The 286,522-nt window shown below is 46.6% G+C and overlaps 13 protein-coding genes and 2 pseudogenes across 21 annotated transcripts in view; 8 read left to right on the top strand and 7 right to left on the bottom strand.

Moving 5' to 3' along the window:
* Positions 1 to 21,054, bottom strand: part of LOC149330580 (sperm-specific sodium:proton exchanger-like) — a 40,016-nt gene extending 18,962 nt beyond the window's left edge. Inside the window, exons 1-12 of the mRNA XM_089559455.1 lie at positions 20,991 to 21,054; positions 19,305 to 19,559; positions 17,550 to 17,747; positions 16,032 to 16,142; positions 13,797 to 14,058; positions 12,935 to 13,078; positions 9,067 to 9,232; positions 6,130 to 6,211; positions 3,740 to 4,023; positions 1,686 to 1,780; positions 1,299 to 1,359; positions 476 to 607 (exon numbers count right to left, since the gene is read on the bottom strand). Coding sequence (XP_089415581.1) covers positions 476 to 607; positions 1,299 to 1,359; positions 1,686 to 1,780; positions 3,740 to 4,023; positions 6,130 to 6,211; positions 9,067 to 9,232; positions 12,935 to 13,078; positions 13,797 to 14,058; positions 16,032 to 16,142; positions 17,550 to 17,747; positions 19,305 to 19,559; positions 20,991 to 21,054 — 1,854 coding nt within the window. The remainder of the gene's footprint in view (positions 1 to 475; positions 608 to 1,298; positions 1,360 to 1,685; positions 1,781 to 3,739; positions 4,024 to 6,129; positions 6,212 to 9,066; positions 9,233 to 12,934; positions 13,079 to 13,796; positions 14,059 to 16,031; positions 16,143 to 17,549; positions 17,748 to 19,304; positions 19,560 to 20,990) is intronic.
* An 8,549-nt stretch (positions 21,055 to 29,603) lies between these two features.
* Positions 29,604 to 64,326, bottom strand: LOC149330579 (alpha-(1,6)-fucosyltransferase-like). The gene is made up of 10 exons (XM_089561197.1): positions 63,626 to 64,326; positions 47,564 to 47,759; positions 46,123 to 46,208; positions 43,822 to 43,972; positions 38,631 to 38,745; positions 37,528 to 37,792; positions 34,148 to 34,337; positions 33,025 to 33,198; positions 32,246 to 32,399; positions 29,604 to 30,933 (listed from the first exon to the last, which is right to left on the bottom strand). The coding sequence occupies exons 2-10, from the start codon at positions 47,743 to 47,745 to the stop codon at positions 30,553 to 30,555; spliced, it is 1,698 nt and encodes a 565-aa protein (XP_089417323.1). The 5' UTR covers positions 47,746 to 47,759; positions 63,626 to 64,326; the 3' UTR covers positions 29,604 to 30,552.
* A 24,392-nt stretch (positions 64,327 to 88,718) lies between these two features.
* LOC149330578 (retinol dehydrogenase 7-like) lies at positions 88,719 to 97,914 on the bottom strand (annotated as a pseudogene). The gene is made up of 5 exons (XR_016285440.1): positions 97,710 to 97,914; positions 94,740 to 94,946; positions 93,207 to 93,389; positions 89,774 to 89,906; positions 88,719 to 89,063 (listed from the first exon to the last, which is right to left on the bottom strand). The product of XR_016285440.1 is annotated as a retinol dehydrogenase 7-like (transcript).
* A 6,330-nt stretch (positions 97,915 to 104,244) lies between these two features.
* Positions 104,245 to 106,199, bottom strand: LOC149330577 (uncharacterized). Of its 3 annotated transcripts, none has more exons than XM_089559891.1 (5): positions 106,079 to 106,199; positions 105,782 to 105,905; positions 105,485 to 105,608; positions 105,188 to 105,311; positions 104,245 to 104,606 (listed from the first exon to the last, which is right to left on the bottom strand). In XM_089559891.1, exons 1-5 carry the CDS (start codon positions 106,195 to 106,197, stop codon positions 104,525 to 104,527), a joined length of 573 nt encoding a protein of 190 aa, XP_089416017.1. In that variant the 5' UTR covers positions 106,198 to 106,199; the 3' UTR covers positions 104,245 to 104,524. The 3 variants fall into 3 exon arrangements, with proteins under 3 accessions (XP_089416017.1, XP_089416019.1, XP_089416018.1); XM_089559893.1 differs by having other exon boundaries at positions 105,782 to 105,881; XM_089559892.1 differs by lacking the exon at positions 105,782 to 105,905.
* Positions 106,200 to 106,371: 172 nt separating this feature from the next.
* Positions 106,372 to 108,097, bottom strand: LOC149330576 (uncharacterized). The gene is made up of 4 exons (XM_089559454.1): positions 107,276 to 108,097; positions 106,974 to 107,097; positions 106,677 to 106,800; positions 106,372 to 106,499 (listed from the first exon to the last, which is right to left on the bottom strand). The coding sequence occupies exons 1-4, from the start codon at positions 107,518 to 107,520 to the stop codon at positions 106,372 to 106,374; spliced, it is 621 nt and encodes a 206-aa protein (XP_089415580.1). The 5' UTR covers positions 107,521 to 108,097.
* A 6,391-nt stretch (positions 108,098 to 114,488) lies between these two features.
* On the top strand, positions 114,489 to 118,814 carry LOC149330575 (uncharacterized). Its single transcript, XM_089561196.1, has one exon. It carries the CDS (start codon positions 114,744 to 114,746, stop codon positions 115,953 to 115,955), a length of 1,212 nt encoding a protein of 403 aa, XP_089417322.1. The 5' UTR covers positions 114,489 to 114,743; the 3' UTR covers positions 115,956 to 118,814.
* Positions 118,815 to 133,018: 14,204 nt separating this feature from the next.
* Positions 133,019 to 166,993, top strand: LOC149330574 (uncharacterized). 5 transcript variants are annotated; one of them, XM_089561190.1, is made up of 3 exons: positions 133,019 to 133,685; positions 158,076 to 158,362; positions 161,177 to 166,993. In XM_089561190.1, exons 2-3 carry the CDS (start codon positions 158,117 to 158,119, stop codon positions 161,660 to 161,662), a joined length of 732 nt encoding a protein of 243 aa, XP_089417316.1. In that variant the 5' UTR covers positions 133,019 to 133,685; positions 158,076 to 158,116; the 3' UTR covers positions 161,663 to 166,993. The 5 variants fall into 5 exon arrangements, with proteins under 5 accessions (XP_089417316.1, XP_089417318.1, XP_089417315.1 ...); XM_089561192.1 differs by lacking the exon at positions 133,019 to 133,685 and adding an exon at positions 139,140 to 139,558; XM_089561189.1 differs by lacking the exon at positions 133,019 to 133,685 and adding an exon at positions 139,553 to 139,676.
* A 10,603-nt stretch (positions 166,994 to 177,596) lies between these two features.
* Positions 177,597 to 184,025, bottom strand: LOC149330573 (uncharacterized). Its single transcript, XM_089559889.1, has 4 exons — positions 183,640 to 184,025; positions 182,141 to 182,436; positions 180,351 to 180,523; positions 177,597 to 177,922 (listed from the first exon to the last, which is right to left on the bottom strand). The coding sequence occupies exons 1-4, from the start codon at positions 183,949 to 183,951 to the stop codon at positions 177,597 to 177,599; spliced, it is 1,107 nt and encodes a 368-aa protein (XP_089416015.1). The 5' UTR covers positions 183,952 to 184,025.
* Positions 184,026 to 185,335: 1,310 nt separating this feature from the next.
* LOC149330572 (uncharacterized) lies at positions 185,336 to 197,370 on the top strand. Its single transcript, XM_089559453.1, has 3 exons — positions 185,336 to 185,673; positions 193,139 to 193,440; positions 197,286 to 197,370. Exons 1-3 carry the CDS (start codon positions 185,374 to 185,376, stop codon positions 197,368 to 197,370), a joined length of 687 nt encoding a protein of 228 aa, XP_089415579.1. The 5' UTR covers positions 185,336 to 185,373.
* A 2,374-nt stretch (positions 197,371 to 199,744) lies between these two features.
* Positions 199,745 to 210,573, top strand: LOC149330571 (uncharacterized). The gene is made up of 4 exons (XM_089559451.1): positions 199,745 to 200,047; positions 205,184 to 205,458; positions 209,020 to 209,198; positions 210,263 to 210,573. Exons 1-4 carry the CDS (start codon positions 199,745 to 199,747, stop codon positions 210,571 to 210,573), a joined length of 1,068 nt encoding a protein of 355 aa, XP_089415577.1.
* Positions 210,574 to 214,441: 3,868 nt separating this feature from the next.
* LOC149330570 (uncharacterized) lies at positions 214,442 to 217,768 on the top strand. The gene is made up of 2 exons (XM_089559888.1): positions 214,442 to 215,923; positions 217,483 to 217,768. The coding sequence occupies exons 1-2, from the start codon at positions 214,649 to 214,651 to the stop codon at positions 217,549 to 217,551; spliced, it is 1,344 nt and encodes a 447-aa protein (XP_089416014.1). The 5' UTR covers positions 214,442 to 214,648; the 3' UTR covers positions 217,552 to 217,768.
* A 3,119-nt stretch (positions 217,769 to 220,887) lies between these two features.
* LOC149330569 (uncharacterized) lies at positions 220,888 to 228,576 on the top strand. The gene is made up of 4 exons (XM_089559886.1): positions 220,888 to 220,920; positions 223,508 to 223,864; positions 225,444 to 225,708; positions 228,059 to 228,576. Exons 1-4 carry the CDS (start codon positions 220,888 to 220,890, stop codon positions 228,574 to 228,576), a joined length of 1,173 nt encoding a protein of 390 aa, XP_089416012.1.
* Positions 228,577 to 235,422: 6,846 nt separating this feature from the next.
* Positions 235,423 to 257,081, bottom strand: LOC149330568 (uncharacterized). The gene is made up of 16 exons (XM_089559450.1): positions 256,917 to 257,081; positions 254,860 to 255,018; positions 253,349 to 253,420; positions 253,133 to 253,263; positions 250,374 to 250,608; positions 248,737 to 248,835; positions 247,478 to 247,555; positions 246,351 to 246,457; positions 244,617 to 244,678; positions 243,326 to 243,377; positions 241,992 to 242,059; positions 240,803 to 240,933; positions 238,700 to 238,774; positions 237,184 to 237,291; positions 236,265 to 236,338; positions 235,423 to 235,534 (listed from the first exon to the last, which is right to left on the bottom strand). Exons 1-16 carry the CDS (start codon positions 257,079 to 257,081, stop codon positions 235,423 to 235,425), a joined length of 1,728 nt encoding a protein of 575 aa, XP_089415576.1.
* A 24,570-nt stretch (positions 257,082 to 281,651) lies between these two features.
* The window catches only part of LOC149330566 (clotting factor G beta subunit-like), a 22,761-nt gene continuing 17,890 nt past the window's right edge, over positions 281,652 to 286,522 (top strand). The window contains exon 1 of one of the 2 annotated variants that reach the window (XM_089559884.1): positions 281,652 to 281,987. The gene's annotated coding sequence lies outside the window, so the exon portion shown is untranslated. The remainder of the gene's footprint in view (positions 281,988 to 286,522) is intronic. The other variant, XM_089559885.1, reaches the window with a different exon arrangement.
* Positions 284,632 to 285,947, top strand: LOC149330567 (uncharacterized; annotated as a pseudogene).

Genomic DNA, 286,522 nt, shown 5'->3' with positions numbered 1-286,522 from the left:
GGTGGGCCTCCCGCAGCTCCTGGTAGGAGTTTAGCACCCCCAATGCCCTGAGTTTGGCATTAAAGGTAGCCACCGGGAGAACCAGGGCTCGCTTAGTTGCCTTGCGGATGATGGCGTCTATTCGCGCCTGACTCGAGAGCCTGTGAAGCTCAATTGAGCTTTTTTCTCTCGACGTTCCCTCTCATTGTTGAGTAAATAAAATCAACTTCGACTAGAGGCTTCCGAAGGGTGCTTAGATGCTGGGTGGACTCGTTCCGTAGGTTGGTGATGGTGGGTTTGCTTCGAGAAGCGCCCGACGGAGGGTGCATTCTCCGGCGAGTGCTTCCAGGAGGCAGAGTGTTCACACACGCGCACGCACACACAGAGAAAGCAGCTTTTGATTTTGAGGAGGCACGACCTCTTGTTGCTAGTGGCTCCAACAATTAACGGCAAAGGCCCGATTCGTTGCCTGACATTGACGGCCGAGGAAGCTCACCTGCGTGATGGAGCTGGAGAGAAGGTCCAGCTCCAGCACTGTGGTGTCGGTGTCGTCGGTGCGGGCGCTGACGCGTCCCGAGCTGCGCCGCTCGATGAGCTCGGTACCAGCGAACTTCTGAAGGATGTTCTTCTGGAAAGGTCGAGGACCGACAAAAAAGAGCACACGGAGTTGGCAGCGTACAAGGAATTAGAGATACGAAGCGTTCGGAGGTGTCCAGCAAAACGTGTGCCGGGCTAGCTGAATCATAGTTTTAGAAAGTGGAAAAGTATGCAAACAAGACAAACACTGAGGCGTAAGAAGGACAAGCTCTCTGCCCTCTACTCTGATCCTTCGTCCGCCTCTGGATGTGCCATGTCATTGCCCTTTACCACCCATTTACATCTACTGACCACCTGTTTATAACCATTTACAATGTCCCTTAGAGAGAAGATGCGCAAACGACAGCTGAACGGCTTAAAAAGTGAGCTTGTTAGGACAGGAAATGCCAGCCCCAAAAGCAACACTAAGGAAATCGCAGGCAGAACGAGGCAGTTAATGTACACGCCGCTTCATAAGACATAAAGGGAAGATTCTGCTCTGACTTGGAACAACTCGTCATAGAAATAAGTATTCATCGTACGTGCAGCTACACCGATGTGGTTAGGCCATACGCTCAGTGAAAAATTTAATTAGATTTCGGAAGCATTTGGCACAAGTATTGAGTTAATGAGCACGAGCAGCCTCCGTTTTTCAGCCTGCACGCTGACAAATCACAAAACGACAAGCATTGTTTGTATTTTACTAATGGTCCGGTTCAAAGGAAGAAACATGTCCTACTCACCACCGAATAAATCCATGCAGGCACCGTTATGTACTGCGTCATCATGTCGATGTTGAGGTACCTGCACAAAATTCAACCGTGTTGTTTATATCAGTCGCTTGCGTGAAAATAAGGTATATTTCAAAACACAGACGGCAGCGCACATGGATAAGGTCCAAGTTATGAAAGCTTCTAAATTGCGTTCCGTCTTCGGAAACAAAACTTCTGATCAACTCAGCGTGATTAAAACACTTGGAACAAAAAATCACTGTTACACTTTGCGTTTCACGAATACTATTTAGAAAAGTGAGGGTAATATGGAAATTAAAGGAAAGAAATTTGGTACAACATGGGAATCGAACCCGGGACTCTGAAGGCCCTAAGCGTGGATGAGAAGAGCGCTCTTACATTTCTCTTTCAAGCGGGTACTGAAGTGCCGCGAGGATAGTTGTCTTTGTTCGCTTGTGAATCATGCCGTCTTCGTACTGTTTGTTGTAGCACACCTGGAAAACAAGACAAAGGGATTTCTGCAGCGTACTCCCCTTTGCATGATGTATATTCTGAAGTGTACTTTGCTACTGCCTCCACGTCGACAACATGATTTGTCGGTGCTGAACATCCTCCACACGCGGTTTCGTGCGAGTCCGTTGAGTCAATCTCGCTTGTATATCATTTGCATTCAACATCCTTCGTTCGAATAGGCAGTCCTTTACGCTCTGATATTCTACCAAACTGGAAATACTGCTTATCGGTCGAATGCCTTGAGCGAAGTTGTTGGCATGGGCACATGAATTTTCGCTCAGCCCAGGGCTAACAGCAGCCCGACGTCCCTATTAAAACAAAATTAATCGAAGTCTCGCCTTCCTCTTTGATAAAAAATTGCAAACACACCCGTGCTATGTCGTTTGTCCTTATCCCATAATCCCGTCCACTTATAGGCACGTATGAAAATCACATGACTTCGGAGTGTTGGGACTGGGGCATCCCACCGCTGCCACCACTGTTGGGACTGGGGCATCCCACTGTTGTCACCACTGTTGGGACTGGTTGTCCGAGCCAGGAAACGGTCGAGGCGACGGTGAGTAAATGAACTTTATGTACAGTATGTACAAGGGCTTTTACATGATACAAGGGCAAGAGCACCACGGGCAGGCACACAGAAGGCGGCCCCGGCGGCGAGCGTAGCTCCGGCGTGATGGCTCTTCTGCTGCCCGTCTGCTGCTCGGGTTCAGCGCGGCTCCGTTTTTATAGCCGCTGGTAACGGTTACGGCAGCCAGCCGTTCAAATCCTCCAATCACTGGCCACCGTTCAAATTAGACCAATGGTCGAGAGCCGGCCAGCGTCGGAGGAGTTCGCACCGACGGAGAGGAGGAGAGGAGGAAGGGTCCATGTCGGCGCCGCGGCGGCGGGATGAGTCACGCTGCATGTCGCGACTTGTCCGAGAAAGTCTGGGCCTGCTTTGAGCGCCGGCGGGCGCGCAGCGCTGTTTTCAGAGAAGCTAGCCAGCGAAATGGGAGCTCCGGCACTACAGGAGGTCGTATGACAAGATCACATGCGTTGAAGACTGGTGTCTGGCGCTGGATGTAAAGGAGAAAGAAGGGGCCCGAGGCGAACGCGTCACGTGACTGGAAGCGTGTGTCATGATGACAGCCTAGCATTTAGGGAGCCCTCCACTACTGGTGTGCCTCCGTCTATAGCCTGACTGACGACAAAAGCCCACAGGGCGCCTCATCATCTTCATAATTGCCATCATCAGCCTAACTACGCTCACTGCAGGGCAAAATCCTCTTCAGTGTCTCTCCATTAACCCTGTCCTTTGCGAGCTGCGACCACCGTATTGCACACTATACAAAGGCACAAAATAGCACATGGTTTAGCATGGCTAAGCGCGGAATATCGTGCAGTAGCACTAGTTACGATGGGTACTTAAGGTGCCTCCCCGTCTTCGTGCTAAAGACATTTGAAGTCAAGGCCTTTACCATAAATAAAGACATTTGGCCTAAAGGCCTTTACGGCATTTACCTTGAAGGCCTTCGTTCACGTATAACCTTCGCTTAAGGCCTACTCTAACGGCATTTGCCTTGAAGGCCTTCGCTCATGCATAACCTTCACTTAAGGCCTACTCTAACGGCATTTACCTTGAAGGCCTTCGCTCAGGTGTACCCTTCACCCAGGTGAAGACGGCAGTTGGCCAACCTGCCACAAAGCAGGTTTCAGGGACGAACGTGTACGCATGCCCTAAATCGTAAAATGCTTCAAATGCTGTGCATTGCTGCCGCACTAGAAAACAGAACTCTAGAACGGCGATGTGCATTATGAGATCTGAATATTAGCTGACAGCTTTCCCTGAAAAAATGCTGCAGTGCAAACACTTAACGCACACGTTAAGCCGATAGTTACTAACCAGCCCAAGTCAACATTATATAACTGTCCCGGTGAAAGAAATAAATTACGTAGTTCACCTTTTGCAAGCGGAGAATGTTCTTGTTGGCGTTGTGCTTGGCCTCGGCCACAGTGTCCTCTCTCCGCTGCAGCGGCCGTAGCCCGAGGGGCCCGCGCTCGGCGCTGGACGCGATATCGGCGTACGGGTTCTCGATGAACGTGTGCACCTGAACCCACTTCCAGTCGGCGCCGCTGAAGTTCTTCTCTCGGCGCTGCTTCCTCGTCGACTCCTTGGCCGTGTTGCGCAGCGCTGTCACCACCATGTTCATGTTGGCCTTCTCGGCTTCCGACATTTGCAGCAAGCCTGCGGCGCGTGTTTACAAGGCAGAGGCGCTTAGAGAGACCCTGAACCGATTTTGATAGCCACATTCTAATGCAACAAATCTGAACAGGGAATTTTGGGAGTATTAGAGTGCAATTTAAGAGCTCTGCGTGGTCTTTATAACTTACAAACATATTTATAAATTGCTGCTCGCAACTAATTAGGGCTACACCTCACCGCGCGTCCTTAGCCGGCCTACCCCGATGACATAAATGGTCAATCTGGGCGAGCCTCTTCACGGGGCTTGCCCATTTGAGGCAAGCGAGGATGAGGCACGGCGGGGTGCAGCCTTGACCTGTTTTCTTGATTTTAGTCGAAATCCCTACTTCACTTGCAATCCTGAAAAAAAGCGATGGATCTCTGAAGCCTCGACCTTTGACCATCGGCCTTTGATCCTTGATCTTTGATCCTTGACCTTTGTCTTTTGATCTCTGAGATAAAATGACTTGGATAAGGTATTACTAGGGGAAGGTCACGTGGTACGAAAGTTTAAAATGAACTACCTTGGAGATGGTGTGATTAAGGCAGTGTTCAGGCAGTGTCAAGCTAGTTAGAAACCAACTGCTTCTCACGTCGTACTCGTTTTAACGGCGTTAAAACTGTCATTCTATTTTCTGGTGCGTTGGCGTAATACGATTCTCAATCGCCGATATCTTCGGTGCTCATGAAGCTAGCTTAAAAATGTTTGCGGTTCGAAGACGAGGGACGGAATACCGACCGACCATGCGCTTTAAATAAATATCATTTCATGGTCCCTTTCAGAGCATATTCCGCTCATTCCAGCAAGAACACTTCCATGCGCAACCACATAGAGTAACTGCACTCGAAAGATCTCTTCCATTAGCAAATTCCAAGCGGGAGCTCGCTTTCTTACTAGTTCTCTTATGCATCATATGAACCGGCTCTCCAATTCTTCAGGGATATCATGCCGCCGCGGTAGGTCTGTAGTTAGGGTGCTCAGCTGCTGACCCGAAAGACACGGGTTAGATCCCATCCTTGGCGGTAGGGTGCTAGAGGCCCGTGTACTGGGCGATGTCAGTACATGTTTAAATACCTTGGTGGTCGAAATCCTTCGGAGCCCTCTACTACGGTGTCCCTCATAGCCGATTCACTGTGGAACGTTAGACCCTATAAACCATAAACAATCTTCAGGGATAACAAGCTACTGGAGCACTTACACGCAGAGCTACTGAACAATTTTCTTCGAACAAGGGTTCAATACTCATTGTACAGGATCCCGTATGTTGGGGTGCTAATAGACGGCCACTGTAGAGTGCAACTGGAAGTAGAACCGTACTTCGTCTAGCAATACATTCAGAAGAACCCTTGTACTTCCACTTCGACTCATATTTTGCCGTCCAAGCACCCCAACACAAAGGCCGTAATGAAGTGTGTATTTTGTCACTATAGCATATGGAAAGTAATAAAACATCGAACAACCTCTACCCCTACTTACTCAGGGGCCAGTGCACACGAACCTAAAAACCAACGCGAGGTGTTTAATACAGATAAAATAACGGGCGTTACAAGAACAGGCGAACAGAGCCAGATAAATGTCACTACTAGCTCAACAGCTCTCTTGAGGAGAGCTGAACCAACTGCCTCATGCCACGAGACCACACGAACAACATATAAGGTCCACCCTGGAGGCGACAATCCTTATAAAAATGGTCGACAGTCTATAGACTTATTGACTCTATTAACTTCCTATAGATATTGCTTTTTGTCTATTCGTAGTCTATAGACTGTCTATAGACAAAAGTCTACAAAAAGTCTATAGTCATAAATCTATAGATTGTCTATAGATTGTCTATGGCCAATGTATTTCCTATAGACTGTTCTCTAGGATTTGTCTATAGACATTCTAAAGACTATAGACAGAAGTCTATAGACACTCTATAAACTGTCTAAAACCTTTTCTGTAAGGGAACGACACTAATGTAAACAAAAGCCGCCTATGAAGTACACTCTGTGCGTCTGTCGCAGGGCGCCATAGTAAATAAATGTTGCCCTCTCTACGTGCCGACAAATACTCAGAATTCAGTGTTTACTTTAGTAGCAACAAGCAGCATAAACATCGCCGCTTACCCAGGGACCACATGAGTCGGGGCAGAGACAGTGTGTTGATGGACTGAACAAGGAACACAAGGCCCAGTCTTATGGCGTCGTCCTGCGCATGTGTTTAGAAACAGGGCTCCGATAATGATGTAGTTACATAAAACGGTCTATAATTTTGCCTCTTCGAATATTCTTCCGACAAAATGCATAGAGAAGTGGTCCTTGCAGTTAACCACCCTAGGGTCTCGCTATTTAGGATCAATACACTGTTCTGATGCAACGCAATTGATAAGAAGTCAGGGCTACATATATTTGGGATCACTTCAATGAAGGTGAAAAAACTGTGGTTCTAGGAAATATATCAGTGCTGATTCTAATTCTGACCGCTTTTAAAAACATTTCCTCTCGTGGCTGCTTTGGCGCCACTATTCACTTCGAGCATTTTTTTTTTTTTTCCAAAAGTGGAAGTCGAAAAAAATACAGGACGGAGACACCTTCACAGGAGTTCTCGACAACTTTACTACTGCGACAATGTTTAGGACTAACTGTTGCAAAGCTGTAGCAACTCCTGAGAGGATCGCCACACAGAGCTTTCTTAAAAGAGTAGAAAACTGAGCTAGTTTGTTCATACTTCTTGGTGGGAACAGCCGACATAACAAAACGCGGACACATAAAGGAACACACAGAACGTAGACGACGCTCTGTGTGTTTCTTTCTGTGTCCGCGTTTTGTTATTTCGGCTGTTCCCACCAAGAAGAGCCTCCTGCTCAGCGTTTTTGCGAAGAAGGCGTGCCCCTGAATCCCAAATCACATTTGGTGGAGGTGCTGTGCAATATGGTGGAAGCGCTATATACAGGGTGTCCAAGCTAACGTGGAACAAGGTTTTAGAAAAAACTAAGCGTTCTTAAGAACTGAAATCGCATGGATGTTGTTAGGGTTTATCTATAGTTACGGTACCATGTTTTTCGCTCCTCCTATTTGAATAATTAGTCAAGATAAATAACTTTTTAAATATAGCTTGAAACGTTCAGGCGTCAATAGGAAAGTTGTGGAGCTCCACAAATATTGTCCAACCCAGACACTTCCAACTGGATAGACTTAGTGTGGCCGTTTTAATTCGGGAAAAACGAAAGCCCGCGGAGTTTAAAAAATACCACGTGATAGCGCGCTCCGTGCACCCGAATGCGCCGTGATTACAGCGCTCTCACCCGTGCTTTGTAAAAACCATCACTCGCTTCGCGCCTTTCGTGCTGCCCAAGACAGAGCTTCGCGTTGTGCTTGGTTCCAAGATAAGCGCCAGCGGGTACGGGCGGCAGTTGAAAGAAAGCGCGGCTCCCGTTACTGCGGCGATAATTGCGCTCTCACGTTAGCAGAATGCATGCGGAGGAACGATGACAATCTCATGAATTTGAATTTGGGAGCAAGATCCCAACAAGCAAAGACGCATATAACAAGCCTGATAACGTCGTATGAATTACGCTCTAGAACAGGAGCCGCGCTTTCTTTCAATGGCCGCCCGAATCCCCTGGTGCTTGTCTTGGAACCAAGCACAATGCGAAGCCCTGTCCTGGCAGCACCACATTCCTTCAATGCTTTGAAGGACTTCAAAAACATTGAAGGACTATAGCAGCAAGAAAGGCGCAAAGCGAGGGATGTTTTTTACAAAGCACAGATGAGAGCGCTGTAATCGCGGCGCATTCAGGCGCACGGAGCGCGCTGTCACGTGGTATTTTTAAAACTCCGTGGGCTTCTGCGTTTCCCGAATAAAAACGGCCACGCTAAGTCTATCTCGCTGGAAGCGCCTGGGTTGGACAATAATTGTGGAGCTGCACAACTTTCCTATTGACGCCTGAACGTTTCAACTTATATTTAAAAAGTTAAGTTATTTGTATCGACTAATTATTCAAATAGGAGGAGCGAAAAAAAATGTTATTGTAACTTTAGATAAATCCTAACAACATCCATGTGATTGTTCTGAAGAACGTTTAATTTTTTTCATAAATCTTGGTCCAAGTCAGCTGGGAAACCCTGTATAGTTTTGCGTACGTGCGTCACGGAGTACCGTGACTTAATAGACGTTACTTTGCGCCCTACCGCAAGCACGTTGTTTTCGAATGGCGTGAGAATTGGCTGATATTAGTTGAGCCACAATGGCGAGGCTAATCGAGTTTTCGAAATTCTAAAAACTGATATGGCTATTACTAACGGCCGGCTGCAAATCTTTTATTACAATCAGGCGCCTATCGGTAACAGTTATAAAGTTAGCTATTGTAATTTAGCTATTAGCTTTACTAATCAACATGACTTCGATCGCCTGCTTTTTTACATCCGCAAACACTACTATTACTATGCCACAAAAAGATTCTCTTTACATCAAAATGCCTATTTTCAAAAATTAACGACCAGCTTCCCTGAAAAATCTGGTATAAATTCCTACACGATACTGAGAGCAAGAAAAAAAAACACCGCTCATAAATACTGGTGACGAAAACTATCGCCCCAGACTGCCCAAGAATTAAGCGACATCATTCGTACGGTGATGTAAGTCTAGAAGCAAGTCAACATCACCTATGCGATGGTCTTTTTCAATAACGAAATATTTTCTTCCTTCAAGAAAAGTCGGGCAAAATTGCACAGACTACATGAAAAATTTTCATGCGCGTAGTCATCAATCCTTTCATCAAAGATACTCTCAAAGATTTTGACACGAAAACTACAACAATCACCATTTTATAGCCGGAAAGAATAGCGAGAAGTTGGTCGACAATCTCACTTTCTCTCTCTTCTTCAGTCAACACACGCATCTTCTTGTGTTGCACATCTAAAACATCTAAAAGCTGAGATTTAACCTGTAAGACGTGTATAGGCATGCAGACTCCCGAGTATAAGCTCAGTTAGGGTGGTTCATCGAAAGATATAGCCTAGGAGGTCTATCCCAGCGAGCGAGGGTCTCCACAAGCCCCTTACCCTCAGGGCGACGCTGACATTGATGTTGGATATCCATGTGGATAATGAGAAGCCCACAATGACGGCGCTCTTGAAGTTGATCCAAATGAGCGCCATGCACTGCCGCCAGTTGAGATCGTAGCCCGTCGAGCAGAGTGCGGGGTATAGAAGCAGCACCATGAAGCCCCTGCACATGCAGCGAGTCAACAGAATGCAGCAAGTGAACAGAAGCGATCTTGTTATTATGACGTCACACGCCAGATTACCAACGATGTACTCTCCCCATGAGAAAAGCGTTATGGAATAAAGATGATTATCGATTTTTTCTTCAACTACAAAATTTCTGCGAAAGCTGCACAGCTTTCCCTGGTAGCCGTATGTCTGCTCTTGGATGGATGCGAATGTGTAATTATTCCTTTAATAAAGATGATCACCTCCATTTTCTGCAGTAAAATATAAAAACTTCATTCATCGCTCATTAGGAGGGAGTAGTAGTGATACGAAATTTCCTACGCAAGAGCCGCGGGACAATTTTGGCCTCAATGGTGGTCGTATGTAACGGCTGTATTGCATTTCTGATTAATCTCTCTCTGCAAAATACTCGTACACTGAATACGCGTTCCGATATTGCCTTGAGATACGCTTTGCGAAACTCGTTTCGGTAGTGTCTTCTTGCCGAAGTGGCCTCCCATCACAAAGGCATGGAGGACCAGAGATATCTAAAGCTATAGCAATGAGACTCACCAAGACTCCATGCCTTGATAAGGTTCCACGTAGTGCACGCCTTTACAAACCTGACCTCAAAATAAAAGATATTGCTAGAGTTTCCCCCTTAAGCAGCTAGTCTTCGTTCCTTTGATTCGGATGAAGAGAGCATAACTTTGCGCATCTCATATGGCAATGTGATCCGGAGTCCAGCTACTGGCATTTAAAGCGCACTTTTGCATGCATTCTATGTGGTCTTCGAAGCGAAATTTTCCAGGATCCTTCCATTCCCACCACTCTGTAAGTAGATGTTCATTCTTCCGAACAGTGGCATGTCGGCCCTAAGCGTTATATGCACATCGATCTCGCGTAGTCTGCCAATTTTGCAATGTTGCTTTGTTCAACCTGCCAGCTTTTCAAGATGAACGTTGATTGCGGACAATCTGAGAGGCACTCAGCGGTTTTGAATGTTGTGAATTATAGTTAAAGAGATAGTAGAGTTTGAGGCGGAGGCACAAACTCGACGAGGTGGTTCTTTCACATGCTCACTTGGTGAACATTTTATCCTAAATACATGGGCAGAGCGGGTTATGTGCTCTTCTTTGTAAATTCATCAGTATGCAGAGGCTACCCACCGTCACCTCAGCTTTCCCAGCAAGGCAGCCCCTATTTTTTCCAGACTAAATAGGAGCAATATTTCCGGCCCGACTGCCCACACGTGGTAAACGTTTTAAAAGCAATTAGCTGTAAATTTATCAATGATCCCTGTACATATGACACCTAGAATGGTGAGGCTTGGAACGTAGACACGTCGTCTGTACCACATAACCTGCTACTTTAAACGCCTCGTGCAACCATCAACAAACAGCGCCAAAAACTTTTCACTCTCTTGAAGGACAAAGAGTTACCCAAACCTAAGGACTGAGGGGCGAAGGAGTGATAACTAATTTCCAGGATAACATTAACGTGACCACAGCAGTGGCCTAGTCGTTTGAGCATCCGCCTCGCATGCGAGAGGTGCTGGGGTTCGATCCCCAGTGCCGCCGGGCACCCACCGGTGATACAATGGGTACATGCTTTCCCCTGGCCTGGTTCTTCTCTCTAGGGTGAAGTGCTTGGGAAGTGGGTCGTTGACCCCACCTTGAGGAAAAGAAGAAACAGCCTTGTTCCATGGCGCTCTTTGGCCACAGATGGCCTTGCGCCATAAAAATTCATCATCATCATCAGGCTATCATTAACTCCCTGTTGTCGCGCAACCTACTTCGCTCTCTTTCTACCATTTAAAGTTCCATCTGTCATTTTCAAATTCGCAGCTCACTGATCTGTCCCAAGGGCGTCCGCAGAAATTTTTGCAGGGGGGGGCCCATTGGTTGTTGGCGCCGGAGGGGGGGGGGGGTATATTCGTAGCAAAAAGGCACTATTTGCGGAATAAACTTATTTATTTGTATATAAATAAAAAATAAGTAAAATACACACATGAAAGAAAAAGTACAAACAGCAAACTAAAGCGCGGCTAGGAGAGATACATTGGAGTTTATCAACGAAGAAACCATTAAAACTAATAAAAAATGCAAAAAGATACTATCACTTCGTGGAGAAGTGTGCTCAGTCTTGCTGCATACGGGTTCTCGACTCACCCGGATTGATGACCAGCACACAGCACAATATGTTCACAAACACGCAACTACAGTCACTCACTCACTCAGTCAGTCTTCCTTGAACAGCAACTGTAGGCGCCTCGGATTTTTCTGGGCGAATTGCGTAATTACACGGGTGATAAATTCATTTCAGTGCTTCATTACACGCTCTCGGTGCACACTCATCATACATATTGATTGGAAAAACGGTTGAACGCGTACGTCGAAAACAAAAGATGACTATATATACAACTAAAACTTATTTACAAGATAAATGCACGCTCGCAGCTTCATACACCTCGCTCCATCTTGCTCGCGCATCCGCACAGTCGGGCAACCGCACACACACTGCTCGCCGCTCGTCGTTTTCTCGTCCGCTGTCTTGGTTGTTCTCAGCTTCGTTGACAACCGGCCACTAAAAACACCGAAGCACAAACACAGAGGCGCGCACACGTGCAAGGGCTTACTTGCCGCAATATCCCCGAATGCGCACTCTGGGGGTGAAAGGAACGCCGCGCGACTTCCGAGGGGAAGGGACACTCGCCACTCCGGTCGTAAAATTTGTTTTTGTGTTTTTATGGGGTTCAGAGCCCCAAAATACTCAGGCTATGAGGGACGGAGTATAGTACAGAGTTCCGGATAATGTCGACCACCTGGGTCTGTGCACCATGCACTGACATCGCACAGTACATGGGCGCTGTTGTGATTTGAGGCCCAGACAGAGGGGACAGGCGAGCCAGGCGGGCGCTATCGGGCTGCGTTGACCAAAGGCGCTGGTTTTCGGAGAAGACGTAAGGAACGCTGGTGTGGGGCGCCTCTGGAGACTGCGTCGCCGTGAACAAAAGCAGCTAATCCCCTTTGCCGAAGATTCTGAAAGCGGCGCTTCTACCGAACTGCGCTCTCCCGAGGATCGGAGGAGACAGCGAGCGGCGGTGGCGCCGTCTGATCGCCCGCTTGCCCCTGAGCAGTCGGACAAAGCGGGGGTGGACACGGCTGATTTGTCCTTCCCTCCTGAAGGATTCATCGGTGACCGGCGTAACGAAGGCGAAAACAAGATGCCCTGTGCACTGTCTGCCTCCGTGTCGCTATCTCTCTAGAGATCAAAGAAACAGACACCCATCTCAAGACGGCTCGAAACACATGCTCGCTGGTGCCGCTGTATGTCTGCAACAGGTCGCCCTTCAGTAGAGTTAACGATGGCGTGGTTTGAAAACGGCGGAACGACGCGCGCCCGGACGCGGCATTTCGCAGATATGTGACCCAAAGCGTAGAAGCGGGGCTGCTTTTACCCTTTTGGCCGAGCGCACCACCGTCCCTGGCGTGCGGCCATCACTCACGGTTCGAGTGAGTGATTTTCCAGGGGGGTGCAGCCGCCCCTTCTTGCCCCCCCCTCCGGACGCCCATGATCTGTCCTCATATTCATTTCAAGCATCACACGTTTTCTTTGTCCAGCAACTGAACGAAGAAGTGTTAGACGGCAAATGCAGTGCAGTTAATACGAAGGGAAGCCTAATACACGTCAATTTTCTTAAAGCGACAGAACTCACCTCACTATGATCTTGGCGGCGTAGGTGTGGCCCAGCAGAATGATGTCATCTGCGGACAGATACTCTACGGCGTCGCGACCCACCTTGAATGCGGCGAGGAACATGATCACCGTGTTGTACGTGTACCGGAACAGCGTCCAGAATCTGGGCCAAAAGAAAGGCGACGGCCGCCTCCACAAAAACCGGTCTCTTCACGAGAAAAAATGGGGGAGGAAAGCTTTAAGGCGACTCAATGGTGAGCGAGAGCAGAGAATTCCACAATAGTATCAACAGCCTGCGATGAAAAATGTTTTTCATGTGTTCCACTGCCAGCCGTCTTGCTTCTCGGCCATGCAAAAGATGTGTTAGTGCGCCCTGCGCTGCAAAGATCCAAAATGATACGGAGGAAGTTTTCCTAACCATCTAGCAATACCGACCCTCGAATTCTAAACAAGACGCATAGCAGATGGAAAAGAAATTGCGATTACATGAGAACACGTAATGCAAAAGAAAAGGCACATGACAACAGAGCACCAGGCATTTAAAACGAATGAGAAGGAATAGGTGTTATAATTGCTTTCTTGTAACTGTACTAAACTGACAAGGCGATGCCGGAGAAAAACGTTTCAGTAGGTAAACGTCTCTTCACAGGAAAACGTTTGCGTAACGCATAAAAATGATCATCGCGTTAAGCCTTTCGCCTAGAACGTGGTTGCTCTTTGCAATGGCAAAGAGCTCTGTAACTTGGCAGGCGTTCTTTCATCTCTCGTACCTAAATACACAGAGGTGGAGCGCTTTGAGTGGCTTAAAAACAGCCCAGATAGAAAAATCTGCGCCCCTCACGCGACACACGTGACCAGAGTGACAGAGCAGGTCGACTAACTTGCGCAGCACAATAGGGTCCATGATTGTCGAGGCGCTGTGCGCGCTGGCGGTGAGCGCCAGGGCGATGATGGAGGTGACGCCGCTGCCCATGAAGGCGTGCTCTGCCAGCAGGAAGGTGAGGTAGACGGCGCACAGCGAGACCAGGTAGGTGATGGACACGTCCTGGGACAGAGTGATCAGCAGGTAGGCTAGGAGGTGGCCCACGAGCTTGCCGAAGAGCGGACCGAGTGCCAACGTGGTGACCACGGAGAACCCGAACTCTGCGATGAAACGACGTAAGTTTTAAGGGGAAAGCCTTTAATGGCTCATACTCGCGGCCACGACTCTGGCCCTCCGTCCGTCCGTTACATCTGAAGTGAAAGCCATAACTAGACATTACTAGTCATAAGCCGCCGCGGTGGCTCAGTGGTTATGGTGCTCGGCTGCTGACCTAAAAGACGCGGGTTCGATCCCGGCCGCGGCGGCTAGAATTTCTTTGGAGGAGAAATTCTAGAGGCCCGTGTACTGTGCGATGTCAGTGCACGTTAAAGAACCCCAGGTGGTCTAAATTTCCGGAGCCCTTTACTACGGCGTCTCTCATAGCCTGAGTCGCTTTGGGACGTTAAACCCCATAAACCAAACCAAACCATTACTAGTCAGAAGTCATGACGAACTAGTCATTAACCAGTCGTCAACTGATTAGTCATGACTAACTGGTCATTAACCAATCATCAACATATTAGCAATGAGTAGTTAGTCATTAACTAATCATATCTAGTTAGTCGTTAACCAATCATGACTAGTTACTCATTAACTAATCATGACTAGTTAGTCATTAACCAGCCATGACCAGTTAGTCAAGACTCATTAGTCATCACTAGTTAATCATTAATCAATCATGACTAGTTAGTCATTAATCATCATGACCAGCCAATCCGTCACAGTAGCAGCCAAAGTTCCGTGGAAAGGCGTTTGTCTAGCGCACTTTAGATCGTCAAAATGCCCCCCTGAATTTTTTATACGTACATTCTGCACTTCAGCTGGAGGTTTTGGCAAGAGTAGAAAAATACACAAACAAATAATAATCAGCATCATAGCAAGTCGTGAGTTCCATGAATGTTTTTAGTGAGACGCAGCTCTTCGGTCCCTGCATCGTAGCATAAAAGTGACAGGCTGGGATGATGTTCACAACATATGACACTCGACGTTGAGGGGAATTTTGCTGCTCCTGGTGCAGTAAAACGGTGTATGGTTCATGAGGATTTAACGCCCCAAAGCATCTCAGTTTATGAGGGACGCCGTAGTGAAGGGCTCCGGAAGTTAGAGCGCCCCTCATAGCCTGAGTCACATTGTAACTACAGTGATATACTCCTGACACTATATACATTTTCTGCGAGGATACAAGGCAGAATAATGTCCGTGTATTTGCACCCTACCACTTTTTCCGCGAATGATTTGAGCAACGATAGGAAAGCAGCACAAGAGCCCATATGTGGGGCCCTAAGTGAACGCGCGAGAGCTGTGGAAGTCCTGGACAGCTTATTTCACACACCTCGAATTTCATCCGGTTCTAGCGTTACGGCCGCAGAAGGGCAGTTTATTTATTTTTTTCTGTGTGCAAATATAGTGCACTTGTATAATGCTGGAGGATAGCGGAAGGCAAGAAAGCAGCTTACCCATGATTTGCGCCATCGTTTGTTCTGAGGTTCAACAGACACCTAGAGCACAAAATTAGCGCAGCATATGGAAACAAATGCACGACTGTAAACGGGCCCAAATGAAATAGCTATGAGGATTCCGAAACATTCATTCGTGTCTAGTCGCGACCGGACTGCGGTGACAATAACTGCCCATGCTTCATTTTTATGAATCTATCCTGACACAGCATTAACGTATCGCGTTCCGATCAGTTATTGTCATAGAAATTAGTAGCGGTTTGTGGCGATCAGAAAAAGCGAAGGAGTGGTGCAAGACTCATTGACACAATTCTCACTTCTACTTAGTCACCATGCGCCTGCCATTGTAAAAGAGCTCATGCTTTGCATTTTCCTCGAAGCCCGTACTCGCTCAAGCCCACCCAAGTATCTAACATGAGCGCTAGTCTCTCTTAACAGCTTCCCTCTAAATAGCCTTCTTGTCGCCCTAATTTAGTCATACAACACCAACTACCCCAACCTCATGCTCCGATTCATATGCTCGGGACGGTTGCTGTCTAAGTGTCGTTGGCTAGGACGACGGGAGCAGTGTAGCTTACTGTAGAAGCTGAAGTCCTTGAGAATAGCCACGGCGTTGTAGACGAACCAGAAGAACGATAGCCCCACAAGAGCCTCACCCATGGCCAGTGTCTCCAGGATGTGGGACTTTGCTGCACAAAAAGACAAAGCCACATGTTCTCACCCGCAATTCCGAAAGGGCAATATATCTAGCGCGTACAATAACAAGTCATAAACCATAGATATTTGCGAATGTCTTGATTGTAGACATCACTGTGTCCGTTCAGACAACCACCACGCGCCGCTGGGTGTGTGCCGCCACGGAAGCAGACGCCGCTAATTTCCAACAGTGAACTTGGCTTGGTGTTGCGCGTGTTATAACATACTCGTATTACACGCCGGTTGTAAATAGCATTCATAATTTAAACCTGCTTTTCTGCGCAGCTGGCTACGCAGCTGGTTAAGTTCAGAGAGGAAAATCCTCGACGGACCATAAGAGTTTGACCTAAAGATCGCATTGACCGATGTCCTGCTTCTGTTTAGAGACAAACTTAGAAAGGCTTACCCATCCCAACGAACAGACTAGAGCCACATTTATAGCAGCCTATTAACGATTAGTGTTTTACCATTCGAATTATCCTAGATCGAAAGTTGAGCGAATTGCAGAGGCAGTTAGCCGTGGAAATGTGTCATACCCTAGTTTTGTTATTTTTCTCAATAACAGATAAATGATTGATGCCGGCTGTTCTTTAGTTGGCGATGCCATCTACGTAACTACACATCTTAAGTTTCTTAACATCAATGCTCTCCGAGCTAAAATGAAATCAATGCATTGGAGGTTAATAATTGCCGGTAAGAAACAGTCTCACCTTTTAAAGCTGTGCAATTATATGTGCACCTTTTCCTGACAAAATTGCAGCCGCCTCTAACCCAAGAATATATTTCTGCTAAGGAGTATATGAATGGACAGGTTAGTAGGCATAAATTATCTCCCTTATATCACCCCTAACTGATAAGCGCTATATGGTAACGGGGAAGAACATGCTCTATATATTTTTATGGTATACTAGCCATGCGTACCCGTTCAGTTCGCATGATATCGATATGCCATCACGCACACTCTTTTCTACGGAATAAGAGCTACGACTGCGAGGCGGCTGTTGCAAGATTTGTGGAACTGGCTCGCAAGCGTGTGAAAGCTGTTTCCTCGTGGAAGCCGCCTCCTCAAGTTTATTTATTTATTTATTTATTTATTTATTTATTTATTTATTTATTTATTTATTTATTTATTTATTTATTTATTTATTTATTTATTTATTTATTTATTTATTTATTTATTTATTTATTTATTTATTTATTTATTTATTTATTTATTTATTTATTTATTTATTTACTAGTACCTCAAATGCCCCTTGGTGTGCGGTATTACATGAGGTATTACATGAGTTCGTAGCATTCGTTCCACTGCGAAGCAATAGTAATGCTCAGCATCACACTCCATGGGATAACGCGTCATCCAGTGTAAAAGAAGACGTGAATCAGAGTCCTTGTTCACGTACCAGCGGTAAGAAAGGCCACGTCGGTGAAGAACATGGGCTCTGGGCAGCAAACGAGGAAGGCCATGAGTGCGGACGCGGCTGAGTTGTCGCCAATGGCGTCGCGGCTGTCTGCTCTGCTTCCGTCTCGGCCACTCCAAGTGTCCCGACTCGAGGGCACCATGAACGTCATGTACAGGACGAACAGGCAGCAGCTCAGCGCTGCAAACATTCAAAAGTTGCCCGAGGAGGCACGAAAAAGGGCTGTTGAGCTTGGGTAGTTTCCGCAGATGAGCGCGAGCAAGACAAAAGGGAACACACGAGCCAGTATTGACACAGTCTTCTACGTCCCGCTGCCTGTCCTCGAAATAAAGCCACCCTTCGTAGAGCGCCGAGTTGTTAAAATCTTTTGGCGGGCCGGATGGTTCGAAAGCATCACGAAGCTCACGGAACGCATGTATCGTCTTGTGTTGTTGTCTCTTAACTGAGCGCCTCCGGTCGCGCCTGTAGGCTTCGTAATGCTTCCGAGTTCGTGACTCCTACCAGTTAGGAAATTAGGAATCAAACTTCAGACACTACCGGCAGCCACTTTCTCGCGATAAGAAGACACAGCCGATGCCTGTGGCACCCTGCGACATCTTTGTACCTAATAAACCCATTCTGAGCATCGGTAATTAATTTTAAAGCAGCAGCTGCTACGTGACAATCGGCTAATCTCTGATGTTTATACCAATCTGAGTGCCTTACCTTGGATACATGGGCTTTATGGGCACTTCCACGGATAACGTGAGATGGAACTTTATCATGCTTGTGTGAAGTTTGATTTGCAAAGTAGGACGATAGCAAGTTCCCTGTCTGTTCGCTCTACCGATGAGTGCTGAGCTTTTCATGTATCTTATTTTAATTAGAGGCACATATATTTATTACTGCCCTCGAAATTAGGAGGGTGCCCCATCTCCAGCTGTGAAAACAACTTCTGTGTTCTCTCGCACCTTGCTCATGCCTGATCTTTAAGGAGCGCCGTTTGCATAAACCCACGTAGTTTCTCGCACATAGGGCTCGTGACTGACTATCGCTCGACTCTTCGCTTCGGTTCTTGTGATGGCTCAGTCCACGGGCTTGGTGGATACCACGAAACTCTGGTTCTGTGACTCCAAGTCATGTGTTTAGCTAGGGAGTTGATGTCCTGAATAATTGTTTAAACACAAAGACAACACTTTAAAACAGTTTTTTTTTCTACGGCACGTCCTGGTATGTATGTTGTGAACTAGTTACAACCTCGGCTGGCATGAGGCGTTCCTGCCTATGTCTATTGTTTTTATTGCTGGGCATGCTGTTACGAATAGACATATTAGTAAGCAGAACCTCGTAGCCTAGGGCTGCAAGAAGGAAGGATCTCATAATGAAGGTAACAGATTCTTACATTTCAAAGCAACTATGTGACGTGTAGGAAACACCGTAGTGGATGATTGTTTGTACAAGCCCATATTGAAACGACACTTTCCATGACTGACGCTGGCATAGAGACGGTCGTTCGCCGGCTCCCGCATCGGTGGCAGGGCAGGCGAATTGCGAGAAACCTAAGAATGACTTGCGAAAAAGAATCCTCGCAAAATACGGCCCTAGGCATCTTTGACGTGACCTACTGTGCCACAACACAGACATCGTTAAATTTCGCTCCAAACCAAATGTGGCGCCATGACACCCGCGAATTGGTTCTCAGCAGCCAAACCCCAAAACCGCGAGCGTTAATGAGGAAGAGAATATCAGCGCACTCACCAAGTCCTAGAGCCCCTAGAAGTACGCACTGCCAGAAGCAGCGCCAGAACAGGTGGTACCGCAGGTTCAGAGCCACGGTGAACACCAGCACCGGCATGTACAAGTGCAGCAGCTCGCTCAGGTGGTTGTCGGTGACCGGCAGGAAGGTTTCTTTGTCTCCGTAGCGACTCACCAGCCACCCGGCGATGAAACCCCACAGGACCACGACAGCAACCACCGGCACGTTGATCAGCCGCTTCATCATCCGTAGCACAGCTGCAAGAGCAACGTTCTTTTTTTTTTACAGCGAAAGCTATACTATAGCTGGACCGCATTTCGCCGTGAGCCTCCGAATGACCTTGAAACGACCTTGATATAAGCGATGGCTAGTGTTGCTATTCACATATACCTAACCATGTGTGCTCCACTTAGTGGACCACCTCTGACCTTGACGTTTGGCCCTGAACTTTGACCTTGACATTTCATCTTGACCTCTGACCTTGGCATTTGACCTCGAACTTTGACATTGAATTTTGGCATTGCAGGTTGTCGGCAGAGGAAGTAAGAATGCCACGTGGTAATCACGTTGTGTCACGTGATTCACAGTTCACAGTTGTGACGTCCGGTATGGGGTATACATAACCAGAGGTATGTGCTACTGACCATCGATCAGTCTTTGCTTTCATTAATCCAATCAATGAAGACCAATAAGCAGCTGTGAAGTGGTGAGGGCCATTAAGAAACAATAAAAGGTGCACCAAAGATAAACTATGTTTAATCATGCATATGTAGCTTTCGCGACGTGAAACTCGGCTCGGCAGAGCTGAACCGCTGCTTAACTTTATTGCCTTCCGCTTTTCCAAGGTAGCTATAAAATACTTAAGGTGATACCTCAGTGTCGAACAATACGAGAATAGATCAAGAAACTATGGCCAGAAGTTCAAAGAAGGCGGAAGGCGCGTCGTCGGGACGTTTTTGGAAATCCTAGCCGGTGGAACACGACGTGGCCTTCTAGTCTCAGAAGTTTTGAGCGTTGAAGGCCATCAAATAGTGAATAAAAACTTACACTGTCAGAACCTTAGTGCCATCATGTTTGGTTCAAAATCACATGAAAGTAAAACTTCAACCCTCAAAAAATGAATCAATTAATAAAGCATTTTATTGATAGGGAGGGTTGACTCTCGGCCGCTATTAGGGTATTACGTGGGAAGAAAAATTTTTCGCTCTATTGTAACTCGATGCACACAGCTGGCTACTGTAGTGCGTCACCCTGCAGCAGTTCGGCTGGAAGGGCTTCGACAAGCGTGGTGAAAAGCTGACTGTCCGTAGTAGTTTTGTGTTGGGCAGTCAACCAACGAGAAGAGCCGATTTCCTACACAGCTCTTAAGAAAACCGCGCAACCCGGATATTTTTGAACAAGCCATGTTCGCCATGCTGCTGCTGTCATCGATTTATATTTCAAGCTCTTTGTATAATCGTAAACTTAAGCACAACGGCCGATGCAAAGGGCTCATTACTATCCTCAATTGCTTCCACGCCGACCTACATACAATCGGGTACAGGCGTCACGAATAGCATACGGCTGCGTCACTTAAGAACTTGGATAATGTTTCGAACGAGAGGACGTGGTCAAGTCTGCCTTAACAGCGTCACACTACGTATGACATTACACGTTAGAAAAACAACGTTAAGCGGCTACCCACTTACCGGAGACGATGACCACCAGAAGTAGGAGCAAGGTACCGTACTCGGGTCGCTTCTCATAGCCCATGAGACTGCTCGCTCTTGAGGAATGCATGCTGTAATAAGAAAGCCTTGCTGGAATTTTACAGCATCCATATAAGAGACTACTCATTGACATTCACCCGAGCGCAGCCATACGACTACAAAGGAAAGCTATGAGCTATACAGCTTTCTCAGAAACTTTCCTTTGTAGCCGTATGGCTGCGCTCGGGTGGATGTCAATGATTAATTACTCCCTTATTACAAATCTACTCCACCTTGGGGGATTCCCCTAAACATTTGACCAACCATATAAGAGACGTTTCCCAGCGTTAACGATCATGCCACGGTGCACTTTATACAGTGTCAATCAACTATGTCACGTTGGTGGGCCCAATCTTCAAGGAACATGCTGTACCGGGTATCCGTCATCTGTTGTAAAATGCCTCAGGCGGGCATGCGAAGGGGTATATTTAAATATGTGGTTGGCGGGATGCGTTTGAGCATTCGCTACCTCTTTCTCGGGCCTGTGGAGCTGCAAGGGAAAGAGACGTTTTTTGTCTTTGTCGCTGCCGCCCTTACCTTCAGGGCGATCACTGCAATTTAACCTGACACGAGCTTTAAGGCCACCCTTTGCCGTCAGCTGGATTACCATAGCAGTGATAGCGCAGCTGTCTTTTTCCGTCAGTTTAAAACATTCTAAGGAGACGGAGAACAATTTGAAATTGTTCTGCAGTGACAGAAATCTTCAGTGACAAATAACGTGTGTTCACTGAAAAGGGAGCTTTTATGCAATATAAAGATGCTGAGGATAAAATACACCAACTGCCGTCACAGTTATGCTGCTGAACGGATATCACGAAGCTAAAGAAAAGCGAAGCGATTGATTTTTATGCAGAAGAAAAATTGTGTGAAGCTTTCCAAGGCTTCCTTTAAACGGAAGCAAGTAAATACTTGCGCACTCGCCTATTCAGTACACTTTTCGTCTTGGTATTAGAACCAGACCTCTTTATTTTCTCAGAATTGGCTGTTATACTAGCCCAGGAAAAGACTCGAGGAGAAAGCCAGGGCTTAGTGTTCCGATTCCTTGTTGTCAGATACAACTTGAGAATGCAGTAGATGCCCCTCCTCTCAACGCTCCTATAATTAGCCCGCCTATCTTGCCAACCACATGTGGGGACTTCTCAGCCCAGTGGCGGACTTCTTTCGCAAAGGCAACTACTAGAATTCCGACATACCGACGAGCTGCAGTGTGGGGAAAAATCAGCGGTCATCTAGCTAGCAGCAAACGGAGGAAAAATCCAATGAGAGCTAGCGTCTCAGCGTCGCCACCGGTGATTCCGTCGTAATGGTGGATTCAGTGTCCCGAGGCCTATGTGCATGTCGTGGTTTTGCACAGAGTTGCTCACATTTTGCAATACATAATTTTTCTCGAAATCTTCTTTTTAAACACCAGACCATACATGACCGCTAATGCTAAATTTGAGCGGAACTCTTCACGACTGCCAGGTGGTGTGTTACGCAGCTAGCCACCCTCCGGCATCTTCCCGTGGCAGCCACATTCCAGGTGGCGTTTTGATCTGCTAGTTGGACAACCGGTAGTAGTAGTAGTAGTAGTAGTAGTAGTAGTAGTAAAAGACTTTTATTCGACCATAATTTATAGGCCGAGCATGTCGACCGCCTGGGCGACCGGAAGCCGCTGTTCTTCTTCCCCTTCAGCGCCAAGCCAGTCGAGCCAGGTGGTGATGGATAGAGAGGGTGGGGGGAAGGAACCCGACTGCTGAGCAGCCGGGCAATAGAAGAGGCAATGGGCCAGGTCCGCATAGATACAGGGGCAGTTGGGACAGGAAGGGTCCGATCGATAGCGATAAAGAAAGAGGCGGGACGGGGTGATAACTGCATTCATCTGAATGTGCTGAAGAAGGCGAGACTCCGGCACCGTGAGTGATGGATGAGGGGGAGGGTAAAGGCGTTTGTCGAGGTGGAGCTCAAGGTAGACCTCTTATATGGTGCGGCGAAGGGTGAGTCTCCCACCGTCCTCCGAGGGCTTGGGCCAGGGGATCAACGGTGCCCGGAAAAGTGTGTCGCGAGCGAGCTGATGGGCCAGCTCATTGCCGTCAATCCCTGAATGCCCAGGGACACAACGGAGGAAAACGATGGAAGGCTGCAATGCGGAGACCGCTCGTTCGAACTCCTGTTGGAGAGAAGGGGTCAGGGTGCGTTTCTGTATGTGGTGTATAGCGGCTTGTGAGTCTGAATAGACTGTATACTCTTAGAGAGAGGGAAGGAGGGCAAATGACTGGAGGGCATGCGCAATGGCGAGGACCTCGAGGGACAATGCGTCTGGAGGGTGTAGATACGGCCCGCTGGTGTGGGTTTCAGGGGCAGGGAGGTGTGGATGGTACAGGGCGTAGCCGCAGGAACCTCGAGGAGCCACGAAGGAGGCATCCTGTAGGCTACACCCTGGATATCAAAGAGAAGGGAATGGTGCTGTGCGGCCGCATGACGACGGCCGGCGTGCAGGACGGGGGACATGTTGGTCGGGAGGGGAAGGATACGAAGATTGGGAGCGGAGGTCTGAATAGGAGAGGTAAACGAGGGGATGCCGACTACGCCGACGACTACGACCCGGAAGCCAGGAAAGGCGCAAAAAAACTGCGCTCTAAAAGCGCCTATCAGTGAAAAGTTACCGAGGGACTAACGTGCCGACAAGTCGGTATTTGCATACGCTACATTTACTAGTGCGTGCCCAAGGGGCATGGTCCATCGGAACTGCGCATGCAACATTCCGCAGCGACCGGCTTGATTCCACAGGTTAAACACAAAGCCATTATTCACAGTTCTTCACCATAACTGCGATTTCTTTCTGCACGCTGATCACGTTCACTTCGCCGTAAGCAAGTACAGAATTTTTGAGTACGTTATTTGGTAAACTGCCAGCTGTAACTTTATGAACTATGTCACTGGACGTTTCAGCCAACCAAACTAAAACCTAACCAGTTGCATGCATTGACGGCGATATCGCTCAAGCCATTAATCCGCAAGCATTCAGGGAGCTGGGTGATTAATTAGGCGGTCAAAAAGACTAGTCCTGGCAGCAGAAGGTGACCGGCGCAGAAAGGAGAGCCGGGACAACGACAGCAGCAAGCGGTAACAATATCTAAGGCGTGGCGAATCTCCACTCACAGTTTGAGGAGCCGAGGTCCGTCTTATCAAAATGGCAGCTCTAGTGTCAGTGACCGGCTTTTTCTTCTTTCTTCTTCTTCTTCTTCACCTCTTTATAATGGCACATACCCACGTGGGGGGATTGGCCAAGGTGTAGTGGTATACATAAGAAAATTTTCATAGGATTAAACGTGAATTTTGAAAAATGTATTCATGAAAAACGATCCTTCATCCTCATTCTCATCTTCTTCTGGCTCGAGTACATTTACACAGAAAGCTTTTGAACAAGCATTCTTTGCATTTCACGACATAACAGAGGTAACAAATGTTTGGATATATTTGAAACGGTTACAAAATGTGGTGAATAAAGCAGCGACCAAGTTGTCAGACCCACCAACCTTGATGTTACCGGGTTTGACTGCCAGGTGTTGCGACCGCTAGCGTCCGAAAATCCTTTTCTCAACATACAACGCTCCCTAGGACGACAACCATTCACTTCGACAGGGGCAAAATTGAACAAAAAAACAATAAATTGGCTATGAGGAAAATAAATGCGCCGTAACTGTGTCGCTCTCAGTGGACACATCAAGAGTGCACTGAGTAAAGGTATGAAAGATTGTGGTTTATGGAGGTTTAACGTCCCAAAGCGACTCAGGCTATGAGGGACGCCATAGTAAAGGGCTCCGGAAATTTCGACCACCTGGGGTTCTTTAACGTGCACTGACGTCGTACAGTACATAGGCCTCTGGAATTTCGCCTCCACCGAAATTCGACCGCCGGGGCCTGGATCGAACCCGAATCTTTCGGTAAAGAGATGAAAGAGAGAGTAAAACAAGGAACTGAGTAAGAGGCGCCGAGATGGAAAGCTGCTTATTGATTTCGACCGGAGTTCTTTAACGTGCACTGACAACGCACAGCACACGGCCTTTGCGTCTGTCTACACCGAAATACGGCTGCTAAACGCGATAATAACTGTCACCATGTAGGGTAAAACATAAAAGGCGAACGAACGTTACAGCAAATTAAGATAAACTCAGGAACACTTTCCCAGCTTTAAAATAACGAAGGAGTCTGAATAAGAACGCGTGCACTCCTCCTAACTTCTTCCTCTTTCCAGAATAAGCATTTGTGAATCTTGAGTCATTGCTGCACGCGCTTGTGCACAAATAAAATGTGAGCAAACGTACTAAATGCCTGCAGGGGACTAAATATTTCCACCGCCTTTCTCAGAGATTTTTTCGTCTGATTGCAAGCGACGCAATAGATGATTTCAGAGGTGTTCACCGCAACTGAAACGGTTGGGTGATCATCGCAGACCTGCGCAGACAGAAGTGAGGTTTAATGTCCTTATTAGCGTAACACTCGTGCAGCATAGTTATCCAACGCAAGCTTGCTCTGAAAAACCCCGCAATAAATACAAAAAATAACCGTTACCCAAAGGGTGCGAAGACTAGTCAGCGCTGGCTTGTTTGCAAAGAGATTGCCACAGTGTTGACGCAAGACATGTGAAAGTAAAAACCTTGTGTTTATATGGGAGGATCGCAATGAGTGCCTTCTGTTGTGAGAAAATTGTGGGCACCGGATGTCAGGATTCCCGCCATGGTGGCTCAGTGGTTGGGGCGCTCGGCTATTGAGCCGCGGTACCCGGGATCGAACCGGCGAAATGCAAAAAGGCGCCCGTGTGCTGTGAAATGTAAATTATTCCGGAGCCCTCCACCACGGCACCTTTTCCTTCTCTCACTCCCACCTTAATCCTTACGGCATGCTTCAGGTGTCCGCCGAGATGTGAGGTTAGGAGACAACCACCAGTTAATGATATCCTATTTGACATAAAAAAGGGGGAAATGAACGTCTGAGAAAACTTACCCAGGTGTGTCAGAGAGTCGGATGGATAGATCAGGTTAAGGAAATTTACTACGATAGGGTGGCTTGAAAAGCATTAGGGGAAGATTGTTCTGTATTGGACGTATTCCGGGTGATATCAGTAATCGTAATCATGTTGATAATCTACACTTATCCGTGCGGACGACGCGCCCGCGTTCATTGCGCCGTCGAGTTTGAGGCCAAGGGCGTCCGCAGAATTTTTTGCAGGGGGGGGGCCCCATTGGTTGTTGGCGCCGGAGGGGGGGGGGGGGGGGCATGTTCGTAGCAAAAGGCACTATTTGCGGAGTAAATTTATTTATTTATATATAAATAAAAAATAAGTGAAATACACACATGAAAGAAAAATTACAAACAGCAAATTAAAGCGTGGCTAGGAGAGATACATTGGAGTTTATTAACGAAGAAACAATTAAAATTAATAAAAATGCAAAAAGGTACTGTCACTTCGTGGAGAAGAGTGCTCAGTCTTGCTGCATACGGGTTCTCGACTCACCCGGATTGATGACCAGCACACAGCACAATATGTTCTCAAACACGCAACTACAGTCACTCAGTCAGTATTCCATGAACAGCAACTGTAGGCGCCTCGGATTTTTCTGGGCGAATTGCGTGATTACACGGGTGATAAATTCATTTCTGTGCTTCATTACACGTTCTCGGTGCACACTCATCACACACATTGATTGGAAAAACGGTTGAACGCGTAAGTTGAAAACAAAAGATGACTATATATACAACGAAAACTTGTTTACAAGATAAATGCACGCTCGCAACTTCATACACCTCGCTCCATCTTGCTCGCGCATCCGCACAGTCGAGCGACCGCACACAAACTGCTCGCCGCTCGTCGTTTTCTCGTCCGCTGTCTTGGTTGTTCTCAGCTTCGTTGACAACCGGCTAATAAAAACACCGAAGCACGAACACAGAGGCGCGCGCACGTGCAAGGGGTGAAAGGAACGCCGCGCGACTTCCGAGGGGAAGGGGCACTCGCCACTCCGGTCGGAAAATTTGTTTTTGTGTTTTTTATGGGGTTCAGAGCCCCAAAACGACTCAGGCTATGAGGGACAGAGTAGTACAGAGTTGCGGATAATGTCGACCACCTGGGTCTCTTTACCATGCACTGACATCGCACAGTACATGGGCGCTATTGTGATTTGAGGCCCAGCCAGAGGTGACAGGCGAGCCAGGCAGGCGCCATCGGGCTGCGTTGACCAAAGGCGCTGGTTTTCGGAGAAGACGCAAGGAACGCTGGTGTGGGGGCGCCTCTGGAGACTGCGTCGCCGTGAACAAAAGCAACTGCTAATCCCCTTTGCCGAAGATTCTGAAAGCGGCGCCTCTACCGAACTGCGCTCTCCCGTGGATCGCAGGAGACAGTGAGCGGCGGCGGCGCCAACTCATCGCCCGCTTGGCCCTGAACAGCCCGACAAAGCGGGGGTGGACACGGCTGATTTGTCCTTCCCTCCGTGTCGCTATCTCTCTAGAGATCAAAGAAACAGACACCCATCTCAAGACGGCTCGAAACACATGCTCGCCGGTGCCGCTCCTTCAGCGGAGCTAACGATGGCGTGGTTTGAAAACGGGCGAACGGCGCGCGCCCGGACGCGGCATTTCGCAGATGTGACCCAAAGCGTGGAAGCGGGGCTGCTTTTACCCTTTTGGCTGAACGCACCACCGCCCCTGGCGTGCGGCCATCACTCACGGTTCGAGTGAGTGATTTTCCAGGGGGGTGCAGCCGCCCCCCCTTGCCCCCCCCCTCCGGACGCCCATGTTTGAGGCATGTTCATGCTCGTTGCCACTGTCCGGTATGGCACAACTGGAGAGCGGAAATGTCGACATTGCGTCCCGGTCTTTCCCAAGCAGTCCTGAGAAGCCAAAAACGTCAGCACAATCCTGTCGTTAACTGAACGCCTCCAGCAGGAATCGGCGTATTGAATTTTGTGCAAAGCTCTTCGTATGACCGAGTTGATGTGGTTTGTTCACTTGTTATTAGATGGCGCTGCAGTATGAGTCAGCAGAACAAAAAAAAGGCCCCTGATGCGAAAGAAAGGGCACGCACGAACGTCGTAGTCTATCAGCGGCCGAAGTGACGACTTCATAGGAGCGCTCGAAGAGAAAAGTAAGAAATACAAGAAGGGCACACAGTGAAAATCGTAACAAATTTTTATTAGCGATAAACAACTTGCTCAACACACTTCGCCAAAATCATTCTACTCACGCTGTACAGCCAGTTAATCAATATAAATATTAAATAAACGTAAAGCGTCAAGGATATGATAATTCCACATATGGTGAAAATATCAATGCATAAATGTAGGCAATTGTACTCAACATAATTACGACTAATTATACACACTTTTGTCAACACAATACTAACTTCCTGGTGACTATGATGATTTGACTCTAAGAACACAGTGACAGCTAGACCAAAGATCGCCATACACAAATATTCACACATATTTCACCATCCAGAGCAGCCAAGCACCAGGCCAGAGAAAAACTTGAACCCAATGAAATATCGATGGGTATCGGGTGGCATTGGCGTACGAGGTGAATACTCGAGCCAACTGTGGTAGAAACACTGATTTACCTTCTCATATTTCTATCAAAGCTTTTCATATATTAGGTCAGTTCGGAAACCAGCGAGAAACGCTACAACCTAGACCTTTCCTGACAGCTTGTGCACACAAGCATATGACTAGAGTTTATATTTGTAAATGCTGTCATGTTGTTAAAAAATAAATCAACATGTGCCTAAGAGGAATCAACTTGTCTGACCTTAATCAGACTCCAAACTTTCTAACCATCCCAGTGACAGTGTTTTCAAGGTGGGGCTCAGTAAACAATTTCAGTGTTCCAGCAATGTTCAAAGTTGCTTTTTAAAGAAATTAACTCCTTGCTCCAAAATACCGAAAATGTTTTGGATCGATAATGAACTTCACTTCTGTCAAGACCCTCAAAGAGCTTGAACAAAGTGTCACTTTTATTACACGTCATAGTAAATTCCCTAAGCAAGCGATGACTTTCATCATTCTTCAGTTTGAGGAGCTCTGGGAGTCGCAATGGGATGTTAAACCCCATAAACCATAAACCACCCCCATTCATCCACCCACATGTGTCAAGGACAAAGCATGTAATATAGAATAGCATAGCTGTACAACCACGACTAATATGGGGTTTCTTAATGGGGTGACTGTATAGGTTAAGAGGATAGGTTAGGAGGTCGTATTCTTTGTCACCTAACGACAAAGAATATGAAAAGAACTAAAAGAAACGCTGCAAAATGTGGTCCCAGAATGTTCCCTCTGGCAGCCCCATAAGCACTGCACCGGCAGCCTATTTTCTACAGTATTTGGACATATCCCACTTTCCCCTCCAGAAAGGGCATCACACAGATTGCTGAAAAGAGACCCATGAAGAGATTTCTTGCACGTGGAAGTGTGTCATGATAAAGTTATGGTCCGACTCTAAGGAAAAGAACAGACAAGAGTAACGAATTTATCTTTACTACTAGGACGATTAATGCGGCTCAGCTTTAAGGCTGCACAAAGAAGATGCACAAAGAGTAAAGCTTTTAAATGCTCCCTTTCATTGCCACACCAAAGGTGACCATTAACTCCTTCACTGCAGTAGTATTTAATTTCTACCTTTTTATAGTAATGGTTAAATTCAAGTTAACCAGCTTGCAATGTATATGGCTGCAAACCAGTAATGAAAGCCCATGTCACACAGTGTCTGTCACAACAGCCATTCCAGCCTTTGTTTAACTTGATGACACTGAATCTCAATGTACTTAAAATTTTCTCAAGGGAAACACTTGACAGAGGTCTGTCTGGTGTTATATCTCGTGAAGGAACAGAGTAGGTTTCGAAACGTCGTGTTACCTTAACTTCACTGGCGCTCTTTTCTCACATAAATTAAACTCAAATTATTTTTAGTGTTTGTTTTGATACAAACCCGTTACAGTACCTGGCCTGATGCTTGGCACTTGTCTTGCTCACTCAAACAGCTTGCTCACACAGGGGACCATAATCATTTCTCGAAAAAAAAATTTAACAATTAAATGCCTCAAAGATATATTCACAATGGTTTAGCACAAAGCGAGCTGAACACTCCAAAGACACTGACCTGGCTAATGCAAACTATAAATATCGTAAATAATGTGACCAAAAGCTACACATTATTCAGGCTATATCAAGCTGTAATGAATTGTGCAAGTTCAGGCAGTCACTTTTTCTTTAGCTGGCGTTCCTTGAAAGCTATAAGAACAGGAACTATACCAGCGATTTTCGTGCAAAAGGCGTTCTCGTCTCAGTAAAAGATACCGGGAAGCTGTAGTCTTTACATTTGGTGAACATGGTGTCACTTCGGAAGTAGTAGGCACAGCAGGTACACGGTACTCTTTACATGAAAAGGCATTGCTCCTGAGCACCAGATCACAGTTGGAGTGGCCAGCACCATAGTTTCTGGTTGGGTTGTTAAAGCTCTCCACACCTCCAGCCTACAGTTCTGGTCGGGTGTTGTTTAACGCTGCGTACTGTGTCACCGAGTAAGTCTGCACCGTCTTGAAACGTGGGAACACCATGCGATTGCCGTCAGCCAAGGATCCCGCGATGCGACCAGTGTTGAACCCATCGGCATACTTCTTGTCACAGGCCTCGCGCAAAGCAGCGAAGTCGTCCGACTTCTCCAGCAGAACACCAGGAGTGGACCAGTGCAATTCATTTTTGAAGACGTCTTCGTTTCGATAAAGTGCCCGTCGGGGAGGGAAGGGCACATAGGCGTAGAAGTACTCGACGTCCACAGACACCGCCTTGCGTGTCGCATCGATGCCGACCTCGGCGCTCCGGGCTTGCATGAGCTCGTAGGCAACGCGGCAGAACTGTGTGAGCAATAAGACGGACTACTTTCAAGGTATGAAAACAACAAAAAAGGCACACTACTTCTGCTCTTTCTTGTGTGACTGCTTTATCACCTTCACCAAAGTGGCCACATCACAGTGACAGGCTCACACCTATGCAGACTGGCTGGTTACAGTGCACCCCTTGTGGACAACCCAGTACAGGTCACATCACGTGCAGTCACTACATGCATATGCTGCATACCGAAGACTGCAGATTGATGGCTGTGTGACAGCAGGAAGAGGCACCCGAACTAGAGCATTATTTTGTGCATGTATAGTTAATTACGAGATGTACTGAAACCAATGTTCATTTAAAGATGCTGTGCAGCAATGATGCAAAAGATCACCACAGATTACCACCCAAAAAAAAAAGGAGCAATCATCATTGAAAGCAGATCGAAAGGGCATGCAGATCATGAAGAAGAATAATTATTTGATAAAGTAGTCAAGCATCTCTTACTGGTTGTTGTAAAAACTTGCATGACGAAGAAGAGTCTGCCCATGCAACTCGTGTGGCCGTGGAGCCACAATTTCATGCACTCCGCAGTTTTAAACAATTTATTTAGGGCAGCGAAAATTAACACTTGGAATGAAGCGATCTTTTGAACAATTTCTATAGGACATATCAAAGTAAAGTTTTGAATCAAGTAATCTTCTCAGGAACTTCTCTAATGTGGCTTTCTGTTGAAATTTTGAAACTTTGCAGTTTACATTTCTTCTACATCTATAGCATTTCAAAACTAAATTAAAATTGCTAAGTAAGCAATTGGTTTTTATCAAGCAAAATATATATGCATCTCTGCTCAAACCAGCTTCCAATCATACTACATCCTTTCTGCCACCGCGACAAGAGACAATGTCTTTAAATCTTTAGTTTACCTGAAAAACAAGTACATTTGTCATTGTAACAATGCTTAAACAGATGTTAAAGCTCAATGACTAAAGAAATTCCTATGCAGACGTCCAGTCTTGTTGAAGCATGAGAAAATCCAAGTACCTCTTTGAATCTACATGTTACAACAATGTTCTGGCACTGCTTTTTTAATACCTGAACATGGAAAGGTTAGAAAGCACTTTTGAAAACCGGATATAATGGTACACACAATTGGACACCATGCAACCATGGTGGCTCCTCCTATATAACTCCTAATGTAATCGTGACCGAATGCTAAAAACGTTTCCAACCACGTGTTTATTGTACACTTTTGTGATGCAGTCTTCAATGCACTTCTGAGAGACTGAGTGAATGGGTGAGAAGGTGAATACAATCACAGCAAGCCATTGATCTCACCCCAGAGGAGAAGCTGCAGACCAGCTGATCAGATTCAGCCAGGAGGTAGATATCCGTTAGCATGCCATTCAGGGCAGAGCTTTGAGTCCTGGCTTTCAAATCATAAGCTTGACTTGCAGACTGCTGGTTTGATATTATCTTGTACTGTGGAAACCTGTGGTCAAAAACGTGAAATGAATTCTCACCCACTCTCCTTAAAGTATACATGTTCATCCAAAGTTTTTTTCTCATAACCACAGCAAGAAGACGTGGCACTGATGTTATAAGTATTCCTATGAAACTTCTGCAGCCAGTACAGGACAACACAAAGTAGCGAACAGCGGAAAATGACTCTGTATTTCTGGCATAATATTCATAATTAAAATATTTCAGTACATCGTTAGATTTATGTCAAGAGGAAAATGCTGTGCTCGTTAAGTATCCATTCAGCTGGTAAGATTCGAGAAAAAGCTGCCAGAGGTCCATGTGGCTCTGAAACGATACCTGAACACCAGTACGAAATAAATTATCAATAGCAAACAATTTCGGCACTTGAACATGAAAGAAATATTTCCATAGTATTGTATTTCCACTCCCAAATTACTATTTAAAAGTGCTCTAATTTCTACTGAATAGAAAACAACATATTCAAAACGCAAGTTATAGAACACAACCACTAAATAGCTGCTTTTGAGACAACAGCTGAAAACAAGTATTGTATGCCCAAAGCATAACAGTTTAGAATATAGACTAATCAGAAATGCACCCTAAGAAAGCACACTAATAAAGTGTAGACATACTTAGATTTTATCTCCCCAATAACAGCTGGCTCGTCGGTAGCTACGAAAATTCTCCTCTGAATGGCCTGTCCTTTCAGTGTCAGCCTGTTGTAGAACTCTTCGGCGTGTTGCATGTATTCACGCACATCGTGGTATGCAGCCTCTCGCTTCTTGTCGGTACGTCGTATGTGAATCCTGTAAAGCAAGAAGTTTTATCAGCATTTTCTAGATGTAATAGATGCAAATTGCTTAAATTAGCACCGCCATGAAATCGGACCCTAACTTCCAAGAAGCTTCATCATCAGCCCATTTCTAGCATAGCACCAAAAGTATGCACAGCCAGATAAAAGAAACCTAAATCACAAAGAAGCAATGTCTATAATTGCGCATTACACTTCTTTATGCAGCATGCACTTGTAACTGTAATAAAAATAAAAACGAGCTTGCTCTCATGATACCAGTGTTGATTTATTTCTGAATCAAAACAGTGCCTCCAGATTTGTTTTTTAAATTCAATCTAGCATAATTTGAGGACAGCGATGCAAATCTAATTAAAGCCTGCAGAAGTTTAGTCTACCTTGAGGGCAGCATAGATCAAAGGCAATAAACTGCAGCCGCCTGTAACAAAGCACAGAATCTGCTTACATAACAAAATTTCGCTGGCCGTCACCAATCACACTAAATAAGAAGAAAGTAAAGCATTCACTCAAGAACAGAAACTTAGCACTGTTAAAGGTTTCAGTGACTATATGTCTCAGCAGTCATTTTTCATATGTGCGGCAGCAAAAAAAAAATCAGTGGAAGCTTTCTTTTGATTCCGTATAAAAAGCTGGCAATAGTACTGCATCAAAGTAGTTATCTAAATGTCTCTAGAAGCTGCAATTAAACAATTGTTGAGCCACATATGAACATGGGTGCTTACTAAAGATGTAGTTGAAAACGGTTTATTCCATCAACCTGGGAATTCATCTTCCTTATTAAAGTTTTATTTTGTACTAATGCAGTTGTACATGCGCTTTCCAAATAAACTTGATTGAATCTGTAATAATAATTTTATTAATGACGTTTTTGTTATAATCAGCCCTAGCATCAGCCCTTAGGAATGCATGGTTGTTCACGTGTAAAAAGGGCCCACTCAACTCACGCCACAATCGGATGCTTGTAACCACTCTTCTTCTTGAAGTTTTCTATTGCCTGCCGTGTTGTGTTCCGGAGTCGAAAGATGTAGCTGACAATCTGTCCATACCACCAAGCATAAGGATCCGCATGGTTTGCAACCAAAATCTTCACAATAGATGCGGGTAGGTCGAGAATCTTGCTGCGCTCTTTAGTACCTGCAATATTCCAGTTTGTAGGCTCATAAGAAACAAACGCAAGCCGAAGCAAAAATAATGCTAGGTAAGACTAATCACTTGTATCAGTAACTCACAGGCTAATTCACCTTTGCATGAGGCTTACAAAGAATGCAATAAAGAGGACTTCCAATGGATTTCAGCATGCAGATTGTTTATTTAGTGGAAACCTTAGCACATTTCTAACTTCACGGATTAATTATTCGTAATTGTTTTTTTTATTCATGTTAAGCATGAGTTAATTAATGTCCCTTCATGCCGCACAATCCACTCGCATAAGCCGCCCTGAAGAACGTTTCATCTCCTTAAAAAAACTTGAATGGCGATTACACAACTGGCATATAGAGAATCAGTGCCAACTAAAATGCGATAATGATTACACAAAGCATGATGCAGTCGGTATGGCATCTTTCTCTAAAGGCCCCCCTCCGCCGGCTCAGCTGCACACAAACACGCTTTCACCGGCAATGTTATTCTGCATTGAGGCGCCAGGCACCCACATGAAAAGCATATATAGACTGTGTGTACGCTTATTATGGATACTATTCCCTTCCTATAGATATTTCTTCTGGTCTATTTATTTTCCGCAGACTGTTTACACACAAAAGTCTAAAAAAGTGTACTGACATATATCTACTGTGTGCATAGACTGTCTATAGGATTTGTAACATCTATAGACTAGTTTATAGGATTTATCTATAGAAAGTCAAAAGACTTTATAAACAAAAGCCAACAGACAGCCTATAGACTATAACAAACATACTTGTAGGGAATGGCCTATGTGCAAGGCATCCTGTGCCTTGCTCCCTCCTTTTAGTTACCCTCTGCTGCAGGGACAATTGTAGTGCAAAAACACTAGAAGACTCGGGGTATGTGTGAAGCCTCACCCTTAACTTCTCACAGGACGCCAGCGGCAGAGACCTTTGCACAGCTGCTCCATCAACTCGCGGAACCAGCACCCTCCATTCACCCCCCCCCCCCCCGCGCGGCTGCTGATAAGCGGGGAACCACCACCACCCCTCGCCGCGCACGTCTTCCGATAGCTGCTGAAGATAAGATATTGCAAGCAGTTGCCTTTGAGGGGGTGTTGCCTCAATTGCTTGCACACGCACTACTCGGCTTAACTATGTTAAAACCCTGCCATTTTTGACTACTGCTGCTACAACGACCACAAACACGCCTTTCCTGGGAACCTTCGCAATAACAGCTAGCGCTGTGAGGAGTATCTATCTAATTATCTGAAGCACCGGTATACGAATTTCAGGATTGGCACTCCACAGACTACCCTACATACTTCTTACCAATGCTGAGAACAATAGGTAACAATGAATGAATAATAATGATTGGTTGCAAGCAAACGGAAGGCTCAGTAACCTCCTCCCTCCCTATAGGAGGTATTCACATGACGTCATCCGCAAGGGGCGCTAGCAGCCGGCGCGGCATTCGCCATGTTGGTGGTCGCGCGCGCGGCCGCCGCAGCCAGCCGCAGCGTTTGAATAGCTGGTGATGGGTGAAATGCGAGTGTATTTCGCGTCTCGCCGCACGTAATTTCTGTCCGACCCGTGCCGCCGCGTGACTGAGTGAATATTCCGTGAACTGTACGAAGCAGAAAAGAGCGGGCACGCTCAGAAGGTTCTACTTTGTGAAAAGGTCGACCCCCCGTAGGAATGCGGAGGCACCGGCATGGTGTGCGACGTATACAAGACTGCTGCCGCGCGTTGAATTCACCGGTATCGAGGCCCACCTTGTGCACGGCTTAAGTTTGCTGGAAGGCCAAGGAATTAAAGGATATAAACCTATGAGAGGGTGCAATTACTTGACAAGCGGGTGAGTCCAAGAGTCGTGCTGTGGGTGCCGACGTCCGCGGTGCCGACGGCCGCGGTGCCGTTTTTGAAGAGGTGAGTAATTCGAAGGGTCTGTTCACTTAGCTGTAGCTTAACTTGTCATCTCTACCTGCTGAAAGTGACGTGTTACAACTGAATCTAGCGGAATGGCTGCATACTGCGTTGCTGCGAAAACGGTCTTGTGCATACGAAGCAGCGCTACGTAGCTACAATCAAAACTGCAAAACATTCTCGCTGTGTCTGCCGTTCGTGCTGCGAGCGCATGGCAGTATTTGTTTGGCCGTTCTGTCGGGTAAATAAGCCAGCTATGACGCTTTGCCTTTCTGCTGAAAGACCGTACGTCTGAGAAACGTCAGCAGTTCGCGGACTACAGCTAGGCGCTTGAATTATCAATTTCTGCGGTGGCAGTTCTGGAATTTCGGTAATTAATCGTGCTGTTTATCCACGATGTGCCCTGTATGACTATCTGACAGTTATCAACAGATATTAAAAGCTGCAAGTCGTGTACGTTCTTGCGTGCAGCGCAGCCAGCCAGTTTTGCTGCCGAGTTGAGGCAGCTCGGTTATATCACGGCGCAGAACAATTCTGCTGCAAACTTCATGCACAATACGCGCTCCACAAAGATAAGTGGTCGGTGACGTATTCAACAACGTACAAATATGTTACGGATCACTAACAGTTCAGGCCGGGTACCTCACGGCGCACCGTGACACGGCGCGAGCTGGCCTGAAACGACCGCAAACATGGCGCGCCTGCCGCGCCGACGCTCGCGCCGTCTGGTAGCGCGGCCTCAGTGAATACCTCCTATAGACACTTGAACCACGTCGCGATCGGAAAGGTTAAAAGAGGGGGTCAAAAGAAACAAAGAAAAAATGGCGCTGTAGTGGACGGCGGCATATTAATCTCGACCACCTGGGTTTATTTTGTGTGAGCCTACATTGCACTGTACACGGCCGTCCTTCTCATTCAACCGCTATTAAAATGCGGCAGCCGCAGCTGCAACCTCCTGCATTGAACTCCGCACATTCGGTTGAACTCAATGTGATACAATACACGAAAGCCGCTCTCAAGAGAGGCAACTCAGAAAGTGCTCAATGAGAGAGCAGTGCCAGTATTTTGTATGCTCGGCAGCGTTTCCAGTCCGATTTCGAAGCTTCCCAAACTATGCTAAATAACACCGTATAAACGTTCCCCATTGGAGGGGCACACACGTATCAAATACTTTTCCGCGAAACCATCCAAACGAACAGCTGTCTTAAAGCGAGTTAGTTATACAAGACCCCAGACAAAGCTTATTCTTTATAAATACTGTCGCTCAGACCACACACCGGATTCGTAGCCAGGATAGCCTTTGACGATCGTGTTCTTTGTGCCCACATCATCACAGGCAGGCCCGGTGACAGGCTGGAAAGTCCTCGACCAACCATCGTCACCGGGGGCGTAATGCCACAGTGTGCTGTTGAGGATAACCGTGCGGCCCATCTGCAGTGCTGCCACAAAGCACCAGAGGGCGTCGTGGACGCCGGCGGCTAATCCATGAGGGTTGTCCAGAAGGCATCGCAGCTTGGGCGCGGATTCGCAGTCGCTAGGATTCTGGAGGGCAGAAATATATGAACAGTAGTAGTAGCAGTAGTATTTATTTGGACATATTATACAATATACAGTGAGCCCTAGGAGAATCACGAAGCATGCTACACCCAGAATGATGCATCTTGAACAACGGTGGCCGAATGGAAAAAAAAAGAACTTTTAAAACAATAAACAAAATTATCACAATAGAAATAGAAAATAATAATGAGCAGTGCAAAATACGCTGAACAGCAATTAGCTGTAAACAAAAACACTTCCCACACATCAGAATACAAAAGGAAACAACGCACAAACAACTAAGTACATATAGTTAGTTGAAATCTATACACGAGGAAAAGAATCTTCAGTTTTTTCTTAAACACAGACGCACCATGACCTTCTACAGCAGTTTCAACACTGATAGGCATTGCGCAAGGTTAAAATTTGGTTATCTATAGTTTGTTTTCCGTAGTTAGTTATAGGTCTTGCAGTGGATAGGGCAACCACACGTAAACGATACAGGTTTGTAGTATTGCCTGCCAGGCGTGTAACATCGTCAGAATATCGCGAATAAGTGGCGCCGCTTTGCTCCGTGGTTCATACGCCATGCGTACCTAATCATCAAATTCCACTTCAGTGCTATCGTTCTCTTCTCAGCAAACTCCATTCCTCACAAGCATGCATAGCATGCTTCCTGAGCGCGTGCAGGATTCTGAGCAGCATGCTTCTCTGATTCATTGCTGAATCGCAGCAGTTAATATGAGTTCCAGAACATCAACAAAATCGCATTCAAAATTGAGCACAGCTTCATTGTGCAGTGGGTGCAGCTTGATTAGAACAATTAATAAATCGCTTTGCTCACCTGAAGCCGATGAATTGTTTCCTGAACATAATTCCGCAGTTTGCGCATGTTTTCCATGCTAATCCGGGCAGTCTGATCAGTTGCTCTGATAGCCGCAATATCCGCTTCCATGACCCTGCAAAGAGAAGCCACAGCTTACAAAGTGTTTTGTAGGAGAAAGTGGTATGTTGTGTATCTTGTATTTTTTTACGCATGCTACCACTTAAAACGAAACTTAAGAGAAATTACCAAGTCCAGGTCCACGCGGAGACGAAAAAATAAATTAAATTCAGTATAACCTGAGCGCGCTGCGTGCAAAAAATTAGAACTTATAGATAATCAAATACATTTAGTTTTGGTTTGATTTTATAGGGTTTATGTCCCAAAGCGGCTCAGGCTATGAGGGACGCCGTAGTGGAGGGCTCCGGAAATTTCGACCACCTGGGGTTCTTCAACGTGCACCGACATCGCACAGCACACGGGCCTCTAGAATTTCGCCTTCATCGAAATTCTAGCCGCCGCGGCCGGGATCGAGCCCGCGTCTTTCGGGTCAGCAGCCGAGCGCCGTAACCACTGAGCCACCGCGGCGGGGCTATCATGCTCTTTTGAGGTCTCTTCGATTTGGCAGCACCAGCTGCACCAGTTCAAGGGGTGCAGCACCGTCGTCCTCGTTTTTCCGGTGCCGCGCGCGCCCTCTGCACTTTTCTCCTCGTTTTGTCAAGGTGCAGGCCTGGTTCTGCACGAGTTCTTCGCCGCCTTGCACTCGGTCTGAAGGTAGTGCTGGAAGTAGTGCAGCATGGCGCGGCTGCACTTGCACCTTCGTTTTGCCAATGGCCGGTGCGCGCTAGTGTACGGACTGTATCTGCACTTGATGAACTGGTGCTGCACGCTCACGTGACCGCTTGGCACCGCTGCAGAACTAGCACAGCCAGTGCAAGCCAAATCGAAGAGACCTTTGGTTTCATCAATCGAACGATGGCTGTGACGTCAAAGGTGGCTTAAAGCAAAGTGAGGCAAATGAAAACTCAATATAACCTCCGATACGTCGTTTGTCGTCGTTCCGGCTGTTGGAGAAGGCTGCCTTAATAATTGCAGTGAATTAAAACTACGTTTTTTGTCACGCCTTAGGTGACCTAAAGCCACATTTGACGTCACAGTCATTGCTGGATTAATTTTAGTTATAAATTTACTGCCGGCCGTAGGGGAAATACCATCCTCTGATCCATGTATTACGTCTAACGCATTATTTCGAAGGAAAAAAAAAACAAGCAAGTGAAAATTTGGCGTCCGTAGTTAATTCACAGGCTCAGTTTTGCGTCGGCATTAAATTACTGCAAAAACCGCATTTGCGGCATGTGCATTTTTTCTTTCAGGTAAAAAAAAATATGAAAGATTCATGTTCACAACAGGCGTCTACGAAATCATTTCGAATAAAAATGGCGTCTGCAGGGAAAAAAATGCTTGTCCCCTAACCTAAACCAAGGAGGCGGTGGATTGCAGGTGCACTGTCCAGTGCACCACGAAACAGAGTGCTTTTGCTCGGGAAATTTTACTACACGCCATTACCTTGTTGCCCGTCTTGAGAAGCCGCCCGTCAGCATGGTTTTATTTTTTTTGCTCTATATTTTTCTGTTCTCGCTTCCATACTGCTGGAAGACGCTGCTCGTAGGCACTTCGCGTCATAAAGATAAAGCCGGCCGTTTTACGCTTTCGCGAGCCGCTCCTTCGGCGAAGCTTATCCAACGGTGGGAACGTACTTTCTGCCTCGATTCGTAACGTCCTCCACTTGCGAGCCGTTACCGCTAGAATGGTATCTGTCGCGCTTATCTCACGGGTTGCGCTGGTCAGGCGTTCGCTTTCGGGCTAAAGTTCAGTTAGTACACAAGGTCGCGAAACAGAGGCTGGGTGGGTACGAAGTGGTTACATAAAGCCCGTAGCTTCTTGCCGCGGTCTCAACCAATACCGGGCACTTCGTAACCTCGACACACATGGTACACGCGCTTTCTGTATTATCCGCTGGCTCTGTCACGCTGGTGACCCAACATTATGTCTTAAAATTATTGCCTACAACGTCCGCTGTTAGCGGTTTCGAGCAGCACAAGTAATCGACCCAATATTGAAAATAGCCCCGCCGCGGTGGCTCAGTGGTTTCGGTGCTCGGCTGCTGACCCGAAAGACGCAGATTCGATCCCGGCCGCGGCGGCCGAATTTCGATGGAGGCGAAATTCTAGAGGCCCGTGCCGTGCGATGTCAGTGCACGTTAAAGAACCGCATATGGTCGAAATTTCCGGAGCCCTTCACTACGGCGTCCTTCATAGCCTGAGTTGCTTCGGGATGTTAAACCGAAATAAACTAAACCAAACCAATATTGCAAATAGATGGCTGCACTCTGGTCCTTTTTAGGGCCCTCCTTTAATTGCCAATACGTTTCCAACATTACGCGGATTATTTGTGCTGCATGGGGTACTGAAGTCGGTTCCCGTGACAGTGGCGTACGGCCGAAGAAAAAAAATGATGTCGCTGAAACCTGAGCCAAACCAGCGTAGATAACATCCGGCTAGCCCCATTTGAAAGCGGAGCCAGCAGTTGTAGTACTAGCGGTAGGCGGGTGCAGCAAAAGAAAAAGTAACATGCACGGTGAATAAAAAGGATGGACCTCCTAAACATGTACAACGGTCCTTTCTCACACGCTGTAATCGGCACCATTATTGCGCTGGAAACGGGAATGGGGCAAGATTTCAAGTAACAAACGCTGAGAGAGCGCATAACTATCGAACGTTAGGAATATCGAAAAAATATTGCGTCATAAGCCTTCTTCGCTTTATCTTCTGCAAATTGTTCGTTACATCTAGATATCTACTTTTTTGATGCCAACGTATACAGTGCAAGAAGGCAAATCGTTTGACACCACTTCGAATGTTCTACGTCAATTAGTTTAGCCGTAATGGACCTTTGAAGTCACAAGAAGTCACGGTTTGGGGAACTAAAGTTCGTCGGTGCGAATCCCTATGATAAGCTACGCTTTGATTTGACTCAGTAATCTTATTTTCCGTAACGCGCTGAACCGTTTGAAACCACTCCGAACATTCTACGCCAATTAGGTGGTCCACAATCTCTATACCAACGGTGCCACCCACTGGTCAGACTTCAATAATGTTGTGTTTCATATTAACGCGACCTTGAGTAATGCATATTAAACCTAACGCTACAGGTATTAGGGCTAGCCTGCCGTGCCCTGCTAGCGAAGGAATACGCGTCTCGCGCGTTGCCGATGAAATGGAATCAAAACAACGCAACCTTCACTGCATGGTCGATTCTTAGTCGTCATGTCAATGAACTGAACGATAACGGCACGTGTCCAGTTTCTTAACGAGCACTGTCCCCTACGCTAGATAACTCGCAAACTAAGAAGCACAAAAACCCTATTTGCTGGCGACACGCCAACCACCGCCACAAGCTCCACACAGTCCACGCGTCATTGAGTCGCTACAAAGCAAAACCGGTCGCGTGCCAAGAGGTAATACCGGCCCGTATCTACGCTCGCACAATGTTTCTTAATAGCCTCACTACACGTAGGTTTGCCGAGCTTTTCTCTCATTCGTTTCCAATCTCGGCCAGGACAGATTCGGTGAGCAAATATCAAACTGCACGCCACAGCGAGGCTTCTGAGAGGGCGTTGTGAAAGGCTCTAAAAATTGCACGCCTGCAAAAGCTTGAACCCTCGATTTACTTGTATACTTATCACAAGGAGTAATACCAGAAATGTAGTTTGAATGGCAAAGAACGGTTAGAATGTTTCTTTAACTGCGTTTCGCCAGCCGAGGCTGCTCGAAACTGCCGCACTTGTCAATATCTGTTCTTGCTAAAAATTCTTCCGACCATCACTAAACGATATTCAGAAAGTCTATGGAGCGTCAACTGCAATTTAGTAAGGCTATGCAGTCGTACCGTCGTGAGATGTACACCGCGCTCTTGAGAGCCACACGCCCGGCATAGCAGACGGCGACCCGCCTTATCTAGATCTCTAATGACTCATATGGCTTCCACGCCCCACGTCACCATTATCAGCGGCGACGCACAGAAACCCGACTTTGTCCCTGCATCCGGAGGAGATACGTATCCCCACCCACACACCTATCCCACAAATACGCTCCCTCGCGTCCACGTAACCCACGTGACCAGAATGGGGCAACCGAGAGCGCACGCATACAGACCAGCTTGACCTTTCGAGAGTTTCTTTACACAACGTATTGACGCTATATGTAGCGCATTATCTTCGGCATGTGCGGGGCTTTCTTTTTACAGTCGATGATAGTGAATCTACTCGGATACAACTGAAAAACGAAGCGGCAGATGTTCTTTAAAACAGGCCCGCCAGCCAACGTTGTCGACCTATTTTCATGAAAACTCAGTTAATCTGATTAAGCCACGATAATTGCATTCTCAGCTGCAACACACTGGGATTCCACGCTAGTAGTTCCAAAGGAGGCAGTCAATGCGGAGAATGAGTCAACGCCATTGGCTGGAAGCGGGGGGGGGGGGGGGGGGCTCCTTTGAGGGGCATTTCCTGCTTCGTTCTTGAGTTGTATCTGACTATAGACATCCTAAGAAAATCATTTCCTTTTACGAAAGGGAAAGTTTTTTCTCTTTATGTAGTTCATAAACGGTTTATAGACAGTACATGGGCTGTCAATGCGCAGCATTAATTTTGGTAAACGCGAAGAGTTTTTCGTTATGACAGGGTATACGCTCTTCATGACATAAAAAAGTGCTGTGCATAAATACTGTCGTTACGGCCCAACGCGCTGTTGGTAGAAGCTGCAGTTGAGGAGCTGCAACTATCCGGCCAAAGATGTCTGGAACCACTCCAGCGCTACGCAGTTCCAGACAAAGGAGTACTTTGTTGGGCTAGAAAAAAAGTAGAGTAAAAGAGCACTAGAAAAAGAGTACAAATCACCCTTAAATAATGCTACACGCAGATCATGCAGAACCCGTGTTCTGCAATCCAGCGGCACGAAAGGAATGAGTAATCAAGCAAATATCAAGCTTCCCCAGTCAACCGTCTTTCTTTCTATACTGGTGACCCCACATCACAGAATTTAAATGCTGCGTAAGAAACCCCACTGTGGACCAATGGTACGCTCGACGGTACTGGCCACGATCTGTACTCGGCCCACGTGACTGGACAGCGTAGCCATGCGCGTATAAATACCTGAGGTACTCGCGGGCTTTGACCAGTGTCGCGGGAAGCCGGGTGTCATAGTCGTGATCAGATGCCCGAACATGGCGTACCAGGAAATCCCGCATGCCGGTAATGGCCGCCTCAAGCCTGGCCAGCCGCTCCACGTGACGCTCCTCGTCACCTGTCGGGAAAATAATTAATTAATTTTAATTAATTAACCAATCGATAATTAATTCTGAGGACATGAGACTCGGTGGCGAAAGCAATTTGAAAATTAAGCAGGCATTCTTTATTGATGACTGGTTAATACAAAGAACAGGCTGTACTACAGATGAGGATGATACGGATGAAGCGAAGCAGTCACCCAGAACTCACGTGCACCATACGCGCGCAGAGGTCTTTCACAGTGTACGTGAAAAGTACAGCTTCCTGATGATAAAGATTACAAAATTACCGGGGCACATAAGGAACTGAAGTGCGGATAAGGCGAAAGCATTGCAGTTCTAAGTAGAACGTTCTGTCGGGCTAGTTGGTCCAATACTTCAGACATGGGTTGCGCGAAACACACACACACAAGACAGGCTCGTCACAATGTCTGAAGCATTACAGTTCAATTCCAATTCTATTTTAATTCTATTCGAATTTCATTCTGATTCTATTCCAATTATATTCCTTTGTAGTTTGTAAAGTTGTAAGTACTAGTAACCACTCTCATCATCATCATCAGCCTAACTACGCCCTCTACAGAGCGGAGGCCTCTCCCATGTCTCTCCAATTAACCCTGTCCTTTGCCAGCTGCGGCCACCGTATCCCCGTAAACCTGTTTATGTCATCCGCCCACCTGACCTCCAGCCGCCCCTGCCACACTTGCCTTCTCTTGGAATCCACTCCGTTACCCTTAAGGACCAGCGGTTATCTTGCCTTCACATTGCATGCCCTACCCAAGCCCATTTCCTCTTCTTGATTTCGACTAGGATGTCATTAACTCGCGTTTGTTTTGTTCCCTCACCCACTCAACCCGCGTCCGACCTCTTAAAGGTGCACTGAAGAGGAATCTGAACTTGTCTTTTTGCCGCGGGAACTCGATCTACACGTTCCTAGCATTCTTAGAAACTGCGACTTATTGCCCTGTATGGCCGATTTCCCAAATTAAATCGAATTAACGGCCGGCTCCCGCCATTTTTTTTAAATTCTGCCTCGTACGGTGGGCGGAGTCGACTAACGCGTGGAGTGCCTTTCACCCAGTCCCGTGGCGGCTTGCCGCTCTGCCATCGGCGGAGTAATACGTAGTAGTCCGTAGTAGCAAATAGACCGCGTGTATTTTTATTTCTGCGGGCTTATTTTCCGGCTATATTATCTGCGAATGAAACTATTTATTCATGGCAACCTAAAAAACAAAATAAAGCGAAAGCAAAGCCTCCACGGAGCTGGCTGAAAGGAACTTCACGCGTTGGTCGACTCCGCCCATCGTACGAGGCAGAATTTAAAAAAAAAAGGGCGGGAGCCGGACGTTAATTCGATTTAATTAGGGAAATCGGCCATACAGGGCAATAAGTTGCAGTTTCTAAGAATGCTAGGAACGTGTAGATTGAGTTCCCGCGGCAAAAAGACAAGTTCAGAATCCTCTTCAGTGCACCTTTAACGTTACACCTATCATATTTCTTTGCATAGCTCGCTGCGTTGTCCTTAACCTAAGCTGAACCCTCTTCGTTAGCCTCCACGTTTCTGCCCCATAGATGAGTACCGGTAAGATACAGCTGTTGTATACTCTTGTTATGCTTTTGTAATGTAATGCATTCGCATTATTATCTAGTACAATGCATGATTGGGCCAAAACTATAGGCAGAAAGCTCCCTACGTGCCAACTGCGGGCAGAAATAGTCAACTGTGTACAAGCTAGAGAAGGTGAGATAGAGAGGTATATAGCTCCTATGTCTGCCACGTGATGGCACTCTGCGCGCACATCAGTGAAACCAAACCGGTAAGAAAACCACGCGCATAAAACTGTCGGACAGATTAACAAAAAGCTGAAGTTCGAATCTTAGAAATAACGTTGACAATCCGCGGCAGCGCGCCGATTTCCCGCTACCAGGTAGCGTCTTCATCTAGAATGTACCAAGTCTGGAAGCGGAATTCCGCGACTGATCATCAAGGTACTCAGAGTATTGCCGGCAATGATGTAAGCGCACCTTCGCTACCGAAAGATAAGGGCGGCCTGCACAGAAAAACGGAGGACTCTTGTATCTGTTACGATTCTGTCTACTTCCGTTCTACCCACTGGGAGTCCAAACCAATCGCAGTGAATGGAGCAAATGGAGCAAAGCTGCTTACCGGTCAGCATCGTGGCGTCGAATACCCTGCCGTCGACAGGGGACGCGATCGCCCGTGTGCTAGGCGCCGCAGATGTTTCCATCCGCCTGAAATTAAACAGACGCATCAAAGGGACTCGTAGAGACACTTACAACTTTGCACTGCAGTCGAGTAGTACTTTCTCTCCTAGAACAAGTTTTTTAACACCGCAAAACTTGAGCGCAATATGGCGCTGCTGGAGCCAGCAATGTGAAAGTTCATCCACGTTTGGAAACGTGGGATGTACGTACATCAATGGCCAAAAGTTAAGCCCGATTGGTTTCCTTCTAAGCCGCGCATTGGTGGGGCTTAACATACAACTCAAGGACTAAGCGGCAAATGCCTCTGAAGAGACGTCCTCCAGCCATCGGCGTCGACTGATTTTCCTGAGGTCGCTTTTAATGGAAACGACTGAGCAGCGCCAACAGAAAGGAATGAAATGAAGAACACAAACACATGCTTTCTTCATGTGTCCTTCTCTTCCGTCCTTTCAGAGGTGTTCAGTCATTTCCACCAATATACACCTAACAGCCCTACTAAGCGCTCTTCTTCAGCTCGCGGTTAATCCGTAGTTAATCCCCTATCACACTAGGTCGACAGGCAGACAGTCAGTAAAGAGATAGGCCTCCGTCTACACCACTGCTCCATTGTGAGTTAAGTGAAAGAAGCCAATTGTAAAATAAATTAAAAGGATACCACAGCGTAAAAGTCCAGAGGTTTGACTACGAATTAACTATTATGGCATGAAAACCAGTCGACGCTTTGTGCTGGGGGACCTTCTTTTAGGGGCATTGGCCGCTTCGTTGATGAGTTTTAGCCGACTATAGCAGCACCATAGGAAATCTTAACTTTGCGAGCGATGAAGATAGGGCCTCTCACCTTCAAAAAGGTTCGAACACTTACCATGAATACCGAGCCACAAAGCATGCATGATCCAGAGGCAAACCTTCAGTGCGGTATGCGTTTGACAAAGGCCTTAAAACAATGATCTTAAACACAGCTCAGAAGTACTTGTATTTGGGCGTGTTGGTTCATAACTTTGCAGGAGGACACAGGGGCGCAATAAAAGACACGGACAGAGAAGTACACAGGGACGAGCGCTCGTCCCTGTCTACTTCTATGTCCGTGTCTTTTATTGCGCCCCTGTGTCCTCGTTAAAGTTAACACAGCTGACCCGAAGATGGGCGAGTTAAGAGAAGACCCAATCAGCAAAGGTAATGGGCCAATATTGGAAATGGATGGGCCACCCTGGTCCTTTGTGGAGCCGGGTTTTTCCAATACGTTTCCAATATTGGCCTGATTACCTGTGCTGCCTGAGCAGGGGACGCAGTACTGAAGAGGGGGATGCCTCTTCAGTGCTGCGTGTGCGAGATGTAAGCTTTTGAGCGAAAATTGAGAACGAAAGCTGCTGCTTTCAACTTACTCTCCCGGTGACGAGATGCTCAGCAGTCCAAATGCTATGAGCGGAGACTCTTCCCTGTTGGAGATGAGGACCTCGTACCGGAAACTGCGGCAAGCGAATCCGGAAATTACGAGCCATAATAGCCCCAGGCACGTGAGCAGAAGCACGCCGCTGAGCAACTTTGTAGATAGCCGGTTCTTCATTGCGAACTTCCAGGCTATAACGAAAGCAAAAGGAAAAAAAAACATTGTAACAGAGAGGTTATGCAGAGCTCCTTAACGTCCGAGCCTCAAAGCAAATGTGGCGGCTGTGGTACCAGCAGCATCCCTACCACCATGACGACCCATGTACCAGGGTGGATTTGGTGGATTTTACTCGTCATCAAACCTCCTACTAAGCTTCACAGAAGAATGGAACCAGTCACTACATCAGGCGTCAAAGTCGACTGGTTCGCCGCATTTACTTCGACGTTGGCCTGTCACATCGCTCGCTACGCAACGACAGCCTTTTGGACGCCCCCCTAGTTTACTCGTTTGTACCTATGTGGCGCCACTTATGGGGAGCGGCACTTACGTCATAAGCCCCGCACCCTATAATGTACGTCACAACCAACGAACTACCTCCTGGCATGGCTGGCGCAAAAACTTGCCCGTCCATTCCCCAGGCTATGTCGCTTGTAACGGGACTCTTTTTTCCCTCTCTCACTGTCCCTGTATATGCGAAACAGGCACGAAGGCTGGCGAGGGAAGGAAGGTAAACAAAGATTATCGACGACGGCTTGATTTGGTGGAAACGGCTAATCTGACTGGGACTGCCTACAGGGAGCGCTGGTATGAAAGCACAAAACTGCCATTCTGCCTTGAAACAACCCTCGTACATGGAACTAGACTGCTAGGTTAGGACTTTCACAAATAAGGCGCTAGTTAAATGCGGTAAACATGAACTGGAATGCACAGAGACTTCACGGTTACGGATTTGTTTTGTTTCTTTGCTTAGGTATAATTAGCCCATGACGTCCCCTCGCGCCTATTTTTGTGGTCGAGAAGTCTGGGAAATCCGGTTGTCTCGGGTACTATGAGCAGCAATGTTACAGGCCGTAGTCAAAAATTCCATCAGTTACACCATAAAATCACTATTCAAGCAATTTTTTTCTCTGTACCACCTTGAAAACTCCGTCAATTAGTAAGAAGTGAAATACTTTCGGTTTTGAACGTTCCCTGAAAGTCCGCAAAAGTATTTCTGTTGTCAAATCTTCCCCCTCAAATTTCCTTAAAGAAACGGAAATTCCCCGACTGCAACGTTAGCGGCATGGTTCATATCAAGGTAATGGAAATGAGGTTACCGCAACTTTCCTAGTCGAATAGAAACAGTCGAAGGTAAGGACAACAGCAGAAAGACAGCGGTTTCTAGCAGAATAAGCTGAAATGTCGCATGAAGGTTTAATTAAAAAATTGCGGTTCGATTGCGAGAAACAAGTGTGTCGCCAATGAAAAGACAGGAACCATCATAGAGTTTCTTACTATTACCTAGGGGGAAAGCTGGCAAGCCGTCTATGGGAGATTGCATGGAGACCCCTCGTGACCACTTCAGCCACCATGGGCGCTCAAAGCATCATGGGGCGGTGAGCTACTTGTTGCGGAACTGCAACTTTTGGCCAAAAAATAATAGAAAAATAAAGCTGTTCGATAACTGCAAACGTCCTAACATTCAATATCTTGTCTAATGATTGCAACAAACGAGCAGAAAAGCATTTAAGTGCAAAGTTTGCCCAAAATAAGAGACGACTCGCTCTCCTATTGGCCAAGTATTGAACATTATAAAAACTAATATTTCGTGCTCAACAGGCGCGCTTTTAAAAGGAAATATGTTTTTTTTTAAATGTTGTTGCTTAAATACTTTAAAAGGTTTTTAATGGCATTTTGGAAAAGTGAAACCTTTTATTGACGTTGTGTGTCGTTGCGGTTTCATTACTATGGTTTTTACACACTGAATTCGCGCGAAAGTCGTCTGCGCACACACGGACAGCGTTTTCGGAATAAAAAATCTTAGTAGTGCCACTCCGTGTTCCTGAAAAACTACGACTGTGCCGCAACAAGTAGCTCACCGCCCCATGATGCTTTGGTGGCTGAAGTGCAGCGCCGCCAGCTTTCCCTCTAGGTAATAGTAAGAAACTCTATGGGAAACATAGTAATTAAGTCCTAACTGAAAGCCTTAAGTGGATTAGTTTGTGCTCGAGAAAAACTAGAGGCCACCCTACTGACACGGAGAGAAAACGATTACAATTAACTAGAGTCGGATACAATTCAAGCACGCTGCGTATCATAGGAAGTCAGTCAGCCAAAGGCATCCGCCGATTGTTGTGATGTCGACGTTAATCCTACTGAACAGCGTGTTCTGCCCTTGCACATGCCTGCCACGATGTTGCACTACCAGCGTGACGTCATAAGAATCCGTTGACGCTATTGGCTAGAGGGCCTCCTTTGAGGGGAATTCCCTGTTGCGTTCTTGAGTTGTGTTAGATTATAGAAGCTTTCAGCCGAGAATTGAGGAAGCACAAAGTTTTGATGCATGCGAGAAAGTACCGAGTACAAGAAAAATTCGAACGCCTCAGAATTTCGCAACCAGTAAAAACCGTGGTATTCGCAGTTACAATTCGTTGCAGTCACCCTAATTGCTATGCGGGCGACAGCAGTGTAGAGTACACTTAGGACTGGAATTCTGATTTTATGTCGTTGAATGCGGCTCCCAGCAACAGCAAAGATGAAAGGCAAAAATGGTAGGGTTTTAACGTAGTTAAACCGAGTATACGTGCGAAAGCATGGGTTTAGCCTGATTGGCTCATGGTTTTGCTTTGCTGGGTCGTCGGCACGTCTGGCGACGCCATTTGACTGAGGTTAAGCTTTCATCCAGGTTAAGCTGACCTGAGACGAAAGTTGAACACGACGATGTGGAATGCACAGCGCAAAACAGTGTTGCAGTTTAACACTGGGCGTGATCGGCGGCGATAGCATAGAAAAAAAAACGCGAAACCAGCTGGTGAACAAACAAGCGAATAAGGCCAGCTCCTCCAGACTCGAGGGAAAGGAACAAATTGGTTTGGTTTGGTTTGGCTTGGTTTATGGGGTTTAACGCCTCAAAGCGACTAAGGCTATGAGAGACGCCGTAGTGGAGGGCTCCGGAAACTTCGACCACCTGGGGTTCTTTAACGTGCACTGACATCGCACAGTACACGGACCTCAAGAATTTCTCCTCCAAAGAAATTCCAGCCGCCGCAGCCGGAATCGAACCCGCGTCTTTCGGGTCAGCAGCCGAGCACCATAACCACTGAGCCACCGAGGAACAAATTGTCTCGTCGCATAGGCTGCCACTGAGACCGCCAAATAATAGCCGCGAATAGTCTGTGCAGCTCTTCCTTCCTTCTTCCTCGCACAGTGCTTCACTTGCAATGCACAGGCGAGCATTGCAAACAAGAAAAAAAAGCGTGTCTTGCAGCTTCAAAGCTGCAAGCTATCCCTTTCTGCTAGCGGTGCTTATAAGACGACTAAGTTGTCGTCTGCCTTATCTGTTTGCTTCGACTGGTCGTAGTCGAGAGGGGGCTTTGTGGGGTTTCCTGAAGGAGGTCGCTGATACCTTTCATTTCCTGACTGTTCGCTTCTAGTTAAATTTTTTATTTGACCTGTCTAGGAGGCAGATGACAAAAATACTAATAGAATCTCTATTCCCTGTGCCACTGTAACGGCAGCCTTATCTTGGTTTTATGGATTCTAGTATACTGCAGCGAGTTCATCGAATGTATATTCAACCTGCTGTAAAATCCTTCTTTTTTTAAACTCCACACTGCGACTCTAGCCGTAAAGGTTGCTTTGGTTTATGGGGTTTAACGTCCCAAAGCGACTAAGGCTATGAGAGACGCCGTAGTGGAGGGCTCCGGAAATTTCGACCACCTGGGGTTCTTTAACGTGCACTGACATCGCATAGTACACGGGCCTCAAGAATTTCTCCTCCAAAGAAATTCAACCGCCGCGGCCGGGATCGAGCCCGCGTCTTTCGGGACAGCAGCCGAGCACTCTAGCCACTGAGCCACCGCGGCGGCCTACCCGTAAAGGTCTGGCTTCGCGCCAATGGGGACTTTTGTGCTGCGGTCGGTGAACTGTCGCCTGTGCGGCCAACCAGACACGATCGATCACTGCTTTGTGTGGTGCCGTGATGCAGTGTTTTTCTGGGACATAGTACATGGACAATCAGAAAGTTCGTTGAGATCTCACCTTACAGTATACGGTTCTTGCGTTGCCTGTCCTGAAAGACTTCGAGATTACGTGAGATCTGTTAATTCTGATTGGACCTTTTAGTCAGTGGAAGAGCCGCATGATGGATGAACACGCAGAAGCACCTCGTTCATCTAAGTCTCTGTTCAGTGAACAGTGCGTTGCGGCGAGGGTTCATGCTGCGCAGGATCGCCCGCCTGAGTAGTTGCCGGTTCTTGACGCATGTGTATGTCTCTCGAAATTTGTATGTGCTGATGGAGTCCAGTGTACTGAGACATGAGGATGTGTGTCTTGCATTGTGGAATACCATGCGTGTACGCAAAGCCTTTTGTAGCTGAGCAGGTTTGATTTCTAGGAAAATAAAGAAAAAAAAACTGCGGCGATAACGTAGTGCTCTCGTGCAGTGACCAGCGAAGCTGGTCTGTTCGCGCCTTCGCGGGTTCGAAACCCTGTCGCGGCAATATTTGTTTCATTATTTGTTGCAAGGTCAAGGCTTCAGAGATGGCCTTTCAGTTTTGGCCCGGATGTAGACCTTTCGCTCTGAAACAAGGGAAGAAACGTACTGCTTTATTCCAGTAAAAAGTGAAGGCGTTAATTCAGTGGAGAATAAAATATTTGCGGTTAACTATAGTGTAAATTGATGCGAATCAGAAATTAGGATTGTAAGAATAAACAACACGCACTATAGGTAGGCTTAGGAGGACTAAAGGAGCAGAACGTGTGCTGACAGTGAGCAGATCCAGTAAGAAAACTTTAGATATTTTTCTACGCATGGCAGGTTTCCGGGAGGCTAGCGCTAAGAAACCCTGCCACGGTCTGTAATTTCTCACAAGTTGATGAAACGAATCACGCAGTAAGGTGTTGTAATTTTGCCCAAGCTATCAATAAAATACTCCAGTACTTTGCTAGCGCATTGTAATGCAGGCTAGGATTCTTGTAGTAAATACCACAGGAACACTCAGGTATGAGTACATGCATCCGATGCATCTGATCCTAAAAGAAGGCCGAAAACAAAAAAAAACTCGCGTCAAACGAAATGGCGCAAACCCGTGACAGCTGACGCCATCCTCAGAGTTCCCTCTATCCGCCACCCCAAAGTTTTCAATATGCCGAGTGCAACCATTTCAACAGCGAAAAGAGGAAACCGCAACCGAATCTCAGCGCGTGGCCAGGAGCCATGTTTCTCATGATGGAGTGACGACGTCACAACCGTTACTAGAAAATACATTTGAATGGATCAAGTAGCGACTGAAAATGACCAGTCCTGTCATAATACGCCTGAGCCGACTGAACACGAGCCTAAAGTTTCGTCAGTGGAACGGGAAACGGATATACAACTGCGACGTCGAAAATGCAGTGTTCGTAGAAATCACCTTGACCGCGAGGTCACGAAAAAAGCGAGGTGCAAAATCTCGGCGGGAATGCAGTGACGCACGGCTGCCAGACTTGGTGGAAGTAATCAGGAACGAATGAAAAGCCTTAAGCACAAGTTTCACTAAAGTCGGAAGAACTCCAGAACGACAGCTCTGCATGCCCCAAACGACGAGATCCCCAACGCGGCTAACTGAAGGCGTCAGCAGCCGCCACTGTTCTTCTGCCGTGACATCCAAAGACACCGACGACGGCAGTAAATTGACCACGGTGGGACTATATTGTCACGTTGTAGTGACGGCAGTCCAGCGGTCAGGAAGACACCAGAAATACTTGCAAACGAAGCTCTTTATTTGGGCTGACTTGCGCCCGCAAAAGAACTGAATCAATCTGCTGCGGCGAAAACAACAAACGTGCTCGTCAGTCGTCGAACTACGAATGCCCGCTGCTCGCGGCATCGTTCAATTTAAAGGCGGCAAGGAAACTTCGAGATAACAGGTCGAGATCATCTAGAGTAATCTGGAAACATGTAGATGCAGCTCTTCATGGCGTTGATCAATCGAGATTAGTCCGGTCGCTTCTCGCGTCACGAACAAAAATGATAACACCCCTTTCCTGCGGCCTTGTGCGAACGAACACTACAGTGATACGTGGCAATATAGAAAACTGATGTACTCTAGCGTATTAAGGAGGACCTTCCACTTTTATTCGGGTAAGCAGCGTTGAAACTGCATCGCTTAACAAAACATAAGCAACATAGGAATCCATAAAGTTGACAGCGCAGGCGTTATGAGGTACCGTTTCTTCAGGGCGTCTATCCTGCAGGTTAAGTATTGATGCACTTCGTACAAATGTTTCACTAAAGTTTCACCAAAAATTGTTTTGCAGGAAATGTTTCACCAAAAATTGTGACTTCGGTTGGCCACATCGATGCGAAGTCAGGGATGCTTTTTTTTTTCCTTTTCGTGTTCCTGGTTTACTAGCGGCAGTACCTACTACGTGTTTATACACCTTGTAGCTTTCAAACGGGAATTCGTGTTTTCACACGATGACTTGATTAAAAGAACGAAGAATGTGGTCTTTAAGTTAAAACACTAGCACGGACGTTTATGTGCAGTTTACGGGGGAAAACAAGAAAGCAGCCAACATACAGAAGATACTGCACGATATGAAAGCTTTGCAAAGCAAAAACGTTAGGGCTGTCGAAGAGGAGTACGCACCATTTACTCACGTTTTGACGAACAGCGACTTGCTCGGTAATATGCGACCATTGTATTCAAGAAGACCACAATAACTTCGGTGCGTGATAGGTCCTACCATGCAAACGTTTGGAGGGTCCTATCCTAAAGGCACTTATCGGCGATAACAGCGCCTACAAACATTGCGCAGAGGGAAGTAAGCCCTCGCAAGTGCGAAATAAGCAAAACAAAGGAAGAACCAATACTGGTCGAGGATGCCGGCCGATAACAAAACTGCACGCCATTCAAAGGCGAGACGATGTCACGTGAGCATATGCGTCACGCGAGTGGAAGCGCACTTCGAGTACCCCATCTCCATTGTCTGGTTAAACCATGGTATCAGCCGGTACTCAGTGAACAAAATATAGAAGCAAGTAACCTGTCGACATCGATCTCGGGAGACCACGCGGTAGTGATGACCGCCGCTGTAATGAAATTTACACCTTTACAAAGTAACAAGTTGCACCTGTTATTAATATCGGCAGGCTGGGAAGCAGGAAAATGTCCCCTGTAAACAGATTTCAACTAAAAGTGCGAGAATTAGGCCTAGTTTGTTGTTTATCGTATTAAAACGCGCTAAACGTTTTGCGTACAGAAACGTAACGAAGACACAACACTCAGCGCGAACTGGCAATTTATTTTAAATCATTAAAAACAGCGCGACAGACGGGACAGAGAAGAGACAACACAGGGCTCTGTGTTGCGTCTGTACTTCTCTGTACCTTTGGTTGGTTTGTGGGGTTTAACGTCCCAAAGCGACTAAGGCTATGAGAGACGCCGTAGTGGAGGGCTGCGGAAATTTCGACCACCTGGGGTTCTTTATCGTGCACTGACATCGCACAGTACACGGGCCTCTAGAATTTCTCCTCCAAAGAAATTCAACCGCCGCGGCCGGGATCGAACCCGCGTCTTTCGGGTCAGCAGCCCAGCACCATAACCACTGAGCCACCGCGGCGGCCCTCTTCTCTATCCCGTCTGTAGCGCTATTGTTATGGATCACTATAAACACCAACTTGCCAAACAATTGGTATTGATTTTAAATGGAGTAGGTTTTCTTTTATAGGGGGGCACGTAAGTGCCATCTGAGCGAAAAAAAAAGGAACAAGAGAAAAATCAACCGACATTCATCACAAGTAGATCAGCTCAACGATGCCAACTCGCACAGATAACCTAAGCGATTTCCCCTCTTTTGCTGAAAGCGACAAAGACACGATGACTAGATGAGCACAAAGATCATACAAAGACTAGATGAGCACGCTTAAAACTGTCGTTCGGTCACACCCAGAAAACTTGACCTCGCATTGTGACCGCTGCGACAAATGCTTGCCACTATTTCACAGAACCGCTATCTTATCCCATTCAATCAATGAAACAGAACGGGAAATTTCAGAAGCCCTCGAAATCAAATCTGCGGGAGCTGACAAGTCCACAAGGAACGTGTGGTTGTCGCTGTCAGCAGAAGGATTGGAATTACTTATCTAGATGAGTTTGTATCGTTGTGTTTACTCGCTTGTAATGAAAGACGGTACATTTTTTCATCTGTTATTTTTTTTATGTATCCCAAAGATGTTGTGTACCCCCGGTATACAAGGAAACCCGCTTAAAATAAGTTGCCAGTCCCGCTCAGTGTTTTGTATTCGGTCCGTTTCTGTCCGTAAAAATTTTAGCGCATTTTACAATGAAGACTTCAACTGTTGCCAAAGCGCGCAGTTTTTAATTACGTACAACAATTTGTGCGACCTCTCTGACCTTATCAGGAATCCAATATGGTTGAACTGTAATTCCACTGACGAAGAGGCCCGATTAGTTCGCATCTTGGAAGCAACAGACGTCACTTCTACGATACTTCGGTCTAACAACACACGACTCTACTGCCCCGCCGCGGTGTCTCAGTGGTTATGGCGCTCGGCTGCTGATCCGAAAGACGCGGGTTCGATCCCGGCCGCGGCGGCCGAATCTCGATGGTGGCGAAATTTAAGAGGCCCGTGTGCTGTGCGATGTCAGTGCACGTGAAAGAACCCCAGGTGGTCGAAATTATTCTCGGAGCCCTTCACTTCGGCGTCCCTCATAGCCTGAGTTGCTTTTGGACGTTAAACTCTAATACACCAAACCAAACTCGACAGTATTCCGGATGTTCAGCTACTTAACGGGCCAATCAAGCAAACAAAACGTCTTTCAGAGCAAGGTAATTTCAATATCCCGTTCGAACAATACCGATGGACATTCCAGAAGTTATCAGGAGGTAATTATGTCCCAGTGAAAATCTCCGAGACTGGTCAAACCGGCACATAAAGACAAATCCTGGAGGCGAGTGTAACCAGCCGCAGAAATAAATGTCATTTCCGGCCTGAGGAATGAAGGCAAGGAATTCAGCACCATTCTTTGTGCGAGTTTCCGGCATGGCTATAAGTACGGGTTGGACCTTTAGGCTTACACTTTTTGAAAATTCGGCGGATTTTATCGGTGTTTATTTCCCAGCGTAAGTTCGGATCTTCTTTGGCGAATCACGTTATTTTCGACAAATGAATTACTTTTTTCGGTGATCTAAAATGGCGACCCTTTGTGGTCAAAAGTCATTGAGAGGCTATCTCGGCGTTTATGTCAGCGGGCATAGCTTATTTACCTGTATTTAACGCGCAAAGTGGCCTGACGCTGTGTTTTAATAAAGTAATACGAGTAGCAGCCAAAACCGCAAGTGGAAGTTAACTTTAAGAAATTGACGTGTTATCGTTGGAGTCAGTAAAGCAGAAAGTTGGGCTAGCTGTTTCGCGTGTTTTTCTCTGCGCCGTTTTTTTATGGATCTTTACCAACTAGCCCAACTCTCTGCTTTACTGAGGGCAGGGCATCACGAGGTCTTTGTATGCATTGGAGCGATGGAACTGTCGCTCAATCGTCCAGGTACCCAGAATATGGTTCTCTTTGCGGCGCCCATGCTAGGTTTCATGTCAGCCTCTAACATGAAGTTGATAAAAATGGCTGAGGCTTAGCTAAGGTTAAGCCTAGTCAGATGCGAAGCATTTTGATGGCTAGGCTTGGTAATACATGGCTTTCCTTGGTTGACGTTCATCCCGCTCTTCATCGGTCTCTGTGGCACGCTGAAGCTTTCGCTTCTCGTTCAAATTGGCCCTGCTTCTAGGCGGCATCCCAACACCTGGCCGCCTCGTAAGTGCCCGGAGAGCGAGGCAAGCTCAGCTTTATACCGCTGCTGTAGCGTCACGTGGTCATCCGCCGCGCCTCTGATGTGGAGCCTCCACCGCCGCGGCCGACCGCGCGAGCCGGCAGCCCATCTCTCCTCTGCTGTGACGTCATGTTGTCACGTGGTGTCACGTGGTCACGCTCAAGGTCAATGGCAGCTCCACCGCCGCGCTCGACGGGCTGTAGTGTAGCTCTAGTAATATGCTTCGCATAAAACCAACTCAACCAACCAACTGTTCAAACCGGGTGGTGGCGAACAAACAGCGCAGCAGGCGGCTATAAAGTGAGCAATACCTCGGATCTTACCACTGCCCCGCTTGTCCAATAATATCCCTGTCGCTTCAAGCCTCTGGCTTCCCTATTTAATTAATTTTCACCTTTAATTGAGCGTAAACCGCACTTAGCAGGCAGCTAGATATGCGTTGCATGCTATGAATACTGACCCTTTTCGGTTAAAACCGGATTTCAGAAAGAGTATTTCGCATGCTTTTATCAATGTATTTTCGGTTCAAACCGAAAATTCCTAGTACTTGCGGTAAGTAAGGCGTCTATCTTCCCTTAGGTTGCTTCGCGAGGCGCGCAGCTTTCTACTAACTGTCACTGATAAGTATAGGACTGCACGACCTGAGGACGCCACCCTTGGCAAACATCCGCACAGCACGCGGAGATACGCCGTGGTAGATAACAGGGAAGCCTCAGGTCTTTACAGCTAACTGATCACAAGTAGCACATCAAGTATTGCTGCTACACGAAATATGAATAGAAATCCTCAATTTTTGACCAAAAATCAATCCTTATCTACTTGTGCGTCGAGCTCGAAAAGTATTAAACCCGCGTCACTCGTCAGGAGAAAACTGTATGAAAAAAAAAAGAAAAGTAAGAATGGTACTCATTTGCGCTTAGAAATGGTTAGTTAATTGCATAGCAATGAGGTTTTACCAGGTAGCTCCAAATAGAATGATACGCAATTGCGCAAATACGAGGTCTGTTAGAAAAGTATCCGACCTTTGGCCGAAGGAAAAAAACTTGCATAACTGGAGCATTGCAAACCTAGTCACCTTCAAAGTAGTCTACTTGGGACTCCACACACTTATCCTAGCGGTGCTGCCATTGTGGGAAGTATTCCGAAAAGGCCCCTTTCGGAACGGAGTTTAGCTCAGCTGTCGTTGCAGCCATAATGTCCTCTCTTGTCTGAAATCGCGCTCCTTACAATGGCCTCTTGATTTTGGGAAACAGCCAGAAATCGCAGGGGGCCATATCAGGAGAGTAAGGAGTCTGTTGAACTACAGGAGTCTGGTTTTTCGCCAAGGAAGTCTGAATCAAGTGCGAGGAATGTGCAGGAGCATTATCGTGATGGATGCGCCACTTTCCTGTTGACCTCAACTCCGATTTCTTGCGCCGCACAGCATCACGTAGGCAACGGAGGACATCCTTGTAGTACTCTTTGGTCATTGTTTGACCCTGTGGAGTGCGTACTCGTGGTGTGCCACACAGAGGGAGTCAAAGAAAGCAGTCAGCATCATTTTCCTATTGCTGCGCACTTGGCGGGCCTTCTTGGTTCTTGGGGACGTGGAATGCTTCCACTGTGACGACTGAGATTTGGTTTCCGGGTCGGACCCGTGCACCCAAGACTCGTCACCAGTGATTATGATGATGATGAAATCGGGGTCACTGTTTGTGGAATCCAGCATGTCCTGTGAACTCAACACGAAGCTGCTTTTGCTCCACTGTGAGCAGCTTTGGCACAAATTTCGCCGCAACTCTCTCCATGGCCAAATCTTCAGTGATAATGGAATGTGCGGAAAAATTGCTCATTTCCACCTCTTCCTCAATTTCTCGGATAGTCACGCGATGGTTCCGCATCACCACAGCGTTCACTTCGGCAATGACCTGGTCATTTCGGCATGTTGATGGCCGATCGGAGCGTGGCTCGCCCTCCACCGATGTGCGGCCGTCTTTAAATCAATTGTACCACTGCTTAATCTGTGTGCTGCTGATAGCATCGTCACCGAAAGCCGTCTGAATATTCCAAATAGTTTCCACTTGGCTGTCACCCAGTTTATGGCAAAATTCGATGCAGTAGTGCTGCTCCTGTCACTCCGCCATTTTCCTTGCAATAAAAAACCGATGAGAGCACTGCGCACTGCATCACTCAAACGCTGCGTCCCAGCGACTGACGCTGTCGGCAGGCGGGAAAAAATTCGTGCATGCGCACGAAGCTTTAAGGTCACCTGATGCAAGCGCGCTTGTTTCATATCCATCGGGTGTTCGCAAAAAAAAAAAAATAAAGTCGGATACTTTTCTAACAGACCTCGTATGTGCTTTGCAAATATTATTTCTACTGCATGATTTTGGACTCGGTTTCTGAGCACCGGGATGAGCTATCAGGTGACACCCAGGGAAGAGCACGTGTGCCCCAAAGGTTGTGCAACACGGACTGTTGCGTAACCTGCTCTCGTACAGATGCTGCGCATACCAGCGCCTTTCGAAATGCCGGCCAACTTATTGGGTACAGCGGCATGCTGAGAAAAACTCCGCCCTGTCGGTGTCCTTCATTTCTTCTGTGTTCGTCCCGTAAAGTGTAACGGGTAATAAGCATCATGCAAGACCAACTAGACCCCGTCCTCGTCCTCTTACGTTTCTTTTGGGCCGATTTCACTCGGCATACGGCGTATGCCAACGCGGTTTCTGCATTGCATTTATCTTTGCCACACTACGCCGACGTCGAGGAAGCTCGGCGGAAGTCTGTGTCATTAACCTGTAGCCGATAGCTCGTCATTCGGCCGATACTCTGGTCAGATTACAACGATAAGATGCCTCATTGTCCGTACCGACCAATACCCGTTGCTGTCTTCACTTCGCCCGCGCAGCTGCGAGTTGTTCCGGGTCCCGTGTCTGCTCATTTTCGATATCAGATACCCGCTTTGTTTTCTGCTGATTGTTCAGCAAACAGCCTGTGTATTCGCTAAATGAATGCTTTAAGGTAATTCTACAGGATTTTGCACTTGTCACGCGAGTACGCAATTCATCCAGGAATGCGCCCACGACGACTGCATGCACAGCAGAGCTACTTCCGTTTACATACGTATATCTGCATTAGTACAAGCAGCAGTTGCACGTTCGTTCAGCGAAAACTGCAAGCTAAGGTTTTACTTTGGACGAACAATACCTTCTCTTTTGCGCCGTTTGTACGTTTACTTGTTTACGCACTGCGATAGCTGTGCAAGAATCGCCGATGAATGCGAACGCCAACCTGGGGAACAACGCTTCATAGCCAGGTCGTTGACATCGCGTAGGTCCGGCATTTCTCGCTCATTGCAACTTCTCTTAACGATGTGTGCAATATTGGTTTTAAATTGCTTTATCTGTAAGTGTTTTCGGCGGCCATTTTCGATAATTAAGATGACATTGTCTGTTGTTCACACGGGACTCAGTTTGGTCGGCAGTCTAGGTCACACCGCCTACCAGTAGCGCTTCCCTATCGATGTTTGTGCGTCCTAAGAAATAAGCAATAGTCGATTTCAGGCCACTGTTGTCAAAACTATGCTCGATGACCATTTGTATTCGCTAAAACTTGTGAACTCACTCTCTGCAATCGCCGACATTGGAAATACGAACCCCGCGGTCTCGCTAGACCTACTCGTATCGTTGGTGAATGTCGAAGGGTGACCATATGAAATGTAGTCGCTCGTTTCGCTTATTTGTAATACAGATAAGGTATAGACATGAGAAACTAGTCAAGTGGTCGTCTCATCGACGTGAAGGTTTCGCTTGGCCGCTGATGCCAGATGGTTGTCCACTATCGCGCAAGCGTTGGTCCTAAATCATGAGAAAGCATTAATGGGCTTTTGGAGCTTAACTTATATATATTTTAGGCGTTTGTTGCATCCAATACCTCTCCGCGGGGGACCTTGCATACGGAGGAAGCCCATACCGTGCTTTTTACAGCCTCAAAATTTGGTGACTCAATCCCATTAAGAAACAGCTCCAACACCTTTATAGTGATGATATTCAACTCCGGTTGAAGTCGGCTGCTGTTGCCTTGTCACAGGCAGCTCGGTTTTAGGATAATTTTCTTATCCTTTGTTTTCTTCAATAGACATTCTTTTGCTGTTATTGATAAACGTGTAAAAGCATATGCCTGTATAATAAGTGGCGATATGCAACGTGTTCTCATTCCCTTATCTCGTCCCTGTTGCCACCAAGAAGCACCTTTTCAAAAAAGTTACATCTTAGCTTCAGCCATGAAGGGAGTGTCGATTCTGCCGGCAGCCAAGAGAATTTCCGCGCTGAAAATCTTCTGGCACTAATCTTTCATTTGGCTGCAGAAAAACAAGTGACACTTTGCCGTGAAAACTGATTTCTGGTGTTTTCACGGCCGTCTTTCAGGTAAGAAAGCGCTCCGAACATTCCGTGTTGACGCACTGCACAGTTATAAATTTTAATCGGCAGAAAGTTGACTCCTTGGGCTGTGAGCGCCTGCGAGCAGCGACGTATTGGGGCTATCTATTTTGAGAAAGTGTTCGTATATGAACCAAACAACGCCCAGCAATCACGGCGTGGAATTTCAGCGCTTTAAACATTTGAATAAGCACAGCTTATTGGGTGCGTACTCGCACTAAACAGTAAAGAACAAAAAAACTAATCGAGAAAGTGAAACAATGCGCACCAATAGACGATTCAGTTAGCGAGCTTCAGACCTACACCCGCGCTAGACATGGGGACTACCACCTACAGAACTTAGCCGAGATTTTTGCCGCACTTGGCGCAAACTATTATTCATTCCATCGACCTTCGGCTGTGTCCAACCGATCGCATTTAAAAGCACAGTGGTTTTGGTAAGTTGGTTGCTTTCCATGGTCTACAAAAAAATTGAATGCACAAATGAATAAAAAGAATGCAATGGCTTTTTTGGTGAACTGTGATTATATTCGATGTCACGACAACTGAGTATTTAAACGTCAAAACTTTTCAAATGAAATCAGAAGTGCAGCACCATCCTGTCTTGTTCGTTCCTACTTTTGTGTGTGCGTTCCATTTGTGATGGGAATTTTTCCGCCACCTGGCAAAGCCGGGTCAGGCTGTTACTGTCCCGCGACTGGCGACAATGAACTGTGCCCGGAAACCTGGGGCCATGAAAGGCACTGAAAAATTGTTCTCTCGCCCTGAGTCGCCAGTCAGAGACGACTGCCGGAAGAATTTGAGCCCGGAAATTTACCCTGCTGCCAGTCGAATATTCACATCCAAATTGAAGCGTTCTATCGGCGTTAAAAACTAACTTTCTGTTATATCCCAAGGATCGACTTACTATTTATTATATATATATGTTTAAATCTTAAAAGGGAATTCTCATTGTAACAGTATTTCAAGCGCATGTAACTTTATTTCTGTTTATGCAGTAACCTTGCTCAATAAACGAACTTTACAGTTAAACCTCATGGATTATGCCTGCAATAAATTCTATATATTGCGTCACAATTTCGTCAAAAAGTTTACTTATTACCCGGCCATTAAACACTAACAATCAAGCAGCACTTTTCATGCCTTGGTGCATACACACGGGTACATGGCATTACATAGAATGTCTATATAGGTTACATGCATTGTTCGTGCTCTATTGTCACCCTATTACCCCTTGCCCCTTACTACTTGGAAAATGTTTAAAACTGTGTACTCACGCAGTTCGCGGGCCTGAACCATAAACTGGGCTGCTTCAACATTTAAGGTCAGAGAAATAGTTTGTTAAACGCTGCGGATACGCTATAGCAATCAATATTAAGACCAATGTAAGTACGTTTCATCGAAACAAGCGAATAGCACTGTCATGAGACTCGGTTCTCATACCGTTTCCATGCACCCTGGGTTCCCTCGTACCTCTACTTCCGAACCAGCAAAGAATCCGTCCACTTGGGAACAGAGCGCACGGGTTCCGCCAGTAAACACATCATGAGCGCTCACAATGGTTTCGCTTCACAGCGCCAGTACTGGCGCGAACTGTAGGAAGGCCGACTCACCTGGCTAAGCACGTCGGGTAGCTATTCCGGCAGTACCTATGATGCTTCCGATTCGGTGGCAGGTCGTTTAGTTTTTGCTTCTTCGTGAGACACGTGCCGACGAACGCACTACCTTTCCGTCAACTGCGAAAAGACCGTCGGCTTGGCTGTCCTTGCTTTTCGACGGATGCTTGATGACACAACAACGTACGATAGCACCGGATCCCGGGGGACAAAAAAAAATATGTGGCTCGGTTCAAGGACGTCAGAAGAGGCCGCAGCCGCTCGGAGCACAAGGGAAAACTACGTCGGTCAAAGACAACAACATCTTACGCTCACCGCCGTGACTTAAACCACGAATGGGACGGTAGGCGGGTTATACGGACGGACGGAGACGCACACACAGCACGCTCGAAACCACAACACCGGCGGCGATCCAAAGGCGATGATCGCTCCCGTGACGGATCGACTGAACGGCGCACAAACGATACACTGAAGCCGTGTCTCGATCCGCCGCCTGCACACTACGAAGCAACTTCAACGTAGCCCGGTAAAAACATGGCTGCGCACAGGCACCACCGTACATGGCACAGCACCCCGCGACCGCCGCACAAGCTCTGCTTCCCTTTCACAGAGCTGTTTCAGTCTGGAGTGAAAGCAGACTGCAGATGTTGAGATATGGGCGAGAGTGAAAGAAGAAAGAAGCTCTGCGCCTACAAAACATTGAAAAGGATAAAGTAAAGTGAAGAACCGAAAAAAAGAGAGAGAGAACGCTTAGTGAAAGGACGACAGGCATGGATGCACGCATGGGTGGCGCGGGTAAAGAGGGGGGTGGGAAATGGAAGGCTTTGTCACGTGACAGTAGACCGGTTTTTGGGGGGGGGGAGCCGGGCTGGTAGCGCCGTCGGCCGCTCTCTTTTCGTACTACAGCCTTCTAATGTACTGTTATTTTTGTTTGTTTTTGTCTGCTCGCCGTCTGTGATTCGCCGGGCTTGAGCCATCTCATGGCGCCATTCTCGACGGAAAGCGCAGCGTGCACGCTGGACCCCCGGTGATGATGACTTTCATACGGCGGTGAAAGACATGGAACACCTGTGACAAAATGACGCCAGGTCTGCACTGCGCGCAACGGGAAGTTTTCTTTTTAATTTGTTCCTTTCTACATGCACAGGAAAGAAACCAGGCTTCGATAACCTACTCATTTCTGCCATTCGGTACTCTTTCTGTGACGAAATTTGCTGTGATAAGGGCGAAAAACTTGGAGAAATCTCATATCAAGCTGCGCGTACGCCAGGGATGTAGGGTGCTTAAAGAAAAAGGAAATAAAAGGCGCTCAAGATTTGAAGCGGAGCAAGCTGTAACCCAGCTGTCCGCAAACTCAAAGATGGAACTGTTTGTTTTACTTTCGTATGTATGTTCGGTTAAGCGCAGTCCACTAAGTGACGTTTTGTTCCGTTTTTCCGTGCCACTGTAAAAAACGGAACAACAAATTAAGAGCAAAAATTTGGGCCAATTGGTACATGTTGAGGGGGACAACCAGACGTCGTGGTGTATGTTTTTTCTCGTCCTTGCCCTTTTTGATTGCTTCTCTTCGTTATCAAAAAAAGTGACATTGGCTTGATTATAAAAGAAAGATAATGGAAAAAAGGCGGAAAATAAACTTCCAGCTAGCTGAAACCAAAGCACTACTTCAAGGCAGAAAAGGTATACAACTTCAAAGAGTCGTACACAATAATGGACAAAATCGCGCCGGTTGGGAGAAATGAAAAGTAATTAGAGAGTTTTCTGGCAAACCCCTTCTCTAAAATACTAGACTTTTTCGTGTAATCGTAGCCCGTAAATTTTTACCTTTGGCTTTACAACGGGTCCAAAACAACAAGAAATCCAAAACAGTTACAATGTTTTGGAGCTTTGCATGCGAACAGCGATTTTAGAAACAGGCTGACTTATAAAAAAAAGGGCTACCAGTAGATCGTGCAAGCACTGATTGTTTAAAAAAAATAAACACATTACCAATATTCGGCTGGCCATACCTAGGGCTAATTACGATAGTCGTTTCCTTTCCCGTGCTGCCTGCAGAAAGACCGGGCGTTCGAACCGTTCCTTCAAAACTATTCCCATTTTAATGACGTCGTTTCTGTAAGCATGCTTTGCAGGGCGAATTGGTGAGACGGAATTGTTGGAGGTGCAGCTTTCACAGCCGGTACAAAAAGGGAAAAAAACACGGAACACACGCTGCTGCCGGCTACAAAAACTGATTTGTTATCGACGGTGCATTGGAGATAGCATAGCGTCTAAAAGGAGATGGTCGCACAAAGCACAATGTCAGTGGAAGCAAACAGTTATTGGGACGGCTCCATAGGTAGACTGACCAAAATGACATCAACTTGAGCGAGCCAGCAATAAACGTAAATAAATAATAAAACGAAGGCAACTGACTTCAGACAATCTTATCCTAAAGGAACACTTCGAAGCCCGCTTATCGCCGTGACCGCAGTTATCGCGCAGAAAATACGATGACTCAAAATTCAGTCACTCGGTCGTGCGACGAATCGCTGCACGTAAGAAACAGTGGCCGTAAAAAGCGTGCTAGGAGTTTCTTAATTTATTTTTTTCAGGGCATGCATAAAAACAAGAATGAGCCACTTGCGCTATGACAGCGTCCCATTTGTCGACAGACGTATGCGATCTTTTTATTCCTTTCGGGACAATATATGACGCTCAATTGCGCTGGCTGGCAGTTGCAATCAAGAGCGAATCTGCACGAAGCCAGTTTTCAAATCAAATCAAATCAAAACGTCTGTTAGTACATCGACACTTGTTACAGAAGTGAAAATACAGAATGAGGTGCTCATGGCTGCACCGGGACCTCCTATGCATTGCTACGTGTGCCTATGTAATGCTTTTGTTGCCTCAGTTCATCAATTCTATACGTATGCGACACCTGTTTTTGGCGCTTAAAGAATATTTTTCTATGATCAGTGGAGAATACCCTATTGACGGTGTAGAACCCACTACTGTCCCTGAAGCAAAACTAGGCCGGCCTGTGGGAAGCTAAGAACACCCCATTCACGCCTCCATTTTTATGCCGAATCTTCATCGAGTAATGCGAAAAACAAAGCGACAGGGCATGCCAGTCGTTTCTCTCTTCTGATTTCGCTTGAGTCACTGGAACATTGTACTTCACTGACACGCGTTCCTTTTTTAGTTTCAGCGTTTAGTCTGCGTTGCCGAAGTCAATCGTTCTCATCGCCGTCGTCATCTTCATCAGCATCCAGATTACTTCCGCTACAAGAGAGATGTCTCTTCAACGAATCTTCTCTTAGCATGTGTTATCGCAGGCAATATTCTAAGCGCACCTCCTCGCTTTAATCTCTGCTATACCCTGTTGCGCCTTCTGTTTATTGGAACACAATTCTTTACTCACAGAAACTTTCAGTTATCTTTCCTTCAAATACATGCGCTGCCCAAGTCTATCACCAACTTTTCTCTACAGGATATCGTTAACTAGAATTGGTTTAAGTTCCTTTATTGGGGTTTAACGTCCCAAAGCAACTCAGGCTATGAGGGACGCCGTAGTGAAGGGCTCCGGGAATCACGACCACCTGGGGTTCTTTAACGTGCACTGACATCGCACAGTACGCGGGCCTCTGGAATTTCGCCTTCATCGAAATTCAGCCGCCGCGTCCGGGATCGCGCCCGCGTCTTTCGGGTCAGCAGCCGAGTGCCGTAACCACTGAGCCACCACGGAAGGGCAATGTTTGCTCGTATTCTTTCTGTAATGCCAACTGCTCTTATCTGTGTCCTAAACTTATCACTGTCATTGGATTTTCCTTTCCATAATTCACTGCACTTTCCCCAGTGCACGAACATTCTCGGCAGAACAAGTGCGGAACGTTAGTGCTTCAATTTTTTTCTTTTGACGAAACAAAGAGGCGAAATGCGGTACGTATTTCGCCGGTCGCACTGAGAGCAGCTATCACCACGTCCGTTAGGCTGGCGCTCGTTTCCGCTTCGGTTCTTCCGGTTGGGAGTGGCGGAAGAGTGCTTCCGTTCCAAGCGTGCAACTGCTGCACTTTCATGCACGATCCCGCTTCAGTTTACTACTCTCGTTAGCTTCAGTCAGAGCACCACTAAGACTAATGCCATCGCACGCAAACATTCGGACGAAAGTTTTCAAATTTTTAAATTGTGGGAGAAAACGCGACACAAGCTTTTCTACAGCCTCACGATGCTACTGCTCATGCGTGATATTACTTCGCCAGTGGGTAAATAACATTTAAAATTCGATGTTAGGTTTGTGTAAAAAACGGAAATCAGGAATGGAGCTGCTCTCAATCGGTGGAGCATCCGCTTATCGGAACCATGTCTCGCAACAGAAAGGAGCATTGAAACACGACGGGAAACCTGCGAATGCTGTAGCCAGGCTTCACGCGTTCACTGTGTGAAAGCGGTATTCCGGGTTTAATTTACGTAGCTTTCTAACAAAGGAGGAATCAATTTTAAGGCGAAAGCCTTCAATGGCTTATACTGTCGACCGTTAACGAAGCGTGTAACACGCGTTTAACTCGGGAACTAAGAAAGATAGAAGAAAACTAATGACTCAGATAGAGGAGGAAAAAATGAACATAGAAGCCAAGTTTGATGACTGTAGATAAATTATGTAATTAATTATGGGCAAAAATGTCGAGATTGCGCTCAAATAGCGCGGACGTCGATATAACCACGGGTACGATGTGACGTCACATCCACCGAAAGTCGTCACGGCATAGTAAAAGATATCAGAATGGTCGAAAAACGTCGGATTTGAGTCAAATTAGATGGGGAAATGTGGAAGTAAGCGGAATTAACATTCAATATCCCCGAAAGATGTACGATTTCGGTACCAATATAGCCACGGGAACGGTGTGACGTCACATCCACCGGAAGTCGTCACGGCATAGCGTCTTCGGCTTTCGCCTCTCAATACTGTAGTTGCCAAAGTGTCCACGCAATTTTTATTCGCTGCGCGAAAGGTTCAGCGTAAGGGTCGCCGCACCAAATCACCAGCCAATTTCTCATGATCTTAGATACCTTCACCACTTGGCTGTTGCTGCAGACCACTGTATGATTTTTCAATGGATTCCAGCTCACTGCGGCATCCTGGCCAACGAGGGAGCAGACGAAGCGGCCCGCAACGGACTACAGGCCCGTAACTATACAAGCGCATCCGCTTCCCAAAAACAGATGCGTCCTAACTTGAAAAACGATATACCCAGGATGAAAAGAACCACCCCTTGAACTCGCCGAGTCATCATTACCCCTTTCTCTATTCCACCTACGCACAGCTCAAATCAGCACTACCACTCGGGCTTCCGCGTCATCTAGGAACAACGTATCATCGCCTTCGTCTTAATATTGCGTTTACGCGCCTTGCAGTTCGTCTGGGCCGGCAGCGCTTCCCGCGAACCTTGGTGCGGCGTCGGCACGCATGGCTCAAGTGGTTCAAGTGCATCTTGCTGCAGCCGTTTACGCTCTTCGACGCAACGTTTGCTGCCCGGGCGTAAGGCGACGCCGCGTTCTCCACGCGGCGGCAAGTGCAATCAACAACAGCTTCCGGCGGCAGGACTTCGCACGTGAGATGAGCGGCGGGTAACAAGAACCCCGTTTCTTGGGATGCAAGAATCGCCTGTCTTCGGCAGTGGTGCGCGGGATGCAAGCCGCGGACTCTGAACACTGCTAGTGCGTGACGACCGCGGGAGAGTGCGAAGAGAGTCGTGATCAGGGTTGCCGTTGGAAATATTTTAAAAGGAGCCAAAACTTGAGCTGAAAGTAGCCAAAAGTAGCCATTCCATTCAATCTTAGCGCCAAATTTGTAGCCAAATATAATAAAAGCGATATTAGGAATATGACTTATCAAAGAAGAATAACATTTTAAATATATGCAAGAAACGGAATAAAGAGCCCCAAATTTAGCCCTTTTTCTTGGCCTGCAAGGCACAGGTACGTTGTTTGGTTTGGTTTTTGGTTTTATGGGGTTTAACTTCCCAAAGCGACTGAGGCTATGAGAGACGCCGTAGTGAAGGGCTCCGGAAATTTCGACCACCTGGGGTTCTTTAACGTGCACTGACATCGCACAGTACACGGGCCTCTAGAATTTCTCCTCCAAAGAAATTCCAGCCGCCGCGGCCGGGATCGAACCCGCGTCTTTCGGGTCAGCAGCCGAGCACCATAGCCACTGAGCCACCGCGGCGGCACAGGTACGTTGTGAATAGTTGAATTATTAAATGGTCTGTGTGTGTACACAGTGTGATCTTACGAGAGTAATTTTGTCACGTTCTAGCGAGCAACCCAGTAGGACATCGAGGCTGTTTTAGCCTTGAAGCCGTGATCGAACTTGATTCGGGCAAACACCGTAAGGCAGTCAAATTTCATTTTGTTGCGCACCTTTCTTTAACCAAGTTGTCATATGGAGAACGCGCTCAGCACCAGAGTTGGAAACTCAAAATGACAAAATTTTGTGCTTTATTGCTCCAGGTGTGGAAAACGCCATTCGCTGAAACTGTCTTTGCACGATCTGCGCACTGCGTGCCGTAAGCTCGAATACAATGTGCGATCGAGTTCACGCTTATTGCATGGTATGTGATCAAGTTCACGCCTACTGTTTGCAGCTGGCGCATTTCTGACTCCAACTCGATGAGGAACATCCATAAAAAATGCAGCGGTAGCTTCAGTGTATGCCGTCACGGCCCTTCGTGCTTTCTTTGTCATCAGGATTGATGGCATGCAGCTTCCGAAGTGCAAGGCATTTGGAAGCAAGTGCAGGAGTTGTATCACCATTTGCCTCATGAACTGGAAGCATCACTTTATCACGGCTCCTTGGCCTAGTGAAATCTCCCTGGAGATGTCACCTTCTTGAGCATCGCGCTGAGCGTGCATGTAAGCTGCATAGCTACCCTAGCCGTGCGTAAGGGTGCCTCGATGCTCACCGACCCTGCCGGAGAGTATGCTGCGAGTTAAAAAAAATGGCTAGTAAATGCGCGAAAATAAAAGTTAAAAGTAGCCAAGGAGCCAACCTAAAATTTTCGTCGCCAGACAGGTTTCAAAAGTAGCCAATTTGGCGCAAAGTAGCCACCAACGGCAACCCTGGTCGTGATTGGTGCAGTGCGTGCTACTGCGAGGAGAAACTGTGACGAAACGTTTGGTTCCGCCAAGATGCATGAACCTCGCGCCTGATTGGCGTGGTTGGATGTTCTTTGTCTGGCGAGGCTATTTAATGACTGGTCTCGGTGTTTTTTTTTTTTGTTTTTTTTTTTTGGGGGGGGGGGATCGAGATGCAATAAACGAGTAAAAACTGTTGGTCGAGCGTCCTATAGCAGTCCTCCAAGGTGCCCGGCAGGCACACCCTAACAGACCGCCGGTCAGCGAGTTCGATCACGGCGGTTGAGGGCGGGACCTCTTCGAAGGCCTGAAGCTCAAACATCGTCGCCTCTTGAGAAGAGCACGGCGGGTGAAAGCTGGGAAGCGGCTTCGAAACTTGACTCAGACAGTCCGTATTATGGCAACTGCGGCTCAATTGAGACTGTACATCACATTCTCTTGGAATGTCGAGCGTATGCCAACGAACGTGCGTACTGTGAACAATGCATGCAGTACGTCACCCAAGTGCCACTCAGAGTGGACTCCATATTAGGTCCTTTAGGCTGCTACAGACCGCAGTAACGTCCAGTGATGTCCTTATTTGTCCATGTAGACGCTATTGTTGTTTTAGACAAACTATAAATTACCCGGGCACTTGATCACCCCAACTGTACTACATGCACAGATCTTGACTTAGGCCTCATCTAAAGAAGCCATCATGCAGTAAACTATTGTGTTGCAACCCTCTTCAATGAACGCACTCCTTTCTACCACCCTTCTTCCATCTTTACTCCCCTATTCCATCCCCTACGCGGAGCAGCATGTGAGCGAATATTCCCGCCGGCTGTAATCTATGTTTTTCATTAAAGAGCTGCCTCTTTCTCCCGCCACGGCACCTTTACAACAAGCATTTGTGCAGGCCCCGTTTTAACAAAGAATTATTCAGCCGCAAGGTTCACGCAAACCAAGGCTCATCGACGCCAGCTGCATGGGATGTCGGATGGCTACAAGCGCCATGCAAGCAATAGCGTGTCTGGCTGTTTCACTCCGCCCCCCCCCCCCCCCCCCCGAACCATGTGAGCAGAGGCAGCTACGTGCTTCAAGTGCCGAATGAAAGGGCACATTGAGCGATCCTGCCGCAGCATCCAGGAAGGAAGTAGTGAAAGTGCTCGGGAAAGTAGACGACGGCGGCCTTGTCGGCATGAAAAGAGTCAGACGAATTGCCTTCAAAAACGCGGTCAATGAAAATAGAAACCGGTGCCACGGTGTCCATCATTCCACATCACCAGTTTAAGGCGCTTTGTGGCAGAGTCGCAAACTTACACCCTATGCTCGTGTTGCCATGAGGTCGTGCGGAAAACCAGTGTTATTCTAGTGCCGCTTTGTATCATCCCAAAAAGGGCTGACTGTATGAATAAATAAACAAAGAAACAAATAAATAAATTGATAAATAAATAAATAATTTGCTGTGCGAACCGCATTAAGAAAAGTTCGTCTACCGAGGTCAAGAAGCCGGAAAATAACAAAAAGAATTGGACGGGGGATCAATCAAAATGGCGCTTACATTTATTTATTTTTTCTGTCCAGGGGAGGCGGGTTGAAGAGTGTCGATCTTGCGGCGTGTTAAATAAAGAATCTACGAAGATTACTGGCCTTGTCAAGAAGAGTTTTTTTTTTTTTAAACGCTGGGATTAGCCTTCAATTCCAAGCATCTTGCTGGCCTGAGGTTTGACGAATCTTAGCAGCTTAGCTTAACAAGGTATGCAATCTCCAGCGTTAAACCTAGTGCGGAGACGATTCCTGTGGTGGCTCTGCGGTGGTCGCCTGTCCCCCTTGAACGCAGGACAGATTTGTTCACTTTTAATATAGAAAAGAAGTACTCACACAAGTATGGGCTCACTAACATGGCAATGATAAGTTGTGGGCTTGGGCTAGTTGGTAATTCAATCTTAAAAACAAAGTGTGCAGAAAACGACGAAGATGAAGACGCGAAAGGAGAGAGAAGCGCCAACTTCCAACGGAATTTTGTTCCTACCATTGGTCGAATTATACATGAACATGGTAGGGAGGAAAAAAGCAAAGGAAAACAAAGCAAGAAATGGCTGTCGGTTTAGCATTGCGAAAGAGGAAATATTGTGCGCATGCAGATGTTTGCAGGTGGACACGATCGCCACGTGCTTGAAAGCATGATTGAGGTGTCCATTGACCCTTTTTATTGTTCTTCTCAGCAAATGCAAAAAAAAAAACAACGTAAAGAAAGATAGGGAGCCGGAAGCAGCAACTTTTTGCCGGGCTTAACGCCAATTCAAAATAAATGAAAATGAGTTAAATGACCCAACGAAACAATAAACTAACTAAAAATCAGAGCAGTAAAACAAAAACAAAACTAAAACGAAGAGGAAACAAAAGACACATCCTAGTGAAGGTCCCAGCCACAGGTAAACAGACAAAGCACAGAGCGCAGGCAACGACGAAAAAAAACGAGAAAACCAAAGTCACAGTATAGTGAAGGTTTCTTTAACAATCACAGACAAAGCGCAGAATAGAGGCCACGACGAAAATCACCGAAGTAAAGATATTATTAACAAAACAGGGCAAAACCAAAGTCACAACACAGTCAACGCCACATTCACATTCACAGAGTCAAGCCATTTCGATGAAGGCGAAATTCTAGAGGCCAGTTTACTGTGCGATGTCAGCGCACGTTAAAAGGACCCTAGGTAGTCGAAATATCCGGAGCCCTTCACTACGGCGTCCCTCATAGCCTGAGTTGCTTCGGGACGTTAAACCCCAATAAACCAAACCAAACCATTGTATACAGGCCACGAAGAAAGGCACCCATGCCCAACAAAGAAGCACAGAGCTCTCCTGTGTGCAGAGCTTGCGGAAGAGAAATGAGAGGAAAAGAAAGAGATTAACGTGGTTTGGTTTATTGGTTTATTGGGGTTTAACGTCCCAAAGCGACTCAGGACTCAAGCTATTAGATACGCCGTAGTGAAGGCCTCCGGAAATTTCGACTTTCTGGGGTTCTTTAACGTACACTGACATCGCACAGTACATGGGCCTCTAGAATTTCACCTCCACCGAAATTCGACCGCCGCGGTCGGGATCCAATCTGCGTGAAATCAACGTGGATAATTAGGAATTGTGTTGTTTAGGACTTGGAGCCAGTTATGCGCGTCTTCAACTTTTTCATCGAGAAAATTTGAAGGTCTCTTAATTACTATTATCGGCTGAAAGCACGTTTAAATTATAATCTTTAAACTGAGTTCATGCACAAAAATGTTGATTGAAGTACTTGGTTCAAATCTCCCGCCGTTCCGTGTGATTTGCCGCCCACTTGTGAGATGGCGCTTTCATGCACCTTTTCTTTTTTGGAGGGTGGAGGTCCTTGTTCGAGCAGCCAGCGCGGGACGCGGAGGCGACACAGTGATTAACGGCAATGTGCTCGAAGGCTATGCTCTTCTGTTGTACAGCTCCGACGAGAACACCCCGGGGAGCCGTGGAGAAGTACGCTGCTCTTTGAGGGGCGAGACGGAGCCCTGCGGACCCTGCTGTTCCGGTAGCGCTTTGACATTTTCGCGGTGGTTAAGGGATCTCTGAGCAGAAAGTGTGATGAGGAAGCAGGAGTGCACTGAACATGTGGTCATTCACTGATTTCGCAGTTATCGCCGCAAAACCCAGAGGGCACACCACGCTAGCCGAAACGTTGGGTTTCGCGTCCCCCAGGGGTGACGCGCCGTCCACGGCGGAGGTTGGAACTAAAGAAAGACTTTGACAGTGGTCGTGGCTATTAAGACAAGGAGGCCTCGAAGACACCAGAACAGACAAAAAAATTAGGGTGGGCGAGTAAAAAGTAATGAAAAATAATACACAGTGCGAACTGAGTGACACCAAATGGTGGGGCGCTCAGCGACACGCGCGTGGGCAGCCAGCGTCCCCCAACCCTATTGTTGTCCGCTTCTCTTTCTTGAGTCTTTTCTTTTTCTGTGTAACGGCTGTAACGGCTCGGGCGAAAAACGGGCACCCGCTCGATGCAAAGAGAATAGCCACATAATCATCATAATAATCATCATCATTTGTAGGCATCCTGACAGGCCAAGGAGTTGGCCAAGGAGTTGCCAAGGAGTTGCCAAGGAGTTGGCGTCCAGGAAAGGTGACCCCCCGTGTAAAACGGGGAGGGCACACATACCTACATCGTGACTACCGGCCCCTCATCGCCCCTTGCGTCATCTACTGAGCTTTTGCGCAAGTTATCAAGGCGTGTGTGAGCGCTTGGGCTGAGACAAACGGCCACCTAACTTATCTCAAGAATGGTTTCCTGAGCTCCGCGGCTTTAAGATAACGTCTTTGTACTCAGCCAGTGCATTGAGATTGCACGGAAAGAAGAACTGAAGAACACAGCCTCTTTTGCATCTTCTTGGACGTCTCGAAGACTTGCGATTCGTATACCGCATGGCGAGCTCTTGAGACACCTGGAGACACTTGAGGTGTCCCAAATATGGCTGAACATCATCCGTCGCTTCAACGCCAATAACACAGCTACGTACGGCCTACATCTGCGGGGCAGAATCACAGGAGGTGCCAGTGGGTTTAAACAAGGCTGTACGATGTCCCCCTGCTCTATATGCGGCAGCCCCTGTGGAGTGTAAGTTGCTACCATCACAGCTAGGCATTACAATGAATTTTACCAACGAAGATCTTAGGGAGAAGACAATTCTGCTGGTACTAGTATTTGCAGACGATATCGTCCTTATGGCATACAAAACTCAAGAGCTGCTTGCCATGGTCACAGTCTGCGCAGATGGCATGGAAAAGCTCCAGCTCAACTTCGATGCGAAAAGTCGGCCGTGATGTGCTTCGCGGGCTCAGCCAGACCCAGAAGATCCTCCGAAGCTGCCAGGCGAGTTGCTGCCTGTGACCTGCAGCTGCCAATACCTGGCCGCCCACTGCTACGCTTGCCGTCTCTTGGAATCCACTCCGTTACCCTTAAGTTCCAACGGCATCCGCATTGCGTGCAAGAATGCCGGGGTTCGAATCCCGGTGCCGCGCTATTCTCCACCGGGGTGTTTTTAAAACAATGCTCCACGTGTCAATGGAATTTCATAACCAGGCCGGGGGTGAGGCCTGATCTCGGTGACCAGAACCGACAACGCATTCCCTCACCAGAACAGGATTTGGCCACCCTGGTGTAGTACTTGGTAGTACTTGGCCGCAGCCTCCTATGAACAAACCAATTAGCCTTCAGCTACCAGTACCTGGGTGTAGTTCGGGGACTGACCGAACTACACAGAGCAGCACGGAGCCTACCCGAGGCAGACCGCAACAGTGGCCTGAGATATAATCCGGAGGCGATGCCTCTGCTTGTGCAACCGGTTGCTATAGGGTATGGGAGTGGTGGTGCACGTAACCACACTAGCATCCGCACCAGTAAAGACAACAGCGGTAGCAACGGTACAATGCGCGATTTTTGGTAGCTAGGCGAAAAATTACCAACCTGCCATTTTATAGGAAAGAAGTTTGAAGGTCCATTGCATGCTTCCCGCCACCATCACCGCCATAATCAGGTCGCTCCAAAGTTCCTCCGGTTTTGAACCGAGTTCCACCTGTAGACGCAGTCGCAGACAGGTGTGCAGGCAGGAAAACGAAGGCAGCGGGACGAGCAAATCGAAAGGTAAAGCCTTCAAGGTACTCTGAGAGGCGAGGACACTGGGCGAAATAGAGGCCACATTTTACCTAAGACACAACCGCACGCGGCGGGCGTGGCTCAAATACAAGAGAGACTCGTGACTGCTAACGCTGAAGCTCAGTCCGCGGTGCACTCGTATCTCCTCGTTATCTCCTTCTCGAAGCAGACATTGCCGTACAGGACCAATCCATTAGTCCATTGAGTAACACAGGGCGATACGAAACTCGAACCATTCCGTTCGTACATTGAGTAATACAGCGCGATACGAAACTCGGACGTAGGAAGACGCGCAAGAATGAGCGTTGGGTTCCGGTTTCATATCGTGCTGTACTCAGTGGCTTATCAACTGAATCGAGCTTCAATTTTAGCAATTTTATCATGCTTCGTTTCTAGTAGATCGGGCCCTTTTAACTGTATGCCCGCTTCATCCATGTATCTTTGTTACCTATACATTTTTCGTCTCAGTTTCATATCGCTCAATGGATTACCTGCTCGCCCAAGCTTCACTTTCATTCAGTTAGACCGTAAAGGCTCAACAATCGCCTATGGAGGAGAAATTCTAGAGGCCCGTGTACTGTACGATGACAGTGCACGTTAAGGAACCCCAGGTGGTCGAAATTTCCGGAGCCCTCCACTACGGCGTCCCTCATAGCCTTAGTCGCTTTGGGACGTTAAACCCCTTAAACCAAGCCAACCAACCAATCGCCATTTGCTTGCTGTCTAGGAAAATTCTGCTTTTCTTTCTTTCTTTCCTTCTTTCTTTCCTTCTTTCCTTCTTTCTTTCTTCCTTTCTTTCCTTCTTCCTTTCTTTCTTTCTTTTTTTCTTCCTTCCTTCCTTTCTTTCTTTCTTTCTTTCTTTCTTTCTTTCTTTCTTTCTTTCTCTCTCTTTCTTTCTTTTATTTCTTGCTAGACGTTTGCCTAAGACGGGGCTGAGGCTAACGGCACAATGTTGCCTGACAGGGCCTCAGCCCCCTACTACATGACGAACAAGCATGTAAATTAAAAAAGTCCGGCGAGCCGGTAAAAAACAATATCGTTGACAAGGACATATAAAACGAAATCAAAGAAAAGTAGGCACAAAAGTAAGCATTATGCAGAGCAAGAGTGCATAAACAATCGTCAAAAAGACCCAAGCGCTTGACGAGAATTTGCATCGTAAACACAGACCAAGACTTATGCATGGAACACTACGTCAAATATTGAAGTTCTACATAGAGCTTATTCTAGCCTACTGAAAAACAAGACAGTATGGACCGAAAAGCGCAAGCAAGAATACGCAGACGCGAACACAAAATCATTAATTCTGAAAAAAAAAAGATGGACTACAACATGGTTACATGAGAAATTTTACTGAACGGTATAGGCGACATCGGGTATTAAAAAGTATTTCTTTCTATGCCTCTCCTCTATACTAGCTGGATCGCGCACACAGCCGTGTGCGTAGACGCTGCAGGCAACAAACGCTGTTCTCTACTCTGACAGGTTACTCATGCAGCGTGTCATCCTGTGTCCGTGTGCCCAAGGAGCACAGGTAATCAGCGCAGTACTGGATTGGAACGGTTTAACTCTGGCCCTTGAGATGACCAGATTGCCAATATAGTACCAATATTCGACCTATTGGTCCAAATATTGGAAAGGGATGGTATCACTCTGGTTATTTATAGCAAAAGTCTCGCCAATGTATTACCAATATTGGGTGTTTGCTTCCTGGCCATGTTTTCTTTTTTGCATCTCTAATTATTTCGCACCCATGATTTCTATAAAGGAATCTCCGGTTTAATATAACGGTGGCCAGTTCTTGAGGATCAAAACATGAGATAACCAACGGAGTAAACAAAAAAAATAAAGGCAGATACACTTAAGACTTGCGTATGGGAATGCATTGTTTACGTGTAATGTTGTACATGCATCAAAGTTCTTTTCTACGAGTTTCTGTTGTGAGTATTGGTTGCTCACCAGACTGCAAACGCGCGATGTATGGCACCACCCAGAAAACTCTGTGCGATGAACGGTTGCTTCACAATTTGGACAGGAAAGTCTGGGAAGGCATACATTTGAAGGCGCAGATGTCGTCAGTTCGAATCCCTGTCGCTAGATAGCCTCCACTTGACTAGAACATGTAAGCTATATTTAGAGGGTGGTACTACTCGGTTTATAACTTTCGAAAATTCGGCGGACATTGTCCTTTGTTTATTTCAGACGCCACTTTGGGGTTTTTTTCGCCGAATATTATTTTCTGCATACGAATTTTCTGCTTATCGGTGAAACCTATGACGTACCTGCGCGCTCAGAAGTGACGTACAGTTTTTATTTATTTATTTTATTTACAAATACTGCTATCCCAGTTGGGACATTGCAGGAGTGGTACATAGGATGGAAAACAGATAAAACAGTAGGATAGTGCATAAACATAAACAAACAAACAAACATAAACAAAAGTGTGCTATTAATAAGAAATTTATTTACAAATACTGCTATCCCAGTTGGGACATTGCAGGAGTGGTACATAGGATGGAAAACAGATAAAACAGTAGGATAGTGCATAAACATAAACAAACAAACAAACATAAACAAAAGTGTGCTATTAATAAGAACCTTTTATTAACCTTTCTTTAAAAAATAAGTCGCTCATGTAGCACTATGTACTACATATATGGCCGTCTTAAGAGCTGCTTTTGCAGAGGTCGTACAGTCGTGACAAAAAGCAAAAATGCCCCTGTTAAAATGATTAGGCTGCAAGACAAAAACGCGAGTGGTAGTTTCCCTCTAAAAACTTGTCACATTCTGGTTGCAATGTGGGCTCAACGAGAGGACCACGTACCTTATGCTCCGCGTGCATAGGCAGCAATGGAACTGCTGCTTAGACGTCGCGGAAGCCCGGATACGACACAATCGTGCCTTTTGTACATGGTTTTCGCATTGACGGTTGCTTGTTACTGCTCCAAAAGTTTTCAGCGTCCTTACATGCAGTGCAAAAACCTAAGTACCGAAGCAACCGCCTACAGGCATTGATAAGTCTGAGCAGACGGCGCTCCGCTGGACGGTAGAGCATAGCTAAGTGGTCCAGCCTTCCTATCTGCAACGGAGTGTTTCAGTTCGCGGATCAGTGCATCAATAACTCACAGTCACTGTACTAAAGCCAGACTTTCACCTGGCATCAAGGGCAACATATTGGCAGCCACTGTGACGTCGGTGATTACTCCTTATAGACAGCAATCACACACTCAACCAGGTGATTGAGAAATGTGCAAAATATAACCAACCTTTATACTATTAAAAAAAAACAGTTACATGCTAAAAAGCTGCTAACAGCTGTGGTTACTACTTCTCTCTGACGACTCCTAGCTCGCTATCAATCGTTTACTACCTCTAATGAAGGTAGTGGGTGCAGTCACTGCGCTGGAACATAGTTGACTTAGTAGTAGTAGTAGTAGTAGTAGTAGTAGTAGTAGTAGTAGTAGTAGTAGTAGTAGTAGTAGTAGTAGTAGTAGTAGTAGTAGTAGTAGTGGTAGTAGTAGTAGTAGTAGTAGACCTTTATTCGACCTTAATTTACAGGCCGAGCATGTCGACCGCCTGAGCGACCAGAAGTCGCTATCTTCCTCCCCTTCAGCGCCAAGCCAGTCGAGCCAGGTGGTGACTTAGTAACGATTACTTGAACTAGAACACATAGAGTACCTGCTTGACCAAAACATTCCTATTGTACATTCGGCGCAGTAAATAACGAAATCTTAATATCAGCTCTGCATTATGTCAACTATTTCGTTCGTTATGTCAGAAAAGGGTTTCGAAAATAAAAGCAACCAAAAATTAATCATTCTTATCAAGAGAAATATCGACCTCTTACTTTGTGCTCTTCTTTTAAATAAAGGTAGCGAAAAGTTGTTAAGTGCAACTGTTTACTAAATTTTAGTCCTTATTAGCACCTCTCTACTATAACTTCTTAGCAGTGAGTAAAAATGAACACTTACGTTTCACTGCTCCAGGATACTCGTTAGTATCTTACACGAGCGCTGTGTCGGAAATGAATCCTTATTCTGAAGGGTACAGTGTGTAAGAACTGAGAATCCAGCACCTGTGCAAACGGCACATGACGCAGTGAAGGCAAAAATCTACAAAGTAAGAACAAGAACAAGAAAGGATAACAGTCGAGATTGCTTGCGGTTCGCGACCGATGAAGCTATCAAGTGATTTGTCGAAAACGCCCCTCCTTTACGTTGAATGTAGTGGAGGGTTCCTTGACTGACGCACGTTTTCTTCTTTTGTAGAGCGAAGAAAGTCTTCGAAAGCTATTGCGTGCGTTTATCGCAACGACAGTATAGGGTAATAGATTCTCAGACATCGGTTTGCAACCGTCCTTCTTATCGCAGGCCGCACAGGGCTGCGTCATGTACAGTCGCATTGTCTCTGATATTGCTCTCTTTTGCTCCTTTAGGCGAATGTCCCAACAATGGTCTGCGATAGAAAGGGCGGGGGCAGGCCGTTGGTTCACAAAGCTGTTATCCTCTACCACCATCCTGATAAACGCAATTGAGAGGTTATGGAGGCTTTCTTTCTTTCTACGAAGGAAGTACATGTGCCCCAGTCGACCGTAAGACGCAATCTATGAAAGGGTTTCCTAGAAAGCACGCGATGGAGTGTTCGCACCCTCGCGTATCGTCAGACGATCTCGACTGCTGTGTTTTCTGATTCCTGGCTCCCACCCAGAATCCCTCGCCATCTGGAAACACTTGAACACCGACTTCGCCTGAACGCTGCATTTACAAGCGGCTTGCGATACCGTTTCAGTCAAATGAACAGTCAGCTCTGTGAAGAACTGCGGCTCTATCGAAACTGTGGAACATATCCTGCTCGAGTGCCCTGCATGTGCTGACGAGCGTGCGTACTATGGACATTGCATGCAGAAGCTCTCCCCAGTGCCTCTAACAATGGACAGTGTTTTAGGTCCCTTAGCCTGCCCTAGGCGATAGAGACTTGCAATGAACTTTTTGTTTGCGTATTTAAAGGATATTGGAACTCTTGACAAGCTCTAATTTTACCTTGCATGTTATCCTCAACCATTCTTCACGCAGTGAACTTTGTTAGCTCCTACGTCGGACTATGCAATTCATCCTTTCATGTGTGACACCATTACTCGTCGATGCACCTTAGTACGAATTTTATGGGTGCATTTTATCTTCTCCCCTTTTATTTCATTTTACTTTTTCCGTACCGCTCTACTTCCACCTTTATCTCCCGAATTCCGCCATGTTGAAATTCGCAGACTTAGAACCACTGGCAGATAGAAGGAAGAAAGCCCGTCTCAACTTCCTTCATTCATTATACTTTTCTCGACTTGGTATCCGACCTGAAAATTACACCGTTAATGATTCCACACGAGCCTCGCGCCATAAGCATGCCCTTAGCCTGAAACCTATTTTTGCACGCACAGATGCCTACAAGTTTTCTTTTTTTCCGAGAACAGTTTCTCAATGGAATGCTCTACCGGAGAACTCTCCGTTGTTTTGTAATCATTCTTGATTTTCACTGCTGGTTTAGTAGCTGTGCTGTAACCGCGTTCTCAATTGTACTTTTGCGTTGCTTGTTTTGTTGTATTTATATCGTTCGTTACTATCGCACCTGTTTTGCTTTTCCCTCCTGTATGTATTTCCCTCTCCTGCTTGGACATACAGCATGTCCGCAGTATTCAATAAATAAATAAATTCCCTTTCACTCGCACAGCAGAATGCCAGCGATTTTTACACGCCAACTAAATTCTCTGTTTTTCTTTTCATTAAAGAGCTTCTCTCTCTTTTTCTGGTCTCTGCCTTTACTGTTTATGTTTCTGTCTTGATTACATCATGTGAATTTTTCACAGGCACTGGGTTTTCGGTTCCCCCATATCGTTTCATTCAGAATAAAACTTTACTTCAGAGACAGCGCCCCTGTTTTTTTCTTCGTTCTTTCTCCTCTTTCGCGTTTTATTTATCCCTCAGAAATTATAATATCTATTTAGATGCGTTTGAACATATTCAATCTGTTGCTGCCCAATTCGGTTTTCGCCTGCATGATTATAATGATAATATATAATTATAATATTATAATATTGTCTTAATATAACAAGGACATTGCTAAATTGGAGCGCATCCAACGCTTTCTTGCAAGTTTTATTTTATCTGATTATCTGTCCACTTCATCCGTTACCGATATGCTGAGTCAGCTCAACTTGGAGCCCCATTCATGTACATAGTCAAGTTGCCAGGCTGAAATGCTTTTATTTGCTCGATCACAACAAATCCGGATTGTCAGGTGACACCTATATTTTTGCAACGCCCCATAGATCAAGCCGACTAAACCACTCCAAGGTGATAAAGCCTTAATTCGCCTGAACCAAACTCTATCGGAATTGGCATTTTCCCCAACGCAACAGTGTAACTGTTTACCAGCATTGATTGCCGAATCGTCCGATGTGAAAAACTTTGGGGAATTGTTACTGCAGCGCTTGTAACCTTCCCCTGCTTGGGCAGCGCTGCTGCCTACAGTGTTTGAAAATAAATAAATAAAAATCAATTCTTTTCCACACGCACCATGAAGAGGTAGCTGGGCTTGTTTTCACTCGGTGAACCCCATAGAGCTCTTCGTTAAAAACTGTTTCACTCAACTTATCTTAATCAAACAGGAGTTTCATCCTCATCCTATCTGCATTTTCTTCATTACTTATTTTTTCCGAGCTGAGCCTTTATATGAGGTCCAACTGCATAGGTCAAGTAATTATGACTAACATTCTTCAGCATTCTTCCTTTGTGCGAACCAGTAACGAATAGAATTAACGGTCATGTGATCCAGTGAGTTGGCATGCTGCGCATATGTTTTAAAAAGCGTTGTACAGTCTAGCCCGGTTATAACGAAGTCGGCGGGAATCGGAAATCACTTCGCTATATCCGCTTTTTCGTAATATGCGGACTACGAAAAGAAAATGCAAACATCGGCATACCGATTTATTGCCGCTGAAAGAAGTCGTCCAGCGTCCCCTGAACACGTTTCGCGAGTGCGGACTTCAGGATTGCAGCTTCCATACCATCCAACTGCGAACCAAAGATCTGGTCGAACTCCGGACTCCCGAGGTACATCCGTAGCGTGTCAACAGCTGCGATGGCCGCTGCGGAGGTGACCGGCTTAGGGGCACAACTAGCATCGTCGCATTCGCTGTCGGAGGCGCTCTCCGCCAAAGGTCTCTTCCATGACACTCCCGGCAACTTCTTCAGTCGTCAAGTCCTCGGTGGCGACAAGGTCTTCGTCGGCGAAAACGAAGTCCATGTGGCTTAGACCCGCAGGCACAAGGTTCAAGTCACTAGCGGATGCCCAAAGCTGCTCCAAGCAGGCCGTCGCGGCGGCAGCATCAGCGGTTGCAGCGACGTCAATCGCGGTAGCTTCGTCCCCAGCAGGCGCCGCCTCCGCGCTGCTGCTTAGGGAGAAGCCGGCTTTCTCGAAGCAATGGGCGATGGTCAGGTGCTTCACATCCCTCCAGGCTCCGCTTGTGAAGAAAATCGCCTTTACCAAAGGCACCTTCATGCCGACCATGTTGTCGGCAGTGTGAACATCAATCAGGAGGCGCGCGATCACGCGGCGCCGGTAGTGGACCTTAAAGTTGGCAATAACCCCATTGTAAGGTATCGGTAGCGTTCGCGGGGGTCAACGGAACGCGGCTGGGGGCACTCAAAGCGGAGCGTCTCCTTTCTTGGAACGCGGCCGCTCGCGAACGCGCCGGGAAGTACGGGTGTCCACCCGACACGCGGTACCGAGCACGAATGTATATTTGTGTTTATTTTCATTTGACACGACCGTGCGTTTAGGTTTGTGGAAAGGGCGTTTTGCCCTACGGAAGCTGGAGGGCTGGCCATGCCTTGGATGAACCAATGATGTTAAGGCCGCAACATGATTGGAAGTTACGAAATGTAGGCCGGGCCTTTAGGGCTTTAAAACCGGGCCCCGGAGCTGGAAGCGGGGTTCTGCGCTAAGGTCAGATGCAACGCATCTTCGGCAACGCCGAGAGGGGCCTCCCCTAGTGATTAGCCAGATCCGCCCTTTTTGTTGTTTGTCTTGTGCCGTTAATTTGTCTCAAGTGTCTTAACTGGTATCTATTGTACATATTTGTATATAAATCTCCAGTCATTGCCTTTTTCATCCCTGCGGCTCTATTCATCGAGAGACCGTCTCTGACGGGGCACCGCTGGTGCGAAGAGCTTCAGTCTTCGAGTTGAAACCAACCCGTCTCTGGCGGGGCACCGCTGGTGCAATAAGGAAGACGGAAGAACCTGTGGATCTTTACTGGCGCAGTCGACAGGATCCTGCGGCCATCGGAAGACGGCGCAGGAAGAAGACTTTAAGGCAGGGAGAAAGGCGACGACAAGGCAACAGGTCAGCGTTCGTGAACGGACCTGCGGAGACACGGCGGCAAGGACGTAAGGACCACGGCAGTAGTCCAGCGACGCGGGACTGCGTCCGGTCAAGGAAGCAGCGCGTCGGGAACTCGACGATCACCGGCGGCGGACCAGCGGCGTGCGACAGCTCATCGCAGCGTCCGGGGAAAGTGGCGGTGGACCCCGACGCCAAGGAGCTGGCAATGCGGATCGACGCATCGAAACCGTGAGTTTCCTTGGTCGCATTGTCCACGTCCCTGTGTTCGAGCCGATAGGACAGTTGAGAGGTATAGACGACGGTATGGAGAGCTATCCATGCCGGCCCTCACTCGATGTGAGGTACCAAGTGGAATTAGCGAAGGCGCGCTTAGCGTACTTTCAGGCTGAACTTGCGAAAGTGAATAGAGGAAAGGCGCCGCTGTGCGAGGAGAAACCTCAGGATGTTAAGTGCGTCTTGGATGAATTAGAAGCAAAGCGCCAGCAGCTAGCGCTGGAGCTCGCTGAGCTCAAGGCGTCTAGGAAAGCTAGTGAACTAATCAGGGAGAACTGCTCCGAGTCCCGAGAGGTGAGGCAGCCTGTGCTGGAAGACAAAGGATTATGCTTGTCATGCACAGGTCAGGGAAAAAGCAGTGAGGACGCTGAAAGCAATCAGCCGGTATGCGGGAACGCATCTTTCTTAGGAAACGCCGCGAAAGGTTCAGGAAGTGAAAACAGGATTCCTGAAGGACGCGGAAATACCACAGCTTTTCCGCCACCGCGGGCGGCTAGCAAAGAACAGGAGCAGCCCAATTCTAGTGATCTAGGGCCAATCGTGACCAAGGTGTCCGATAACAAACAGGACAGCGGTGGAATTCCTGTAGGCTCTAAGATTGTGACCTCTGACGCGGAGCTAGTAACAGCCAGTGAAAATCTGGCGTTGCCGCAACCGCACACTGTGTCGGGTATGGAGCATGAAGTGCCCCGTAGCGTTTCTGGTGGCAAGAGCCCTTCATCCGAGGCAAAGAGCGGAGGTGGGCCTGTTGGGCCGACCGGGCAGAACGCCGCGCAGTTGAACGCACCCGGTGTGTGCCCGACCAGGTCAGTTGAGGACCCGGAAATGAGTGGCGACTTGCCACAAGGCAAGCCCGGGTCAAGTGACTGTCATGGAGCTCATGGAGCCTCGGAGTCAGACTATGCCACGGGGCCAGCGGGCGCTGATCAAGCACGGAGCGGCGGTTTCAAAGTTTGCTCGTGCAGTAAAGGTGCAGATGGCCCCGGGCGAGGTGGACTGGCAGGAGGCAGGTGCGTGGCTTCCACGCTGAAAGTCGACGCGAGGAACAGTATGTTCCGTGCTAGAGGTCGGCATATCAAGTGTAGCAAGACTGACTGTACTGCTAAATTTGGACGGGCCAGGGGCTATGCTCTTTACGCACCACACGTGTCGTACTGGTGCGCCGGAGAGAGAGTGCTCTCAAGTGCGTCGCATGGTCAGAGATTTTCACTTATCGAGGATCAGGACGTTGTTTTCGATCCTGGAGGGCAGCATTTTTGAATTCTTGCCCCGCTGTGGCACCAGCCTAATGAGCCGAGTGGCAGTTAGGCGTTGTGTTGAGACGCGTAGTGGCTCGAACGCACACAAGGACGCTCGGTGCGACTAAGGAGGCTCACGTGGCCACTTACGGACGTCGTGCGAGTGCTACTGAACGCTCTAGTTGCGAGTGTCGGTGTGTGTGTCGAGCAGGACGCGGGTGTGCATGCTGGTGAACTGGGTGCAACGCACCAACTTGGACGCTGTGTTACGGCGCACGGCAGGCATGCCACTGTGTGTATTTAAGTGTGCATTTTGCGTAATGTTGTGTTGGTGCCCGTGTACAGTGTTGTTTTCGGTTTTGTTGGTGCAACTGGTCGCAGCGCGACAGCTTGGACTTCGGTGAATGTGCTGGTTTTACAGGTGTGAAACGCGCATTTGAATGTGTACGTTTTGTTTATGTTATGTCACCCGAAGGGTAGTTTCGTGTCAGACACCGATCCCTTTTGTTTATAATTCTAAAAGTGGCATTTGAGCCCTTTGTAGAATCTTGGGAAGGGCGTGTAAGGTATCGGTAGCGTTCGCGGGGGTCAACGGAACGCGGCTGGGGGCACTCAAAGCGGAGCGTCTCCTTTCTTGGAACGCGGCCGCTCGCGAACGCGCCGGGAAGTACGGGTGTCCACCCGACACGCGGTACCGAGCACGAATGTATATTTGTGTTTATTTTCATTTGACACGACCGTGCGTTTAGGTTTGTGGAAAGGGCGTTTTGCCCTACGGAAGCTGGAGGGCTGGCCATGCCTTGGATGAACCAATGATGTTAAGGCCGCAACATGATTGGAAGTTACGAAATGTAGGCCGGGCCTTTAGGGCTTTAAAACCGGGCCCCGGAGCTGGAAGCGGGGTTCTGCGCTAAGGTCAGATGCAACGCATCTTCGGCAACGCCGAGAGGGGCCTCCCCTAGTGATTAGCCAGATCCGCCCTTTTTGTTGTTTGTCTTGTGCCGTTAATTTGTCTCAAGTGTCTTAACTTGTATCTATTGTACATATTTGTATATAAATCTCCAGTCATTGCCTTTTTCATCCCTGCGGCTCTATTCATCGAGAGACCGTCTCTGACGGGGCACCGCTGGTGCGAAGAGCTTCAGTCTTCGAGTTGAAACCAACCCGTCTCTGGCGGGGCACCGCTGGTGCAATAAGGAAGACGGAAGAACCTGTGGATCTTTACTCCCATGGTCCATAGGCTGCAGCTTGGCGGTAGTGTTTGGGGGCAGGAACAAAACCTCTACAGCGCTCAAGTGTGCGTTGACGTGATGCGCACTGCAGTTGTCAAGCAACATCAGCACCTTGCGCTTCTTACGGACCATCTACCGCTCTACGCCGTGACGCCGTTCAAGGACGGCGCAACACGAGACCGGCGTGCCATGCGATGCAGTGAAGCAACCTTTCGCTCCGCAGGAGAGCAGACGACGCCACGAAAGGACGCCGTCAGCCGAATTTTGCTCTTATTTTCGCGGAAAAAATCGCCTCAAGGACCCAAAAATGTGTTGATTGGCAGATTATTTTTCGGTTGGTATTAAATCTATTCGTTATATCCGCTGACGCGCTCTTATTTACTTCGTTAAAACCGGACCCAAAATGTATTGAATATGCAAAAATGGGAATGGGAAATTGAAATCCCTTCGCTATAACCGCTATTTCGCTATAAGTGGCTTCGTTATAAACGGGCTAGACTGTATATCACGCTATAGTTCCATATGAGGCAGCGGGTCTTCTGGTTGTAAAGAATAAAGTTGGCCTGGTAATGATGACGATGAAAGCACGGCGTATGTCGTTGTGATGCGTACTGCAAACATCTCAGTAGTTTTTCTTTGTGGTCGTGGATGTGCGCAAGTTTCTCGCATTATTTCAAAAACTCAGGCTTTTTCAAGAACCTTTATCACAGCAAAGTCAACGTACCAGCTGCCAGAAATGCAGAGGTCTTGCTAACAGAAAACTAGTGCGCTGGAAAGCTAGCGCTAACGTCCAGAAAGCCTAAACTACCTGGGGTCATACTGCAGCAATATCAGGCGATGAAAAAGTTTTTAATTTCCATAATAATTTGTTAAGCACCCAGGAGTATTTGTGCGCTAAGGTATCCTACATGGACACTCAGCAATTATCGTCATTCACAAACTTCAGTTAGCCACAAATAGTACTTTTCTTAAAAATCTACCAACTTTTAACACCTCTTGCAGTCTAGGAATGTGTAGTGACGAAATACTGGGTGTTATGGCTTTTTCGTTGCTCTGGTATTACTGGGTTAAAAACGCCAACGGAGACAAACAGGTACTCACGCTTGTTCGCGTTAAAGACAATTGCGCCCGCATATTTTGGCTGGTTATGTTAGCTTTCAGCCAGAAATCTACAAGGGTTCCGGAAACACCTTCAGCTGAACCTCACGCACCATTTTATAACAATGTCGGAAGCTTCCTCAGGGATCACCCTCAGCGACCATAAAAAGAGCGAGTCGAGTCCCAAAGGCGACTGGTAGCGAGTCTTCGGATGTGTTTCTCGGACTGCCTTCTCGATGACATCGACGCCTTCTTCGACGTCCTCCCTCGTGAGTGGCCGGGAGATATTGCGCGCTGCCTGCAACCAGTCGTTGATCTCCTTCTCGCTGAAGTCAGCGATGATCTCCGGGTCCTGCTTCCTGAATTCTTGCATCACGCCCTCTTTGGGAGGGTTGAACATGGTCGTGAGGGACGTCCTAAAAAGAAGAATGATACGTAGTGAGCTCGCGCTTCAGAGTATGTCCCTTTTTATTCAGGGGCCCAATAATATTCATAAATCGGCCACTTCTACTGGTTACTGACTGAAGGAGGCGAAACTGGACAACGTTGCAGTAAGTAGGATGCAGAAAAGCGTGATTCATGAACAAGGACGCCAACGCTGAGATAAGTTATGTCGTCCTCTTGTGAACTGTGTGCACCAACGATTGAGCGAGTTCCATAGATGTTTTGCAAATCAGCCTTTCTCTTCAAGCTTAGCAAAGCATAATGCGTCTAACGGTGATAAAATGTGGCCACACTCTCCCAAGGATATCGTACAGTGGTGAGCAGCCTTGTCTAGAGCGCCCTGGCGGTGCACTTCCTTGCAAACAAGTCCAGATTTTGTGGCAGCCTCTAGGGTCCAGCTGCAACGCTTGCACGGAAGTAGCGCCAGATAGCCTCGTAAACAAAGCAGACACGAAAACTTTGCCCTGTAATGAGGGGCTGCTCTCTAATTTCGGTTTTTGTTACCAAGTGCGCACTGCTCAAGCGCTCTAGACAAGGCTGCTCACCACTGTACGTCACCTCCTTCATTTTGTGTGAAAGTTGGTGGGTGCGAGTCCCTCGTGTTACGGTCGCCCGCAGTTCCATGTGATGAAGACCTGAAGGCTGCTGAAGGTCGAATACCGCGCAATAGTGCTGCACCTACCTGTAGGCCCACGGTTCGACGGTGATGAGGTCAACGCCCTTGTCGACGCATTCTCTGCGGAATGCGTCCATTATGGAGACCACGGCATGTTTGGATATGCAATACGGTGCCAACATGGGCAGCGTGAAATGGCCTGCGAAAGGAGTTTAAGAGGTGTTTAGGAGGGGCAAAGTAGAACAAATTCTATTAAGTGCAAGTAAACGAGGTGTTATCTCTTCACATGCAGCCACCCAGAAGAGACAGTAGGCCGTAGTAGTGAGCCCCATCCTTAATATTGGTTACTGATAAGATTACCTCTACACAATTTTAAAAAATAGGCCTTTTGACTGAGCTTAGAAGAGCGCTTTCTTCAGCATAGCATTGTCAGTTACTTCGGAGGAGCCTGCAATATGACGGTTACGAAAAGCAGGTTTTCGGAGCTCTGTAACTGATAAATTCGCCCGCTCCGTTGAAGGTGACTTATAAACGACGGGATGGCCCCGCCGTCACGAAAACAAACATAAAGTTAAACGGTTTGCTTCCTCCAAGACCAGCTGTGTATGGTACCATCTTCTCAGCACTCAATGCCCAACCGAGGAGACGAGCAAGGAGGCGAGCTGCCGTTTCCTTACTCGGGCCATTTTTGCCATTTCGCATCTACTTTGCGCGGCTTCCGGGGGGTATATACTGCTGGAAAGAAATAAACGGCGATATAATCATTGTAATTAAAATTTTCTGCAAGCGACAATGCGTACATTTTTTTTAACAGTATAGCTTAAAGTGATGATTATAAGGAAGTGGGCAGTGTGGCGAGATGGGGGTCCAGTAGGTATTTACGAAGGAAAGTGCGTAATAGTCCTTCTGTTGGACAAATACAAGTTATCTCTCTCACAATCATCAGTGAACTAAATGCCTTAGTTACTCACTGGTACCACAATCGAACCACTGGAACCTAGTTTTGGTCATGCGGGAGGAACGGGGTGCGATCGCCAGTGCCGCCGGGTATCGAGTAGTGATAGAACGAGTGCAAGTTTTCCTCTGGCCCGGTGTTTGGCTTCGCCCGGGTGAAATGCTTGGAAAACGGAAAACGGAGATGGGATCTGTGACCCCATCTTGTTTGGTTTATGGTTTATGGTGTTTTAACGTCCCAAAGCGACTCAGGCTATAAGCGACGCCGTAGTGAAGGCTCCGAAAATTTCGACTACCTGGGGTTCTTTGACGCGCACTGACATCGCACAGTGCACGGGCCTCTAGAATTTCGCCTCCATCGAAATTCGACCGCCGAGGCCGGAATTGAACCCGCGTCTTACGGGTGAGCAACCGAGCGCCATAACCACTGAGACACCGTGGCGGCTGTCCGCATCTTGTGTAGTCTTCAAAAATAACTGTGCCCTTGTGGGCCGAAAACTCAGTTTCATCATTTGCTAACTGTAACGCTCAATCGTTACGTACACCACATTTAGCTGCGACGCGCACAATCTGGCGGCCTGCGACTTCTCAGAACGTACGCACTCGCCTTGTTCACAAGCTCCCATGACGTATGGACGCTCACAGATACCCCGCTCACCACCTGTGCCGCTCAACGTCTCGTGATCCCCTCGGTCGGATGACACGAAACAAATGAAATAAACGCACGAAGACGCTTCCACAGATGACACTGTGCTCGCTGGAAAGCTGCGCGCCTAATCTTGCGACGGCATGCAAATGAGTACCAAGGAAGGCGGCAGTAGTCGTTGACGTCGTAAGTTCCTCAGAGGATCGTATACGACAACACTTAAGCGAATTCAGGGAACGTGCTGTCGAAGCATCTCCTGGTCAGCACAGGTTGCTGCATATTCACGGTAACCTGCTGCGGTAAGGCAGGATTTCTAAAACGTAAAAGCCCCAAGACTGGCTTCGAGAGACGGGAGGGCAGTTCACCATATCAACAAGTGCTTCTCACCGAGATCGCAAACTCTGGTGCGCTGTATGCATACATGTTTAGGGATACATTTTGAGCTTAAGGGATATTTTATTCCTGCTTTTACAACTATAAAGAGTAGACGGACAACGATTGTGAGCAATACAAATTCGTCGCTAATAACCACTAGCAAAATCTTTGGAACATTTTAATGCACCTCACCAAAGCCAATCTTGCTTGAAATACTTTAGGCGCTCACGCTGGCGAATGTATTTCGGAGGCCGTGATGAATAACAGCAAGAATGTGGACTCCGCTATGCAAGAAAAGAAAGCACTTACTGCCATAAAGATGCAAAGTAGGGCGCGATTATTCCGATGATTCTTTGTCCGGTTTCTTTTCCTTTCTGTTGCATGTGAGCCGCAGTATCCGTACTGCGTTGCGATGTATCAGGGACATCAGTACATTCAGAGAGCGCTCAGCACAGGGAATAAAAGTGGACCGTATCTGCGTTAATTTTTAATTATTGATCTTGCCGTCCATGTCGCAGTCTCTATCTTGAACATTGTAGTCATTAATCCCGTTTTCAAATCTTGCAGCACTACAAGTGTAATTTTGAGAAAATCCTTAGATTGGATTAGCTTCTGTAATCAATGCAGTGTAATGAATACATTGACTTGATTGATTACAACCCCTCATGACAATCTGACGTCCTGCTAAACCACCCAGAAAGTACCGATCTTTATCTCCTTATTTCGTGTCCGCTGACCCTAACATACTTTGTTGTTCCAGGAGTTACTTCACATTTTGCCAGAAGTTATTGGTTATTGCACACAATTAACAGGAACCGCTGACGGAAACGCAGATTCTACTGTTTAGCTTATTTAAATGACCAAGAACGCCAAATTTGGAACTTTGTTATGTAAAGGAGTATAAACATCAAATATCTGTGGGTTCCGTGATTTTTTCTTCGTCGTGATGGGGGAGACACTAGTATATACGGGTCACCACTGGGCATTTCGCCACGATCAGTAAATAATTTATTAATAAATTTTTTCTCTTAGACAGTTACGATTTGGGTTTCACCAACCTAAAGACGGCTTTCACGTCAAAGTTGCTGCTGATAAGCAGACCCCGTTGCTTGATAAGCTTCGGTAAAGCCGGTTCTTCTTGTGCAATGAGCAAAAACATACTTTTGCTCGAAGGCCCATTTGCAAACACTCGACACAGGTTTCTAAGTAAACATTGTCAGTACACTAACTTTTAAAATTATGATGGCAACCTTGAAAATAAGATGTACAAATTAACAGAAATCTCCTTTCTGTTAGCTCTTTCCAAGTTGGGAATGCGTTATGGCGAGCTCCTCTGGGATGAGTCACATGGAGAGGAAGTCGTAGCGCCATCAGGCGGCGCCCACTAAAACCTCCTCCCCGCAGTGTAAGCCACTGCCCCAACAGATAGCGCGCAACGGCAGCGCCTCCCGCTCGTCTTAACTAAGGGTGAGGTCTTAGCCTCATAATTGTGATGATGGTGATACCATGGACAAAAATAATTACCTAGGGGGCTGGCTATCGCGACCACTCTGCCTTGGTTCTTCTTGAGAAGGGGCAGGAACTTCTTGATAACTCGCATGGACCCGAATACGTTGACGTCAAAGATCTTGGATAAGGTGTCCATTGTACACCACTCCAGGAGGCCGCCGCTTCCGATCCCAGCGTTTGGTACTACTGCCCAAAGCACTGCATTCATGAAAATAACACAAGGTAACAAAAATGGCAGGCCTTTGCATTGCTGAAGCCAATGCTGATGCTAAAATATACAAAGCAGCCGACTTACGCTAAAGCAGACATGAACGTTGCCTGCTTTTTTTTTGTTTAAGTCTCTGCCACTTTCACAACTTCTGTAATTCCTCCCTTTACGGTACGCTGCAAATGTCTAAACACTTTAAGACCTACAGGTATCCCGACTTTTCTATGCGAAATTTGAGCTTGCACAAATAAGCTGTGAGCTTAGCTGTGAGGAGCATTTTACGGCACGCGTATAATTGCGGAACACACTGTACAGTACAGTGCAGTACAATATAACAAGACTCACTCGATTCTGTGAATGACAATTCTTGCACTGTGAAAAACTTCCAAATGCAGCTCGGTATTTAAAACAAGGCAAACGAAAATAATAACAGCATTATAAATTGAAAACGCCACGCATAATATTCAGTACAGTAGTCTCCAGCTGACTGGTTTTAGCGAGTAAACTTCTCAGTTTCCTTGGTACTTTGCTAAGCAGTATTAGCAGACAGCATGTTGTGCTACTCTTTTGCGAGTTTATCAGCTCGAAATGGCCCACCTTATAGAACTGACGATTGTTTTCTATTTTAGCTGTTTTAATAAAAAAACTGACATTCAGTTCCTTGTTCGAACAACTTGCGAAGCCGCGGTAGTTGTTGCATTTTTTGCTGGAATAACATGGTACTTTGTGAATAATTGAAGGGTAGGGGTGGCAACGTATTGATACGCTTTCTAAAGGTCTTAAAGCTTTTTTTATTACGCAGCCTTTCTGCATTACATTTAGTAACAGATGCCCATACAAAGCGGTAGCAATTAGGTTTTGACGAGAAAAGGCCTTTTTAATCAACATCAAAATGCGCAAGAGGAAAAAAATGGCAATTGCGAGAAACTATAGCTACCACTCGAGATCCATGGTACAGAGAGGTCAGGAAGGAGGTAAGGTTCTTGATAGCACAAAATAAGCTTAATAAGGACTTATTGCGAAGGTTCAGTTTCGTTAGTCAACATTTCGACAAGCGCACCAGAAGAAGACGAGTCCTCTTGTCGAAATGTTCGCTAAGAAAACTGAGGCTTCCCCCTTGACTTTTGTTCACTTTTCCAGGTTATATATATATATATATATATATATATATATATATATATATATATATATATATATATATATATATATATATATATATTGCAACGAAATCAATGTCAGCATGCAACGACATTGTATCATAAAATACAGGGATCGGGAATAGAGGGTTGGACCAGTATGTGGGCCGTGAGTCAAGTGCGTTTAACAGTTCGCACATTCACCTCTTTTGCCCAGGTGCTCTTTGACGGCGTCCAACGCACCGTCGACCTCCGCTTGCTTGGTGACGTCCAGCTGCAAGACCTTTACGTTGTTTAGTCGCCTGAGCTCTTCTGCTCCTTTGCATTTGGCGTCGCGACAGCCGGCGAAGACGAGGAATCCTTCCCGAGACAACCGCTTGGTCAGCCTGTGACCGAAGCCCTGACCGCAACCTGCATAACCATGGGACCACACCCGCCGCTGAAAGGCCATCACTGACGCACCATATATGGAATGCCGGCTTTTAAGGGCTAGACAGCAAACAAACCTACTGATAGTTTCCATAAGGCGAGTCACATAATTTCATATAATTCCGTGGGAATTATGTGGAGTCAGTACTAAGTGTAAGGAGCCGATACGTACAATATGGAAGGCGCGTATGGAATGTTACGGACTCCATATGAAGTCATGCACATGTTTTGGAAGTTCAATGGAAATTTTCTGGATAGCTCATGGGCACCATACAGAAAACCTAAGGTTGTCCTTATATTTTCTATTTCATATAGACTTCATATTCGTACACTTCGATGCGAGCGACTCGGTTTCGATTGGTTTGGTTTATTCGGGTTTAACGTCCAAAAGCAACTCATGCTATGAGAGACGCCGTAGTGGAGGGCTCCGGAAATTTCGACCACCTGGGGTTCTTTAACGTGCACTGGCATTGCACAGTGCACGGGCCTCTAGAATTTCGCCTCCATCGAAATTCGGCCGCCGCGGCCGGGATCGAACCGCATCTTCGGCCCAGCAGCCGAGCGCCGTAACCACTGAGCCACCGACTCGTATGGTACGATTCAGCAGGGAAGGAACAGCTTCCACAAGCTTTCACATTCTGTGAAATTATTCTCGTTGATAACATGTAGTCGCATGAACTGTTTCCCTTTTTTCCCTTTCTTTTCTAGCTACCATATTTTACAACGCAATATACAATACGCACGGCCCGTTTCTGCATGCAAAAAAAAAAACACTCCATGCGGGAGAGGCTTTACTGCTTTGACATCAAGCCGCTGCCGCTTACCCCTGAAACAGGTTCAAATTGCGCGCGAAATGGGGCGCTGAGCGGAGAGCCATCTCGTGACGTCTAGAGAAAACAGACTACATGTCTGCGGAGCTGGCTATAATGTCCCCACCTGGCTTAGCGCCAGAAGCCTGAAAGGGACAGGTGTTGCCGTCATTGCGCATTCTTCGGCGAATAGACCGTCGCTTTCGTCATAAGCGTCGATGCGCGCTCAAGGAGCAGCGACTTGATATAGGTGAATTCCGTAATCTACTACTTATCTTTGCGAAAGCTGCATCAATGCGAAACCAGACGACGGCGCCGAGTGATTTTTACCTCGAGTAAAACGGTCTCGAAGTCAACATGTTTCTCAAGTCCAGAGAAGGTTAAATTGCGCCAACAGGACGTCGACGTGACGGCATACGTTATGTTGTAATCAGTTCTTTACTCTCTCGACCTCGCCTTGTTTTCTCAGTTTGAAGTTAAAACTTCGGAGATTTTATACAGGATATTTTAGCGCCTGCTTCGCACAGCGTACTACTCGAACAATAGACGATGAAATTTCCATGGACCGCCAGCATCAACAGGTTGTCCAGGCAGAACTCTCAGATTCGGGAGTTTTCCGTCCTTAATTTTAAAGCTTTAAGAACGTGAGATGTCAAAAACCAAAGTTCTGAAATGTTTTGCGATGATGCTCTCGTTAGTTTCGTGAGACGTATTGATTAGATTTCATTATTTTTCCAAAAAGGTTTAGTAACAACTGCACAACTACAAAGAACATTCAACTTCTCCAATTTTTAAGTCGGCCTTATCATAGGTTAACGATGCGGCCACCTTCTTTTCGACACAGAGTGAAACTCATTTCCGACTCATATTGAAAGAAAAATGACATAAACCCTTGCGTGGTATTGTCTCACTTGCCCTGCCGCCTTCAGATAGTCTTAAGGCTGATAAACATACCAGCGCACTCCTACTAATTTAATTCACCTGGCCGTGTTCACCCGGGCGTTTTATGACGAAACTGCACACTGAAAGGGTATTACATCATTTAAATGTCGACAATCACGGCCGCAAATAATCCAGTCGTGTGGCAGTTTTCGCATAAATTGGCACGCGCACATGTGGCCCGGTCAGACATGTTTACTACAAAGGGAGACAAACAGATACGTGATAAGCAACGCAACACAAGCTGTCGCCAGTAGTTATCGGTCGCGATAAAAAGGCAACCCATAATTAAGCATGCACGTTAGCTGTTCTAGCTTGTAAATCAGCAAAGCAACCAACGAACTGAAAAAATAAAGTTTTTACAAATAAATGGGTGTCCGTGCCCTTCATCGGCTCTCTTCTCTTCTTTCAAACTTCGAGTCCTTTCACTATCCTTGCATGGGAATAGCACCACATTGGGATGTTCTCCTAAAAAAAGTAACCTACTAGACATGTGCGTAGTCATCCTGCCCTTCGCTTCAACCTTCCCTCTGTTTATTATAACTATATCAGTCTATATGAGAGCAAAAATAGAGTAAGCTGGCCTCCGGCGCACACCCTTTTAGGGGCACGATATGCTGCTCAAGTCCCGGAGTAAATTTCGACCAATAAAAATAAGGAATGCTTACACTTGGCAACGGAGGCATATTAACACTGCGAAGCACAGTAACTTGATGCAGTTAGCAATGGGACTAGGCTTTCAAACTCGACACCGGAAATTTTGAGGTTAGCACATCATGAAACCTCAGTTAAAATCTTTGTGTCTTCTAGAACTCAGCGGTTTTTGAAGACGGAATTTGGTTTCCCTTGCCAGCCGTAAGTTTGCGGTATTTTTAGTGGCGGAAATCTACTCCGGGGCTTAGGCAGCATACCCTGGTTCTAAAAAGAAGCTCTCACTCCCTTTTTACACCTATTACAGGCTAATTTGTGATTAGAGTGCACATGCCAAACCACTTACCAGTGATCAGCACAGCCTTGCCGTCTCCTGGCACCATTTTCACAAAGGCCCACTTCCAAACGAGCCGAGATAGGAAGTAGGAGAGCCCAAGTGTCACCGACAGCGATCCTATCATCAGCGAGGCCTGACGTAACGGCAGCAGGTAGTCCCAAAGTTGCCAGAACATCAGGAGGAACGCAAAAAAGAGTACCCACGAAGTTCTCATTGTGTTGGATGAGTGTTTTAACGCATTAAGGGGCAGATGAAACTACACTCGACGGGCGCGCTCCTGTGGATCCAGCCCTTGGAGACCGTCCAGCTCCCGGCAAAGCAGACTGCAGCGTAGCGACTCGTGTCAGGTTCTTAGGCGAGGCTTTCATGGGCGAGTGTTGCATTGCTTAAGCGGCTTGTCGAGCTCGCGTTGTGTAACCACAGCGCCGATTCGCATACTAACACTGACGAAGGGGACGCCGAGTGCTTGGAAAAAAATCTGAATTTTTTTCAATAACCGGCTGTCCGAATAGATCAGAAGTTAGAAAAAGTAGAATGCAGAGTAGAAGGGACAACGGCACCCAAAAAAAAAAAACAAAAAACTCAGGACGTAGTAAAAAGTTCCAATGACGACAAAAACAATTTGGTGATGATGCCGAGACATTTCTAATGAGGAATATAAATTACCACATCGACGATTTCGATGCATACACAGATAGTAACAAGACGTTAATACTAGAACTGTGTGAGCAGCGCTACCTTGATAATGTAAAGAGAGAACTTAAATGTGAAACACTAATCATATAGGAATTCCTGAACAAGCTGGACAATGCTTAGGGGAATCCTGCAAGGTGGACTAGGTTTGTAGCAAAGGAGTAATTACTCATTGGCATCCACCCAAGCACAGCCATGTGGCTACTAAAGAAAGTAGGAACAGGCTGTTGACCTTTTATTACAGCCTAATGTCGCTCAGAATCTATGGCAAGCTCCTATTAACGAAAATCGTCGAACAGGCTAAGTACGTATTCGGAAGGGTTCATAAACGTGTTAGTTTGTAGATGGGACAAACTCTCAGAAGAAAAATGCAGGGGAACGCAAATTTACAGTGTGAACAAATAGCGCTAACAGCGCAGGCGTACTATAAAAAATTGAGGTTATAATGAGTTATAACAAATCACTTGTTAGAAAATGAAAGGAGTAAATGTGGCAAACCTGCAAATATAACCAGATAATAAAGTTGAAATTGCCTAAAAAAGGTTAAGAAGTACAACAAAGAACTAAGGCTTGGTTGTGCGTTATCACTGCTGGTGTTCATGGTTTATCTGATAAATATGTTGGCAAGGTTAAAAAAGGCAAACTAGGTTATAATTTGTCGTAGTAATTAAGCGGAACGGTCGTTGAGCAGCGGCTCCCGGGAGGGTTTAATATATGCTTTCGGTCTTGTATAATTAGCTGGCAGCCAAAATAATTTATGCTATGATTAATATTTGTAAAGACGATTTTTAATGAGACGCTTTATAGGCCCTAAATTTAGATCTCATAAGTCAGATTATAAGTTCAACAATTCCTCTGATGAGATGTTTATTAATTCGGTCTTGTATAATTAGCTTGCAGCCAAAATATTTTATGTTATGCTTAATATTTGTAAAGACGATTGTCAATGAGACGTTTTATAGGCTCTAAATTTAGCGCTCATAAGTCAGGTTGTAAGTTCAACGATTCCACTGATGAGATTCTTATTAAGCAACCCAGGATGACAGAATACAGGTACCTCGGGTTACCGTTAAAAGAAGGTGAGATGTGCGCGGAAAAACACGAACAAGCTACTAGGAAGAATAGGTGGAGAGACGCCGTGATACGAGGCATAGAGTGTTATGGAGGTATAACAGGTAGGAAGCACTGAGAGGTATTTGAAAAGGAATAATGGTGCCAGAGATTACTTTTGGACATTCCGTTTCGTCAATAAAGCCAGAAGTTGAATCGAGGCTAGAAATAAATCAGAGAGCGGTTGGCTGATGTCCTCACGGTAAAACCACAAATTATATAGGTAGCACTGGAGGACATGGGCTGGGCATTGCTTTAAGCGCCGGAGGTAGTACAGCTTAATATATGTGTCCAGAACGCCTGAGGAAAATTTACGCTGGCTTGTGGAGAGCTAATGTGTTTCAGTATTTGAACAGAAAGAGCACTGATTCAAAGTAGCGGAAAAGTACCCGACAACTGAAGAGCAGCAAACAACCGGTCAAAAAATGCAGAGGATGGGAGGTGGAATAATTCAGTGCGAAAAAAGTTGGCATTGGCTTAGCTCTGCTATGCCAGGATATACGTAGCGTAGAGCAGTGACGTCACGTGGCTCTGCGCCGGCGGCAGCAGCGGCAGCCAACGTTAATGGAACTAGTTCCATGAACGTTGGCGACAGCGGCGAGCGTGCGCGGCGAGGCGCGCCAGCTGTGCGCAGTGACGTCACTTGCTCCTCGCGCATGCGCAGTATGGTCGACGGAGGGAGCACACGAAACGGCGAGACTGTGGACAATGTAGCTCACGCTACAAAAGCAGACTCTATAGACATAAGAAAACCAGAAAGTGCTAAACAATAGTAATATTAGTAAGTGTTCATAGAGATTGTTGAAAGCAAAGCAGGAAGGAATCATTGTAGGGTAATTCAAGAGCAAGCGCCGTGCTGTTTGAAGCGATATCAGGGAGTCTTGGAATGCCAAGCCACAAAAAGAAATTTAACCATGAAAATGACACACGAACAGTGTGTAGTAAATCTGTAGAAACGATTCATGTTTCGCTAGCATGTGGCAGTATCCATCCAAATTTCGACGCTGGCAAAGTCACTATTCTCGATTTCCTGCATGGTTTAGAGATAACGAAGACAGTGCTAATTAAACAGTGGTAGACGTTAGCAAAAATCGATTTGAAGATTGTTGGCTGAAAAGCAGGGTAAAATTGTGAACATAGAAATAAGTAATTCAAAATTAACATAGCGTAGAAGGGACCAGAATAAGTGCTCAACAAAGAAAGAATTTTCAGGTATAACCTTTAGGTTTGACCGATTGGGTGATTCGTTTATTATTTTTAATGCCTCGTGTTTGTGCGCTGTTTCGCTCCCATGAAGAGGAGAGTTTCTGCATTTTTTTCAGCGCACTGTATCATATGCAGAGGCGGGCAAATGCCTTCATTTTCGCCATTCCTCCCCCACTTTCACCAATAAATTATTGGCCCTTCATAGATAACAAGAAAGCATTTGACTCGGTCTGCAGGCATTACGCAATCAACTGGTAGATGGCTCCCATGCAAAAATACCGGAAGTTATCTATAACGGCTACGGATGCACAGCCAACACAGTTTTCTATGAATTGAGCAATAAAATTCCAATAAGGAAGGGTGTCCGGCAGGGAGACACGATCTCGCCAATGCTATTCACCGCCTGTTCATAGGAGGTACTCCAAGGCCGGAATTATGAACAACTGGGGATATGATTTAATGGAGAATATCTTAGTAACCTGCTATCCGCTGATGAAATTTCATTGCTAACTTACTCAGGAGATTAACTGCAAAGCTATGACCAATTAGTTAGACAGACAGAGCAGAACAGTGGGTCTAAAAATTAATACGCAGAAAACCAAAGCAACGCGAACTGTCTCGCAAGGGAACAGCCGTTTACAGTTGGTAGCGAGGCACTGGAAGTAGTAAGAGAATGCGTCTACTTATGCAGGTAGTTACGGCAGATCCGGATCATGAGAAAGAAATAAATAGAAGAATAAGAATGGGGTGGAGCACATATGGCAGGTACTCGCATGAATGGCAGGTTACCAAAATCCCTCAAGAGAAAAGAACACAACAGCTGTATCTTACCGGTACTCACCTATGAGGCAGAAACGTAGCAGCTGACGACAATGGTTCAACTTAAATTGAGTGCAACGCAGCGAGCTATGGGAAGAAAATGATAGATGTAGTATTAAGAGACAGGAAAAAAGCAGAGCGGGTTTAATGTCATCCTAGTCGAAATCGCGAAGAAGAAATGGGCTTTGGTAGAGAGAGAGGAAGACGAACGGAAAAGCAGGGTGGTTAACTACAGTACGATACAACTTCAGAAAACAGTAGTTGTTAACGCTGGGCTACGATCCGCGGCTTCCCTAGCCAATCACGAAGTGCGGCGTCCCAGTAGGGTTCTCTCCCCCTGAAAAATTGGCGCGGCTGTCCCTCAAGTTCAACAGGAAAAAAAATTGCAATAACATGTACACGAAGAAGGGCGAGATATGCTTCGTCCTCTGTAGAGTGGGAGTCGTCTACAAGATTCCTCTGTCGAGCGGAAAAAGCTAAATCGGACAGACGTGAAAGTGCAACTACAGATTGTGAGAGCACCGGGCGGAAGTCGAGTCGCTTGTAACGCGTGGCTTCCCGGCTGAACACTTCACCCGCTGCCCTAGCCCTGCGCGACATCATGCACTCCTACGTTCGGGAACACTCGTGTATTGTTCAGTTTCAGGCAACAGAGCGGTAGGTAAATTTTCGAGGCGAAAGCCTTTAATGGCTTATCGTTGTCCGTCTGTCCGCCAGTGAAAACGGTCCCACTATAGCTGTCAGTCATCCTGATGACGTTAGTGAGTGAGTGAGTGAGTGAGTGAGTGAGTGAGTGAGTGAGTGAGTGAGTGAGTGAGTGAGTGAGTGAGTGAGTGAGTGAGTGAGTGAGTGAGTGAGTGAGTGAGTGAGTGAGTGAGTGAGTGAGTGAGTGAGTGAGTGAGTGAGTGAGTGAGTGAGTGAGACAGTGAGTGAGGTATTGAGTGGGAGAGGCAGTAAGTGAGTGAGTGAGTGAGGAGGGAGTCAGCGAGTGAGGAAAGAGTTTGCGAGTGAGTGAGGAGATAGTGTGTGTGTGTGACTGTGAGCTATAGTGTCTGTTTGTGAGTGAGTGTCTTAGTAAGTGGTTCTAAGTGAGCGAATGTGTGTATATGTGTGCGAAAGTCAATGAGTGAGTGTGTGTTTGGGAGTGAGTGAGAGAGAGGAGTGATTGAGTGACTTAGGAGTGAGTGAGCGCGTGTGTGTGTGTGGGTGAGTGTGTGTGTGCAACCAAGTGGCACCATTCCACCGCACCATACAATGTAACTCAGCAACAACGCATGCGTGTAAGCAGTTGTTGTTGCGACTAAGAGCAGGATGAAAACAGGGGAAGCAACGGGCCTGCAGACTGGGAGCCTTGAAGAGAAGTTTATTGGACTCATTATTCATACAAAGGGACCATAGTCCCTCACAAAGACAAAAACAATAAGGCAGCGACTAGTGTCGCTCGGTACAAACAAGCTATGAAACAAGTACACGACGGCGACTGCTGTCGCCGTTCACACAAAATCATTTACAGCACAGTATGTTCAAAGGGTCCAAGCACGCTCACTAAATACGATGAACGCGCACCGACACCGCGCACCACACACTCAATACGGCAGGAGCCGCACCGTCACGCGGCCCCCGCTGGCGGCGATGAAACGGGTGCTCCACCGCCGCAGGAACTCGTCTTCTGGGAGGATCGCATGATCTAAATACGCCTGTTTAGATCATGGGAGCCACCAGACTGACCACCGCTGCTACGTGCAGATAGGAGAGAGTGAAAAGCAGCCCCAAGTGCCCCCTTATGAATGCCCGTGTACAAACAGCCGAATTGGACCAATGAGTGCTACCATTGGTACACAGATTGTGAACCACCTAGTTGACGTACAACATCTCGAGTGGTAACAAATGATTCAGCGTGTTATGGAGCATAAAATTACCAATCGTATCAAAGCTTAGCATATTATAGGGATTCGTACCGATGTCCTTTAATCTCCAAAACCATAATTTATTGACTCTTCAGACGTCAATTACGACCATGCTACTTGCCGTAGGAGATTCCAAGTTCTGTCAAACGACTCGTCTCCTTATACTGTATACGTTGGCATGAAAATAATCCGTGCAAAGCAAAAAAACAAGCAAACAAAAACAGCTAACGCTTGATCATACGCTGCCTCGGCGTCTAGCAATTTTTTACGTGTGGCTGGCGGATCTAACTGCTCGAAACGTGGCTGTGGATACTCTGCATAGTTGTGGCAGTTTAGGTATTTTATTGCTAGGACATATACAAATGGTCACGTCATGGTTTATTTCTTTCGCTACTTAATTATTGCGGGAACGTTCGGGACGTGGAAAATGCCTACTTTTTTCTTCCAGGGTAAAATTGAAAGCCGCTCAGTCCATTTCTTAAAGACTATTCTTGGACATATATACATCTCCATCATGTGAGGAGTATGCCGAAACGTCTCCTCTCTGGGCTATTGCCAATTGGTTTCGCTGCCGCTTCCGCTGGTCTAGCGCCACGTGCACACAGCAGCCCGGCGAGCCATGTGTCGATACACAGGAAGCATTGACTGGAAAGGTCTATCTCCTGTACTTCGAGATTGTGGAATGAATTTGCACTCTGACTGCAGCACCAGCAAGCACTGAGAAGCGTGACAGTAGCATCAGCCACAACGCGCTCAAGCCGGCTGGCGCCGACGAGCACTAAAGTGGCGACAAGAAGCTCGTACGAAACTGCCGTGCGAATGATTTATTGGCAATTCTTGCGAAAAAGACCGTATTAGAAAGCTCAGCCGATTTTTCTTTTTCTTTTCAGAGTCAGGCAGGTATCGTCATGGGAGATGAAGGCGGCGGAGCACGTTGCTTGAAGAACACGCTCAACGTCGCAGCGAAGGCGATCGGTTCATGTCAAGAGCATGCTGAATGCAGTAACGGTGCACATTCCACAAAGAGGTGGACAACCAGACTTCTGTGCGTTCGTGAGGAACAGAAAAGACTTGGACGACGCGCGGCTGTCACTGCAGGCCCAGATCAGAAGAGGCCACGCCCGATGCACGAAATCCACTTGGCGTGTGTAGTACGGGAAAGCCAGAGCACCTGCAGTTACAAAAAGAGATGTAAATAAAATGACGCAAGCAGGGAATTCGCGCGCGCACTCTCAGCGCACTCAACCACGGACCCAGCAAACTTATTTTGCACCAAAAAAATTAAGTGCCCCCTGACATTTGCCTTTGTGTTCAGGCGAATTTCGTGGATAGCTGGTGTGCGCGATCGACGCGAGTGACTAGAGGCTTACCCGGTGACAGTGACAAAGGGTAGCGGTGTGTCATTAGGGTACGGTAGGCATGAGTCACGCATGGCCTTTCATCCATCCATATGTTTATGAAACATGAACAGGCGTGGAAATGCAGCGTTCACTATGTACGACTTTCCGCGTACAGTAAGCCGTCAACGACTTCGGGTGAGGAGATTAATGGTGTGGGGTTTGTTTGGGGTTTCTTGGTGCATAAGAGGATTTTGCGGGTCAGGTTGACCTTGAGTGTGGTGGCCGTGCAGGCTGTATGCAACACATTAGGTGAATAAGGGCGATCGTGGATAACGCGACCTCTCAGGACACCCTCACCGCTAGAACTGAGGAGTGGAAATGAGAACTGGAAGTGCCAAAGTCGTATGCTCACTTGCGATAGACACTGAAGGCCTCGACGCGCCGCCTGGCGTCGTTGCTGGCCGGGAACCGAGAGAGATGAAGGCTGCAGCAGGTCTCGAGAGGGGGAGAACCTCGAGGAGACGAAGGCATGGCGGCTGTAAAACAAACAATAAAACAGGGCGGTTAGCAAACGACACATCTCATACCACGCATAACCCATGATCATAGCTCATACATGCATGGTAAACGGAACCCAGACCGAGTCCTTTCAATAGCTAATCAATGAAGCCTAACTGAGCAAACCAAAGTGCCAAAGTCGTATGCTCACTTGGGATAGACACTGAAGGCCTCGACCCGCCGCCTGGCGTCGTTGTTGGCCGGGAACCGGGAGAGATGAAGGCTGCAGCAGGTATCGAGAGGAGGAGAACCTCGAGGAGACGAAGGCATGGCGGCTGTAAAACAAACAATAAAAGAAGGTGGTTAGCGAACGATACATTTCATACCACGCATAACTCATGATCATAGCTCATACTTGGATGGCAAACAGAACCATGACCGAGTCCTTTCAATAGCTAATTAATGAAGCCTAACTGAGCAAACCAAAGTGCCAAAGTCGTATGCTCACTTGGGATAGACACAGAAGGCCTCGACCCGCCGCCGGGCGTCGTTGTTGGCCGGGAACCGGGAGAGATGAAGGCTGCAGCAGGTCTCGAGAGGAGGAGAACCTTGAGGAGAGGAAGGCATGGCGGCTGTAAAACAAACAATAAAAGAAGGTGGTTAGCGAACGATACATTTCATACCACGCATAACTCATGATCATAGCTCATACATGGATGGCAAACAGAACCATGACCGAGTCCTTTCAATAGCTAATCAATTAAGCCTAACTGAGCAAACCAAAGTGCCAAAGTCGTATGCTTACTTGGGATAGACACTGAATGCCTCGACCCGCCGCCTGGCGTCGTTGTTGGCCGGGAACCGGGAGAGATGAAGGCTGCTGCAGGTCTCGAGAGGAGGAGAACCTGGAGGAGACGAAGGCATGGCGGCTGTAAAACAAACAAGAAAAGAAGGTGGTTAGCGAACGATACATTTCAAACCACGCATAACTCATTATCATAGCTCATACTTGGATGGCAAACAGAACCATGACCGAGTCCTTTCAATAGCTAATCAATGAAGCCTAACTGAGCAAACCAAAGTGCCAAAGTCGTATGCTCACTTGGGATAGACACAGAAGGCCTCGACCCGCCGCCGGGCGTCGTTGCTGGCCGGGAACCGGGAGAGATGAAGGCTGCAGTAGGTCTCGAGAGGAGGAGAACCTCGAGGAGAGGAAGGCATGGCAGCTGAAAAAAAAAGGATCAATAAAACAACTCGGTTAGCAAACGACACATCTCATACCACGCATAACTCATCATCATAGCTCATACTTGGATGGCAAACAGAACCGAGAACGAGTCCTATCAATAGCTAATCAATTAGGCCCAACTGAGCAAACCAAGGTGCCAAAGTCGTATGCTCACTTGGGATAGACACAGAAGGCCTCGACCCGCCGTCGGGCGTCGTTGTTGGCCGGGAACCGGGAGAGATGAAGGCTGCAGCAGGTCTCGAGAGGAGGAGAACCTTGAGGAGGAGAAGGCATGGCGGCTGTAAAACAAACAATAAAAGAAGGTGGTTAGCGAACGATACATTTCAAACCACGCATAACTCATGATCATAGCTCATACATGGATGGCAAACAGAACCATGACCGAGTCCTTTCAATAGCTAATCAATGAAGCCTAACTGAGCAAACCAAAGTGCCAAAGTCGTATGCTCACTTGGGATAGACACAGAAGGCCTCGACCCGCCGCCGGGCGTCGTTGCTGGCCGGGAACCGGGAGAGATGAAGGCTGCAGCAGGTCTCGAGAGGAGGAGAACCTCGAGGAGAGGAAGGCATGGCAGCTGAAAAAAAAAAGGATCAATAAAACAACTCGGTTAGCAAACGACACATCTCATACCACGCATAACTCATCATCATAGACCATACATGCATGGCAAACAGAACCGAGAACGAGTCCTATCAATAGCTAATCAATTAGGCCCAACTGAGCAAACCAAGGTGCCAAAGTCGTATGCTCACTTGGGATAGACACTGAAGGCCTCGACGCGCCGCCTGGCGTCGTTGGTGGCCGCGGACAGGGACAGATGAAGGCGGCAGCTCTGTACGCCCCGTCGGCAGCAACTCAGAGCTGGCACACTGGAGCCCTCGCAGCGGCGACGAAGGTTCGGGAACAGCAGGTCACCGCGTCGATTTCCCAGAGGTGCTGGATAAGGACCACCGTTGCGTGGGCGGGAAGCAGCAGTGTGGAAACGGTTGGTTGACATGCCCAGTAGGTCGGCTTCAGGAAGGAGACGACGAAGACCTCTTGCCACGTTACACCACCGACGATTGGAACGTTGTTCTTCCCATATTCCAAGTCGTTGTGCCGCGTCTGTTTTGTACTGTTTTATAATCCTTGCTTCGCGTTTTTCTTCGTAGCACGTTCAACAAGACGTTTTTTTTTTCTTTCTTGTATTTCTTGTTTCATCCAATCTGACAGAATCAACTGATGACAGAAGGAAACACACTGAACATCTCTGCACACTCGAATAGAAAAACTAAGGCTCAGATATGAGCATACAGTTGAAATCCGTACAAAAATAAGGCAAGGAACTGAGAAGCTAAGCCGACAAGTGGAAAGTATTGTGAAGAAGAAAGCGACCTTGCACACCGCAAAAGAGCCGGACTGGCGTCCACCTTGCCTGGTCAAGGAGCCCCCTTGCAAGTATGCAAAAGGTGTTAATTAGCATACACAGGTGATCAGGAATAACTGCACTCGTGAGACTGTGTTTCAATTGCACAGGCGCTGGTAAAGCATAGTTTGCCGCAAATGAGAGAATGAACAATGAATGATCAGGACAACGAAGCAACACCTGTCCTCGCAACACCTAGTTGCGGAAATAAACCTTCAAACCTTCAAACTATGGAAAAATAGGTGTAACAAAGAGATCGGAAGCGGGAGCAGTGTGTGAGGGAACAAACGCGGGTTAATGACAATCTTAGTCGAAATCAAGAGGCAGAAATGGGCTTGGGCAGGGCATGTATTTCGAAGGAAAGATTACTCATGGTCCATAAGGCTAACGGAGGGTATCAGTGGGTGGCAAACAGTTAGGTGGGTGGATGTGATTGAGAAGTGTGTGGCGTTACTGTGGCTACTACTGGTTTGGTTTTGGTTTTGTGGGGTTTAACGTCCCAAAGCGACTAAGGCTATGAGAGACGCCGTAGTGAAGGGCTCCGGAAATTTCGACCACCTGGGGTTCTTTAACGTGCACTGACATCGCACAGTACACGGGCCTCTAGAATTTCTCCTCCAAAGAAATTCTAGCCGCCGCGGCCGGGATCGAACCCGCGTCTTTTGGGTCAGCAGCCGAGCACCATAGCCACTGAGCCACCGCGGCGGCGGTGGCTACTACTGGCAAAGGAGAGAGTGAACAGGAGAAACATGGGAGAGTCCTTCATATTGCAGTGTGTGTAGTCAGGCTGATGACGATGTAAAACCAAACATCTGGACATTCGACCATAGGTTCAAGAACAACGATGAAAGGCGAAATCTATGAAAATTGGAAGGGGAAACAACTTGAGCCCGTAATGATGTGAGCGAGAGGCTTCTAGGAAGGAATGAAGGAAGGAATGAAGGAATGAATGAAGGCAAAAGCAATGCTTGCTTTTTGAAATCTGACTAACTCCAGTGTAGGTGCAATACATATATGAAGTGTGCAAAATCGGTGAAGTGCCGTTAAACTGGAGTGTGTGGACATAAATGAGGACGCTACGTGCAGCTGAACTGGGTTAAAGTATCATAGGTTACTGGTAGCAATACGACTCAGCAGGGCGGAGACAAGCGCGAAAATAAGAATTTAAATTGAACGAAGGGTGAACCGATCAATTGTTATGTGTTCAATCAAGTATTGTAGATTCATAAGAAGCATGTAAGCAGATAAAGCTCTTGTGGGGGGAGTGTAGATGCAATACATGTACGACATTTGTGGATGTGGTGAAGTGCAGGTAAACTCTGGAGCGTGTGGCCGTAAATAAGGGAACTAGCTGCAGCTGAATCGGGCGAAATTAGTGCAACAAGGGTGACTGATAACAATACGACTAAGCAGGACGGAGACCAGCCTGAAAGTAAGAATTTATACTGAACGAAGGGTGAACATGCCAAGTGTTATGTGGGTCAACAACTGCTGTAGATTGATGATAGACTTGTAAGTAGATGGATGGAGAAGGCATACGTGAGGCAGGAGTAGAATATCTTGCGTGGTGCATGGATACCGGACAGGGCCAGAGATCCGATCTCGTACTTAACGAGGCGGCTCCGAGAACCTGAGCCAGCGTACCTGCAAACACAAGTGGGAAGCATGGATGTGAGTATGCTATAGAGTCTTCAGACGGAGACGGTCACGCTGCACCCTTTCCGTACTGTCAGGAGCAAAAGTGGTGTATGCCCTGCCAGCTTCGATTCAGTCGCACTTACCACAGCACTCCTGGTGTCGAGAGAGCTTGACACCATCCATCCACGCATGCACGCCTCCATCCATCCATCCATCCATGCACCCCTTGCGTCGTGCATGGATGCCGGACCAGGGCCACAGATCCGAGCTCAGAGTTCCTGAGTCGGCTCCGTGCTGTCCGGGTCCAAGGGAGACCCCAAGCCGACATATCTGCAAAGATAAAAAAGGAACGTTCGCCACATGCAACCATAGATGGAAACGACTTAACAGCGCGAGCAGACGGGACGGAAGAGAACAGACATATTCTGTGTTCTCTTCCATCCCGTCTGTTAGCGCTGTTCAGTCGTTTCCATCAACATGTACCAACCAGTCCGAGCAAGCAATGGATGTCGTGAGCTGTCCAAAGTCGTCCGAGAGTCACACTGTACACTAGCTGCACTGCCGGAAGTAAACGTGGCTTATGCCACGCGAACTTCGACTGGACTACATCATCGAATCCTCGGCGTTGAACAGCCTTAGGGGGTACCGCTTTCATCTGCAGCCATGCCAGCCTTCTCGTTTCGATAAGTCGAGGTCCGGCTTACCGAAAACGCAGAAAACGACGCTGCGATGCAGTGCAGTCAAAGCATCCGACAGTACAGCGTTTGTGACTGGAGGCAGAGGGTGCACGACCCGCGACCGCCATATCGGGCCAGATGTCACCGCGGGCCGAAAGCACCAGTGCCGTTGGTTCAAGGATGAAAATGCTGGAGTTCGCATATCTGCAAAGAATAAAAAAGACGTGACAGACACGCAAGCATATCGCAGTTGCACTTATACTCACCATGGCAGCAGAGTGAGCGCGACCGCAGCCTTGTGCCGCGGGGCTGAAGCAAAAAAAGCGAACCCACCTTGGCTGCAGCGGAAACACGATGTGCCGCAGACCGAAGGCAGCGTCCGTTCTTCCGAGTTGCCTGGTCGGAGCTGGCGAATTTCCGAACGCCGTGTACGGTCACAAGCCACATGTCGCGCAAGAGAATATACGCGCGTGGGCGTTCGGCTTGCACGACATAGTGGCTTGGTCGCAACGCCGTTCGGAACGAGTTCTTGTGCGTGACGAAAACGACAGTGAGCTCGCATACATAAACCCCCTTGAGGCAGCGAGAAAAGGGGCGGCGCGCGTAAGTTTTCTCGCCGGCTCAATACCTACAGCTGACCTGCCTAGTGTGAGCTAAGCCTAAAGCTGTATACGCGCCACAAATCCTACAGCTCACCACGCTTCCGTCACGCACAAGAAACCCGATGGAGACAGCCCATGAAACCTCTCCTTTACATGCTGCGTGCTGCTTGCTTACTATTAGCCAATGCTCGCGGAAACAACGCGAGTGTAGTACCTTAAATTCGCTCTAACAGCACACAGCAGGTTTCACGGACACGTCCCCTTCGCCGCGAGGCTTAGCCCCGCACTCACCTTCGATGCCGGCGGCCTGGCTCGGTGGTATATTCCTCGGCAGTCGTCAGTCGGTCGTGAGTGCAACGGCTCCTACGAGTCTACGCTGGGCGGTGAAGACGACACCAACCCACCGGCAACGGGCACAAAGCGATTTCTAGAAGCACTACCGCTTGTACTACGGCGAAAATAAGTTCCGCGGCTAGCAGCAAGGATGAAAGAATGGCGGTCTGACGCGTCTGCGGCCGCGTTTCTCACCCGCGAGTAAGCTGCTAGCGCATGCGCGTTACTGTCGGGTACAGAACTTTTCAGGGGCACTCTGCGCTGTCGCGGTTATCAGCGATAGAAAATATCTTCTGGGCGGAGAGGCCGGGAACAGTGACATGTGCACTTCGCCGCTCTGCTGCTGCCATGAGCAGACGGCGCGTCGTCACGTTTCGTGCGGGCGTGATTTTTTTCTTTTTGTTTTCGTTGTCTGCCTTTGGCCCGTCTAGATGAAGCGATATCAAGACCGCTTTAGACGCGCAAGTTTCGCCATGCGTGCGCATGCCACCGCTTGGACGATGTTCCGCGTATTCCACTTTTCTCTTGCACTTCAGACACGGGGACTGAAAGCAGAGGAATAATTTTCGCATCCCTTCGTTGTAATTTAAAAAGATAATGGACTGTAACTCCCGCAACTTCACTCAGAACACTTTCAGAGCCCTGTTAACAATAAAAACAAAATTTGAACAACTCTGAAGGTGAGATAGTCATTAATTATGCAACGCCTTGTTTAAGGCGTCCCTAAGTGACAGAACATTAAGTTAGCTTGCTAACCCTACTCTGCAGGTCCTTTATTTCATTAAAGCACATAAGCCAATGCGTCAGCAGTGCTGTTTTGTGAAAGAAATTTGCAGCCAAGGAAAAATCTCAGCGCGTCCTAAGCGTCCGGAAAACAGCTGTAACTTGCGTTTTAAATTATTTGCCTTTAGAAGAATTACTCAGATGTCCTGTTATTCTCCTTTTCGCTGAGTTGCATAATGTTAAAGCGATTCAGTGTTACAATCGCAGCTGAAATGCGTTATAAAGAATTTTCAGAAGCCAGCTAGTCCTTAGTCATAACAACCGCCGATGCCACAGTGCAATAGATTCAGTAAAGCTGTAACTAATCTTCTGTAATCGTACTTCCCCAATTAAAATGCATGAGGCGTAAGCTTCACATCAGCGCGCGTAGTGTTTCCTCTCCCTTTGCCCAAGCCTTTCGCGCTGTTTTTGTTCAAATGTATAACTAACTCGACTGTTTAGCTGTAATCCCTATCATGCACATGAAAAGACAAAGGGACAAAAAACAGTAAGCTGGATGGTATCAGGCTACCGTGGATGTTACGAAGATTTGGAATTTGAGTGATAAAAAAAAGGATTTCGTGGTGCTGGGGATAGTCGATTTTCGCTCGCTATACCATCGTTTCGCACCGTTCTAAGGCTGTTACTAGTAAGCTACCGAATTCGAGCGCAGGTATCGCTAAAAAGAAAGAAATAGCAGTGAACTGGACAGAAGCAGACCACTTTTCCCCGCTCCTTCACCGCCGCCCTACACGCTGCATGACCGTTTTCTCTCATGACTACGCAATGCTACACTCCGAAGCCATCGTTCCATTCAAATCACGCGCGCATCGAGCATCCTGCGGCGCGTGGAAGCGTAGTGGCATCTTGTGACAAGCAGAGAAGCTGTTTTGCGTTGTTTGAAAGCAAGGTACTAGATGGGGCGAGAGTAACTATAAAAACGCATGGAGGAAGAAGAAAATTGTGAAAACGTGAAGCAAAAAAGGGGAGGAAACTAGAGGAATGACTTTGTTTACGCGCGGTCCATAGTAGTAGCAGTAAATCCAAACGCATAAGGCTGTTGAGTCCAACGTTCTTAGGCAGTTTGTTGAGTCCTAGCAGCTTTCTAGTACGTACTGCAGTATTTGTAGAGACATTAGGGTCATTTCTTTAACCTACACCAGCTACACTAGTGTAGCGAAGCTTCATTGGAGGTATGTTGTTGTTGTTGTTGTGACTGAGAGAAGGATGAAGAGGAAATTGCACGGGCCTGCTACTGGCTCTAGCCAAGCCACCACCGCTGCCACGTGCAGATAGAGGAGAGTTAAAAGATAAGAGGAAAGAGAAAAAGGAAACAAAAGACGCGCGTCGCAGCAACAACTGCGTCCGCCGGAGCGGACGCTGCTCAAAAAAAAGCGGCCGAAGCCGCGCTCGCCGAAGCGAGAACAGATACTCCTCGTGGCCGAAGCCGCCCTAGAACATTGGAGGTATTGGACATTTGCTACACTGGTGTAGCTGGTGTAGGTTAAAGAAATGGCCCTACTAGCACCGCGTTTTCTGGAATTAAGCGCGCGCCTTGGAATGCACCTCACAACTTTACCGGCGAATTTTTTGAGCTCTAATTTCGCACAATAAAGGCATTTAATCAACAAAATTGTTTTATTTCACATTTTGTTGGGATATTTGTCTGAATCAATAAGAAAAAGTCAATCACATCGACTGCGGCGACGAAGAAACGAAACTGGGCGCTTTCTCAGTGATTGAGTTGGTGGCGCCATCTCGTTTTTCTGCCGTGAGCATCGGCAAAAGAGGTGGGAGAGTGCTTTTCGCGTTTGACGATGCAGTGCCACGAATGTCTTCAGGCTTAATGCACTTATAGCAAAAATGAGTTTTCGGCGATCATTTATGATGAAGAAGTTATTGGAGAGTCTTCAAACATACTTCGCCTAATTTCCCCGGTTGACTAACGAGATGGCGCTACTGATGAGCCAACGGGCCTGTGAGCCAATGTGCCTGTTTCGTTTCTTCGTAGCCACAGGCATGTCACAGACAATGCGAATATTCCACTTTCTTTATATTAATTATGGCAAGTACGCCGTAGAAATGTGCTATTAAACAATTCCGCCGACCAAATTTCACCGGTTTAGCTGTGAGGTGCATTCAACGGCGCGCGTTTATTCGTTGCACAGTCCAAGCTCAGAGCACGTTAGTAACTACAAGTCTTAGGTCTGATATTTTGGATTGGAAATTAACTGTGCAGCGTTCTAGGGGTTCACAGCAAAATAGCGAAGGCATAGAATTCGTGATCCCGTTTCCAGACATTGTTTTTTTTTTTTTTTTTTTGCCGACACGTCTGAACGTTTTGAATGACACAAAATACAGTTTCGAAGCTAAAGCGCTAAAGGTTGAAAAAAAAAGGCATTAATATTCTATAACTCAGACATCTCTTTTCGTACCATAATTATGAACACTCGTGTATATCTGAAAACTAATAAATATACGTAGCATTTACAAGAAACCAGCTGTTAAACACAAAGCCGGTAGCAAGCCGTCTGAATCCACAGCGCAGATCAGGTGAAGACGTCAGCGCGGCAGGCAGCTATCCAACTTGTCGTGTTTTGACAGCAGCGGCCGTGTTTATCACATGTTGCCGCTACTGTCGGCGCTTATCAGGTGTCATATATGTATCAGTAATCCATCCGCACGACTTCAGGCGCATCTAGATTAACTGTCTACGTCCGCTGCTGCTGTTCTTCCTGATCGCAGCGAAAGCCGCTGTTGCCTGAGCTCGATTGCGTCTAGCGTTGACATCACGGCCACAGCAATGCCAAACACCCGCTGCACACTGAGCGGCTTTTCGCCGGAGTACGACTGGAAACCGACCGAGTTCGAAGACCCCATCGACGCCAGCCGTATCTGCGCTTCCTGCCGTGTCTTGACGAGGGGAACGGCGCTGCTAAGCTGTTCTCACGCTCTCTGCGAGCCGTGCTACGCGGCGACGCTCAGAAGGGGCCAGCGCTGTCCGATAGACGACACAGCCTACGCCGAAGGTGAGGTCCAGTGGCTCTCTACCTCCGTGGAGGAGATCGAATGCTTGCAAGTGAAGTGCTGGAACGCTAGGCGCGGATGTCCGTTCGTGACGATGCTGCGCGAGTTGCCGTCGCATTTCTACCAAAAGTGTCGCTTCCAGACCGTCACCTGTGACCGTTGCAGTATCGATGTGCTGAGGTCGAGCATGTTAGATCACCGTAAAGTGTGCGGGAAGCGTGACGCTACGCTGGAATCCAACGGAACCGCCGCAGCATCCGACGCATCTGGCTTTTCGAAACCCGCCGGTGATTCGGAGAAGTCGCCTGGGCTTTCTCTTGCCGAAGTGGTCGACTTCCAGTACAACCTCGAGACAAAAATCAACTCTCTCGTGGAACACGTGCACAACAGGGACGCGACGGGTGTCTCGAAGTCCGAGTTGCTCACCGCCACGGTCGGTCTGCTTCGTTCCATCGGCCTCCTGTCTCTCTCGGCGACCTGGCGCCCGCAAGGTCTGGCCGTGGTCGTCAGCAGAGTTCGCTACTTCATGCGACAGGCCCCGCAGTACGCTGAGGAAGTGTACAGTGCCCCGTTCGACGTGTGCGGGTACTCGGTGAGGTTGGGTGTTCGCTGCGAGCGGAAGTTGGCATCCCCGTCAAAGTCCTGCGACTGCACTGGCAACAACGACGATCTGGTGCTCAAATTCATGATCCAGCTCTGTACCGGCTCCAAGAACCCGGCTCTGCAATGGCCCTTCCGCAAGTCCTTGACACTGGCTGTGGTCCATCCGCAAGATTCGACCAAGGAGGTTCGCTTTTTTCTCAACACCTCGATGATGGCAACCCAGCCGTCCTTCCAAATTCCTGGACCTGAAGACAACCCTCCTTTCAACATTGGTGGTCCACTTCACGTAGCTGCCCTGGCTGGGTGCCAGTTCTGGAGCTATGGAACCCTGCAGCTGAGGCTTAGCATGACTCTGTCTTCTGGAGAACGAGACGAAGGGAACTAAGTGGTCCAGGCTAGATTTTGTCTACCCCTCCTGTGAATATGGCCAAATATATGTAGGGGCTCAAATATGGCCAAATATATGCAGGGGCTCATTGTACTATTGTTGTATCTTTTACCTGAATTTTTTAATGTTTTTACTCATTAACAAAAACACAGCACCAGGCTTCCCTGCTAGAAATTTTCTTGAAGTGTTTTACTCGTGAGTTTTTATTTTTGAAAGTGCTCAAAGGCATTCAATTCCGTTGTTTCTTTTTATGTCATTGATGGCTCATGTAGGGGATATTCAAAATTCCGCAAGTGCGCTTTCCCGCATAACAATGTTGCCCCCAACAAGATGGCGGTCCATGCGTTTCGAGCTGAAACAAAGCAAGAAAGACTGGTTTTTTGTTTCATTCTTCCAAAATATGTTTCTTACATTCTATCCACACCTTTAGCGCCTGTCCTGTAGACCACGTAGTTCCTTTATAGCGAAGTCGGCCATCTTGTTAGGGGCAACATTGTTATGCGGGAAAGCGCAATACTTTTTAATCCACCTTTGTTAGTTTAGCGAAGCCTCTAGGAATCGCACCTGAAAGACTGTATTGATGCATCGCAGTTTACTTGTGAAACCAGCTGCTGATGGCAACACTATCATTTTTTGTCGTTTTCGAGCTTACGAAAGCTCTGTTTCCAGTAAAAGTAACATATATGATTAGAATGTAGTAATTTAGAAATACAGGCAAGAGTAAATTTTTTCTCAGTACCTATTTAAACTTGGTCGCAAATATAGTTTCACATAATATTATTTCCATTTTGAGTACAGCTCAGGTAGCATTCCCTAGTATGTAAACAAAACACCAGTTTTTACTTCTAGGATTCACGAAAAAGTAGATAACTGCGTTTCTGTTCTCGACTGCTATAAGAAGTGAGAACCAGATCGCACCTAAGTGTGATATTACATTATAATGCTAGTTAAATATGGTGAGGTCAGCAGATCCTCTCAGTAGTCGCACATAAAGAGCCTCAGTTCGAAGGTTGTTGAGTATTGTAGTCTACTGCATACCCTTACACCAAGTGTATGAGCATAGAATCCCAATTTATAAATGTCCTGGCATGTATTCCAGAAAACATACTCTATAATATTGCTTGCAACTAGCAGTCTAGTGTTACATCAACAGCAGCAGGCCATCCTTCTCTCACATCCATGTTGCTATAGCATGCGTGTGAGAATGGACTAGTAATGTTTTATGCTTTTTTAGGCATAGAAGTCATTGGCATGGGTGTCAGCAGAACAACTGGTTGTTTCCTTGGTTCTGAATTTGACTTTTTGCCTACATATATTACATGTTCATAGGCTCATTTTTATGGGGTATTTTTCTAATTTTCGTCACGCAGCCGACATTCTACTGGTTAGAGAGGAATGGGCTTTCTTTGTTTTGTTTCACTTAATCGGCAGTCTGTCCTTCTTTTCCTGTATAATTTTCATGTGTGCTCTTGGTATGGTAATCTTCTCCAACTTGCCGTACTTCTATCCAGCAGTGTGAATGCTAAAACATTTGATCGCTGCGTGTTTTGGCATGGGTGTTATTGTGTTGCAAGCTGATCATGCACTGGTTTCTGTGGTTCCAAAAATGTTTATGTGGTAATATCTATTTCTGCAAACCTATGCCTTGCACTTTAGAAAATTGACATTGGAACTAGAAAAAAGGGGTATTTCAAATCCGGTGCCAACCAAGCATTTGCTGCCATATGAGTAGCTTGTAACAGAAATGTGGCATGTGAGCCACTCACAGTTATGCACGGTGTGTCAGGCAGCTTTACATGAAACTGTTGCAGGGAGTTCAAGAATGGTGACCTCTCTGAGAACATCTGTGTCAAATGTTCATCCTACGTAACCTAATCTAGCATTGCTTCAGTTAGCATTTATAGCTTGTGGCTAAAATAATGCCCAGTGTAGCATAACAAACACGTTCATATTCTAATTAGGCAGATTTGCGCATTAAATGTCCACATTTACAAACTATGTTTATGACACGTACCTGTCTTAGGCATGATGTCTGCCTGAAAATTACATTTGTGCCATTTTCTTTTCTTTGAACTATTTTCAGATTTATTGCGCGTGCGGGCATACTGTCCTTTGCTGAGCAGCTGGTTCATACTTACATGACTGTGCTGTGTGCGTGTTTATTTTCTATGAGATTTGTGCTTTTTTATTTTCACTGCCCATTTTAAATATGTTTAGTATTGGCATTCTCAGGCTGTTCAGCCTTCCAGAGACTCAATGAAGCATAGAGGTGAAGGTATTATATTTCTGGTTTTAATCTCTCATCCTCTGTCTTGTGTCATGTAGAAGTATTTTAGAATAATACCTGGTGCGACCACGACACTGTGTGAAACTTCTTGAGCTTTGGTGGTATTTTAGTGAGCTGCATGCTCATAGTATGCAGTTCAGTTAAGCATGCGAATCTCATGATATTCCATTGTACAAGCGCTGTTCATGTTGACTATGGCACGCATGACATGGTGCCTACCTAGTTCTACACTCTGTTAGTGGGGAGTCATGTTTGGTGCTTCAGAAATTCTATTGTTTCTTTCTACTTGTTGGATATTGTTAGTTTGGACTGGTGACTAGTATTATTTGTTCTCTGGGGTGGACCAGTTCTGTTGTTGTGCTGTTAACTGTTGTGGGAAATGAAGCAAATGAAATGCTGTGAGTTGCTTGTTATTATTTTTGCCTCAAACGTGCAATTGCTTAAATACTAAATGTTGCTCAGTGATAAGTGTGATCAGATGGCAGCAAGAACAGAAGGAAACACTGGAAGATACACAAGCATTAAATTAGTGAAAAAAGTGGGGGCCAAATAAAATGCTTTTATTTTAATTCTGATGTCGTTGCATTCATTTTCACGTGAGGTTTAAAAGACTCTCTTTACCACCCTTTCACATATCTTTGCAAAAGTTTGGGAAAATAGAAAATGCTGTTCTGCATAACTATGCAACACATATGCCTGAAAACAACCTCCCTTGGAGGTTCGCATATAAAGTTAATCTGCAGTGCGGGCGCCATTCACCCAGTTTAGTAGAAAGCTGGGAACACTCCATTCTTCAAGTTACATTGGGCCAAAAAATTTGTTTTAAACCTTTTTTTTCTTGACTTCCAGAAGTTTAGCCTCTGTATCCCTACACATGGTGTAGTCTATTGTGATGCTGGCATTTTATCCTACTATCAGTACTTAGAGTTCCTCAGGGATGCCCCACTCTCAAAGCGGGTTTGGGGGCAACATAGCAGGTTGAACATGTAATTGTTTCTAAGTGCATTTCAAGTAGAGGTGCTTTGTGTGCCCCACTGTATAAATGTCTTCTTGGGGTTATTCTGGCTACTGCTGATCAAAGGTAAGGGCACATTTGTCGCAGGCTTGAATTGATGTAAAGATAAGTGCACAGTTGTCATAGGCTTGATTTGATGTACTATCGGGGACAAAAGTGGTATACTCCACGCGGCGGGAGCCGAAGCAACAGAAAACTGCGTTGCAACGCCATCTACAGGCGCCATCTCGGACCCAGACAGCCAATGCGTCACCTTTATTATCAGCAGGCATGTCGCTTGGCTCGTTTCAATGTTTCAAAAATGCGCTGCTTCCACGACAAGTTAGCCACGCGCGCGCGGGCATTTGATCGCATCATGACGGTGCGAGCGCCGGCTCTCAAGCCATATCTCGAACGCGCGTTGAAAAAAAAGGAAACACAAAATGAAAAGAGGGCCACCAGATTACTACTGCTGCGACGCCGCTCGGCATTTTGGCGAGCAAAAGCATAAAACATTGAAATGAGTCAAGCGACATGCCTGCTGATAATAAAGGTCACAGATTGGCTGTCTGGGTCCGAGATGCCGCTTCTAGATGATGGCGTTGCAACGCTGCTTTTCGCTGCTCCGGCTCCGGCCGCGTGGAGTATACCACTTTTGTCCTCGATAGTACCATTAGGCCTGATTCAAACTTGGACATTACTATGCATTTTATTCTGAAACCTGGCATTGTTTTGTAACCAGATGATAAATATGCACTTGACATGACCATTTATTCAGAAATATGAGTCACGCGATTTGTTCTCCATAGCTGATCATAATGAGGCAAATTATTGGGTCGCCTTCACATCCAGTGTTGGTTTCTGGCTCAGGCCCATCAGTATTATCTGATTTCAAACTTGGCAGATACTAGCAATGCCAAAGGTTGCCGTCTTCGTAGAAACATAATAAAATCTCGCGTGATGTTAGAGTGTTGTGCCATTGTTAATAGCCTGAATCATTGTTCACCTGTACTGTTGCATTGATAAATAAACGGTGCCTAGATATGGTTTTATCAGTTGCATGTTTACAGTGCGTGTCGGCACGCGCTGGGCATCGTTGATGGCCAGGCAGCATGGTGTGAACTGGTGGTTTGGTTTGGTTTGGTTTATGGGGTTTAACGTCCCAAAGCGACTAAGGCTATGAGAGACGCCGTAGTGAAGGGCTCCGGAAATTTCGACCACCTGGGGTTCTTTAACGTGCACTGACATCGCACAGTACACGGGCCTCTAGAATTTCTCCTCCAAAGAAATTCCAGCCGCCGCGGCCGGGATCGAACCCGCGTCTTTTGGGTCAGCAGCCGAGCACCATAGCCACTGAGCCACCGCGGCGGCTGAACTGGTGGTAGTGTCCCTTCTTTCCCGTCATCCTCGTTTCACAAAGAGGTTCACACCATGCACTGAGTTTTGTCTACTGTGGTATTGTTCCCAGTAGTACCGTCCTCAGACTGAGAAGCAAAACATTGGACGCGAGGAGCTTCTTAAAGGTGCTCCAAAATTCGCGTTTGAGGAGCGCACATGGCTGGGCAAGTACCGTGGTTGTTGATGCAGCAACGGCATCAAGCTCTCTAGCAAAGCTGCAGGGTGATTTCAGGTGAATCGCGGCAAGTGACATTTGGGCTGTGGCAAAGCAGCCGGTTGCAGGAGCTCCGTGCCTCAACTCTCCTTGCGGCTATGAGCGCATGCCGAACATGCGGCGTGGTCTGACCGGATACACAGCTGTCTAAGCGGATGTTGATCCCACCGCCAGAAGAGGCAGTAAATCAGTCATGCCTATAACCCTGCTGTTCTGGCGCGAAATGAAGACTGCCCCAATATAGTAGCCGTTTTTGCTAAGTCTCATTCTAGGTGTTTTTGGAGACGTCTACTTAGGCCTAATACTGACCGAAAATCCGGGCCATGACAGAAAAAATCCGAGCAGAGCAAGATTATGTTTGCGCCCATTTCGCGGGCGCTCTTGGGTAGTGAAGAGCAATTTACCGCTATCTGTAAAATGGTTTAGAATTTATGGTTTATGGGGCTTTAGCGTCCCAAAGCGACTCAGGTAATGAGGGGCGCCGTAGTGAAGGGCTGCGGAAATTTCGACCACCTGGGGTTCTCTAACGTGCACTGACATTGCACAGTACACGGGCCTGTACAATTTCGCCTCCATCGAAATTCGATCGCCGCTGCCGGGATCGAACCTGTGTCTTTCCGGTCAGCAGCCCCATAACCACTGGGCCACCGCGGCGGCCTTATCGGTAAAATGAAAGTACAGTGGATTCCCGATATTTCGCACTTGCTTGATTCGAACGTCCTGTTTATTCGAAGGGACCCTTCGCTCCAGCCAATTCTGGTTTATTAAAAACGCTCGTTGTAACCCGAACTCCGCATAAATTGGAACGAATTTTCGGTTTAATTATAGTTCTAATTATCGAGATGCGACTGACAGTCTTATTTTCCTCTATACACTTTTATGAGGCGGAAACATGTAGAATAACGGTTAAGGCTCATATTTAAATTGAGGACTGTGCAGTGAAGTATGCAGAGGAAAATTATAGATCCATGCGCGTGTGTGAAAAACACTTAATGGACAGAGTGTATCGAGGTTAGTAGGGTGGGCCCTCATTCCAAGAGCCCCATTGGCTTGTGCCGCTGCTTTTGCCCGGTTGGTTGGTCTTCTGGGTGTGAACTGAACAGTGCCGCCTACCAGTCGTCATTTTGTTAGGCCATTGATGCTTGCAATATCGGGACTGTTCTGGCATGCCGATACCTTGTGATGTAAGTTAGCTACTTCGCTTCAAAAGGCGCAATGCGGATCGCACGAATTTAGGAGCATATAGGTGAATTTGACTGGGTTGATACAAGTATTATTCGTAATTTTTTTCCCAGTCCACACCAAGGGGAACAGGAAACAACCCACCAAAAGCAGACATACTGCAGTGAGATGTCCATTGCATCTCCTATAAGTAAATAATTTGATTTCGATACCCAGACCAGCAAGAGGAGTTGTCAAGCACTACCACATATTTTTCTAACCTATTTCCTTTGAGTCCCCATCCCCCTTAACTGCCCTTATCTCCCATTATCTACAATTCTTTTTTCATTACTTTTCCTTTTTATTTCTGGCTATGCTAAATTTTTTATCTTTTAGCAATTATTTTTTAATTTTAATTGGCTTGAGCCCGTTGTACTTAAGTTTCGTCAGCCGGGACAATTTATTTTTAATTCTTTTAATAAGTCGCAACATATTAAAACGAAGAGGGAGACAGAAATCAGCGCGGATTAGAGAACAACCTCTTCTTCATACTGTCTTCGCGAGAATGATGCGGATGGAATGGACTTTGGCGGCGCATACAATGCGAAGAGACGACAGCCGACGATGTTTGAAGTGTACAGAGTGGATTTCCACGATAGACTTATGGGGATGGCAGAGTTATTAGCTGTAAGTTTTTTATAAGAGTTATGTTATGAGATAGATTTTGCTTATTAGAGTTATTAGAGGTTCTCTCAGATCGTGAATGGTAGTTTAGCAATATCTCCTCAAGAGAAAAGTATACAACAGCTGTATCTTACCGGTACTCACCAATAGGGCAGAAACGTACGTGGAGGCTAACAAAGAGGATTCAGCTTAAGTTAAGGACAACGCAGCGAGCTATGGAAAGGAAAGTGATAGGTGTAACGTTAAGAGATCGGAAGCGGGCAGAGTGGGTGCACGTAACAAATTCGAGTTAAGGACATTCTAGTCGAAATCAAGAGGAATAAACGGGCTTGGGCAGGGCATGCAATGCGAAGGCAAGATAACCGCTGTTCCTTAAGGGTAACGGAGTGGATTCCAAGAGAAGGCAAGCGTAGCAGAGGGCGGGAGAAAGTTAGGTTGGCGGATGATATTAAGAAATTTGCGGGGATACGATGGTCGCAACTGGCGAAGGACAGGGTTAATTGGAGAGACATGGCAGTGGCCTTTGCACTGCAGTGGGCGTAGTCAAGCTGATGATGATGATGATGATGACTAGCGTAGACATGCATATTTACCGGGCGCCTCCTGCGCACATCTTTGTTTCCATGATTCCGATTACTATAACCTCGAAATCTTTCAAAATTCATTACTCACTTCCCTGTTTCCTCAATCTTTATTTATGAACCGTTCGAGCTAAGTCCGGATGAATTTTTCTTCCGCTTGGGTCTGCGCCAAATTCTGGCCGATCCCCTATCCTGAGTATGTGCCATTCTTTCAGAGGCAACGACAACAAAAACAACGCAGCGAACCGTAAGATGCTGCTTCAACAGATGCGTCAGCCTTGAGGCAGCCCGACGACAGCGCACCAGCGGAAGAGCAGGGGAAAACGAGGCGAGACTCCAAAACATGCGTGCTGTATAGGCGACGTCGTGTGCAAGAACAACTGTCGACTGCTGGTGCCGATGCATTTATACTTTTCGAAGCACTTCGTACAAGACGCTTTCAGAATGTGGAGCAGGGTGTGTGTTAGACCGAGGTTCACGCCCAACATCACGTGTGTACGAGACCGACACCATGAGATACTATTAAGTGGGTTCCCAACGGAAGATGTGGGTACCTTCGTACTTCGCTCAACGTGCAAGGGAACTTATTCCCAGACTCTGCAAGTAACGGCGATTTACCTGGATGGATGAATAAATAAAACTCAAAATCAGTACACTCGTCGTTGTATTCAAACTGACAGGTGGGGTAGGTATCGCGCGAAAGAAATACTGACTTCATTGACTACCAGCGTAGTGGTCTGCAGCATTTTTTTTTTGCCCTGCAAATGAATATAACCGTACCTAATGACCATAATGACGATAGTGATGAATGATGAACATTTACTCCAGTGTATGGCCTCAGGGTCACATAGCGCAGGGGTCAGCTAGCGTAAAAGCAACAGTGGTTGCTACCCGCGGTTCTTGTGATGTGGCATTTTTTTCCAATTAGATCAGGTTATAGCAAGCTTTTGGATTTTTTTTTTAATGCGATGTTGATTGCCTCAGGGCATATTGGGAGGATTGAATGCGCGCTCCATTTCGAACGCCATGCATTACGGTGAGTATTCGTGAGAGCAAATCGTTGGCTTTGCGGCGGATCGGTCGGCCATTGAATCGCGCGCAGCACGTCGTTCCGGATGCAAGCGACCGGTGTAAAGTGGCTCCTCCTACCAGTAAGTTGCGCTACTGCGAATGAAAAATTTCAGATCAGTCGCGCTGCCTGTTCGAAGTAAGCGCCGCATGCGCTCATTGGTTCGAATTATCCGGCATCTTCTCTCAGTGTAAGTTCAGTTTAACTGGAAATTCGAATAAGCGATATATTCCATAGCGCCATAATAAACCCGATAGCGGTAAATGTCGCTTGTCGAAGAAAAAGCCAGTACAGTCGTCGGCGTCGTTGGCTGTGAGCGAAAAATCGTAACGGAAAGAAAGAAATTATAACTTGAGCTGAAAAGAAAATTTGACTAACTTGAGTTTTGCGCGGGAATCGAGCCCATGACCTACGGTTTGCGAGCCGGGTGTGGTACCCATAGGCCACGAAGGCTCTTTTTTTTTTTTGGAATTGCATAGAAGTACGACAACAATGAAAGGCTTCGAGCCTTACTTAAGCCAGACCGCGTCCCGCGAGCCCATCCTTCTTAGATACACCAGCGTCCTGTGATCAGTCTGCCTGCACACAAAAATTCCGAGCGACACACACATGCTCCAAGTAAAAGGAGTCATACAGAATCCTTGCTTCAAGCTGAATGAAGGTGGACCTTGGGAATGCGTTGTGGTCTTAGACTTAGTGAAGTGCCTTATAGGCAAGTACTGCTGCGTACATGAGTAATTATGAGTATGCTAATTAGGAGTTCGGTAATTGAGTTGGCGATGCGAACGGGACACTACAACGCTATCGCCTTCTATTAGGCACCAAGCTTTTGGTAACACGCTGGAGCCCATCACATATCTTGGTCGACAGCACCACAGGAAAAAAATAAATAAAATGCAAAAAAGAAAGTCTGCAAAGCTGCCTGGATCCCTGAGGCAGTCGTCAGGGGAAAGGTATGATACAGCCCCTCTCATTATGAGAACGCCCACTTAAGTACCCAGGAGGGTAATTAGACCCACCCCATATCACGTGACAGCACAGGGCAATGCCCACTCCCCGTCTCCGCACGATAAAACTCTCATTAGCAAGCAGGTGGGCTCTGAGGCCTTTAATTATAGGGTATAGTAAGCAAAGAGCGAAACTCCATTTACTGTACGTGCCCTACAGAGCGTCTTCCATGAAGGTATCGCTCGAAAGAGATGCGGAAGTGGAATAAATATTGAAGATGTCACTGTATTCTCTCGGATCACTCTCTGGCGCCAATTTAAGTGATAGTGATCTATGCGTAGTGTCACTGAACGGTGTTTTATGTTACTGAATGAATGACAGAAGGAATCAACTCATTTGAGAAAAGGGTAGACTCTTCGAGAAGCAATAAAGGAAATGACCAAGCACGAACTCCCAACGATCTGTACTGCTTGGTCGTTAGGTTCTTTCCTACCCTGCACAGCACATTTTAATAAATGTAATAAGTGAATAAAATAGTCAAAAGTGGCACTCTGAAGCATTTGTATGTATTTTACGAACACCGCTTCTGTTGTTCGGTTATCTGCCCAAGAAGATGGCTTCAAAAATATTTGTAAATAGTAGTTGCGAAATCACTTAGGATGCTTCAATTAACTTTCAAGTTGAATTGTATTTATTACGGTCAATAAAATTCAGTGTCATGTGCTTGTTTCGCATTGTATCGATCTTAATTCTTCCCAAATGCGCGTACAAGTTTCGCACTCGACTTGCCGCAATCATGGTTTCTTACGCCGCTGTGGAAATAACCTCGTAGAACTGTGTCACGTAATATATGCGCGCGTGCTCTCATCGAACGCCCCTTCGCGGCGCGATCAGGCAAGCGAAAAACACCTACGCCGCGGCGACTTAGCATTTTTGGACGGACGCCCATTCGCCGAGACCAAAAATACTTGGTCTGGGCACGCCGCTAGCCTAATGGACTCTTCGCGACATTCTCGGCGACCGTGTCGAGCCGCGATTCTTGGCTGCACGCATTGATTTGTTTGCATTCCTAGGCCGTGTTTATATGAATAATGTTGTTTTAGCTCTCAGCGTGCTGCTTGTGTACACTGCTGTTAGGGCGATGACAGCACGGAGGTAAGGGGGGCAGGGTTTTTGTTGACAAACATTGCGAGAAATAAATGCTTGTTGGTGAATCCTTCCTGTGTTCCGTAAGCGACTTGCCGCGCTGTAGTTATGACATGCGCATTTGTGCTTGAAATATTCTGTCGCAGCTCGTGGACAGACCTGGGTGCATGGATACTGTTGCCCCCGAACACAAATCGTACGAACGCCTCTTTGAACACTGGCTAGCGTATGTTACGGTTACCTCGCGCATTAAGTGGAGCAATCAGCCTTAACGTGGTCATCACATCGTCATCATCATCATAAGCCTTACTACTCCCACTGCAGGGCAAAGGCCTCTGCAATGTCTCTACAATTAACCCTGTACTTTGCCAGTTACGGCCACCCTATAAGGCGTACAGGGTGTTTTAGCATTTCACATTAATCGAAATGCGCCTGGAACTCGATCCTGCGATTTCAGGGAAGTCCGGGATTCTTGGACGCCAGTTTTAATTACAAGGCAACTGTGGAATATTGCAAGGTACTTGAATGTAAATATTGAAGGTAATGGTTTGTTCTTCCGACGCGTATGAAAAATCTTTCGTTTAAAATGCGTCCATCGCTCACATGGACTAGTTAATACTGCCATAGAAAAGCAATAGGGAATGTTTTTGACGATTTGATGATAACAAAAATGTTAATAGCAAAAAAGGTGAACCTGCCGAGGGGAGATTGTTACAATGAAATTTTATAATATTTGAAAAATTACATTAACAAACTGTTTGCAAATGAAAAACTTGCTTGTCCAGCGTTTCAGGGTACGTTACGAAAGCCGTGACCACTCAGCTCAACCACAGCGGAGCGTTGCGCTTGGAACGTCTACCATGCTCACGCCAAACAGACTCCTGGCCATGACCTCATCGCATACATTACAGGCGGCCCCTGGTGGGCGGTCCTTTAAGTAAAGTCGTTCCTCCTTTGCCCGCTGATACTGTGACCCACATCTGTGACGTAGTCTATGGGGAGTCTAGGGCATCCAATATTTATGCATTCCATCACGGCCGCATGCGCCCTGAGCGGTCACCTTATTTATGTTCCCTAAAATTTATCCTCCCTCGTGCCCAAAAATAACTATCTACCATTCCTGGATATTTTTAGTTTCTCGGTGCCGACACAAACGAAAGCGCCCCCTGTTTCGACAGGCTTCTGTGGCAGCATGATGAACGGGAAAAACGCAAAAAGCAGAGAACACACGAAACAAGCGTTGTTGTAACATTCAAAAGGATTGGATACGTTAGGAATCGTTTAAGTGAGGATGGACATTAGGGGAGCTGATAACGTGACAGCATATATAGTTAATGGGAACAGCTAACGCAAAATCGACAAAACACAAAGAAGAAATCATAGACCCCAAGTGCTGCATTGTATTCCATCTTGTCTAAATTCCGCTGTTAGCTGAAAACTATGTTGCTAATCTACGAACTTACCAAACTTTCGATATTATCTCAGGTTTCTGAGAGTTGCTTGTTTGTATGTCGTGTATTTTCATAAGTTCGCTATCTCAGTGTGCCGAGTATTGGCCTTGTATAAAATAGACCACTTCATGAAATGGTGCCTGACCACCACAGAATCCAAATAAAAGTTATTCTTTGGTTCTTTCTGGCTATGTTTGTCCGGCAGCAAAAGAAGGATTATTAGGGCACGACAATCAGGTTTACAAATCTTCCTGCCAGTCGATTCAAAGTCTTGACGCTATTACGAAGAAGGTCGGAGTGAATGACAGTGCGGCGTAGCCTGCGAGATCCGCTCAGAAGAAATCGATCTCGACGCATGCATTTTACTTGCGAAATCAGCCGGTGATGACGACACTTATACTTCGTTTTTTTTTCCTTCTTCTATAGCTCACAAACGCTCAGTTTTTGGTGTGAGTGGCCTCTTTGTGATTAGAGGGCGGAACCCTATCGATTCCGGCCAATTTGTCTATTTTTATCAGTTTCTATATGTCTATTATCTATTGCCTATTTGTCTCTCTATTCGGAACCCTATGGATTCAGGTCAATTTGTCCTCTATATATGTTCATTATCTGTTTGTCTGTTTTCTTGCTTACTTGTCTCTCTATTTGTCCTTAGTGCCTCTTTAATAATGTTTCTCTGCTTATCGCTCAACGTCAGGCTTTTTTTTTCTTATGAAGCTCGACCCCCCTTCCTTGCGAACAACCTAACAGTTTGAATATGCTCTACATTTCCAGTGGGTATACCTTGTTGTGGTACTGGCAGCGTCTCCTCCAGTTCAGAGCTGCGCACTTCGTAACGTCTGCAAGATCCCAGCGGGAAGGCAAGGACGCAGACGACTCGTGACGATTGATCTCTGCTGGAGAGATTCATGGAAGAAGGGTGAGGGGACGTTTACTCTCTCACTCTCAGCAGCGGCGGCTCGGAGTGACTGCAGTGCCTCCTTGTATGGGGTCGCATTGTGTCGCGAGGGGCTGCCCAGGCGTCGTCCTCTCAAAGAGCGCTCGGAAGGTCTGTCGCTGCCCTGCGTTGTCTGCGCTGGCCGCGACGACGTCGCGGTTCGTTGAACTTGCGCCAGATCCTGCATCGCAGCTGCGTGTACTCTGGCGCCTTGACGCCGTTCGGACGATGAACAGGCTTGGGCTCTCCGCGGATATGTATTTCTCGTGCGGGATATCTGGGATGCTTTTAACGGGGAGCTTGCATAAGAGCTTTCCACTTTGTCGTCAATCGATGCTGCATAGTGCTGTGCGATGCCGAGAAAATGGTCGTTCGTCGAGCTGCTCCGATGAGTTGCTGCGTTCCTTGCAGAATGCTAGGCCTCGTGGTCACGTCTCTGTGTACGGAGAAATTGCATGCGTAATCAAGGACCTTAGTGCTCTGTGCGCTTTTTCCGTCTTCCTTTGTTCTTCCTGTGTCTGTGTTTTTTGAGTGCGCAACTGGTCTTTAAGAAAAACCATGCAATAACTAGCCAAGGAAGAAGTTCTTCTAAACTAGTATTCTGTGGCAGAGCTGCTCTTGTTAGGATGGGCTCCCTGCTGTACGTTTGCCTGTCCCAGTCACAAGACTGTGTGCACTCGGTTTCAAAAGTCTACATACGGAGCACTTCAGTCTCGATAGATGTGAATTTCGTATCGACCGTAGCGAGCGGCCCGAAATTAAAATACGCAACATGCGCTTTGATGCGGAAAAGCAACACACTGCATGGCAGTTTCGGGCTCTGTGTCAAGGTCATACGGAAATGTCATTTTTCAGAGATTTACATCCTCCGTAGTTTTTAGACAGCGGGTGCGCATATTTGGAAGCTGCAGAAGTAATGACTGACGTCGCTTGAATGAAAAAAAAAAAGGAATTGCATTGACAAAGGCGAAAGGGTAGCATGGAAATTGTGTGTTTCCCGCCATAATTAGATTGTAAACTAAAAGCGAGTGCCGCTTACACAGTGGCGCAAGCTATAAATAGATGGCTGCTGACATGGCAAAAAAAAAAATATAGAGACAAAGATGACCAGGGAGAAGCATACTCGTTATCAAAATCACTTATGAGAGGAAAAATACGAGAAAGGTGCTGCTGCGGATTCCAGTGTAGTCGAATAGCTCCTGTAAGCTTAGTATATATGCGGGAAAGCACAAGAGCTGTAAAGAATTCCGGTAAAGCGTATCGGACATGCAACTGAAACGCCTGTATAAATGAACTACTCTCATGCAGTTTTAAGAGACCCACTAAAAGATTCTATAGCTGGCAGCAGTTTTTCCACAGCCGAATTTCGTTATAACGAAATAATGGATATAACGAAAGAATGACGATTCCACTTGGAAGTTTGGTCAACACGAGTTATAACGAAGCTACGGCTTTAAGAAAGTGTTCGTCGGGCCCCTTCAATTTCGTTATAATGAGGTGCTAATGTATTTGAAGTCAATTAAGCACTGAACATCTCAGCTTGCAGGTTGAGTGTCCCGAACGGAAAATTTTGGCTGTAAATTGACCCTAATCGTAATTCAGCGCTGGTTTTCGAGCTGTTAGTGCAGTACTCTTCTTGCTAGGACAAGTATTGCACAGCTGAACATTTGCTGTCCGAGGTAAGCGTTATGAAATGATCGAAAGATTCTATCCTCGCCAGTGTAGTCAGTCGGTGTTTCACGTCATGCCTGGGACGTTAGTGATTACTGTCATACTCATTAATTGATGTTCACTCCAGTTTAAGCCCAACCATTTAACCTTCATGCACTTTTCTGTGCTATCTTTCGTGCTGCAGCTGGGTGTTTACTTTTGAAATAAGTGTCTGGTAGTGAGCAAAGTACACTACAAGTTTCGAGAGTTTTAGGGCACGAAGGAATCCCTGTAGAGCTGGTCAGCTACGGAATGCTCCTCAGGAAAAAAGAAAGGGGGGGGGGGGGACTAACATACACCAGACATAAAAGCAGCTCTAACAGTTTTACTTCCGCGATGTGACAAAAGGTGCTATCGGCGTCGTGCTTAGATAGGCATGGGATCGCTAGAAACTACTTGACTCTCTTTGCATAGAGGCGTTTTACGGTCTTCTGGATTCATGGAGTTGTGGATAACCGCCATATGGACGGTTATAAAGGTGGTCAGGGGAGAGGGGTGCATAAGACTAAAGCAGAAGTACAAACTGGCGTCACATATGAAACACACGTTAAAAGAAGTGCGAAATATATTGCAGTGCCACCAAATTTACTGTTTCATACAGACCAACGCGTTTTTATCGATAAATGATGGATGCAGCTAAAGCTGCCTTTTGTCTGTTACTATAATTTCTTATGCGAACTATAATATTTCGGCGATTGAGTGCACGGAAAATAAATAAATAAACAACAACGCACACTGAGCATCCAGTAAAATATTTAAGGTCGCACGGCGTCAATGTCTTTGCCAAAAGTAACCCAGCCACGATAGTTTGTTTCTTTGCCCAATTGCGGAGCACTTATGGCAGCACTTACGCTCTGGATCTGTGTACAGTAGGGTAAATCCATGTCCTCGAGCACTGACACCTTTCGATGTTTAGGGACACCGTAAAGGCTCTGTTATACGGTTGAGCAGCAAAAATTGCGAGGACACTTTGTCAATACAGTGTTGAGAGGCGAGAGCCGAGGACACTATACCGTGACGACTTGCGGTGGATGTGACGCCACGCCGTTCCCGTGGCTATATCGATACCCAAATTATATATCTTTCGGGAATCTTAAGTGTTAATTACGCTTAACTACACATTTTCCCTTTTAATTTTACACAAATCCGACGTTTTTCCGACCATTCTGTGACAATTTTCACTATGCCATGACGACTTTCGGTGGAAGTGACGTCATACAGTTCCCATGGCTTTATTGACGTGCCGCTTTTTTAAAGCAATTTCGACATCTTTGCCTATAATTAATTAACTAATTAATCTAGAGGCGTAAAACCTGGCTTCTAGGTTCATTTTTTTTTCCTGCTATGTCTGAAGCAACCATTGGTTTTCTTATCTTTTTTTAGTTCCCGAGTTAAACGCGTGTGACACGCTTTGTTCACGGACGACAGTATGAGCCATTGAAGGTTTTCGTCTTAAACCTTGCGACTCGGTTACTTTTGTCACAGGGGCTACACGCAGGGTGTTGCAGGAACCACCTTTAATATTTCCATTGACGACTTTTTGCTAACCATATCGGTATTCAGCTCTAAATGATTTGATCTGGCGTGTCATTGGTTCCTAAATAAATCATTTCGCCCTCCCCCCACCCTCCTTTCCCTCTATCAGCATGCTGGGAAAAGTAATCCAGCAAAACAAGCCAAGGAAACATGCCCTATTGAGTTGGCAGCACTGAGGGAAAGGGAAAGAATCTAGCCTAAGTCAAAACATGTAATGTAGGCGAATTTTCGTGGCTTCGTGCATGGAAACTCCGTTAAGTACGGCAGAGAGCAGCATAGGAGACGTATTCACCTACTGCCCGCTTGATATGTTTATTTTATCGCCTCGAGACCATGTTTGCTCTCTTGCGAAAGAACGCCCGGCGCCCTGAGACCTTGACCCGACCAGACATGGATGACGAGAGAGGAAAAAAAAAAGGAAATAGCCAGCTTTCCGGTGAAAAAAGCAAATCCCTAAACAAAAAGAAAAACACTGGCAGCCCGCAGAAACCGCTCGGCAGCACGCGCCGTTCACGGGGGTCGCTTGGGGCACGTCGAAGCATCGCGAAAGCGAGTGCAAGGCCGCTAGCGGCGCGGGAGGAGAGGTGATGAGGTCGTGACATCATTCTCACGTGATCTAACACGTCACAGAGACGTCACGCTCACGTGAACACAGAGTTCTTCGAGTGCTTACGGTGACTCCACTCCACTGCACTGCCTAACCATTTCGCATGCTCAATTTGAGATATTTACAGATTGTGGCGCCATCTGTGTTGCAAATCAAAACTAAAAATTTGATTTGCAAAAACATTTTAAAGCAAGAGCAGTTATAATTGTAACCAAAAGGTTGTAGCAAAACACATTAGTGTTTGAATTTGGACAGCTAGTGTGGTGCATGGTTTTGTGAAGAGTGAACAGGCAGTGCGGCTACTAACACTATCGAAACCGCTGTGCGTGGGACAGCGTTGCGGTGTAGTGGTAGAGCTCGCCAACGCTTTTCGGCGCGCCGGCCTGCGGTGCTAGCAGACGACACAACGGTGTACCAACGCAGACGACGCTCGTGCCGCGCGGCGTAGTAGCGTAGTAGTTATACACGCTTCCCGCTCTGTTTGTCCGTGGGCGAAAATTCGAGTCACATTTTTTGTTTCCTTGTTTTTACTTGCTCCTCTTCCATGGACCGCTCTCCTTTTGTGGTAAAGTTATAGAGACACCCCCATCTTTCGGACGAGCTTGAGCAGGTTTCGGAGAGAAGCCTCCGCACCTGATTTCGCGACCACTGCGCAGTTTAGGTTCCCAGGTAAGGCGTCTGATGTCATCCCCATCGCAACCGTCGCCGGTGTCGCCGCCCGAACGGTAGCTGGCGCCCCCACGCCCCTCTTCGACCAGGGCACATTTATTTTGACGAGCAACATCGCCGAAGAGAGAGTGAGTTAGCCGCCTCGCTTCGTCGGCGTCACGCAAAGCGCGTCTCTCGCGCAGTTGGAACTGTTTGAATTCGAACTGACGGCTGCCAACTCGCTTGACGGCTTCGAGAGGAAGAACGTCCTCGTGTCGTCGTCTGCTTCGTCTGCCTCGCTCTTCAGGACTTTCGTCTGCTCGGCCAAGATTCTTTCGCGCTTCACGCGTTTCACGGTGAGTCATTTCTCCATCGATCAAGAACTTCCCTCTTTCTCCGTTCCCTCTTGTGTTTTTTTTTTTTCCCTCCTTGGCGTTCGTGCGGGAGTAGTGTGTATATGCCTGTCTGTATTTTCGTTTGCGCGCCGCCAGTCATGGCGTCGGGGTTTGCTGCGCGATACGTCTGCGCTTTTGTTGTTTCGTTTCTGTGGCGGTTAGGCAGCATGTGCGCAGCGCGCGTGTCCCAACAATAGCAGAGAGCGCTCCGTGCGTCCGGAAACATAGAGGACAGGTGCCCCCCTACCTGCGCTCTGCGTCTATCACGGCCCGAGGAATGCGCGACGCGCGTTAATGCGAGACCGTCTTTTCCGGTGTATAGTCGGCGTCCTTTTAGCATTGGGCCGATCAGGAGCGAAAACCGAGGATCAAACAGTCGGGTAGCAAACACGATGTCACGGATGGACGCGGAAAAGTTCATTTGGCGGAAGGTCTTAGCAAAATGGGTTGTCACTTTCTAAGGCTTTTGTTTTCTGGCTAACACCATTAATTATCGTCTGATCCATGACGTCATTCGCCGACGTCATTCGCCATCGGTGTCCTAACCACGGTACTTTCGAATGCTCGCTAATGGATATTTCCTTTAGTGGCGTCGTAACACAGCTGCATAGAGCGACTCGGAAACCATGCGCTGAACTTGAAACCAATTTTCCTTGTTGGATAAGAAAATGGAAACGGGGAAACAAAGGGGAAATTATAGCTGGTACGTGTACTCGGCATAATTCGTGGCACGCGATAACAATTTCCTGCGGAGCTGGTATCCGCTTAAATGCTCAAACATGTGCATGCTAGGCTCTATACTGTCTGTCCCACTACAAGAATTGCACATGAAAAAGCCTGACTAAGACCTGATAGAGAGAGAGAAATCTGCTGTCACTCTCTGTCATGCAGCACGCGCGAAATTTTAAAGTAAAATTAACTCTTTTTGTACTTTATTTACTCCGGGAGCAGTGCTCTGTGGAGAGCCAGTCGAGGTCAGTGTTTCCTCAGTGACAGTTTCAAGGTCAGCTGAGCTGAATACTTATGAACTTTAATACACCCATTCAGCGTGGTCTTTGACGTCTCGCAACGCGATGTAGCAATGACCTCAAAATAGCTGCACAAACACGAGAAGGGCAACGTATGCAGTCAACACTCTTGTTATACATGTGTGCCGTCAAAAGGCCAGCGCGGCTGAATTAAGTGTAGAGCTGTCTGAAAGAGCTGGTCAGAAGAACATTTGGGGAACTTCCAAGTCTTGCCATGATTTATTTTCCTTCCCCAGTGCTCTAACAACAGTTAGCGACAGAACGGCTATGGCGTCTATTTCGCGAACTGATAAAGAAATGCCAAAACCGAAAAGAAAACAAAGAATACAAACTGTAGACTGGCAACTCGAACATCTAGTTCAACGCTTGTGGTGCTTGCTTGTCGCGGTGGCGAAGTTGGTGAAAACATAGTGAACGGTAGCAAAGTCACGTGAGAAGGAACGTTCTGCTCGTCGCGTACAGTGTAGTAGGTGCAGCACAGCACATAGTATAGTAAAGTAAAGGAAATCATAGTAAAGGAGCAAATCTAACAGCTCCAGATGTTTGTCGAAATTCTTGTGATGCCCATGTTCTGCCCCGTTGCCCCTTGCACTGCTCTGCGTTACGGTCCTGAAAGACGAAAACTTTTATAGTTATAGTTGAATGTGAGAACATATGTACAGAACGGGCACGTATTCAAAGTAAAGCGCCCTTCCCTTCTCAGTAGAGCAAATTACATTGGGTCCTTTCCGAAAAAGGTTCCTGACTACATGCAAGCTCCAGAGTACTTGTATAGTTGTTTTAAGTCTTAAAGTAGTTGTAGTGATATAGTTATGTGCTTAATTACAATCATAAGGCCCGCCAAAGTTGCCATTCGAGTGAACCACTTAGGTCCGAAGGCAGGGGAAGATTCAACAGGTCTAAACACGTTAATCAACCCGTTCATTCGCCGCCACGTGCTTAGTATGGTGTACCGGGAAAATGGATCCCGACTCGACGTCGTTCAAGCAGCAGCTGTTCAAATGGGGTGCGAGAGTTCATGGTGAAGAGCACAGCAGTGACAATCGCCCGAGTCAAATCATTTCTCTGTTGTTTGTTCTATGAGCAGCTGTCTGGTGTTCAAACAGATTATGTTTGTTGTTCTTTATTTGGGTGCTTTTGTTCCGTTTCATTCTGCCCTTTATTGAGCGGCTCTAGAAGACCTCAGTCTCCTTCCGGATAGCGAGGAGGGAAGGAAGGCTCAGGTCTCGCTTATATCTTCTACAGCAGAGCTTGCAGAAAGCTTTACATGATTACTACACCATTCTACTGACAAAAAAGTAATACTACTTTTTGGCAACTACTTTCTGTTCCGATAATACAGTTCTAATTCACGGGCTTGAAACCATCTTACATTATCTTACAATTTATTACACGTATTATTACGCTCGGAAGGAAAAGTACAAGAATTCGCCTTTAACCTCGTCAATAAAAGAATGGAATGAGTTGCCCTCCAGTATCGCTACCATAACCCAGTTTTCGCTATTTCAGTCGGAATTGCTAACTTATCTGGAATCCCATTGCGTTTAGTGACCAGATTTGCTTTTATAGCGCCTACTTGCAAACCAGTATGTTCTTTTTCTTTGTTTTTTGTAACAGTTTTTACGTTGTTATGTTCTTTCCCAACCTGACGTATTAACCACCTAAAGTGCTTTTTTGCCTTGAAAATTGTGCTCTGTCCCCCCCCCCCCCCCCCCCACTATGTAATGCCCCCAGTGGGCCCTTAGGGTATTTGAATAAATAAATAAATAAAATAAAAGTATTGTATTACATCTTAAAATTTATTGCACGTATAAAGCGTGGTTGAGAGGAAAGTTGTTCAGTTTTATCCACCCAGGTGGCCAAATGGCAGCGAAGTGTCCTGAATCAGTAATCCAGTGCAAAGAGGAGCTGTTTTAAGCGACCCTCAACATTACACATCCGATGAACAATTCTGTTTATCAGTGAACGTGAAAATGTGAGGCTGTTTACGCCATTGTATTGTGTGGAACGCACGGATAGCAGGTAATTGGCATCCGATTTGCACCGGATAATGAACCTGATACTGGACATACCCTTTTGCGAAGCCATTGACCAGTGTGTGATCGCCCCTGGTTGGCATCCGTTTCGTTTGTCATCGTTCTCGAGCGATATGAGATCGACAACATGACGCAGCGGTGGTATGCAGAAAACAAGAAAGAATGCTAGGAGAGGAATTGTGGTTGAAGCACTGGAGGCATGATTTGTTGCCTTCGATGTCAGTAATTTCAACTGGCACCTGCCGCGCTAATCTTTTCCTTGTATGAGACACTATAGTGCGCTAGGCGATAAGAGCATTTCGCTACAGATACCGAATCTAGAACAAAGAGCATTGCATTGATAACTATCGTAAGACCAGTAGAAGGGTTTGAAACAAATGAGCCGCGATCTGGGCTGCCACACCTAGATAATAAAGAAATATTTTCTGTAATCTAATGCAGTTTAACGGTCAAAGAAAACGCAATAACAGGATTGTTGTGCACTGTATATATATATATATATATATATATATATATATATATATATATATATATATATATATATATATATGTTTGATTGGAGATATGCGGGGACAAAGTAAACATGTTTGGCCGTAATCGAGTGGTGGCGTTGGTGAATTCGGTGATGCACGATGGGCATTTCTCACCTTATTTCTTTCCCGTGCGTAGGTCGCGATACTCACGTGGCTCTAAAGGAGCGGTAAAGGAACACACCTATTTAGGAAACTGTAGCTGTGAATGAATGTAGTTTCCTCTATGGCGTGTTTTTTTTTTCTCCGCAATCTTCTCTGTTGTTTTTCGCATTGATATTTATATTTCGTTCCATTCACGTCGCTACATCACTGAACGCCGCACACAAACACGGGCGCTCACACAAAGGAAAGAAAGAACGTGATAGGGTAGAAGAGAAAAACGTATCACGTCGCCTGCAGTGTACCTCTGCTTTTTCCGGACAACGAACAGAACGAAACCAAAAGAAAGAGTAAGAGCACTGCTGGCGCAGCAGTCCGACGTATTGCACACCGGCAGGCATATCCACGCCAGTCAACACGCTCTCCTTCTCATCCGCCGCTTTGGTTGCTATGGGTCTCGTGCCGTTGCTATAGGCTGCTGCCGACGTAGCCGTCGCCGGTGGAATTCGCTCTCTGAGCGTGGGGGTGGCTGAGCTCCGCATATGTGCGTGAGGCCGCAAGTGCCGACGATACGAGCGCTGTCATGGCATGCCGGGATATACTATAGCTCGGCACATACATGCCCTCTCCTTCCTTTTTCATTAGTTGCGTGCAGCCGAGCTCTTCCTTTTTTCCGTCGGCGCTAGTTTTCGTTGCGTAGTAGTTGCGTGTGCAGATGCCTGCGGCATCACGAACATTTCTCGTGGCGCGCTGTTGGCATCTGCGCCAACTAAGGCACCGGTAGTTTCGAAACCAGGGAAACAATCGAGTTGATATTGGTCTATTGGCAGCGAAAGCTGTTTGTCCCAAAGTGACGCACGCTACCTCCATATCTTTGGTAAGCGGGGGGAGGGGGCGGGGGGTAGCCGATATATGGTAGCGCCTGTTGATAGCCAGCCGGTACTCAGCAGGCAGAGCATAGGGCGTAGTAATATGAAAAACAATGATCACACAACTCTAAACAACAATTCCGTGAGCCGTTATCATCGTCAAAGTCAGCCTTGTTGTCTTTTAATCATGTCCTCTTGACGCTCATGTTCACTAAGGGACCGCTGGTTAGATGCCCTGCGGAAACGCTTGCAAGGAGGTGAAGTTTATTTTCATTAAGCGAATGCTTAACGCTGGCTCAAAGGAACATAGACAAAGCAAGAGTAAGCATCGACAGGCGACTCTTCTAGTCTTGAATCGTCCGTGTTTGTTTGCGTTAGAAGCCTATATATAGAGCAGTCACTTAAACAGTGATGAAGAAGGCAGAGCTGTCTTCTGCGTTACGATTTATATGCCTGGTTTTTAGTCTACTTTTCCAAATGCTTCCAAAGGCATCGTCAATCTGAGTGTTATTTTTTAATTTAATTATATCATTTAACTTCGCCCAGCACTCCAAGGGACAACTTAGTAAACTGCGACTAACTGCAGCTTAGTCAACGCAACGAACGTTTAGTGCGTGGGGAGGCTAACTGCGTCTGACGATCTCTTTTCAATTAGTCCTCAAGGGAGTAACAAGTTTTACCTCAAGGTCAAATGGTTACAGGAACACAGTTAGCCCCCGAAGGACTGACACGTGTAGTAATTTTAGTCCTTCGTGTCTTCAAGTAAATTCTTTCGGCAGCGAGAAAGCAACCACAACAAGAAAACAAAACAAATCAGAAAAAGAAAACAGCTCGTCTCCTTGCCGCGCGCTCTGTGATGAAGCGGTTGAATGCGATCCCTTACTCTCTCCACTGATTGATCGGGCGACAGCATTCTCCGCACTACGTTCCGCCAGCGCTGCACCCAACTGCACGGGACGGAGCGTAAGCGAGAGGATTGACGTCACCCGGCAGAGTGTGCTGGCGACGATCTGGGTTCCGTGCACTATACACACGACAGCTGCTAAACATTGCGCCGGGCCCCGTAGCAACCGCGCGAGGAGATACGGCATAGCGCTGGAGGCGAGCTCGAAGGTAGCCGTATGCCCCCTTCTTTTTCCATCGCGGTTCGTTAAGCTGAGATACCGCACGCAGAGTTGGCGTTTCTTGATTTCCGCCCGACAAGAGAGAGTGAGATAGATAGTGCGTGGGAGACGCCGAGACCGGATGGATCGCGACTGCTAGCTGCAGGTGAGTGCGACGTGAGCATGCCTGAGGGCTGTGAGAGGAGTGTGAAAATTTATCGGCGCTGTAGTGCAGCTGTGGGAGATGCCCGGGAGTCCGCGTTCGGCCACTAATTACGGACCAGGTAGGTCTGTAAGAAATAACGCTGACCGCTTCTTCGTGTACTTATTGGCTTGGCACCAATGCTGTCGTGTGTTTGGAATTTTGGCCGGGACAAAAAGGCCATCAAGTGTAAAACGCGCATTGGCTACTGGGACTACTATGCTGTGGTCGGACGCAACTCAGTAAACCGGCAGCTAATGACGTAGTGCCATGACGTCAGTCCTCACGTGGAGCTCAACCGCTTTGCACCTTCTGGCATTCACTAGCAGCTGTAGGGCCCGGGTCAGGAGCAAGGCGACGTCATGGAAACAGGTCGACACCATTGGCTGGAAGCCTGTTTTGAGTGGCATTGCTATTTCATTCTTGACTTACATCCGACTGTAGTGCTCTTCTGAGCTACGTTGTTTTACTTAATCAAGTTTCGCAGGTCACTCAGTCGTGTACAAAAACATTTGAATGCACTGTCAGCAGTAAGATTTGCGCATAGCTTGTCGCCTGCGATGGAAGTCTGGGGTAATTCATCTGTTAAAACCGTCTGAACAGGAATATGTAAGCAAGCGATTACTCCGACCTTGCCTCCCGTTGTCGGTCGTAAGGAATTTTTTTCCTAAGATAAGCCGCGATGTTCACGTCTGTTGCTCATAGCTTGAAGTTTACGGCAGGAAGTTTTGTCCGCATTTTCTGCACTGGTTCGCCAGCTTTCCTGGACTTTTCGAGGCCACCGATTTTTCCGTGGCAAATGATTCCTTTCCGCTCTAACTTCGTTCTTCTTTTCGTGAAAGAGGTGAAGAAATGAAAGATGCAAAATTTTTGGCATCGCAGGATCATTTCCGGCTGTAATGTCTCGCCAACTACATCGAAGCTGTCTGAAGTGTACATGGGCACAGGTGGCGTTCTATGGCGGTCACGTGATTCGCTGCGGCGGTTTATTCCGGCGCGTTTACTTTCCATTGCCCGTGCGTCACTCACGAAGTCCCGCGAACACGTCCTCAGACAAAGGAACAGAGGAAGCGGGGCTGGAAGCGGTGGACAATGGAGGCTCCGTTGCGTCAGGGATAACGAGCATGCCATTGTTGATGGACAGCGATCGGGACTCACTAGGGCTCCGTTTGTGCGGCCGAAAGGAAATAAGAGGCCGTTCACTATGGTCCACTAACTACCCCTTAATACAGTTTCCGTATTCGGCCCGACTCCTGCGCTTGTTTTTCCCGACGGATTAGCTACTCAGGCAGTCCGGTGACACGAAGAAAGGGACTAAAGATGGCGGTTCGCGTTTTTTGCGTTCCGGCAGTTTTTCGATTGTTGTTGAGACGACGTCGTATACTTGGCAGAAAGAGACGCCCATTTAGACGGACCGTGGGTGCATATTTCATATTGACATCTGAGGCGAAAAAAAAAAAACAGGATACCTATACTTTCCGCCGTCTTTCGAAGGAGAAAAATGTCAACCATGCGTAGTTGTTGAACGCTGATCTTGAGAGCACCCATAACCAAGTTCACCGGAATAGTATGCGTTAGCCAAGTGGCCAGCATTTTTTTTTTCGGGAGGGGACTAAGGGAATTTCCTTAAAGGGGGTGGGGGGTGGGGCGAGGTAATGTGCGAAGGAAGAAGGGGCCAAAAGCACTGTTAAGAGAATTAAGATTGGGGGATGGGGGGTTCCTTTTCGATATCCCCCCACTTCTCGCTAGATGCATGCCTGGCATGGGTACGAGTGGAATACCGTGGCCAGCGCCGCGCTCCTGTTTACGTCACTCTTAATTGCCGATGGCACGTGGCCCAATTGGCCTAGTCGGGAGGGAGATCCGCGGCATTTGGGACGCGATGCGGCCAAGGCTAGACGAGGGTCATGTCCCAAGTAAACCTTGGTTGGGGAATCCTAGCGCGACACGGAATCTTCCTTTCTGAACGCCCGTGCTCTGGAAAGGGTCATTGCATCTGCGTCGCAGCAAATGTCACATTGTTTGCATGGGCCGTGGGCTGACGGATTGTCCACGTTAACACACGCTGTGTTACTTGAGTGCTTTTTTCGGTTTGTTGTGTGTAGTGTACAGCGTAAACTTTTTTACGCAGATGTAGGGCGTAGTGTATATATAGTCTCTGTATTTTTTGTACTTTCTCTTTTCTAGTTATCCTAATTTCATTCAGAATCGTTATGTTGATCTGTTAGCCTCTGGAATTTGGAGTAGCGGTCCCCAATGCAGTACACATTTATCTTTCAGTTTCTTAGCAGTTTATCAGTGCTTTGGGGACTAGTTGGTAGTTTAGGCTTAACGATAGTGAGTGTTCCCTTCATGGCTTTCTGAAATTTTCCGGATCTTCCCAAATTTAATGACATATATAGCGCTCCGCCTCATTCCCGTTATCGTTCGTTTCTTCTCCCGGTTTCGCAATTTCTCGCGTTTCTGAGTTAGGACTCACTCATGTACAGCCTGAGGAAGAAAACACTGAAAGTATTTCAGTGACTCGTCCTCTGGAGGAAACTACACGGCCACTAATTAACATTAGTCTTCCAAAGCGCAATCATTGCTTCATTAGAGAATAACTGGAAATGATTCATTAGCCCCAGTTGAATTCACAACAGTTGGATACAACTCAAGAACGAAATGGCTTTTCCCCTTCAAGGGACCCCCCCCCCCCCCCCCCCCCCAGCCAATGGCGTCGGCCGATTCTCATGACACTGCTAGCGTGACAATGCAGGGAGTGTATAGACAGTGTATAGTGTATATAGACAGTGTATATAGATCGTGTACAGGGAGTGTATAGAAAATAGTGTATAGACAGTCTAGAGACTTCTCATAGGCTCTATTGCCTTGCTATATATATTTCCTTTTGTCTATTCATAGTCTACAGACTGTCTGTAGACAAAAGTCTACTAAAAGTGTATGGCCATGAATCTATAGGTGGTCTATAGACTGTTTATAGCATTTGTATTGCCTACAGACTGTTCTCCACGGCTTGTCTATAGAGAATCTATTGACTTTACAGACAAGTCTATTCTATAGACTGTACAAAAAAATTTTGTATGGGTCCCCGTTCATGGAAGGAGGAGACTATCCGTTTTCATCTGCCACCCCCTGTACTTCCACGCTAGCAGATTCATGAGAATCTGCCGACGCCATTGGCTGGAAGGTGGTCCTTTGACTGGGAAGCCGCTTTGTTCTTCAGTTGCACCCGGCTATAATCTTTTGTCGCGAGGACCATACGTAGAGCGGTTTGTCGCATATTGCCCACCTTCGACTCAGCTCAGAATGCAGAGGAGTTTTGGAACAAGTAGTTTCGCGACTCCACCCCCCTCCCTCAGCGCCCGGAGGCAAAACTGGCTTCTTCCATAGCGTGCATTTTTATACTCCAGGCGGTCTTTTAAGTACACACGGGTCAGCGGGGAAGGAAGGCGGTAAATTGCGGATGACTCGTGCTTACGCGTGGTCGGTATGGGGTGATTCATGGCGGCTTCCATTACGCTGTGTCCGTGTGTGAGAGCCTGGTACATATATATATATATATATATGTATATACGGTCTGGCCGTTTCAGTCAACAAGGAAATTGCGACACGCATGCGCGCTCCCCACTGCGAGAGCAACTGCTGCATAATAACGAGGCTTCCGTAACACCCGACGCCAGCGGGCAACCTTGTTGCCTCGGTGGCTCACTATTACTCCTCGCGCGGTCGGAATTGGGTAACGACTGCTGGTGCTATAGAGAAGCAGCCAAGAATGAAGCTCCTATGTAGACTGCTTGTCTGCGTCGTGCGGAGTATGGAGGACACTTCATCGCTTTAGATACACCTGGCTGCCGTTCGACGTGCATATACGCTTACTATTATGGAGGCTGTTAAACCGATGATAGGAGCAGAGTCGCCGCTTAGATTGCTTTTTTTTCTTTCCTCGTTTTGTGTGAGCTGCACACATCTCTGCTAGAAATAGCGCAACATAAAGAAGCGGGGACGAGGGCTACACAGACGCTAAGGCGTTGACTTTCAGCTGAAGATAGAAAGGAAATGTGCAGTCGACAAACTTCGTCGACAGTAAGAGCCCGAGGGGATTTGCTTCGGTCAGGTGCAAGTGTTAAACGGTTTTGTGGAGCTCTTTTAGTTCCAACTTGCTGTGTTCCTTTCAACTTTAAGAGATCTGGAACGCTGGCAATGCATAAGGATCGGTACAAAGTGGCCCATAATCAAACCTTCTGGGCTGTAAACTTTTGACGAAGGCTGTACATACGAAGGCTGTGCATAGCAACCAACTAGCCCAATTAAGAGCCTTGGCTGTACATACGCATAGTGTACTATATACGCGTATGCTTTTCCCGATGGCACGAGCGTAGGCTTGTTAGGATGATGTTTTATTTGGATGTGAGATCGTTTTTTTTTTTGTAAATTCATACATACGATTGTGCATTGTGTCCCAGATATTCCCCTTTAAATCTTCAGTTGAAAATATGGTCCTTTGTGTGCCACCTGCTCCCGTGGGAATCTCACAATGCATTTCCGCATTAAAATAGTCTACGAGTTCTTTTCTGCACAAATGCATTTCCACGTTGAAAAGGTCTGGAAGTTGGTTGGTAGCCATGTTTTTTCTTAAGTAATCGGAATTTAGGAGACCCAATACGGCTCACCTGATTTTATTGCACGTTTTATGCGAATTCACCCCGTAACAAATTTTCGCGACCTGTGCCGACGTGCAGCCTTTCTCTATGCTCTGCGGCCTTGACTGCCTTTGTACTCATCAACATCATCATCATTACGCTTTACTTGAAAATACAAAAACAGGAGCAAGCAGACACAGACTGAAGAATGAGCACTGATGAGGATACCAATCATCATTTGCTAGAAACAATACTCACTGTTGCGCATAGTCCGTCAACTCTATGCCACTAGTCTGAAGCGTTTAATAAGGGATATTGGAATGGAGATACATGGGATACCACGTGCATACATGCTTTCGCTTTCGAGTGCACCGACTGCGGGGTCCACACGACCCTTGAGGTATAGACGCATCCAGATGACCGTTCCATTGTCCACAAGGTGAAATGGGAGCTTTTTACTACATAAAGTGCCGTTTCTCTCAGGGGGTGTTCCACATAAGGTTATTTCTCTAAAGTCACCCGTGCCTCGGATATTTCTGGAGCGTACAAATTAAAACCTGGCTATTTCTGAGGAGCTTGTGGTATTTGCCCACTCTGAGATCCGACGAGTCCCACGCGCCTTTCCAATCTGCACCGAGCTAGTTATTTGCCGATGCAGCGCATAGCTTTATAAATCAGCCCGTTCCGATAAGCCTTGCAAACGGGAGCCATAATGTTCTCGGTTCGGACATTATTTGTTATCCTCATCTCAACAATGGGACTTTAGGAACGTGTCACACTATCAGATGTTCCACATTCCACAGATAGAGCAAGCGCAACGCCGACGCAATCCGCATGCGGTAGAGTTGATAGCGTCAAGAGAGGAGAACGATACGGACGTTCCCGTTGTCTGACACCTCGTGTACGCAGATCAGCAACGCGTCAAGTGCCTTGTACGCTGCTATCTCCAGAAGCCTCAGAGCGTATGCACATCGCGTCCCATCCTCACAGTCGCGCTCTTTATTCGCGGTTTTTCCCCGTTGAGTGCTTCGACCAGTCATTTCGTTGCGGGAATCCTTCGGTCTCCCACTGCTCCAAAAGCAAATGACGGCAAACTGACGCCGAGTGCGGTATCGCGGTTCACTGAAGCAGGTCGGAAAAGCGCATAACGGACCCAGTCTCTTGTATTTCCACAAAGGACGGTAAGGTGCGTCTTCCTGGCCGCCTAGCATGTATTAGAATAGTTTTTTTTTTGTAACGATCCTCTCCCGATGCATTCCTGTCACCACTCTGCCATTTGTGGCCGTTACCTGTGGCTTCAGGCTACAGCCTCTAGCTCCAGGCTAGCGCCCCTGTGTCTGCTTCTTTCTTATGATCTTTGATGAATCAGCGCGAAGAGACAACATACAAGTAGAAGAAAAAACGACGTGGACGTATGTGGCCGTCCATGTCGTCATTCCTCCCATGTCACGTCCTTCTTCTACTTGTCCGTTCTCTTTTTGCTCTGGTTCATCTAAGATCATGGAAGACCAACTAGCTCAGCAGCACGTGCTATTGTTTCTGATCTCCTTTTTTGTGTTGCTCTGTAATTGATATCTCGACGCGCCGACTCTCCCAGAGTGCCATATATTACTTTAGTCTACATACGATCTTTGCTGCCATAAGTAACCGGGCAATGGGGTTTGCTTCTCAGTTGTGTAGCGGAATACTTACGGCACTCCTTAAGGTCTTCAGGACCGGAATCTATGTAAGATACGAAAAACCGATGTCCTCACCTTTTGAGACCTTCTGGCATTTAGGAGTGCCGTAGGGACTCCACTATATGGCTGGGAAGAAACGTCCTTTGCGTGGTTATCTGGCAAAGATGGTACTTGCCTTCAGGCTACCGTTGCGGCTTCAGACTACCGCAAGCGGCTTCAGGCTGCTGCCTGTGGCTACCAATCAGTTGCACTATCCGCCCTCGGTGTCAAACACGGGACTCATTTGCGGCAACAAGATAAAACAATGGATCAAAGGAATAATCATTTTGGGCACCTAAAAAACTTACGTTCGAGTAGTGCAAAAGCATTGCAATTATATTCAAGTTCTGTTCTAATTACATTCCGGTACGATTTTAATTATATTGTTTTCATTTGTAGTTGGTGCAGTGTGAATACAATTAGTGATTATTTTTGGTTGCCATTTCGTATTTTGCTGCCTTCGATGAGGGAGGAGGAGCACATTTTGATTTGTCATAATGACGTCAGACCGTTTCTACCAATCTCGAGTTTCGTAACCCCGCCGATTTTTTGGGCGACGCCAGGTTTTCGTGTCGACGATCCACCTAATCCTTTCGTATTAATAATCTTTGCAAGACACGGCCCACTAGTTTGTTCCCTGGCAAAGGTTGCGACGCGTGCAGGTTCTCGGGTTGTTTTAACTTTTCGCGAGCTATGGGAAGGAATCGCCAGCAGAACGACTATACGAGCCGGCAGAGTTCTGCGTTTATAGATCGCCATGGGTACTGGGGCTTGTCTTCTCCGCACTACCGGTGATATATTCCCTGTAACCGCAGAACCTCTTGACTTGAAGCATCTGGCTTGAATTGACGCCAACGAAGGATTGGTTTGTCTGGGGCTATGCAGTGTCTCTCCTGACAGCGATCGGAAGGCTACGTCAGGGAAATGTCAGTTGTGCAAGGTGCTCCTTCTTCACTCGCGACTGTCTCTGGAGAACCATTTACATATTCTAGGTTGGGGGAATGGAGAAGGAAATAAAAGTAATGCCGCTCTACTCGCACCAATCTCCATGTACAGCAGGTCTGTTGAGCAAGATAGTGCAACAGAAATGCTGCCGGCACTTGAAGCGTCCGTTATCACGGCGGTACATCCAAAGAATTCCTTCATTTTCTGCGACGCTCCTGTCAGTCCATATCTGCCTCTTAAAAATTATCAATAGGTAAATGGGTTTGCAGGCGGTGCTCATGAAAGCGATAAGACCCATTTAGCTTGCTGAGTCATTACTTTTTCTTTCTGGGGCATGACCTCGTATACGTATACATGAGGCTCTATCGGTCTTGATAGCTAGCACTGCGGTACCTTTGTAGCTGTCTCTGACCACACTGTGCCGTTGATATCAGCGCAGCTTTACTTCTCTGAAAGGCTAACACTTTTTGAAGGTTTTTATAACAGTCGCTTATCAGCGTTGCAAAACTGAATGCAGGAACGGTCCTACCACAAGGTAATGAACGTCGGAACCATGGCTTGTCTACAGATATTAGTTTGGGCTTAAAAAGAAATAAAAAAATGGCTGAGGCTTAGCTAAGGTTAAGCCTAGTCAGATGCGAAGCATATTGATGGCTAGGCTTGGTAAAGTTCCTCGCTTTGTTCTTCAGTTGTTGTAGAACGTTGTCGCCGAGCCGCATATTGAGCACGCCGCTTAGCCAGACGTTCATCCCGCTCTTCATCGGTCTCTGTGGCACGCTGAAGCTTTCGCTTCTCGTTCAAATCAGCCCTGCTTCTAGGCGGCATCCCAACACCTGGCCGCCTCGTAAGTGCCCGGAGAGCGAGGCAAGCTCAGCTTTATACCGCTGCTGTAGCGTCACGTGGTCAGCTGCAGCGCCTCTGATGTGGAGCATCCACCGCCGTGGCGAGCCGGCAGCCCATCTCTCCTCTGCTGTGACGTCATGTTGTCACGTGGTCAGCCGCCGCGCCTCTGATGTGGAGCCTCCACCGCCGCGGCCGACCGCGCGAGCCGGCAGCCCATCTCTCCTCTGCTGTGACGTCATGTTGTTACGTGACGTGGTGTCACGTGGTCACGCTAAAGGCCAATGGTAGCTCCACCGCCGCGCTCTACGGGCTGTAGTGTAGCTCTAGTAATATGCTTCGCATAAAACTGCCCTGCCCGCACCAGTCTGATACAACTCAAGAAAGCAGCGGCGAAAGCCTCTAAAAAAGGACCCTCCAGTCGATGGCGGCAACCGGTTTTCATGACGTCGCCGGTAATCCCTTAGAGTGAAATAGCAGGTGATTGTCTACTGACTCCGTGTAATGGGACTACGTTAGCGTGAGAAGCTGGGCTAGCTGGGCGACACGAGCGCTTGCGTCGTGTAGTCGTCTTCTTTTCCACCATCTGTATTTTTATTGCGCTCATTAACCAGGAACATGAAACGTGATTAACCTCGAGGGCAATCTTTCAGGGATATTCGCCGCTGAATTCTTGATTTCTATCCTACTATAGCAATGTATGTGCGACTGCCCAGAATCGGAGCGAATAAGCCGGACAGGAAGTACATGCTTAGAAGGACACTAGCAAATCTACGTTTAGTTTTTTTCTTTGTAGTATTCGAACGTTTGTACTTTTGTGTCTTTGTTGACGTTAGTTTCGCAGGAAATATGTATTTACTGGTAAAATTCTTAACGGAATGCCCCAAGATGGAGTAAATTTGTAATAAGGGAGCAAATAACTTATTGGCATCCACCCAAGTTTACGCGGAAGCTGTATAAGCTTTCCTTTGTGGCCGTATGACTGCGCTTGGGTGGATGCCAATGAGTAATTCCTCCCTTATTACATATTTAGTGTTCAGAACTTTGTGGCTGAAATTTATTTTTCTCCTCGCCACTCTATCCTAACCCATCATGTCGATGATGTCGTCGCACTAGAATCGCCTATTGCAAGTGATCGGCCGTGTGATTAGCCTGAACTTACGCGAACAAAAAGAAAACGTACTTGGCCTCAAAATAGCGTGCTTGTGAAAACGGCCTGTGGTCGTGTCGCATGTATTTAATTTTCTGACTTCCTCTATATTCTGAAGGCTCCGAATTCGGTAAAATAGCATCATGGTCTTTAGATACATGCCATATTCATTCCATAAAGGTAGTCTTCATTGTTCCTTTGAGAGAGACAGGATCGCCTGCATCCCGAGCATTTTGAGTCCGGTCTCGTCTCTCTAGGAATGCGTAGTGTTTGTGCACTGAAAATGGCGGTCGACGTTTGGTTCATTGAACAGGCGACTCGGAAAATCGCAGCAGGTGCTGTGGCTGGAATGCGTGCGGCGTGCATTCCTGCCTGAATCGGTAGACGGGGAGCGTATTGTCTCTCCAGGGTCAACGGTCGTCGTCCAGTTCCGACGTTAATTATGGAGCCTGTCGGCCGTCCGGGCTGTTGTAGTGCGACCGGGAATGTGGTATGGTGTTCTGTCGACCCCCCGCCCCCTCGCCTTGTCATGTTCTGACACGCGAGGCACACATAGTTCCTCGGTGACGCCTAGAACAGGATCCCGAATGCCGTCAGAAGACAACAGACTAGTTTGATGGAGATCAGCTGTGTATATCGTTCCGTTCAGTGGCGGAAAGGCCGCTACAGCTGGGCAACGTATACTACGAAATGCAATTGATGCAAACAGTGTATTGTCCCAGACAATGTACTCTATCGCTGGCTGCTAGATGTTGTGCTTAGTTCAGCAGCAATATGTTTGGATTCAGATAGCAACTGTATGTTTAAAATCAGCAGTCGTCTGAATGTGAAGGGTGAAAGTTCTGGCGGTACTTCGTGTGGTTACGTCGTCCCATAGCAAATACCCGACCGTTGTGTCGAGTGCGCTAACCTTTGAGTGCAACTTCGTATGGTTACGTCGTCCCATGGCAAATACCCGACCGTTGTGTCGAGTGCGTTAACCATTCCGTGCTACGTGGTGTTTTGTGCATTTTTTCCACTGTCAACTCAATCACCGTAGCAGAGTGTATGGTACTTCGAAATAGCCAGGTTAATGCTTTTGGAAGTTTGCTATTAGGTGACTTCGGCCTGAAGTAAGTAACAAGACGAAATGCAATCCTGGATTTAATTTCAAGCCGACTTCTCAATTTGTTGGTCTTAGTTGCCGGTACAGAAAAGCGAGCCAGGTGTCCTTTGGTCTTTCAGTGCTGAGCTGCAGTTAACTTCTATTTAAAACGCTATATGCAGTTAGCGAGCATATCTTGAAGGAAATATGAATCTTCAAGATCTCTCGCCCATACTAGCAGAGGGAATGGTTGACGTAGTCTTCTGTGCTGCCTAACTGAATGGAGAAGAAGGCGAAATACCGACCACTGATTAAATGTTCTTGATGTTTCGGCTGCCGCTCGGAAGCATAGTTCACAATCAGATAAAGATGCGACAGGCTGGCTATTTGCGCTTGAAAGTCCCCTGGGCTACGGGCATGCTGGTTAGAAAGGGTACCGTCACTTTAATTAACTGTAGCCTCGGTTGTCTGTGTAGTCCTGGATTCCAGTTACAAACGGCTTCAAAGATTCTTTCCTTAAAAAAAATGCACACGCTGCAATCTGCGGTATGTTACTCGATTTCAGTGTGTTCGCCGAGTGCGTTAGACGAAACTGTTGTTTACTGCTCATCCCCGACCAGTCGGGTTTCCGTCAAACCATCGACTTCACCAACACAATATGCAGTATTGGAAGCGAAATGGAGGAGGCTACAACAACAACAACAACAACAACAACAACAACAACAACAACAACAACAACAACAACAACAACAACAACAACAACAACAACAACAACAACAACAACAACAACAACAACAACAACAACAACAACAACAACAACAACGACGACGACGACGACAACAGCACCACCCCAAACTAAAAGAATAACAACAGAATGCAGTGCACGTTAAAGATCCCCAGGTGGTCTAAATTATTCCGGAGACCTCCTCTACGGCACCTCTTTCTCTCTTTCTTCTTTCACTCCTACTTTCCTCCCTTCCCTTACGGCGCGGTTCAGGAGTCCGCCGAGATATGTGAGACAGATAATGCGCCATTTCATTTCCCCAAAAGCCAATTTACCAATTTACCAGAACTCATTGGCCTTGTCTGAGCATTCAATACAACAGCTGTACGTACCGGGAAAAAGTTTTTCGCCTCGGCTATTTGCTGCTTATCCTTCCACTTACTCGCCTCAGAAATACGTGAGATCGGTTCGGCTCTCCCCTCCCACATCGTTCTCTTCCGGGAGGGGCATTTTTGGTCCGAAGAACGTGAGCCCGCCATCGGGTGTGTTGGGCGTAGCCGCGGCCCGGAAAATCGTGAACGGTGTCTTACGCAAAGGGCAGCAGCAGCAGCCCTTCCCCAGATGCACGCCTGACCGTGAATCGAGTCTGGGACGACCAGACCCATCCAAAAAGAAAGGTGGCAGCACAAGGAGCGGCAAGAGGTCTGCGCCGATGGACTTTCGTGGTCGTGCGTATCCTACGGTGCTGATCGCATCCGCCCTTCCACCGCGGCGTTCGGGTACGACGAAGTTATGCTCGCATTTTAGTTCCGCTCTATCCTTTTTTTTTATTACTCGCTAAAGGTCGGCTGCCGAGTGCTTCCTACTTCCGTGTTTTGCTGCTTACATTTTTTTTTTCACGCATGCTTGCGCGCATTTGAAAAGGCCTTTCCATCTTCCGGACTGGTTCTCGCCCGGCGGTTTGGTGTCTTCGCTTTCTGCCGTTGGCGCGCATAATTTTGCTGAAGTGCTTTCCAGCTCTGCCCCGTATGCCAAAGCAGCTCCACTGAAAACCTGTTGACGTTCAACGCGCATTTTCGTGATTATAGACGCACCTGTCAAGAGCGTTCTTACTGCTTGCAACTGTAAACTGGAATGCAGGATAATGCTTAGTATCATATGATGCAACAATGCTGTCGCCGCGGGCTGCATGTGACGTCATTCTTACGTAACAGTCTGTATAGTGACGTAATGCTGAATGCGCTGCATGGTAAGCTGACATACTGTTGGCTCGCTCAGTGCTTTAGGCTGTTATTTTGGAACGTCAAACAGGGCAGACATTTGCTTGTGGGAAACTTACGTAGGCACTTAAACATGTGTAGTAAGTGTGGAATCTAAAGATCAAATGAAGCATTTCATCACCATCCTGTGCGATATTTTCCTGCAGAGCTATATAGCAGGTATCCGTGCTAACCGTCATCAAGTTTTTTTTTCTTTTTACAAAAGGCGGCTTTTACTAGGCACCCGTCTGAGCGCCCCCCAACGGCACTGATGACTGCAGTTAGAAGTCGTGTCGCTTAAGTTCTTTTTTTTTATCTGCAAATTTAGTTGACCAATAAAGACTATTCACCTAAATTCTGAATTTCTGAAGTTAGCTAATTAGTCTGCACTTATTAACAAAATTTGCAGAAGGAAAAAAATGCTGCAGACTAGGCCACACGACTCCTAACAGCATTAAGTTTGTTCAAGTCGCCTAGGATACTGTTATTTTTTAATGTCTTGATTACATCTAGCTGCCACTCCTGCTACGTGGCCCTGGTATTGTTATCATGCCTAGGTGAATGAGTTTTTTTCTTAAAAGAAGATAACGAAAACATGCTCGTTCACTATGTATTACGTTAGCTATTCTTCACCCTAACTCTTGCTTATTTTACCCGTCATTTACCTGTCAATTACGCGTCATTCTTGTCCACTTCTTGTGCCCACCCGCCCTCTACCGTTACCTGTCACTCCTACTCGTCACGCTTGCTTTGTGCGTTACTCACATTGTTGTCCGTCAGCAGTTACTGCTTAACTAATGCCCAGCATGCGAGGAGAACATTTTTGAATATTGGAGTTTTCTAAGGTACTCTTATCTCAATACTGAAGGCAATGGTTGATTCTTCCTTTTCGTAGCAAAATTTTTCTTTTGAACTTCGTTCCATCACTCGCACCGCCAAAGTGCCAAAGAAAGCTAGATGGGGGACGTTTTTGACGGCAGCAAAAACGTTGGTAGCAAAAGAAAAAAAAAATGCAAGCTTCCAGAGGGGAGATCGCCGGATATATTGATTCTCACAGGGAAATCTTATCATAAATGAATATATTGCAGAGCTATGCAGAGCTTGATGCAGAGCTACGACCCTTTGTGCTTGAATGATTTACCTCATGGTAAGGTCGTCGCTTCTTTTGCAGTTTCCGCGTTAATGGAACATAGGTTCGCACTCTTTTTCTCGTCTCTTTGTGCATTCAGAGCAGTGAAGCGGCAGGTTGCCGTCCTGGGATTTGGCCACATTGTTTTTGTGTTCCCTTAATCTGTCATTCACTGAAGCGTAAAGGATCGTAGCTCTGAGTGACCCCTGCCGCAGCAGCCCTTCTCTTGTGTTATTAGGGAGGGACCATGCGTACAGTGCATAGCGTGCAAGAGGACATTAGTACCAGTTTTCTTGCTTGCGTGTATATATATATATATATATATAAATATTTATAGTAGCAGGTCTCATCGTTCAATGGGCCAGGAAGACTTGTAACTTGTAGAATGAAGGGGTCACAACTTTCCGACTATCTTCGTTTATTACCAACAGTTTCGGACGGAGGATCGTCCTCCTATATATATATATATATATATATATATATATATATATATATATATATATATATATATATATATATATATATATATATACACACGCACGTGGCTTGATACGTGACAAATGACAGATGAGAGTAGGTACCATATGTATATATGGCGACGTATACGCTTCGTTAAGGAAAACATTTATTTCACTCAACGTTACGATCGGAGGACCGATCTTTTTGAAAAGTCGAGAAGACTCTCTCTCTCTCTATATATATATGTGTGTGTATATATATATATATATATATATATATATATATATATATATATATATATATATATATATATATATATATATATATATATATATATCATCATCATCAGCCTGACTACACCCACTGCAGGGCAAAGGCCTCTCCCATGTCTCTCCAATTAACCCTGTCCTTAACGCAAATTTCTAGTACTGAACGATCAGCCCCATATGTCCACATCGGTCTTATCTGCCTCTTTTGTGCCGCTTTAAGAAGCATGAACAACCAACTAGCCCGCACGTCCACCCTGGTAAGTTCAAAATTAGCTAATAATTGTAACGACGGGCGCGCGCGACACATAAGTCTCTCGCCAGTGGCGGCAGGGGGCGTACTGTCCGCCACCCCTCACTGACTAACAGAACAGTTCGTAGCCTATTTCCAACGATCCATAATTACAGCTAACAGCTTCCACGGCGCCGCCGAGCCCGAAGAAGGAATAACTATCTAGTAATCAGTAACCTACTTAAGCCTGCATGAGTCCCAGAACCTCGGAGTACACCGAAACACCGCGTCCGTGTACGTCGCTTCTATACGCCATCTTTATTTGAACGTCCCCCCTCCTATTCGTTTCTGGAACGAGAATCGCTGCATCCCCTGGCGTCCTATACACCAAACCCGCATCCAACCGCCGTCTCCACCGCCAGGTGCGATCGAGCACGACACGACACTGCCGCTCGCGCCATGCGTTATTCCTTTTTTCTCTTTTTTGTCTTCTATTCTTGCACGTGCCGCTTCCCCCCCTTGGGCGTCGTCTAGCGCTTGCCTCGCCGTCTCGGTTCTGTTCCGTGTTTGTGAGCGTTGCTGCTGCTGCTTCTGCTGCGGCAGCAGCAGCAGCAACCAGCCTTCCTCGTTTTTCCAAAACGTCTGCCACCGTCGTTTCCTCTTTCCTCTTTCTTTACAGGCGAACCCGCTTCGGGTTGTCTGTCGTTCGTTTTACTTGCTTCTGCCTTTTTTTTCCTTGCCTCCGTCGCGTCTCGTTCAGAGGCTAAAAAAGCGTGCTTGCTTCGAAATCTGAGCTTCCGTTGGCGGATAGTACGGCTCGGCTTGTATGTTTACGCTGAGGGCTGCTTTATTCGCTTCGCCAGTCACTCAGCCATGTAAGTACAACGCTCAGCGCTTGTTCTTATGGCATCCTTCCTTCCTTGGCTCCGTCCTTCATTCGTTCGTTCGAATCGGAAACAATGCGTGCCTGCATGGCCTTGTTCGGGCCTGCTTGGGTTTTTCGTTTGTTCTGTGGGAAAAACAAGATCGCGCCATTGTTTTCTAGGGAATTTCGGGAGGTTCGCCGAAGTGCTGGACCCGGGAGGCGTACGCACACGTCACGCTTTCGTTGAAGGCTATGGGCCTGAACGAAAAAGAGGTGCTTTGCTGCTATTTCCATCTCGAATGGCATCGACGCAAATGCGCGCGGAACAAAGGCATTCTTTAGTTTCCTTTTCAGGGAAAGTGAGCGTCGCACATCCGAGAGGAATTGCTTTTGCTCAAGGATGGAATGGAACTATCTTTCTGTATTCGCAGTAAGACTGCATGCTTTGTACACTGTGATGTCCAACATTGTCGAACAAAAATTTCGAAAAAAAAAACTGTTAGACACTGTTGTGGAAATGTTGAAGATAATTGTCCAATCTTCTGATGTGTGCGAAAGTCTTTCTTTTAAATTGTTTCCATCGATCACATCGAACAGTCAAGACTGGAGTAGAAAACCAATGAAAACGTTTTGGATATAGCAGAAACGTTAATAGAATAGAAATATTCTTCGGATGATCTGCGGATATATTGATTGTTATAGTGAAGTCATACATTTGATGAAAAAAATTGCGTTCATGAACAGTTTCCCGCTAAAAAATGCTTTTTTAAGGGTGGGCAGCTCTGCCCAAGTGCTTCCAATTCTAGTCCCCACTGAAACGTTCCAAGTGAAAGGGGCGAATTTAATTACGCGAATGCGCAGCTGATAAGACATAGAAAAATATATGAAGATCTCTAAGCTTTCCATACGCGTTCCGCTCGGCTTCCAGGTGATTTCCTACGATGTCAGTGACGTCATGTGCAGTTGGTATCAATTTCGACGTTTCGTTTATCCGTATAATTCTGATGCCTCAAGCACGGGGCTTCCTGGGCCTAAAAGAGACAGCCAGCACCAAGGCACTCGGACTGTCCTGCCAGTAATATATTTGTTTCTTTTCCATTCACACCATGTCTTTGAATTGGTGTTCACGGTTGTCCACTAGCTGGTTGCTGACCAAGTGTCGTAAGTCAGCGGCTAGAAATTCACTGTGAGGTAATTAAGGAATAGTAATCTCCCACCTTCACTCTTACACTGGCTCTTTGTCAATGTTTTACACTTGCAACGTCCGAGGAGGTGCTGATAGGCACTGAGGTGCTGATAGGCGTGATCAGATATGCGCTCCTCAGCATGTGAGGGGGCTGGCAATTCGTTAGTTAGCTCATGATTCACCTTCCTGGAATTATCCAATTACAAGACAGAGAAATAAGCAGACAAGAGAAGCTGCCGCGACTGTACAGAGTCGATCACACTTGTCTAGAGCGCTCGTGCGGTGCCGTCCGGTGGAAATAATGAGAAATTCTAAAGAAGGCATTGACTTTCACTGATAATACTTGCGCTGGGGAGAAGCCTAACAGACATGTGCACCACACAGGCACCAGCGCCTTACCCCCAGCAAAGCAGCTGCGATAAGATTTGACTTCATCAGCTCCCCAGCACACCGCTCGAGCGCTCTAGACAAGTGTGAGCGACTCTGTACTTTGATTTTGGCACTACGCCAAAGAGCTTCGACGGCAGACAGAAGAGCCGGTTGTTATTCGCGATAGCTTTCAGAGTGACGAAAAAATTTACGATAACTACGGAAAAGTTGTTTATGGAAGTACGTCGTCAGTGCGCATTGAAGCTTTTACTACTGTTCTCTGTGAAGAAAAAAATGGTGTTTGTTTTTATTCACAATTGTTCTCTCTTTCAACTGCTGGCCCGAGGAAGACACAACTGGGGTCCTTATTTACCGCCATGTAAGGCGTTTCTTTGTTTCTGGTCAATGCCACCCGCAATAAAAGATGAGTGTGAGACCATTGCTCTCATTCGTATATTCTAAAATAGGCACATGTTTCCCCCTTTCCCGGTGCCTGACGTCTCTTGGGTTAAACGCTTGGAAAATCGGGATTTTACTCCACCTTGAGTAGAGCAAAAACACCTAGTGCCAGGAAGGAGCTCTTGGGCCAAAGATGTCCGTGCGCCAGTAAAATTCATCATCGTGGTCATCGTATCAGCCTCATACGAATAAGAACTGGAGTTATGGAGATCATCACATGAAGCGTTTCAATAAGGTCAATATTGACAATAGTAGCGGAATGAAGTCAGTCTTGACGGAGAGCTCAGTGACATCATCATTTTGGTATCAAGTGCTCACCTTCTGGCAAAAGAAAATCGACCACTGACGGTTTCGCTTGCAGGCTACTGGGAATTCACCATCCTTAGTCACGTGGGCAGACGTCTGTGGGCTTCGGGCGCTGTGTCGGTCGTCTTGAGTACGGGAAGATAAAATGGAGGGGGGGGGGGGAGGGAGGGGAAGGCAAGGGAAAGGCGGAAAAGGGGCGTGAACTTTTGTTTTGGTTGTACACTTCAGCATTTACCAATTCGTTTGCTAATCAAACTCACGTATAGAACACGCTTAGGAGAACGACAATTTGGCCTAGATGGTGCATTATTTGAGACAGAAATGGTAATATCGCTACAGCAAGACGTACACAAGACTTACACAGTACAGCGCATGTCCTGTGTCAGTCTTTCTTGTGTATGGCTTGCTGTAGCGCTATTACTATTTCTGTCTCAAATAGAACACGCTGTCTCGCGTGTTCATCAAAGGGTGTTGAATCGGTTGTTCTAGCTACCTTGAAGTGACTATCAATCACAGGTAATATAAATCTTGTTTTGTTCAAATATGTGTGGTTAACTAGCGGTTCACGAGCTAGTAATCCCAGGATGGCCACTGTGAGCCCAGCAGCCCGTTTCTACCACATCAAATGGCAGCTACGCGTCATGGTTCTTGTAACATCTCGAATTCCTTCACCGTTCGGACCGGGGGCCAGGGATTTAAAAGGGTGTATGTGAGGACAGAAACTCCGGGAGAAGACTCCTGGGAAGACAGCGAGAGCCGTGGAGTCTAACTCCTGGAATACTTCAGGTGGATATTCATATAGAGGTTTGTTCTTTAATGTTTCCCGTCTTTCTCTCTCTCTGCCCAGACTCTGGACTAAAGCGGGCTGAGAGGACCATAAGGGACGCAATGTCGTCGCTGTTCACCAGCAGCCGCCTGTCGGACGAACTGGACGACCTTCGTAGCCGACTGAATGACCAGTACTCGCGGCTGGACCGAGAGTACCGGTGCTACGAGAACCGCTACCACGACATCCGGCGCCGGCTGTTCGACGGGAGCCCCCTCAAGCCGTCCGTCTGGACCTCGCTGACCAACGACTCGGAGCGGTTCTGCCTCCGCTTGGACGTCGGCCACTTTGACTGCGACGATCTCGAGGTACGCACGCAACCGTACAGGCGGGATTACGGACATTTTGTAGCGAAAGCTACATTGCGATTTCGCTCTGGCGGTGCTCCGAGGAGGCACAGAGACCGGCCTTGAGCCGTCGCCTAGCAACCGCCGCAGCTGGCGGACGCCGCGCTCTCGCCGCGCCATCTGGCATGACGTCACACCGCGCGCCTCGCCGCGGAGCCGCAGCCGTTTGGTATGACGTCACTCCGCTTGCCTCATCGTTGTGCTCGCTTTCGCTACGTATATCCTGGCGTAGCCTAGCTAAGCCTCTGCCAATTTTTTGTTTGCAGGAAAGTGTCTTGGTTTCGTAAACTAGCTACTCATTATATACACCCAAGCGCAGTCATACGGCTACAGAGGAAAGGTACACACCTTTCACAGAAACTTCGTAATTGAGGAAAAATTCGTCCTGGGCCAGGAAGAAATCGTGTACCTTTCTTCTGTAGCCGCATGGCTGCGCTTGGATGATATGGTAATGAGTAATTTCATCCTCATTGCTAATATGCTCCACTTTGAGGGATCCCTCCAAACATTCAGCATTATTTATTTGTTGGAAATCTTTCGTCAGGTTTGGAGTACGTGAAAACAATTTCAGCGACGATAAGGAAGACAAATCTCACTGTGCACTCTACGCTCTATTCAGAGTCACATCTCGTACTGAAGCTTTAGTAGAGCTAATTAATAACAGATGCATGTAAGTGACGATGTTTGTAACACTTAGGAGCGCATCAGTACATTCGTCAAAGATAAAATAAGTAGCGGCTCTACGATTTCGTCTCTTCAATTAATTCCATTTGAGTGCAGTTCGCTAAAATAAATTTTGTTTTTGTATCTTGCTGTTTCTAAGGCAAGCACTTTCTTTTTATAATGAGGGACAGGACCATGTGCAGCATCTGGTAATCTGTTATAATGTGTACTTTGTTGCAGCTTAACTTCCTGTGAATAAATTGGACCTCGTTATAACGAAGTTGAAGGGCCCCGCTATTACTTCGTTATAGCCGGAGCTTCGTTCTAGCCCGTGTTGACCGAGCTTCCAACGGAAATTGTGCTTCCTTCGCTATATCTATTATTTTCTTATAAACAGTTTCGTTTTAGCGACATTTGATTGTATATATATTTTAGCCCCTCGTAATGTCTTCTGAGCTCAACTGGATCCAAGTTCGCATTAAAGGGACATTGAGGATAATTAGAAGTTGTACTGCATCAATAGGGTACCACGATTTAATAACAAAGAGGCCACGATTTAATAATGTATGCTAGAAAAGAGTAAAAAACGAAGCACAGGTGTCGTCATCTGCAGCTAGTTTCGCAATATACCTACGTCGACGCCGCTTTTTGGGCACGGATCCCGGAGGCTACACTACATTGCCATTGACTTCGAAACGGTGGCAAGTCGTCCTTTTCCCTAATGACGTCAGTGCTCTGAATTGTCCGGCGGGAATATTTTTAAATACAATTTTGTCGCCAATAAATGCGTCTTTTGCTGCCGGAAAAACGTCAGCACAGCCGGAAAGAGCCAGAAAATTCATTTGTTTTTTTTTTTACCAAGAACAATAATTGCATGGACTTGTTCTAGTGCCTCATTAATAAGCAAAAGCACAGGTGGTGCTTGCAGGTGGGCACCATTTGTGCCGAGAACATAGCGCTTATCTCGAATTGTTGCTTTTGGCGCTTGGCAGGAATGATCGCGAGTTGCTGAAATGGGCTTTGTTTTGCAGTTGATGCTATCAGGGTGCCGATAATGAAGATAAAAGGGATGACTCTAGCAGATGACATAATTTCGTTTAGACAGCTGCTCTTATCGACTGGCACTTGTGAAGGTTGCCATGTTTGGCGGAGAATATTTTTGTTTTGCTTCCGGACAGCGCAGAGGCTGGGTTCACAGTTTGCTTAAGACATACTCCGAGTACACTGTGCAAGCTGTGTAGTTAGTTCATAGTTTCAATAAGTTTGCTCCTGTATTTAGCTCAGTTGCTACTCCAGGTACAGTTTACTTTGGAGAGAGTAACAGGCTTGGATACAGGGAATGTTGTTATGCACGACACATTTCCTTATGGTATTCTGTTAAGTCTGGGATGGCGGTAGAAATAAATGACCTCGTGAAAGAGAGAAAACGATCGCTGTCCTGCCTCCACCGCGAAAGTGCAAATGCAACGAACAGAACTGTTTATCGGCCACCAAGTGTGGCAGCGTTATTAGATTCTGGCTCGCTCTGAAAGGACCCCTCAGAATACGAAAGAGAAAAAAGAAACTTTAAATGGCTGCCTCTTCCCGGTACATTTCTCCGATTGGACGTGTGCGTGAACCGACGTACAACTGTTGATTAACTAGGCTCCCCATCTTAGATTTAAAACCCGCTTACAACGAGTTCGCCTGTGGAACTTATCTATATAGCCGTATATCGACACATCTGAAGTAAATGTTTTCTCTCGAGGCCGCGCATAGTTTACTATTGATTAAGGTAATCATATTTTGACAGTACACGTTGTTTTATCATCGTTGTTCTGTTATTCGTTATTCACCCTCTAAAACTGATTGACTCTACGAAAAGAAAATGAACAGAAGCGATATCGGGACTAGGCATGCAAGATAGCTCCTGCCTGCTGGTGTGTGCTCCATGCGTCGTGAGTGTTTAATTCATAGCATGATATCGACCTTTAACTCGCAATAGTCCTGTAAATGAAAGAATTTTCAGGCCTGAGCCGCAAGGTCTGGTTACCAATTCAGTTTTCTTACCCCGAATGAGACACTGGACTAGTACTATCCTGGTGTCTCAAAAGCGCCAATGTCCCTTCGCAGGTCAAGACTGTCGACAACCAGGTCATCATCCACGGCAAACATGGCGACCGCACCGACGAGCTGGGCGTCATCTCGCGCGAGTTCACGCGTAAGTGCACGCTGCCCAAGGACGTGCAGCCGGAGACGGTCAAGTGCTCCATCACCTCGGACGGCTTCCTCATCATCGAGGCGCCCAAGCGAAGCGACAAACCACAGGGCCACGAACGCGTCGTGCCCATCACGGTGGTCGAAAACTCCACCACCACGACCACCAACCTTGGAGGTGGCGGCGCTGGTCCCAGCCACCAGACTGCCGGTGGTCCGGGTAGCACGGGAAAGAAGACGGTGACCACGTCCACCACGACCATGACCTCGGGAGGCGGTGGTACCGAGAGCCGGACGTCTTCGAGCATGCACACAGTGACGACCACGTCTTCGAAGTCCTCTTTCTTGAAGAACGGGATGGGACCTGGCGTCAGTACGGGCGCCATAAGCAAGGTCAAATGAAGGGGGAGAGGTGCCGCAACTTTTGGATAGAGTGACCTGCAGTGGCGACTGCTCTTGGCAGTGGATGATTGGACAGAAACGGCTTTTCTAGGTTTCACCGTTGTGCTGATTTCGCGCTGTTTTCTTTTTTTTTTTTAACCAGCTGCACCAAGAAAGGTCTAAGTGCGCTGCTACTTGGGCCAAAAGATTGCAAGCGCTGAGCTAGTTGCTGCAAAGGTGTCATTGAGTGAGAAATATCTAAAAGTTCAATGTACGTTCGCGTTGCATGATACGAGTCTTAGCGTCAGCTGTGAAGGACTCTTGGGTATGTGAGGGTGGTAACGGAGATCATGGTCATACTTCTAAACGAATCTCGGCCATGTTTAAGGGGTTTGATTAATAGGTAATGTGGCCTGTGTCAGTTGTTCATATGACGTTACTATGTGCTGACGTCATTACACACGGGGAAGATGACCATGACATGGGGCGGGGGCCAGGGGTTGTTATAACAGCTTAGACTAAAAAATGGGGGGCAGGGCGGGACTGAGGGCAGCCACTCAAGAAGTACAGTCTTTTCCAAAGAGTCCGGCGCATACGGTTCACCATCAAGTTTTGCGGCAGGGCACTTACCGCACCCTTTGAATTTCGAAGTTTATTTTAAAAATGCATGGAACTATTTGAATGAATATGCTACTAGAGAAAGAGATGCCAGGGTGTTGCTGCTATTGGGGGGAGGGGGGGGGGAAGGGGCATCTTATAACAAAATGGACAAATTAATAACACTTGTTAGCGACAACAATAATCAGTAAGACAGCACCAAGTGAAACAGAAATATTAGGACAATCAACACAACCTAATAAAATAATGCTAGAGGGAGTTGACAATATGCTCGTTGTTGCATAAAGGACGACATATGCAGTACAAGTTTGATATCACGTGGTAAAGATTTCTAGAAATTGATGAGAGAAAATCTAACTCTTCGAATGGCAAAGTTAATACGAAATTTGGGAAGTAAAAACTTTCCATGAAACCAAAAGCGTGTAACATTTCTGGTCAGTAATTTCTCCATTGTGAATAAACTGCAGGAGGTTGCGGTTATTGGCGACGTATACCCAAATACCGATACGTTGAATTCGACTAGACCATGTGTGAGAAGTATATTAAGATCATTTTACATACAATGAGAATGTAGGAGGGGGCTGATGATTGTGTTGGTGTTCCAAAGTTTTTCAGGTGCGACAGTGAGTGGTCTCTTAACACTGGAAATATCGGGGGTTTAGGGGCGCCCTTTGGGCTGTATGACAAAACTAAATAGCGTGTTCTGTGGGTCGGACACTTTTGAGAAAGACTGTACGTTATCGTACATAGTTTTGCCCAAGCTGATCCTTAGCAGCCAAAGCGAAATGTACGCCGAACTTGGTACCTAATGAACCGCTGCATTTTGAGGTCGCGAACCAAAGCTTACTGGGCTAAGTTTATCGTGTTCGAATGAGGCTCTCTTTTAAGAAAAGCGGGATTACAATTGAAGGCACATGCAAGGCGACGTTAAGAGCGGAAGTGTCCTGAATGCCATTTATAGATTACATAGATTACCAACATGCCTGGCTATCTCTGATGTAAACGTGCTTTTAAAGCCGCGAAAGTACCACACGCAAGCGTAATATTTAAACAAATAGGGCGAACCTCTTGCATGACGTGATGCCTAGAAAAGCTGAGCGCTTAAAATGTGGTTATATAAATGGGGCGTCAATGTGACTGGCTAGAAATAGACAACACCTAATGGCCCTAATTTGAGCGGGCGTCTTAGAAAACTCGAACTTGACGGTCAAGCTGCTATGTTCATTAAAAATAAACTTATTATATGATTGAATAACATCTTGAAGCTCAAAATGATATACGCGCAGATTATTCTCCAGGCGAGTGAAGCGTATAAAAATCTAAACTGATCGAAGAAGTGAATATATTTTAAACGTTGTACGGAGACAACTAGAACTGTTAAGATAAAAGTGGGAAACTAAGACCTAAGATAAGCGATGAATGTTTCACTCTCTCTGAGTACAACAGTGTTTGCGTACCGAATTATGAAGTGGCTAACACTAGCAACAGTAGCGATACATAGAGGAGGTCAACAGATTTCTGCGTGTGAAATTGTTAAACTGTCATCACTGTGTGATTAAAATGGGAATTGTGTATGCACCAAAATATCGAATCAGACTAGTGAAAGCATTTTAAGTATGCGTCCTGTATTTCTACAGCTCGCTCATGCTTAACAGAAAAAAAAATCGTTGCCGTGTGTATATTGCGGTTTTCTGTAATGTGCGTCTTCGAAGCCCCTTGGAAACCACGAGAAAAGATTAGCACTCGATAACAGGCAAAATATATTACATAAAAAATAATTAATATTTCCAGATGATTAAAATCGTTGTTGAATAAGTATAGTGTCTAATATTACTAAAGGGCAACAAGACGACAAAGAGTCTTCGAAGTTTAGCTCCGCCAGTCACATTGAGCTTCTACATATGCCTCCACAATACACAAAGCACGAAAAAATACCTTCACTTGCACCTTTTGTTCTGTACCGTATGTTGTAAACAGTGTTCAAGTTTTGAAGACGGAGGATTGAGGAGAAGCAATCAGTGTATTTATTGAAGTTATAACTGCTGTTTTTGAGCGTTGCGATTTTATACACAGCTAAGCGGTTGTGGACATTGCTTAGATTGTTATACGGCGATGAGAAATATTGTGAAGGCATTACGCGACCGCTCCACAGCTGACTGAGAGACAACTGAAAAGAAATCTTCGGCGAATTCTACCTTGGATTGTTTTCACACCGTCATTGTTCTCTGATTGCTATTGATCTACTGGAATAGATTCTCTGTGGTTGTTGCCTGATATTTATCCATGTTAATCTTTGCTGTGTTAAGTCCGTCTATGAGCAAGAGCACATTTTATTGTTACGGCATGTTTGTCCAAGCGCCTTTGTTTGGCGAAGGGCTTCACGTTGTGTTTGTTACACGTACCTTGTTATTTAATGAAGCAATATCCTTCCACACGAGCAATTTTATTGTCAAATGTATTTCTACACGAACTTACGGAGGTAATCTAGTTTCTGCCATACTTACTGAGCTTTCGCTGAAGTGCTCAAGCGTCACCACTCTAAACACGAAAGGAGTAATAAGGTAGTAAGGTGTCCTCAAGCGCACTTCCTTTATGGGCCAAAGTATGCCGCCCATGCCCTGAGGGTAGGTTTACACCATTAAAAATGAGGAATACTTACGGTGGGCAATGGAAACAAATTATCTCGTCAAAAGATGCGAAGTTCGAGCAGTGAATAGGATTTTAACCGAGGTGTCAATCTCCTACTCTTACTAACCTCAGGTCATTCGGTGACGTGTTTAAAAGCATGCAGCCATTGCTAACTGCATCAAGTTACTATGCTTTGCAGTGGGAATATATCTCCTTCGCCAAGAGTCAGCATTCTGTGTATTTAGTGATCAAAATCTACCCCGGAACTTCGGCAACATACCCATCCTCTAAAAGGGTGTGTTCTAGAGGACAGCTTAGTCCCTTTTTACTCGCATATAAGCTTATTCGGGCTTATTAAATTGCGCGTGAAGGCTATGAAGGTTGAATTAGGTGTGCGACTTTTCAAACGCACTAAATCATCTGTTCGCGCCAGATTGCATCATCGTGCTCGCTAGAATTCTTGAAAAGTAACATTAGTATATGCCATTAAATATAGCTTATTCTAATTACAGCCAACACTCTGTGTTTTAATGCCACATTACCATAAGCAGTAACCTATATGTATTTAAAGTCATGAGTTGAATGAATGGGTACTGCTATTGTCGCTGATATGAGTTGTACACTTTCTATAGGTGCCACTAACCAAATGGGCATTATTGTACATCCCAAAATAAGGAATGCACACCTTAGTAGTACAGTTATCGCATAGTAGTGCTAGAAGAGTTCTATCGTAAAAGCATTCTCAAAGACAAATACGTAGCCTTTTACTTATACTTAACAATATGGGACACGTTGTGTGTATTTAGTTCTGAGGACCTTAATGACAGTTTCAACATTACAAACTGAGAGCGTTGTAAAGGGCATTATTATTTGCTGGAATGCATGCATTTCTCAGTGAGTATGTTTTGATAATGCACCAATTTAGGCTGTAAGGCGGTGTTTATGACATAATTTCACAAGATATGGACAATATGTTATGCTGCGGTCAAATATCGCTCCAATGCGAAGGTTGAACACTTCGTGCCAGCACACACGTTTCTCTGTACGTGTCATCATTATAAACTGCCGCATCGTCTTAACTACTTTATTGTATCGCCTTTGCATACCTGCTAACCTGCTGACCTGAAAGATGGTCAGCCGTACTTCTATTATGCAGCTCCAGGCACAACATTCGCAAGCTTTTGCGTCCCTTATGTCAGGTATCTCGGCATAGGAAGAGTAAATGTAAGCGTGAAAAAATCCAGCACAAATAGGGCAGTACCACCACGAAGGAAGAAAATTTGGGATTTAGCGTTAGATGTATTGGATCAGTGTGGCGAATTTGACTAGGAATAGTGGTCGCGAGAAGTTGCAGTGATCACAGCGGTAATGTTTAAAGTCAATCAACCGAAGGACCAATCATGTGCGCGCGTCGGTGACGTTTTATTTGGGCTGTATTTCTACACGTAACCCATACAGTTTGTGCATGGCTACGCACGCGATATACTTACGCGAGATCTCAAAACTACGTAAGCTGTTGCCTTTTGCAACGTCCAAATGAGATCCTATGCTGTGATGTGGCCTGGCTGCTTGCATTGTGTTGTTGCAGGCATTTGCTGTCTGTGTTTTGCGTGAACTTTGTCCTGGTGTGGGCGGTACATTGCTCTGCTGCATACGGTGTACGTTTCCTGTTTGTTACCTTGTTCTACCTGCATTGGTGCACGTAGGCAGAATGCCAGCACCTTTTTCCTGCACGTAAGCCTGTACTGTACGCCTCGGAAAGCTGTCGCGGATGCTGTTTGAACAAGATGGCTATCCTAAAACTGTTAGTCGCTGCCAAATCACGTGTCATCCAGCTTCGCATTGAATTTTAAGAAATCTGATACTTCTAAACACACTTTCGCTGAAGATGATAAGAAATCAATGCAGGAGGGACGTTTTGTTATGTAACTGCAAAAACATGGCGCGTCTTTGGGATATCTTTCTCGTATATATTGATATATCGGTTTGAAATCGTCTGAAGCTTATTGTAAATGCAGCTTGTTTTCAAAGCACCCTGTATTTATAGCATTGATGTTCCATAACACTGCAATTTTAATGACAAATAAACGACGTTTTGAAAACTTTTCCAGTGACTTTAAATGTCTCTCTTCATTTAACTCGTAAATGACGGGCTGGACAAACCTCTCTCGCCGTTTAAAGTTGCATTCGTTTCTTGATTTTGCCAAAACACTTAAAACTACGGAGGACAACTCCATCCAATACTTGTATTTCAAAAATTCAACAGCTTGGCTTTTCGTGGCTGCTTTGATGCCCTTTTGGTAGAAAAATAAGCGGTTACTGCTAACAAAAATTTGTCTGCGACTCAGATGAATTTTTAACTGGGACACGGCAACAACTGCCCGTAAACACTTTTTTTAAACGCGGTGAAGACACATTTTAGAACACAAGCTCACCGATAAGACGAGTAGGTACATAAATATAGTTATTTTGAGCCTGACCTGATACCTTTTTTATCAAAGTAAAATTAAGTAAAATCAAAGTAAAGTAGGCTTCTTTGATGAATAATGAGGCAGCCTTAATCGACCTTTAATTGAGAGCCTCGGAGCTAGCGAACGATAAGCGAAGAAAAAAGTAACAAATTAAGAGAAAGACTGCGAAGTGCGCTTGTCCTTAATGAGGACGTCCGTTCGTTACTGTTCTCATTAATCTGCGATTAAAATTCATTCACGCAGGCAGCTGATGAAGGCCCACTATGATCTCTTTATTGGTTACTGGAGGATTAGTTTCTCAGTTGTAAAGACGGGTTTCTGCCTTTATATACGGGACTATCATAGGCGAAATCTAGGTCCTCAATCCTAAGGTTGACGCTATGTAGTTACTTAGCCGTTATAGGATTTTCCCTCGGCCCAAAAATCCTGCATGTCTCCCATGGTACTTTCTTCACTCACGAATAGCATCATCTTTGGCAAATAGAAGAATGCGGGAGTTTTGAGTGATGACATTGTACACCAAAGCAGACAGCGTATCCCGAAAAGAGCCACTCTTCGAGTTAAAGTGGGGTCAAATTTTAGAAGCGGTATTCAGCAAATATTTCATGACAATAGTATAGTGAAGGCCTCCAGAAGCAGTCAATTTGTTCGCCAAAGCAGTTTAGGTCATCCTTAGTCGTAACTTAGCTTCTCCGCTGCAAAATTTTTACTGAATTTTACTAAATTCACCATGTACCAGGGTAAACAAATCGTTCTCTCAAAACGCTTTAAAACCCTCCTTGAAAATTTCTCCCGATATTGCTAAGTCAACCGCAGGCAAACAAAAAAGGAGCCTTAAATGAATAATTTAAAGTGTTCAGAAGAGTTTTCGACTTGAAAATTCAGAAATAACTCTAAAAAAACACAAACCGAGCCTTACCTAAGTAACCTAAAAGCATTCTTATTAATTCAGCATGATTGATGCCAGGTAATGAACGCTAATCTCTCTTTTTTTTTCAAACGTAACCATTTCAAAGCCTGTATGTAAATTACAGTGAACATCAGGGTAATAATACGGCGATACTTATAGATCGGCATAAGCATTAAGCAGCTTTGATGTCTGTGTTCCTTTCACCAACAAACGCTGACATGTACCAGATTGCTTTAGAATGTTACTTTCTATACCACCCCTAAATCCCGGGGTATTTTCATCGACTACACCACCGGAGAAGGAAGACCGCGGTTAAAATTTCACCGCGACACGTACGGTTAAAACGGGGGTCCCACGTTAGCTTGCATAGATATAAGCGGTGCACCACTCTGCATATGGCGCGGTAATGACGGAACCGAGTTCCTGGAAATAGGCGCACGAAGGCCTCTTTGCATTTCTGATGACGTGAAGACGGCAGGTGACAGTAGGCTGACCTTTTTACTTTACTTCTTTTTCCTCTCTTCTCCCTCTCAGGAAGCGCGAAAGACGTCTACGCCCCAATGTGGGCGTGCGGTTGGTCTCTTTAAAATGTCAAGGCTCGCGACACCGCAGTGCACCTTTCTCTTTGAAGCCTTGTCGCAGTAGACAGGGTGTGTCTCCTTGTGTGATGTGGTTCAAGCCCGGAAATATGCCGGCACTGAGAAGATTTGAGCCGCCTTCCCTTCGTTCCTTATCGATGGACGGGCGAAAAAAGATGATGCGACGAATTGAGACACTTTTCTTTCCTGAATACGTTTCTCAGATAACGTACGTCCTGTACAAAAGCCTCGATGTAGTAGTTTCTGAATCTAATGATAATACTACTACAACTTTCAACTTTAGGGTTTCAATACTGGCGGATGAATCACACGGGGACAAAAACTGAATAACGATAAAAGAAATGCATGTATTCATGAAAGATTTAACACTTTTTATGACGACTCCTCTTTTCGCACTGGCTCCGTCCAAGTCGCTTCTTCGCCCTAAATTGCCACAAGACGTTCTTTCTAAAGTCCCTCTCCCCCCCCCCCCCCCCCCTTGCACGTACGCGTGGTTTGGTGGCAGCGTCCTCACTCCCACACATACTGCGTGACTGGCACCTGCGAGGGACCGCTCGCAGGTGTGAAGTGTAGAGAAGAGGCGTTGTTTGGTGCCAACCGTGCGGCTCACCGCTGTGTCGCTGTCAATTAACGGCACCGTGTTCTCGGTGGCCTTTTGTCCGCGGTCTCTTCGGATGCAGCCGTTCGGGTGTCTTCAAAAGGGCCCTCGCTTCTTCCGTCGTCTCTGTCTGGTTTATTACATTTTCCCCGAAGGTAACTCTCGATGTTTGCTGTTACGGTTTATTTATATGCTCTTACTGTACTTCGTTTCTCAACGCCCGATATGGATTGATACTTTGTACTTCCGGCTTTATAGCATCTCGTTATCCGGGACCGAAGCATGAAATGTGTTCGGTAAAGGTGCGGAAAGTTTCGAATGCGAATAAAATAGTTCCACTCTAAATATTCCCGTTCGATTCGACAAATATTTTTGCATTGCGCACTTTCGAGAATTCCATTTTAAACGAACAGCTGGGAGTAATACTAGTTAAGTGGTCTGAGCATCCGCCTCGCATGCGGTAGGTGCGGTGTTCGATCCCCAGTGCCGCCGGGTACCCACCGGTGATACAATGGGTACAAGCGTTCCCCTGGCCTGGTGCTCGGCTTATTCAGGGTGATATGCTTGGGAGATGGGCTCTTTGACCCCAGCTTGAGTGCCATGGCGCTTGTGGCCGCGGATGCACTTGCGCCATAAAATTCACAATCAATCAATCAATCAATCAATCAATCAATCAATCAATCAATCAATCAATCAATCAATCAATCAATCAATCAATCAATCAATCAATCAATCAATCAATCAATCAATCAATCAATCAATCAATCAATCAATCAATCAATCAATCAATCAATCCTAAAGCCAAATACTGGGCAAATTTGAGTCGGCAAAAAGGAACCACACAAAAGCCAGAAATTTTCGGTTTTTGCGGTTAATCTTGTACTGTAAAGAGCAATTTGAGTGAGTAACGGGCCTTTTTCAAGAAGATACAAATCGACCATCGTGCGTAGTTCCGCAGCCATCATCATTCTTTTGGAGGAGCGTTTCTTTGACGCACATGAATTAAAATCAGTTTTTATCTCGCATTCTGCCACTATTAGCTGTTTGCAATCCCTTACAAAAATTTGAATAGCCCGTCCAAGCATTCTGCGGTAATTGTTTGCTCAGTGCCAAAGGAAAATTTGTAAAAAATCGCACCGCCTCTCCTTTCCTTTCGTAAATTGCCTCAAGCAATGTATGCACGAGTAATTTTAATAAAGGACGCGTTGCAATCGAACAAATTGTATATTATGAGGCCTATCTTCGCGAATCGGCACATGGGCTCTGAAGGGCTCTCCAGTGGAGGGCTTAGAATTAATTTAGACCACATGGGGTTCTTTAAAGTGTGCTGGCATCGCGGGTCCAACTCCGTTTTGGGATTCCGTCTCCTTCGAAATACGTCCGATGTCTACCAATGAACTACGCCTCAAGTCTACCGAGGGTGGCAGGCTAAATCCCGGCTGGGATCGAATCTGCCAGCTTCAGATCTGCAGTCAAATTCCTCGCCACTGTTCCGCCGCGGCTGGCCTTTCGCACTGCTTAATCACTTAACATCTCAGCTCTCCGTAGACGCCTGGAACAATTGTTCATTTCGCCTTCCTAATCCATTAGCCCAGTAACCGGCCCAATAATCCGTTCTCTGGACTTGAACTTCAAAAGTGTGCTGAATAAGCGCTAGAGGCGACCTCTGGAAGAAAAAGTGTGGATTCCTAGGTGCCAACAAGGCTTTTGTTGTTGCGGGTCGACCCCCACTGTGATACATGGGTGAAAGCTATGCACGACAATGTAACAAGATGCCGTGTTGCCTTTGCGTGAAAGGATCCTTCTAGGCTGGTGGCACATTTCCAGTGTTCGAAGTACACTGGACCTGAAAGCGAAGCAAATGAAACTGCCCGGAGCAAAATTGTGATACATTGGCTAGCAGTCTTCTTTGAGGCACAAGAGAATAAGAAAGATGAGCATCTAAAGATGAAAAAAAGTGATTTATTCTATTTTACAGAAACATATGCAGCACGATGTGTTTTCTATGGCGGATATGTATTTGCATCAGCAAAAGCTTAATATACAGCTAGGCATAATGACAATGACATCTACTCTTGTACGCTGAACAGTATAGTGGCGCCACTCTACTCGCGATTAGTTGTACTACGCGTAAACATGCTGACTACAGTAAGAGTGGCCTAAATGCAGACAAATCATGATTACAATGCATAGGGCCACTAAATCAATTTTTTGGTGTTAGGTGCATGTACATCTCTCTATCAGAAGTATTTTTTTTACAGAAGCCCCTGAATCTTATCCGAGTATGAAGGTGAAAATACGCCATAATGAAGCTCCATGAGTCATCAAGTTGTCTTGAATGGTTCCGCGCCATTTCATAAATATCTCTGTGAAGAGCAATCTTAACTTCCCTCACTTCTCTACAGATGCAATATGTCGCGTCTAAAGGCGATGCACAAGACTACCGGACGACCGCGCACACTGGACGCGGTCCATCGTTTGAAAGCACGAACTGAACATAGGATGAAAAACATTGCACCCTTGCTTGGAGGTTGAGCGCGCCTGGGCGTTACAAAGTGATTATCGCATTATTGACTTCGTTAAAAGGGCTCCTACTTTACTGAGTTTGAACTGACATATCCTGAGTCAATATCTTCGGCGTGCTCTTTTGCAGCGGCAGCAATCCGATAACCAAAGTTGGCTACGTACGGTACAGCCTTTCAGCACGAAGAGAACATCTGGTCTCCTTGATTTCTTTACCGCGGTAACATGACCCGCAGAAAATCATAGGTTCATCCTTGAAACAGCGGGCTTCCGCTATTTACCGAACCGAGATGACCTGTAAAAGAGTTGGTATAATAACCGCAAGCTGCTGGTAACTTTCGAAGGAAAACTAAGCGCACCAAGTCCGGATAATTCATCAAACGGGGAGATATACGCGTTTTAGACGGCTTTAAAAATAACTAAACGGACGTGGTATCGAACGGAGCTGTGCATTCATTGCTGACGGCAAAATGATGGGATGGAGCTGTATGCTCTTTTGGGGCAGTTCCTGGCACGTATCACGGAAGTCTGGACACTTTCACAGAGATGATTGTCTTTCTTGCAGCCAATACTCGCACGGTTGACGTCTTAATTCTTTGGTTGACGTTTTCATCAGCCATCTGGTTTCGTCGTTGGCACAGCGTCGACTTGAAGTCCTTGTTGATAAGGCTATGATAGCTTTGTTGTTGTTGCTATCGCGTGTTTACTGTCGCACGATGAGTCACCCAACCTAGCTTAAAAATGACCTGTGTCGTGCTTCTTAACGACTGACTCAAGTCTTCAGCATTTATCAGACCTCAGAAGACAGAAGATAACGGCAGCAGAGTCTTAGCTGCTTTACTGATTCCACTTTTTTCCCCTTCGAGACTGGGGGCTTTACGTTGTTTCTCTCATGACCTGACCAACTCCCGTACTCATACGCCGGCAGCCTTACGGATTGGACACCATCCCAGCCAAAAGACTTCCGAGTAGGAGGACGTCGGCCTTGCAGGTAGGCACCGTGCAGTCATCGCCGTTCAGTCCCCTCTCGAAGGCCTTGCGGTAGTGGATGACGTTCGGCGAACCATCGAACTCGTGCCTCTTGAAGTACGCCGCCACGTCTCGGCCGAAGTTCTTGAACTTGGTGGGCGCCTTAGCCGTATGGCACAGGAGCGACGAGATGCAGTCCTTGTCGTCCAGGGCACGAATGGCGTTGAAGTAGGCGTCTTCAGGGTGCTGCTCCGCAGACGCCGGGTTCACGGCCTCTCGACGTCCGATCCAGCCGAAAGCCGTCGACGCTCCCGAAGTCAGCAGCCGCAGAAGCATCCCGGCTATGCCCAGCTGTCCCGAGAAGAGTGATTGAATCAGTCCCATGGCTACGGTTCCTATGCCGTTCTGCGCCGTTGACGGTTGCGTCAGAGCTAGGAGGACTAGAAGGGCCGCGGTGGCGGCCAAGGCCAGGCTAGAGGTCTTCATGGTTATTCTTCGCAACTCCTTGTCTCTTTTCGCGAGGGACCGACGACGATGAACCGCTGCTCAAGAGAAGCGTCGTTGTTTATGGAGGGGAGGAGCTGGACGATTTCTTTATATAAACGTCGGAACGAGGAAGCGCCAAAAGCGAGAAAGAGAAAGGGAGAGGGACAAAGTGTAGAAAGGGAATGCCGCCAGCGCTCGCACCGGCGACGGGTACGTTTTGCTGTGGCAAGAAGGAGCCAAGGTTAGGCGGTCGACGGAGTAGGCGCCGATTGTCGGAGGAGGCAATGACCCATTTGAAGCCGTGCGGGCGCGTACGAGCGCAGACAAGGAACCAGTCCTCTCCCTTTCTGCAAGGCAAAAAAGATTCGCCAGACGACGCGGGCCCGCTCTGGCTCGCCGGCTTGCCCGAGACGGGGATGTGGTGCGGGGGATAAGGTGAAAACGACGGCACAGGCCGGGGCGAGCAGATTTCGTCATGAAGGAAAAAAACCCGGCTACGACGTCGAAGAGCGGCCGTTCATTGGGACGCGCGTGTGTTCGGTTGTAAAAAAAAGAGTCGATCTCACTCACCCCGGAGGGTTGCGGGTGTGTGTGGGAGAGCGGCGCCAGATCACTGTGGTTGCCACGATTTCGTGGTCGGGCCAGTCAGCTGGGATGAAGTGGTTCTTAGAGTAGAAGGGGGGGAGGTGAGGTGGCTTCCTTCAAGCACCGCCATTTCCGCGTATGCAAATCTGTGCGTGGTCTAGGTTGGAAGAAATTTTTTATTTTTTTAGTTTAGCTGCCTCCCGCGCTTTTACGACGTTTTGCTCTTTTCGCTTTAATGCAGTTGCGGGGCGTCCGTGTACCTCGGGAAGGAAGGAGACGGCCGAGTGTCAAGCGAGCACGGTTCTTTCGTGCGGGACCCGAATAGAACGCGGCCGGGCTTTCCCGGCCAGTTTCGCACGGGCGAACAATTGCAGAGAAGCGAGTGAAAGGGGCCCTCTTCACGCCACTCTTCTCATTTTAGCGCTCGAGAAAAAGTCACGGGAAGTTGGGTCTTTCACGCCGCCCACCTGGAGCTAAGTGGCCCGAGACAATCACGGCGGAAACGAAGGCTAAGGCCAGCGGGAATCGCCGGGGAAGTGGACGGACTCACGCCGGGCGGAATCCCATTACTGCCGCTGGCTGCTTACGAGTGTCCGGTCTCGCCGTTCGGGGACGCCGGCTCGCGTGAGTTTGAAATAGAATGTCCGTCCGTTGGAACTTCCCGCTCGCCGCTCTCGATACGAGCGTTCCGGGAGCCCACTGAGGCAACTACTGCAACAACAAACGGGGTGGGGTCCCGCCTTCGCATCGGCCAAAAATAATGTTTCCTTCGGGCTTTGTCGGGTCCGCCGTCGGAGTTATCCTTTGTAGGGCAGTGGGCACCGACGGGGCTTCCAGTACACATGCAATACGCGAGAGCATGGCGGTGAGACCTGAAGAAACCATTGACTGACAGTGAATACACAAAACTCAAAGCATTATCGACGAACGAAAGCTTCGCCGTAAGAAGAGCTCAGAGGAGCACAGTCCTTTGGGCTATTTGGTTCATAGCAGACACGTACAAGCGCAAAAAAAAAAAACCCGGACAGAGAAGAGACTTGGACAACACGAGCGCTTACTTTCAACTGAAGGTTTATTGATACACATCAATAAACCTTCAGTTGAAAGTAAGCGCTCGTGTTGTCCAAGTCTCTTCTCTGTCCGGGTTTTTTTGCGCTTGTACGTGTGAGCTCACAGGGCCTCCTTATTATAACAACGACGCCACAGACAACGACGACATCACCATTTTCGCGGATATCTTTTCCCCTTGTAGTAATCGCGCCCATCTATAGGGAATTTTAGAAGAGGACTTCCGTGCTTCGAGTAACGCAAATAGCACGGGTAGAGTGGAGTAATCTTAAAACATATATGCTGATGCGACCCGTTCGTAACGCCTGCCGTCGCCTGCTATCTAACCCTGCCGGAAAAACAGGAGGACGCGGCAACTTTTTGAAACAGGAAGAGTCCATGAATAAAAAGTTGACAACGGCGGTTACGATACGTTACTGGATTTAGGACGCCAGAACGCAACCAGCCTGACAGCTTTTGCGTGACGATGTTCGTTTCTTCCTCTTGATGCTTACAGTGAGGTCTTCATGTTACTTGTTTTGCACTTTATTATAGACAGGCAGTTATTGGCCTTGCGCTAGTATTTCCCACATTATTTTTCTGCAGTGTTCTGAGGTAGCGAGAGAGATTAAACACTTGTTTTAGGTAGATTTCAGACAGGAGAACGACCACTTAGATTACACCTTGTCCTGCCCCGAAGCTTTACTTGCAGGAAGGTCGTGGAATGAACTACATACCAGTTTTTTCGGGGAATGGTGGTTCGGGAAATTTTTCGCTGTTCCTGCTATACTCTGCTGTCCAATGCAGTGATATCAAAGTAGGAAAAATAACGTATGAAATTTAATTCCAAACCTTAATTTTTTGGTCTCTAGGAACCATATTTTATTTGTTCATTTTTGGCTTTCTTCACCTATGAACACGGTCAAAAGGCGACTTATGCAAAGGCAACGAAACGCTTGACACGTCTGCAGAACATTTTAGAGTTAAAACATCTTACCTGGGACGCCGGACATGCATTGGAGTTAAACTGTTACTGGCTGCTTCTTTGGTATTTTAGGATTTAACGCCCCGAAGCTGTACACTGGATAATAAAGGCGCCGTAGTGGAGGAATGCGGATTAATCTATACCCTCACGGGGTTCTTTAACGTGCAGTTACATCGCGCAACATTCGGAACTTATTGCATCTTGCCTTTATCGAAGTGCGGACGCATGGGATAGAATTATTAGACCATTATTAATCTTGTTGTTTGTGGCCTGTTCGTCGTGCTGTTAGGGCTAGAACTCAAACCGCGATGCGGAAAAGAGCTGGATGAGCGAAAGCTGCCTCCACAAACAATTTTGTTGGTGTTAGTACAAGGGCTGTCTATTCTTCAATTACTCTAATCCGATGGAAAGAGGAAAAGCACTCAGGGGATCGTGCGGTTTTCTTTTTGAAATTCATGCCGAATTTGTAAAGCTTGCGACTCTGAACTTATTTCTTTGTGCAGACATGGCTAAGCTGCTTGTATAGAAGCGGGCTTGTTTCTAATAGTTTAGTTTGATCGCCAAAAACTGATCTGCAAATGAAGTTTGAAAGTGATTTCATCTGCCTCGCAATATGCAAGCTGCTGAGGGAACGCAATGGAAAATGCAGCAGTACACAGCTTGGAGGCCACAGATATATATGTGCTGCACATATATCGGCAGCACACTGCCCTGACGATGGAGGGGCAGAGGAGATTGACGGAGGTTATCCAAGACATAGGAGGAAATGCAGCGAAGCATTTCTTAGAAAGTTTAGTCACAAAGAAGTTGAGCTGTCTTTTAATAGATGGTGCGGGAAGAAGAAGAAGGTAACAAGAACCATACCACTCCGACGGTACAGTTTTCTATTTTGGGCAAGCGTTAAAAATAAAACAATTTATTACTTGCACGGAAATGCATCACAACACTATAGAACGTCTTGCCGGGAACCGACACAGTCCTACACTTTTTTTTTTGGAATTCCGTGCACGCTTGGCCAATTACGACTCTCAGTCTTTTGTGTCTGCCTTGACTCACCTAGGGCTAGTGGGAGAGCCAAGGAAGTGTCATGTTTACAGAGGACCTCCTAAATTACGAAAGCTTTCTCAATAGCAGGTACCAGATCCAGCCTAAAGTAGCTTATCTTCCTTGTTTCCACATTATAATTCCAATCAGCCCCTGTCCGCTTGAAGTGGCATTTCTTTCTCGACAGGCTAGCACACCTGCATGCCCAAGCAATCACTGTCCACTCGGTCGACTAATGTGACCCATGTTTAGTATCTGTATCAAACTTCTTGACCAAATACCGCTTCCCTTCGTTTCCACTGCTGAGCGTGGTGATATAAATGTCGACCTCTTGGCTTTGTGTTTTGTGTAAGAGCTGCCAAGAACTCCTGCTCCAAGTTCCCGTGCCGTTGTTCGACGGCAGTGAGGGCTGGTTTCAGCCTATCGTTAATTCCGAATGCTAATCCGCTGACCCAGCTAAGCTAGTCCAGTCAGAACTCCGTTCTTTCTCTACTAGTCCAAGGCCGGGAACCACTCCACCACTTGAAACGTCTTCTCGCGGGCGAATCTGTTGTTGCGGTTGCTCAGCTTGTTTGCGAGGTCCTCTATCTCGTTCTGACCGGCGTCGACCAGTGACTCGGGTGTGAACGGCGCAGGCGCAGGTGAGGCTGTGGGTACAGCGCCTCCCAGAACGAGATGGTATCCAGGCAGGGCAGGCGGAGGGCCGAAGGTCAGGCTGGCAATACTGTCGTTGGCCGTGAGGGGACGCACGACGGGTCGGGGTCGGGGCCTCACGACGAGGGTACGCCCACGCTTGGCGGTCGCGGACCGGTTTACACCTGCGCCAGTGTTACGTGCAGAGTATACATGCAACACACATTAAAAAAAAAAGTTAACTTCAACAGTCTGGGCCCAGTTTGTTGTGCCAACCAACTGCAGCAGTATCGAAACCAACAATTAAGTGTTTAGGTTACAAATAAGTTAGCGGCATAACAATTCTCGAGCTGATAATTCGTCTTGTTACGAGCTGTTTGGTTTGGTTTGGTTTATAAGGTTTTAGGTCCTAAAAACGGCTCAGGCTATGAGAGAGGCCGTATTGAAGTGCTCTGGAAATTTCGACCACCTGGGGTCCTTTCACGTGCGCTGAGATCGCACAGTACACGGGCCACTAGAATTTAACCTCCATAGTTCCAACTGGAACATAACAGATGCAAGTGAAGTATCAATGAAGCTCCCCCCACATTCATGAGCGCCACACGTTGTCCTCATTAATAAAGAAATACTACGTTGTTAAAGCTGTTTCGTCACCTACAAGCTATTTGTTTAGGTGACGAAAGAGCTTCAACAACGGAGTATTTCTTTGTTATGAGGACAAAGCGGAGTGGTCATGAATGTGGGGGGAGCTTCATTGCATAATTAAGCTGTATCTGTTAAGTTCGAAGCGTTAAAGAAGTGGTCAGAATATGAAGTCTGCAATAAAGAAACAAAGAGACAAGTTAAAGTTCAGCTGAGAGTCACTGAAAGTAAGGAGGGATAAGGGAATTGCTTTTATTGTTAACACTGCGAACCACTAAATATTGTGCGAAAGAAGGTTTCTGGAGGAGGACAAGAATCCCTCGTACTTGAAAGCGCGATTGAAAGCCCGTTTCCTTTCCTTTCGAGACTTGCGCACAGATAGCAGTTGATGCAGACGACGACGTGCAGTGCACAGCGCGAAAATGTGCTGTAGTTTAATACGAGGCGTGATCGCGTGCGGCGATAGCATAAAGCCCTTGCGCAGTGTCCAGAGAGGTCGATCTATTCTTGTCGCCGTGGGTTCGACACATAGTCGCAGCAAAATTTATTTTATTTCTTCAGGTTGGCTAAAATCACCCTCATTCAAAGTCTCGTTTATTTCCCGCCATTTCCCGCATCTCGTGACTAACTTCACTGGCTTCACCACACAACGGCATTGTCGTGGTGTTGAGGCCAAAAGTGCTCGCACTCTGAACAAGCTTTCAGACATATTTATCACACCCGTTCTCCTCCGATGCAGAAAATTTACTTCGGGAATGTTTTTCATCCCGCTTTGGGCTTCCACATGCCCATTTGAATGAGCAACTGCATGGGCAATCTAGAGCGACACAACCACAGATACTAGCGGAGTCAGAGTTACGCAAACATGCCTGGCATTTGAGATGCCAGAGTGCCCTGTACATCGGTCTCATAACCTTTGTCGCACTGGTAGGCATCTGTGGATACGCTCCAACCCCGTGAACATGTTCTGTGCCTCTTCCTCTGACCTTCTAGCCTCTCCTTGCGCCTCGCAGGAAAGGCTATACAGACGGCACATCTTCGGTAACTCTCCCTGTGTGGCCAACACGACTAATATTGCCTGGGCCTTGGGGTATAACATTTTGTTTATACTCACGCACCATGCTACAAGGATGCGATCTACAACGAAAAGCGTTTTACTTAGTGGAAATCACTCATAGGAAGACTGAACGACATACCGAGGATTAAAATGTCGGCCCACAGCGACTTGGAGCTGTGAGGGACGCCGTAGTGGAAGGCGTCATAACTTCTACCATTTAAAGGCCTTTAACCTGCACTGATATGAATGGTAGCTTACCAATATCCTTGAAGAGAAAAGTATACAACAGCTGTACCCTACCGGTACTCACCTATGGGGCAGAAACGTGGAGGCTAACAAAGAGGGTTCAGCTTAAGTTAAGAACAACGCAGCGAGCTATGGAAAGGAAAATGACAGGTGTAACGTTAAGAGATCGAAAGCGGGCGGAGTGGGTGAGGGAACAAACGCGGGTTAATGACATCTTAGTTGAAATCAAGGGGAAGAAATGGGCTTGGGCAGGGCATGTAATGCGAAGGCAAGATAACCGCTGGTGCTTAAGGGTAACGGAGTGGATTCCAAGAGAAAGCAAACGTAGCAGGGGACGGCAGAAAGTTAGGTGGGCGGATGAGATTAAGAAGTTTGCGGGGACACAGTGGCGGCAACTGGCAAAGGACAGGGTTAATTGGAGAGACATGGGAGAGGCCTTTGCCCTGCAGTGGGTGTAGTCAGGCTGATGATGATGATGATGATATGGCTCAGTACAGGAGCGTCTTGCGTTTAGCCATGCATTAAAAGGCGACCGTCGCAGCCTAGGTCGCTCCGGAGTCCTGGGACTCTGCAGTCGAACGCGCTAACCACTTAACCACCGCCGTGGAGCTGTAAAAGGAGACCGAATCCAGCCCTAGGCTGTCGCGGCACAGCAGATATGAATTTACCTGCGCCGTTGCAAGAACTAAGGAGAGGAGAGATTCCATGGCCTCTCTTGGCGCTTGCGGGCGGCACAGGACCGCCGCCAAGGTTAGGAGTAATCGTGGATGCGGATGCGCTTCTCGGGGCTCCGTCAAAAACGATGTCCATCCCGGAGTCGTTGTCATCGGCTGCCCAATATCTGTAACATGTTCAATAAGATGTTACGCGGGTTTGTAGTCAAGCCATGAACGGACGGGCGGAAAGGAAAACAACGGTGATTTGTTGCTGCGCTAACGTAAGTAGCAGTCTTCCTGTTAGACGCGGTCGTAAAAGCCTCTGAATACATGCCGCTCAGCAACATTGTTTGGAATGCGGTTTGGTTCATTGTGTTCCACTGTGAAGATGTCACCCATAAATGACTCTGTGCAATTGACGGAGCGGAAAGAAATGCGCCGCTGCGAACTATGCAAAGGAAAACTGTAAGAATAGAGTTAATATCGAGACGCCAAGAGAGCATAACGATTCAGGGAATAAACGCGAGTTATTGACATCCTAGTCGAAATCAAGAAGAAAAATAGAAGAATGGGGGCACTTTGTCAACTTAAAGTGCGCTAGGCGACAGCCTTTGTGCTACTTCGACTGCCAATGACTGCCTATGTTTGTTACGGCTGCACCGCTTGGGAGCCATCCTCCTCCGCTAGCTGCCGCACCCCAAGCGCTGGATGCAACGCCGGACGGACGGAGGGAAGAATGAGCCATTAAAGGCTTTCGCCTTAAAAATGTGCAAGGGCAGGGTTTGTAACCTGAAGGAAAGGCAACTGATATTGCCCAAGGGCAAAATAGTAGATTACAAGCGAATGCAAGCGGAACAGGGAACATAACCGACTCTGGCAGGGGGATGAGATCAGGAGGTATACAATGGCAAGGTGGCCGTAGCTGGCATAGTACAGGGCTAATTGTAGGTACATTGGAGACAGCCTTGTTCAGCAGTGGACATAGTTAGGCTGATTATACTGACGGTCGTGCCCTTCACAAACTCTGTGATCTTATGAGGCAGCACCGCACTTAGCTGCAGCCAGGCAACACAACAAGTCTGCCAAAACATTGGAACCATTCCAAAGCCTGCACCCCTCTGGTCTATAATTCCAGAATCATCGGCCGCGGTAAAACGCAGATTGAACGAGAAATCTTAGAAGCCTTCAAAATCAGGCAGTTAGGAACTGAATGCGTCAGCGACAGCTGTGTCAGGTTCACGACAAACGAGTACAGGTTCATGAATGCGACATAGGTTGCCACATATAATCTTCTGCAGCTCAATCAATTTTGTTATTGTTGTTTTTATAGTGTTTGTGGTCGCTGTCGCGCATGTGCGCCCTGTTCTGTTGTTGGCGATTCACCAAGTAAACAATATTTCAGTTGTTTCCAGCGCTGTCCTGTGTACTTCTCCTGCTTGTGAACGCGTTCTTTCCGCTGGTTTTCATTTACCATGCACCAACTGGCCCAACAAGCTACGCTTCTTCAATTCTGTGAGCGCCTCTGCGTCACAGAGGCCATCTTAACACCGCGAAGCGCCATACATGCTGCGACACCATCGCCAGTGCAGGCCTAATGTGGCACGTCCATTACGAACCTGAAGGGGACACGCAGCTTATATACCCCAGACAAGAATTCGCGATCAACGCGAACCGGACACGCCACCCAGCGTGCAAAGTGAGGCTCGCTTTTGCTTGCGTACAAAGAAGTTAGCAGCCTTTGCCTTGCGCAGAGACGAGAGCTGTCCGACATTAGACTTCACAGCAGTGAAACTTGTGTTTACCTCGTAATCGCTGGCGTAAACAAAAGCTGGCGCATAGAGGTGAAGACAGCCCCGCTTCCTCGCAATGGAGGTGGTGGCGGAGCTGCTGGCGACGCTGGGGGCGGAGTAATTTTTCGGTCGAAACGCAAGATGGCGCTGCTGCGGGCCTTGGTCAGTGCCTTGCAGCGCTCGCGGAACAACGCCTCGTGTAGGAGCGCGTTCTCCTCTTCCAGCGTGCGAAGCTCGTTCCTCAGGTCTCGCCGCTTGTCCTTGAGTGCATCGGCCACAGACTCCATGTGGGAGATCATCTTGCTCACCTGCGAGGGCGCCACCGTGAAATGCAGGGAGGATAACTCTATGGCCATGCAACAAAACACCTAAGTCCTGACCCTAAGCGCATCAACCTTAACCATAATGTGCGAGATGTGGAACCTTTGTAAAAGGCTGCTGGGCCGCTGCGACCATGGCCTAGGGCAGTCGCGACATCGTTAGGTTAGTTTTGTTACCGAAAGTCACCCCGGGATCAGCTTTGTTCTGGGATGACGGCCATGAAGGACGGAAGGCTTCACTCCTGTGGTTGCATGCGGTATGAAACGGTTTTCGGTAATAGCTTCCTTCAAAGGCCGACGTTCTTGTGTGCAAACTTGAACGTACTCTTTGAATACCGGACTGATCCTGTTTGCTTAGGTTTGGTTCATTGGGGTTTAACGTCCCAAAGCGACTGAGGCTATGAGAGACGCCGTAGTGAAGGGCTCCGGAAATTTCGACCACCTGGGGTTCTTTAACGTGCACTGACATCAGGTGGTGACCAAGGATACAACACAGACCATTCTGGAGGAGAAGCATAGCTGTCTTTTGAGGTTTAAGTCCGTGGTAGAGAGAGAGCACGTATATGATATCTTGATGCACACAAAATGAACAAGGCAGTGGAAAGCCTCAGGGGGCTTTTAACGAGAGAAGAATAAAAGTCCTCTCGTCGAAACATTGGCAAGCACTTTGAGGCTTTCCCCTCCCTTGTTAACCTTGTCCGCCTTAAGGCTTAAGGTTGACGTTGCGCATAGTAGCTGTCGCGAGCTCAGAGGACTAAGGAGAGGTGGCGCCATATAAAGAGGAGTGATAATGTTGCTCTATGTATATATGAGCAGCGCCTCCGCTATTTTAACGCGAGTCGGAAGCGGCAGTTTTCCTGTTTAGCTTTTGAGGCAAAACATTTATCCGAATTATGACGTAAACTGTCGACCATTACACTATGGCTAGACCTTCTGTAGAGAGGGGGCAGGACAGTAGCCCCCTAGCCGGGACGTTTGGAATAATGTGAATAATGAGTAGTAAAATAACGAAGAGGAAATGCTCCCCATAAGTAACGTCATATCGGAAGTAGTTAACGTACAGAAATGCACAAAGAGGCCACATGGCTGATTGAGCGATGGGACTGGATCTGAAACTACAGATGCGGCGTAGTCATAATGCAGCCAACTGGCTCGCCCTCCGTCATTTGTGCCTCAACAAAATTCACCCACCTGAAGTAGTGCCTTCTTGAGCTCCTGGAAGCACTCGGGCTTCACTGTGTCCAGGTTCTGCTCGGCACCCACGAGATTCTGCCTCAGCACAGATATGTGTTCCTGGAACGCAGCCACTGCAGCCAAGGGACCTTTCGCTACAGGCTTCATCTGTGGGGGCTCGCTCGTGATGGGCTTGTCCGCTGCCGGGGAAGCGTCCGCTGCATCGCTGGTCGCTGACGTCTGAAGACGCGCCAACGACCGTAGCGGCAATGGCGACGCTCCCAACGGTGCCAAGCAAGACGCACTTGGCGGCAGCATTAAGCCGCTCATGGCGCCGAGCTTAGAAACAGCACCTCTTCTGCCTCAAATCCTCGTGATGAGCGCCATGATGATGGCGATGAGAGTTTGGCTTTAATGTGCTCAAACCTTCCCTCTCAATGGCACTGAGAGGAAAGCTTTGAGGCAGCGAGGAATTGCGACGCCACTGCGTCCACTGTAAATACGAAGACCGATTGACTATAAGCATGCCATGCATTGAGTTTTCGCATGGCGCTCATTCAAATACTTGCTCCTCTATCTTGCGCAGCAAAGCTTATTGAATTAAGAAGGACATATTAAATGCATGCAGTGACGAAGCCCTTTACTATAATCTCGTCTTCATGTTTGCATACTCGTGAACTTGGCGTACTGAACAAAGAATCAGTTTCCCACATACATAAACGATAAACTTGTTTGATGAGTGTATTCGCGTACGTGAAATTGGCCCGGAGAAGCGCGTTTTGCTCCAAGTCGTGTGCAACAATGCTGTAGAGGTCGAAGGACAGCTGCTTTAAATGTTTTGCCATATGATACTTTTTTCTGTACGAGCGCGAAAACTAAGGAAAAAGTGCCTTTAGATTTTGTAAAATGTTTAACCCGCTTCTAGTTCTATGTGCAGGGTGCAGGTGCTGTGTTCCGATCAATCCATCTCCTGTGGGCTATCTTTCATGGGCGTGTTTGTCCTAGAGAGGCCAAAATTTGCTTCTTGCTTATGAAATTTGTTATTAATAAGATTATCATCATAATAAACATTATTCTTCCAGGCAGCCACCTAGCGGTCCATGCGATCGATCTGTGATAATCCATTACCGGAAAACATATGCCCTTTTTCCTATCTTCTTATACCGATCATTCGGTGCTGACGAACGAGAATAGGGCCCTTTCCACATGCACCAGGTTTTATAGAAGGAAACTGCTTAGACATTGTACATGTTTTTACTAATACCAATACAATGTAGCGCAGCAAAAGACGAGGACACAAGATACGAGAGACGAACACCACGAGCGCTCGTGGTGTTCGTCTCTTGTCTCTTGTGTCCTCGTCTTTTGCTGCGCTACAGTCTATTGGAACTATGTACCAACAAGCCCAAAAAGCCACGCTACTGAACTATGTTTTTACTAGTTTATATATTTATACATTCTGATACATCCCCTCTGCCTACTTAATGCCCGAAAAGGTGCTAAGTGTAGAGAAATAAATTACAATTGCTAATTTAATAAATAAAAATCTGTGACCACACCATCTTTTTTACTTGCGTAAGCACGTGATACGTTCGGCTCACAACAATCCTGGCCAGGCCGAAAACTTAAGAGCTGGTGAATGAGAGAACACAGAAGAAAGGGAAGAAGATGGTTTAGGACAGAATTCGCTATACCACGCGGTCAACAGCAAAGACGTCAAAATTTGTCTCGGCGGACCGATTTCCGACGAACATGAGCGGCGCGGAGGAGGCTCGAGACATACCAGTCATAACGGTGACGGACACGTCACCGGAGGCACCGCAGTCGTCAGCGCCTCCAGAGACTTCAACCACAAGCATCAGTGTGGATGCTACTACGACCCCAGCGTCATGCTCAACGCAGAGGCCTCAGTCGCCGGCTAAGTCGAACAGTTCGTTGGCGGAGTTCCAGGAGCATTTATCATTGCTGAGGGATGGGCTGGTGGCCACCGAGGATTCCTTGGACACCGTGCCACCAGAAGAATTCCCGCAGCTCAAAACTGCTCTACTCCAGGTGAGTGCACGTAACGGATATACTGCAGGATCACTCGCTTGGAGTGGTCATTTAGCAGATGTCGCCGAACTATAAGAACAGTGCTTGCCGCACTCAGTCGAGAGCAGTCAATATTAGAATTTTGGAGGGGTCAGGAATAGCGGGTAATACGCAAAGCTGTACTTTTATCAGATGCGTTGTTGTTGATCTGAATTTAAAGGAGAATAGCTACGACCGCGCATTAAGTAGGGTTTGGTGGCTAGATGGCTTGAACTGAGTTTAGGGTGCCGTCATCATCATAGCTTTTCATCTGTTGTGGTAGTCGTAAAAAATATCGCTACCAGAAAACTCATTTGCGGCATTAATCTCCCAGCCAATGAGATGAAAGCCTTGCCAAATTCGCATGCTGGCTAATTAAGATAGTAGGCGGATTCTAGGGGCATGTGTACCACGGGGTGTGCACTGTCATGTCTGTAACAGTCATATTTAGGATTGTGGTAAGGCGTAGCAGCTGGCAATTTTTTTTCTTCCTATGCGGTTTAATATGCAGTGGTGCCCTAATCATAACACATCACGCGGTAAGACATTTCAGAGGTTCGAATTGCGCCCCCAAGCAGCCCTAAATATTGAAATGCTCTTAACAGTAGTTGGGAACAGAGTTCAAAAAATGAAGCAGCTGGTTCCTGACCATGTACCTCAGCGCTAAGTTAGTTTAAGTAATGCCGGAAATCTGGAAGAGGCGACCCACTATTTACATTTGAAGATATTGCCACGTATCATTGTAGTGTTTGTTCGTTCACTGTCAAGGCTGCAGGAAAGGGTTGTTATCACTTTTGTTCGTGACGCGAGAAGCGACCGGACTAATCTCGATTGTTCACGGCCATGAACAGCTGCATCTACTTGTTTCTAGATTACTCTAGATGATCTCGACCTGTTATCTCGAAGTTTCCTTGCCGGCTTTAAATTGAACGATGCCGCGAGCAGCGGGCATTCGTAGTTCGACGACCGACGAGCACGTTTGTTGCTTACGCCGCCGCCGAGTGATTCAGTTATTTTGCGGGTGCAAGTCAGCCCAAATAAAGAGCTTCATTTCCAAGACTGGCTGGTGTCTTCCTGACCACTGGACTGCCGTCACTACAACGTGACATCTGGTGGAGGTGCTGGGTAGCCTCCCATGTTCCGGACACCCCCTACAAGTCGTGACGCCAGCCCTTTGAGTCATCTACCGCAGGACCTGAGTCCAGTCCACCGCGCAAGCCGACGCCTGCAAGGGGACGAACCTGAGTTCGGGATTCTGCCGGACCCTACCCGGAAGCGAAAGCCAGCAGCAACGTCTACCATGAGCTTGCCCCAGGCGATGACTCCAATCATTCTTCAGCAGCCCCGGGTGCCACCAACCTTCGACGCTTCGCCTGGCGCCGACCCCGAAGAATGGCTAGAGCAGTTCGACCGTGTGGCTATCTTCAACAACTGGGACGATGCCACAAAACTTAGGTACGTGTTCTTCGCCTTGGAGGGACCAGTAAAAGTCTGGTTTGAGAATGAGGAAGCTAACCTCACGAACTGGGAAACCTTCAAGAAGCAGCTTCTAAAGACCTTCACGAACGTTGTGCTGAAGGAGAGAGCCCAGCAGCTGCTACAGTCTCGCATACAACACCCAAACGAGACCGTTGCAGTGTACACTGAGGAGATGAAGCGCCTCTTCCGGCGTGCCGACTCGAACATGAAGGAAGAAGAAAAGGTCAAGCTGCTTATGCGAGGAGTTAAAGAACAACTCTTTGCCGGCCTCGTACGGAACCCACCGAAAACCGTGGCGGAATTCATAGAAGAGGCCTCCACGATGGAAAAAACTCTTGACGCCCGAGCCCGCCAATATGAGCGCCAGCAGCGCGTATTTTCAGCAAACTGCCTGGACGCCGCTAACAACGATAACCTGCGGGAGGTTATACGCCAAGTTGTACGAGAAGAGCTCCGACGATTGCTGCCAAATGGAACGCAGCCGCAGGTTACATCACTTACTGACGTAATCCGGGACGAAGTTCAACAGGCCTTGGGTGTGACGCCGACACCCACGCAGCCTCCGCAGCCCCCAGCCATGACTTACGCCGCAGCTGTGCGCCGTCCTGCACCTCGACGACGGGACCCAAGCCCCTATCGCCCTCAGCCAGCTGCGTTGGACCGCCGCCCACCCGCCCCAACCCGCCCGTTCTACGAGCGACGCGCGCAGCCGAGGAAATGCGACGAGTGGAGAACTCCCGACCAGCGCCGCCCACTATGCTTCCACTGTGGCGAAGCCGGTCACGTCCTCCGGCACTGCCCATACAGAAGACTGGGCATCCGAGGGTTCTCTTACGACGCTCCACGACCCCGACCCGGCCAGCGACCAGCCGAAATCGAGGAGTTTTTGCGTCGGGAAGAATACTCATCGCCGAGCCGCCTGTCACGTTCCCCGTCGCCATCGTCCCCGCGCTTTGTTTCTCCTAGCCGAGGTTATGCCGTGCGTGGACGCTCCCCCAGCCCCCGAAGGTTAAACTAAATAAAGCAGCCTCTGGAGGTGAGGTTGCTTCTAAGCGCAATGACAAAGATCCTCCATCGACGAGTACTCAAGACCATGCCTCAACTACGACGACAACACCGACGACGACAACACCGACGACGACAACACCGACGACGACAACACCGACGACGACGACACCGACGACGACGCGGCCAGACTTGAAGCTTTTACCGCTGCCAAGTGAAGTAACGTCGCAGTACGCCAACCGCAGCCTCACTACTCGACGAAGCCGAGATCGGACACCGAAGACAACGTAAAATACCAGAACGCGAACAAGTGACCTTGAAGTTACGGTCGACGGTCACGCGGTTACTGCCTTGGTGGACACGGGAGCTGACTACTCTGTCATGAGTGGCCCACTCGCTGTCCGACTCAGGAAGGTAACAACAACCTGGGCTGGCCCGCTGATCCGCACCGCAGGTGGCAACCTGATTACGCCGTCAGGACGCTGCACCGCGAGAGTTACTGTAAATGGGAGAACCTATGCGACAACCTTCCTGATCCTACAGCAATGCTCGAGAGACGTGATTTTGGGAATGGACTTCCTGAACGAACATCGGGCGATCATCGACCTTCGATCTAAGTCGATCAAGCTTTCCACGGAAAAAGCCATACCTGCTGCGACGAGCGCGACTCATCACGTTGCCTTAAACGTCCTCGATGAAGCATTGAGCGTGCCGCCCCGATCAAGTGTTCTCGTCGGCATAGGTACTGGAGACATCGAAAATGCCGAAGGCGTTATCGAGGGGAACACCCAGTTACTCCTGGATCGAGGATTGGGCGTCGCGAGGGGAGTCGCCGAAATCCGAAATGGCCAAGCCCAGGTGTTGCTAACCAACTTCACCGAAGAATACCGCCATCTAAACAAAGGTACCACGATCGCTTTCCTCGACGAGCTGGCAGACATCAGAGACGTATTTGCCCTACCCGACCAACCCGCAGAACTATCTGAACAAGGCCATCAACCGACGTTCGACATCAACCCGGCATTACCCCGGAGCAGACAAGACCAAATACGCAGTCTTCTTCAAAGGTACACCGATTGCTTCTCATCAGCATCGAATGTGCGACGAACCCGGCTTGCCAAGCACCGCATTGTCACAGACGAACACGCACGACCACTGCGACAGAGCCCCTACCGCGTATCGCCGCTAGAACGCCAAGCTATCCGCAAGCAAGTTGAGGAAATGCTTCGTGACGACGTCATACAGCCATCGAGGAGCCCTTGGGCAGCACCGGTCGTCCTAGTGAAAAAGAAAGACGGCACCCTTCGCTTTTGCGTCGATTACCGCCGCCTGAACAACATTACGAAGAAGGATGTCTACCCCCTCCCCCGCATCGACGATACACTGGACCGGCTGTGCAACTCTAAGTACTTCTCATCGATGGACCTGAAGAGCGGCTACTGGCAAATTGAAGTCGACGAAAGAGATCGCGAGAAGACTGCGTTCATCACGCCAGACGGACTCTTCGAGTTCAAGGTGATGCCATTCGGCCTCTGCTCTGCCCCAGCGACGTTCCAGCGAGTAATGGATACGGTGCTCGCAGGCTTGAAGTGGCAGGTTTGCCTAGTCTACTTAGATGATGTTGTTGTCTTCTCCTCAAGCTTTGAAGACCACCTCAGAAGGCTTCGGATAGTGCTGGAAACGATCAAGTCTTCAGGCCTGACACTGAAACCGGAGAAGTGCCACTTCGCCTACGAAGAGCTGCTGTTCCTTGGTCACGTCGTAAGCAAGGATGGAGTTCGCCCAGACCCCAAGAAGACGGCTGCGATCGCAGAGTTTCCACAGCCTAATGACAAGAAGGCTATACGCAGATTCCTTGGATTGTGCGCTTATTACCGGCGATTCGTCAAGAACTTTTCGCGCATCGCTGAACCTTTGACCCAACTTACCAAGGCAGACGTGCCTTTTAAATGGGAAAGGCCGCAAGAGGAAGCTTTTAACGAATTGAAGCGCCGCTTACAGTCCCCTCCTGTGCTCGGGCACTTTGATGAAAACGCCGAAACCGAAGTTCATACCGATGCAAGCAGTGTGGGCTTAGGAGCGGTCCTCGTTCAGAAAAATGGCAGACAGGAGACAGTTATCGCGTACGCTAGCCGTTCACTGTCGAGAGCCGAAGCCAACTATTCGACGACAGAGAAAGAATGTCTCGCCATTATTTGGGCCACGTCCAAATTTCGCCCCTACTTATACGGACGACCATTCAAGTTTGTGAGCGATCACCATGCTCTGTGCTGGTTGGCCAATTTGAAAGATCCCTCCGGCCGCCTTGCTCGTTGGAGCCTGCGTCTTCAAGAATTCGACATAACTATAGTCTACAAATCTGGCCGCAAGCATTCCGATGCAGACTGCCTATCGCGAGCCCCCGTAGACGCAGCGCCGGAAGAGGAAGACGACGACGCTTTCTTAGGACCGGTAAGCGCCAGCAGTTTCGCGCAGCAGCAGCGCTCGGATCCTGAGTTGCAAAGCATAGTTGATTATTTGAAAGGCAAGACCGCATCGCCTCCCCGGGGGTTCAAGCGCCAACTGTCGTCCTTCGTCCTTCACAATAATGTCCTTCTGAAGAAGAACTTCGCGCCCAACAGGACAGTGCATCTTCTTGTCGTGCCCAAAACTCTCAGGCAAGAAATTATGCAGGCAAGTCATGATGAGCCGACTGCAGGGCATCTCGGGATTGCTCGCACGTTGCACCGCATCCAGGAGAAGTACTATTGGCCGCGGCTAGCTACCGACGTTTCCCATTACGTGAAAACGTGCCGTGAGTGTCAGCGACGCAAAACGCCTCCGACTAGACCAGCCGGACTCCTGAACCCCATACCACCGCCAAGTAAGCCCTTTCAGCAAATCGGGATGGACCTCCTCGGCCCCTTTCCGACTTCATCGTCAGGAAACAAGTGGATCATCGTGGCCACCGACTACATGACCCGCTACGCCGAAGCAAAAGCGCTGCCTAGTGGTACCGCAACAGAAGTCGCAAAATTTTTTGTCGAACAAATTCTCCTGCGACACGGCGCCCCGGAAGTGCTCATCACAGACAGAGGAACAGCGTTTACAGCGGAGCTGACGCAAGCCATTTTAAACTACAGCCAGACAAGCCATCGGAGGACAACTGCCTATTATCCGCAAACCAACGGACTCACAGAGCGTCTCAACAAGACTATCGCAGACATGCTCCCCATGTACATCGACGCCGAACACAAGACATGGGACACTATTCTGCCGTACGTGATCTTTGCTTATAACACTGCCGTCCAGGAGACTACCAGGTTTACCCCATTCCAGCTTGTCTACGGCAGGAAGCCCACGACAACACTCGACGCAATGCTCCCGCACGTTTCAGACGAAGACAACCACGACGTCGCCGCCTACCTTGATCGCGCCGAGGAAGCCCGAAGACTTGCGCGGCTTCGCATTAAAGACCAGCAGCACGCCGACGCCCGACGCTACAATCTGCGCCGACGAGACACGAATTACAAGCCAGGTGATCGTGTTTGGATATGGACGCCAATTCGCCGCCGTGGATTGAGTGAAAAGTTGCTTCGACGCTACTTTGGCCCGTACAGGGTTCTCCGTCGCATCGGTGACCTCGACTATGAAGTCATCCCCGACGGCACGACAGCATCTCAACGACGACGCACACGCCCGGAAGTCGTACATGTCGTACGCCTTAAACCTTACTATGAACGCTAATGGACTCGATGTTTACATTGTCCGCATTTATTTTTAATTTTTTAAGCGTCGAGGCGACGCTTCTTTGGAAGGGGGGTAATGCCACGTATCATTGTAGTGTTTGTTCGTTCACTGTCAAGGCTGCAGGAAAGGGTTGTTATCACTTTTGTTCGTGACGCGAGAAGCGACCGGACTAATCTCGATTGTTCACGGCCATGAACAGCTGCATCTACTTGTTTCTAGATTACTCTAGATGATCTCGACCTGTTATCTCGAAGTTTCCTTGCCGGCTTTAAATTGAACGATGCCGCGAGCAGCGGGCATTCGTAGTTCGACGACCGACGAGCACGTTTGTTGCTTACGCCGCCGCCGAGTGATTCAGTTATTTTGCGGGCGCAAGTCAGCCCAAATAAAGAGCTTCATTTCCAAGACTGGCTGGTGTCTTCCTGACCACTGGACTGCCGTCACTACAACGTGACAACATTCCACTCAGTTGTGGTCATAAATAGCTAAAACAAGTTGATAACACGAAAGCCTAAATAAAAATACCCGTGGCATTGATAACAAGCTGAATGGTACTGAGCGTGGCAAGTTGCAGGCCAACGGCCAGACGCTAGCCATAACGTCCCTAAGTTGGGATGTCTTATTTAAGGCGTCGAATGAAGCGCGAAAAAGCAACTTAAACGCGAACAGGTCAGATTTTAGCGGAGAAAGGGTATGCTGTAGTGTGTCTAGTAGTCGCGTTTAAGTAAGTTGTAATCACTGCTCTTAAATGCGGCATCTAGGTTTTCATTTTACCTCTCCCAGTTATCATTTAGCCTATGTTTTGTTTGGTGTACGTGTAATAATTATTCTGTCTGCGTTTTCTTTGACACCGTCAGCACTTGTTTCGTTAAGCCCGTTAACGCTTACAGTTGGGCTAGCCGATAACTCGCCTCGAAAGGAATTTTTTATAGCTCTGCAGAAGAATGAAGGACGAGACAGACACAACGTTCAACCGCTGCATATACGTGAAACAGTATTAAAACTGATTCAGAATAAGGGGACATTAATTTTCTCGACCAAACTGCAAGATTTCGAATTAGAAGCTTATCGGAAGTATCAGAGCGCCAACATTTTCGTGAAAAGGTTACCTACTTTTCTCACCGCTGTTTGCCGGTGCCGCTGGCCGTCTCATGAACTCGATGCTTGCGGAAATTGTCAGGCGTTGCCCGTAATGGCATTAATACGAAAGTTATTCTCCATGCTTTCTGCGCAGGTCAGCGGCATGATATCTCAGATGGAGTCAGTGGTCGACGCGCTCAGCGAAAGGCGGTTCAACCTCAAGAACGAACTGCGCACGCTGCAAGACGAGAACGTACATCTCCAGGGAGCGCTGGTCCTGGAGCGCCGGAAAGCTCAGGCAAAGACCCAAGGCGGCCCCATCTTGCGGGGAGAAAAAGCAATACAGGCAGCACCTCTGCCACTGCCCCCACCGCCTCCACCACCTCTTCCCAGACGCGATAGCAGCGCAGTCTTCGGTCCGACGCGTCCATTCATGATGACACCGGTTCTTACCAGGTAGGCCATGGTGATGATGGTCAGGTTTTCACAGCGAGAGCTGTTAAAGGCACGTTTCTCAGCTTCGCGGCGTTGGCGTAGCACCTCAGCGCACTGATTGGACAGCATGCTCCGACGTCATAGGTGACAGTACGCCGTCACGAATGAAAGTAGAGTGACGTGCTGCTCATACTACCGGAGAGGGCAAATAAGAATGGACAGATGATAACATACACAGCGGCAACTTTCATGCGAGTTCTTATTCGTTCTTGTTGCGTAGACTTTCATCAGCAGTACAATGTTGAAGAGGAACAGCTGGAAATTACAGTGCAGGCAAGTGTTAAGGGCACACTCTTACGAGGCAGTATCGGCAACGGATGTCCTTGCATTTCGCTACAGTGGCAGAGCGTATGTGACCCATGTGAAGGGAAGAGTTGACACACCTGAAAAGTATCCTACTCGCCCATGACACATTCAAAGTTTGAACTACATTACCGCTTAAATGTAGCTGAGAGAGATTGAAAGAAAAAACATGTACTTCCCAACTCAATTTGGTTGAAAAGACATGACATTTAGCATTTGCGCAATCTTGAATTTATAAGTAATAGAGCGAGCGAAAATCTATGTCAAAAGCAATAGGGTGCTCGACTTTCAAATTTTCTCCAGTGGTAGAGTAAATGGGAAGGTTGTATCGAACTTGACCTCTGCTTTCATGAGTGGTGTACTACTACGACCATTTTTCAACATGACGACGGAGTCCTCAGGTCCCAGCCTACGTGTCTCTCACAGCTGCGGCGCATTTGGGTGGAACAGTTTTTGGGCAGATGGTGTACGGGTCCTTTTGAGTCCCTCAATACCTGTCCCACATTCTTAGTTACAGGCGTAGTTCTCATAAGCCGCATTAGTTTTAAGCAAAAAAAAAATAACACCAATAAGAAATGGCCCTACACAATTGGAACAGATATGAATAGGTGACTTTCTCTAATTAGTTTCAGTCGGTTGGAAATACGTTTCGCCAGTTAAAAGTCGTCTTTTTTGACTGATGTGAGTGTCACTCCTGTGATAATGTATATGAATAAAATAGCCTGTGTTTTCTTTCTCTTGCACACTCCGAAGGTACCAGCCACTGAGTGATACCGACTCCTCTTTAGTAGACTTGACTTCGGATAATGTCACCACCGCCACGTCCACGTCCCGAGCTATCGGAACCACGGGTACTGGCTCCGGTCTCACCGGGTGTCCGAGGAGGGGTCGCGGAACTTCGCGCGGTCGACGATGCGGCAGCAACATGGCGACTACGACGACGGGTAGCCGTGACTCATCTTATTCCTTGCTCAGCGATACATGTACACTGTATATATCAAGTATTTATATAGGATTTATCGCCATTGTAAACCGCAAACAAAAACTACCTTGTTCTCGTGCTGGAAAGTGAGATTGTCGTCCAGTTGTAATGCGGAATTGGAGCTGTTATGCTGTATAGCTTTCTTGCATTAACCAAGAAGGGTCCTGCGGGCCAGAGTGACACCATTGATGATTTGTCATCTGTAGTCGTGTTATCAAAGAGGGCTTGGCAGCTGTAAATGGCGAGGTAAAGCTAAAACGGGAAGGTCTTGGCTGTTTCTGTCTTTTGTAAGACTGTTTTTTTTAAAGCTGAAACGGTAAGCTCGTTGGTGTTTTTCTTTTGTAAAACTATCTTTGCTGTTTCTTATCCCCTAGGCAGAGTGAAATGTCTGCAAGTGTTACTTGGATAAGTTTAAGCCGTTTGGTACAAGAGTGAGTGACCGAATTCGTAGGTGAGAAATCTCGTAATATTGAATTCTGGCAAATAATATATATTGCATAGAATATATGAACATATGGACTATAAAAAATATACGGCATTCGAGCAAAGTGTTATCCTCAGTGTCTTCGTGTGGCTTATGTTAATTCTGCATAAGTTAGGCACCTAATGCCCAAATTCAACTAGAACTGTTTGAAGCGGTATATACGGAAATAACTTGTATTCGGGAACTGAACAATCGTATCTGGACTGGGCATCGGTCATCAAAATTTTCAGCGGTCGTACTCGAGGGCAATCATGCAAACCAGTAAGGCAATCGTCAGAGTTATGCTGCCTTTCCATTCTTGGATGAATGAAGTAACCAAGAGATCGCCACCCACACTTGTCTCCTGGTGCTCTACGTGCACATTTAAAAGAAACAAGATTTACATGTGTTCTAGGGAAAAAGAAGCATCAAACAAATCACCAACCCATCGTTCAACTGGATAGCATCACGCCAAAGCGCTTGCATTTCGCATATTATCGCTTTTCAGTGAAGCCCATTTTGGTAACATTTTGTTTAATTCGAATTGAGGGGAGTGGCTACCACATCTTAACAAATCTTATAGATTTGTTGAGCAAAGACTACTTCAACTGAATTTATTATTCTTTATTCTTGCAATGCCTGCAGGACCACTCAAGCATTACTGAGGCAGAAAAATGAAACAAAATTAACTGCGCTGTGTAGCTGTACACCACATCTTATGACGATACAAATTATATGCAATAGAAAAGGGCATTAATAAGTCTTTCCGCCAGGTCGAACCTTCAATTTGTGATCAGCGTGACAAAGTACTTCACGCAGTGGATTCGAATATTTTAAAGCAAGAACTGCCGTTTGATGGAAGTTAATGTGATAAAGGAATTTTTCTTCGCCTTTCTTTTCAAGAAGGTCAGCAAAGAATGGTCTTCATATTACATCTGCAGAAACATGTGGAACGCTCTTCCTGAAAAAGCTGGTAGTGACACATTCCTCATGCTCCATTCTACAAAAGCACACCGTTATATTAAGAAAACTATGTAAAGAAAAAATCATGCTAAGCTTAGTTAACTAGAGCATCATTGAGCTACAGGTGTTGAACTGCACACTAAGGTGCACACGCCGTCCAAATGGGTTGCGGAATGCGCAGATCGCTCAAGCGCACCGCCTCTCGATGTCGCTGCCTGTAGATACGTAGCCGTTATCTACAGGCAGTGCTCGGTCTAAGACAGTGTCGATCAGTACCCCATTCCACAGCGCAGAAGGCAGGAACTTTTCTGCAGCGGCAATGGTCTTCAAGTTGTTGAGCGCGGCGACGGGCGACGAAGCCTTCCCTATACTGCGAATCGATCATAGTAATTCCGCGATTTCGATGTAGCTGAGGTGCGATTTCTCACCACGTCAGCTGTGCGCTCCCCACACCTACTACTACATCCAGCGCGCTTGGCTCCCTCTGCTTCACACTAGCACTTTCTGCACTGTGTTGGTTGCGCAGTACTCTGGATGGCTACCCCGCTGGTGATCTATGGGCATGTCTCATGCGCGCTAATAGGCGCTTTGTGTTTGCTTTTACAGTGTGTTTTTGCCCCCCCCCCCTCCCCTCCCCCCTTTCATTTTGTTGCAAAGCATCGGACCGATGCTTCTTTAATAGGTGGGTATTGCTGAAAAGCTTCGTATTGTTCGTTTTTGAAATTCAAAACCGCCGGCACGCGTGTTTGTGAAATGAGATGAGACGAAATTTGTCTGGGACATTTGTAGCTAAGTGGGAGAGGTTATTCGTTGTGCGAGATTATCGTATGTGCTTTGCGCCCCTTATTTCTGTACTTTTCGTCAGTTCTAAACTGAGTAAAGCCGAGAGTCTTCGACGACCATCGAGCGCACTTGTCGTTATCGCTGCCCCTGAGTTGTTCGGTTCTTTCTGAGCGCCAGTCAGCCCAATAGAGGGTTCCTTTTGGAAGCCTTTCGCTGCTTTCCTGTCTTCCAGACTGCTTTCACACCTTCGCGACAATATAATATCGGTGTTCCAAAGTCTTGATACGCTTCTCTGAATTGTACTCTTTGCAGGACTCAGACGGTCTACTGGTTTCAGAAAAGGCCGTGGTTCCGGAGGAAGATGCAGGCCAAGACCTGCGAGAATGTCCGTCGGTAACAACAACAACTCTAGCTCGAGGTCTGTAGTCGACGTATCGTCGGGGACCGCACTGTCGGTTTCCCCACAGGTCACGACGTCTCCTGTGCCGTCAGCACCGCTCGAGTCGAGGACCTCAACGGAGCTGAACGACCAGACGCGCGAACATCAAACCGACGAGCAGGCTTAACAACCGAAACAGGCCTACGAGAAAGAAGTGTGCCCGGTATCCTAAACTTGAGCCCAGCGTCGCCTTGATTCCGAAATACTTTTTTTAAAGACTTTTACAGTTCAATAGTTAATGTGATTCGAGAAATTTTGTTGTGTCAGGAGCTCTGACGTCAACGTATCCTACTTTTACTACGGCAGGTGAGACTCGTGCGGTTGCTAGTTAGGCTGCTGTGGCGCTGAGTGCGCGTCATCACTGTAGAGGTAAGCTTTTTCCATCGAGACGCGGATGTCCTGCCTGCATTGACTGACCTGATGTTTGACCGGATGAATCGCCTCGACTGAGCTCGAGCCGCATCGACAGTTTTTGATAGCCGGTGTTCTTTACACCCGTGCCTTTCATATGCAATTTCATTCGTTTGTTTTTTGAAATTAGAAACCATGCCCTTATAATGGACTGTGGTTGTACAAATGCGAAGGCTTTACGTTTTTTGTCATTATATTTATCCCGCGATGAGGCAACTTGGCACCTGGTGTCCAGTGTAGAGTTTTGTTAAAAAGGAGCGACAATGTTGTGCACTATTCTCAGTTGTTATTACCAAGCGCAATAAATTAATTCAGGTGGACAAGATCACAATCAGACGCATTGAACCGGCGAATTGACAAAGGAAAGCGAGAAACTTAATAAAAACTAGAAAAACTTCAGGAACTGGACTATAACTTCGTTTACATGAACCAGACAAGAGCGGGTCGAGCCAGGCGTCGAGTCAGTCGAGTCATGACTGATCCGACGGCAGGGATGCTTAACGTCAAGGCAGTGCTGGCATGCACAGGCTGCGTCCGAGATCGATGCACGAAATTGCTGGCCTCGGAGGTGGGAAAGTGCCAGCTCAAAAGAGCTCCTTATTTCTTTCTTCTTCCATTACCCCGACTTTAACCCGGCAGAGTTTGCACGAACCTTCTTAAGCAGGTCGGGCTGAGTTCGTGTGCTGATAAAAACCGACTCGAGGGTCGCTGAGACCACCGAACGGGTGGTGTTCGTCCTCCCTCTAGTCTGTCTTAGAATATAAGTGTGCGCTGTTTCTGCAATTTTCGTGCCACGCAAGACGGTGTTCAGTCCCTGGATTATACTGTGGCACCTGGTTCACAAATTTTATAGGTTCCTAAAAAAATGACCGATTGGTATATTGTGTTGCACAATAACTGCACTCTCAAACGGGAATACAACTTGACCACTCGGCGAAAGGCCACAATAGCAACAGGAACATCTGACATCAGATGCACATCTCCCTCGAAATATTTAATTTGCTTCCTCTATCCTCAGCCAGCTTTTATGAACGCGATTTTTTTCACCGAAAGATTCTTGGCTCATCCCTATAGTGAATCGAGCCTGCAGTGTAGGCGAAAACTCTGAAGTAACAGAGACGAGGCTCACTGGTTGAGTGGTAGACGAAAGACCTCCTAGCTCTCCTGGCTCAGAAGCTCATAAACCGCTTCTGCGGTTCCGCGAAATCCTAATTCATTATTGTGACAGCCACCGCCTCTACCCAGTACCTGCCAAGGGGCTGAGTAAGGCGGAGGAGCGAACTCTGCGGCGCCTGCAGACAGGAACTCTTCTCTGTCCTGCCATAGCAAAACACTTCGATCCGAACACAGATGGGCGCTGCCCGCACTGTGGAGAGATCTGCGATATCTTTCACATGGTGTGGGCATGTACTCAGAATCCTCACCTTCCCCCTTCCCCCACCCCCACCCGAGAGGCATGGGAGACTGCCCTCTTCAACTGCTCCACACTGGAGTCTCAAAGGGCTCTAGTAAAGCGGGCGCGAGACGGGGCCTCGTCGTGCGGTGTCCCGGACTAAGGATACCGACCATGTAGCAGGGTTTTTTGATTCTCAAACTCTCTTTTCATATTAAAGTTTTTCACCACCACCACCCTATTGGACGAGGACACCGGTATTTGTGCTATTTAGTCACACGACACTTATGTACGCCAGTTACAACGTACACATCTACCGAGACGACAAAGACAATCCATTAAAGGGAAACAAGAACCGAAACCACATATACAACACAGCCTTCTCACTTCTTCGCACGAGAACAGCAACGAACCCCCCCTTATTGGAACAAGTGCGCCACAAGGATGTGGGGAAGAAGACGAAGGGCGGCGTTGGGGCTCTGAAGGAAAATTCTGTCTGCGATGAGTTAAACTCCAGCTCCAAGGACCATGAGCGCCTGTGCGCTGCCGCCAAGTGCGGCTGAGCCGTCAGCGCCTACAAAATCGCCTCCGCCGCCGCCGCCTAAGACACCAGTCCTTCTCCGGACTCCGGCGCTGAGCTCAATAGCGAGCGCCACGAAGGCTGGTCCCAGCACCAGTCGCCAGCCCCCGATGGTGGCCGGGACGAGCAGTTCGTTGGCAGCATTCCAGGAGCATGCGTCCGTGCTCAGGGACCACCTGGTGGCCGTCGAGGACACGCTGGACACAGTGCCACCCGAGGATTATCCGCAGCTCAAGAAAGCGCTCCTACAGGTAAGTGCTTGCTGCATATGTTCTTGTGTGTGTCTCTGTGTCTTTTCTTTGTGGTTCGTCCCGTTGTTGCGCAACCTACACCTTCACAACATGTACCAACTAGGCCCAACCGAAGTTTTATTGCAGATGTTCTTGCTCAGGGTCAAGGGGGCTCATCAACATGGCACCTCGTTCCCTACTGGAACCTTCCATACAAGTCGCTTGTACGGAATTACGGGAATACGGAGTTCACATGATTTGGAAAAATATATAGACATCCATACATTTTATAGACTCATACAAATGCTCTAGAAGCAGTGCAAAATAAAGCCATCAGATTCATACTGTCATCCTACTCACGTTATCAAATCGTATCAGCACTGAAGCAAGCCATGAATCTTCAACCTCTAGCTACACGTAGAAAGTTCGCCCCGTTGTCATTATTTCACACCTTATACTATAGCGAAACGCCATTCTCCCGAAATCATATCTTTCCTGCACCTCATTGTTCAGCTCGCCTGGATCATGCGCATAAGTTACGCCCGATTTTCGCTAAATGAATGGAACTCATTGCCATCCAGCATTGTCGGCCGTACTGAATTTTCTTTTTAAACAGCTTTACTAACATTTCTGAACACGGAAAATGCGTCATAGAGTGCTAGATGATTTACCGTGTTATGACGACCGTAACTTTTTGGCGGTCCTTTTTTGCTTTGCCATTTCTTGTGTGCTGAACAGGTGCGGAGCCTCTTTTGCGTGCCATTGTATTTGTAGTTACTTATTTTGTCCTAATTATTACTCACTTATTTGAACGTGTTGAATTTTGCTGTTTCAATGTGTTAAACTGCACTTAACCAAATGTTACCCAAACTCTGCCTTCTGTATACTGACGATCATTTGTTATGAGTTCATTTGTTATGTGTGCTTTCTTTTAATCATTCCCCCCCTATGTAATGCCCTCTTCTGGGTCTTTAGGGTAAATAAATAAATAAACAAAAATGTGCATCACCTCATGTGGATTTCTAAGTTTCTATAAGCGCTTTCCATAATGTCCATACCGACTCTATACACTCCATACACACTCTATATAATTCAAAGTAAAATATATGAAATTATGGGACTAGCCTTACAGAAACTTTCAGTAGGGTTGGAAACAAAGCGTATGCAAGAAAATGCAGTACACTGCACTCAGGCTGGGAGCAGCTACCATGGTACGAGATCTTCTTCCTGTGGGACTTCTGGGTCCAGTTAGAGTTGCACTTAATCTTCACAGCGCAGACCGTCAGAGTGGCAGCATCTGTATGGTACTCTACAACTAGGCTCAAGCGAAGCTGATAATTATTTCCAGAAGGGGATGTGTTTTCGATGCATGCAGTTTTTCTCGGCACTCGTGGTGGATTTATCAGCCAACCGTTCACGTTAAGTATTGAGTTGTAGTCATTCTAAACTGTGCCGGGCGTCCGAGAGGCAGCAGCTACAGCGAGTCTAGAACTGGGCTCAAGCAAAGCTGAGAATTATTTCCAGGAGGGGATGTGTTTTCGATGCAATTAGTTTTTCTCGGCATTGGTGGTGGATGTACCATCCAACCGCTCACCTCAAGTAATTTCAAAATTTTCGCCATAGTTATATGTGGTACTTTCTTGCACATGGTGCGTCGATGCCCTATGTTGTAGTCACCTGTATGTCGTTTTTTTCTTTCCTTGTCTTTGTACCCTGCAACTTGTACTCTGCAAGTAGCTTGGGCGAGGCGTGAGACGACGGGAGCCCGAAGCATTGAGCACAAAGCAAAACGAGAGTGAACTGTGACATAAGTGAACTGTGCACGCTATTCTGACATATATTTAGTCATTCATATTTTAGCTGGAATCACCGAAAACTTTTGAACAAGAGAATCCGCAGCAGAAGTCAGAAGCAGCTTGCACAATCCGTACCTCCCGATTTACATTCGGCAACGCTTAGATGTGGATATACAGCGATACTGTGCTCCTCTCATTTCTTCCCTCACCTGTAGCTGGGCTTAGGCTTGTAGAGTATATTCCTCCTAATGGTGACCGTTCGAGCTCTTCGCTTTTCTCTCGAGTTTTTCCCGTGTTCTGTGAGCGAGGCTTACTTCACATGCCTTTTATATTTCATCAACTTTTCTTGCTGAAGCTACTGTAAAGTAAGATTTCGGTCGATGTTTGTATCACATGCAGGTTAATTGGTTTTCCTACTAAATAAAAACACTAACTAAGGAGTTTAATTTAACACTTAAAATTACTTTTGTTTCGCAGATATGTTTGAAGGGTATCCTTCTGGCCATATAGCCCAACCTCTTAACAGCTACTAAAACATTCTTGTGAAAAATTAAAAAAAAGCCGTATTGAATATGAACGGTTTCCTGCGTGTCTATAGGCCATTTTGAAGCTAAAAACAAACTATCACGATTTCCAAGTTTACGAGCCAATAGTAATTATTATCAGACATGATAACCTGAATTTTTGCCTTGTGCCTTGTTTACGGACTAATTATGGCACGAAAATGTTGTGTACAGTGGTCCCTAAAACGCTGAATTTTTTTCAGGAAAGGTTTAATTAACATTGCAAATTTGTCGTCAGGTAAACTAAAGCAGTTGTTTTCGTAAACCTGTTTTTCATTTGTTCGTGCTCTGCTGTTAATGTAGTGATGCGTGTGTTACTGAATGCGCGTCTGAATGATTGCGTCGTTTTTGTTTGTCTCTAATTACACTGAGGAGGTGCTTATTTCTTTTCTTAATCAAATATGAACCGTAAAACGGATGGGAGATGGAGAAGCTGCATAAAATTAGCTTTTTCATCCATCGCCTCATGTATCTTCATGTATCCATCGCCTCATGGATACATATGTATCATGTATCAGTAAAAAAGCAAGTGGCCCAGATGAAATTCCAAACGCTTTTCTAAAACGATATGCTGAACCCTGCAGCAGGTACCTAGGTCTAATCTATCGTAAATCTATTGCCACGTCCAGACTACCAGAGGACTGCAAAATCGCCAAGGTATTACCGATCCATAAATCAGGCAATACTTCTTCGGTTTCTAACTTCAGGCCTATATCACTCACTAGTACCGCATGCAAACTACTAGAACATAATATCAAAGCACCTAACAGAGTTTCTAGAGCACAACAACTTATTATCGCCTCATCAGCATGGATTTCGCCGCGGCTTATCAACAGTTACTCACTTAACTGAGGTTGTACATGACCTAGCTTTAGGTATTGACAATAACAGCCAGACAATAACAAACATCATATTACTCGACTTTGCTAAAGCCTTCGACTGCGTATGCCATTCCAAACTAATCGTAAAGCTACGGGGTTACATCTGTGACGGGGAACTTTTGGCTTGGATTGAAAATTTCTAGCAGCAACGTTCCCAACTCGTTTTGTATCACAACATTCAATCTGAAACGGTGCCAGTTACCTCCGGAGTTCCTCAAGGCTCTGTCCTTGGGCCACTATTGTTTCTTATATTTATTAACGAAATTACCACCGACATTACATGTAACATCAAACTCTTCGCAGACGATTGCATAATTTACAGAGAAATCACAAGCCATGAAGATCATGCCATACTTAACAGATCACTGCAAAAACTTTCGGACTGGTGTAATGACTGGCAAATGTCAATTAACAAGGTGAAATCTGTAGCAATTGCAGTAACTAGAAAAAAAACAACCATCAAATTTCTTGTATAACATCAATGGTACTCCACTGGCCTTCGTCAACGAACACAAATATTTAGGAGTTACATTAACTAACGATCTTAGATGGGGCAAACACATCGGCAATATCCCTTCAACTGCATTACGAAAGCTGTTTTTTCTAAAAAGGTGTCTTCGTCTTGCGCCAATAGAGACTAAACTTTTAGCTTATAAAACGTTTGTCAGACCTGTTCTAGAATATGCTAACACTGTTTGGTTTCCTCAGTCTGTAACCAATATTTCACAACTTGAAAAAATTGAACGTAAAGCAGTCAGATGTATTCACAACAAGTACAAAAAAACTGACTCTCCAACACAACTAGCTGTAATCTCCGGGCTCGAAACACTATCAACTAGGGCAAAGTGCGCGCGACTAAAATTCCTTTATCAGCTTCTTAACAACACTTTAAAGATCGATTCATCAAAGTACATTTCACTGTCACAAAAACGTGCATTAAGAAACCAGCACGTGTATACGCTAACCGAGTATCCTTATCACAGTAACACTTTCAAAGATTCTTTCTTCCCACTAGGAACAAGAGAATGGAACCGTCTAGACGCATCTATAACTAACGCTGATTTATTTTCAAATTTTTGTTCTGAACTAGAAGGCGCGTTTTAAAACTACAGTTGTGGTTCGAAAGCTTTTTTCAACTTCAAGGAGTATACGATGTGTTATGCCCATGTTTATATTATGTTTATGTTTATGAACTAGCACGCTTTTTTCTTTGGATTGCTTGTGGAAATCTGTCAAACTTTTCAGTTTTTCGGAGCTATATATTGTCTAGATTATTGTTGTCCTTTGCACAGCCGCTTTTTGCAATGTTTATCCTTTACCCTGTATTATACATGTAATGCCCACCTGCTAAGGTCTCAACCAGGGACTGGCAGTATTTCAAATAAATAAATAAAATAACATCATTATCATCGACTGACTACACCCACTGCACGGCAAAGACCTCTCCCGTGTCTTTCCAATTAACACTGTCCTTTGCCAGCTGCATCCACCGTATCCCCGCAAACTTCTGCCGCCCCTTGCTACTCTTGCCTTCTCTTTGAATCCACTCCGTTGCCCTTAAGGACCAGCCGTTATCTTGCCTTCGCATTACATGCCCAGCCCAAGCCCATTTCTTTCTCTTGATTTCGATGAGGATGCCATTAACCCGCGTTTGTTTCCTCACCCACTCTGCCCGCTTCCGACCTCTTAACGTTGCACCTATAATGTTTCTTTCCATAGCTCGCTGCGCTGTCCTTAACTTAAGCTGAACACTCTTTGTTAGTCTCCACGTTTCTGCCCCATAGGTGAGTACCGCTAGGATACAGCTGTTGTATACTTTTTTTTTATGTATGACACATGAAAACAAACTGAAATTGAATTTCATATTCTTGATTGACTGACTTCGTTCATAAACCGAACCTGGCGATCCTGCCGCAGGTGAGCAAGATGATCTCGCAGATGGAGTCGGTGGCCGACGCGCTCAGCGACAGGCGGCTCAGCCTGAGGAACGAGCTGAGAACTCTGCAGGACGAGAACGTTCACCTGCACGGGGCGCTGGTCCGCGAGCGGCGAAAGTTCCACGGCAGGGACCGCAGGGGATCCGCGACTGCGCAACGTGGAGGTCGGAAGCTGCCGCCGCTCCTGCCCAGGCGTGACAGCAGCCTCATCTACAACCCGATACGGCCCTTCATCTTCCCTGCTAGTCCTCCGAGGTAAGAGACTTGGAAACATGCGCTCAAAACTTTGGGAGGAACTTCTACGGGAAAAACTGCCGGAGGCACTTAAGTTTGCTTACGTGCTGTGAATGCAAAAGCATTGTGCACGACTACTGTTTTCCGTTGGTGCGTTTGTGGTTTGTGCGTTTGTTGAACTTAGTTCGCGTTGGTCACCAAAGCGCACACCATTCGGAGCTCCATGGATTAATGCCACTACATGCAGAATTGGTCATTCTCTACTAAACTATAGATGTCGGTAAGACCACGTACGGGGGGGGGGGGGGGGGGGAATGTTGGGCGTGTTGGTTCATCGTTACACAGAGAGCACAGCGCGGTAAATACAGAGGACGAGGAGAGGACAGGGCAAGCGCTTGTCCTGTCTCTCCTCATCCTATGTAGTTACCGCTCTGTGCTTTCTGAGTCGTCCTACTACTACCAGCGCATTGGCGCAATGGTTAAGGCATACGCCACTACACTGGCAGGTAGCGGTTCCTATCACAGCCACCCGTAGCGACCTTGAGACCCATGTTGCTCTTCCCGAGCAACTTCTCGTGCAGCTGGCGCGACGCTGCCCCGAGCTTACCCGAGCTTCCTCCTATTGGCTGCAGCTTGCCCGGAGCTCCTCCTAACTTATCCGAGCTTATCCGAGTAACCGAGTTACCGAGTAACTCAGATTCTTTCTGTTAACACTCCTGAACACACTTTCCGTGGACGCCATGCATGAGCTAAGTAATGCTTATGCATTAATAATATTTGCCCATGATAGAAGATATTAACAGCAACTGCATAGATGCTCGGCACACACTTCGACCTCGCTTTCAAGGAAGATATGAAGGAAGGAAGGATGAGGCACCACGCTGTAGGGCCTCGGACTGACCTCGATACTTCAAGGTTTTTGCTAAAGCGTAAAGGCCCCGAGTCACGGAAAAGCCGATGTCGGCGTTGCCGTCGGCGTGACAGTAAAGTTTGGACTAGTCGATTACATAGATAGATTACAGGAGTTATAGATGGCTCCAGCGACACCAGTGGTGCATCCAAAGCCCCTGACCCTTTGGGTTGGGAGCCAGACACGCTTCCTCTTCGCCAGGCAGACACATTCGTATGACTTGGTTAAAGCGGTGCTCTATATGTATGTCGCGTGGTCTTTCACATATTCATCGTGATTGACAAAGAAAACAGTGTCCGTGTCAGCGTGGGCAAGAGGACCAACCGTCGCGCGTCGTACCCTTAAAAGGCGGAGCTTAAGTGTCCCCTAATTTTTTTTTAACATGCACTGACATCGAACAGCCCACGGACGTTTAGAAGCCCATACTGTCGTTATTCTCAACGTATTGTACCGACACTGCCTTCTTACTGGACGACGGAGTGGGGAGTGTGTGATTTCCAGGAAGGCTGAAATTGGATTAAACAGAATCACTGCCAGGCCTTTCATGACAGAACCTACCCGTTGCAGGCTCGATGTGCTCACCGACTGGGTGAAGTAGGAGCACTGATTTTTCAGTTCAGCACGCCAGAATCTCGCCACATTTCCGTAAGCTACTTTTTATGAGTTAAACGAACGACATATAAAAAGCCGAAATTATGTTGATTAATTAAATTGTCATATTAACATCTGGAAATACATTTTTGTTCACTAGCGAAAAAAAAAATAGTTTTAATCTCAGCGGTTAAAATCAGCTTCTACGCAAATGCGGCGATACGTGATCATTTTTTGTTTCTGTGGTCGCGAGCGACTGGTACGGATCTAGCGTGCCTCCGAGACCGCCTGTAAACACTGCAACTCCGTTTGCTGTCCCAGAGGCTATACATGAGTAAATATTCACTGATTCGAGTGCGTTTCAATACCAGCCTGCGCTTCAAGGTCTTGAGGGTTGGTCTAAAGGCGGTTTGTACAGTAACTTAGTACCGCATCTGACTCTGTTAGCTCCTTAAGACAATCTTTTCAGGGATCAAGCTGGGGTGGCTGATGCCGTACTATGGGCTATGGCCTGGAGAGCATAGATGTATCATGCGCACGACATGCAAACCTCTTACTTAGTACCACACTCGTTTAGAATAGGATGTTGGCAAGGTTCCTTTTTCCTTCTATTGGACTGCGAAGGAGAAATGAAGAAAGACCGCTTGTACTGTCTTAAATAAGGCCTCGTGGCGTGGTGAATACATCTTTAACTTCATTTCTAAGGACGTTAGTGGTATGTCTTGAGTGTGAAACGAATCTTGAATTGGACCTTCCAGACATCTTTATTACTGACCCGCAAATATAAAGTGCTCTACCTTTCGTGCACTATAAAGTCAGGAGACTTCGTTACAAAAACGTTTATTCAGGTAAAAAAACATGGCGGAGAGTTTCCTTTGTTGTTCCCACAGAAAACTCTCTCGTATTTTTGAACAGAACGCGTAGACCGGGTGAAGTTGTAAATTGTTGTATTGATCGGTTGTCCAAATATGTCGAAAATAGTTGCGACAGCTGCTTTCAGGGCGAAATAAATTTGTCTCATGGCTTGAAAGAGAATGATGCAGCGTTCGAGAAAAGCTACAAATTCTTGTAACAAATGCAATTTGTGTTTAGAAACAGCGAAGACGTGTCCTCACGAACATTGTTCTTCAAGACAGCCACCTTTAAGATAATAAAAATTCCTGACACCTTTGGCACCCATTTTGTCACGTACACGAGAATGCTTGTAGTAATGGCAGTATTCTCTGTCCTCACATTGAGCGGGAGAAAGTTTTCTTGCTCAGTAATTTTACTTCCTTTCTCCTTGCTTTCTTTCTTTCCCTCTTTCTTTTTCAGTCTCTAACGTACGGGTGTGCCTTAATGGCTATGGCTTCAGCTGTTGAGCCGAAGGTGATGGGATCGAATCCCAGCCGCGGCTGCCGCATTTTGATCGATGCGAATCGCAAGAGACCCCCGTGTACGGTGGACGTCAGTGCACATTGAAGAACTCCTGGCAGTGGAAATTAATCCTGAACCCTCCACTATTACGTCCCTAATAGGCCATATGTTGCTTCGGGACTTCAAGCCTCACATACCATCCTATCCCATACCATCCCATTCCATACCATACCATACCATACCATACCATACCATATTATGCCATACCATACCATACCATACCATACCATACCATACCATACCATACCATACCATACCATACCATACCATACCATATCATACCATACCATACCATACCATACCATACCATACCATACCATACCATTGAATACTATACAATGACGAAGCCATACCACATTATACTATGCCATACCATCCCATTCCATCACATCCCATGACATACCATATCATACCATACCACCCCATACCATACCATACAATACCATTGCATACCATACCATACCATACCATACCATACCATACCATACCATACCATACCATACCATACCATACCATACCATACCAACGAAATTATACGGAGCCCTCCACTACGGCGTCCGTCATAGGCCGAGTTTCTTTATCATGCCATGCCATAACGTTCCGTACTATATTACACAATACCATGCCGACCTGTATGTATTTCGTTGTTTTTTTTCTCGTCACAGATACCGGCCATTTGAAGACAACGACTCCTTTTTGATAGACCTGACGTTCGAAGGCACGGGCGGCAGCGCCTCCACGTCCAGGGTCGCCTCCGGCCCCGGCATCAATCCTGGACCCTCTGGAAGCGGTAGAAGGGGTCGAGGAATTTCGCGAGCCGGCCGCAGTGCCAGTCACCTCACAGGCAAGGAAATTACTCTATCCCCTGGAAGTCTTACCGTCGCCAGCAGAGATGCAGCATTTAGTCGCGGCCGTGTCTCCCTTCAGTCGTAGCCAAATGAAACGTCGAGGACCTTTCATAGTGCGTTTTGAAGTGACACCATGAATAACACCTATCCATAGTTTGCCAGGTGATAAGTCCTCCGAAACTCAGAACATTGGCTAGCAGCAAAGGAGCTACGTAATTCCTTGATCTAAAAAAACAAGCAGCAGGGAACATAATTAAGTTGATAAAAATGATCAGGTAGTGTCTGCTGTGGAAGGGAAGCTGTACTGCATGAATATTCTACATATAAAACTTGTTGATAAGGACTTGCTCCTTTCTAAAGGCTTAGCCGTTTTTGTCGTACGATGGAGCTAAAGCCCCAGCGTTCCCTTGTTATCAAGAGGACGTGCGTAGAATTTCAGGCGTTCGTTAGGATTTTCTGCCTTTGCCAACATTAAGCAGTTGCGGACCCCGGCGAATCTGTCTGGAGGCGGAGTGGTGGCGCTGCAGTCGACAACCCTCTAAGTCTGCTAGGGTGATCTGAGCGACACGAACCTGCCCTATCCTTATGCTCCTTCTGATGCCTATGAATTTCCTGCGAGGATGAGAAGCTATAAGGTTGGCAGGGTTAATTTTTGCAAAATGGACCACCTATGCTCAAATGCTTCAGGGTGAACATTAGTGCACGATTTCTCTTTGGGCCGATGTAAGTACCGACCTTAATATTACGGAGCCCGCTTCGGCGATCAAGCTTTTGTACGGATTACTTAGCAAAAATTATGTGGTACTTTATACCTATGTAAGATCATGCCGCTAATGTGCTCACATATGAACCCAAGAAAGCCTCATATCCTTACTGTGTAACGCATGAGAAAATTTCAAACGCCGCATTGCCCTTTGGCCGCACCTGTAGAGCTCCTGCTGCTTAGTGTTTCCGGGAGTGTGCTCTCAACTATCTACAAAACATGCCTTTGAACGCACCTTGATTTTTCATTGCTAAACTTTTGCTCCAGCTTAGAAGTTCGCGCTTCTCGTCGATGCAGGCACAAAACGGCCTCCATGCGCAAAGAGGGGCCGTGGCTCAGCGACGAGGTCGAGGCCAAGACCTTCTTTGCGGACGCTTACGGGCACGGACAGCAACGGCAGCTCCATCTCACCGGCACCAACTTCCCCCGGAATCCTGCAGCTCGGAGGGCCGCCCATAACTCCACCGGTGCCGCTCACTCCTGAGCCGCCCTTCCCCACCGGCCAGAACGACATCAACGATCTGAACAACAGGCTGAACAACCGCAACAACAAGCTGGCGGGGAAGAGGATGTTCTCAATCTTCGACTCGGTCACGTACCTCAATTGAAAACGTCAACGACGCCGGGCGTGTGGACTGTCGATAAATTTTGGTGCAATGTGAACGGCGTGCAAAGCGACAGGCACCTTTGGGAATTGAGATATGGTCCCCGATGAAAGAGGCCTGGAGAACAGACACACCAAAAGAGCGTCCTGTCGTAGGAGCTGCCTATCACAGTTGAACGATACCTGTTTTTCGCGTGGAGAAAAAATTGACGCATTGAAAAATGGGTACAGGTAAAGTTTTGTGGGGAGAAGGAGACAAGAAACAGACAATACGTGACGCCGATAAAGGGGTGCTGATAATCCTCAAATACCAATCACACCCTCAGTAGGTGCAGGTGTTCGACCTCCAATTCAGGAGGAAAATGGCGCAAAAAAAAAAAAAACGTGGACAAAAGAGACTAACACGACAGGCCCAGCCCTGGTCCTGTCGACAGACACACACGAGAGACAAACACGACGGGCGCTGGTCCTGTCGTGTTTGTCTCTTTTGTCCACGTTTTTTTGCGCCGTTTTCCTCCTGAATCATGAACCAACAAGCCCAAACTAGAGCTCTTCTCGACCTCCAAATTTAAACCATGCGCTTTAGAGCAAGATTAACACGATAATCACTGAGCTGTGCTTTCACTAGACACCGGTGCTGTAAGGCATATGTAATTAAATTCGTTGGTGTTGTACCAGCAGACGCATTATGTGATGACATGCACCCTGCTCAGGCTCTGCCGTCGAATTGATTAAAGCATGGGCTGGCAGTGCCTCAACATGCCTCGTAACTTAGCGCAAATCTATGAAAAATTAACTTCTCATCGACCAATAGAGCCTCAGCATTGTTCAAGAAGTTGATATAGGAGAGTTGTTGTTGTTGTTGTTGTGACTGAGAGAAGGATGAAGAGGAAATTGCACGGGCCTGCTACTGGCTCGAGCCAAGCCACCACCGCTGCCACGTGCAGATAGAGGAGAGTTAAAAGATCAGAGAAAAGAGAAAATGAAAGAAAAGACGCGCGTCGCAGCAACAACTGCGTCCGCCGGAGCGGACGCTGCTCAAAAAGAAGCGGCCGAAGCCGCGCTCGCCGAAGCGAGAACAGATACTCTATCCGATATAGGAGAGGGAGTTGCCCGTGAGTTTTGTTTCTGGAGGAGGAATTGTCGGACCAGTTTCACTGATCGTTAGGCGGAGTTATTAATTATAGTACCGTATAATCGAAGCCCGCTGTTATGCGGTAATACCGTAATCGGGTGCAACCACAAAATTTTATTTAAAAGCTCACTGAACCATGGATCACTTTTCAGCAAAAAAAAACCTTATTATTGAAGCTGTTTTGAGAGGACCGTAAGGAACTGGCCTATGGTGTAGCTGTAACATTAAAAATTTTATAGGGACTAAATTTGAGCTGCAAGTATCACTTCGAATTATTGAACGCCACGTCGCTATTTGCGAAAAAAAAAAATTGGCTGTGATTTACCTCTGGTTAAAGCTGGAGAATTGCGCAAGCAACATCTGCGCGTAGCCATATATTGTTGGGTGAGCTACATTGCCAACAGTCCCGCCGTTTCGCGTGCTCTTGCACGACCATACTGCGCATGCGCGAGGAGCAAGTGACGTCACTACGCACAGCTGGCGTGCTTCGCCGCGAGCGATCGCCTTCCTTTCCTTAAAATGATCGGAGTGTAAAACGTCGACAACGCCAACGCCAATGAACACAATGAACGCCGATGGCTTACATGGCTTCAGCGTCGCGTTTCTGGCACAACCTTGTCAATGCCTGCAGCTCACATCTCTCTCTCTCTCTCTCTCATTACCCCACGTACCTATAAGCACGATTCTGGCGTCCACTGACCCAGGGAGCCATTATGCGCACTTTTGTTATTGTTGTTGGCTCAACTGCGGCACCTTTGAAAGGCAAGCAGCAAACCCTCTCACGAAGTGGTAAGAGCACCTTTAAGGTAATCAGTTTCTACGTGGGTTCGCTGAGCTCGTGTTTTCGCTAGTTCGAGGGTCTGGGGTTGCTTCTCGGACTTATGTCAAATATTCTTGGGTTGCTCCTGCAACCAAAGGCAATCATTCACAAGGTGCTCTCATAGAGTAAAGATTGACGTGGCGTTTAACGCACGTCGCTGCAGCAACAGTAAACTTCATACCAAGACACCAGCGGAGTCCCCGACACCACGAAATAGAAGATGCCGAGTGCACACTTTACTCTAATACATCTATGACTAGAAGCGACGCAAAAACAAAAACATCGCATTTATTTTCCTGAATAGGGCTCAACACAAGCAGGGCATATACATAGAGAAAAATGTACGGTACAGTGTCATCCCCTGCTTTCTTTTCCCAGTTCATTATGTTTCTGGCGCTCTCCATTCAGCGTGAACTTAACTTGCACGCGAAAAACAAAGAAAAGAAGGAGGCAGACGCTATCACCTTAGTCGATTTGTGAAAAATGAAACAGGAGGTATTGCTCGCTCTAAGCCATGAATGACTGCAGCGCGAAATATGGGTTATGAGCGTATACATCACCGTACGATTTAGTTTCTGGGAGTGAGGCTGTGCACATGACACTGAGCGCAATAAACCTCTCAAAGGCAGTGAACCGTTTAAGGCGAGTCCAGTTGGAAGAAACCTTCCGCATGCATCACCATTTGGACCCAAAAGCTCGAGCAAGTAGGGGTGGCTCCATGTATGCAGGCAACTAGAAGTAAGTCTATTTTAAATAGGTAAGGTAAGTTTAAATTTCAAGAAAAAATAAATACCGCTTGGGTGCAAGGGCTCCAGCTACCTCGTCCGTACCGTTTCGTCCGGAACACGCCCATCTTAGATGCGCTGTTTTAAGGAGTTAGCTACAATACAGCATTACAAAACTTAATTCAATACAGCGATGCAATGATAAAAAAATTCATGGGTGCACTTTGTTGAACTAAAGTGCGGTGAGGCTAAAGCGTTTAGCGCGGTGTTGCTGCTTGTGTCACTGATGTGTGGTTAAGGTGTTAAGTACACAATTGTTTGTGAATCTTAAGTGCTGAAGACACTGGAGAGCGTTTTGGAGGCATCCGTCTGATTCGAAACCTTTCTGCAAACACTCTCCAGCGTCCTAGACAAGGAGAACTACATATGCGTTGGCAGGAAGTAGCGTAGCCATTAGCACGCTCGGCTGCGGAACAGAAGGATGGTGGTTCGAATGTCATCGTGCATGAAGATTTTCTTTTCTGGTCTGATTAGAAAAAAGCGTGACACCTCTGCTGACAACCTTCTGTCGACAACGATGACCCATTAAAGGGTTTCGCCTTAATACAACCAGGCAGCGGCAGTTACGGGAGAAAACTGCGATCCAGCTACGCCTATCCGGCGCGCCCCCCAAGGGAAAGAACAACACACCTGGCGGGAGGATGGAAGGCACATCCAGCATTTCTTCTTTGTTTCCACTTGCGATGTCTTCTACATTTTTACTTCGTCTTTTTGCTAATGTTACCTGTTGAAATTTGTTACCTGTTGAAATTTTTTACAGCAACAGTATTGCTGGTGTACCGTTTCGCCTGACACAAGCTGCTCGACCACCTTATTAGCACAGCCACTGCCATCTAGCCATTTTTGCCGCTAAACCAACTGAAGGAGTATAGCTGGCATTACCATCATGCTTTGTTGGTCCCCGAAACAATTTGTTGTCCGATTTTTGTTTTCTTCTGGCTCCCCCTTGTCAAATCGAGTATAGCCTCATCATCATCAGCACCAGAATAAAGAATGGGAACCACAAATCCAAATACAAATCCAGTTTAATCAAGTATAGGGTAAAGAGAAAGTGCCCAGGAGTTGAATGGAATGCGATGTTTCTGTTTGTTTTGATTAACTTTTCTTTTTGGCCTATTTTCTTCAGGTCGCATGCCCCCGACACACCATCACCCTAAACCAAAGGCAACCGCATCGTCATCGTTATCAAAGTTCTGATACAAAGGGATAGCCACATATCCAAATCCAAAATCCAAATCTCTGTATCCTCTAGTCTCGCAAAATGTGACCGACCGCACTTGTCACTCTGCGCTGCACGCCGAAGCTCCGCCGGCTCTTTCCTCTGGCCGCGGTGGTCGGCATGTACCAGAGTCAAGCAATGAATCCTTACGCGTCGGGCAGTGCCAAAATTGTAGCGCATGCTTCCTTGCGGCCCGCAATGGGTCCTGCATACGGTGCTTCACCAGGTCCCGCCACAGGCCCCGCGGCCACAGCAACAATGGCCGCGCCCAACACCTCTCTTGCTCCGCCAGGAACTGGCTACAACCTCCCTCCGCTCTCCCGGAACGAAAACGAGCCGCTCACTCTGCATGGTATAGACCTCGAAAACCTGCTTCGGGACTGTGGCTTCGTGAAACCTACCACTAACCACCCGGTGCCTGTAACAGTGCTGGACATGACACGGCCACCCGGTGAAAACTTCCTTCCACTGACAGTAAACCCTGGCAGGACATCAATGTCTGCTCGCGATGTCCCCGTTACATCTAGAGGTTACGGGAACATGCCCGGTATGTGCGGTGGTGGCATGATGCCTCAGCAGCCACGTGATGCTGCGTCCTCTTTTGGAGCTCAAGGTACCATGCGATTCGGGAGTGGCGGGATGATGTCTCAATACCAGGGGGTCCCAAGCAATATGCCTAACAATTACGGCGTCTCGAATTTTCGCGACCCCGGCGCAGCAACCCCTTATCGACGTGATATGTCCCCTGTGTCCTTTGGAGGAAACTACGACACTGTCTCACCAAATGCCGGCCGGTACAGTTTGCCCGCAGCAACGCGCGTCCCCCAAGTTGGGCCGACTGATTACCGTACATACCCCAGCTACGGGCCTGGCATGACCCCTCGTATGGCTGGAGGAGCCAGATCTTACCATACACAGTACGGTGGGCGACCCCGCCCTATCGACGCCGGTATGGCTGGTTGGCCAAGACAAGACGCTAGGTCTCGACGTAGCATTTCACCCGTACCTCAAGGCCCTATGGTAGGAGGTGTTTCCCGTCGCAGCTTCATGGTGCCCAATGCTACTGACCGTGCAATGCAAGCCTCGATCGTCCGTAGAGGCCCTTCCCCTCCTCCGGGTCGAAGCCCATCGCCGGTGTCTGATGGTGGTGGCATGACGCGCATGGATGGACGAAGTCCCTCGCCTGCTCCTGGGCGGAGCGTGGCTTCGGCTCATGGCCGTGGTATGCCGCCATCAATGCAGCCCAGTCATCGAAAACAAGTCATGGCGAGGGAAGCTCTTTCGGAGGCTCACGATATGCTGGCTACTGTGAGACGAGAGATAGACAACAGGAACGACATCAAGCAGAAGCTGCGACCTCACGAGCTCGAGCGATTCAAGGCTGCTGTCTTTCAGGTAGGCTTCCGCAAGCAGTTGTGTTTTTCTGGCAAATAGATCACTGTATGGTGCCCATTCGAGGTCTCTATTTCTCCCACACTGTTCAAGGTAAACAAAGAACACTACAGAGAATAAAAAAGCTCCACTTTATTTGCCGGCAGAAGCACCCTAATATCGCCCTTGTGTTAGCTTCGGTACTGTCAGCTGGCAGGGATAAGAAAAAAAGAAAAATGGATTTATGCTGAAATCTCGCAAAACTCAGGCTAATTCGCCGCGCTGGCACTTGACGTACGTCGTGTGTCCTCGAAATTCGCTCGTATACCTTCATCTCTCGCACAGGCTTGACAATGGCTATACAAACTCCGCACGCTCGTGTAGGGGGCGTTAGCAATCGGTCTTTTCAGCTTTTGTGACCGATTGGATATCTGAAGAAAACAACTTGCTCAAAAATCTTTCTGCTTAAATTCCAAAAAGAGTGCACTGCGGTAGACGGAGATACACGTGTAAACATGCGCGCTTGGCGTGTGGCTAGACTCACTACGTATGCAGGTAACGCCAGCGCTTTGATACAGTTATATTAGATTTATAAGTCAGTTTTCCCGTACACTACGGCAAGACTAACATTTACAGTTACCTTTCCTTTACCGAGAGGTCGTTTTTTAACGACTCTATTTCAAAACAAACATACCACATGCCCTAGAACGATTAATCACCCAAGCGTATATCTATTAGGAATTTGTAATTGTATTTAAAGTTTGGCGACCGAAAGAAGGAATTGTTGAATGAATGAATGAGAAACTTTTATTGCTTAGCGATCTGGATGGGTAAGCATGTGGGCATGGAGAGACACCGTCGCGGGGTCTCCAAATTAATTTCGGCCATTTGCTGCTCTGCTCGTTAACATCGCGCAGCCGGCAGCCATTTTAAGGCGAAAGCCTTTAATGGTTCGTACTGTCGTCCGTTAACAAAGCGTGTAACACGCGTTCAACTCGGGAACTAAAAAAGATAGAGGAAAATCAATGCTTGCTTCAGATAGAGGAGGAAAAAAATGAGCCTAAAAGCCAGGTTTGATGACTGTAGATTAATTAGCTAATTATAGGCAAATATGTCGAAATTGCGTCGAAATAGCGCGGACATCGATATTGCCACGGGAACGGTGGGACGTCACGTCCACCGGAAGACGTGACGGCGTAGTGCAAATTGTCACAGAATGGTCGAAAAACGTAGCATTTGTGTCTAATTAGATGGAAAGTGTGTAATTAAGCGTAATTAACACTTAAGATCCCCGAAAGATGTAAACTTTGGGTATCGATATAGCCACGGGAACGGTATGACGTCACATCCACCGGAAGTCGTCACGGAATAGTGTCCTCGGCTTTCGCCTCTCAACACTTTAGTTGCCAAAGTGTCCTCGCAATTTTTTAGCATTCAGCTTCATTAAAATACGACCGGGATTCGAGTCACTCCCTCGGGCTCAGGAGAGAAACATATAATTAAACGTAAAAATGCCATGTAAATGTTTATTATGTCAAACAATTTGGGTCTCAGTAAATGAAAGTGTATTGTTTGTTTTTCAGTTGGAGCGGGCGTTGGAAACCCAGACTCAACCCTACAGACGCTGCCGAAGTCCACCACTGCAACAGTAGCAAAATCAGTGCATGCTGAGTAACGTAAAGCTACGTTCCTGGAACTGTGCAGAGTATAGATGGCTACGGAAATGGTATCATTGCTGGAGAAATTTAACCCCGGAATCCTGTTGTTAGACAGACAGACTTGTTCCCCATTTTTTTAAAACTCCAGCCATCTGGAAACGAAAGGAGCAGATTCGTGTCTTGATGCATGTGAAGCTGGTTTAGATTTAAAAATCGGGAAGCTTTTGAAATCCTCAGTGGTACTTGTAGTCAAGAAAGAGTAATTATTCCGTTATTGTAAACAAGAACAAAATATCGGGAATAAAGTACTGAATGCTCTGTGGAGGCTTAAGAATGTTTCCTGTGCACACTGTAAAACCCGAGTGAAATGAAGCGATGAGGACTCTCACTTCTGAAATTCCTCGAGAAATTAAGAATTTACAATTTCACATCAATTTTCGATTTAAGCCGCATCCGGGGTCAGTCGCAAGTGGATGTGTAATGTATTGCGTGCGTACCGTGCTTGAGGTTGTTCCGCCAAGGACCGTGGAGCCTTGACAGAGCTCCATGAAGTACGTACTGGAGATAAGAAATATCATGTCTGGCATGAACATTCTTACTGTCATCATCGCAATACACACGGTGCCAGACATTACACGTGGAACGAAAAGAGGGAGGTATTACATATAATAATAATAAAAATCAGCAATGTGCCCTTCCTTCAGGCTTGAAACTATTAGAAATGCATTTAAATAACAAAACATAAATAAAAAGTGCGCTAATTGAAAATGAACATGCTTAATACAAACACAGCGACACCGAAGAAGCATATTCAAATTTTCAAATCCTTAAATACTTCCCCTTCATCTGATAATTGAACTCCACTGCGATAATGGTGCACCGTTCGATCGCCAGCAATTATCCTTTATACTCTTCACACTTGTCTCCTCACAATATAGATGAGAAGCGTTGCACGGCAAAAGAAGCCTTCGGTTTGTAGGTACTAGAATCTGGATTGTAATCTCAATAGAAATAAAACAAAATACCAACTTCCCTGCACGGCTAAGGTCGCACTAGTGCAACAGGTTAGGACTTTTCTGTTCCTTTGAAAGTGTGTCCCACGTCTGGGCTGTCAGCTGATTTAGTTTTCTGAGCATTGTATGCATGAATGCTAACTAGCCTGCGAGCTCGGAATCCAGATGCTTGTAGCAATTTTGCTTGTGTTGATTTTGGTTGTGACTGAAGAAAAAAATGTTAAAGAAAAAAGAAAAAAAAAAACAAATACAAGAAATTTGGGGCCGTACTCTATTAGCTGTCCATTTTTCGTTGTTCATTTCGCGTCCACTCTGTCCACTGTTGGTGGTCACTCTGATACGTATACGCGCGGCTTTTGAAGGGTCTGTGGCAAAGGACCGTGCCTTAGCATTGGCTAAAATTTTGTGCAATACGCAGCCAATCGTGATGCGCATCGAGGCGTTCTGCTAACAGCTCGGCCAATGGTGAGGTCCCGTCGGCAGCCACCCAATGGCTGGTTCACTTGCCACAGACTCTTCAAAGACGCGGGTAAATCCGAAGGGCCCCATAAAAACCCATAAGACCAAACCAAAACATTTATTAGCTCATAAAGATGCCTACCATTTGCAAAGCGTCCCGGGGTGGCTATAGGGGATCTGAACGCTTAATTAGGCTTTCTCGTGTAATAAACAAACTTAGTGATCTCTCGCGAGACCTGGTCACGGCATTCAGTCGTTGCTATCTTATTCTACGTTACACAGATCTAATATTCAACATTTATCTCCAAAATCCCAACACCGTGCACAGTATGCCACGTTGGAAGGAGAACACGGCGCGTAGAGCCTTTTTTCGTTAACAATTCAAGTGACCCGTGTGCCGTGCGATGTCGGTGCCCGTTAAAGAACCCCAGGCGGTCGAAATTTCCGGAGCCCTTCACTACGGCGCCACTCATCGATGTATACAGCGCGAAGAAAGACGGACACATGGGAAGAACACAAAGACGAGTGCTGTTCTTCCCACGACCCCGCCTTTTCTCGCGCTGTCTACAATCGTGGATTACATACAACTCGCACAAGCATCTGTTTTAGTCCCTCATAGACTCAGTCGCTTTGGGACGGCAAATCCCCTAAAACAAAACACTAAAATCTTTTTTCATTAACCGTCTTTTTTCTTCCTTTACGTCTATCTTCACCATCTTGATGATGATGATGATGATGTCCTCGGGCTGAATGGCACATACCCACGGCGGGGGATTGGCCAGGGTACATAGCGGATACAAACGCACTCGTGTACAGGGAATGGAGTATAATTAAATCTAAAATTTTGGGACGCAGAGCTAGAAATTGTACAAAACAAAAAATACGGAACGGAGAAAGAAAAGTTGTGAATTCACATTCTAGCAGAGGAATCTACCAGATGAAATTATATAATCGTGAATAGAATCGAACCCTGGTTTCAGGGCATATCCCTTGGCGCTTGCCATCTTACTATGATCTTCAACATTGTTCTTCTTCTTCTTCTTCTTCACCTCTTTAAAATGGCACATACCCACGTGGGGGGATTGGCCAAGGTGTAGTGGTATACATAAGAAAATTTTCATAGGATTAAACGTGAATTTTGAAAAATGTATTCATGAAAAACGACAGAAGAATATTTGAAGTGAAATAACAAAGGACATTTTGGCGAGAATAATAATAATTAAAAAAAAAAACTCCGAGACTTTTAAAGGAGTTAGCAAATCAACCTACCAGTTGCAATTATGTGATCATGGAGATTCCCACAAATTGAACTCAAAGTGCACCATTGTTCGTCTTCCTTCTTCTTCTTCCTTTCATCCGGAAGTGGATATTCTTACGCCCCTCAACGCGTTAGTTCCTGAAAACGGGACTCCAACACTCTAGTAAGCTAGAGCAGAATCTGAGAACCTTGATCTGAACAAAAAATTCTGGAAATTTTCTCTTTCTTACAAAAAAATTCGTGATTGATTTCACAGCTTGCATGCGTTCCAGGTTCTCAGTGAATATGCAACACATCCCTGAGCATGGAAAAGACATCGGCAGGTTTTATTCTGCGTACCCAGGCCAGTCTTCATTTCGCTTATTTCGAGGAAGTCTTTGAAGGCGCTCATTGAGGCCATTCGTTGGAGTTATAACGTCTCGTGATTCTCTGTTACGGACATCTCCCAGAGTAGGTTCGCGCCGTTCATTTCTTGAGGACAGGAACAGCAACAGTAGATGGGCCATTAGGAAAGACGACGACGAAAACAGAGGCGCACGTTCTGTCCTCGCGCCACCGGCGTTCGATTAGCGCTTTGTCTTAGGGTTGAGGTATCGCACAATGCAGCGTCGCAAGAAAACCCCGACTGCGAAGGTAAGCCCATTTACCACGGTTACTTTATGCTCTACTTTAAAGCGCCAGGTTACGGCTAACGCAGTCTTGTAGCAGTATAACGATGACTGCGCCTGCGCTCACGGCTCGCTGAGGCTTCCGCGGAACAGGTTGGAACGCTGTAGCTTCGTGATGCGTGTCAACGGTGCATTCTGTGCGGTCAGGGGCAGCATGGCGTCCGCTTTAAAAAAAAACCACGTAAACTAACCAAGCCACTCATTTTTGGTTATCCGCCGCGGTGGGTCAGCGGTTATAGCACTCGTCTGCGCTGACCCGAAAGACGCGGGTTCGGTCCCGGCCGCGGCGGTCGTATTTCGATGGAGGCGAAATTCTAGATGCCCGTGTACTGTGCCATGTCAGTGCACGTTAAGGAACCTCAGGTGGTCTAAATTTCCGGAGCCCTTCACTACGGTGTCCCTCACAGCCTGCAGTCGCTTACGGAGGTAAAACCGCCCTAAATCATAAAACAAACCAATCATTTTAATCGTGTTGATATTTGTCATCTGCCGCCGTGGTGGCTCAGTGGTTATGGTGCTCGGCTGCTGACCGGAAAGACGCGGGTTTAATCCCGGCCGCGGTGGTTGAATTTCTTTGGAGGAGAAATTCTAGAGGCTCGTGTACTGTGCCATGTCAGTGCACGTTAAAGAACCCCAAGTGGTCGAAATTTCCGGAGCCCTCCACTACGGCATCTCTCATAGCCTTAGTCGCTTTGGGACGTTAAACCCCATAAACCAAACCAAACCTTTGTCATCTGTCCAGCTATCGGTTCTTGTTAAGACTGTGATGAGCCACGACCTTTTCGGAGCGCCAGGCTGTATTCCCAAGGTGTGCTTAATTTTAGTTAGCAACAAGAAAGGTGACGCAAGAAATAAGAACGCTGTAAACGGCTAGAAGCTGATAAATAGCAATTGGTGAGGCGCATGCCACACATGCATGTGTGACCATACGTGACAACGTCTGTGGATCCCTCTTGCTTAACTAAACGCTGAGATTAAAGGTACTTTTGATGTGAAAGAATGGTTTATCGCACGATTTAGAAAGTTTTGTTTGAAATATTGCTCTTGCGACGAGATGGTAATGTTAGCGATAAGCATATAGGTTTCTTCATAATTTCGCGAGATATTTCTTGTACCTACTTGTGTTGAGCGCCTCTATACACTCCGTCTGCCTCGCTGAATTATGTATACAGGTTTCCATAATTTTCGCCTTGAAACATCAGCCTATCTTCTTCATGAAAATCTCCGAAATTACTGACTCGTGACGAGCATGACAGAGTGATATTTATGACCCATCCCTTCACCCCGATCCCGTCTTTTACGTGCAATCGTTCCTGAATTTGGTGGTCCATGCACACTCCATAGCGCACTCATGCTTCTGTCGCTGAAACCCAGATTATCAGTGTTGTAGTGGTTTATGTTCCAATGTGCTTCTCACTTGTCTCTTCTCTAGAGCATACACTCTAAGTGCCGTGTGCATTATGCGATCCCAGTGTATATACAGTCCTTCTATGCCCTCTTATGGACTTGGTTTCATCTTGGTGCCTTAAGTCTTGGTGCTATCAGTGTCATAGCTAGCGGGACTCCGCTCCCTTCATTTCACCAAACTCTTTCCGCTTCACATAGCATTTCCGTATAGAAGTGGGTAGGAGTTCTGGCCAACTAAGTATTTTACGATTGAAAATTCTAGCGCGAAACTGAACGGACGAGGAGTACGACGACGTAGCGCTTCATCTGTGTACTTCTCTGCCTCTCCCTTCCTTTTTTTCTGAGTTCTCATTTGATGACTTACATATTTGCCCAACAGTCTGCACTACTTGGCAATATTGCCTATGCCTGCAGTGAAATGGGGAAGGGGTGAGGCATGGAGTGGCATACAGCTTTCTTACAATACTAAACTTCCTTCAGCGTTCTAATCGAGCATGATTTAGGCGTTGCAGTAAAAGATGCTGAGTGATGCCGTGAGAAATCTATGAGCCCTCACACTTTGGCATTGGCACCACTGGTAGAAAACGGCATAGTTCATTGGAGACATTTCTTCGCTGTCGCTGCATCAATACGAGAGAAGGCTAGAAGGCTGGCAGTTGTTAACACTTACTGTCTTGAATTCCTGGTTGCCCATGAGAGTTGTGTACTTAACGGGTGCAATGTGTGGGCTCTTACATCCTCAAACCAAAAGCTAAAAGATGTACTTAGGGGCCAACGATTGAGTCACGGCATGAATTGTAATGTTGCCTTCAAAATTCGTGAAAATTTGGCAGAAATCTGCTGATTGTCGCATTTGACATTCCTCGTTCTGTAGATAGTAGACGAAGTAATTGTAGGCTGCACGTGTTTGACTTTGAGAACAGGGTAAGCGGTCTTACTGACTGTCGTTGTCGCTTCGACATACGCTTTGGCTACTGAGCGCTGAGAGGTTGCTTGCCTTCTTATTTCCAGTCGATTTAGTATTAATCCTACGGTGGTCTTTCCACGCACGGAGTACGAGGGTACACGCCGTGCACATGCTGACAGAATGCGCGTAGATGCGGTAGCCTCCAACAGCGTCTTTTGTGCTGTCCGTTGCCTCTCAGCCGAAGGTGGCGACAGGCCCGTCCATGAGCGGAGACTCCGGCGGCTCCGCTCCAAAGCGCGGCCTGGCAACGGTCATGGTCAAGCCACGGCGCTGCCAGTCTCCGACGTTCCAGAGGATCCTCAGGGAGGTCTCATCCGTCGACCTAGACCAGATTCTGCGCATGAGGTCTGGCGGCAATAATGGCGAGGATGCTAAGACCGCCGACAACATTCTGGCGTCCACCGAGCGACTGTACGAGCTGGAGAACAGCCTTGCTGACATGATCGTTGAGCGTCGGAACCTTAAGAACCAGGTCCTCACACTCCAGGACGAGAACCTGAAACTTCAGCTGGCGCTCAACAGGGAGCGTAAGAAGGTACACACTGGCCTAACGGTTAAGACGGGCTTACTGTTCAGCGAAATGGGGTACCTTGTATAGCGCAGCTTAAATCTTGGTATAGAGACGCGCAACTGTTATTAAAAGGATACTAGGGGATATTTCATACAATTTTTGAAATTAGTACAAATGCAGTCTTATACGATGCGATGTGACAATCTACGGCAGCACCTGCCTGCCTTATCTGCATATCTGTACATGTCCAGTTAGGTTTTGAGGTTAATACGCATACTAATTGCTGGTATTTTATTCCTCAGATTGTTGCTTCGCGCTGCGTATACACTGGCTAGTAAATACAGCAAAGGAGGTTATTCACATCCTGATTGCCCTAATGAGTTATCCAATCGTAGTAGCCAACAACAGGAGGCGCCGATTACTTTAGCAGCTAGGAAGATCGCCAAGGATACTGTGGACAGGAACTGACAGTACGTGGCAAGGCTCAAGAACATATTTGTGGACGCCTGAGCATGCGCTGTGTCTGAAGCCCAGGACCTACTGCGTAGCAATCGGAGGTGGTTTTCCTTTGCTCTACAGCACATCGTCCTCGACCTGCAGTCTCTCAATAATTCTGCTGCGTGCAGCTAACCTGTTTACCACGCGTAATAAGACACCACGCATGGCGTTGCCGACCGCGGCTACCGCAGTCATTCCACAGCAAGCACGACCACATCAACCTAATACCAAGATGTTTTGCCTCGGACGGTTCCCTTCTGATCGAGGACTATAGACAGCTTCAGTATAGCGTGTTCCTCTGACGCAAGCGCTTACCGCGCGCCTCCAATGTGCATGTACACGCAGACAGCCCCCGATGCGGCACACGGGCTTTCAGCAGGTCGGTATTTTGTTCCTCAAAGTCACGTGCATATGCGCACTGGCAGGTTGCGTTACGTGGTAAGCGGAAGTCCTGGCGGTACACGCAACGCTAAGCGAAGCCGGGCTTTTAGCCTCCTGTTGTATATGTTCTATTTCATACAATTTCTGCTCCGTACCATATTATACTATATTATTATTATTATTATTATTATTAGTTAAGTGCATCGCAGCGAGCTATGAAAAGAAAAATGATAGGTGTAACTTCAAGAGATCAAAGCGGGTGGAGTGGGTGAAGGAACAACAAACGTGTTAATGACATACCAGTCGAAATCAAGAGAAAGAAATGGGCTTGGGCAGGGCATATAATGCGAAGGCAAGATAACTGCTGTTCCTTAAGGGTAACGGAGTTGATTCCATGAGAAGGCAAGCATAGGAGGGGGCGGCAGAAAGTTAGGTGGCTGGGGGAGCTAAGATGTCATCGGTAATACGGAGGCCGCAACTGGCAAATGACAGGGTTAATTGGAGAGACGTGGGAGAGGCTTTTGCACTGCAGTGGGTGTAGTCAGGCTGATGATGACGATGATCATGTTATGCCACACTATTACATACTGTACCATACCATACAGAGCCGTAATAAGAATACTCTGCCGTGCCGTACATACCATAGTAGTGTACCACACCGATATCATACCAAACCTTTTAAGACCATCGTTAAACGAGACTGTGTGTGGCTGAGCGCGCTCAGGTTGAGAGGGCCTGGAACCAACTGGACGAAAACGCCCGTCCCCGGGACATGAGTCCTCCTCGGCCACCACCCAGAAGCTACCAGCAGAACCGTGGCCGCACCCAGCATCATCCTCCTCCCCTGGCGGCGTTCCGATTCGGTGACACCCCTGGGGGCCGCAGCTGTACGCTCTGCCCGTGCGTCATGCCCTGGAACCTGAACGAGAACGACATCATCGAGTTCGAGGACATGATTGAGGATGAGCTGCCGCCCTACCTCGCTCATCGTGAGTTACCCGATTGGGCTTTGTTTTCATCCGCTCTTGTCCGGCGCAAGGAGACAAGAAGACCGCGTAGGGGATCAAGGATGAAACAGCAGTTCAGGAGGCATCCTTGTTTTAAATGAAGAAATGGGCATGTGTAGGGTATGGTATGTGAAGTAAAGATAAGTTATCTCTCAGTTTAATGGAACGGAATGCAAGAGACCGCAAGCACAGCAAGAGGGGGGGGGGGGGGGGGGGGGGGCGAGATAGGTGGGTTGATGAGATTAAAAGCACAGACCTTTGGTCTAGGTGGTTCATAGCAGACACGTACGAGCGCAAAAAAACGCGGACAGAGAAAGAAACTTGGACAACACGAGCGCTTACTTCCAACTGAAGGTTTATTGACACACAAGCACAATTATATACTCCTTGCTGCATGACGTCAAACTGATAGCCCTGCCGACATCACGTGGCCGCTCCCAAAAACGTTATTTCCTTTTTAGTCAGTGTGACAGATATCCTGCGTCAGCGCACCGTCTTCAGTATTGTTCAATATTTTTTTCCCAGAATGTTGGACGTGTGTGGCGCTCCCGCTAACTGAAAAAAAATAAAAACGGTGACGGTGGCACTAGGTCATTTGAAAAACTTTATAAATAGGACTCGTCTGAATATGCTATTCGAACGTTTGAAAGCGCGTGCGCGAGTTTTGCTAATATTCTTTGTGACGTCAATGCTATGTCACAACTCTTCACGGAGCACTGCCTTCGGCGATGAAGGCTATAGTTTTCGCTTTTACGGCTTTTTGCTGTTGTTTCAAAGAAATTTTACGCAGTATATATATAAAAAAACAACGTCTTGTGGCGAAGAGACAGTATGAAACTGCAAGTATTTATTTGGATGGTCAACTAAGGAGTTAAAAAAAAGCCGCCTCGGTCTAGTCGTCTAACGAGAGTTGAGAGACCTAGTTTACATTCTATCAATCTGTAAAGCTCCACCCTAGGTACGTGTTTTTCAGCGTGCTTTTTTAGGGTGGTGGCAACAGTTGTTCGGTTCGGAGACGCCCATTGCACTGATAGCCTACTGGTCTAGTATAACAACGGAGATGGTAGACATTTCCAGAAATAAGACTTCTGTGCCCAGAAAACCGATAATGAGGTCCTGCGGGATAACACTGAGGCGCTGCAAGTTTAAGGCTGTGAAACAAAATTGCCTTGTTTCATCGCCGTAAAGGTGAAGATTAACATAGACATTCCACAAACTCGGATAACTGAGCCGCGCCTCGGTGCAACTGCTGCGCAGAAATGCAGCTGAGAAATTCAGCAACGCACGGCAGGGAGCGGCTCCTTACTGCAAGCGTCTATAAAAGGCTTGCCTGAAATCGCCGCTCATTTAATAGCCTTGATATCACATCGAAAGAAACGGGGCGCTCTTTGTGTACTTGGCATTTAATAGTAAGAGGGTTTAGAAGGCAGTGGAGCGATGTTTGAAGCCTTGTTTTTTTTGTTTCGTTTTTGCGCTGCGCCTCTCGTGCAGCGAAATAATCTTATCACAGAATTTCGCTTTCAACGACTGCACAGGGGTTTGTTTCTTCATGCTGCTAAGAATGGCGAGGGTTAAAGGAAGCCGAACAGAGTCGATCAGAGCAATGTAGGGCATGTTTAACGATGCAAGTAACACAGTTCTACGTTCGGCTGCGTATTTACAGGTGATGGTTGCTGGAATCGGCAGACATTCGATGCCTTCAGTTGGCACACTGAGGCTAACGTACAGATTTATTGAACACCAAGAAGCGCCGCGAGTGAGTTAAGGGAGAGAAATTTGTATCAGAAAGCATAAGATTTCTCTTCGCCAAAAGAAGTATACTGCGAATAGCAGAAAATAGCGGGCGACTGAGCGAGATCGTGTTGAAGCAATCGGCTACTTCCGGACACGGTTTTCTTTATTACAGTTTACAGCATATTAAGCAATTATTGATAGCTTCAGTTAGGCTTGAATAAAACTTTTTTGATTACGTTCCTAAACTTTGAGAGCGTTGCCATGTAGCTATGTCAGCATTCTCTAAAACAATCTTCATTGGATAAAATAGAACACCCTGTAGCCAAACTACGCCATATTGACAGAGAGGTCAAAGTATACGATATGTCTACTCGGAGTCAACCGCATATGATACCCGAGACAATACCACCGGTTCCTACTGCCTGTAGCGCTGCTTACCCTAACTACATCACCACACCCCTACATAATCATACCTTCACCACGGTATTTTGGTGCAGCTACTTTTATCCGACCCCCCCCCCCCCCCCCCTAAGTCACTAAAAAGATTGTTGCAAATATTATAATACACTGTCAACTAAAACATTGTAACTGCCTGCAGGTTACGTGTCATCAGTGGACAGCATCTTCCAGAGGTACAACGCATTCTCGTCGTCACTGCTTCACGCGGGTCGCAACTCGGGACCTCAGGGAGCTAGCGGACCAAGTCGTCCACCTCGACTCCTGGGACTGATCCAGGCACGGCGCCAGCAGGTCGTGCAGCACGAGCAGCAGATCCGGGTCCAGCTGCAGCAGCAACAACGTCAACAGCAGCCGCAGCAGCAGCCGCAACGTCATCAGCAGCCACAGCAGCAGCCGCAACGCCAACAGCAGCCACAGCAGCAGCCGCAGCAGCAGCCTCAGCGTCCGCCGCGCCAACGTCGTCAGCCACCGCCGGCACATCAGCACTTCTGCATGTGCGGTGGGACTGAAGAAGACGGCCATGCTGAACACCAAGTCCCGGCCCGGGTGGGCCGCGGCCGAGGAGCGTCTTCGGCTGCTGCCTCCAACCGTCAAGGAAGGCACATGTTCACGCTGAACAACCGCCCTCTGGACTACGAGCCGCTGCCGCTCGACTAAGGAGCCGCCTGCTGGGGCACACTTGAACAGCATGGCATGCTGTTCTTTCTTTTTCTTTTTCGCAGATCAAGCAGTTGCTAGCTGAGAACAGTCGGCGGGATCCTCGCAGTTATGAAGCTTTCATTGGGCGAAGACGAAGAGGACAAAAAAAAAACCCAGTGACTGTAAAAAAGGGCTGTGCTGCCTACATAAAGCTTTCTTTTTTTGTGTGCTATTGTTTGCAATCTGTAATGACCTCCTCCTTCAGCGGGGCGGACAGTTCCCTGCAAGGCTTCGGATACCAAGCACCCTACTACAGCGACACCGGAGCATCTTACTGTTGCTCCTGATCTTGCCTCAACATGATCTGAGTATACGTCCAACGAGATACACCTCCACGGAAATCATAGCCAACAGTCTAGCATGCCACTTCTTTTATTAACTAACCTCGTAAGATCCATCTCAACAAACGTAACACACTGCACCGTACCGCCACAATGGCTGCCCTAGGCCTCTCCAGAAACTACATGATCACGATACCATTACGGCATAGAATACGCCCGTGTACTGTGCGATGTCGGCCGAAATTCCGGAGCCCTTCACTGCGGCGTCCCTCATAGCCTGACCCGCTTTGGGACGTTAAACCCCTATCATACAAAACAAACCATAGCATATAATACATAACTGGTTCGAGCAAATTATTCATGGACGAAACGACACAACCAGTCGCATAGACTTAAGCACCAATCCCATCACCACCCTAAAGGCACACCACATCATCTTTCGTATAGACAGCAAGGAGCGCGTCGGCACTTCTAGCGCGGAATACAACCCTCATCATAAACTTTCAGAATGCTTAATTCACCACAAAATCCTATCCGTATCACCTGGGGTCCTGTGCTTGAACATCGCGTGAAATGGGCGCGCTAATACGTTTACCCGCTACTTAAGCATCTTATCCACCCCCTCCTCACACCACAACCCCTACCCCCTTCGGCTACAACGCAATTACTCCCTACTAAGGGGTATCACAAAATATATTTCCGCCATGTTTTCTCTCGCAAAACAGACACGACGCAACACAGTGGAGATAGCTACAGACAAAATCACTTACTTCTCAATTCGCCTATCTCTTCCACACCACCCGTCTTACTGTCCCTCATGTAGGGAAAGCCCTACCCCATATCACTATCTCAGAGCCTTTCCCTCCTCTATAACTTCCTCCTGTTACGTCTCGCCTTCGTCCTGGGGAAGACAACGACATGGCAACGACATGAGGCTACCGGCTTTTCGCCAGCGGAGCTTGTGTACGGTCGCACTTTGCGATCTCCGCTCCGCATGCTTCGAGAATCGTGGGAAGGCCGGGGTGATGACCCAGTCGTGGTGGAGTACGTGCTTGGGTTACTCGAACGGTTAAAAAGGGCACAGGAGTTGTCAGGTAAAGCAATGTCCAAAGCGCAGCAGAGGGCCAAAATTTATTATGATCGGACAGCTAGGGCCCGTCGTTTTGAGGTTGGCGATTTTACGCACATCGCTGAAAAACAAGCTCGATGTGCAGTGGGAGGGTCCGGCACAGATTGTGAAAAAATTATCAGACGTTAATTACGTGGTGAAGCTACCAGGAAAGCGTAAAGTCCAGCAGGTTTATCACTGTAATCTGCTCAAACCATATAGACAAAGGGAAGCAGTGGTGTGTATGATGGTAAACGCTCCCGAAGAGCTTCCGGTCGAGCCCCCGGAATTGGGTTCAGTGACGAACAGGGAAGGCACTGAACAAGTAATTAGTGACTTGATATCGAAAGCACCGCTGTCGCCTGAGCAGAAAGCCGAGTTGCACGAGCTCCTGCGAGAGTTTCGAGGTCTGTTCTCTGATAGGCCTGGTAGGACTTCCGTGCTTACTCATGACATTGAACTTACCTCGGCAGAGCCAGTACGGTCCAAGGCGTACCGGGTGCCGCCGCGCCAGCGCGAGATTATGGAAGCTGAGGTAAAGAAAATGCTGGAGCTGGATGTTATTGAGGCTTGTGAGAGTGATTATACCTCCCCTTTGATTTTAGTCGAGGTACCGGGCAGCGTATTCGCCAACTGCAGCCTGTACAGCCACATGGCTTGAAACCACGGTGAATTGATCACGGTGACTGAAGATTGTCACAACGGCTTACCTAAAAGGGATAATAAATCCTCTTAAACGGCGTTATATGCCACTAAGCATGATGATTTGTGACCTAAAAGGGAAAAATTGAAACAAAAAATGAAATTAAAAAAACAATAAAATTACAGTACAGAGAGCGGAGTCGAACGGCCGACCTTCCATACGCAACGCGTGCCTCTAATCCACTGGCCATAGCGGCGATGTCAAGCCGTCGTCTGAATGAATGTTTATAACCAGCCTTAATGTGGCTGCTACCTGCCGGTGGGCGGCGCTGTCATCGCTGGCTGTACCGGCTGCATTTGGCGAACACGCTACCGGGCAAGGACCCTCGCCCTTGCGTCGATTACCGCAAGCTTAATTCCAACACTAAGGATCAAATTTATCCGATCCCAAACATCGAGGAGCGCATCGAGAAGGTTAGTAACGCTCAGTTTATCTCCACACTAGATCTGGTCAGGGGTTACTGGCAGGTTCCCCTTACAGAGCAGGCTAGTAGATACGCGGCGTTCATTTCACCTATGGGAACATTCCGTCCTAAAGTTTTGAGTTTCGGTTTGAAGAATGCGCCGTACTGCTTTTCTAGCCTCATGGACAAAGTGTTGCGAGGGCAGGAAATGTTCGCTTTGCCGTATTTAGACGACGTAGCCATATTCTCCGCATCCTGGCCTGAGCATAAGGCCCACTTGCGTGCGGTTCTAACCCGCCTGCGCGACGCGAGCTTGACGGTCAAGGCTCCCAAGTGACAGTTGGCACAGGCCGAGGTTGTTTACCTGGGTCACGTGATTGGTCAGGGCCGTCGCCGCCCTTCTAAAATAAAGGTTGCCGCGATACGAGAGTTCCCGCAGCCGCGCACGAAGACTGATATCAGGTCTTTCTTGGGTGTCGCCGGCTACTATCAGAGGTACATTCCCAGGTATTCTGATATCGCGAGTCCCCTGACGGATGCTCTCAGAAAAACAGAGCCACAAACAGTCGTCTGGGACGAAAAGAAAGAAAAGGCCTTTAGCACCCTAAAGAGCGCTCTAACAAGTCAGCCCGTGCTACGATCCCCTGACTACACTAAACGTTTCGTGGTTCAGTGCGATGCTAGCGAACGCGGCATGGGCGTTGTTTTGTGCCAAAAGGAAAATGGAGAAGAGGAGCACCCTGTCCTGTATGCTAGTCGTAAATTGACCAGTCGTGAGCAGGCGTACAGCGCCACCGAGAAAGAGTGCGCGTGCCTCGTATGGGCCGTTCAGAAATTGTCGTGCTACCTTGCCGGCTCGAGGTTTATCATAGAGACGGATCATTGCCCTCTCCAGTGGCTGCAAACAACCTCTTCCAAAAATGGCCGCCTCCTGCGCTGGAGCCTCGCATTGCAACAATATTCTTTTGAGGTGCGCTAAAAAAAGGGTGTACTCTCAACGGTAACGCCGATGGCTTAAGTCGAGGTCCCTAGCGCAAGAGTCAGCATCATAGTTGCGGTTTGCTGGTCTTTTTCTTCCTGATGTAGGATTTTGAACCAATTGGTTTTGTTTATTGTTTTAAATTGAGATGTGCTTTGTGGTGTAATGTGCCGATTTGTGGGCATTTTCTCAGTGCTGCGGAACTACTCCCAGGGATTAATTGGCTTTGTAAGGAGGAAAGAGCCTGGCATTGCTTAGTGGGGATTGTGTCGTGCTTGCGGACTGAGCGGTTGGGTTTTCGGCGTGGTTCTAACGCTAGCGGAGCACGAGTCACTTTGCAGTGCCCTTTGGGAACCTGCACCTGCAAAGGAAGACTTCGGGGTGCGCTGAGCTCCAGAACCGCCGAGAGAGAACCGACTCCGGTTGAGACCAGCCTCAAGCGACAACCTTCCGGACAGCGGATGCTGTCCCCTGTCCATCGGGATCTCCTTCCCCCGGCGGGGCAGTCTGTTACGTCTCGCCTTCGTCCTGGGGAAGACAACGACATGGCAGCAGTGAAACGCCGACAAATCCCGAGACGCGCGTTGGGTGAGCGCCTGGATTGCCACGGAAGCCGCGTCCGTCTGCCCGGTTGAGCGAGCGTTACCCCTACACCGAGTGTGAACGCGCGTTCGTAATGCGCGGGAACGCCGCTCATGGACATTCCGGCGTCTGCGCTACGGTGATGGCATCGTTCCCCCCTCTCCCAGCGCGTGACGGCGGTGTGATCTCTCGGGAGTGAGTGAGTGCGTGTGTGTCTGTGATTGGTGCCAGTGAGAACTTCCTTCCCCTGCAGGCCTGGCCCCCATCTAGGGACCCTAGGGAAGGGAACTCTTAAAAACCCCGGCAGCGGCACGGCCGAGGAGTTTTTTGTCATCATGGTCTTCTGATGAGCTGTCGTCATGCAGCGTTCCTGCAGCTCACTTGTAAATATGTAAATTCCTGTATAAAGTCCTCTTTCATTGTCTTTTCCCAGCAGCCTCGTATCAGACGTCCCTCATTCCCTCTCCGGCACACGACCATGCTACCTCGTCTGTAACAAACTGGTGGCAGCGGTGGGATGCTGCTACCTCGTCTTTAACACTCCGCATTACCCTTCCTCACGACCGTTCCTTCGGAGGCGGCTAGATGCTGACGTCTTTTTCGGCACTCACTTCTCGAAAAACGTTCTTCGCTCTCATACGTTGTTACCTTGAGCTTGGCGCATGATGGCCTGAGTCGCCTATGTGCCATAAAACACAACACACAACAACAATCACCCGTTGTGCTCGAACTTCAGGGAACGATGGTCTTTTAGGCCGTGTATGCTGAACACATTGAATATTCGTTATAGACAGCTCAGAGAGGGTTTTACACTAGTTTATTACTTCGCCTCCACCGATCGCCTGATCTCGCACAAAATAAACCTTGCTCGAAAATCTCCCGGGACTGTCTTAGATTCATTCCCTGGCGCTTACACAATCCCCCGGCATCGCCGCCGCATGATGAGCGCGTTGCCCTCCTTTGACAAGTGCGTGCAGCAGGATTAGCAACAGCGCCACATTCTAACGCGGTAGCGTTAAATGACTCGTTGTCCAGAAAGTCCGGTGTCGGCGTGGTCGGCGTGGTCGGCGTTGTGAGCGAAAAATCAGGAGCTTCACTCTGGCAGGTGGTGCACATAGAGCAACCTAGGCGTCATTTCAGGCTGCTCACCGGGTAGCGAGAAAACTGCCCACAGTGACAGGTGGCAGTTAATGATTGGTCACTCGGCAAGATCAACTTGGGCAGCGCAAGGCTTACTGCAAGGCGAGCTTAGCCGCTGCACCACAACCTGAGGAGGGGTATGAGGACTGCAAAGGATCTATGAATGTAAACTAGAGAATGAATGAAAGAAAGAAAGAACCCACGACCATATCGAGTAATATCGCGGAGCTTATGTGTCCCTTCCAGTTTCCGTCTTGTACTGTAAGGGAAGATAACCGCTGGTCCATAAGGGTAACGGAGTGGATTCCAAGACAAGGCAAACGTAGCAGGGGGCGGCAGAATGTTAGGTGGGCGGATGAGATTAAGAAATTTGCGGATATACGGTGGCCACAACTGGCGAACGACAGGGTTAATTGGAGAGACATGGGAGAGGACTTAGCCCTGCAGTGGGCGTAGTCAGGCTGATGATGATGATGATGTCTGTAAGTGTACTGTAGTAAATGCTAAGTGTCCTGTAGGTGTACGTAGAAATAGCAGCTGGATGCAGTATATTAAACATTGAGGCAATGGTTGAGTGTTCTAAAGGGTTTAGGAAGCACGCAACTCGTTTTCTCGAATCTAGAGACCATGCTCTGGAATGTCGCTTCTGTTCCTGTGAGGCCAGTATCTTGAGAACTTGCAGCGCTAACATTGCATAATGTCCCGCTTCACTATTCGCTAATATTTTACACCGTCATACACCACTGTACCTTTATTGTTTTTTAACCCGCTTGTTAAAGGAACCTTGAAATTATTCTGATGGTGACATTATAATCCAACAAATATGTACAGGTTGTCTTTGAGAGTAATCGAGTCAAATTTAAAAGCTTTACGTGAACTCTGTAATTTAGAATTAATTTTTAGAAGTTCAGCTCGCAACTGATTAAGGCGACACTTCACTTCGCGTTCTTAGCCGCCCTTACCGCTAAGTCGTGACTGGGCAGCGTGGTAAAGCAATCTCATTAGGCGTGCACAGTTGACGTGGGTGGGATCGGGTGAGGCGGAGGGCAGACACCACCTGTTTTCTCTTATTTTGTACAGCACTAAGGTCACTCAAGAACTGCTTTTTATTCGGTTAGCGCTGGTCATTAACATGTCCGAATCGGACCAAGATATTCAAACGTCGTCCTTCATAAGCTTCCAGGAACATGGCCTCGTTATACGGCACGTTGTGCGACGTATTTAAGCACCAATTTGTAAGGGTTCGTTTACTTATGCAACACGTTTGCCACGACAAAACAGAAAAAATGCATGGCAGTGAACACGAGGCGTAATAACTGTCGATGACCCACGAGACAACCAGGTCACCGAACGTCGTCGTTCCCCTAACGAACATTGCGAAAGTGAGACTGAATAAACAATGGAGCGAACATAATGGCACAGTACAGAACGCGTAAAAACGCCAATACGGCGCCAATGACGGCGAGATGGCGACAATATTTGTCCGCATCGGCGTAGTTCACGACCATAACGCTAAACGACGCAAGGTAGAGTCTGATGAAATGTCGGGGATGCTGGCAATGTGGGCGTTCGTAATCTTCCCGGAGAGCTTCGCGGGGACGGCAACGCCTATCTTTTATGCCACTGGCGACAGGCGGGCCCCGAAGATCGCATCGCCATGCCCGACAAGCAGCGGAAGCTGACCGTGAAATCGGGTAGACTCGCCAGTGACACCCGAGTCCTGCATCGAGAACGCGAGGGCCAAAGTCGCTATCGCGCAATGCACACCCTAGCCGCTCAAAAATAGCAAAATAATTTGTACATTACAGTGTGAAATCTCGCTAATTCGTACTCGCCTAATTCAAACTTCCCGTTAACTCGAACTGACATTTTAGTTTTGTCAACAAGACGCATGTTTAATAGGAATGTTACAATATTCAGTCTCCTTCTAGTTCAAATTAACGAGATACAACTCCAGAACGGTATGCCGATAGTGTATACTAAACAGCCACCGCCACCATAGTGGGCTAGGAGAGCTGGTGTATTGACCCAGCATGCGACTCCAGGTACCTGGCAATTTGGTCTGCGCGCCTTTCAAAAAGCGGTCAGCGTACTGCATAGCCTAAGCGATTAAGATACGTAAATGATGCAGTGGGCAGCCACGTCTTCCAGTGGTCCGTTGCGAAGTAAGGCAAATAAAAAAAAAACGTGATGACATCTATTTGTTAGCAACGAGGTGCAATGCATACTACGTGCCAGCATTACGCATATGCTTGTCATCAAAGGTAGTTTGCTTTCGAGAAAATACTAGCTACTAACTCAAAGTCGACGTTTTTTGAGCAGGCTTTCACTACAGTAACTTGGCAACCATTCTTTTCAAAACCCCACGAAAGGGGTTAAGTCATCAATACAGCGCGTTTAAAAGGTGGTAGCTACAAGTACCATAAAGCTCTTCGAATGTAAATCCTTACTTATCGCGGGGTGATACTCCATGTGTCAGGAAACGATGAGTCCCGTTTAGAGTGGGCAGTGGCTCGCACATGTTCTGCGGAGATAGAGTACACAAACAGACAATAAAGAGCAGTCAGTGTGCAAAGTTTCCGTGACGCTACAGAGCTAATCTTTCATTTCGCTCAGAATGACGTCAAATCAGTACCGCTTTTGTAAGTGCTTATTGAAAAGCCAGTGCTACCTAGGGTTTAAGAGATTGAAACTTAGGCTGAAATCTTCCCAACTGCTAGAAACTGGCATGGTTTGAAGAAGGAATCTGTTTCCGCTGCGAACGGTGAGCATTCTATGTTTTCAGTGGCAAAATACACTCCGGGAGTTAGAAAGCATACCGTGCCCCTAAAAGGAAGTGCTCTAGATAACAGCTTACTTCCATTTTACTACCATATAGGGTTATTTGTGTTTAGAGTGTAAAAGTGCACAGAAGGTACGCATAAAAATGTTGCTTTAGTATTCGCTTGCATAATCCTTTTCTGTTCCCCTGTTCTGTGCATGAGAAAATTATTGTTGACGTCATCTCGGCGTAATTGTTCGAGTAGTTGGTGGCGGGGACACCTATCGGTTATTTTTCGTTATCACCTACATAATAGGAAGGTTGCTTTCTGCAAAGGTGCCTTCGTTCTTATTTGAAAGTGGTAACCGATAAATATGGGCTGAATTTAATTTTTCATTGGTGTCCCTTTACGAAAAATGCTTTCTCTTGGCAAGATAAAAGCTTTGGTTTGTTGGTACTACAGAAGTATGATTGAGAAGCGACTGTGAATCGGCAGCTTTCCACCGGTGTAGTTGGTATGTTTGGAGCTAACAATGAAAACGCTAACTGAACCACGGTATTATTCGCAATACATTAATAACGCAGAGATTATCATAATCAATTCATACCTCTGCATAAAATAGGAACGCCATCTGGTCCGCTCGGTACGGAGCGAAGCCACGTACAAATATTCCGGAATCGTTAGGGCTGGACTTTGCGGAAATCCTCTTGTACAGCTGAAAAATGAATGTTAGCAAGGAATGTTTACTTTAGGGCTGTGTTTATTATTTATTAACTTAGAAACAGCGCTGTCTCGAACGCGAGACGTAAGATATAAATAACTAGAAAACATTAACAAAGACCAACAGATCATGTGGTTTGGCAACTGCGCAACAAACTCTTCTACTGACAGTGAGCCAAGTTAACCCTCCAAGTTATTCTAAAATTTAAATTTTATCTTAGCGACTCAAAATAGGTTAAACAAGTTTTTTCCTATGCTAAGGGTTTTACAAGTTAGTGTTGAAGGCGCCGCTCCAAAGGTGTGTAACTGCGAGAAATGAGAGGAACGAATGCGTAGCCCTCATGCACTGGGCAAATGGAGGTTAGATGCAACACAGCTTATCTTTGCCGCAGTCTACTGAAGGTCACGCGGTGGTAAACTTCATCACCCAACAGTTGTCAGTAATCTGCTAGACGCAAGGTGTGCACAGCAGGCAAATCTCGGAGGAAGCAAGGGCTTAAGGTGGAGTCCTTCAACTCCCTTCAGGTCCCTGAATACAGCTGAGGTAAGAGCACAGTTTATAGATTTGAAGCACTTGATTTGAAGATAATTTTGATAATGGTTGTGCATACCGTAAGCGAAAGAAAGTGATAAATGATTGGAAAACATAAAGAAAGAACAAAAATACCTCAAGGAAAAAACTGTTCTGTTACAGACTGTTATCGAGCCACTTCGGTGGCTCAGTGGTTAAGGCACTCGGCTGCTGATCCTAAAGACGTGGGTTCGATCCCGGCCGCGGCGGTGTAACTTTGATAGAGGCGAAATTCTAGAGGCTCGTGTACTGTGCGATGTTAGTGCACGTTATGAAAGAACCCCAGTTGGTCTAAATTTCTGTAGCCTTTCACTACGGCCACCCTCATAGCCTGAGCCGCTTTGGGACGGCAAACCCCCATAAACCACAGAAACGAAATGTATAATAGCAAAATCCCAAGTATGCACTACGGGTGTATTTTCACAGCGTTGCTCTTTCCTTGATGGCAGGATCATCTTACTCGTTTGCGTTCCTTCTGATCACCTCGAGAATTTATAAGTTTTCTTGGGCATTTGTACATTAAAGGTGATCGAATATGTCATAGTAAGAAGCTATTCATGAGAGACTGAATACACTATCAGTTTCCTGAGATGCAAGCAGGCCATGCAAGTTCCCTTTATTTCACGTATTTCAAACTATCGGTTTTCATAAAGCAGCATATTTAGGCAGGACTACATAATCCCAAAATATGCGTTGGGGTTGAATAAATTAGTTTTTCTGGATAGCAGTTGACGCTCTGGAATACTCTGATGGAGCGTGGCGGTGGTGCGGTTACAGAACGTCCAAATATAAAATGGTGAAGGAAATTGCGTTATTGGAGATGAAATATTACCTCGACGTATATATCAAGTGCCAAGCGTGCACCCACGAACTCCGAGAGGATCCAAGGAAAATTGATTTTCACAACCTGCAAAAATCAGGCACAGAAAAGGTTGCTTAGATAAGCAACTATTAGGACTTCATCATCATTTATCATCATTTATTTTACCCTTAAAGGCCTCTGTTGAGGCATTACATAAGGGGGGGGGGACAAAGCAAATGCAACTGAGAATAATACGTTAATACAACAAAACATAATGCAATACAATAACTTTTTTTTATTTCTCACACTTGCCACAAAGGCATAATTTCACTTCGTTCAATTCTATTTAAAGGAAATCACGTAAGGCGTTTGCATGCAGGAACCGCACAAGGCTCCTGCCTTTTTTGTTGTCGGTTGCCCGCTTAGAAAAATCCACCTCTATTGTCGCCGTTAGTCCCACTTCATGTACAGCCCCCGTCAGAAGTATACAGCCCAAGGGGTTTGCTCCTGAGCTCTTTAGCGCGGCACCCTAATACATCTAACAGTCCAAACCTTGGGAGGATTGAAGACGCAAAGCCATTTTTTTTTCGAGAGATTACAGTCGCTAAGCATGCATAACGAGGCATGCTGCAGACCTCACAAGGAAACTCCTTGGACTGTACACTTTTGAGGGGGGCTGTACGTGTCCTTGAAGCCTTTGTCCCAGCTCAAGTCCACAGCAGGGGGCGAAGATCCACATCTGCAGCCAGTATGGAACACCTGGGGCAAGTTGCGGGCCCTGAGCCTTCTTCAGAACCCTAGGGCCCCAGAGCCCTTACCGACGGGGTAAAAGCGGGCCCAGCCATGATCCTTCTAAGGGATACCTCCTCCAACCTCGATAAGTTGTGAGGGAGGGAGAAAGTGCACGTGGGAATGGAGGCATGTGTATTTTTCCTTAAGAGGATGCAAAGATGGGGAGCTGAGCGGGAGTCAAAAGAAAGTGCAACATCCAGCATTCAGAAGCTCGTAATTTTACGCAAAGAATTACTTCACGTAGCGGCCAAAGTGACACATGGCGCACCGATAAGTCTTAAATACCAGCCATACAAAATAATATCAGTAAACAAAATGTTCGCCTACATGTTTAGGTCCCTCTATAAGAGATTGACAGCAGAAAGCGACGCATTTTTCTCTAGCATTGTGGCACTTAGACGTCATCAGACGCTGTACACGAGATGAAAATGCGTTTCCTATTCTTTATCGTAGTGCATAACTAATTATGGCTTTTATATACAACGTATGCTGCCCAAATTCTTGCGCACGGTATTTTATGAAATGTTGCACCGTATGACTATAGCTGCTATTCGGAAAGCATTTTTGGGCAAGTTTCTACAATAAGTGCAAATGCGTAGAGAACTGTAAATTATTGAGCTATTGAGCCTTAATATTATTGTGAGCGCAATAAAATCTTGCTTTTTTATATTGTGTCTTGTCTTTTCGTGTGTTATGAATTGCTATCGTGTGCAGTTATGTAAGAATTTTAGTCGCAACAAAACTGCCGCTTTTTAAGGGTGGCGAGGCTTGTCAAGCTGTCCTGATTGCTTTTTTCTAGCCGCCCTCGGGTTTGTAAAGAAAACTAGAATAAATTCATTGATAATATACAACTGAAAAAAACCGGTCTCAGACTCCATAAAAATTTGCCTTCATTTTATTTTGTATCCAAAATGTTTTAATGATCTGGAGCTTTATATATGCTGTACTCAGCTCAGCAATTTGTACATGCATTTTCACTCTGCTCAGCATTCGCTATATTCTGCTATATTCTATATCTTCCCTATATTCACTATATATTCACTATATTCACTGTTCGGCTCACTATACTGGTTGGACTCCTCGTAACGTGAAATGCTAGTGTAGCATTTATACATGTCATGCCATCTATAGGCGTTGTGCCGCACTAAGAGGAGCTGCATGCCGATGGCGACGTCGGCGAAAATAGAGCGGAAAGATACGCGTGAGAGTTGCCACACCGCAGCAGTGACGTGTAAGATGGCGTCGCATACCAAGGCTGGTTGATTTAAATTATGGGTGGATTTAAACAGAAGTTCGGTTAGTATCGCAGCCTTGCATTAGCGAACAAAAGTGTTACATTACCGTGTAGTTTATAGGTGCGAGCAGCTTATCCATGTACGGCTTCAATAGGCATTCTGCCACAGAGTCGAAACGTTCTGTAGCGTTCTCCGTCCACGTGGAAGAGACGGTGAAGTTGTGCAGCGTGTAAGATCCTTGATGGAAAGACAGGTATCAAAAAACATAAATATTATTTCGAACACCAGAGTAATAAGGAGACGACAGCTTGCTGAGGAGCTGGTGGCACAGGAAGTTCTCTGTACATAAGTAATCGTTTTTCGAACAGTGTTAGCTGTGAAATTTAGTCCTCGAAAACTGCACAGTGGTAAGAAGCGGAAAGCCGCAACGATACCCCGTACAAGCTAGACAAATTATCTTTAGACATTAAAGATCCAAAATTTGTTAGCTTGCCTGTGAGTCATGTTCTCGTTATGCATACTTACGAATGTATGTACTAACGATGACAAACATTATTGACACCACCCTTCAAGTTCCGAATCGTGCCGCACTGAATGCGGGCTTCACATGACGGTGCATTTCTGGTGTCGAGAGCGGGGGAGTGTGCCGGTCTCGACACCAGGAATGCATCGTCACGTGGAGCCCGTATTCAGTGCGGCACGATTCGGAACTTGGAGGATGGTGTCATTAACTTTTGTCCCCGTTAGTACGTACATTTCTTTTACATTCAAGGTCAGCATTTCTGGTGACTATTTTGTTGAACTGTGTTTGCAATTAGAGCAATTTATGCCGAAGTTATTTGACTAGGAGGTGTAATTACTATTTTGTGTAGTTATTTTGCAGTATGGTATATGTGAAGCTGTAACATATGCCTTGCTCTACTGTCATTGTACTAAAGGTTAAGGGAAATTAAGCTCTGCCAGCAACTTTCACCACAACTGCCACCATTTTTATTAGTTGAAGTGCAATACAGTATAATAAAATGCAATACATCTCAACAGATATCGGAACACTCTGGTATGGAGACAACAGCTTGGCAATTGTGCCTGTTAATAGCCGCAACAAACTCAAGAAAGGAAGGCAGATAAAGCGTCCCGCTGTTAACGACACATTCCTGATGTTTCCGGCAGTCAGAAATAAATAATTTCTGTAACGATCACGACGACCTTATTCATTGCCAAGTAAAGCAAGTACGGGAGCGAAACCAGAATCATGAAGGAAAGAATCTAATGAATAACAAATATTGGTGGCATACCCTGCTTAAGTAGAAGCTTGAGAACTTCCTCTAAGACATCTGGGAGAGTCTTCACAGCGTAGAAACGTCTGCAATTTAAAGAACATTGCCCTTGCAATAATTTCTTTTGACAGTCAAGCAACGTACAGGTCTCCACATGAGCACAGATGGGAACACGTTAGGTAGTGCAGTTCTAACGCTCTGAAACAGCAGTGCCCTTACACGCATGCGAAAGTACTATGCGCACTTCCCGTCTGGTACTTCCCTGACTTAGTTGATTCAGGAGGAAACCAGCCAAAATTAATAGGAACGCCTAATTCCCTGATGCGTTTGTAGAGCAATAGCATCGCTTTTTTTATTCAGATGGCGATTCTATTGCTATCGCATTAAATAGTCAAGTGACCAGAAAGGCGGGCCACTCGCTACGAGACTGGGCTAACAACCGAGATTTATTCAAGAAATGTGCCCCCCCCCCTCAAGGCTTAAAGGTCATGCGGAAAGCAACCAAGAACAGAAAAAATGAAAGAAAAAATGGACAATAATAGCAATGAAAGTGTCAGGGAACACCATGGTGTCTTGGATTCTACCGACCAAGTTCACCTGTCGCATCACTGCTGGGAGTAGGGATGTCATGTGCTTTTCAGCAATGTCAGCTTTCTTGGAATAGACAGACGGCAGAGAAGGACGCTAACTTCTAGAAGCCTATTACATCAGGATGTATGGCGATGAGTGAATCAGATTACCGTAACTCTGGCTGTTGGAAAAAGACTTCGGTTCTCTAGGCGGCAGACTTAAGGCCTGCTGTGAGCTTCTATCTCAAAATTATGTCTTTTTTGTGTTCTGCTCATTATCTGTGAGCCTTGCTGGGGGACACATTTCACCTTCTAATTTGATCTTGTTATGATTTGGGCAAGTTGGTAACTGATCTTTACACGGAAAACCGAGTGGAGAAACTCCAGAGATGAGGGCGAGACAAGCGACAGGACAAGTGCTAACTTTCAGCTAAATTTCAACTAAATGCCTTATTGTGTATTCATACCTTTCAAGACTTCGGCCTTTTTTCTTCTCCAAGCCGCCGGGGTGGCTCAGTGGTTATGGTGCTCGGCTTTAGACCCAAAGGACACGGGTTCGATTCCGGCCGCGGTGGTCGCATTTCGATATAGTTAAAATGCTAAAGGCTCGTGTGCTTTGTTATGGTATATCCCACAACAACCGAAACGAAGCTAACCTTCTGCTTTTCTACTACTTTCCTCAAGCATGTGCCAACACGGCCAGGTTTAGACTCATCTGCAGTGCTAGCTTACCTCACACTTTGCAAACTCTAAGAAGGAAACTTCTATTCAACGTTTACTCGCCTCAGAACAGGTGGAGCCTTGAACACATCGCCGAAATATGATACCGGCACACCTGGAAGGAAGGGGAAGTAGTGATCATAATCTTAATTGTCTACTTTGCGCTTACAAAAGAAAGTGCTTTAGACTTACAGGAAGAAGTGCGCAAATGACGCTTAACTACGCTGGTAGGATTTTTGACCCCGATTGGAAAGGTGAGCGAATATTTTCGTGGTGTGCGTTTGCGTAAAACTATGCATCAAAGGCTGAAAACCAAATAAGTATTGGTCGCTAAATCTCCGCTCACTCTCTCTAAGCTTCTGCGGAATAATGGCGCAAGAAATTTTTTTTATAAATTTCTTGCCATCTCATAAAGTGCCTAGTGCGTGCTCTCATATTTGAGTACTTCTTTACGTACTATTGTTTTTATGTTTTCTCTTTTCGCCAATGAAGGTACTAAAATGTATGTTAGCCAACAATATAAAACTCCAGCAACGATGCGGTAATGATTGCATCTCGAGTTCGGGATGATGGAAACTAAACGAATAGGGTGTCTTGCAGACTTCCTTAACATGCCCTTCTCAAAAACATATTTTACAATGTTTGCGTTACTTAGACGAAAGAAGACAAATCCGGCAACATAATGCAAGCAAACTTTTTCGATTAGATAATCAGTGATTGTTTACTTCAGCGCCGTTGTATGGGAACTTCTTTGTGCTTTGTTGGTTTCACATGCTTTAGCAATTAACCGTCGTTGTGTTAAGGGTACTAAGCGACATGCAACCTTCCTACATATGCCAGCATGAGCTAATTATGCTCAGATGATATTGTTGCTTCCAGGTTTGTCATTAATGCTAGCGACAGAAAATTCTCAAGCTTTACTTTGCAATTCACCAAACTTTACTCGGATAAGGAGCTCTGAGCATAGCACGAACCCTTCAATAGCGACATTCAGGCAAAAGCTAATTGTAAGTTCCTTAATTCTGCTGTCATTCTTTAAGTGTGTCAAATAAAGCAAATCATGACAAATTAACTTAAGCGCGTCCTCGCATCATTGGCTTAACTGAACATCAGGCTTCGATATTATCAGCATCGTGACACAAAAACTGTCGCGTATGCGTGAGTAAAATGTTCGCCCGGCTACAATTTCAGTCAGAATTCATAGGCTTGTTTCAAGTTCGTTGCGCGAGTTTTCTATAACACTTGGTGATTTACAGACCACTTTGAAATCAGATGAAGACTTTTGCACACACAAAGCAGTAGCGTAATGCTTGGCCATATGTCGAAATCGAATGGGCAAAGTGAATATGCTTACTCAACGTGTTGGTATCATGGGAATAACGAACTTTGTACTCGAAACTCTGCATGTGACGCAGTCTGTGGAAGGAAAAACAGAAACATTTTAAAGGGACGGTGAGGAGAGCTCTATTGATATATTTTTAAAGCAAAATCCGATAGTTCGGCATTTCATGGCTTTGTTGCCACTTGGCCGGCAGCGAAAAATGCATTTAGTTCTAAGAAATATGGATTCAAAGTTGAAAAAGTTTTCCCGCCGCTCTGATTCAAACTTGGGATTCTCTTATGACGACACAGGACTAAGTGACGTGAAACATGACGTGAACATGACGTAACGCAGGCTCCGTGATTTCTGACGGTCAGCAGTGCAGCCTAGCAGCAGCCGAAAAAAAGCTACCGCCGGCCGCGCGCTGAAGGCATCTATCGGCTATTGCGGCCGTCGCTACCGTCGCTTCGTTTACGTTTGTACCGGCGTTGTGCCAGCGTTACGATGGATCCCGTTCTCGAAGTCGTCAACAAAGTTCTCGCAAATAGACACCTTTAGCAGACCGTGTACCTTGCTAACCTTGTTACCGTTAGCGGAATACCGGAAGCCCGCCTACTGCCGGTGAGCAGGCGCTGATTGGTCCCGATGCTGCAGGCGCGCGCGTAGCTGGCGGGTACGTGGCGCCATTTGGCGACGTCAAGGAGATTTGCGCATTCATTGGTTGCGCCTCAGTGATTCGTGCCTTCTCGAGTCCCAGTGTTACCAGAACTATTGGTTCTAGCAACAATGTTTTGTCCTATGACGTCATCACGCTTGTACTTGCGAGTTTGGCCTGTGGCGGCGATACCTGTCTTTTGGTTCTTGCTCTTTTCTACGTTACAGGAGCTTTGTTGTCATTATGAGTGGCGTTTTTGTAATCGGGAGCTGGTATTATGTCGATACAAGTCAACTTCAATCTCCTTGACGTCGCCAGATGGCGCCACGTACCCGGCAGCTACGCGCGCGCCGGCAGCATCGGGACCAATCAGCGCCTGCTCACCGGCAGTAGGCGGGCTTCCGGTATTCCGCTAACGGTAACAAGGTTAGCAAGGTACATGGTATGCTAAAGGTGTCTATTTGCGAGACCCGAGAAAGCGCGTTCTGTGTATATAGTTGCAGCTCCTATCCCACTTCCACAATCTTTGCAGGGATGAACTATATATGCAATTCGTATAATGTCGAGCTGCTCCATAGCTGTTGTGAAATTGGTTGAATAGATGAGCATTGAATAGATGAATAATCAACCCTTTCCAGAGAGATATTTGGTTGCAAGAAAGTTGTGTTAACACAAAGACGTGTGCTTTTACAACGCATAAAATCATAAAGTTTTGTGCCGCAGTGAACTTAAACGGGAAGAAACGTCAACGAGTAATGAAGGCGTGACAGTTCCAATAATATTCAATTCGTTTGTTCGTCATTCCCGTTCTGCCACATCCGAGATTTTTTGAAGTCAACCTTAAAGGGAAAATATGCTTGAGATAGTGTGCCGAAACATCGCCCAATTAATTTGGAGAGAATTATTCACTGTGCCTTCTATTGGCTCTGCATGGCATATCAATGCTGCCAGCTTCCAGGTGAATGCATTTTTAACACTGGTTCGTTTATGAACAACCAGTCTCAGTGGTCTTTTTAGTAATTCAAACAGTTCGCAGTGTGCGCCAGTAAGTTTCGCAGTTTTACGAGCTTTGCGCAAGATAAAAAGGTATGCACTAGTCATGCGTTACTTACAGAGAGATGCCGGTGTGCATGTGATTCCAGTAACCGCGAAGAACAGTCGTCTTGGCCTCAACAAAGTGCAAGATGGGTGGTAGTGCAGCCAACTTCACGTCGTAGTTCTGCCAAAAACAGTTTGAAGAAAAATACGATGGAGTCCCCGTTGTGAAAGAGTCATGTCTGGGAGAGTATTAGATGTTACTGAGCGTCAAAAATGTAAGCTTGAACGAGAGTATATGTAAGTACGCACATATAGGAGTGGTCTTCATGTTATGCTACTACTACGCGACTTTTTTTTAACTGCTTGGGGGTGACCATGTGAATAAGCTAAACATATCCTTTGAAGTGCTGCGAACAAAACAAGAACCAATCAAAACAGCTGTAACTTCATTAAAAGAGCAGCACAGTGTGCTAATTCAATTCTTACCTAGCATCTAACAATTACCTTCTGTAAAGTGTACTGACGCTGTTCTTTGCGAGGACAAGATTCGCTGAGGCAGGAATTACATCATGTTTTGACTGCGTTCTGCGAAACGTATATGGTTGGTTTTTTGAAGAGAATTCAGAGTAATCGAATGGGTCGCGATTCGACAGCCTGTCAAACAGTTCTATTACGGTATATACCGAAGAAATGTAGTTTAGCTAAAAGGCTGTACAAGTAAAATTGCGTACGTTAGGATGAGCACACATGTTTTCAACCTTAAAAGAACGGTGTGTAGTAAACAGAGAACAAGAAAAGGCAATTTTCGAGGGAAGGGCAAGGGCATTAAATAAACCGCAGAAAAATTGTCAATTTTAAACATACAGTCCGAAACGTGAGCTTTTAATAATAGAGATTGAAAACCTGTAAAAAATCTTTTGGGCGTAATCTCAGCTTAGTGCACAAGGCAGCGCCTTCTGAAACACGCTCATACATAGGTGTTAAGATTTTTTAAACGCCGCCGGTAAGGAGCTCACCATCGCGGGCTCACTGTCGGCAATAGACGCATGATTTATCTAAAGGTAGCCCCGGTGATCGAAGCTGATAAGAATAAGATTGGTTGAAAAAATCTGTGATATTATTCCACAGCATGGCAGCCGAGTAATCTCAGAATGGCTCAAAGCATAACCTGCAAAATTTGTGGGAGTGATTAGTGCCTTACCTCGCATGTCCACTTGAAAACGTTGGGCTCGTTTAGGAGTGATGATGGTATGACGAGGGAGACGTGCATCTTTTCGATCTTGAAAGTAAAGAGAAAAATGAGTCCAAAGATTGCATTACAGAAACATTGCAGAAATCGTAATCTTTTCACACTCTTCGACTTGAAGGGCCGTATCGCGCGCTGCCCCCCACCCCTGCAGTTCCACTGGACTGTGTCATAATAATAACAGCAGTAGCATTCATAGTAGCAGTAATGGTTGTATTACTAGCAGCAGTAGTAGTGGTAATAATAATAGCAGCATTAGCAGTAACAGCAATCCAGCGTTACTAGAAGCAGTACCGTTAGCACTAAGCAATACGACTAGTAGCACTTGTAGTAGTAGCACGAGTGTCGGCAGAGTGCAATGCAAAGGCGGTGCCGCAAATGCCAAAGAATTGCAAACGCCTCTCCTTGTCCTTGCTTGAAACATGCCCGAATGGACAGGGCTGTAAGCAAGGAGGTGAGGACGGGCAGGGGGGGGGGGGGGGGGTACAGAAACTTCAATGCTCATAGACGCATAGACACAGGCAAAAGGTTTCTTTAGAAGTTTTGGACGTTTTGCTCTTAATGGCAAGGCTGGTTGGTTGGTTGGTTTATGGGGTTTAACGTCCCAAAGCGACCAAGGCTATGAGAGACGCCGTAGTGGAGGGCTCCGGAAATTTCGACCACCTCTTAATGGCAAGGCAAGGCAAAGAGAATGCAGGAGCAAAGGATCATTGGGAGGCTGCAATGATTGTCGGCGGTTCGAACGACCCGCAGTGGCTCAGCACACAGGTAAGGGTACTTGTTATTGCTGTAAAATTAAAATTTGGTGATCCTGAACTACAATTTTAGGAATACATATTATAAACTCGGTTGGCAGCGGCCTAGTGAAACATAAATTATTGGCACCCGCTTCGTATTCGTTGTGAGGGAAATAAAATGACGACGCAATCCGTATTGTAGTTTTCTGTTCCTCAACTACGATCTTTGGAATACATAATATAGACTCTGTTGGCAGTGGCCTACAAAAACTGAAATTATTGGCACTCCCTTCGTGTTCATTAAGAGGGAATTAAAATGACGACGCATTGCGCATTGATTAAATACAGATATGAAAAACATCAATGGAAGTGGCATACGTGAAATTGATGCGAAGCAAGTAGCGGTGGCTATTCGTAAACATGTATGAGCCTCGAACATTTGTTCAAGCTTCACGTAAAAACACTTTAAGAACTTACCTTAGCCAACACCTTTTCGACTGCTTCCTCGTCTTGCCACGTCAGGCGCCTTGTGAAGTTGAAGAGGACGTCTTTCAGGTCACTGACCCACCATTCAAGCTGCAGTGATATGCGACAATCTTCTTTATAGGCATAAAGGGAAGCCGTACAGTTCAATTTGTCCATCGCCACGCCACTCTAGCGCTGTTTACATGGGTCAAATCATTCAGGTGCTTCTGTAATCCTTTAGCCATTTAAACGAGAAGGATTGCCATTTAAACGAGGAGGAACGGTAATTTTCCAGGGTCTGTCTTTGGCTGATAACGGTTTTCTGAGCCTCAGAAGCACAGCAGTGAAGAGGACATGTAAGATTTATGGATGAAAAGTATTTCTTCGGTATTTGCGCCTGTTACGCAAAAGTTAAAGAAAAACGCAGTAATTTAAGTACAAAATGAAATTCCCGCCTAATAAAAATGAACATATTACGATTAATCCCGAAAGCCTAAAACCATGCAATTGCGCCCGCAAAGGTTCCTACAATAAACAGCCCATTTCAAAATCACTCAGCTACTTGGAAAACCTCTACATGCCCGAAAAGGTTTGAGTTCTGTTGCCGGTATGGTTGGCTTTTCATTTGAAAAGCATTCAGTATGCCTCTTTAATCTCCAGCATCTAACAGTTCCTCTTGTGTTTAATAATTAGGATGCGAAAATGCTGTTTGTGCAAAGTACTGTTGAGAACATATACGAACACAGTTCACTTTTTGACAGCTGTTTCTGTGCAGTATACGCCTTACATAATTGGGATGAGTTGTATCCATAGTACCGCAGTGCCCGCATTTTCACTGAGATTCGCTATATTATTGCTGATGACAAACAGAAAATTGCTCTGACTCGCTCGCTGGCTGACTCGCTCGGCTGACTCGCTCACTCATTCACTCCCTCACTCACTCGCTCATTCACCTATCACCTAATCACTCAATCATTCACTCAATCACCCACTCACTCATTCACTCCCTCACTCACTCACTCACTTACTAATTCACTTACTCACTAAATCACTCACTCACTCACTCACTCACTCACTCACTCATTAAACCACTCACTCACTAAATCACTCACTCACCCACTAAACCACTCACTCACTCACTCACCCACTCACTCACTCACTCACTCACTCACTCACTCACTCACTCACTCACTCACTCACTCACTCACTCACTCACTCACTCACTCACTCACTCACTCACTCACTCACTCGCTAACTCACTCACTCACTCACTCACCCACCCACTCACCCACTCACCCACTCACTCACTCACTCACTCACTCACTCACTCACTCACTCACTCACTCACTCACCCACCCACCCACCCACCCACTCACTCACTCACTCACTCACTCACTCACTCACTCACTCACTCACTCACTCACCCACCCACCCACCCACCCACCCACCCACTCACCCACTCACTCACTCACTCACTCACTCACTCACTCACTCACTCACTCACTCACTCACTCACTCACTCACTCACTCACTCACTCACTCACCCACTCACTCACTCACTCACTCACTCACTCACTCACTCACTCACTCACCCACCCACCCACTCACTCACTCACTCACTCACTCACTCAGCCAGCGTGTCGTCTTACCGGCCTCACAAATTCGACGGAGGAGTTCGTCTGGCCCAGTGCCATCGTTAACAGCGCGTACATTCCCTGCGGGCAGAGGGTCTCGGCGTAGCGGAGACACAGCGGGAACCGCTTGGATCCGCCGGGCGTTCCGTACGGGGCTCCAGGCAGGTGCGGCGCGCTGCTGTGGTTGTCTGGGAACAAGGGCGACAGGTGCACCCACAGGTACACGCCCAGGAAGTTCAGCACCGTGGATCTGGGGAAATTATTCCGAATCACTGGCAGTGAGCAATCAGGGCCTTGTCGTGCACAGCATTTCATAACGCTGCAACAATTACGATATATTTTAACTCGAAATTCCGCGAGAAGAACCAATTGAGGCGTAACGACTGTGAAGCAGAAGGGTGCGTTATTGCCGAGCATCCCAAATGAGGAATCGCCTGGTATCACGAATTAGCCAGGCACCCCAAAATAAGTCGGGCGTAATGATATGCCTGAGGAAAAAAGTAAAAAGGAGTTGTCGTCATCATACAAAACTACCCTAAAGTGCGTGCCAAAGTTGGCGGAAACAAACATACCCAAAGGCTAACATTAACACTTTTGTACCTATGAGTAGTAGTGGTAGTAGTAGTAGTATGTGGTTATCTATTGAATAACAAAAATGAAAGAAAACATATTTGCCGGCCAACGCATATGCTATCGGATACTGATGCACCTAAGCTGCGGCCAGCGGAAGTAAAGAGAGGGCGAGTAGACAAGGAGATTAAATAAATTAGAGGCAGATAAGGAGGAAGGAAAGAGTTTGGAACATCGTAAATGGCACCAATATAAAAAAAGTAGCTACATGAGACCTCAGAAATTCATTTTGGGGTCACTAAACGAAACTCTCAGTGTGTTTAAAATAAAAGGCGCTATATCCACTTAAACCATTCCACCCCAGCGATTCCTAATGTAATCGCTAAATTTATAAACGATTAGGTTTTAGCAAAGAATAAAAAGTGCTACTATCTTCAGAGGAAATGCAACATTTAACAACTTTTTTATGCACACTAGTTACTGTCGCCTAGTTTTGGTTAATTGTTATGTGGGTTTTAAGTCCCAAAAGCTACTCAGGCAATGAGGGACGCCGCAATGAAGGGCTTCGAAAATTTCGACCACATGGAGCTCTTTAATGTTGTCTAAAATTGCAGAGTACGCGAGCATCTATCATTTCGCCTCCGTCGAAATGCGACCGCCGTGGCCGGAATCGAACCCGCGTCTTTCGGGTCAGCAGCAGATTGCCACAGCCACTGAGCCATCGCAGCGGCTTCAACCTTTACACCTGTCAGTAGTCCTGGGATTTCTATAAAATTGTAAGATTTACAGGCCTCTAGGTTTCACTCGGGGAAAAAAAAAATCGACTGCTTAAAAAGGAAATGGAACAATGCAACATTTAGCCGCACAGCTAGTTTAGCATAACAGAAAAATCACATTTTCCCAAAAAGGGGCGCAGAAAAAGTCCATACTCTCTGCCGTGGCTATTGTCGGATTTAACTGCCTTCTTTTCGTTTTGTACAAAAAAAGAAAAGTCGTTTTATTCTTCTGTAATAAAATAGAAGAGCAAGAGTAAGCCTCATGTTACATCTAGAAAGGAAACTCTCTTTAGGAAAAGTATTTTATAGCGCTATATGACACCGCGAATGCGCATGATTACGAAGTGAACCACATAGTGAACCACAAGTGTGCCCTATCGCAAAGTGCGCACCGCGGTCTCTTTGATGTACCTGTGGTTGGTTGTAACGTATTAAATGAGATTGAGGACAACTCCATCGAATCATTCCTTTTAATAAAAACTGATTCTCCGTCCCTTTCTGGGTACGTGACCGTTTTTCTGGCAGCAAAGATTGATTTATGGCTGATAAAATCGAAATCTAAATATTTCCAATCACTCGATTCAAATTCGTGACTTGTACACCGATAGGCAGTGGCTGCCACCATTTTCAGGGGAACTGCGGCGCAGTATTTATTGCCTCTGGCATCCGCACCAAAAAATCGATGCATGCAGTTTATTTCCGAACTTGGCCGGCGACGGCGACTTGCATATGTCGTTTTTTTTCTATATTTTCTAGCTTGTAAATTAAGCCTCATTTTCAGTGAGAATAGCTTACCTATCGTGGCAATGGCGCAATCTATTGACATAGGCCAACATTAGCCCGGCTTCAGTGTCCTTTTATAAAAAATGGTTTAAAAATTATGCCTGAAAAGAAACTAGGTGCATTCGGCACATGTATGGTTAGGTACAAACGAAAGAAGTGCTAGTAGTAATTCACTCCACTTGCTGAGGCGTCAGACACAGATATCCGTTAATTCGATGGAGAAGTAGAAGTAGATATAGAACTAGCACAAGCGACTAGAAATAGAAGGAGACGAGAAAGTTACGAATCTGCATGACCTCTCAGCCATGACATCGACAACGATGACTGCGACGACGACGAAGAACCAAGCGGTAATGCGGCAACAATAAAAGTGCATCCAAGGATGCACTGTCACAGAGCAAATGCTTGTGCGGGCGCCGTATGCCAAACTGGCCAAGAATTTCCACTGGAAGAGCCGCCCTTATCTTACTGCTACTTTGAAATTCCAGCGATGACTCCAATTCCTGCGCTGAATAGGTAATTTGGGACTGACAAGGTTAGTCAAACCCCCATGTCATTGCTGATTGAGAGGCAATGAAGTTCATACTAGGCCAAGAACTATCAAAACGCCTTGCAGTTAGTGCAAATTAGAGTAAGGCGACTTACTCGTCGACGCCGGTGTCTACAAAAGTGAAGAGCCGGTGGAAGTAAACCTTCGAGTTAACGGCGATCGAAGACTCCTTTGTGTAGACATGAGACTGCTCGAATAAGGTGGCCAGAAAGGATGTGAGGTTAATCTGCAATACAAGGGATAAAGGTAAGACTGTGAATGCAAATCTCATGCAACTCCATCTCTTAAGTGCACTGACAAGCACTGCGTACCTTTTCGTACATAGCAAATTCGGAGAGGCTGATGAGGGCGTGTTCGGGAACCGGAGGCCGGTACGCGGCCATCTAGAAAAAAAAAGCCAACAAATGGTATAGACATTAACAGCCTTCTTGCTTTGCCAGTTTGGTCAAGTTTGCTATCTTCTTTTCCGAGGCAAGTGCGAAGGTTTTTCTTGATAAGACAGGTTCTCATTGTTTCTGTAGAAAATGGAATGTTTCGTGACCTGGCAAGTGCAGTTGTTTTCTTCCTGTTACTTGGCAACGTAAGCTTTCGGAACAGTCTGTTTTCCTCAGTTTCGCATGTTCATTTGCGCTATTGTAAAGAATAAGCTCTGAATGTCGTTGGTTTTTTGCTACTGTCTTTAACGGTGTCCGAAATTCTCGGATAAAAATTTTGAAAATTGGAAAATTGTAAGATATAGTTATGAAAATATTCAAGACAATGGTCCATTCTTCTGGCACGTAGCAGAATCTTTCGTTAAAAGTGTTTCCAATGATCGCAGGGAGCATTACGACTGTCATTGAAAACCAAAGCGGAACGCTTCGGACGACAGCAAGAATGTTAATGGCAAAACAAATGTGAGACTGCCGTTGCGTGGTTTCCGGATATGTTGATTTTTGTAATGAACACTTACATTATACGAAAAAATTGCGGTCATACATAGTTCATTCATAGTTCATACAAGGCTCCCGTAGCGGAGCCGAAACGTCTCTTTCTGTTTTTTGTTTGTGTTTAACGACTGGTCGGCTCTTGTTATTTCCCGCCATGAAATTTCCCGACCAGACGGGTTTCCGTCGAACCCTGGATTTCATAGTGAATTCAAAAGGCGCACAGGTGGTGTGCAAAACAAATAGCATATAGTAGGTATTATGAAATGTCTTTGAACATGCGTCAATTCCGCTTGACAGCGAAAGTTTCTATAAAGACTTATTGAAGATTTGAACGGTGTGCTCTTTTCAGAAACTCGTTTTTTCTTGCGAATTCTCAGTCTAAATTTTGCCTAAATAATTCTCTCGGAGCAACTTTTCACTAGTTCTACGCGATTCTCGAAAAGCACGGCAATTAGTCCACTCAAATATTGTTTGCAGCATTCTTTGCGCACACATCCTGCTATCGTATTAAAGAGGTCCAGCTTTTTTGGAGATAACTTTTAATCTTTTCAATTGGGAGGGATTTGAGGAATATTGCCGGATTCTGTTATGAGCATGTTGACGGGATTGGTCGAAGTTCCCTACGCGCAGAAAAAATTTTGCCATCTAAAGTTCGTCCTGCGCTCGCACTGAATAGCTCACACTGTCATAGAAAACGAAGGTTGTGCTTTTTGACCATAAATCGCAGAAACTTGTGAGCGTTCCGAAAACGGACCTGCGGCAATATCGATTTCTGTGGTAAAATTTTACAATATGCGAAATATTGCGTTCATAAAAATTCTACTGGAAAACCTACATGTTCTACAATTTTTGGGTGTGGAGAAGTTTTCCAGTCTCCTCGGTTGATAACTTACCATGAGCAGCTCCTTGGAGAACTTGAGCACGTCCTGGAATTGATGCATGCTGAAGTGCTGGATGGAGGGAAGGAGGGAGGCCGACCTCTTCAGCACCCAGTGGTACGTTTCTGCGGTAAGGAGGTCAGCCTCGTGCCACCTTCGGAACCTCTGCTTTAACTGCAATGAATGGATAATAGATGTTTGTAAGTGTGGAGGCTGATGGTCATTTAGGCTGAGAATAGAAGCGCTTGGATGGGAAGACGAAAAGTGTTGCGGAGCTCTTAAAGGGACTGCGAGGACTGAGGTTGGCCCGCTTACCTCACTTTAATCGCAATGATGACGGATTCATTGAAAGCGAAGCTTTTGCGAGCTAAATCCACCGGTAAGATGTAAGCTAAAGCGCCTGTGTCATGACGAGCGCTTGAAGGACGTATAGAGCCATTCCGGCAATACAATGACACAACTGTATCGGCTACAAAGAAACAAATCTTCTAACTGACTGAAATAACAGAGTTGGATAAGCGCCTCGTGCATATACTGCCTATACTTGGAATGGTGCAGGAACATGACGGCTCATTCACTAACGGCTTTAGCTTGCGCATCATCCTGTCCCTGAAAGGTCGCAAAGTTTAGGATACATTCGTGCATTGTTAATACAGACACTTTGGTTGCAGGGCAACACTGTCCATGAACCTAGTCGTCCGTAAGAATGGGCCGCGAAGGAAAAAAAAAAGCTTAGAGAAAAAATACGCTTTGATTACAGTCTGCTCCTGTGCATACTGGTGGCTCGTATAATGGGCTACAAACCAGTTATCCTGGTCACGATTATGCTTGAAATAATGGGCTGCAGCTTGACGCGCCTAGTCGTCAATGATGCGCTTGATGGCGCCCCATTTCAACCGAAGTATTGCTACGATTGTCCGCATCTCACCAGCCGCTACTTGTTAGAGGCGCTGAATCGGCAGGCGACTGCTGAATGCGGTTTTTTTACGTGGCACAAGGTGCGGAGTGAGCTTCATTCACTGCTATTCATGCCATTCGGAAAATGGTTTGGTGCATCGACTGGAAAATATTACACTGTAAAGCGCGAAACCACGAATGAAAAGGGCCATCACTCAGTTATTTTCACTTTTGCACTCCATTTCTATGGTGTCCTGTACTCAAAATGCAGAAATTAAAACATCTGGTTGGTAAAGCACAGATGTTGTTCTTATCAACGTTCATATCAACAAAAATAGGTGGGCCCCAATGAGTTCTGTGCTATTACCCCTTGTCCATTATCCAGAGAGCGAGTTGCCGTATTTACGAGGCGTAAATACACTGCAAAAGTTTGGTCCCTGGGCAAATTTTCCATAATTCGAGATTTCTATATTAACGGGGGTCTTATTAACAAGGCACAACTATTTTTAAAGCAGTTTAATTGCTTAAAAAAATGTGGGTCCTTTATCTCTGTGCAAACAATGTAGCCCGCCAAGTGGTCGAGGGGTCGTATTTTGTAGCGTTTATTTCTTCCGTATAATCTTTTGCTCTGCTGATGCAAGACGGCTGTGCCTGCGAAATCAAGATCAGCGAAAATGAGTGCTTACTGGCCAAATGAAGAGACCTCAGCGATGGCAACTATTAACAGCAATGGTTTGGTCTAGGTTTATTTCGGTTTAACGTGCCAAAGAGACTCAGACTATGAGGGACGCCGTAGTAAAGGGCTCCGGAAATTTCAACTATCTGGGGTTCTTTAACGTGCACTGACATTGCACAGTACACGACCCTTTAGAATTTCGCCTCCATCGAAATTCGGCCGCCGCGGACGGGATCGAACACGCGTCTTTCGGGCCTCAAAAGCGAGGGAAAAAAAGAATCGGTGAAGCGTTTGCCTCTGGCTCTATAGGAGTACCGCGACGCTTTTTTCGGAATCGCTCCTTTTTCTTCCACCCTGTAGTACCCGAGCGGTCACCACAGGTCACTGCCTTTCTGTTTCGACTTGATGAGGCCATTATATGAAGTGTGCAAAGAAATCGGTATAAAGCAGTGTACTTGACTCTGTTCTCATTCGCGGGCGTGGAAGTATGAAGCCGTACCAGGATGGTGTGGCGCTTCTTTTTCTTCTTAGAGGGCAGCACGGTCACGGCGAACATTGGGAAGAGTCCCAGTTCTCTCGCCATGGTGGCCAGCACGAAGTGCAGGCTAGACGGCCACAGCGGCCTCGAGGTGAACGGAAAGAGGCCCAGTCCGAAGCGTCGCATAACGGCCTCAAAGTGTTCAGGTTCACTCTGAAGCCTGGTTGCTGCACAGTAAGTGGAAGGGCTGTGACTTTCCAAGACTATGGGAAGCATACAGTATACCTTGAAGTATGACACGGTGTTAACTACCGAGCATTCGGTCGTAGATCCAAGAACAGTGTGCTAAATGTTCTTGAGAGATAGAGCGATACATAGTGAAAGAGAAAGGGAAGGTTTCTCTGTTTTAGCTGTTGAAGGTTGCCATTATAATTAAGAAGAACGGCGTTAGATGCTATGTCCCACGCACGGCTGACCAGTAGATGCTGGTGGTTAGGCAAGGGGAGGAACAAGAAGTTGTTTAGATCATTACTTGAAAGGCGTAGCCAGTTGTAATATAGAGGAGGATCTGCTTATTGTAGACTAGAGCAAAAAGTTTAATAGTTGCGAATAGAAAGCTTGTAGTCCGGACCCGCATTCTGTTTACTAGTGGCTCAAAGAGCTCAACGAGTGGGTTAAGAGAGAACCCAGCCACTCCATCAAGAAGTAAAACTCTTGCGTGGGTTACTTGGTTCAGGCTCGAAGGTATCATGAAAAGGGCCTGCCGTTTGTGTTCTACTTTTGTCTTCGGTCGTCGCGCCGTTTTCATCACTTTTTATCCATGAGGAACTTAGCCAGCAGAAAAGGCATTGAAAGATTTCCACATGAACGGTCGGTTTCCTGGACAGTTCCATAGGCGGTGAGCGCTAATTGTCACGGAAGCCACCCATATAATGAGATTGTGTCCAGCCTTGTCAACGTATACAAGCGATGTGCGACGTGAAGCAAAGGGCTGGGTGTGGGAGGCCGTACTTAGAGCTATTGGCTTCAAGCCTTGCTGTAGCCAGCTCGATTGAGCTTGGTACCAGCAGGCACACACAAAATCATAGAACAAACAAGATGCACACATGAGCACATGCCTGCATATACATACAACGGCCTCTCGGTCTTCGAGCGGCCGTGCACACACTGAGTTATAAACGACACGTGTGTAGCACTATGTTGTCTCATGTGAGTCCCATGAGAGCTCCATGATGAGCTCCATTTTGAGCTCTCCTGAGAAGTGGTGAGATATTGAGATGTTATTGTAGATTCGCAACATGTGCAAGTGTTCTTGGTTTCGGTTCGCAACAGCATCACGCAGTCTTTTGCGCCTTCTTCTAGCTACTCTGCTGTGTTTCTTCTTGCTAACGTATTTAACCTCTGCGTTGCAATGACTCCCGACTGCTTGCCTCAGTCGTTGATGTCTGTTGGCTTCTTTGATGCTGTCAGGGCAGGGAGCTCCCTCTATCGACTCTGCGATTCTGAACGTCTATGTAACTCGCGCTGCTTTTGATTACTCCCCGTAGAGTACCCGGGTAACGAAGGGGGATTTGAAAAGGGACCCGACAGTGACTTCGATGCAGTCACGCCGTCGAACCATCGCGCTGCTACTTTGAGTAACAGAACCTTTATTTGCTGTCTTAAGTTCGTTCCCAGCACCACCGTCTTCGTCTTCATAAGTGAAAGAAGCAAAAAAGAAAGGGGCGAAATTTCATTTGCGCAGCCTTTAAACTGAGAGACTCAGTAGAGAGAGACGCAAGCTTAAAAAAAGGCGCCTGCCGCTTTAACACGGCTTCCTACTTCCCTCACCTGGTAAGCCTGCTGATGTACAGCCATGAACAGTATGAAAGGGAGCGCTCATCTTGCATTCGAGGTCCAAATTTATGTCTGCTTCTAAATTGAACTTTATATAATATAATGATGCTCACTCGAAAGAACGAGAAGTGCTGACATAGAGAAGGGAATAAAGCGTGTCGTAGTTGATATTTTGGAAGTAAACTTTAATCAAGAGTTAACGTATTCAATTTAGCTTTATTTAGGCATAATGAAGGTTCGATGTTTCTAACTGAAAGTAAATTAAAAATATTACTGAATCCTACTTGCCAAATCTTCAGTGCGTGTGGAGAGCCGCTCCGCAATAAGAGATCCATATTTGTTTAAACTTCTTGGTACACGGTAAAATGCACAAACGGGTCAGAACAAGAGGGTTTAGACATTCTGTTATAATAAGGAAGCCACCGGTCGGGCCAGAAAGAACGATCTTGTGCTTGCTTTCTTAACGACACAGGCGCTCGTGCCAACTGTGCGTGTGAGGTTGCTGTAGAGAAAATCAAACTCGGTGGCCCCAAGTAAACGATGATCTTGAATTCCTAGTCTTCAGCGATTTTGCGACAGATAAAATTGCTCCATTTGCTCATTAGAGAGATTATTTTGTAAATAAGAAGAACACCACTTCGATCATATCTAACTGTGCAAAACCGTGCAAGAATCGGCATGCGTTAGATTCTGAACCTTTTAGCGGTGATGGTGGGGTGACATACCGTACAGCTGTAATCGTCAGCACATTGGCCGCGACAACTGTACGAACCTTCTCACTTTGTTTTAAAAAGTGCCAGTTTCTTGAATCAAACAATTTTTAAAGGTATCTTGACGTGACTGTATGGAGAATCAAAACAATTCTTGATAGGTTCCCCATGCCATTAATGGTGTAGCACATAAGGCAGGCAGTGACCTCTGGAGTTACGGGAGAAAGATGTCACTCTTTTAGAGAACATCTTGCACAGACGAACACTGTGCACCATGTAAATAGTCGTCACAGCTGACTGTCACAAGTTTAGACCACGCGTGAAGGTGGCAACTGTGTGCGGGCATCTGGCTGTAAACCAACGACTTCCCTAAGCAGCTGCCTTAAAGCGACCGCTGTCAAAACTAAAAAAATGCAAACGCATATTCATCCGATATACGACTTCCAGTCAAACAAAGGAAACACTACCCATAGTTGACACATTTATGTCTTTCGTGAGCAGTGGAAAATTTCAGGGGCCAACTGTCTAGCTGCATGCCAGCAGCAGGAAAAGGTGAAGGCAACGTTATCCCTTGAGTTACAACTGTAGCACATGCATATACTTGCTAGAAGAGGCAAACTTGTGTTGTGCTAAACTTCTCAGAGTTTCTCATTGGTGATCAAGCCACAGCAACGATCATAATGCAAATAAAAGGTAGGAGGCAAGGGGATATAGAGCGTGGAAGAAAAGCTTATTCCATGCTCCCCGCTTCCTACCAGTCTGGAAGAGCTTTGATTTAAGGTATTGAGCTCAATTTAACGCAACCAAGATTCTAACCCGACGGCCGACTATGTGGGTGCGTAAACGAAAAAAAAATGAAAGTACAGGAATGTAACCCGAGGAATAATTCCGCAGTATAGGGAAAGATGAGTAGAAGCTTTGCAACAAAATACCTGAACAAGTAGCTTTCACACGTCCTCGCTGCTTCAAGACAGCCGCCCAAAAGATTATCAAAGAAGACCATCATCATCATCATCATCATCAGCCTGACTACGCCCACTGCAGGACAAAGGCCTTTCCCATGTCTCTCCGATCAACCCTGTCCTTTGCCAGTTGCGGCCACCCTATCGCCGGAAACTTAACCTCATCCGTCTACCTAACTTTCTGCCTCCCCCTGCTGCGCTTGCCTTCTCTTTGAATCCGCTCTGTTAACCTTAAAGGCCAGTGGTTATCTCCCTGGTCCCTTAAGGACCGGTACGAAGATAAGTACGGAGTTCCACATCGCTCTGTAAGAGACGCTGTAAATTTGCGCGAGTTGGATGTCGCTGAAAGGCGCGTCAGAGAGCGATACCGACGAAAATAGCGATAGCCCTTTTCGCGTGCAATAGCAATGCCAAGCTTTCTGTGCACCCGAAGCGAATTACTGCTACGAGCAAGTGACATCGTTGACGGTGCAAACATTGAGTGAACTTTCAGGGAACGAAAGGAAGGTCTCTGCGAAGCCTTCATGTCGCGCGTATTTTATCCCATTTTCTCGGGACGATGCGTTGAATGCGCTCTCGGTACTCTAATGCGCGGTTTCCGGCGATGAGTTCCTAACTGCTTGGCCGCCGCTCTGACATGAGATGTTCGGTATTTTTGGCTCGGAGCTTTACGTTCGTCCAAAAATGCGGCGCCTCTATGTTTTAACGCGATAGAGTTATAGGCCCCGTTGTCCTGAAAATCCGGTGTCGTCGTTGTCGGCGTAGGCGTTGTGAGCGAAAAATCACGAGCATGGCTCTGGCAGGTGGTCCCCGAGAGCAACTTAAAGGGCAGGTGGGCCACCAAGGTCGCGTGACCTTGCGGCGTCAACACAACCTGCCAACCGGATAGGTTGCAAACTAGGTTGCAGGTGGCAGGCGGCAGTTAAATTAAAGATTGGTTGCTCGGTAAGAGCAACCTGAATCGCACAAGGCTCACCGCTGGGAGCATCTGCCATAAGGCAGGGCAGTGGTGTATCGCTTAACCGATGCACCACTGCTCCTGGAGGGGTATCAGGCCTCTTAGGAATCTATGAATGTAAAGTAGATAATGACCTTCTGCATAAATGGGAATTACCCATCACGCTATCAAGTCATACTCTTAAGGAGAAGTTAAGTGTCTGCTCCAATTTTTTTTTATGTCCAGAAGTTTGGGCAGACCTGCACAAGACGCACCAACGAGTATGCTAGTAAACACGGTTGAGTGTGCTGTTAGGGTCACGTAATATTCGATTTTAACGCCAAGGTTAAGCTTTAACTTATATTTTCAGTAAAAAGATAGCGCGTTACATTCGAGTAAACACGGCATCAACGGCGTGTTTCCTTGATGAATCACCGTGGAGCGGCGCTGTTAGGCGCCACATTGTAACAACCATTGCTGTACAAAATGTACGGTCTCGAGCGAACTTTTCCTAAGTTTATGTGCACCAAGACACGTGGTGTGTTTACTACCGTAGTACTGAGTTGCGAAAAGAAAAACATGCAAGACCGGCGCTGCACACCAAGCTTGTACCTTATACTGCTAAGGCCTTCTGGCAACTTCTTGGTTAAAGCAAGCAGGCGGTGCTTCTGTCTCCGAAGCCGCTTTCGAGCGAAACACTTAAGTTTTTTTTGACAGCTGCTCTAAACTTGTTTTTCGAGACGTGTGAAGAGCTGGCAGAGGACGGCGCATTCGCAACACTTTCGCTTCGCCGCGGCGACGTTGGAGGAGCTTCTGGAACTACGCAGCTGCTTTTATGTGCGGGTGTGGCGCGCTTCATTGAAGCGGACGAATATTTGGACAGGAAGGACCACAGAGGACGACAGCAAAGGTGAAAGCAGCATGAAGAATTATATAATGACACACTGATAGGAGCCCTGCAAGTCATATCACTGTAACAGTACGACGGCTTCAAGCCAAAAGCTATACAAGGAAACATGTGAAGAACTTCGATGGAACGCTTTCTTCTAACCTTATACGCACGTAAGTTCACAATACGCAAGGGAAGCTACGTGCTATACATACCATGGAGCTATAAAGATGAAGGTTCTGGAAACAAGGAGGCCTTAGAAGTATTCCCGCACAACATGTTTCAACCGAGTCTTATGATGGATGATTCTAGATGTTCGATGTGCACACAAACTATCAACTTCACGCGGTGGGCAGATCTTTAAAAATTAGTTAGTCGCCATATTTGACAGATATTCATTGCTAAAATGGCCACCATTGCTAAGAAAACCTTAAAGCCACTTCTACAATGTTCATTTTATACCCTTTGTGTATATTATGCCTTTTATTGTACATTTTGTGAGCGCGAACGGAACAGGAAGTGCCTACTTTCAAGAAGAAAGTTTTCAGCCGAAGTCTAATGGCAAATTTCACTGAAATTGTATAAGTGAGCAAGGCTTGCTCAGAAAAGAAAAATGCTGTACTTAGCCCACAGGGCTCCTCACATATAAGTGGTGCACTGCGCTCTACAGAGTTGTATCTTGCAAGCTGTGTTAGTTAAAAGTGGCGCTATTGGGTTTTTCTACCATGTTTCGGTGCACTCTTTTCTCTCAGAGAAAACAACACAAAAAAAGCCTTTTATTTTTCTGGTGAACCAGAAGTAGCACTGCGAATCGTCTACACAGCCGCATTACTGCCGAATGTGCCAAACGTGAATGTGCCGAAAGTATATGTGCGGCTTTATGGGGAAAAAAGCATTTTCAGCGAGTGAGACGATGAGCGGTACTTGAGTATTCCAGAGAAGCTGTGTAAGTGGATTTCGATAACCGTAATTTTCGGTATATAGTCTGCGGGCTGTACACGTCTAAAAGCTGAAAATTTTCGGTTTGCGGACTGTATCTATTGGTGTGGGCTCAGAAGTATTTTTTTTATTTTCGCCGGATATGGCATGAAATTCCTAGCGCTTATTCATTACGATGTTTTGTGATGTGCGCTGTGTGTGTGTACATGCATATTATGTAGTGATTGCACTCCTGGCTCCAGCGGGCTATGCATGGTGTGCTCACAGTCGAGTAAAAAAACAATTTCTTCACTTAAAAAGTCCGGCGAACTGTAAACCGAGTGTAGACTGCGTAGCGGGTATTACGGTATGCAGTCCGCTTTATATTTTTTGAAGCTGATGGGCTGGGGTTTATTGCAAGACGCAGTTGGATTCCTTCGAAAATCCTTTCAAAAGCAAATGCGAGCGCGTTCCTTTAAAAGGGTTACTGCCTTGCGTGCATTTTAAAGCCTAACCACACGCGAGGGTTGACGTTAACAGCAAGAAACGGTATCAAACATCGAGGTTATGAATCATAGAAACTAAACCTGGCCTGTCTGCCAGAGAAAAGGTTGTGCTTAAACACGAAGACCCCGGCCCTCTTCCCCCACCCGTTCTCCTCTTCTTGTATAAGCGCCGAGAGGTCTTACCCGACGAAGTGCAGTTCTCGACGAACACCAGTGTTTTGGCCAAAGCTGATGTGGCGTTCAGGTTCTCGTTCCTGAGAAGATTGAGCAGCGCGTCTGCAAGAAGAAACGAAGAGAAAATAATGACACCACTTTTATCGGCATTGAGCGTGCATACAGATAAATTACAATGACAGCAAAAAAAAAAAAACGGTTGACGGTGGGCGCAAGCAGAGTGCAAAGAAAACAAATGTTTGAGGTCACTACGTTTAAAGTTTACAGTGAAGAGAACAGACAGTGAGACACAACTGAGTCTTGATTATATGGGAGCTTAGAACTTACAGGGTGGGTTGTGAATGCGGCCACTAGCACGTGTCACTTATTTTGGACATGGTTTTTACACTTCTCAGCATGATCAGGGGTGGTGCTGCACGACGAATAAGAATTTCGCTAAAGATTGATTACCCCTTCCCACTTTTATTCCGCTCCTTCACTCCAGGTTTCGCCAATTTTCTAAATTTTGAGTACACAAGCAGGACCATTCTATGTTTCCCGTCTTCTGTTTTTTAATTGATACAAATTTTCAGTTTGATTCCGAACCTATTCATTTAAATTATTATTGCAGCCTTTCAGCTGAGAAAGCTCTCTATTACTAACTGGGGGTTTAATACTATGCATACATTGACACTTGCATTGAAAGGCGCTAAGGACGTGACGCCCAGTATACGGAATATTTGGGTGGCAGCGGTATATTTTTTCTAGCCTTGTCAGAAAAAATACCGAAAAGTCCCGGTTTCCGGAATGAATGAACACTATCACTTGAGGAAAAGGTTTTATTAAAGCTAAGTTTCGTCAGCCCGCGCATTTGGAGCGGAGCTTGGTGGAATTATTCGACCAAGCATCATGCCTGAAGATTTGAGTTACAAGGTGGAGGAACAGAATGCGGAGAATAGAAAGTCGTAGAAAGATATAGCACGGCATGACACGCTATGGTACGGCGAATGGGTTTGAAGCAAACAAGCTGCATATAGCCTATGAGAAACAGAATGACTCTATCCCACATGAACTAGTCAACTAACCATGCTGGGAAGAAATGGATGACATGGGTGAAAAACAAAAAGGAAGGAAAGAAAGGCCAATGAGGAATTCAGCTTGAATGGCAGTTTCTCAAGGCGTTTCAAGTTCTTGAATAATATACTTAAGCGGGCTTACCCTTGCTGTATCGCTGCAGCGTGTCGTAGACGTACTGCATGCTGGAGAAGCGGAAAGGCAGTTCCTGGGTCTCGTGTGCGAACCAGCGGTCCGAACAAACGAAGCGGTAGAAGTCGTCACACTGGCCCACGCTCAGGTTCAGCCGCGTGGAGAGGTAAGCGGCTGCAGATGTGATCGCAAGGGCTCTTTGCCACCGACGCTCAAGAGCGATTGGCATTGAGATGCGAAGACAGTACGGGACAAAACGGAGATACCACCGTGCCGAGCAGGGATGACTGTGTATCCATTCGGTCCAATGTAATTCTGCTCTGCTTTTCACTTGATGACCGTGAACAAACATATCGGCTTCACTCTCGTTTGATAGTGGGCATCAAAGCGGTAGGCATAAAAGAAAATAACTAAAGTGCATTTCTTTGGCATTACGCACAGAAATGTTAAGTGATCACTATAGAACTTCCAGGAGCTGCACCTACAAGTGTAATGATAGAAAGTCCAGTACCGCACCCGAGAGAACTATTAAAAGCAGAGATAAGGGCATATATATTAATTCAGTTACCTCCAAGGTCCTCTTTGCTCGAGTCGGAATCTTCCGTGCAGTACTATTACCCCGGGACGCGGAGAGATTGTCTCGACTGAATTTCTTGATCCCCGCCTTTTTTACCGACACCTGTTTCTTCTTCATAACAGTCCTTTTTTTTTCTGGCGTTTGGTGGTAGCAATGCTCATGGCCGCCTGGAGGTTCCCTATATATTGCATATTCTGATACACGAGTATGGCGAAGATATTATTTTGATAGCCGGTGGCCGTAGATCCCAAGTGCTCCCCTGCACGTCAATGTCGCGTAAGCGCGCCAGGATGAAAAGGTTTTCTATCTAGGCTACAGAAGACGCCTCAGTACCTCGAGGCTTAGTCTGATATAGGCTACCTATTGAAAAAAAAAGTCTTTGTTGGCGTGCCTATAGTGGGGTTCGGACGCGGTGACGATGATTTTAGGGCAACCCATCCACTGAACTTCATATTAAACCAAGAGGATTCAGTGTTAGGTCAGCATAGCTGAATAGGTTATGCGAGCGTCAGTATTGTAATACCGTGCATGACAAAGTGGCTTCAGCCAGAATTTTAGTTGGAAGTACAGTACACCTCGCTCACATAAATTCGTCGATGTTGGGCAACGACAATCAGGGTTTTGCCTAGTACTCTGACTGCGAAGAACTAAATTGTAAACTCGGAATACGGCGTCCGCTAGAACTGCCACTGCGAGCGATTATAATCCTTGTTTATCTTCACCGAGCGCCTTCCACGCCTAAACCATTCTGCCCTGAATGAAAAGACTGGATGGCTATCACGGGAACATAAGGCGGTTCTTGGGGTTTCAACGATTTCTAATGCGATCCTCTCTATATCTTGACACCTGTCGAAATAAGGGCGCAAGCGTAGGTAATCTAAATGGTACGGAAGGCGCATACTTTAGGTTATTGAGACCTGTATGTGGCTGCGAGCGAGCAGTGTGAGCTGAAAACTAAAAATAAAAATGACACACACCTTCCGGCAGGCACAGCTGGTCGGTACAGTTATCTGCGCTGATACCAACACCGTGGCTGCCTTTCGATTCTGAAAAGTTCAAAGGCATATTTGAAGTATGCAGGTGCGTTCACAACGTGCACACGTAGAGTGGTTATTTCCTTGCTTGTTTGCTGAGGAAAAAGAATGTCAAAATTAATTTAGAGCAACAGAAAGGGTCTTGCGCCACTAATAAAATGGCCGATGTGGCGAAGTGTCGAAGGAGCAAGTAATCATGGCGAGACGGGTGTCCTTCGCGATAAACATGCGTAACGAAAAGTTGAGGGCAGAACTCAGAAGGCTAACCTTGCGCTGATGGATACATTACTCATGCCAACTTCCCGACCTACCCTGCCTTTGAGATCTGCCTATTCACAAACTCGTCCCTTCGGGAAGGAATTCGCGTGCCCGTAACAGCTTTTGCTTCAGAACAACAGGAACCACCACAACAACAATAACAACAACAGCAGCAGTACCAGCAAGAAGAACAGCAGCAACAAAATGCACGCGTAGTGCTTCAGAAACTCGCTATCGCTGCGTCCCTCTTTCCAAGGAAGTTTAGATGCGTGCCAAGTGCTGTAAGGGTTAACTGAAACCATTGTTGAGCAAATAGTAAAAAAATAGGAAGTTTAAGTTCGTGTGAAGTGCTTTAAGGGTCACCTGGAGCATCCTTGAGCAAATAGTAAAAAATACGAAATTTAGGTCCATGTCGAGTGCTGTAAGGGTCAACTGGAGCGATGCTTGAGCAAATAGTGAAAGAAAAATACCAATACGAGGGGGGACCCAAAAGAAACCGAACTGAGAGCGCGCTACTATTCGTAGACGTAGTAGAGAGTTCTACCGCTAGATGGGGTTAGCAGAGACCTTCACGAAACAGCTGTTCAGACGACATAAATTTGTAGGCAAACATTTGAGCGTAGTGTTGTGTTTCGCTTGCAGTTACTTTGTTCCGCCTGCGAAATCTTTATGGCAAATTTAAAAGAACAGAGAGTGTGTTTGAAGTTTTGTTTCCTGCATGAAAAATCGGCAACGGAAGCTTACTAAATGTTGCAACAGACTTTTTAAGAGGGTGCTATGAGCCGCACACAACTTTCCGAGTGGTTTGGGCGCTTCAAACGTTGTGAGATGAGTGTCGAAGACCATGCTCGTTCTGGGCATCCTTCAACGTCTCGAAACGATGAAAACGTTGAAAAAATCCGCCAAAAAGGAACAAAGATGCTCGTTTCACGATCGACCAAATTTCAGAACAGATAGGGGTGAGTTGGAGCTCCTGTCAGCGAATTTTGACTGAGCAGTTGCAAATGAGACGTGTTTTCGCTAAATTTATTCCTCGCATTCTCACACAGAATCAAAAGAACATTCGATTAAATTTCAGTAGGGATTAAAAAAAAGAGATTGAAAGTGATCCAAACTTCTTCACCAAAGTCATTACAGGTGATGAGAGTTGGTGTTAGAGGTATGGTCAAGAAGCAAGCGTTAAGCCAGTGGAAGTCTCCGAACTCCCCGAGACCAAAAAAAAAGCGAGGCAGTTGAAGTCGAATGTGAAGACAATGATCATTCTCTTTTGTGATGTTCGTGGAATTTTGCACTAGGAATTTGTTCCCCCTGGCCAGACTGTTAACCAGCACTTTTATTTCGAAGCTTTAAGACGTCTGCGAGAGGATGTGCGGAGGAAACGCAAGGAACGTTGGCGATCAGGTGACTGGTTCCTTCATCACGACAACGCCCCCGCACTTACGGCCTTACGAGAGACCCACTATTTGGCCTCTCGGGGATGGACTGTCGTTCCCCACCCTCCATATTCACCAGACCTAGCCCCGTGCGACTTTTTCTCTTTCCGAGAATGAAGAAAAGTCTAAAAGGGAAGCGTTTTGGTGATGTGGTGGCCGTACAAACAGCTTCGCAGAGGGCACCGAACGATATCAAAGTTGAAGAGTTCCAGAGATGCTTCAAACAGTGGGAAAAAAGACTTGATAAGTGCATCGCATTTCATGGGGAGTACTTTGAAGGTGTCTGAAGGAATTTTGTGCAAGAGTTAATTAATAAAGTTTTTATACGAAAAATCCGGTTTCTTTTGGGTCCCCCCACGTACATCGTTAGGCCTCGCCCGATAAGCATTAGAGACAAACACAGCTGCTCTACGTCAGCAGAGAAAGCGCAATCTTTCTAGAAGGCGGTGATAATATTTTTCGTAGGTCCTCTAAGAGTTACGTTATGTATAGACGAATCGGGTAAATCTTGTTTCACCCGGAAACGAAGGGCTTTAAATGTAATACACAGCAGGAATGATTGCGCTGTGACTCGTTAGGAAGCTTGTACTGCACCTTCAGCGATCCTGTCCTCAGTCGAATTGTTGAGAATATACACGGTAGTTCCACCTGTAACGCAGGCACAAGCACACACTTAGAAACACATGAAGGAACAAGGAATGTTTAATCATTAGCATTTTATTTAACTGAACCTTCTTGAATAGTAGAACAATTTCTTATACATCTGTAGGTGTGGTCGACGCATATCTGTAAGAACAGCGCTGCTTATGCGAAATGAGTGATAGGCACTTTAATTTTAATGCATGTAACTCAGCACTTAGGTAATCAATCAACTCTCATGTCAAGGTGCCAGAGTGGCCGACACTGTTGACCCCGACATTGCGGGATCAGTACCAAGTTGAGCCGGCCGGGTTTAATTAATATGAAAGCTTAAATACCGGTGTTTAAAGACTTAGGCCCCTAGCTTAGAACCGTAGCAGATCAAAATTTATCTGCACGGTCGCTTCTGCATCCCACGCAAAGCGGTGCAGAGTATCTTAAGCTTTAGTTGTAAAGTCCCTCATTATAACTTATGAATAAATTTTGAAGTTTTTTAATATTATTTCCTACGCACTGACAGTACGCATATGCAACCAGGGATTTAGTTTGTCTTTGTGACACTAGTGCATAATACATACTCTGTCAATGGTGTGAATGTGGTTACTTTCCAAATGATATGTAGCCTCGTACTCAATGGCGTCGGCTTTGTTCTGAACCGCACCAGTAACAGTAAATCGACGTCCAGACATTCTGTTGGCGATGTAGCGTCCATTTATATTAAGGGAGTAATTACGTATTGGCATCCACACAAAGCACAGCCTTGAGGCTACACAGGAAAGCTATACAGCTTCCCCCTTGTTACAGATGTACTCCTCCTTGGGGGATTTTCCAAACAATTTGACTAGCACCCATTGATCATTCACCTTGTACCCAGGTTGAAAGGCTGTGTTAAAATTACTGAAGTAATTTCAAGCTTTTCCACTCCAATAAGTTTGGTCAAGTCGCCTTTGAAAGTTAAGAAATTACAAGAATGTAACGTACGTAGCAGGCTGCTGAACAAGTGATTAGCTGGAAAGGCTTTCTGCTCCACAACATAGAATGCACGTATGTAGCGCTTGTGCCCTTGTGCCCTTGTGACCACATCACGCTCAGCAACTTCATATAATTTTAGATCATGAAGCGCACATTCGAATCGCGAGCTATAATAACAATGCTGAGTACTCAACAGCATTGCACAGAACACAAGGATGTTTTGCATGTCTTATACTATGGCGTGGAAACTTTCAAATGTTTGTGCACACGTCACAAGACACTGTGCTGGCCATAAACTTGTAAGCGATCCACTCAACACGGTCTGTCGAAATGAGGGACCTTTTTTACTGTTTGTGCTAATTGACGTAGAAAGCAACACTGACAAACTGCGGTTCGACACAAGATTAGCACTCAGCCTTCGCCTGTTAGAACTTGGGCTCCCGGCTAAGAAAAGAAATTGCACAGTATAGGTCATGGATGGAAAGGAAAGGGCCGCCACTTCCAGTCGCCATTAAACCACGAACTTGCGGGGCGGATGCAGGGTACAAGTGACAAGCATTTCACCACGGACAGCGATAGAGCGTGGTCTGTCGATGGCGCTAGATGAACAAGGCATCAAACTTTACAAATGCAGAACATACCGCGTTCCATCGGGGCATCCGTTTGATGCCGTCCTACACAAGAAAGAAACACAGACGTCAAGATAAAGGCAAAGTTAAGAAAGACATGCCGGTGACCGGATGGCCACGCTATCAGCTTTAGAAATAACGATGTTACGCAAGGAAGCTCCTTCGCCTATGATAATATTTATAAACCGATAACGCTGCTTTGTGCGAAAACTCCAAATGAGAAGAATCACCCGATTCTCTTTACTGATACTACGGTATCCTAGTTAATTTAAAAGGACTTTCTGACGAAAGTTCTCAGCTTGATTATCAAGACCGAGCAAAAGGTGTACAACGCAATTCGACATAGCCTGCGGCAGAGTTGTTAAGCGGGTTTCAGAAAAATACAGTTCTGCGACAAACGAATGCGCGTTAGTTTTTGGAGGCTTGAGATACTGACCGAGAACCCCAAAACCACCTCTTCCAAGTAACTTGCAGCACCAAAGACCGCAATATCTAACGAACAGCTGCAGTGACACTACGAGCGGGACAGCAAAGAGGAAAGCTCTAAATCCTCGGGAATTGGCGACGGCTTGAAAGTTTCTTCACAGAAAGATCGATAGCGAAAAGTTGATCGAAGTTCACGCGTTGAGCTCAATTCCTTGTTTCGAATTGCTCGGAAAACCACTCGTTTGTCCTCATTAAATAAAAAGAAATTGTCTGGTAGATCCACGTGAAAGGTTGCCACATTACTCCTGGTTAAGAAATTTCATATCGTAGCTTTTCAAAATTATGTTAACTTGCATATGTCAGCGCATCGATATCGAACTAAGAACCACCCTTTTAAAGAGAACAAAACCGATAGAGAAACTGAACCCTCCCCGGGGCGCGCAGATATGCACGTGTGAACATCAGGAAAGGCACATTGAAAGAAAGGAATTCACTTGACAATGTTCTACGTTGATGGGCATACGTGTTAACTCGTAATCGTGAATTTGTTCATATTTTGTTCTTTTTTTCTAGTTGGATTGTGCGTATAAATTTCATGCACAGGCGTACACTTAATTTAAGAACTTTAGTGTCTTGTAAACTTAGGCATTTTTTATTGCTTAAGAGCATTTGCTCGGATGGAAACTATTCGCCCACTTTAATGTAGTGTCTCTACGCACGAAACAGTATGCCCATACTGGAACAGGTATCCGAATAGGAAATTAAAAACGCGAAGGAACAAGCAATGTGAGAGGGCCTTTATTCAACTAGTGAAACATGATTCGATGCTTTCCCTCTCAACATATGCGGCCTCTCTTTTCGCGAACGCTTGTGACAGGCGTTTCATCTTAGCAGGTTTCCACTATGTTCTGACACTGAACCCATTCAACCCGAATCGCTTCGAGACACACCAGGAAGCGACGTTCGTGGTTTTAAATGCCTCACCTGCATGCTGTGAGTGTCACGCTGTATATAGCAGCAAATAACTTGATTGTGCCTGGCTTGAAGTTTACAGTAATCAGTGATATAAATTAGCTGTCAAGCCTGAAATAAACCACAGCGGCGGTCTGATGTGATAACGACACCAGCCTAATTGCCAGTATTGCTAGACGAGCTAATAAAATGTTAATAAAGTGACAAGTTAAAGAAGCGCTTTAAGAATTCAAAAATAAGACGTGTAGACTGGTTTCTTTGTACGTGTACGTATTTGCGATGATATGTACACAATTGTCACTCCGTGCCGTTAAACAAAAATATTTAATCACCGAGAGCTAGATTACGTCAAGGAAGAGTGTTATAAAGTTAATATATCGAAAAAAAAAAGCTGTTATATACATCGGCTATTCTAGGCGACGGTTCCGAAGATTGCTTTTACATCGTATTTCCCTATAGACTACTGGGGACGGGTGCAACTTTTCAAACACTGTGGCAAATACAAGAGCAAAAAGACCTTCCATAAATGCTATGCTGCACATATGCAATGCATTATGGAGATGACTGTCTTCATGACACTCTATGATACTCTTTTAACTTTTTATTTCTTCTAACATGACCGCATGCACCACAGCAGGAGCGCGAAATTGGGGCAGCATTGGGCGACACTTTATGCGACAGCAAGCGCACAAATCAGAAATCTAAAGGTAGGAAGTGACCTGAATGCATGGTTCAGACTACCGCCGGATCGAACAAAAGCTCACGTCTCGCACGCGTTGTATACGGAGTGCTGTGATTGCAGGGACCGCAAAAATATCGCCGGTGCCAATATGAAATATGCTGCAAAGCTGCCTCATGTTACGATCCTTCTTGCAGCATTTGTCTTTGATATTCAACTAAATTCAAGAAGTGATCATTCCAGCAAGGTAATAAGTATGAACCGCATCTGCTTTCTCCGATCATCAGTACAGATGTTCTTTCTCGCGCTGATACATCTATTGGAGCTCATGACGCCACTATGAAACTGACATGGATTGCTTAAAGCTACGTAGTCTTGGCCATGTTAAAACAATAACACTTCATGACTGATTTGTGTAAAATATAAATTCAATCACACGCAATACTTCGGACGCTGCGCGAAAGCTTTGAGCTGTTTTCATTAAGGGGTCAAGAAAGAGGAAGGCGATCTTGCATATAGAATACAGTTGATTGCACGAAACTAACACACAGAACACGTCGTTGTCAACCGCCTGTTTTTGCACTCTCTATGAGATTTGTTTTGCCGTGGAATAAGAGGATGGACCAAGCTCGGTGCGTTCATAATGAATTAAGTTGAATAATAGCTGGAGATTACGCTACAATTATGCTAAAGGCTACGAAATTATAAGGAAGCATTCCACTAGAGGAATATTCTCGACTTGTTAATGGCCGCCATGTTTTCATTGCGAAGACTTCGCAGCACTACAGCGCCCTCTTCTCACACTGACTGCCAGCAAAATACATTCTTTGGCTTTGTAATATACTCGAACGGCCGAATGAGTAGAACAAGAGGAATACAGCGGCATCTGGTATTGCAACTATACCATCCCTTGGGACATTTTTGTCTGTGTATAATGAATGTTTCTCCTCACAACCATATAAAAGCTTCAGTTGGAAAACTGAATGTAACACGTATACTTGAAAATCCCACAATTTTAATAAAGCCCTATAACTAGGATACAACTAGCCACTTAACATTATTTATTTCCACAAATATACACGTAACATTCGCCCTTTTCAGCCTTGGGTACTACCACACTTACGAACAAGTTATGGAAAACAAATGCTAAGGTACCTTTTCATTTTTTTTACGAATGAACTTTGTAGCTTATAACATGCGTCTTGTGACTGTATGTGATCATGTATTCTATAATTCTGAATGCTTGTTGCTTGTTGCCATGTGCACGGGCCGGCGGACTCCATCAAGCTCACCTTGAGGATTTTTGTCAGCGGTCCTCAGCACTATTTATGTTAATAAGGGAGTAATTACTCAAGCGCAGGGAGTAATTACTCCCTTATTACAAATCTGCTCCACCTTGGGGGATTCCCCTAAAATATTTGACCGACTATTTATGTTGAAATAAACTGAACTGAATTGAACTGAATGAACTGAATTATTTCTCACTCGCAGCTGACAAATGGTTTTTAAGTGATCGGGCTTCATAAACATCTATTTGCATTAAAAGTACTGAGTTCTATTCTGAAGGCTCCTTTGTGCAACCCGTTACATAGCCTATCGTTTAGTACAATGGCGAGATGAAGGGGGTCTACTGGAGCGTGCGCAGTGATTGTAAACAACAGTTCCACTAACAACGCACACTTGAAATAGGACGCGCGATAGGAGAACGCGGCAAGTAATACTGCTCCCCCCCCCCCACACACACACACACACACGCGCAAGCACACACGCACGCACGCACGCACGCACGCACGCACACACGGACACTTATATGCACGTGAACATGTAATACAAAGAATAATAAGGGAGTACGAATATAGGAGGAATGAGTGTGAGTGAGCCTCACACTCATGAGCACCGTAACGCTACCTTTCGAGCCGAGAGGAATCCATTGCGCCTTAAAAGACGTGCCTGAAATTAGGCGCGGAGAACTGCAAATAAAAGCCTCAAGAAACAACACGGAGAAAGCGTCTGTGTCAAGGGGCGACATAGGGGTTTAACGGTGTCAAGGGGTTTAACGGAAATTTGATGTGGAAGCGCGTAGCAGGGAGCCAATTTTGAAAAAGCAGTTTTATTTGTTCGTGAGAGGGTCGTTCACTACCTCAACTGAGACATTTATCTTCGCTTTTATGTCCTACTCTTGCGGATATTTAACGATGCAAACGGCGCCATTACGGAGATAACATTTAATGAGGTTTTCGAAGCAAGAGTGCCACATTCACACGCAGGCACTTCAGTCATTTTATTGAAGGTACATTGTACAGCGAAGGAAAAGATTCTGCTGTAAGAACAAGCAACAAAAATGCGGTACCCTGAAGGTCCCGACAGCAAGTACAAGATCCGAAGCAACGACGCATTATACCATCTATCGTGTGCTCTATTTTTCAGAGTGGGATACAGCAAAAGAAATTAACCACAATAATTTTATAAAGACACCTAAAACCGAAGCCTGGATTGGTTTGGTTTGGTTTATGGGGTTTAACGTCCCAAAGCGACTAAGGCTATGAGAGACGCCGTAGTGGAGGGCTCCGGAAATTTCGTCCACCTGGGGTTCTATCAGCGGCTGCCACTTGCGACATCACTATTAGAACAGCCTACCAAAAATCCCATTTGCCAGTTATAGGTATAAGAGGCTTGGCTGACGCACTGCAATGGCAGATTTCCCTCGAAAAAAAAATCACAAGGACACCTAATTGCCTTATGTGTTAGCAGTGCGATAGCATAACATTAGAAAGCGTTGACGCCTTTGTCAAAAGTGACATCAGTTTTCTCCAGGCAAAAAGGATTATCCGCCCTGGTGACGTCACTTCTTACTAGCCAATGGAAATAATTCGGTATGGATACGTCACAACTACAGCCAATGGGAAATTTTATGATCCACGAGTCATTTTTTTTTCGATGAGGCTTTTAAAGATTTTCTCACTAATGATTGCCCGGTATAGGTCACTCTCCTTTCTTTCTCATCCTAGTGGTAGTTACATTGTCATAGCCTTTTCTGAAGGCCGCTTAGCTTAGTGTCGTTAAAGGGCAACTGCAGCACTTTTTTGAAAATTTCACGATATTCAAGGATTCAAATCTATGTAGGCTGTAGGTAAAGCATGTCTAGTGTTTTTGCACTAGCATTTAAAATAGAGACGTAATCAACAATTGATTTTTGCGCTTCTCCTCAATGCACTGGAGGAGTGCAGAAAAATTCGGCATGACGTCACGGAAGATATGATTCCAAATTACCGCTGTCGTCAGCCACACCCTGCGCTGACTCGTTAGACGCTGCCAAACAACTCTCGGCAGGGTTTGCCCTCGGTGGCGTTGGTTTTTTTTCCTTCAAAGCAGGAGTTTATGCGTTGGAAATGTACCGACACCTTCGATGACGTCATCATGCGCCCCCCCCCCCCCCCCACTTGGCTTTGTGCGCTGCGGGGAAGCTTGAAGCGTGTCTGGATTTTAATCAGCGATTATTTCACTATTTCAAGCGCTAGTTCAAAAAGACATCGCATGCTTTAGCTGCAAGTTTCACACATTCGACCCTCTTAAGCTCGTTTTTTTCTAAAACCTATGCAGTTTCCCTTTAAACCAATGTGCGTACTTTCGACAGGCATGCGCCGCTTCATTCTGTGCAGAGAAAATCATGAAGGTGAGGAGAAAAGCTTACGAAGCAGGAATCTGGAATCCTTGTAGGCCATCAGGAGCACAGTGCAGACGCCTACGATTCCGATGACCACCGAAGAGGCGAAGAGGCATGCCTTGGCGCAGGCATGCCGTCCTCTGCAACACAATGTAGAACCAGACTGATGTAACAGAACGCTAGGATAAAAGCATACGCACATTACCTGTGAGAAGAAAAACATTCCATCACTCGTGGCACGTTACCACATACCCACTTGTATTATGCACGATAAGTGCGGAGTAGACAGGTTGGTTTAGGTTGGTTTATTGGGGTTTAACGTCCCAAAGCGACTCAGGCTATGAGAGACGCCGTAGTGAAGGGCTCCGGAAATTTCGACCACCTGGGGTTCTTTAACGTGCACTGACATCGCACAGTACACGAGCCTCTAGAATTTCTCCTCCAAAGAAATTCCAGCCGCCGCGGCCGGGATCGAACCCGCGTCTTTCGGGTCAGCAGCCGAGCACCATAACCACTGAGCCACCGCGGCAGCTCGTAGACACTTTTGATAGAGTTCTCACCTGGTACTCACTGCTTTTCAAACGTGCACTAGCCTCCCCAGGCTCGGTTATCGCCATATCTCAGATGACATGATTGGGACAATGGGCCTAACTACAAATCGTGCACACCAAAAACGCACTAGCCATAGCACTCTTGGCCAAACAGTGAAGTTTGACTAAGCTGCCCAAGGTACGCTTGCGCCATTCAAAATCAAATAATTAAAGTTAATTTTTACAGAAAACAGAATTTTTATGTATTTCGCTTTATATATACTCTATCGATGCCTTATTGACTACGGGAAACAGAACTGAAGCAGCCAAAACAAACTCCGAAGACTGGTGTCATGGGGAACTCGACGCGAATGCGTGAAGCCGTCGGAAGCATCAGATTAAGGGGCAATAATAACCGAGCAAAATGCTAACGGTGGGGTTGAATCTGGCCGATTTAAACTTTAAACACTTCATTTAAAAGGCGTCGCTAGAAAAAGTGTGTACCACCTTGGACACCTGAATATTTGATGCCCAGTTAACCACTTGAATTCAATTGTAGGCGCGTAAGATTCTTTGGACTCGATCTAGACTCGGCGATTATGCTACAGCTAGACCCTGGCGCGGGTGCACCCGTATCAGGCTACGTATTACACTTATGCATCAAATGCTTATGCATGGAGAAAAAAAGACGATGTGTTTGAACCACAAGCAAAAGAAATTGACTGTACGCGGGGTTGGAGCAGCTTTGCAGCAGTTCTTCGCCTGTAGTAATGGACAGCCTTGAAGCTCTTGTCATTAGTACCGCAATTTTCAAAGACACAAGCTGTAACCACTGAGACGTCTTCGCCATGGTGGTGAAACTAACGAATCCCTTTTGGAAATTACGGGATGGATGTTCGCCACTAGTGGAAACAATCTTTAAATACAGACTTACCGAGAGCTTGCTCTCTGTCGCACTCGTACCTCCATCGTTTCTTCAACTTCTTCTTCTTCAACTTTAAGCAACACGGAGGCTTCTGAACTTCTTTCCTCTTATTTCGAGGATTTACCAAATAGCATGAGACAGGGCTGTCGCTCATTAAAACGGAATTCCCTTCTGAAAGTTTCCGTAAGGCCAGTCCTATAATTCCATATTTTTCCATATGAATTACATGGAGTCAGTATGGAGTGTATAGAGTCGGTATGGACGTTATCGAAAGCATGTATAGAAGCTTATGGAATCAATATCAGGCCACGCATATTTTGTGGAAGGTTTATGAAACATTAATGGAAAGTTTATAAACTCCATACAAAAAATGTATGGATGTCCATGTATTTTTCCACATCATATGGACTCCACATTCCCACATTTCTATACAAGCGACTCGTAAGAACGTTTCAGTAGGGAATGCTAACTAGAGAATAAGATAAGGTTGTAAAGAGTTGGATTTTAACTTGCAAGAGCTAAGTAATAAACTTCTAAGAACGGACATTGCGAAATGACTCATAACTGCTCTACCCCCGTACCGTGCGGTTCTGACAAGTTTCTCTGGTGATAACCTTTTCTTCACTTACTTTGCATATAACTGGAATAAAATTTCAATTATGTATCTCAGGAATATGAAAAGAGCATTGGACAATGAATAGAATGATCTACATAGCTAAAGGTCGAAATACTTCCTCTTGCTCAAATTCGACATAGAAGGATTGGGCCAGATTTTTCCGGGAAGGATCAGTAACGAGATTTAGCACACTTGAAAGTTTATTTGTGATTTGAGAAGAAATTACAAGACCATACAGCGAGATGTCCCCAGGTGCAAGACCGCAGGTAGGACCGCCGATGAGAATGAATTTCAATACACAACTAATCAGAAAACAAAAGCTAAAAAGAATATAAATCTGCACGAATTATATCGAGAAGCAACACAGACAATAGCGAGGTACTGTACATAGTGTGAAGTGCAAAACAAACAGACTTGAATAAAATTAAATCAAAGAATACAGAATAAAATACAATTACGCAACGCAGGATACTGTGATACATAGGATAAATAGCATTGGCGTAATGAAAATCACATATTAAGAAGGAAAAGTTTTAATTTGTACGTAAAAAATGATCCTTGATGCCCAAATTTAAAGAATTCCAAAATGAGGCACTCCCACGCCCAATCTTCTGATGAATCGCAAGAATTCCTCCCCAACCAGTGCGACTAAGTCTGCGGCATACATTGGTTGCAAATCTTTGGGTATGTGGTCATAATAGCCTAATTTCTTACCCAATTAAGGCCAGTGATTTACTAACCGCCGACGTCAGCTTAACGGCATATACGCTACTACTTTCACCATTTTAGGTGAAATGTACTAAAGGATCTCCTACAAAAGTGCAGCTTGGTACTAATTGGTTGCCTCTTTTCACAGGCACTTAGCTGCATTTAGATATTCATTACATTTCGGGTGTACCCTTGGCTCGGCAAATTATATGGTCAAATGGTCCTGTGAATTGACGGTTACCGAAGAGTGCATGCTAGTCGGGCCCTTGGCTTTGACCTCTCATGTGTACACCAGCAGCTCAGCGGACGCAGGGTCTGCATAATTCATACACCACTTTATACGCCCGTTGAGTCCTAGCTTGAACACACGATATGCGATTGTGCTCTTATGCAAAGTGGCGCAGTCTTCGAAGGATGTAAAGTTGGCGCTTCTCGTCATCTGTAGCTCCGATCTGATGGGCGCATAAAACGGACAAACTCACACCCTGAAGAGCCCCAAGCAGAACAGGTAATCGGCCCAATATTGGAAACACATGGGCAAAAACAGGTCCTGCACTCTAAGAATAAATACACCTATATGGGAGTAAAAATGGAGAAAGTTGTCCTCTAGAGAAAACCCGTTTTTTAAAGGATGTGCGCTAGAGGACAACTTTACTCTCTTTTTACTTTTTTCTCTTTCGCATGTAGAAAGAACCAGAGTGAAACCATCCATTTGCAACATTGTGCCGATTAGCTGTGTTACTTGGGGCGCAACCATGCTGTTCTCGCGCCCAAGCTAGGAGTGGACTACTCTACATATAGAGGATCGGGTTGTTACCGCAGCTGTGAATGCGGTTAATGCGAACTACAGAATAGTACAGCACCGAGTGCTGCTATGGATGCAAATTGTATCTGAGCCAAATATAGCTCAAACGATTTATGTCTAAGCTGCAACCAACTTCGGATATGACCATCGAACAGCGTGGAGGCGCTGTTCCACCGTTTCTCGGAGACAGCGGCCGAACGTACAGGTGCCGTCCGGAGTAAATGGAAGGCAATATTAGCGAAAAAATTTAATCATTGCTCTCCCCGCCCCCATTTATGCATCCTTCAATACATATGTGCAGCCTGATTGTAATTTCGCGAATTGCAGTGTGCACCAACAAACATGCACCATTATGGTTGAGATTTAAACAAATTAAATTTCTTCGACAAAGTCGCCTTCCGTTTACTTTTGACGGCGAGTGTACGAAACAGAGGGAAACCGCTGAGAGGCAGTTGCCTTCCTTAAGAAATGACGTCGCTGCTGTTCGTGAGCATATGAAATTCCGGAAAAAAATCCGCGCAATTTTAATCATTCTAAACCACGCCGTCAAGTGTAGTTGGCAATGAACTGCCAAGAGCCGGCAAAGGCCAAATGTACGAGGACACTACTCGATTAAGGAAGAAAAAGCAACTTTCATTTATCTCCATCGTAGATGCCTTACTCTGCTTCCGAGAGAAGCAGCGTGCAGGGTCTTTCAGTTCCACCTGCATTTCCATGCGCATTACTGATGGCCGACGAAAGCAATTTCCTTTGCTGCAAATGAGCGCTTCGTTCACGTCCACTAGGTTTCCTATGGTTTTCGCTTTGCAGGCCGACGTTCTGAAGGAGACGAGTGCCGCAGACCTCTCGATTTTCCGTGCCCCAGCCACAGTACGGCGTGAGCAGGTTACTCGATTGATCCGCCGACGTCACCCGAGCTTCTATTGACATGTGCGCGCGTCGTTTGAAAAGCCCCACGGGGAGGTAAAGAGGAGCAAGAAAAGGGGGCCAATAGAAGAGCGACGCGTGAGTCAGAAAAACAACTACACTAACGCCTCCTCGCGTAAATCACGGCCCTCGGCTTCGACTGAAGCACGCCTGAAGTGCGCGGGGGCGAGGGTGTGGGGGAGCACCAACCTTGATTGGCCCATTCAGAGCTATCGCGCTCTCCCCAGCTTCGTCTGGAGCTTTCTGTTCATTCCCACGGCATCCGTCGAGAGTGTGCGTCTATGTGTGTCGCCTCGCAGGGGGGGAAGGCGGGGGAAGTGTGTAGAAAGGAGGATAGACAGCTTTGGCCAGATCGCTTGTCGAGGCCTTGTCTTAATATCTCTGGACGCTTTATTTCAATTGTCTGGCGAGACTGGCTCTCAGCGCCGTGTGTTCTGCGCTCCCTTACCCTCCACCTCTCCTCCCGGAGGACTGGCAAGACAGTCCTGGATCTACACAGCGACGACCGGCCCCCTCAACTCCACACGCAGTTTGCGTTGGCAGGCCGGCGAGTCATGAGCAGACCACGAGTCGTTCGGCACCTGTTGCTGCGGGGGGAGACGCCGTCGTAAATTTCAAGCACGGGTCTTTCTTTCTACGGCCGATCGTCTCGTTGCGTAGCGGACCCAGGGAGACGTCACGCCGCGGTTGTGTGGAAGAAGCATCTCGGGAGTGTTACAAGCAGCCCCCCTGCAAACGGTGGCGTACTTTTATCGTTTACGCAACAACGGCACGCGACGTCTCGTAGTTAGGGAAGGCTTTTTCAATACCGTGATTTGTGTGGGGGGGTTTTAGGTAGCCGAAAAGTACGGCGGCAGGGTACAAAGCGTCCCTCGACGGATTCGCTGCCGTCTTGCCTGGGGTTTACGGGAACTTGAGGAAGACCGCGAATGGTTCTTGGATGAGATCAAGTCTTTGCGAAGTATCTTCCGAGCAGCAGCCGCTCAGGTGACAGCGACATTGGGCTTCCGAAGAAGGCGGTTGCGTTGGCGACATCTATGTTTTCCACTGGTGTTTTCTTTTTGTTGGAGTGTCTGCGAAGACCGTTGGGAGTACTCGGCTGAAAAAAAAAATCCCAAAGTGCTTGCGTCTCGAGAAAAGATTGATCTACTCAAGCCAAGGAGACGGATTGTTCTTCGCAGGTGAGGAACGTTGACGTCCAACCCATTCTCAGGAATGCGCGTTTTTATTCATGTTTATTGTGCTGTCCAGCTGTGGCTCTTAGACACATAGAACGCACTGGGCACATTAGGGCCAGATGCTCTAAAGTTTTGCGCTGATAAAAAGACTGTGCTTAAAATAAACAGAACATGAACACCCTTTGTGTTTTCGGAACTATAGTTTTGTTTGCAGTTGAAAAGAACTTGGTGTCCACACCAGGACAATAAAGACATTTGCAGTTCGACATGTTGCTTCGTTCTGCTTAAGTTCCTGACATTGTTTACGAACTGCTATTTGGGATAAGCGCGCATTGGTCTTGAAATTTTCATGCAAACTTTGTCGCAAACGTTCCCGTCCGCATAAAACGTTATGCGATATGCTTTAAAGCACTTGTTCGGCTTTGAAAGCTTCAGCTTGTAACCATGCATTCAGAAGTATAAAAAAAATAGATATTTAAAGACAGATATGTCAAACGAAGTCTGCTCAGACGCTATAAAACAAATGAGCCTTGTTAGAGTGAAAATAAGGCGTCGTCTAGAAGGATTCAGAGCACACAAAAAGCGTAAAGAGCCTGTTTTGAACAAAAAAAGCACCACCTTAAATTGATGACATAAGGCGTTTCGCTATACTGAATACTAAATAAAGAATGATGAGTCAGCTTGTGTGCTGTTTAAATCCCAAAATTTTAATTATTTTTTTATGTTGTAAGATGTGACATCGACACTTTTAAATTACGCGTGGGATCCTAGCTTAATGCCACAGTAAATTTCGAACATTGCAACCTGTAAGATATAATGTAAATGTTTATTCTAGGCGTTCCAAAAGTACTTTACGCCACCAATGATGTCTATTCACATTTAAGATGTTATACGAGTAAGGAACTGAAATATGTATTGATCGCAAGACTAACGATACTCAAATTTAGAAGTGCCTCAAGGAGGTGATTTTTTTTTCCTACCGCAGCATCGCGTCATTAGTAAGCCATTGTCATTGAGTCTTTATGGCGACTTCCGTTACTCGTTATGAATTGCTATGATGTTGCATAAAAATATGTTTTGCGGACCGTTATATACGTTTTAAATGTTTTTTACAGCATTCGACACTTAACCAGCCATGTTCCTCCGGGTAACTTTACTTCGCAAACGTTTTCGTGACAGGCATAAGCCCTCATATCGTATAACCAGCGAGAAAACGGCGTGTTTTTTAACGAAACACAACTCACATTCTTGTTTACAAGCAAGGTGGCAGAACCAAACAAAGTTGTGTAGTTGCCAATGATAATTGCAGTTCGTACAAAAGCTTCGGCCGCAAGGATCTAGAAGTATTGCTCCTTTAAGAGATAATTTAGGATAAATCTTCACCTACTTCCCATATGCATAATCAGCTTAACCATACCTTTGGCATTTTCCGGCGGAAAGTTACTATCATTTACAATTTGCCTCTCTCGTTTGTGTGTTGAATGTAAAGCGAAAAACGCCGACGTAAGTACTGCCATGGAATGATCCGCCAGTTCTGTTTTTATTACTGACGTCTTGCGTTGGAAAACTGATGAAATACGGCGTGCTCAACGGGTTCCACCAAAACTTAGAAACTACCATCTCCTTCCCTGACACGATGTTCGGTTTCCGGCCGCATCTCTCGACCCAAGGTATGCATCTTCAGCTAAAAAAGGAAGTCATCGATCATTCCAGCACGGCCCTGGCTCTGGCTGTGCTCCCTTTATTTATATATTTATTTGTTTGTCAAAGGTTCACAAAGAATATTACATGAGGGTTGGGCAAACAAAGAGGTATTAACATGAATACAGATGATCTTCGACAACGGTTTTAAAGTAGCTGAGGGTGATGGTAGCCACTTCGGATATAAGGTCATTCCATCCTGGGCAGTTTTGAGGAAAAACGACTGGTAATATGTTTCGGTACGGGTTTTAAAGGGGTAGACAGCACTAGGGTGACTGTTAGGGGAAATCCGATAAGCGCGTGTCATAGGTGTAGCTTTGTGATTAACGGTTTGACAGAATTTTGGATGTAAGGAAAAACGAGCGATTCTGCGACGGCAGGCTAGCGTTGGAAGATTGAGCTGGGATTTTAGCGTAGGAACGCTAGTGTGATCAGAGTAGTCGGAACAAATGAATCTGGCAGCGTGGTTCTGGACAGATTCGAGCGTACGGATGATGTCAGCAAGGTGAGGATCATATGCGGCGCATGCAAACTCTAATTTCGACCGTACAAATGCTAAGTAAGCAAGTAGTTTTATGAAACGGGGGGCTAAAGTAAGGCTGCTGCGCAAGTACCCTTATAACTTGATTAGCTGAATTAGTGACATGGGATGCTACCAGGTTAAATCTTTAATTAAGTGGATTCCGAAATATTTGTAGATGTGTACTGATTTACTCAGGGTATTGTTGATTGTATAAATAGCAGTCTGGCGATTGCGCCGGTGGTAGAAAGGAAGAAAGGAGGTTGTAGCAGAAGTTAATGACATCAGCCAGCCGTTACACCGCTCTTGGAACGCGAACAAGATCTTGAAGACTGATGACGTCAGCCTGGTTAGCTATTTGGACATTATGGGACAAGCGGTAACAAATACCATGGCTGAATTCATATTAGGGGCTCCGTTCGGGGCATGAACTCAGGCGCGTCGACTGAGGAGACCGCCATAGCGGTAGCAATCGCTTTCATACATCACATCGTCACACATGACGAACACCACACCAGTCCGACATGTACAACAATTACAGACTCACAGGTTGCGTGCCGCTCCTTCGCGAGGAGTACTTTATCTTTACGGACTGCCCGCACGCTCTCACTAATCAATCCCAATATACTCCACACCGTCCGCATCGTTTGTACCCCTAGTCGCGCGTCCCTTCCCGGCAACGAGACAGCACTCGCCCGAGCAACAACAACCTTCCGAGCGCTATCGGCGGAAGCGGAGGAGGAAGCAGATACAGAGGGCCCCTGCGCGGCTCTATACACTTACACCCAAATCACAGAATATTACCGTATAAAAAAATTACGAGGAACTTTAGTGGCTAAAGTCGTGAAAGGCGAAAGCCTGAGTGCTGCATTCTGCTGCGCGATTGTTCACTTCACATTCTGTTGGTGCATTAATTAACTGCCAATTAATGACGCTTAATCTTTGCCTTTAGCAGTGGAACATGACAGCGTGTTGTAGCGCTGCCAGGGAGCCCACGGAACGCCACCACCCGTTCGGCGCGATGCCTTGCCTTTTGAACGCAACGCTTTTTGAGGAAAGGAAATGGCGCTGAAATTCTGGGTCATCTCGGTGGACACCCGAACCGCACCGTACAGGAAGGGAGGAAGTGGAGTGAAAGAAGAAAGAGGGGCCGTAATGAAGAAAATGAAAATTGTATTTGAGGGAAGGAAATTAGGCAGTAACTGTCTCACATATCTCGGTGGACGCCAGTCGAAAATTGCAATTGAGGAAAGGAAATTGCGCAGTAGTTGTCTCACATATTTTGGTGGACACCCGTCAAAATTCGAACGCAGTGACTTCACGACCATTTCGACCAATATGAAACGCGGACAAATTTGCTAACACGTCTTGGTCACGACACTATGAGCCATTAAAAGCTGTCGCCTTAAAAGAAGAATAATGCCACCACCACACTCAACACTGAGCAATGCCGAAGGTGTGGCATGGCGTCAACTTCAGACTAACACGTATCCTAACCTATATCACGAACAGTTTTACTTCCCCACCCTCTATCCGGACAAATGCCCGAGCTGCCAAGAACACTGACCTACACTCTGCAATTCCTCTAGGCCTGCACAACACCACCCGGCGGCGTTCCACCCGTAACCCTCCCTACCCCTTACTCTTGGGAAGATGCCCTGTTAAGCACGGAGCCGACCGACCAGCGGCGACTCATCGAGCGGGCCGAGAAGATAGCGGTAGCCAACGGGGCCATGGACTGACAGCCCTCCTTGAGACCACTTTGACCAGCACGAACCAGCAAGACCTGCGACAGCTGCTCTGAAGGGCCTGAAGGATCGAGGTGGCAAATGAAGCCACAGACAAGGTGCTCTACTCAGGAAGACAAGCACACTACACTTCAAAGTTTTCCTCCTCTTCCTCCATTGGGCAGCCTCACCTTTGATACCGGAGGGAGATAATGACATTGTTTACAGGTTTGGAAAACAGATATGGAAAAGACAGCTATGGTATGGAAAGGTATGGTGTAGAAAAGACAGCGGTCAATACAGCGGTTACAGGCATGGAAAAGACAGTGGTCAATAAAAAAAAAAAAACAGATTAATGGATCCATATAAATAAATGAATAAATCAAATACAATAATTGCAAAATACCGCCACCGTCGTCAACACGCTTGACGGGTTGAGGAAAGAAGAGGCAAGGACGGCAGCGAAATCCAGATGGAAGCTTTCCTGTCAACTCTGAAGGCTTTCTTCGGCGCCATTTGCAAATACTACCTTATCAAAAAAGTTGTGGATACAACCAACACGTTTCTGAAATTTATTAACGAGAGTTTTA

Source organism: Amblyomma mixtum, chromosome 9 (genome assembly GCF_055824585.1).
Source record: "Amblyomma mixtum isolate Tamu chromosome 9, ASM5582458v1, whole genome shotgun sequence".
NCBI lineage: Eukaryota > Metazoa > Arthropoda > Arachnida > Ixodida > Ixodidae > Amblyomma > Amblyomma mixtum.
Note: the sequence above shows the minus strand (reverse complement) of the source record. Positions and strands in the feature narration are given on the sequence as shown.

Excerpts from the sequence above, each read along its gene's own strand:
- LOC149330575 (XM_089561196.1), top strand. The coding sequence starts at position 114,744 with ATGCCAAACACCCGCTGCACACTGAGCGGCTTTTCGCCGGAGTACGAC.
- LOC149330568 (XM_089559450.1), bottom strand. The coding sequence starts at position 257,081 with ATGCGACGCTTCGGACTGGGCCTCTTTCCGTTCACCTCGAGGCCGCTG. Across the intron at positions 253,264-253,348 it reads AATTTGCTATGTACGAAAAG|ATTAACCTCACATCCTTTCT; the intron begins GTACGCAGTGCT and ends CTTGTATTGCAG. Across the intron at positions 235,535-236,264 it reads GGAGTATCACCCCGCGATAA|GACTCGGGTGTCACTGGCGA; the intron begins GTAAGGATTTAC and ends TTCTCGATGCAG.
- LOC149330572 (XM_089559453.1), top strand. The coding sequence starts at position 185,374 with ATGAGCGGCGCGGAGGAGGCTCGAGACATACCAGTCATAACGGTGACG. Across the intron at positions 185,674-193,138 it reads TCAAAACTGCTCTACTCCAG|GTCAGCGGCATGATATCTCA; the intron begins GTGAGTGCACGT and ends CTTTCTGCGCAG. Across the intron at positions 193,441-197,285 it reads ATGACACCGGTTCTTACCAG|GACTCAGACGGTCTACTGGT; the intron begins GTAGGCCATGGT and ends TACTCTTTGCAG.
- LOC149330570 (XM_089559888.1), top strand. The coding sequence starts at position 214,649 with ATGTACCAGAGTCAAGCAATGAATCCTTACGCGTCGGGCAGTGCCAAA. Across the intron at positions 215,924-217,482 it reads TCAAGGCTGCTGTCTTTCAG|TTGGAGCGGGCGTTGGAAAC; the intron begins GTAGGCTTCCGC and ends TTTGTTTTTCAG.
- LOC149330571 (XM_089559451.1), top strand. The coding sequence starts at position 199,745 with ATGAGCGCCTGTGCGCTGCCGCCAAGTGCGGCTGAGCCGTCAGCGCCT. Across the intron at positions 200,048-205,183 it reads TCAAGAAAGCGCTCCTACAG|GTGAGCAAGATGATCTCGCA; the intron begins GTAAGTGCTTGC and ends ATCCTGCCGCAG. Across the intron at positions 205,459-209,019 it reads TTCCCTGCTAGTCCTCCGAG|ATACCGGCCATTTGAAGACA; the intron begins GTAAGAGACTTG and ends TTCTCGTCACAG.
- LOC149330577 (XM_089559891.1), bottom strand. The coding sequence starts at position 106,197 with ATGCCTTCGTCTCCTCCAGGTTCTCCTCCTCTCGAGACCTGCAGCAGC. Across the intron at positions 105,609-105,781 it reads GCCTTCTGTGTCTATCCCAA|CCGCCATGCCTTCGTCTCCT; the intron begins GTGAGCATACGA and ends TTTGTTTTACAG. Across the intron at positions 104,607-105,187 it reads GCCTTCAGTGTCTATCGCAA|GTGCTCTGGCTTTCCCGTAC; the intron begins GTGAGCATACGA and ends TTGTAACTGCAG.
- LOC149330579 (XM_089561197.1), bottom strand. The coding sequence starts at position 47,745 with ATGAAGAACCGGCTATCTACAAAGTTGCTCAGCGGCGTGCTTCTGCTC. Across the intron at positions 46,209-47,563 it reads AGCATCTCGTCACCGGGAGA|GCGGATGGAAACATCTGCGG; the intron begins GTAAGTTGAAAG and ends GTTTAATTTCAG. Across the intron at positions 38,746-43,821 it reads AAAGCCCGCGAGTACCTCAG|GGTCATGGAAGCGGATATTG; the intron begins GTATTTATACGC and ends TTCTCTTTGCAG.
- LOC149330573 (XM_089559889.1), bottom strand. The coding sequence starts at position 183,951 with ATGAGCGGCTTAATGCTGCCGCCAAGTGCGTCTTGCTTGGCACCGTTG. Across the intron at positions 182,437-183,639 it reads TCAAGAAGGCACTACTTCAG|GTGAGCAAGATGATCTCCCA; the intron begins GTGGGTGAATTT and ends GCGCCCTCGCAG. Across the intron at positions 180,524-182,140 it reads TTTACGCCAGCGATTACGAG|ATATTGGGCAGCCGATGACA; the intron begins GTAAACACAAGT and ends AACATGTTACAG.
- LOC149330569 (XM_089559886.1), top strand. The coding sequence starts at position 220,888 with ATGCAGCGTCGCAAGAAAACCCCGACTGCGAAG. Across the intron at positions 220,921-223,507 it reads AGAAAACCCCGACTGCGAAG|CCGAAGGTGGCGACAGGCCC; the intron begins GTAAGCCCATTT and ends GTTGCCTCTCAG. Across the intron at positions 225,709-228,058 it reads GCCGCCCTACCTCGCTCATC|GTTACGTGTCATCAGTGGAC; the intron begins GTGAGTTACCCG and ends AACTGCCTGCAG.
- LOC149330576 (XM_089559454.1), bottom strand. The coding sequence starts at position 107,520 with ATGTCAACCAACCGTTTCCACACTGCTGCTTCCCGCCCACGCAACGGT. Across the intron at positions 106,801-106,973 it reads GCCTTCTGTGTCTATCCCAA|CCGCCATGCCTTCTCCTCCT; the intron begins GTGAGCATACGA and ends TTTGTTTTACAG. Across the intron at positions 106,500-106,676 it reads GCCTTCTGTGTCTATCCCAA|CTGCCATGCCTTCCTCTCCT; the intron begins GTGAGCATACGA and ends TTTTTTTTTCAG.
- LOC149330574 (XM_089561189.1), top strand. The coding sequence starts at position 139,637 with ATGCCCGGGAGTCCGCGTTCGGCCACTAATTACGGACCAG. Across the intron at positions 139,677-158,075 it reads GGCCACTAATTACGGACCAG|ACTCTGGACTAAAGCGGGCT; the intron begins GTAGGTCTGTAA and ends CTCTCTGCCCAG. Across the intron at positions 158,363-161,176 it reads TTGACTGCGACGATCTCGAG|GTCAAGACTGTCGACAACCA; the intron begins GTACGCACGCAA and ends GTCCCTTCGCAG.